We start from the raw sequence: 235,870 nt of genomic DNA, 5'->3' as shown, positions 1-235,870 counted from the left end.
GGTGGCCATACAGGATCCTGGTGCATGTGAGACAAGAACTTTAGCCACTAGGGTACCGCGCTGGGCCTGCTACTCCTTTTTTTAAACTGATAAAAGGACACTTTGCAGCCAGAATGTGATGTTTAATCAGTACACACAATCCACATGTTATGATTTCATCAGCCTTTGGGATGTGTGTGCAGTACTGAAAAAGACAGCCAATGAGGAGAGCCTTTGGTCCATTTCTCTATCCCATCTTCCCTTTTTAAACCTTAGGTTACATTCTGGAAGCCTGTGTGTGAAGGGAGCACATCTGTGGTGTAGCTGAGTTCTGTTGCATGCAGTGGGCTGCCTGTTTCTGGGTGCTTCGCAATGGCTGGTAGAATACTACTGGAGGTCTCTAAACTTGATTGCTGGAGCTCAGTCGCAAGCAGTGTATATATCTGTCAACCAAATATCTATCTTTAACTTGAACATGCTCTATATACATACCAAAAACTGAATAACTAAACTAAGTCTTTAGACTTAGATATTTGAGAAGCAGGAGAAAGAAGAGCAGGAGATAACTCCCTTCTTGTTGTTCCATCCCCAAATATCCACGAGGCTGGGGCTGATCTAGGCCAAACCTGGGAAGCAGGAGCTCAATCCTGGCCTCCCACATAGGTGGCAGAAGTCTGATTTCGGGAGTCATCGCCCCTACCTTCCAGTGTCTGCTTTGGCAGGACACAAAAGGCAGAAGCTGGAACCTGGAACTGCCCTCGGGTTCAGTCTTCATAACTGTTGAGTGGTGTTTGGAATTGGTTATAGGTGAACTTAGAAAAATAAAGTATCTTTTTTTAAGATTTATTTTTTATTTTTATTTTAAAAGCAGAATTATGCAGAAAGGAGGAAACCATCCAATAGTTCACTCCCCAAATGGGCACAACATCCAGAGCTGAGCCAATCAGAAGGTAGGAGCCAGGAGATTTTTCCTGATCTCCCACTTGAATTCAGGGGCCCAAGGACTTGAGCCATCCTCCATTGCTTTCCCAGGTCATAAGCAGGGAGCTGGATTGGAAATAGAGTTCTTCCTCCCTCTTAAGTTTGCTTTTCAGATAGATAAATAAATCTTTTTAAAGGAAGTTTCCTGCGACCATAAATCATAAAAAAGAAAGTAACTTCTGGGACCAAATGTGATGGCTCAATTAGGTAACTTTCCACTTGTGTGTCGGAGTGTCTTGTGGATGTCATGGCTTTGCTTCCAAGTCCAGCTGCCTGCTAATGTGCAGCAGTGATGGTCCAGATCCCTGGGTCCGTGCCACCCATGGGGAGGGAGAATTGATTTACAGACTTCTGGAATCTGCCTGGTGCAATACTAATTCTCGTGGGCAATTGAGGAATGAACCAAGGGCATGGAAGATTTTTCTGAATCTAGGCCTGTGTTTCTTTCTTTTTTTTTTTTCTTTTCCAAACATTTATTTATTATTTGAAAGGCAGATTTACAGAGAGAAGAGATTTACTCTCTGCTGGTTCACTCTCCAAATGGCCACAACTGTTGAGCTGAGCATTTCTAAAGCTCAGCTGATCATTTTCTGGATCTCCTATGTGGGTGCAGAGTCCCAACGACTTGTGCTATCCTCTACTTCTTTCCAGTCCATAAGCAGGGAGCTGGATTAGAAGTGGAACATCTGGGCCCAGCGCAGAAGCCTGGTGCCTAAATTCTTGCCTTTCAATTGCCAGGATCTCATATGTGTACTGGCTCATGTCCTGGCAGCCCCGCTTCCCATCCAGCTCCCTGCTTGTGGCCTGGGAAAGCAGTAAAGGATGGTCTAAAGCCTTGAAACCCTGCACCTGCGTGGGAGACCTGGAAGAAGCTCCTGGCTTCTGGCTTTGGATCAGCTTAGCTCTGGCCATTGGGGCTTCTTGGGGAGTGAGCCAGCAGATGGAAGATCTTTCAGTCTGTCCTCCTCTCTGTATATCTGCTTTTCCAATAAAAACAAATAAATCTTTAAAAAAAAAAAAGTGGAGCACCCAAGACTAGAACCAATGTCCATATGGGTTGTTGGTGCTACAGGTAGGGGATTAACCTGTTGAACCACTACTCTGGTCCTGATGCCTATAAAATGCTCTTTAAAGGCTCCTAAAATGCAGAAATGCACCTAGGTAGGCAGCAGTTGATGACAACTCAAGTGGTTGGGTCCTTACCACCTGCATGTGAGGCCCAGAGGGAATTTGGGGCTCCTTACTGACCTGGCCCAGTCTCACCACCCAAGTAGGTAGTTGTAGGTCTTTTGGGACTCAACCAGCAGATGGGAAATCTCCATTTCTCTCTCTCTCTCCCTCTCGGCCTTTCAGATGAAAAAGAAGAATTTTTAATGCAGAAGTGTGACATCATCCTTTTCAGAATCAGTAATATATTTCTATAAAGTTTTTCTTTAATAGTTTCTTTCAGCTATTTGGCATTGGGTGCAGTGGGTTGAGAGTTATAAGTATCTTCCCATCTGCTGGTTCACTTTCCAAATGGTAACAGGGTTGGGTCAGGTCAGAGCCATGATCCAGCAATGCCATCAGGGTCTTTGGTGTAGGTGGCAACGATACAAGTACCTGAGCCATCAGCTGCCACCTCCTAGATACATTAACAGGGCACTGGCTGCAGAGCAGAATAGCCCAGACTGATTCAGACCTCAGATGTGGGATGTGGGCCTCCCAAGCAGTGGCTTAACACACAGAGGAAATGCCCGCCCCTCATGACATCAACCAGGTGAAAAAGGCCAGGGCATGTTTTTCTCCATGAAGGCAAATGGGTTTTCTTCAGCTTTTTCATCTGGTTGCCTTTGTAGCGCTGTTAGCTGTTACCCTCCTGACACTCTTGAAGGCACTGCTAAGATCACTTTCCTTCTCAGTATCAAACATTAAGTTAGACAGCTCACTGTAGACGCCATTCGGCAGGTTGATGAACACCTGCTGGTATCATGTGGGTTTTCTGTTAGAGGGCTTCAGGAAGATGCCTTGTTGATTCTGTATAGAATTCCTCCATTGAAAACAATATGGAAATAATAGTCTTACCCACTTCCCTATAGCCCTTTAACCTTTTTACCCTAATTAACTATGTAAAGATTGTCAAAAATATAATAAAAGAAAACAAATAGAATTCCTCCATTAAGTCGGGAATAGTATCTCAGGAAGTTCTCCGACAGCAGAGGGCGTAGCTGCACTCCTAGGAGCCGCACAAAGACCTGAGGCCTACATTGTGCACAGCGGACTGACATTAAGAATCAAGCGCTTCACTGCTTTCCAGCTTTCAAAGCAAACACTCAAATCTATGGATACTCTGTCTAAACAGTTATGAAAAACCGACAGGCCTTAGAGTATTTATTTGTTTTGTTCCAGTTTTGCTCATACTGATTGAAATTGTCTATTTCAGAATCTAGCAACTACTCGGGAGAATGCAGACCATGTAGGGGCACAGCCTTTGGCAGTGACTGAAAATTATCCAACTCATGATATGGATCCACTAACTAGATGAGATAGAGATTTCCAAACCCCAGAAAGGCAGTGGCTCCATCCCTAATCAGCAGGAAGCAGCTACAAAAGATAAGATTCTGCAACCCTTAAGATTAAGGGTTAGGAAGTCTCTGAGGGGGGAATGTGGTGAGATAGGCAGCTAGTTCAGGATCATAGGCTTGGAAACCACTCCCCAACACCACCTGCATGTACCCTCCTGCTCACCTGTGATGCTCACCTATCATCACCTGGACCTGAGAGGGGTGGTATTGCATTGTTGTGTAACCACACCCCTCACAAGCCCTTATAAGGGCTCATGATAAGGAGACACTCAACTCTCTTGGTCCTGTGCTTCTGTTGCTCTAGCACTCTCTTTGCCTTCCCCGTACATGCTTGCTCCCTGGCTTCCCACGGCTAGACTCTGAGGACAGGTATCCCCTGAGCATGGCCCCTGTATGTCTGTATTCCTCAGCCTCTGTTCACTGCTTGGGTGGGACAGTGAAGATAGCAATGCTAAGATGCTTTATATTTCCAATTTGTGTCCCATTGGGAGTTCCAGGAATGCTGAGGCCTAGCAGTAGTGGAATGTGGGCAGAGAAGCCAGGGAAAGGTGAATGTCTGCAGCTTTGTAAGTGTGTCCAGGTTATTCATTGTTTGTCTCTTAGGATAACTTATGTTGCTGGGGAAGCTGGGACATAGATCTTCAGTTTAACAAATGGACTTCAGAGTAATGACTGTCTGTTCCTCTTGGAGTTACGATTGACTGGATTGCTATATGGACTTGTGATTTGCTATTTCTAGTGGGCCCTGTTATCACCAAGCTTGGTTAATAAAGACTCTTAATAAACCAATCTTTCCCCATCTAGTATAATGCTGGCATTGGGTTCATCAAGGATATTGGTCTCTAGTTCTCTTTTTGTGTTGTTTCTCTAACTGGCTTTGGTATTAAGGTGATACTGGCTTCATAAAGAGAGTTTGGAAGGATAGCCTCTCTTTCTGTTGTTTGGAAAAGCTTGTGGAGGATTGGGGCAAGTTCCTCTTGAAACGTTTGGTAGAATTCAGCAGTGAAGCCATCTGGTCCGGGACATTTTTTGCTTGGGAGGGCTTTAATTACTGATTCAATCTCAGTCTATGTTATAGGTCTATTTAGATTGTTAATTGCTTCTTGACTCAATTCTGGTGGATTGTTTGTTTCTAAAAATCTATGCATCTCTTCTGATTTGTTCACACATAGTTCCTTGTAATAGTTCCTCATAATTCTCTGTATGTGTAAGGTTTCTGTTGTTATGTTTCCTTTCTCGTATCTTCTTTTTTTGATTAGTTGGGCTAGTGGGGAGTCTATTTTGTTGATTTTCTCGAAGAAGCAGCTCTTTGATTCATTGATCTTATGTACAGTTCTCTTGTTCTCTATTTGGTTTATTTCCTCCCTTATTTTGATTATTTCTTTTTTCCTAATAATCTCTAGAGTTTGGGTGAGTTCTGTTTCTTTGCTGAATTTCTTTCTTATCTGTTCATTGATATTAATGGGATATTAAGATTACCTGTTATGATTGTGTTGTCTATTTCTCCCTTTTAATGCATTGATGATCTTGTCTAGATACACAAGGTGGTGCCCAGCAGGGCACTGCTGGAGAGCCAGGGCTGTTGGCCTCTGGATCTGGGGACCACATAGGTCCTGCAGAATATGAAGCTGGCTCAGTTTTCCCCCTGGGATGAGCCTTGTGTGACTAGCCAGAAAAATACCCACTGTGAGTTCCAATTCGCCAGCAGTCTGCCCCTAAGAGTCCACCACTCCATTTCTGTTTGTTGTTGGGCCAAACTATTTGGCAGGATTGGCCGGTCCCAGCCTACCTTCACCTCCTGAGCTCCCCATGCAAACCCAAGCTCCCACCTGTAGCCGCTGCTGGATCCCTGGTTGTCACTGGTGGCTGGATCGGTGGGTGCTGGGCTTTCTGTTGCCTGTAACACTGCTCTGCCGTCGCCACCACTTTGCTATGTCCAGGAGATCTCCAGATACACCTCTCTTGACTGCCTGACCCCTATCTTTTCCTGTAATCTGCTTCCTGAGCTTCACCTTGTCTAATGATTCTCCATGATTGTCTAATGATTGCTCTGCTTCCAGACTACGTGCTTGCTGCTGTTCCTGGAGAAGCAGTGGGTGACGGCTTAAGACTGCTGCCCACGTGGAGCACTGGAATGGAGTTCCTGACTCCTGACTTCAGGCTGGCCCAGCCCTGGGTGTTACAGCAATCTGGGGATAGAACCAGCAGGCAGAAGACACCTCTCTCTCCCTCTCCATCACTCTGCTTTTCAAAACTACAGGTAAATAAATGTTATTAAAACTGAAATGGAAAAAAAAAATAAAAGCTAAAGATAATCAAGGTTTATTTGGAGTGTGAGTGGAGGAGACTTAAAAGGTAAAGAGCCAGAAGCAATAGCTCTTGCAAAAAGATTAGCATATTTATTAAGTATTTACTTACTTGAAAGGCAGAGTTACAGAGAGGGAGAGACAGAGAGAAACTTCCCTCACCTGGTTGACTCAAATAGCCATGATAGGGCTGGGCCAGGCCAAGGCTTCAATTGGATCACCCACATGGGTGCAGCAGCCTCTTTTGCTGCTTTTCCAGGGAGCTGGATCAGAAGCAGAGCAGCCGGGAATAGAGCCAGTACACATAGGGAATGCTGGTATAGTGGGGTGGGGGTGGGGGGCTCAACTGGTTACACTACAATGCCAGCCTCAGGATTAATATTTTAATATTAGAACTAGGTTCACATGTTATGCACAACAGTTCTGCCTATGAAGGCTACACGTTTCATAAGAATAGAAAAATCTATAGGTGTTATAAATCATTTCCAGGGGCTGGAACCATGATATAGTAGGTTAAGTTTCTGCCAGTGGCACTAGTATCCTGTTATAGGTGCCAATTAATGTCCTGGCTGTTCCACTTCCAACCCAGCTCCCTGCATATGGCCTGCTAAAGCAGCAGAGGGTGGCTCAAGTCCTGTGGCTCCTGGCTTCTGATCAGCCCAGTTCAGGCCATTGCCATTTGGAGAGTAAACCACCAGGTGGAAGATCTCTCGGTCTCTCCTTCTTTCTGTCACTCTACCTTTCTAATAAAAATAAAATGGATTTTTAAAAAAATAATTTTCTGGGGCTGTGTGAGTGTTTGGTCTAACGTTAAGACACTGTGCTGATCACTTAGAGGCTGTGTTGAGTGCCAGCTTTTACTTCTGATTCCAGCGTCCTGTTAATAGACATTGTAGTATGATTGGATGGGTGATGGCTGTAGTAGTTGTGTTCTTGCCACCCACTGGCAGACCTGGGTGGAGTTCCCATCTCCTTGCCAGTCCCAGCCCAGCTGCTGCAGATGAACTACAAACTGGAGTGAACTGGCAAACTGGAGTACTCTCTGCTTCTTTCTCTGTTTCTGTCTCTCAAATGAAAAATACAGTATTTTCTGAAGAATAATGAGATACATTGGGAAATGTTCAAATATATACATAATAGTTGAAGTTTTAAAAACATATTTATTAAAAAGGCAAATTAACACAGAGAGGGAGAGAGAAAGATTGATCTTGTATCTGCTGGGTTGCCTTCCAAATGCCTAGTACAGTGAGAGTTGGGCCATATGAAAGCCAAGAGCCAGAAAACACATTCAGGTATCCCCAGGTGGGTAGCTGGATCTCAAGCATCATGAGCTGCCTCCAGGTGCATTAGCAGGCAGTTGAACTGGCAGTGGGACAGGACTCAATTCCAGGCACTCCAGTATGGAATACCAGTGTCTCAAGTGGCAGCTTAATCCCCTGTGTGACAACATCTGTGCCCAATGGTTACACTTTTAAAGAAAACATAATATATAAATACTTGTGAGCTTTCTCACAATGCTAGTTGTAAAGTTACGCTATGACTCAGCAATTCTGCTCTTCAAGAAATGAAAACATGGTATGCAAAAATTTGTTCTTAAAGGTTCATGGCAGTATTATTGATATCAACCAAATATCTGTCCACTGACAGATGGAGAAGCAGAATTTGACATGGTTACAAGATGTATTATTTAGCAATAAAAAGGAATGCAATACTGTCCTAAACTCTGATATGAATGAATCTTGAGAACATGCTTAGCGAAAGCAGCCATAGACTGGGGTTGGTGCAATAGCTCAATTGGCTAATCCTCCACCTAGTGCCAGCATCCCATATGGGCACCAGTTTGTGAACCAGCTGCTCCACTTTCCATCCAGCTCTGTGCTTGTGACCTGGGAGAGCAGTGGAGAATGGCCCAAGTCCTTTGGACCCTGCACCCAAGTGGGAGACCCAGAAGGGAAATGTCCTCAGCTTCCAAGGCTCACGTGTCCAAATTAAACCCCCAAAGAGGTCTCCCTTCTGCCCTTTGCACATTCTTCTCCCTGCCTACATGGAGGTGTAGGTTATTAGGGATGGGAAGTAGCAAGAGACCCTAAGAACAAGACAGGCAAAAGTCTGAGCCGTGGAAACCCTCAAGTAAATGTGTCCTGTGACAGGGACTGAGATGTCCTGGCTCCACTCCTGGGTTGGAATGAAGAGGACAGGAAGTCTCTCAGGAGCAGGTGACCTGGGTCAACCTGGATATGTCTCCCATGCATCCCAGGAAGCATGGCACCAAAGGCCAGCGTGCTTTCTGAGTCGTTGGAGCAAGGTCTTTGCTCACCACAGTAGCATGCTATCACAGCAGAAGAGGCCCAAACACGAACCGAGAGGATCACCATCAGCCCCAGCCCAGCTCCGAGGCAGCGGGGTGAACAGGACCACTGGGATGATGGCTTGGAGGGGTCTGCCTCCTGAACTACATCTCTGCATCCTGAGAAAGCCCCCAAGGAGCACAGGAAAGGATGACTTCAAAGATTTAGTGATTTTCATTTGAAAGAAAGACCTTAGAGAGAGGAGGAGAGAGAGAGAGCTTCCTTCTGCTGGTTCACTCCCCAGGTGGCCACAATAGCCGGTACTGATCTGAAGCTGGGAACCAGGAGCTTCTTCCGGGTTTCAACACAAGGGTGCAGGGTCCCAAGGCTTTGGGCCGTCGTCGTCTACTGCTTTCCCAGGCCTCAAGCAGGGAGCTGGATGGGACGTGGAACAGCTGGGACATGAACTGGTGCCCGTATGGGATGCTGGCCCACAGGATGGAGGATTAGCCTGGTGTGCTGGCTCTCATAAGTGACTTTAAAATGTACTGCTGGCAGGGACTTGGATTGTTACCTTCATTTGGGGAGTGAAGCAGCAGATGGGAGATATCTTTCTGTTAGTCTGTCTTTCAAATAAAAATGGATAAATATTTAAAAAATGGTGCCAGTAGGCATCCCTCACACCGCAGTGCCTCAGTTTGATGCTGGCTCTACTTCCTGCCACTGAAGACCCTCAGCAGCAGCAGTAGTGGCTCAAGTAACTGAGTTCCTGCCACCAATGTGGGAGGCCTGCATTGAGTTCCCAGCTCTTCACTGTGGCCATTTGGAAGATTGTGTGTGTGTGTGTGTGTGTGTGTGTGTGTGAGAGAGAGAGAGAGAGAGAGAGAGAGAGAGAGGGAGAGAGAGAGAGAGAGAGAGAAAGAGAGAGAGAGAGTTATGACATGCAACGTTACTACTACTCCTTTCAGATGTACTGTCTTAGAGATGTTTCTGTCAGGCAGGTGCGAGGCGCTGGCAGTTGCAGGGATCCTGAGGTTGCTAGGATCTTCCTCCCAGTGTTGGCCTCTGGGAGCTAGCTGGTGCCTCTTCCTCCAAGGGGGAAAGTGCCAACTTTGCCACAGCGACCCTACTAAGAGCAGAATTTCTGGTTCCAGCCAGACGAGGGTACAGGCTAGCCATTTTGTTTCCCCTGTTGTCAGAGGCCAGAGAGAGCCTACCTAGTGGCCACTGAGTCAGGGCAGGTGAAGAGGGTCAGGCCTCTGGTGTCGATGGCTCAGCAAAGGGCAGGACAGTACTGTGTGGCTGGAGACATAAGCCCTATTCAAACTGGCTGACAGCAGAGAGGAAAGGAATTGACTCACAAGGTCAAAAGCCCAGCTTCTGGGCCCGGCGCGGTGGTGGCACAAGTGGTTAAGGTCCTCGCCTTGCACGTCCAGGATCCCATATGGGCGCCGGTTCTAATCCCAGCAGCCCCACTTCCCATCCAGCTCCCTGCTTGTGGCCTGGGAAAGCAGTTGAGGACGGCCCAAAGCTTTGGGAACCTGCACCCGTGCAGGAGACCTGGAAGAGGCTCCTGGCTTCGGATCGGCATAGCATTGGCCGTTGCGCTCACTTGGGGAGTGAATCATCGGAGGGAAGATCTTCCTCTCCGTCTCTCCTCTCTGTATATCCGCCTTTCCAATAAAAATAAAAATAAATCTTTAAAAAAAAGCCCAGCTTCTGGCCTGCGCTGTGTGTCAAGACTCCAGCATCGTCCCGTGAAGCAGTCATTTGTCCTGCCCCACGTCATCCGACTCACTCCCCAAGTCACAACAGTTGAGGCCAGGCCATAACTAGGAGCTAGAAGCTTCATTTGGGTCTTCCCCATGGGTGCAAGGGCCAAGGACTTGAACCATATTCCGCTGCTTTCCTAAGTTCATTACAGGGATCGGGGTTGGACATGTAGCAGCTGGGATTTGAAGTAGCAACTCTATGGGATACCAGTCCTGCATGCAGCAGCCTAACTCACTACACCACACCACAGCACCAGTCCCTATTAACCTAAGAGACAGAAATGGACAATTGGAGAGAGAACTTCCATCTCTTGGTCCACTCCCCAAGTGCCTGCAACAGCCACGATTGAATCCAAAAGTCTAGAACTCAATCCAGAATCCCCCACATAGGTAGCAGAAACACAAGCACTTTGGCCATAATCTGCTGCTTCCCAGGACATATGCTAGCTGGAAACCGGATTAGAAGCAGTGTAATCCGGACTTGAATCCAGGCTGCTACAAGGGGTACAGGCCAGCCTGGGGTTGCCAATTGACTCCTGAACTATAAACTGTCTTGAAGGGTCTGTGTGCTGGAGCTACCCCTGCCTTCTAAATTCTAACAGCTGTGCCTGATGCCGCTGAATGTCCTCCCTCTGGCCTGTGATCCAGAAATCTGGTTTTTCTCAGAGGATCCTACCACATCTGTGGATCAAAGTCTTGGGGAGTTAAGTGTGGATTCTCACATGGGCCCTGGCCCTACCTGAAGCCCAGGTTACTATGGACACACACCAGGAGTTCACACACTGGCCCCACAGCAGAGGAGCCCAGAGGCAGGCCAGCAGAAGGAAGGCATCACTGCTTGTCCTGGGAAGAACTGAAGTGTGACCACAGTGAGGCAGATGCCAAGAGCTCCAGAGAAGCCTGCCTTGCCGGAAAAGGAAGCTCTGCCTCTGCTCATGTCTGAAGTGCCAGCCTGATGTCTCACTGTCACCTGAAGTCCATATGCAGGCATGGCTTTCGGGCAGGGCGGGCCTGCAGAGGGTGTGCCTGGGCACCACTTCCCACAGCTGTTGCCTGGTGTGCCTTTTCCCCAGGCCCTGAAAAAAATGTAGCTTTTATGATCATATGATACAAAATGAAAAAAAAAAAAAGACATCTATGAGGGTGGAAGCACTTTAAGATACTACCAGGCATTCTGGTACAGAATTTTAAAAAGAGGGTTCGATAACAGGGAGAAATATAAATTTCAGTGTTCTGGGATTCTGGAATAAAGGGGTAATTGGGGTGTAGGAAATAAGAATTGACAAAGAATATGAGAGACTGTCAGCTCCAAGCATGCCCAGGGCTGGAGTTGATCAGGGCAGGGGCTAGGGTGCAGGCATGTGCCATGGCATCTTCTACCTGAGCGAGAGCCGTGAGAAAGCACAGCTGGTGATGGTGGCACCAGAGAAAGGCTTAGAACCAAGTCTTGGAAGCTTTAGAGGAGGGGACAGGTGAAAGGCTGAGGTCGACTATAGGGCATTATTTTTGAAGACAAAAGTCCAATAAGCAGGAGAATTTAGAGATTTCTGTGCTGGTTTTGCTTTCCTAAGATCTGCTATGTTCTTGAGAAATTCATAAATGAGTTCCCTTTTCTTTGTTCCACAAATTTTTTGTTTCAAAGATTTATTTGAAAAGCAGGGACACAGGGGAGACAAAGAGATTTTCCATCTGCTGATTCATTCCCCAAATGGTTGCAACCACCAGGACTGTCCCAGGCCAAAGCAGGGAGCCTGGAGCTCCGTCTGGGTCTCCCACATGAGTAGAAAGATCCCAAGCACTTAGGCCATCTTCCCCCTTTGGCAGGGTGTAGGATCAGAAACAGAGCAGCTAGGTCTTGAACCTGGTGCTCCATTACTTAATGGCATTGCAGGGAGTAGTCTAATGTGCTGTGCCACCATGACAGCCCCCATAAATAATATTTTTAATTGTGATAAAATAAGGTATATATAATACAAAATTTGCCTTCCTGTACCATCGGGATACCATATGGGCGCTGGTTCATATGCCAGGGGTCATGCTTCCCATCCAGCTCCCTGCTTGTGGCCATGGGAAAGTAGTAGAGGATGGCCCATGGTGTTGCGACCCTGCACCCATGTGGGAGATCCAAAGAAGCTCCAGGCTCTGGGCTTCTGGCTTCGGATTGGCTTGGCTCAGTTCTAGCCATTGTAGCCAATAGAAGATCTTCCTCTTTGTCTCTTCTCCTCTCTGTACTTCAGACTTCCCAATAAAAATAAATAAAATCTTTTAAAAATCTCATAGGAGCATTTCAAGGGTTGCAAAAAAATCTTTTGAAAAAATTGAACAATGTCCCTACTAAACCCCTCCATGGGGGCCGAGTTATGAGAAGTACAGCCACTGCCTATGACCAAGGTGTCACTCTGGCAGCAGGATGGGTAAAGGCGGCCCTGGGAGATATGCTGAGATTTCACATGACAGCCAAGGCTGGAGGAATGGTCTTGGAGTTCATCCGACTGCCACACCTGACTCAGACTGCCACATTTTCTGCAAAAACCAGCCTTGGCCCAAGCCTTCCCACACATAACTGCACACATGCACACATTCATTTGACACATATGGACTGCGCAAGTCCTGCCTTGGTGAAACTAAGAAAGCAAAGACAAAGCCAGTGAAGTGTGTCTAGGGAGAGCCCCTGCTGTGCTGTGCATGTGTATCATCTAGAATTCCTGTGTTAGATGCAGTCCCCTGGGCACCCAGTTGGAGCGTGTGCATTCTTAGCTATACCAGCATCCTCGCTGGACATGCAGGCGTGTACACACTCCTAGCTGCCTTTATGCTGAGGGTGCACGAAGCTCAGCATTTTGCTTCCTTCTGGAAGCTAAGAGGCAGGGCTGAAACCTTGCACTTGGACTTTCGAGGCTCCATAATGTGAGAAATAAATGCTTGTTCTTGGTAAATGAGCTCCTCTGTGACATTTTCTTATAGCAACAACATCACAGACCACCCTTGCCAGGCTCATCCCTGACTACCTTAGATGAGGTTGGCAGCAGGTACTGTTCACGGTTACACCCATTTTTCTTCTCAGAAAAGCCTAGTCCCACCCTCTGGCTCCTTGTTCTGAGCATCACTCACTGTTTCCTGAAGTTAGGTCTGGCAGGGCAGGGACCACCCTCTGATCATCTTCATCCCACTCCTGCCCCCTCAGCCTCGGCCATGAGACCTGCCAGTTGGCTTGTGCGCCTAGGAAGTGGGTCCAGGGAGATGGAGACGGGTCAGCCTGGGACACACCCTCGAGAGGGGGCTGATCTCAGAGTGTTCAAGAGGCACTTTGTAAGAAGGAATTAGATCAGCTGTTCATGGTCTGCAAACAAGGCAAGGAAGGCATTGAGCTCAGGGGAGGGAAGCTGCTCTCTGGAGGCTGGGAAGAAAGGCCTATTGGCAGGTGGGAAAGGGGTGGCAGACCAAGGGACAGCACTGAGCTGCTGAGCGTGCTCCTGCCTCCTGTGCTGGCTGGCCCCAGTGGGCGGCACTCTGTCTTCCACTTGGCAATTCCAAGGTTCTGTGATGTCACTGGCCCAGAGGAGAATGGGGAGGCAGGCCCGGCTCCAGCTGCTCGATTCCTCCCTCCTCTGGATTTTGATGGTTTTTGGGGAGAGGGGAGGTGAGCTGTGTAATCACACGTGTCCCAGCTCAGTCTCCCCTCTGGCTACCTCACCCCCCTCTGCATTTATGGAGAGAAATTAGCCGGTGTGAGTTAACTGCACTAGGACCTGCAGAGCGTCCGTGGTGAAGACAAGCTGACCTTAAGAGCCACAGTGAACACAGGCTTGGCTTGTTCTCTTTCTGGAAAACTTAAAAGGAACAAGGGAACCACACTTGAACGGAACTGGAGAAGAATATTTGGACATTCTGGGTGACTGTGGGAGTGGACAAGTCTTCTAGCTAACCCTATGAGCTTTGAAACCACGGCCTTCTCTTTCTTCATCTTGCTTCTGATTTGCCTCATTTGCATCTTCCTTTTACTGGTGGTTTTTCTATATAAATGGTATAAACCCACACTGATGAATTGGGATCGGGTTTCAAGGACCAGTTGCAAACATCTAGAAGTAATATATGACAGTGTGAAGTGGGACAAGGAATAATGCCATAGCTAGTGCCTCTTTCCAGTTCAGATATGCTAATCAAGCTCCTGTTTAAGAGGGAAATCCCTGAGTCCCAAGTCTATCCAAATTCCCATGAATGCTCTCTGCTCGTTCGTTTTCAGTTTCCAAAGCAAGAAAGAGGAAGAGACAGAAAAAGAAAAAGTCCCATGTACAGATGCAGATGGAGGGCAAACTTGTCCAGTTGCTAATGCTGAGGTGAACCTCCCAGGAAACCAAGAAAAGTGAGTGTATCCTCAGCTGCCCCGGAAGTCACGGTGTGGGATGCTGGTGCCTGGACCACGTGCTGTGTGTGTGACCCCAGATTGATTTCCCAGGATCCTGAGGCAGGTGGTGAATCTGAATGCACCTCCGAGGCCTGGCATTCTTGTCCAGAGACGGAGCAAGGAAGTGGTGAATGCATCCCTTGAAAACAGAGACGATATGGAGGCAGAGGAAGAGGATAGAATGAAAGGTCCTGAGAATGCTGAAGAAACCAACCCAGAGGTGAGGAGCTTTTTCACTCTCAGGATCAGGCAGGGTTTCATGTGTGAGCGGAAAGCAAGGTGTGCTTGTTCTGTAGTTGCAGCCTGCTTGCCCAGGCTCTGCCGGTTGTTGGAACTATTCTTGGCCTGTCAGCTCAGGTGGTTAACCTGAGCCTGGAAACTTGCTTGTCCCATATTCTGACGTTCGGGTTTTTCTTAGTTGAGTCATCCTTGGTTTTGGTTTTCTTGGTGTCCCAGGATCACACACCTTGAACGAGACTGGGGATCATCTGGGCTTCCAATACTGCCAGGTTATAAGTGAGATGTTGAAGTAAACTACTCCTTCTCATGAAGGCTGAGCATGGGGCACACCCCAGGTGCCTGTTCCTATCACGGGCTTCTCCTTCAACTGCTCATGGCCATCGCCAGGGCCTGATGAGCGTCATGCCCAGGGATTCCCACCAGGCACAACTCATACAAACCCCTCCCCCTGTCAGCACCATGTGGCTGTGCCCTGCCTGTCCAGGCACAGGGGTCAGGTGGCCATGAGGTTTGACAGTTGCACATGGAGGGTAGCACCCTGTGTCTGAGGGCATTGGAGAATGTCACTGTGGGCTTTGACAGTCACCAACATGTGAAGCTGTGTTTGTGATGGGTTGTCACTGCTTTCTTATTGGTCATCTTTTGTCATGTACACATGGCTCATAGTTTGATAAGCAGGGTGTGTGAGGGTTGCAAGTTGATCTTTTGTAAAGTTGTCCTGTTCTCTTGCAGGGTGAGGATTTTCAGAAAACACACGCATCCATCAACAGGACACCTTCAGTTTTGGACAATAACAAAAGGCCTTTGAAAGGTGTGACATTCTCTAGGGAGGTGATTGTTGTGGATCTTGGGAATGAATACCCTGCCCCTCGAAGCTACACACGAGAACACAAGGAAAGAAAATGAGGCCGTGGCCGAGAGGGAAAGCAGTGTGACCTTTAACCAACGGTGGGCTGGCTGAAGGTACAAAGTGGTACTGAACTATCAGAATAGCAGAACTCACCCCACACGCATGGTCTTTTACCTTTCTGCAGAAACAAGTGGGCTGCATGCAAAATTCTGTAAGTTAAAATATTCAGAACTTGAATATGGTTTTTTAAAAAGCATTAAATGTCCTTTAAATTCTCTCAAACACTGTTTTCATTTGTGAAGGAAGCCTTTCGCATCTGTACAGATGTCTGTTGGATTGCATGCCAAGGGCACCTTTGAAGCGGGTACCCTGATCCAGGCGTTTGTGACCACGTCGTGTTGCGGCCATCCTGATGGAAACTTAGGTATCAGGATTGGGATCTTGTGTTACAAAACCCCTGCTGAATCCAGTCCTAAGACCTGTCACACTGACAGTGTTTTTGACAGATGTGAAAAACCCTGCGTTACCAGTAACAGAACACTCTGACTTTGGGCAAGGCCCATACCAGTCGTGATTTCAGTGGCTGAACGTTTATTGTTTGCCCACGTGGCATACATCAGCAATGCTGGCACAGTATGATCTAAACCCCTGCAACAGACATTGGTGAAACATGGAATGGCTGTGTGGCGTGGGGTTTAGGGACCCAGGACGCTGACGTGAATGGTGATGCTCAACTCATGTGCTGAATAGCTGAGACGGTTCCTCAGAAAGTCATTGGCTAAAGCTGATGTGCTGGTACCTTCTGTTGGGACCAAGTGCCTGTGGACTGGATCCTGTCCGCTGTGAGGAGGCAGAAGGAATTCACCGAAGTGTTAAGTGAGAAAGCAGTGGGCGATGTCCGAGTATGTGGCCCCCTGCACCCACATGGGAGACCCAGATGGAGCTCCGGGCTGCTGGCTCCAGCCTGGCCAATTGCTGTCCATTATGGCCCTTCTGGGAACAAACTAGTAAATGAATGATCTCTCTCTATAACTCTTTCAAATAAAGCTCCACTGTCTCCCAGGCATTACTAGCGGGAAGCAGGAATCGAGCTGAGAATCCCAGGCACTCGGATATGGGATTTAGGCACTTTAACTGGGAGGCTCAACACCCGCTCTGCCTGTCCAAACTTTTAGATTGAGAACAATTCAAATTTATCAGATTGTTAAGACTGGTGCAATGCAACCTGAAATTCATTACTGAGCAGCCAGTATTTGCCCCACTTCTTTTCGCTTTCCTCTTTCATTAGTTGAAGTTCATTGCAGACACCATAATACTTTGCCCTTAAACGTTACCACATGCATCTCCAAAGAACTGGAACATTCTCCTTTGAAACTAGCATACAGCCTGCAGTGCATTTGAGAACCCCCACATTCTACCACTTTAAACTGCTTTGGCTGGAGGTGCCAATCTTAGAATCTTGCATTGCATTTAGTAGTTGCATCTCTTCAGTCATTTGCCATTCCTTATTTTATTTTATTTACATTATTCAACACACTCAATTTATATATATATATATATATATTTTTTTTATCAGAAAGTCAGATATAAAGAGGAAGATCTTCTGTCCATTGATTCACTCCCCAAGCAGCCACAACGACCTGAGCTGTGCCCATCTGAAGCCAGGAGCCCAGAGTCTCTTCTGAGTCTCTCATGCAGGTGCAGATTCCCAAGTCTGTGGGCCATCCTTGACTGCTTTCCCACACCTCATGGATGGGAAGCAGGGCTGCCAGGACTAGAACCAGGGCCCATAAGGGGTTGCCGACACATGCAATGTGAGGGCTAGCCGCTAGGCCAACGCACCGGACCCTCAATTTTTTTTTTTTTTCTGGCTTTTCCTCCTGCTTAGATTCAGCTGGGGCTTTTTGGGTTAGTCCATCACATGGGTGTAGTATGTACAAGCCAGTATACCCCTCTCGTCTGGCTCTGGTGGTGCTGCTCTGTGCAGTCATTTGGTCAAGAGGCTCACTCGCCAGACTGCTCCAGGAGGAATTCTGTAATTATAAGTAAACGTAAGAGGAGCTGCATGCATACCTTTTCTCTCACCTATCAACTCAGTTTTTTTTTTCAAGACAAATATTTTAATAACCCTGATAACGTTCGTTGTGAAATGACTGTTAACATACTTTAGGGCAACTTAGTTGAAAAAATTTACTTGAAAGACAGAATTAAAAGGGAGAGACAGAGATCTTTCACCTGCTGGTTCACTCCCCAGAAGCCGGGAGCCAGATTTCCCCAGGTGTCCCACATGGGAACCGGGCCTCCGCTGCTTTCTCAGGCACGTATATAGGAAGCTGTGCCAGAAGTGGAGCAGCCAGGGCTCAGAACCTGCGCTGTGCGGGTGTGGGCAAGGCAAGCCTTGGTTGATGCACCCAGCCCTCCTCCTGTTAATTTCACGGACACGCACAGACCAGGTCCCACCTTCCCTGAATAAGCAGCCACGTGTACCTAACCATCTCCAATCGGCTGCGGCAGGTGTAGCTAGGAGGTGGGATCGCAGTAGGACGCAGTACTACCCCATAACAACTGCAAAGTGCGTTCAGCTGGGAGAACTCGGGCTTGTCACCGCCAAGAGATCATCACGAGCCCAACACCGTGTAAACTGCTGAGACAACCAGGCTCTGGTGCTTGCCGGCCTGGGAACTGCAGGGCGAACGACCTGGCGAGAACCCGTGAAGAAACTCGCGCTTGGCCAAGAGGGAGAGCGGTGCCCCGCGGCCCTGCCTTCACCCCGCCGGGGCTGCGTCCCCGCGCTCCGGGTTCACGGCCGCCCCCGGCCTGCAGCGCCCGCACGGCGTGGGGAAGGCCCGCGTGGACGCGCCGTGGAGCCGCGTACGGCGTGGGGAAGGCCCGCGGACCGCGCACGGTGACAAGCCCGTGTTCACGGCGTGGGGAAGGCCCGCGTGGACGCGCCGTGGAGCCGCGCACGGCCTCGCCGACAGCCCGGCGCGCAGCGCACGCCCGGAGCCGCCCGGCGGCCTCAGGCCCCTCTCGGCGCTCGGCAGCGGGCAGCACGGGGCGGGCGGCGGGGCGGGGTCGGGGGCGGGGATTTCTGGTACTTTCTGGGCCTGGCGAACGCGCCGCTCCCGGAAACACCCGATCCGCTGCAGCCGGCGCTGCGCCTCAGCTGCCGCGGGGCTTCCCTGAGTGGGGCCGAGGCGGCGCCGCCATGGCCAAATGGGGCCACGGGGATCCACGCTGGATCGTGGAGGAGCGGGAGGACGGGACCAACGTGAACAACTGGCACTGGTGCGGGCGCGCGGCCCGCGGGCCTTCCCGGGCGAGCGCGGCGCCCTTGGGGGAGGACGCGGGCCTCGCCGGGCGCCTCCCCGGGCCCCGGGGGCTCGCCGGCGCCGCCTCCCAAAGTTGCGCGGGCCGCGAGAGCGACTCGGGAGCGGCCACCTTTGGGCGCCGGCGGTCAGAGGCCACGAGTCCGCCCTGCTGCGAGCGGGAAAGGGGGCGGCCAAGCGCGGGGCCGTGCGTGGGCCGTGGCCGCGGCCAGCAGCGGGGGCTCCTCTCGGGGCTCGTCCCGCGGGCTCCGGCGAGCCGGCTCGGCCGCGCGCCTTTCGCTTTCCTCCGGGAGCGTGGACCCGCGCCTGCCGCCGGAGCGGGACGGGATGTCCTCCGGCCCCAGCTGTGGTGAGCCTTCCGGGCCACCGAGGCGGTGCCGGACAGGTCCCCGGGGCAGAGCGAGGCCCGGACGGCGAGCGGGGAGGCGGGGGGCACTGGCCAGGCCCTGGCACCATGGACAGGGCCCTGACGAGCGGCCCGCGGGTCCTCGGACGGGATCTTCGGGAAGGGAGCTGGGTAACTGGTCGGGGCCGCGGTGGAAGCTTCTGAGCGGCCGCGTAGGGCCCAGGTGCTGCCCATCCTGTGCGGGGGCTAGGCCCTCTTCGACCTGGCCGGCGGTTTTCAGACAAAAGCGCGCTGGACGTTGTTGGGGAATAACGGCCCCAGGAACGAGCTGCGGGCCGGGCGTGGGGAGGGGGACGGGCGTGGGGACCCTTGGCGCCCAGCGGGGCAGGTGGTTACGGCCCGGAGCTGCCACTCACCCCTTGTGGCCTTCCCTGGTCCCTGGCAGGACGGAGCGCGATGCCACTGCCTGGTCCCGAGGGAAGCTGCGGGAACTGCTGGTGGGGATCGCGGTGGAGAACGAGGCCGGCCGAGCCGAGCTGTGTGAGCTGAAGCAGGTGGAAGGCGAGGCTTCGTGCAGCAACCGCAAGGGAAAGCTCATCTTCTTCTATGAGTGGAACATCAAGCTGGGCTGGAGAGGTAAGGCGGCCGGCGGGCCGGGGTAGCGCCGGGACGGTTCGAGGAGCAGGTGTTTGCAGAGCTGTGGGTGGGGGCCTAGCACTGAGCACAGATAGCTTGGAGGGGACCCTCCGCAGCACCTTTCGTTGCCACCACTTGGGAACACCTGCCAGCGGTCACCTCCTTCAGGCTTCTGTCACATCTCCATCCTGTGAACTGTGCGGCTCTGTTTTCTCCTCTCCCACAAGGCTGGTGGAAAACGTGCTTTCTCTCCTAAGCCTGTTTTGCTGTGACCTTTTGCAAATCTCGTATTTGGTTTGCCCATCATGAGAATAGAGTAGACTTCAACATTTTCTATACCACAAATACACATCTTTTCCAAAGATTATTGACGACAGCTCGTGTGTGTTGGCCTCTGCTCAGATGTCCGTCCTGGCCACAGCTGGGCTCCCGCATGTCCTGTGGGATGTGCGTGCCTGCAGCAGCTGAATGCCCACACAGATTCCCCTTTCTTTTTTTTTTTTAAAGATTTATTTTTATTATTTTTTTTATTGGAAAGGCAGATATACAGAGAGGAGAGACAGAGAGGAAGATCTTCCGTCCGATGATTCACTCCCCAAGTGAGCACAACGGCCGATGCTATGCCGATCCAAAGCCTCTTCGGGTCTCCCACGCGGGTACAGGGTCTTGAGCTAACCAGTGGGGCTATTATTTCCACAGGATTTGGCCCACACATCCCCCCCAGAATCTACCTCCTCTTCTGGGTCTCCCATGCACGGGTGCAGGGTCCCAAAGCTTTGGGCCGTCCTCAACTGCTTTCCCGGGCCACAGGCAGGGAGCTGGAAGGGAAGCGGGGCTGCCAGGATAGAACCGGCGCCCATATGGGATCCCGGGCGTGCAAGGCGAGGACCTTAACCACTTGCGCCACAGCGCCGGGCCCAGATTCCCCTTTCTAATTGCATTTTTTCCTTGGACTTTGTGGAGCTCTGGTGTTATGTATCCTGGCCGCCTCCTTTCCACTGTTAATTTTTAAAAAGGTTTATTTTTATTTGGAAGGCAGAGTTAGAAAGACACACAGACATCTTCCATCTGTTAATTGACTCGCCACATGGGCCACGGTGGCTATTGCCGGATGTCCTCCGGTCCCAGCTGTGGTGAGCCTTCGCAGTCCCCGGTGCGGGTGCAGGGTCACAAAGACTCCGCTGCTGCCTGCTTTCCCAGGCCACAAGCGGGGAACTGGATGGGAAATGGAGCAGCCAGGACATGCACCAGTGCCTGTATGGGATGTCAGCTCTGCGAACAGGTTCAAGCTGCGAAGCTGCTGCACCAGCCCCAAGAACATGGTGTTGTATGTAACCACAGCTTTATGAGAAAATTCCTATGCCTGTGGTGCTTCTGTTTAAAGATGCTATCCATGGTTTCTGGTGTATTCTGGTTGCTGCCTGTTCCACCACGCTTCAGCTCCACCTTGGCCCTGTCAGCAATCTCTTGCTGAGACCCTGTACACAGAGCCATCAGCATGTGGCCTTCCCCACCGGCTGCTTTGTTCCCAGGGTTCTGAGTGCTGCCCTGTGGCCACACAGTATTGCCTCGTGTAGGTCTGCTGTGTGGTGTTTGTCCCTTGATCATCCCACGGGCGGTTCTGTTGCCACTTGTGGGTCTTCTGGCTGCCTGTCTCCTGTGGTGTGTGGCTGTTAGACTGTTTCCTGGGGTTCTGGGGACAAGGGACAAGTGCAGGGGACGGTTCGCCCCCTTGGAGCTCTAGGCAGTGGCCTCAGCTCCAGTCTCCTGCTCCTGGGGGCTGCCTGAGCCCCTGGGACATGCAGCAAGCATCAGCACAGCCCACTTTGCTAGGACAGGACCTCAGGAGCCTTGTCCGTGGAGTTTTGGCGGACTCTGTTGTCACCTCCCCCAGCATCAGGGTCCAAGGCCTTGAGGAGCCTTTGGCCTTGGTCTCCTCATGTCTTTTGGCCCACAGATAGCCTCATGAGTTTAAGAGCTAGGCATGGCCTGGAGTCAGGGCAAGGGCTTGCCTCACTCTCCACGCCACAGCCTGTACTCTGTCTACAGAATTCCTTGTCCCTGTGTGACCCTCTTCCCCTTCAAGGCAGCCGGTTATCCTGCTTTGATGCAGCAGAGAGCGCTGAGTGTGGCTGGGTTGTATGTGTGTGTGCAGTTACTTCCCTGGCTGTTTGCTTTTTCAGGTACAGTTAAAGAATCTGGCGCCAAGCACAAGGGGCTGATCGAGATACCCAGCCTTTCTGAAGAGAATGAAGTTGAGGACACGGAGGTACCCGTGATGTTTCCTTTAACAAATACAGGCAGCGGGTTCTGGGGTGCGTGGCTGCTGAGTGGGGCAGGCTCGGGTGAGTGGGCGCCTGCGATGTGTGTGGACAGCTTGCTGGCTCTGTTCTCCCCCAGGGGTTGCCAGCCCTGGGCAGCAGTGGCCCCGGGGTCTGAAGCGGGGCCCTTGGCTGATTGGGTTTGCGAGGAAGGGTTTAGGTGAATAGATGCTCAGGGCTGGTCCCCCGCAGGGCAGCCGGCCAGGCCACAGGGATCCCTGTGCCCCAGCCTGCACCTGTGTGCCCTCTGCCTTCCCCTTTGCTCAGGGCTAGGTGTTCAGAAATCAGGGGCGTTGGGATGCGAGGCCTGTGCTAATCAGCATAAAAGTAATGCCAACTGTTTTGTAATTCTCTGGAGGCCACATTAGTGCTACAAGAAACAGGTGAAAATAAATTTAGTGTATTTTCTGTAACCCTGTGTATAAGAAGTGATTCAGTACTTAGTGTAAAAATATTGCTTTGTGCCTTTTTTGGTCCCAAGTTACGAGAGCCCTCACGTGCTTGGTGTCACACAGCACACCTCTATGGAGACCAGCCCTGTTGGTTTCTTCCCCCCTGGTATTCAGGCTCTGTCTTTTTTTTTTCTTTTTTCCACATTATTTTTTTTTTTTCTGTATCTGAGGCAAGGGGAGAAATAAAGGGAGAAGCCCCACCTAGCCTCCCACCCATCCCAGGATCAAGGGGCATGCTCTGAGGGTCCATTCCAAGCACGATGAAATCTCTCCAGAATCCACTGGCTAACATAGTTCACTTTAGAGTCTCCATTTGCCCAGATTTTTACTGCCAACACATGGCTGGGGTTATTGATTGGTTTGTTCTGTTCTCCATCATCTGTTGTGGTACCAGGTGTCCTCTGCAGGTTCTGATGGACTGCCATATCCTCCATGTGCACCTGGATATGCTGTCCACTGCTCTGTCTGAGCCTCTGAGGAAGCTCAGCTTTAACACTTGCACTCCATGGTCAGACCATGGAGCCTGCACTTCTCTTCATGGTTGGGGTTCTGAGATCAGCAGTTCAGTTGGAGGGATCCCCAAGGAAGCTTTGAGGTGATCCCAGACCTGATTCTTGTGTGTGAGGGCTGTTCTGAGGGGTACGGGCAAGCCGAGGTAGCTGCTGGTCCTGATAGAAGCCAGGGACCACCTCAGCAATGGGATTCATATGCATAGGATCCTGTGTGTAGAGCAGGGGCTTTGTTTTTATTTATCTTCTAATTTATTTTTTAAAAGATTGACTTATTTTTATTGGAAAGGTAGACTTAGGAGACAGTAAGAACTTCTATCCACTGATTTATTCCCCAAATGGCTGCAGTGGCCCAAGCTGAGCAAATTGGAGCCAGGAGCTTCTTGCTCTCCCACACAGGTACAGGTTCCCAAGCACTTGGTCCGTCCTCCACTGCTTTCCCAGGCCATAGGCAGGGAGGTGGATGGAAGTGGAGCAGCTGGGATGTGAACCAGTGCCCACGTGGGATGCTGCCCTGGTAGGTGGAGGATTAGGCCGTTGGGCCATCATGAGCTCCCAAGAAGTTCACTTTGGAAAACTTTTATTTGAAAGCCAGAGTTACAGCTGAGACAAGAGGGAGAGATTTCACTTCCTGGGTGACCACAAAGCCGAGGCACAGCTAGGAGCCGCCTGTGGGTCTCCTGTGTGGGTGTAGGGTCCAAGAAGTGGATCAAGGGTCTCCCATGTGGGTTTAGGGTCCAAGGAGTAGATCAAGGGTCTCCCATGTGGGTTTAGGGTCCAAGGAGTGGACCAAGGATCTCCTGCGTGGGTTTAGGGTCCAAGGATCTCCCGCGTGGGTTTAGGGTCCAAGGAGTGGACCAAGGATCTCCCGTGTGGGTGCAGGGTCCAGGGAGTGGATGAAGCATCTGCTACCACTTTCCAGAGGGGAGTAGCCGGGATACGAGCTGGTGCCCATGTGGGATGCCAGCACCGGAGAAGGCAGCTTAGCCTGTATGCCACTTTGTTGGTCTTCAGGGGTTGACATTCTGTCAGATCCATTCAGGATTTGGCTACCACCTCTGTCATGGACCCTCAATTAAAAACCCTGAATGTGGGAGCTGTTCCTTACTTCCCTGCAGCGCCATCCTGGTTCTGTGTATGGCCCTATGTTGTAAAAATACATCAGGCCGGTTTTTCCTTAGGTTTATGGTTGTTTTTTCCTGTGTGTAGGTGAATGTGAGTAAAAAGAAAGGAGATGGGGATGTCCTGAAAGATCTCATGAGAACTGCGGGCACTGCCAAGGTCAGGGAGGCCCTCGGAGAGTACCTGAAGGCACTGAAGACTGGTAAGGGTGCTCCCTGGGGCCAAGCACTCATTTCGTGTCCACCAGGGCGAGCTGTGCTGAGGCCTCGGTTCCCTGGGTTAATCCCTGCACGCCCAGGGCTCCAGAGCTGACTCTCGGTGCAGGCTCCATGGCAGAGCCAAGGTAGGATCTGGTTCCGGAAGAGGCAGATTCCGCACTTGCAGCAGGCTCACAGGAAGCCCTGGGGGATGAGGCACCCCTACGGCTGTGTGATTGCCTGTTCAGGGCCTGCCCTGCCACACAGGTGAGCTAGTCTTGTTCACTGCTTTATCCAGCATCTAGCACAGTGCCCTGGGGGTCCTCAGTGGGGCAAATGTATGCAGGTGAGAGTTGAGACAGCTAGAAGTGAGGTTAGTGTTGTCTGCTCTCCATTCCGGAGCTCCCAGCCCAGGCCAAGTGCAGCCGAGGCAGGGCGCAGCGATGGGTGGGGCCACCTAGTGGCAGCTGCTGCCAGGCTGAGCACTGTGAGCTCAGTGACCCAGCAAGCAGGTGTCTGGATCTCAGAGATCTAGTTACCTACAGCTCAGCTGTTTGAGTAACATCTGAAAATCTTGCTACTTTTTAAGAACTTAATAAAAAGCAAAGCATTTGAAAAAAGAAGACTTAAAGGAATTGATGGCCATGGAACCTGTGTTGTTGGTCATCAGTGACTTTGTGAAATGTGGGATAGTCTTGAAAGTCACAGAATGCTGTAAGAATGCCCTTCATGAATACCAGTTCTTTTCTTCTGTTCTGTTTGGGATTTTCTACCGTGTTCTTAGAAATACTTTCCTGTGCTGCTTTGCAGAATTCACATTGGGGATGATTCTACCAACAAAGGCTATGGCGGCCCAGGAGTTGACAATTCAAAGGAAACTGAGTGAGGATGCCATGCAGGTGTGACCTTTGGTTGGGCAGTGGGTGCCTCACCTGGCAGCCTTCTGATAACCAGGGCGGGGTGCATGGTCATCACCGCGCACCTTGGGGAGCCTGGTGTGTTGTGGGAATGGCACCCTAAGGCTCCGGTTCTTGACACGTGGGCTGGTGTTGCCAGCCTTGTCATGCAAGACTGTAGGCAGCAGACCACGCAGCAGGTGGCAAGGTGTCCCTGCTGCTCTCTGGTCAGTGCCTGTCCTGGGGGCAGACTTGGTGTCAGACCCTCCACAGCCTCAAGTGCACTCGTCTTGGGGTGTTCAGGTATAGCATGGGAAGGGGTCCAGCTGCCAGCTCCTGGCATCAGTGAGCTCTGTGCCCATGCTGGTGCCATCAGGGCGTCGCGTGCTGCTGTCCTGTCCCAGTGTTGGGAAGGGTTAGCAGGCACCTGAGGGCGTTTTTGTGTCTGAGAAACCCTGGGCAGCTGCGTCCCTGGCGTGACGCTCTGCTCTCGTGCGGTCCAGGCTCCGTCCCCGGCGGCGCTGGGCGTCAGGATCCCCACTGCTGCGCTGCGCCTGACAGAACGGTTTGACGCGTCCGTGGAGCAGCTGTACAGCATCTTCACTGTGAAGGAAGTAAGCACCTCCCGGTGGGGCGCCTTGGTGTAGGGGCTGCTTTCTGGGTTCCCTTGCAGCTGTTTCTGTTGCAAAGGCCTGGGATGGTGAGAATGGAAAAGGCTGAGGGTGGTTTTTGAGGAGATGAAGGCAAATTTGGGGACTGTGTAGCCGGTGTGGGGTGGAGGAGGAGGCAGCTTTTTTTTTTTTTTTCAAAGATTTCCTTTTTTAAAAAAAAATTATTTTCATTACAAAGTCAGATATACAGAGAGGAGGAGAGACAGAGAGGAAGATCTTCTGTCTGATGATTCACTCCTCAAGTGAGTGCAACGGCCGGTGCTGCGCTGATCTGAAGCTAGGATCCAGGTGCTCTTCCGGGTCTCCCACGCGGGTGCAGGGTCCCAAGGCTTTGGGCTGTCCTCGACTGCTTTCCCAGGCCACAAACAGGGAACTGGATGGGAAGTGGAGCTGCCGAGATTAGATCCGGGCGTGTTCAAGGCGAGGACTTAAACTGCTAGGTCACGGCGCCAGGCCCTAAAGACTTATTTTCATTGGAAAGTCAGATATACAGAAAGGAGGAGAGACAGAGGATCTTCTGTCCAATGATTCACTCCCTAAGTGGCTGCACTGGCTGGAGCTGCGCTAATCTAAAGCCAGGAGCCCAGAGTCTTTTCCGGGTCTCCCACGCGGGTGCAGGGTCCCAAGGCTTTGGGCTGTCCCACTGCTCTCCCAGGCCACAAACAGGAGCTGGATGGGAAGCAGGCTCCAGGATTAGAACCAGTGCCAATATGGATCCTGGTGCATGCAAGGCAAAGACTTTAGTCACTATGCTACGTAGCTGGGCCCAACTTTTGTATTTTACTTTGTGTAAGCAAAAACTTTCATGCAGCATTAAAAACAAAACAAAACACAACTACAGTGGTAACATTTTCATTTAGAGTAAGAAAGTAGTAACATGCTGGAAATATCATGCTGTTTTTTTTGCTTTGTTAGTTGGTGCAAAAGTTTTCTAAATCTGCTGCTGTATTAGAAGCTGAAAAGGGAGGAAAATTCCAAATGTTTGATGGGAACATCACTGGTGAATATGTAGAACTGGTAAGTAAGCTGGGGTTCACAGTGATACACTGGGAGCAGCCCCTTCTTTGGTTAATATTGCCTCATCCTTTATGCTTTGGGTTTTTAGCTGAGCTCATAGAATCATAACAACTGTATATTTAAAAACAATGTTTGCGTAGTATTTGTAAGAAGAAATGATAGATGGAGCTGTAGATGCTTGTGACTTTGGAAGTAACAGGCCTTTATCAGCACGCGTCGGCCATTAGCCGTCCAGCCGGGTTTGCTGGGGTCAGTTGCCTCACCCTGGGCACGAGCTGTGCTGTGGTTACCAGATGTTACCGTCACTGGTGTTAATACGGTCATGAAACATTTTGGCAGTGAAGCATTTTTTACTCAGTGGTGCTGTGAAGAAAAGTGGGACCATATGTGGTTGGTTGGTTATTCTAGTATTTTGCAGGTTTTAATGAAAGGGTGTTTTATTGTAGATGCTATTTTAAGATTTTCAGTGGCATTTCTCATTTGTTTCCAGTTAACAAATAAAAAGATCATCATGAAATGGAGATGTAGGAACTGGCCAGAAGGTACGTCACTGGCATCCTGTCTGGGAAGGCCCAGCGCCAGCAGAGCTGGGGGTTTCTGCAAGTGTGTGTGCTTCCCTTCTTGTAGTGCAGCGATGTTTCTCATTTTTCTTGCAGAACACTATGCAACAGTTGCCCTGAATTTTGTGCCTGTTCTGGGGCAAACAGAACTGCAATTGGACTGTAAAGGAGTTCCTGTCTGTAAGGAAGAGAACATGAAGTTCTGTTGGGAGAAGCAGCATTTTGAAGAAATAAAAGGTTTACTGCAGCTGGCCACCCTGCATGGTTGACGACCTTGTAGGAGGGCACTTTTTGTAAGCAGAACAGTGTGCTATCAGCTTTACCTCTTCCTTTTTAACTTACTTTATATTGGATGAAACCCATGAACCTGCATAGCATCAGGGCCCTGCAGGCAGTGTGCAGCAGTGAGCTGCAACTGGGGTGGCGGGAACCTCCCCTTCCTCCCCAGCATCAAACCCCTCCCGAGCACAGTGTCAACCCTGCTTCCGGCTGTAGGCTAATTTCAAGGAGACAGAAAATTGGCATGTTGATACTGTTTCTTTATTTTTATTTTACTTTAGGGTGTGTAAGGTGTATAGCTCTTCCTTAGTGAAACAGTGGCATGTTGCAATGAAAAGCATGTTGATGTGAGGGGCCAGCTGGCTGTACTGCTGGGGCAGCCCTGCAGCAGTTACGCGCCCTGGGGTGGACAGGACTGAGAAGTCAGTGGGGTAAGTGACTATCTTTGGACTTGTCATGCAATAGGTCAGTGGACCAATGCGTCCCCCTCCAGTTTTCTCATTACCTTCCTCTGAGAAGACTGAAGCAACATATGTAAACAAATGAAAAGTCATCACAATCAGTTTTAATTAAGTGCACAGAATAGCAATCAGTCATGTCAATAAAAATAAAACAATTATTTTTACATCAAGTGTGCTTTATTTCCTCCACAGGTATTCTGTTAAATAAAGCACCATTTATATACTGCCAGGCCACAGCTAAAGAGGATTCTTTACAGAATCAAATTTCTTGTGGTTTTTCCGTATACAAGTAAACTTAATTTTGATAATAAGAACCACAGCGATTGGAGGCAATCTGCCTCTATTATAAGGTACAAAACTGGCACAGAGGACACCATATTATACACAGTAAAAATGCTGTAAGTTTAAATTACATCATACAGGGCCAGGGAACCCTGTTACTCTTGGACAGCTGTATTAAATGAAAGCTACAGTGAACTCTTAATTACATGAAACATCCATTATCTGATTGCCCTTTAGAAAGTATACTGAAGATGCAAGGTTTTCCATCTGGAGTTCCGCCTGACCAAGGATTAAGCCTATAAATCTATCTTGCCATTCAAGCAGAGAGCACTGGACAAATTGAAGCACAAAAACGAATAAGCAAAACTTATACAAACAGCATTGGGAAGTTGGGTGGGGGGTCTTAAAAGGAGACATGCTACATCTAATGTCAAGAAGCAGCTTGGTTTCCTTTGCTAGACAGCCTTGTGACCACGTGGATGGTGGATTCAATGGTCCTGCACAGGGTATCTAAAATGTCCTGTTGCTGCATGTGACTGAGAAGTCCTCTGGCATGGCCACAACCGAGAGCCGCCTCAGGGTCCTGGGAGGGCAGAGCTTGATCATCACAGCTCCTCAGGTCAGCCAAGTCAGACAGAACAGCAGAGATGGAAGTAGACGGGAACTCGGACTCTTCCTCAGGTAGGGCGGGATCTTTGGAACAGTGGAGCTCTTTGAATTCTTTACAGTCTTCAAATTGACCCTGGCTGGCCTGGCCCTCTGCATGCTGTGACCTGCTGTTTGACGCTTCTTCTGAAAACGAAGAGGGAACTTCCATTCTGTATTCTTTAACAGAACTGGTTTCAGGGGAAGGAAGATCTTGCTCGGTTCCAGGGTCGATAATTGAAGAGTCCCTTGTCTCGTTGTCTGAGGTGCTAGTGGGGGTCAGGACATCCCTGCTTTCTGTTTTCATGTCGCCCACGCAGCTGTCCACGGTGTGCTCCTCATCACTGCTAACGCGCCTTCTTTTGACAGGAGTGGCCCCTTCGTCATCTGAAAACAAGCAGCACAGTGGAGACTTCTCTGAAAGGGTGCGGTGGGGAGCTAAAGGTGCTTTGGGTTTTTAGGGTTAGGAGGTGCAATTTGCTTATACCCCACCCTCCAAAGGGTAACAGTAATCCATAAAGTTAACCTTTAGTTTTTCTTTCTTTGGCTTCTTGCTCTTGGAGTGAGTTCCTCTGTTGCAGACATGTCCTGCATTTGCTCAGCAGCTCGTGCAGCGTGGGGATGAGTGCGGGGTGCAGCTGCCTGGGTGTGTGCACCGACAGGAGCAGGGCAAGAGCCCGCAGGTCCTACAAAACCCACATTTGAACACTGCAAACTCTACAGCCATCATTCTGACACAACTATTTTCAAATTAAGAATCCTGCCCAATTTCTCCAGCATTTTTAGAATGCCAAAACTAAAAAGCCAACTGGGATACTGCTGCTGTACCAGTCAGTGTGACATCACTAACATTATTGTTTTATGTTCAGGCAAGTAAGCCACAGTGAAGACTCAAAGTGCTTTATGGAAACGGAAAGAAACGAGCACTTAGGCACTTACAGATTCTATCTTAAAAACCTTGAATGATTTTATGAGCAACGTAGGTCCTAGAGAAATTAGTTTCTGGTGGTTGTCACAAATGCCGTTCCTGCTCATGACCTGTTCTGTTGGTATAGAGGCTGCTACCGAACAGGGTTTGAACATGTATTTCCAGTGTTGGTTAAATGGCTGCCATAGGAGCTATGGAAAGCAGTGAAGGTCCTAGTTTAGGGCCTCTCACCTGACCATCATGCATGGTCAGTAACAGCAATATCAGACCCAATTTCTGAATACAGAAATTGGGACTGTCACCATTAGCATTTAATAATTAGCTCATGCTTTCAAACAGAGAAAATGTGTGCTACTTACATAGAAGTTTTTAGAAACCTGTATAGTTAAAAGCATGAAAGCCTAATACAGATGTGATTTAGGAGTTATCTAAGTACCTGCCTGCATCTTTGCAGTCTTACCCCATTTAAAGAAGCACTTGCTTTGGAAATTTCAACCCGGTTGGTAAAATCAGACTGTAGATTTTGGTACTGACTGATCAAGTTTGTAATAAGGGTGCTGATCAAATTGGCACAGTTTGCTTCAGAAAACACTTGACTTTGAACCTGAAAAAAGATAAACATTCTCAAAGCACAAGACAAAGCACAAGCATTAACCAAGTGGAAGGAAGTGCAAGTGTTACGTACCTTGAGAAGGAAATGTGTCATGAATGTGTAGACAATATTGTTGTTTAGAAAAGTTCTTTCATCCATTAAGATACATTTTATATATTCTGCAAAAACAGGATCTTCACACAAAAGCTTGATGCAGTTTTTTGACATGGCGGACTGAAGTGGGGAGAAGTGGTACAAATGAATGAAGACTGAAGCAGCTGGGACGTACCACACTGCCTATAGTGGAGCTTCAAGTTTGGCTGAAAAGCTACTTCTAACTCAGCTAATGCAACTTTTGGTTTTAGCAAATGTCCTCAGTACACTGAGACACTGCTATTAATTTGGACCTTGTAGGTGTGGGGAAAGACACAGGGGCAGGACTGAACACAGATGAATCTTTCTCGGAAATAGCAGCTCTCTGTCCCAGGAATGGAAAAAATACAGCAGAGACAAAGATGAGAACGTTCTGTAGGGGATTAGTATACAACAAAGACAAAACACAGATAAGCAATTTGACTTCTTTAAATGGGTTAAACTTGATGAGCGTAAAACCAGTGGTACTTTGATCTCTTGGAATACTTAGGGGGAGAAGGTGAACAGCACAGCTCTTTTCCTTATTACCTCTCCCAGAATTAGTGAGTCCTAATGTACAGAAGTTTTGCTAAAATGAATTTTCCTGTTTTTGGATGGCCACGGTGGCCATAAGCAACAAACTCCTTAGCTTTGTATGTGTGCTTCAATTATAAATTATATGAAAACGTTTTTAACACAATTTTTAATACTATGTACATGTGTGTATTAAATAGCTCATTAGAGTTATCAAGCATAGTAAATTGTTCAGGATCATGTAAGAAATTGGAATCAAGCACTCAATGTCAGGAAAATGTCCTGGTGACTAACAACGGCAGAGGGCTGAAAGCAGAGATTGTTCCACTTTACTGAAGATGACTACTTGGCTCAAATTGCCCAGGAGATCCTTTCTGAATGACCCTGTGACCTGAGGGACCCGAAATAAGAACTTCTTGATGCTTTAAAGATGCCTGGTGCAGTAAGCCAGCAGGTGATGTGGCTGAGGTGTTTCCTAAGGTCTCAGAGCAGTTCAGATTGAGAAGACAAAGCTCCAGCACCCTCTGGGAGAATACACAGGGCACTCTGCTTGCTAGGCAGCTGGCCTAGATTCTTAGTACGTCAGAAACTAGAATAGGGGGCTTAGCTTGTACTCAGGGAAGACTAACTGCTCTGGGGAAAAGCAGATTCATTCTGGAGAAAACCATTTTCTCAGAACATAACAGGAGTGCGGGATCCTTCATGTGTAATTCAAGAGTTCCAATCTAGTTTTTGCCCCCCACCCCGTTGGCCCTTGACAACTGAGGCAAGATTATCTATTAGTTTAAGGATCTGGCTCTAAGACACTGAATACAGAGGGGTCGTCTTCCTGTACTCAATGAAACCATTGATGAGAAAATGACAGGTTGGGAAGAGATGGCTGCCCTCGTTTCTGCTTCACTTCTGCCACACAGGAGGAGACGAGAGCCAGAAGCAGCACAAGCCACCTCTCCCCAAAAACCTCCCCCTATATTTCTCTCGCAACTAGTAGCACTGACCTACAGGTGAGCAATCCAATTAGGAACAAACTTGAAATACAGGTGATACAAGTCTACTGAAAGAAAAACCCTTGGAAGTAGATGCTAATGTTTGATAGCATTTCTGTTTGTTCTATTTTACCTATGAAGATTCTAAAAATACTGTTATTGACCAAAACTGTTAATTTGTTTACCTGAGTCTGGCATAACTCAGTCCAAAGTTTGGGGAACAGTGCAAGATGCAGCGGTAAACCTTCATAGGCAACTAGGACACCTAATATTAAAAAAAAAAAAATCAGGACAGGTTATAAAGCACACTGTAGCATTAAACGGAAGGTACAGTTTTATAATATTTCTGGCCATAACTATGCATATTTTCTGCATTAAAAAAAAAACTACATTTGTAGGGGAAGCATTCATTCCAAAGTTTTAGCCAGGGAAATAATCTAGAATGCACTACTTTCACTAAATTTATGTCCCCAAGCTCCCAATCCAAGGAGCACCTGAAGTAACTTCAACCCCTTCTTTTAGAGTATTAAAAGATTATTGGAAAATCAGTCACTGCAGGTGCCTCCATGGCTCTCCTGTGTTAAGGTTATCACTGTGCACAGGACATCTTCATGGAACAGCTAGTCTTTGAGAGGTCTAGCTGAAGATGAAGGCTTTCACTGACTTATCAGTCCTGAAACCTACAGTGTCAGCTATTTCTGACACATTTCCCATCAACTTTAGTACATATCTGAGCCTGACCTTCCCACTCCCCGGGGCCCCCTCCACTCCATGACACTATGAAGTTACATTCAGAGAGGAAATGCACTCAGGTTTATCCCAAGTTAGGAAGCAACATGGTTATGAGGCCATTCCAGGTTTGTCAGATTTGAAAGCCCGTAATCTTTTCCAGGTTCACTATTTACCCAAACTTCAGTCATTCATCTATCATCTTCATGATTTTATTCACATATGCTTATCACTTGCACTATTTTTAGTATTTTTTCTTAGATTCAGTTAGAGGGGCTGATAGGAAACCATTAATGTGGGATACTGGTTCACAATACAGCAAGAACCATATCTCCTAATACAGATGTACTCTGCTGGACCCTCCAGTACATTTCATAAAACCCCGGGCGGTCCTGTGGTGGGCTAAGCACACCTGTTACAGCCCAGCCCACTCCCTCTCGGAGCCACACCTCCTTCACATGGCTACTAACATCCTGTCACAGGAACAGTTTCAGGTTTTTGTGTTTTTTTTCCCTAGCCTCTTACAAAGCCCTGGGAATGCTGAACCCCCTGCCTGCTGCTGGATTCAAGTTAGAGGCCAAAAGCCATAACTACACACTGCACATCTTGTGGGGAGGTCTTACTTCCTGGGTGCTAGGTAAACGGAAGTATACTCACTAGAATTCTCGGGCGCCTGTCTCAGCTTAGCCCCAGTACACAGAACAGAATGCATATTCCTAAAACACAGGGGCTTACGTATCACTTATCTTTATCCCCCTGCTTGAGCATTCTCAAAGCATGCATTGTCCTGACCTGTTCCCAGCCATGACAGAATAGATACAAAACAATTCTAAATACCATTTTTCTCACTAGCAATACCTCACACTATTGAAAATGCTAGATACCTTAAGTGGTAAATTTTCCAGATTATTTTGTATTCCCCATAAATTTTAATGAGAAAAAAATGTTTCACATGTATTGTTACATTTTTTTCTGTCCAAATTGTTATGAATCTGTCCAGTGTTTAATAGATAGGTCTAGACCCATCCAGATGTTACAAGGAGAGGCAGTGGCCTTAAACACTGGATAAAAGCCATGACTAATGTTCTCCTGTGAGATTTGAGACTAAAATTCAGTACAATACCACCACTTTTCATTTGCCTTATTTTGTCTGTTCTGACTTCATACCCATTTGGCAACCTGCTGTTTGTTAATCCAGTCTCTCAAGTAGGGTTACTGAAAAGAATCTGAAGCCAAACCATGGAATATTCAGATTCTTCCACGAGTAACCAACTCTGGGATTATGAATGTCTCTGAAATATGAGTACTATGTATTAGACTAGCATGATTGCATTTACTTTTGGTGGGCTGATAAATCCTGGATTATGATCTACCAGAAACTGGCACTAGCCTGGTCTGAAATGTACTCACCCCAAGGCAGCTTCTGATAAAGAACGCTAAACCTTTGGGCTTGCACTGTGGTGCGGCATGTAGGGCTTCTGCTGGCAATGCAAGCATCCCATACAGGCATCTGTTCAATTCACAGCTACCAGTTCCCAATCTATCTCCCTGCTACTGTGCCTGGGAAGTGCCTGGGACCTTTTACCCATGGGGAGGCCTGGAAGGGGCTCTATGCTCTTGCTCTGGTCTGCTGGGGTGCCAGCTGCTGTGGGCATCTGGGGAGTCAATAGGTGGATAGAACATTTTTCTCTAACTCTCACTTTCAAGGAAATTAAGAAAAATAATAGCTCTTAATAAAGTTTTTAAACCACTGGTAAATAAAGGTGATAAGAAGATTTCCTATTTTGCTGTATTAAATGAACTCCTTAACTAAACGATGACTGAAACCTGGACGTTTATCTTAAGCTTATTATTGTTGTTTTGGCACATGAGCTATGACACCCAAAAAACTGGTACAATTAGTTTGCCGTACTTACCATTTTTTTTTTAATATTAAAACTGCTTTTCCAATTACAGAACCAAAGCATAATCGTTACAAGTAAATCGAATCTTAGAGCTCTTTAATAGATCTCAGCATGTGTATTAAGTGTGATTCCTGCCCCTACAGTTTCCAGGTATCTGCCTACTATTTTCCATTTTTTTTTTAATGTAGCTGAAGGACTGTTCTACTTTTTTCAACTTTATATAAAACTAAGTTCTACTGACAGACATTTGGGCTGTTTAGTTTTCACTCACTGTCAGTGCAAATGAACACCCTCTGCCTGCTACACTCTCTTTTGGGCAGCCCAGGCTGCATTCCTGGCTCGGAACGCTCCTACTGGTAATCAGAAGTTTCCCCTCAGAACTCCAGTCTCTTTTTTTCTAAATTTTGCCCCTTAGTTAAACAAAAACAAAACCCGACAGAGATAAATGGTTGTTCCTTTATAAATGTAGCTCACATTCAAAATTGGTGCTTATATCTTGAATGTTGGTGTTGCAGATGGGAGCATACAATTAACAAATCCTCCCGTTGCGACAGGATCCCAATTAAAAAAAAAAATACTGAGTGTTCCACTAATGCTAGTCTTATTTTAACATAAAATTTTTCAGTTCTTTAGTCACACATGAAGTTCTCAACACTTGCATTATATTCCAGATTGTGGTACAGAGATGACTTCCAATATTGTAGAAAATTCTGTAAACCTGTGGATAGGGAGAACTAAAGACACGGCAGCAGCGTAAGTGATGTGAGCATAAAACTCATGAGGTGACCCCGCACGTGCTGGGCGGGTACATGTCCTTTCACTGAAAGGACATGTGCTGACAACTAGTCAGTTGCCCAGAGGGTAGAATATTCACTAGGTGATCAAAGCCATTCAAGCAGGCAGCGCAGCTCCTTCTGTAACTTAGTAGAAATCCTATGAACTCCATCCCAGGAGCTGTTCCTAAGGTCAGTATGTTTATTTATAAGTCCTTCTCCTTATATGGGGGCAAGACTGCACTAGCATTCCTGGAGATTTCCTAACACCTGATCACTGCCACTGGCAGGTTTTACACTTTTACCAAATGCCACGAGCCAGGTACACAGCCTGGTTGAGACTATCCTTATCCCTGCAGTGTGCTCCCCAAAGGCTTAACTATTGGCGCAGCCTACAAGAGGCAGCATCTAAAGCAAGGTGGTCAGTTGCTGGGAGCTGTTAGTGCAAGGGAGAGCAAGCCTGGTTCCTCAGTCTCTCTGGTTTCCTGTCTAACATTCACACACACAAGTCATTCAACACCATCTCTTAAGGTACTTCATTACCAACACACCTGCCAATCTCAGACCTCCAACCTCCAAATCTGAGAGATAGCCTGTGTTATATGCAAATTACCAGCCTTGGGTATTCTATTATAGCAACAAAGACATCAACTACCATAGTTCCACATCTTGGTAATTTAGCCACATACACATAAAATCAACCAACTGTACGTGTTCAAGGACAACTCTTCAAATCTGAAAATTTTAGGTCATCCTAAAGTGCTCTCACCACTTACCAATAGGATTTTTTTTGAATCATTCTCCTTCAAAGCTGTTACCACTTCCCCTCTTTCTCAGATAAAGCAACCTAAGGCTTTATCTGGAATAAATCCAAAGCCTTTTACATATGAAAGCCAGATGGCTGTGACTGAAATGGAGTCAGGAGGAACTTGATCTGGATGTGGGTCCAGGAGTGAGTATTTGAGTTCCTACCCTCTCAAACAGAACAAAGCAGTCAGGAGGTGGGGTGCACAGAGCCCAGGAGCTCTGGAGGTCCTGAGTTAGGGATGTCGGATGCAGCTTATTAGCCACAGGAAAATAATCCACAGGGGTTCTCTAACAGATCCCAAGTACATCCTTGGAGAGACAATAGTAAGTAAAATGAGTTTTTTCTCTTTTGTATAATTTACTGGTATTTTTGTTTGCTTTCTTATAACCTCCCCTTTCGAACCTCTCTCCTTCTTAGTTACCTACGATATGAGACTTACCTCCTAATTACTCACATATGCACCTCTGCTTCGCGCTGGCAAGCCTACCCAGCCTGCTCCTGGCACTGCCAGCTCCAAAGCACAGCTGGTGTTACAGAGCTCATCTCATCTTTAAGTCCGTCTCTAAGCCTGCCTTCCTACACAGAGCAGTCTTGTTTGGGCAGACAGTGGACTTGGGCCTCTAGGTACAGCAGAGGTACCCTACTCCACACTGCATTACAGGCCAGCTCAAACTCTGGGCTGTTCAATGGAAACCAGTAAGTTGGTATTTTCTTAAGAAAAATTAAAATGTTCCCAAGAATACTAATATTTTTAAACATCACTTAAACAACAACCAAAAAGAATTGTCTCATCTTTTGTTCTCCCCTTCCTGAATGGCTAGGGGCTTAAAATAATTCAGTGGAATTTACTGCTCATCTTTTATACTTACTCAGCTTAACTAATGTTTCAGTAAATTTTTCACAGTTGATTGCAACTCGGCATAATAGATGGATGAATTGATGATAAGAAAAGAAGTAGTCTAGCAGCATACGATCATAAACGTCATCTTTGCCCTGAAGGTTAAAGATGATAAAATGGTTGCACTTAAATTGTATATATAATAAATTAAAGAGCATAGTTTGTGCAAATGTAATAATTTAACTAAAAAGTTGATTAACTCTTTCAATTCTATAAAAATCTAGTTTTAAATTCCAAATTTCTATTAATGTTAAGATCTTAACTGTCATAAGTTTAGTTGCAATGTGCAAATGCTATAAGATTACCCATTTTCTTCCTATATACTTAAATAAAGTAAAATTACTGTAGGAATTTTAAATGAGATACTTTAGTTCTACAAGGAAGAATTAATTAAATATGATTTTTCTTATAGTGTCAAAATTCTTTCTATAATGACTGCTATAGTGTTATTTTTAATACTTTCTAAGAGCTTCTCAGGCATACTAAAGATAAAAAATGTTGGATAAGAGGGTGTGAACAAAGTATGGACAAAGAACGATAAAAGGAAAAACTTATTTTTAAAAAAGGTTAAAACTCATATATATCACTCTGTGTCAATGCACCTCATCTCTATAATTTAGAATTGTCATTATTTTAGAATTAGTAATAAAGACAGGAACCAGCTTAAAAATGATTATAAGTTTATCAATCAGTGATACTATGTTTAGGTCAAAAGAGTATGACTTAAGGGCAGTAAAAGAATTCATGTATGGCCAAATTAAAACCAGCAAGTACCTAATGATTTTGCAGATTTAAATATAGGTCCAAGTTACAGTCTAGCCTAGTGACAAAAACTGAGGCCTGCTTACTGCAGTATTTACTGGGGAGCAGGGTATGAACTTACTACTTGTGCTTACTTTTGATTCTGTGAATAATTAGTCAACACTCAGAGCACAAAAAGAAAAAGTCTAAATGGCCTAACTCCTTAAGATCCACAAAACGGCCACTATGCCTAATATCCTCAACTGCCAGGGGAGAGTTTTAAATTACTTTTTACTAAAGAAACATTTTCCTGGCACCCCAACATACCTTACTGGTTTCCACCATTGTGGGCAAGAGGCACATATTGAGTTCAGGGCGCGGAGGCCGAATATTGCTTTTCCCTCCTATTAGCTTGATATTTTCTCGACAAGGGAAATAAGGTCCAAGAGACACTAAGACATTAAAAGTGTACAGTAAGAATAAATGGAAAAAATAATCTCCATGCTTCAGAGTGCAGAATGATTAAATGCCAACCATATTCAGTTACCGGCTAGATGAGTACGTACTTGGTATATTACTGTGATGGTGAGTGCAGTGGTTGTGCTGTAGAAATGGGACCAAAGTATGAAGAAAATCATGGGGACTCAAGAGCACAAGTTCCTTAAGGACATCTGAAAATTAGAACACAATTTGGGTATTAAAAAACCACATTTCTGTTCTATTTGCTACTTTCAAAGTCAAAACTGCTGTCAGAGTAGTAGTATGGCAATCAGTTTTATTAATTCTACAACTGCTTTCTAGCTCTTCATACTGAGAAAAATGCTGTCTGATGCACAGATATGGATCAAGAGTTCCTAGTCACCCAAGTTTAAATAAGTTTAAAACATTACTGAATGCATCTGATACAATGCAGAAAATGGGACAGTGAGGGAAAGACTTACTGCACATGCATGATGTGTTCATAAACTCAATCACAATTGCTCAGAAACAACCTAGGATTCACAGTTCTTTGGCTCTAAGAGATAATTTTTAATTGTTATCATTGTTTTATGCTGCAAATGGATAGATTCTTATCACCCCATCACACAGTAATTTGTTCCTGGCACAGTTTCTGCTAAGTGGAGGTTACTGTCAGGTGCCCATCTTCTCTTAGCAGGCGGGACAAAGAACTGAGGCCATCCCAAGGCTGACTATTGGCACATGACGAGAGACATCGAGGCCGTTCAGTGGAACCATACACAGTTATGGTCTCTAAATAAATCCTAAAGGTCACTGCTATGAAAAGTATCCAAGGTGGTTAAAAAAAAAAAACACAAAACAAAACTATAAATAAGATGGGGGGTTGTCTTTTAAGAGGCACAGATTATCATTTAAATCAATGTAAGACTAAAAACTGGTAAAATATCCAAAATATATGGATAGTTATGCAGAAATCTTTTTAGGCAAAAACCCTACTGAAATAATTACCCCAAACCTTTACAATGTCAGTTCTACCTTCTAAACATTTAAATGACTCTACCTTGCTTACAGAAGACTCTTAAGATTTTAGAGCTGTGAGAAAACTACAGATAGCCTAATGCTGAGGAGCCCATGCATATAAAGGGACCTGCCCATGATGAAAGGGCAGTTATTGGGGAGTTAAGAAACAGACTGTGATTTTCTGTGATTTGCCCAGGTAGTGTTAAACATTAAAAAATATCTTCCAAATCCTGCAGACCTAACCAACATCCTGGCAAAAAGTCTCAAAGTGTTCCTCCACTAGCTTATATAAGAGTATTTTGAAGTAACTTACCAATGCAGGCATTTCTAAGCTCTGGAGGGCTGTAGGAATTAAGAAGGGTTAACAATTTATGTGCAAATTCAATTCGTTCCTGCCACTGGATTAATGCTTGTTTCACATCTGTAAATATAAAACATACACAAATAATTTTTGAGAGATTGACCCTTCTCACAAATTTTTTTTTCCTATGTAAGCTAGAGAATGCTAACCACTAAGAAATTCAAGTTAATGTCATAAAAACTCTAATTAAAGATAAAGGACTATTTTCTTGACATGGCTACTAAATATGAAACCTTTATATATTAATGTAAAATTTATTTGTTCAAGAGACAAAGTGACAGAGTCAGAAGAAAAGCCAAAGGTAGAAATATCTTGTACTCTTCAAGTGCGCAAACTGGCTGCTGCAGCACACTGAAGCCTGAACTCTGTCCGAATCTCCTGCACGAATAGCAGGATCCAAGCAGGGGGACCATTTTCAGCGCTTCCCCATGTTATCAGCAGGCAGAGGAGCTGGGACTCAAGCTGGGGCTCACATAGGATGCAGGTGTCTGAGGCAGTGGCTTAGCATGTGGTATCACAACATGAGCCGCTCATTTCTTCATCAGCCCCTGACTTCTTCAAGTATTTATTTCAGAAAGCACATCACGGGCCCAGCGCAATAGCATAACAGTTAAGTCCTCACCTTAAGCGCCCTGGAATCCCATATGGGTGCCAGTTCTAATCCCAGCAGCCCCGCTTCCCTTCCAGCTCCCTGCTTGTGGCCTGGGAAAGCAGTCAAGACAGCCCCAAAGCTTTGGGACCCTGCACCTGCGTGGGAAGAGCTCCTGGCTCCTGGCTTCAGGTTGGCTCATCCCCAGGCATTGCAACCGCTGGGGGAGTGAACCATCGGATGGAAGATCTTCCTCTCTGTCTCTCCTCCTCTCTGTATATCTGCTTTTCCAATAAAAATAAATAAATCTTAAAAAATTATATAAATAAAGCACATCATTTCACAGGGACACACGGGGGAGATGTTTCATAGCTATTTCTTTTCAAACTATAAAAATAATGTAATCTAAGCCAAGGAAGTTTCCACTTAAGACAATCTTCACATAATACCCACTCAATTAATATACTTGGAAATGTTGCCTAATCTAAAGCTTGACGCATCTCAAGCTCCTAATGGGTGACTTTTTTCCAAACATATGAACAAAAAAAACCACAAGTTTGGGCACAGCTTTGCCATGGTGACTATTGAACAACAAACACTTCCTGTTGCTTAGCTAGCTTCAACCTCAATTTCTACAGGAATACTAACAAATACAAATGTAGGGATGACCAAACCTTTTCTCTGAAGGTATGGGCGTGTAGACTTCAAAACAGAAAGGAATATTGACAGAAGTTCTACTAAATCTCCAGTCACATGACAAGCTGTAGCTTCATGATACATCATATGCAATGTGTTGAAAGACTAGAAGGGATTTAAAAAATAGGAAAGTTAGTTTCATTTTTACTTTGCTGACCCACACCATAGGTATGGTCATATTCTATGGTAGATGTCTGGATGTGGACCCGTTAAGTGTGTGCAAAGCAAATGTTTGTGCTTTTCATTCAAAGCCATTCCTCCATCCAACTTTTTTAAAATACAAACAGAGTCCTCATCTTCAGACCTCGAATACTTTATGTATTTATTCCAATCTGATGAAATAACGTGTAATCACGTAAAAAATATTTGCTTTGAGACTGCAAACATTAGAAGTTATAGCAGTCACCAAAAGGAGGATTAGTTAGGGAGAACGGGTAATTGCTTCAGCTTTTTAGGGCTGCTGCCGAAAGGCAAGGGTTAAATAATTGTTCACTGTATTCAAAAACAATCAGTCTGAAAGGCAAAAGCATTGCAAAATCACAGCAATTTAATCCCTTTCATTGTACTGGCTCTTAAATCTCTCAACTTATGTAAATATATTAGCTTACCGTAAACCCTTAGTTTTTCTACTGCATAAGCATTCATAATTAAAAGTTCAAAATGCCTCATTTACTCTGTGGCAGCACTAACAATACATCTGCACAGTACTTAGCCGATAAGCTGTGAGGACAGGCACCACGTGCGTCCTGTGCACTCTGTGCCCTCACTGTGGGCACAGCCTGGCAATCAGCAGTCAGACAAGGAGCTCTTCAGTGGAACGCTCACTGCTGCTCTTCACAGCTCGCTGCCAACACAACTAACTCTTCTTTCCTTGCTTTGTGCTCATGCAGGCATTCGCGCACTCCCCCACTTATCTTTCAAATCTGAATTCCTCAAAGTACAGTAGTACAGTTTCAAGCATGTGCTGCTCCTGGCTTATACAGTAACTGAAAAAACTACCATCTCTTAGCTCTGGATATACTCTCAGCATGTACTCTTTGGTTTTATCTTCAATATTATAAAAATGGCAAGATGCTTTAAAACCATTTCAAAAATAAGAGGAATAATGAGCAGCAGGTTTTAATCACCGATAAATCTCAAAGGCTTCCTCTGAAAATAGTAATCTCAGCTTCTGTACTGTGTCAAATAACTGGGCTCTTTGGAAATTACATGTGCCCTTGGTTAAACTATATGAACTTCACTTCTGTCCTTACAACTGAAAAAATCTGTCTATTTCTAATGGGTGCTCTAAATATAAAATGAGGGGAGAGCTATGGAATTACTAGAGAAATTAAACAGCCCCCAAACATTATGATCCAATTATTCTTCGAATATAAATTGGCATTTACTGATCTATATGCTCATGTATGGATTAATTTCCCACCAAAATAAACTTATATTTCAATTTTACTTCCCATTAACTTGTTGAAGTACCTCATATAATTGTGATCCTATCACCTATAAAGCAGTCCACTATAAATTTCAAATACCCCTAAAACAGTATTACAGGTAACATTACAATGAGGTACATCCACAGTAAAATGCAGTGAAGTACTTACCTCAGTCATCAGGATTAAGCCACGATTAAATACAACAAGCAGTCTGTCTTCATCAGATTCTAACAGTATTCTGAAGGCACTAGAAGAATGAGACTCAGTTTGAGAATTCTGAATGAGAATACATAATTCAGTGATGAAATGAAAACACAAAGCTAACATTTCAATGTAAACTCTCTAATCGCCAGTCTGCAGGAATGAGATGGCTGCCTCTGGTGTTAGTGCAAGTTCAGTCCAGTCTGAGTATCTTTGACCTGAAAGTCTAAAATCCCCAACTTTAATGGCGCATTTCTGATTTCCTGAATAGGGCTGTTCAACTGATAAAGTCTGCACAAATATTATAAAATCTCAAAAACTATGCAAACTAACACAGCTGTAAGCATTTGAGATAAGGGATATTAATATAAAAGGAAATAACACTAAATAAGAAAACTTTATCCAAAAAAAATTTTTTTTGCAAATAACTCAGAGAAGCACTGTGTTAATATTGAATCAACTATTAATTATGCACAGTGGTAAAAACAATTATGGTATTTAAAAAAAAATTTTAGTTAATTTTATTGGAAAGTCAGATTTATAGACAGGAGGAGAAGGCAGAAAGATGTTCCATCCACTGGTTTACTCCCCAAATGGCCAGAGCTGAGCCAAACTGAAGCCAGGAGCAAGGAACTTCATTTGGGTCTCCCACCAATGCTTTCCCAGGCCACAGGCAGGGAGCTGAACTGGAAGTGAACAGGTGTCCATACGGGATGCTGGCATTCTAGGTGGTATCTTTACCACCTATGCCACAGTATCAAAAATTTAATATTCCTTTAAAGAGCCCTGGCAAAGGCATAGTTAACTTTTTTTGTATACTAATAGATTCAAATAAAAACTTTTATGAGCAATCTAAAATAACCTTATTGTGTATAGATACTATAGTGAACTCTTCAAAAAAGATACTGGCTAAAAAAAAAAAAAGCAACAGTATGCCTAATTAATGAAAAAAAAAAACAAAAACAGCCAACAAACAATGTGCCCAATAAATGACAAAAAATTCTTAACCACTGCGTCATCACACCGGGCCCGACCAAAAAACTCTTAAAGAGGTATTTTTAAAAAACATCAATGTAAACACATTTCTACAGGTATAATCAACAGCAGTTCATTTGTAGACATTCAATAACTTTTCTAACTGAACACACATAAATACAGTCCCCCTCAAAAAAAAAAAAAAAAAACACCACCCACAAAACTGTTCAAAATAAAAGCTCTTCCCATTTGTCTAAGTGCACAGGCACTTCCAAAACCCTTAAATAAGAAATGCATAACCTTTGTTAAAAAAGAAAAAAACAAAAACAAAAACAAGAATTATGTCTCTTTTAATGTAAAAACAAAACAAAACACCCCACAATGGTTTCTCACTTGGAAAAACAAAACAACACACCCCCCCACCCCAAAACATCAGAAAATGTCTTCTTACCTTATTAAAGTTGTCCAGCAGGAGCGGCCATCTAAGCAACGTAAGTAACAACTTATGGTTGTTTTCTTAAACTGCTTAATATCTTCCAGTTCTTCCTCTCTCATGTCTGGTCTCTGAGCTATGAAGAGCTGCATCAGATTAAATAGTTCTTCTACTGCCTAAAATAGGAAAAGTAAGCAGAGTGAGGTTCTTTCAGTTCTATTGCATTATAAAACATCTACTTCTCCCCTCTGAATATAATGCTCATCAGCCACTTCTTAAAACTGCACTAAGTCTACTTTAAATAAACTTAAAAGCTTTCTTTCCAAGGTCACAGGAAGAACATGGAGTTCTGCAATTCTGTTTACAGAAAAACAAACTCATCCTTTTCTTCCATTTTCTATAACGCTTTTCTAAAGTACCTTCACATTATACAATGAAAGAAACAGGGAATCTTAGAAATCTAAAGTTAGATTTTGTTTATGTATTTATTTGAAAGGTAGAATTAAATAAAGAGGGAGACACATATACACAGAGACACTGTCCACTTGCTGACTCAGTCCCCAAATGGCCACAATGGTAGGTCTGGGCAAGCCTAAAGCCAGGAGCGTCTTCCGTAATTCTCATGTGTGTGTGCTGGGCCAGCTCCCACTGCTTTCGCAGGCACATTAGCAGGCAGCTAGATTGGAAGTAAACCAGCTAGGCCTCAAACCAGTGCACATATGGGGTACTAGCATCATGCGCTTCACCTATTATGTCAACACTGGTCCTTAATTTTTAGTTTTAACATTTGAACCACAAATTCAAACGTGTATCCAGGGGCAGGCTACACCAATTCTTTGTACTTTTAATAAGGAAAAATTACTACCTTGATAGAAAGATTTATATACCTAAATTTCTGAGATAACACTTTCTAGCAGCATTTTGAATATTTCAAATAATTATATGGTTAATTCATATTCCTAACAGCTAAAATTTGGGAATATCTTAGTAAAATTATTAGCTGTGATTTTATAAGCTCACTTATCTGCAGTTAGGTGAAGACTACTTTTCAAGCATATTTCTATGAACTGAAATCTCTACCTTTGTATTTTTCATAGTAAAAAAGAAATTATGTACAATTTTCACCAGTAATTTTATTAAGTTTTAGAATAAAATAAACATTTCACTGATAGCAAGGGCAAGAAACAACACAGGGTGGGAAGCAGATCAGCCTTGTGATCCACCCTGCACCTTTCAGAGTTATTTTACAATGGATTTACATTGATATGACAGTGTCAGATACACTGAAACTTCACAGTCTGTCGTGATCCCTTCTGCACTCTTCTAGCCTTGACTTGGAACTCCAGGCATTGAATATACTTACTCTCTTTACTGCATTATAGGCATTTAAATTTTGATTGGAATTAGGTTACACTTTTCCAAGTGAGATATTCTAAACAACTTGTCACATCAACTGAAAGCAGCTTAATCTATAAAGAACAGTTTGCAGAGTTATAGAGAGAAAGAAGGGAGAGACAGAAAGTCTACTGGTTCACTTCCCAAATGACTACAACGGCCTGAGCTGCGCTGATCTGAGCTTTGAGCTTCATCTGGATTTCCCACGTGGATGCAGGGGACCCAGCATTTGAGCCATCCTCCACAGCTTTCCTATGCTGTAAGCAGGGAGCTGGATTAGAAGTAGGGGAAGCTCAGACATGAACCAGTGTTCACAGAGAATGCTGGCACAGCAGCAGGAGGCTTAGCCTAACAAGCCATGGTGCTGGCCCCAAATATCTACTTCCAGAGTACTGCTAACACAAAACAGACTTTTTTCATTTAGTATACATGACATTTACCTTTACAGAAAACATAAAGTTTCATCAGAAAAAATTTTAACTTCAACCTAAGAAAATTATTCAGATATATCAATTCTATAATTCAGCATTATGTGTATTCAAGAAGGCAAGTATACATTAAGTGCTAATAACATTATTTTTCTAAATTTTCTTAGCATTTCCCACAGAGGGAATAAGAGATTATTTCTTATCAGTTTGAGGCTACAGATACAAGAGTGACAATTGTACTCACTCCGGGGTATTGGCTGGCATGCGGTGTAAGATTCTTAAAGGCCCACTGGATGTTCTGGTGAGACGCCAGTTGTCGAGTGAATGCAGGGGACTGCTCACAGCAGAGCCTCAGAATGCCGTAGTAGGCGGGCAGCATCCCACGATTAAAAAGCACCACATCCTGATCATCATGGTCAGCAAGGATGTAATTGAAGGCAATGTTCTTGGTTACCACCGGGTTCTGAACAATAAGGCGGATATTCTCTGGACAGTCAGCACACACATTGTACCAAAATGAAAGCAAAGCCTGTTTATTGTGATTTGTAGCTATTGCTGGCTCAGAAAGTTTAGGCTGGAAAAGGTTCCACAAATCCATGAAATATGTGGAAAACATCAGCTTCTCAGTTTTGGAAATTAAACAGTAAGTCATAAAGCTAAAATAGGGCACTAGCTTTGTAGTGCCATGAACAGCAGCATCAACATAAAGTTTGGCTCTTGAGAGCAAACCAAGGAGCACGTTGTAGACCTGATGCAGGACTACTGTCGTGTCTGGGCTGAGTGGAAGGTCACGGGTTGGGATGTGCAAAGACCTTGTTGACCGGAACATCTGGCGGAATGAATTGCTTGGTATAAGGGACACCAGAAGATAAGCTGCAGCTATAAAATGTAAAACAAAACTGTCAGATCCTTGTAAGATATAAAAAAAAGACTGAAGAGCAGTCATTAAACACAAAGCCACTCTTTCCTTTAATAATTATAATGAATAAAAATTAAGGGACATGAACATCTTAATATCTTCTGTACCTTTGGCCCTCAGTAACAGTCTAATGGGTAAGAGAAACAGATAACTTTCATCCTGCTAATTTTGTTTTTGTAGGTGGTGACAATTGCCATTATCAGATTTTTTGGGCGGAAGGGATGTGTGTGCCAATTTGAGATGGAGAGACAGACAGCAAGAGAAACAAAGATCTCATGAGCACCAGCCTTCTCCTATCCACCGCTGCCCTCTTCTCGCCCCCCAACGCCATGACTACGGAGGTCGGGCTGAGGCCAAATACGGGAGCCAGGAATCCAGCTCTTGAGCCATCAACCCTACCTCCCAGTTCCACACAAAGAGCAAACTGGCATCTAAAGCTAGAGGCAGACACTGAAGCCAGTACTTAGATCTGAGATGCTGGCACTGTAATCACTAGGTGAAATGACCGCCTTCTCACAGTTTATAATTTATTTATTTATCTGAAAGGCAGAGAGAGAGATGTGTTGGTTTACTCCCCACATGCCTCCAACAGCAGGCTGGGACAGGCTGAAGCCAGGAGACCAGAACACAACCCAAGTCTCCTGCATAGGTGGCAGGGACTCCTCACTCATCCCCAGCTGCCCTCCAGCATTCCTCTAGCAGGACGCTAGAAGCAGCATCTTAACTTCTGCGCCAGATGCCTGGCAGTGCAGAAAGTTTTAAAATCTTATCTCCTAATTAGCTTTCCTAAGATGTAGAATTTTAGCATTAATGTTACCACTTATTTGCTTTGAGGAAAGATCATGATTTACAGATTATATACAGCATTTGGAGCCAGAAGACCCATCCTAAACTGTCATGATATAAATAACATTTCATGAGTTTAGAGTTCTTGTTAATTAAAAAACAACGGCAATTTATTCCATAGTAATTTATAAAGAACAGTAAAACACACGGCAGTTACAAAGAATGAGATCTACAGAATAGTCTTTGTGATATGAGCGTATTACATATACTGTTTATACAACATTAGTTTTGGAAAATCTTTTAATTCTCTAAGTCCACCTTCACACCCAAAGAAAAAATTCCTCTTCAACCTTCTGAATATGCCTGAAAACCGTCATTAAGCCAACTACAATTCTGAGTAGCTAATGACTTAAGAATCTACCTGTGGGGCCCAGTGTGATTGCCTAGTGGCAAAAATCCTTGCCTTGCACACACTAGGATCCCATATGGGCACTGATTTGTGTTCTGGATGTTTCAGGTTCCATCCAGCTCCCTGCTTGTGGCTTGGGAAAGCAGTCGAGGACAGCCCAAAGCCTTGGGACCCTGCACCCGTGTGAGAGACCTGGAGGAGGCTGCTGGCTTTGGATTGGCTCAGCTCCAGCCCTTGGGAGTGAACCAATAGATGGAAGATCTTTCTGTCTCTCCTCTCTGAACCTGCCTTTCCAATGATAAATAAATAAATCTTAAAAAAAAAAAAAAAAAGAAAGAAACTGTTACTGTATGACACTGACATAGGTACGCTACAAAAATCTCATTTAGTCATCATAATCAGCCTGGATGTAGGTAATGGAACACAGAAAAATCTAACCCTTAGATAGGCAAAGACCAAAGTCACACAGATCTAAAGAGAAGACCCACATCAGGTTTTGCGAGACAATGATGCTAAAGAGAGTGGGAAAACAAGTAAAAACAGTTCCTTCCCTTCCGACCCAAGAAAACATTAACTGTAATGACAGTACAAGGATTTCTAAAGTTTGCTCAATGTACACCATTGGTCATAATAACTCTATGGTCAGAAATTAGTCTCACTTTCACTCAGGCTTAAATACACTGAGACTCACACAGCAGCAGAGCTGTGATTCAAACCCAGTCTGGTGTGCTAACGCTTCAGTGTCTGCAAGAGATCCTTCCCAGCAGTCTCGGGCCCGCCTGAGATTATAGGCTCTTTTCATTCAAAACACATACCACTACCTTTTTCCACCATTAACTGATACTTCGATCTAGCTGTCAAACCAAGTTAGTCAGGTTTACAATTCAATTTATTTCAAATTAAAACTATTTATGCACAAACTCCATTTTTTACATATTTCCTTATCTACACACTGCTCTGATCAGTTTGGTAGTTTCAGGTTTTAGTTTAGCACTGTCTGAAACGTAACAATATGGCATTTATCTTATAACTTTTAAATGAGAAAATGTAACAAACTGTTTCCTATTAATGGTTTTGCTTTTTCACCACTATAAATTAAAGTTGTTGGGTATTCATATATTGAATGACTTAAACCTGGTATGGATATGAATTCATACTGCTAAATCTGCTGAGTTTTAATATTATTCCAATGTCACTGCGGGGCCAAAAAATGCCATTTTTATCAGCATTTTCAACTTTCTGTGAAACAATAAAATTGTCTTTTGATTCAATTTTCCATGAACATGTTGAAGTACTTTTGTATCAGGTATAATAACTGGACAAAAACCTTTCATGGTTCAGCACACTTTTTTTTTTTTGGAGACTGTTTTATGCTCAGGGGACAGGACCAGCCTTGGTCAGCTCTCAGAAGGATCCCATGAACATGCAGTTAACTAATCCAGAAGGAAGAAAACTGCCTACAAGTAGAATATCAATGGCCACCCAGGCATCCTCTTTACTTAACCCCACTGTTGTCAATCAATATTGTATTTTAAAACAGGCAATATCTCACTCACCCAGTTTTCCTTATTGGCAACACTTAGTACCACTATAGTATCTTTTTGTAATTGAAGAACCAACACCAACTTTTTACTGCTAGTGAGATCCATATTTTATTTAGATTTCATTAACTGCGCTAACAACCTTCATTCTTATGATTATTTCACAGAATGTTCTTCAAAGCGAGTTTGTCTGACATTTACCATACCATGGTGAAAGCTCAGGTTATAGGGTTCTTGAGAAAATGGCCACTGATGAAATGTCCTTCCTGTCATGTTAAATTTAATTAATCTTAATCACTGGGTTGTGTGTAAAGTTTCTTCACTGTAAAGCTACTTCTCACTTACCATTCTTTGGAAACTCCTACTTAAGGAGTTAGGAGCTAATTTCCATTCTGGGAGGGAGGGAGGTGCTGCAATTTAATATGGGAGATTTGCCTCATTTCTATTTCCTTATTTTTAAACATCGTTATTATTTATGAGCTCATGGATATTTATTTCATCCTTTGGGTTATGTTACTCTTCTTATTTCCGCTTGGGCCCTGTGTCCCCTGGACAGGCTCCCATCCTTTTGTTTTTTTAAGTATTTCCTTCTTCCTTCTACTACATGATTCTATAGGTTCTTCCAATATATTCCTTGCTCCAGTCCTAAAAATTAAGTCTTTTGTCTGAATAACTATGAATCAGCTGTAAGCAACTGTGAATCCTTTTTGCAGAGAATCATGCTCTGAGTCACAGATGCCTTTTCTGATACAAGACTGTCAATCGCATCAGGCATGTCTCAGCAGACAGGTTGAAAATTCTTTGAATCATTAGAAAAGTCAAAACTTTGATTTTCATTTTTTTGGGAAATATCAAAGTGATTTTATTCTGTGTATGTACAAGCAATTTTATATCTGCAAAATACCTACTTTTGGTATTTGTCTTCTAAGATTTTTATCATTTAATTCACAATTTCAGATTATTTTAGGGCTTGTTACTTCACTCTTAGTTTCTTCAATAGTTATTTGTATGGTATGACTTTCTAACATTTTACTCCCTTTCCTAATGTTGATTGTGCCTTGTCACTCTCTATAAAAGAGGCAAAAGTAGAAGTTGTGATGTCACCCAAAAAGAAGTTTCTTCTTTCCTTACAGAAACAAAACATTGTAGATTTTTGTAAGCATTTAACAGGTTTCAAAGACTGATAGAACTTTCTCCTTAAACATCTTTAAGAGCTTATCAAGTGGGAATATCATCTTTTCAAAAACAAAACAAAAACCCCTAAACTTGGAACAACGACAGATGGCTTGTTGAATTCTGAACATTTGACTTACAAGTCCTGACTCTAGGATAATTGTGAGCCAAAAGAAACCGCTCGACCCAGTTTTCCATATTCTGTAGAACCCAGCTGTGTGCCAGTTTATTTCGGGGTGTCTGTACTGCCAACCAATCCAGACACTGAGAAGGATTGTATTCAATCACCTACAAATAAAAATGACAAGAACAGAATATGAGGCCAACTGAATGAGCAGTTACTTCTCACACTTACTTTTGGGATATACCATTAAACATTCACAGCTGATTTTTTTTTTCATTAAAACTAAAGCCTAAAGGAAGTTTTATCTTATTCCCATTTTTAAACCTACTTTTTTCTACCAACAAGAAGTATTCAGGAAAACATGTTAAAAAAATATATTTAAATTTTTGAAAGACTATCTAGGGCAAATAGGAGAATTCAATGTAACTTCAAGGTCTTTTCAAACTTGTAATTATTTAGAAGTGCTTTTAGTGTTCTAAAATTTTCCAACTTCACTTGTTTTATTAAACACTCAAAGTATTGCTAAGGAAGAATATAAAGTAGCACACCGTACCTCTGTGGAAATACTTTTTCATAGGGAAGGAGAATCTTGGAAATCTAGAGCAAGAGTTGGCACACTGTGCTCAACAGGCCCAGTTCCCTGGCGCTGTTCTTGTGTTCTAGGAACACAGCCACACCTTCTCGTTTACTCACTGCCTGCAGGTACTTGTAGGCTGAACCAGCAGACATGAACAGTTTCAACTGCTCATTAAGGCCTAAACACTTGCTGTCTGGCCCTTTGGGGAAGGTTTGCCGTCCCATGTTCCAGAGATTTTTAAGCAATCTTTAAAGAGAAATTTTGTGACCACAGCAGTTCAGAAAAAAGGGGATGGAGTGGTTGGTGATTCTTTGGGACTGCAACTGTTCTTGACTCAATCAGAAGTATTTTTTTTTAAAAAACATGAAAGAGTGGCTCAAAACCTTTGAGTTCCCTTTCCCCTCAGCCCTTCTGACTAAATTTCTTTCCTTGAAACTATGATTTATCACCATTTTGGGGACACACAATAAGATATTGATGCTGCAAATGGTAGTGGCTGTATTATAAAACTAAATGTTGCAAACATCTGCAAAACTCACCTCCCAAATCCTCTGGAGAATGTACGATGCGAAGGGAGGCATTCCTGGAGGGCCACCAGCAAACTCCATTAGCATTGTCAATAATTTAAAGAAAGGATTGGCCGCCTGTTAAGACACATATATGACTGTGTATTCAGTCTGACACTGTATGTATTTACTGTATAGAACCTGACATCCTGAAATGTTACACATACACCATGGAGTAACTTAACTGAACTAATCACAATTTGCACCAACTCAGAGCTTTCTCCAAAGTGTGTAAGTGGTAAGTTTACTTAAAATCTATTGTTTCAGCAATTAATTGTAGTTACTATGCTGAACAACAGATCTCTGGAACTTCTCTTCCTTGTGCTTATTGAAATTTTGCATCCTTTGACGAGCATTTCCTTAACCTTCAAAATAAACTTTGCTAATGAGACGATCATATTCTATTCAAAACTTCCCGTATTGGGGCTGGCATTACGGCATATTGGGTATGAATCCACCACCTACAAACAAGACCAGTATATAATACAGACACCAGTTTGTGTCTCTAAGGCTCCACTTCCTCAGTCTAGCCCCCTGTAATGGTCTGGGAAAACAGTGGAAGATAGCCCAAGTGCTTAGGCCTATGTACCAGTATGGGAGACCCTGGATGAAGCTCCTGGCTTTGTCGAAAGTCAGAATCAGAGAGAGCACAAGACAGAAATCTTACATCCATTGGTTCACTCCCCAAATAGCCCTAATGGCTGGAGCTGGTTTGAAGCCATGAGCAAGAAATTTCATCCAGGTGACCTACGTGGGTGGAAGGAGCCCAAGTACTTGGGTCACCTTCTACTATTTTCCCACATGCATTAGTAAGGAGCTGGATCAGAGGTAGAACAGCTGGAATTTAAACCAGTGCCCATTTAAGATACCAGCACTGCAGTAGTTTTATCCATTATACCACAGTACCAGCCACAATAAAGTATTTTTTAATAATTATGAGTATATATATGTGCATATATACACAAATATGTTTGTATCAATCTTTGAATCTTAAGCAGCATTTTTTTCATGTTAAGTTTATAGTTTTTTTGAAAGACAGAAGAGATCAATCTCCTGCTTCGCCCCAACTGTATACAATCCCAGTGCTCCAACTCAATCCGCGTCTCTCCTATGGCTTCCAGAGCCTGCACTGCAGCCATCACCTGCCACTAAGCTGGGGAAAATGGCGCCTGAACCAGTCCTTTGGCTACGGCATGTGAACATCTGTGCAGGGATTTAACTGCTATACCAAATGTCTGTCTTAAATGGCAATTACATTACTGGTTGACATTAATTGCTAAAGTAGCTGTGACACTTTATTTTGACACTGTATTTATTTTCCACAGACGCAGAGCTCTAGTAGGTGTACTCTTTCTACTAGACATTAACGGCATGCATGCCTTTAACAGGTAGGGGTTGGTGCAAGTGGGTAAAACTATTGGCTGTAATGCTGACACTCCATATGAATGCTAGTTTGTGTCCTGGCTGTTCTTTTTTCATCCAACTCCATGATAATGGCTTTGGAAAAGTACAAGATGGCTCAAGTGTCTGAGACCCAGTTAGCCACATGAGACTCAAAAAAAGGTTCCAATTTTAGGATTAGATTGCTCTGGCCACTGCAGCCATCTGGGGATTGAACCAGTAGATGGAAGCTCTCTCCAACATGCAAATAAATCTAAATATCAATCTATTTAAACAGATATATTTAGATCTATCTCTCTCTCTTTGAAAGGAAGATTTGTAGAGAGAAGAGACAGAGATCGATCAATCTTCCACTTGCTGGTTCACTCTCCAAATGGCTCCAAAGGACAGAGCTGAGCCAGTCAAAACCCAGGAACAAGGAGCTTATTCCTGTTCTTCCATGTGAGTGCAGAAGCCCAAGTACTTGAGCAGTTCTTTATTCCCAGGTTATAAGCAGAGAACTGGATTGGAAATGGAGCAGCTGGCACCAGAACCAGCACCCATATGGGATCCTAGCATTTCAGGAAGAAGACTAGCCTGTGGAGCTACCATGTCAAGTTCAATCAATGTCTTTTTTTTTGTTTTGGTTTGTTTTTAAAGATTTATTTATCGTTATTGGAAGGTCAGATATACAGACAGGAAGAAAGAGAGAAAGATCCTCTGGTCCACTGGCTCATTCCACAAGCAACCGCAACCTCTGGAGTTGAGCCGATCAAAGTCAGGAGCTAGGAGTTGCCTATGGGTCTCCCACCATAGGTGTAGGGTCCAAGGCTTTGGGTCATCCTTGACTACTTTCCCAGCCACAAGGAAGGAGATGGATGCGAAGTGGGGCTGCCAGGACATATGGGATCCTGGTGTGTGTGTGAGAACTTTAGCTACTAGGTTACCGCACCGGGCCCTCAATAACTGAATTTAAGAAAATCAAACAGGGACCAACATAATGGCTCAATGGCTAAATCCTCACTTTGGAAGCTCTGGGATCCCATATGTGTACTGGTTCATACATCAGGCTATTCCACTTCCCACCCAATCCCTTGCAATGGCCTGGGAAAGCAGTAGAGGATGGCCCAAAGCCTTGGGACCCTGGACCCACATGGGTGGATTCTGGCTTTGGGTTGGTTCAATTCCAGGCAATGCAGCCACTTGGGAAGTGAAACAGCAGATAGAAGATCTTTCTCTCTGCTTCTTTTTCGATAAAATTTGATCTTCCCTTCCATAAAATTAAATAAATCTTCAAAACAAAACCTTAGCACTTAAACAGCATTCTAATATATTCAATTTATATGAATCTGTATATTTTATTAGGAAAACTACATCCATGACAGCAAGACAGGAAGAGGTAATTCCACTTACTCAAATCACACACTTAAAATATAGGCTAGCATGTTATGGGGGAAATTTTTTTAAAAATAATTAGGCTCATTTCAAAATACTATTAGTGCCGATAATAGTTTTAAAAACATGAATTAACAAATGTTTACATACCTCAGGAGTCAACTTTGCTATTGACGTGAACAGCATTGACACAATCTGAAAAAATGAGGAGGATTTCAGAATATTTTGCAAAATGCAAACAAAACCAAAGTTAAGACTGTCTCTTACAACTTACATGTTCTGCAAGTCGATTATTGTATCGGCACAGGCTGAAAATCAGATTACAAGTCTGTCTTATATTGATGCCATCACGAATGTGTTGAAACAAGAAGGGAAATCCCTGTTAAAAACAAAGTTCTTAATTTAAGAACTATTTCTATTTTTGCAATGCTTAGTGTTTTAACATTATAGAAGTTATTACCTTGCCGCCTGTTAGTGCTGCCATATCAGTCTGTGATAAGGTCAAATGCCTAAAAGAAAATATTAGTGGAAATAAATTTTCTTCCCTCTGTATTATTTTACTTCTATTTCTATCATGACATGCATCAAAACTGTTGATTTAATCACAATGGTGCCAGCCCACTGTCATAACATGAACTTTGTATTATTAGATTTTGTTGCTCAACATTTTTCTGGCAATTTCTAAAGAATTCAGGACTGGTAAATGGAAGTCCAAATTCATCGTCTATTTAAGTAACTCAGTATTTCAGAGTATTTCAGAGTATCAGAATGCCAGAATGAGTTAAATTTCATGTAGGAAATTATTTTGACATGAGATCTTCCAAAACCAAATGGGCTTTAAGAAATATTAGTTTACTTTTCAGATTAAAATTGCATATTTCAACTTACAAAAATTTCAGACACAGAAAACTCCAATTATCCCTTCACTCAAATTCAAATATACAAAAAATCAAAGTCAGTCTTGTATCATTTACCACCAACCACCCAGTATGCATTATTGAGACAAATTTCAGGTATTTCATCATTTAATCCATAAATCTTAGTACATATACCTAACAGATAAATTTCAAAAACAACCAGTTATCATTAGTCACACCTAAAATAAACCAACAATTCCTTACTATAATATCCAATGTACAAATTTCCTCAAGTTCCTAAAAAAGACTTTGTATAATTAACGTTTGAATCCATATAAAGTCCTCTGTTGTAACTGGTTGAAATGTCTTTTAAATCTTTTCAATCTATTGGTTTCTCCTCCAACCATTTTTATCTTACATTCAATCTGTAGAGGAAAGCATGGAGCTTGTCCTGCAGTTTCCTTCATTTGTAGTTTGCTGACTATATTCTTTTGGTGTGCTCTCTGCTCCCATAATTCCTGTGAAGTCATAGCAGATCTACACACTTGATCAGATTTATTTATTTTTTTAATTGAGGTTGTTTGCAGGTATTGGTGCACAATTTCAGCAGGAGGCAGACAATCAGTGTGACACTTTCAATCAATGGATGACCTATGTCTAGATGCATTACTTTATTTGGTGTTGCAAAACAGTGATACTCTAATTCCAATAATCCTTGCTCATTTATTTGCTTGAATATGCTCATCACAACAAACTTCTCTTTGTTCATCATTTGGTTGCCACGAGGTGTGCTTCATACAAGCAGGACATTTAGCTCAGTAGTCTATTTCTCAGTTTTCAAAATAACAATTATTTCCTAGTACATTTCCAAGGTTGCAAATAAGATTCATATGTTCTTGTTAGGTATCCTTTTGAACTCAGATGCAAAGCATGTGCCATGATTTCCAGTCCTCTGCAGTTCTTCATCAATGCTCCAGTTTGTCTCATTCAGGATCAGCAGAATCTCCCTAACAGAGCTGGTTCTCAGTCTGAAAATAGCCTCTGTTTCCCAAGATGAAAAAAATTCCAAAATGTTCATTAATTTCTTGTCCAAGAACCAAAATTGGCCATTTTCCCATGGAACCCATTGTTTCAGTAGGTAATAAAGATTCAAGAGACTATAATTTAGATACCAGGCCTACTCAATAGTTCTGAGTTAGACAAAGTTTCCAGGTATTTTCAGAAAACAGAGAGTTAATAACATCTTATGTTTACTTAAGACAAAATACAAAATGAACTCATATTGGTATATCCAATCCAAATGTAGCTTTAAAGAAATTATAAACGCGTTCCCCCCAACTTTAGTTAGTATCTCAGTTTTTCCTCCTGAAAATCTTACTTGGGAATAACATTAATAGTTATACATTTTAATAGTTTGAGAATAATTTCAATTGTGCTAACAATGTAACTATATAAGTGGTTTATGAAAGTTTTGCAATGTTTTTGTCTTTCACGTATATTTCATTAGAAAATTTTAGTTAATGTGTTCTAAAGTCACTTTCATTTCTCTCCAATGGCTATATCTTATATACCATTAGTCTCATTTTTTTTTTTCACTATGCTTTGGGCTTTTAAGGAGGGCTTCTTACTTATTTACACAAAACATTCACACTGTTCCATTCCTGCACCCTCTACCTTGGCCTCCCATTGCCAACAGAAACCATTTTTCAGAAACATACTTTTGACTGATGGTCAATCTGTGATAGTTGGTATTTACCCTCTACAAACAATGAATGAAGCAAATATGAATTTGGCACTCTGAGGGGAATGAAGAGTTGGCCTGCAAGCCTCAAGTCCTGACGTTCTCAGCTTCCAATAATACATTACCTTGTGTATGTTTCTGTTGAAGGATGCCTTATTTCATATATACTAATTAACACTGAACTCTCGGTCACAGCATTGTAACTCACACCTAGACAGAAAATTATCCAACCCTCATATTTTCACTCTAAGGCACATTATATCCTTCCTGAGCTTAGCGATGCTAAGACAACTCTTAGCAATGCTAGACAACTCTTTAGCAAAATGCTTAGTGCCTTCTTAAACAGTAAAATCACCACTGAAAAGCAGAAAACACGTGAAAAATACAGCAAACACTGTGAAAAGCTGATTTCTTTACAATATGAAAAACAAAAGGAGAAGGGAGGTCATCACTTCAGGACCTCAGCTTGGAAAGAACAGCAGGCACCTTAATTTTCATCACTATGTAGGAACGCAGGTCTGAGTGGCAGCAAAAGCTTCTCAAGCCCTTATTCTGGCATGATAAATATTAGCAAGAAGGTGAATTCACAAGCAAGAAAACCACAAATAATTAACTGGCAGCTTGTATTAAATTTGCGTTCTCTCATTACCTTCCCCTACTGCCTTTTCTCACTTAGTACTTTAGAGATTTCTTGAGAGTGGGTACAAAACATTCTACTGAGTAGAAAACAGCGTTTAACTAGCTCCCTTTTCATGAATACTTGGCTGTTTTTATCCTTGCTACTAGAAGTAGTCTTGCCTACGTATCTTTCCATAACTCTTGGACAGGCCTCTAGAAGCAAGAGTTGCTAGGTTAAAAGATGAATGCACATATAACTTTGCTAGCTATTTTACTGTGGCACTTCTCTTTAATGATTATATCTAACATAGCTCAGGGATAAAACAGGACTGAAATTCTTACACCACAAGTCGATGAATAGCAGTGTTATTATTTAAAAGAAATTATGTAATAACTGAATTAAGAGTGACTAAACAATTAACAATAAAATCAGACATGCTTTAAGCATTTGAATGTTGAAGCATTTCACCTTTCTGAGCGAGACTGTTCAACCAAAAGAGCAACTAAAGCTATCATCTTTTCAAGAGCAGCTGGCCTGTATTTTTCTTCTGCCAGAGAGAGAATATCTTCTTCCTCTTCTTCCTCCTCCCCTTCTTCCTCTGATAACACTTCAACTTGAGGCTAAGAGGAACAAAATTTAATGTCAATGTTATCCGCGTGAATATTCTCTCAAAAACAAAGGAATTTACTCTCTATAACTGGTGGACAAATCATGGAATGAGTATGGATCGTGACAAAAAGTTACTGACAGGTCTAACTCTCATGTGAGTAATCCAACCCACACTCAGGACAAATGAAACTGAACTGGCTAGTACTGCAAAGAACAATGACCTAATCCAAAGATTTTTCTTACATGTCCCATGAAAAAAATTATGACTATGCTAAAGCGTTATTTCTTCTTTAATAAAGTACTAATAAGATGCTAGTTACACAAAACAAGTTTGAAAATCCAAATAGTAAACATTATGAAGAAATACTCATTTGGGCTGTGAAATGCAAGAAACTGGGCCAATGTTATAGCACTGTAGTTTAAGCCATCATGTGAAATGCTGGCAGCTGGCAGCCCCATGGGAGTGCTCCATTTGCAATCCAGCTGCCTGTTAATGTGTCTGGGAAAGCAGTGGAAGATGGCCAAAGTGTCTGGGCTCCTGCCCACTGACACGGAACACCTGAAAGAAGCTCCTGGCTCTTGGCCATTACAGCCATTTGGGGAGTGAACCAGCACATGGAAGATCGATGGATCTCTAATTGGGCTATTCAAACAGACAAATCTGAAAAAACAAACAAGGGTAACAGATTGAGAAAATTTTATGATTGGGACTGGCACCATGAAATGGATTACGCTGTCACTTAGGATACCTACCTTTATATGAGTGCCAGTTTTAGTCCTGACTGCTCTACTTCCAATATAACTCTCTATTAACATGCCCAGGAAGGCAGCAGGAGACAGCAAAGCACTTGGGGCTTCTACCAACCACGTGGGAGACCTGGATAGAACTCCTGCCTCTGGTCTTTGATCTGGCACACTACATCCATTGTGTCCTTTTGGGAAGTGAACCAACAGATCTCTTTTCATTTCTCCCGGCCTTACCAATGTTCAAACAAATACATAAATCCTTACTAAGTAATAATAAAAATATTTTATGGCTTAGCAAAGTAAAACAAAAGCAATAGAAACATGCAATTATGCAGGTTAGAATTATAAAAGAGCAGCCAACATTGTCTAGAGCACTATACCAACAGTGGTTAAGATTCAGCTCAGAAATCTAAGAATCAAACTCAAATCTTTTTTTTTCCCCCTTAGGAGGTTTATTCCAGTGGGAGTAGGAAAAGGGGAAGGTGAAGGGGAGAAGTGAGGCCAGAAGGAGGAGAGAGGGGAAGAGCAAAGAAGTCAAAGCTCAAATTTTAAAAATTTAAAATAACGTCTCTAAGTATTTTACCTGTAAAATGGAGATAAATGCATGAAATATTCTTGATACAAAAGGCATATAAAATAAGACCACCAAAAATGTTCACCAAAATAACATATTGTTGATAGAGGAGGTGGTGAAATGCTTTGTCCTAGGGGCCTTAGTAGTGAACTTGTTATACTCCTTCAAATACGAATTACATCGACCAATCCTAGATCTGTAACATAATCTAATAGCACTTTATGGACACCAATGGGTGTCCTCATAGCTCCACTTCCTATCTAGTTCCCTACTTATGGCATAGGAAAGCAGTGGAGGATGGCTCAAGATCTTGGAACCTTGTACTCACATGGAAGACGTGGAGGAAACTATTGTTTCCTGAGCAGCTCAGCTTGGGTCACTGCAGCCATTTGGGAAAGTGAACCAGTGGATGGAAGATGTTTCTATTAATCTGCCTTTCCAATACAAATAAAACTTTCCAAAAAATTACACTTACATTTTCAGGTCCTTTGGTTCCCATGTAAAAATGTACCATTGTAGATATGGCTTGTAGTGAAAGCAAAAACTGGCTCTGGAAAATAATAAAAAATAAAAAATAAATTCTAAATGTTGAAAATAGGTACATAACCTCAGAAATAAACAACATATAACCTCACCTCTTCTTCACCCATTTTTGCAAATTCGTAAAGAAAGGCAAAGTACTCTGTAAGATGTTTACTGTGAGGTTTTACACCATGTTCCATAATTAATAACAGAGTCCTCACAAATCGAGTGACACATGAACGACCGCCAATATCTTCTACTGAGGCATCCATATCATCTGATCTAGAAAGAGAATAAAATGTGACTTTTAGAAATTTTTATTTTCATTTTGTTTCAAAGGCAGAGAGAATAATAGGGATTAACTCCTCAGATGTCTACACTGCTGGGGCTACGAGAGGCTAACCCGAGGGACCCAAGTATTTAAGCCATCATCCACTGTACAATAGCAGGAAGGTGGGTCAGAAGCACAGGCAGGACCTAAACCAGGTACTCTGACAGGGCATGTGGGTACACTAACTGGTAACTTGCTCTGCACCCAATTGTCCCCGAAATCCATCCCACTGACTGCTAGGAGAGTGTCAGTCACAAGGACCTGCATTCTAATTGTCACCAGCAAAATCAATCCAATCATAAAAATTAAGCCATATACTTAGTTGCAACATCAACTTTTCCCGTCTTTGTCTGACTTTCCAACATAAGAAATGATTTAAGCGCTAATACTCAAAAATACTTTATAGGTAGATCATCAAAATACTCCGAAATTAAATGTTCAAAAACTACTTCTTACCCATCTTCCATTCCTGGCTGCAGATAGAGATGAGCATGCACAGGTCTCAGCCTCTGAATCACATGGATACACAAACGCTGAAACATCTGTGAAGATGTAATAATCCAAGAGTCAAGTGCTATCAGGTAATAAAGACACACAAAATTAACAAGGTTTAAAATTAATGCCACCCATTCATATTTTGTACACATTCATATTTTATCTTGACATTCAAAAGCTTGGAGTCTCAACCACAAACCTAAAAAGAGGCAGTTAGTACTAAACAACATATAGTTTTGCGATGGGAGGGGGAGAACCCAACTCCCTGCAGCTTGGCTAATGCAGATGACTGAAAACAAAGTTTCATGAAACCCTCTCAGCCAGTGAAGGTACAGAGAAAGCAGTGTCACTATTTACTTCTACCAGAGGAGTAGAATGAGGTAGGAAAGCTGCTTACTAGAGGGCAAATGGCCAGGAGAAAAAAGTATAATTTAAGTTTGTTCAAAAGATTCATGGCTTAAAATGAATGGAAATCTCTAAGAAAGACATACAGATATCGGGACCTGCACTGGGGTGTAACCCACTGTCTGCAATGCTAGTATCCTATATGGATACCAGTTTTGAATCCAGCTGTTCCATCTTTTTAAAAAGAAAAAAAATTTTTTTTGTTTTTCATCGGAAAGTCAAATTTACAGAGAGAAGGAGAAAGATCTTCCATCCACTGGTTCACTCCTCAAGTGGCCACAACAGCTGGAGCTGAGCCAATCCGGAGCCAGGAGCCTCTTGGATCTCTCACACAGGTGTAGGGTCTCAAGGCCTTGGGCCATTCTCTACTGCTTTCTCAGGCCTCAAGCAGGGAGTTAGAAGTAGAGCAGCTGGGACACAAACTGGTGCCTATATGGGATCCCAGCATGTGCAAGGTGAGGACTTTAACCACTAGGCTACCGCATTGGTCCACCAGCTGTTGTACTTCTGATCTAGCTTCCTCTCACTGCACCTGGGAAAGCAGAGCAAGATGGCTGGCCTTTCTATAGCCAAATGGATGACCTGGAAGAAACTCCTGGCTTCCGGCTTGCCCAAGCCTGGCAAAAGATCTGAAAGAAGCTTCTTGTTTCACTCTGGCCTGGCCTGGCCACAGCTAACAGAGTATTCCGGGGATTGAACCAATGGATGGTAGATTATCCATTCATCTCTAAGTATGAATTCCAAACAAGTAAGTCTTCTTTGTTATTTTAAAGGCAAAATTACAGAGAGATACGAAGATCTTTTATCTTCTATCTGCTTTACCCCTCAAATGGCCACAATGGCTAGAGCCAACCTAATCAAAAGCCAAGAGCTTTTTCCAAGTCTCCCACATGGGTACAGTTGCCCAAGCACTTGAGCTGTCCTTTGCTGCTTTCCCAGGCTACCAGCAAGGAGCTGGTTTGGAAATGGAGTAGCTGCCTAAAACCAGCACCAATATGGAATGCAGGCTCTGCAGGCAGTAGCTTAGGTTACTATGCCACAGGACTGTCCTCCCCAAACAAATATTAAAACAAAAACAAAACAAAAAAAAAATAAGAAGAAGAAGAAAAAAAAGACACATGAATAGTGAATACACACATGAAATGTTTGATATCATTACCAAAACCTCTATTAAGATACAGTTTACTTTTACTATGATGGCTAAAATAAAAAAAGACAAAAGCAAAATGGAACCCTTCTATACTACTGGGAGGACTGTAATATGGCCTCGTTTCCATAAAAATTGTTTAGTAAACCTGCAATTGTCAAACATGAATGATCAACCACAAGACCTAGCAACTCCACTTTCCAGTATATAACTGAAGGAAAAGAGAATGTATGTCCACAGAAACAAGTGCTATATTATAAGATCATATACTTATGAGCATATGGAAAGGTGAAATTAGGAAAATCCATAGAGGAAAAAAGGTTAGTGCTGGATAATGAGAAAGAAAAGAAAACGTAAATGTTAACTGATATGTGGTTTCTTTTTAAGTAGATCAAAGCTCTAAAACTAGATAGTGGTGATGGCTACAAAGCTGAATGCACAATAAACCAACAAACTGGATACGTCGAAACTCTTAAGTGACTTGATACAAGAGCTATGTTCTCAATAATGACTAAAATGTAGCATAATGCAAACTAAATCTGGATTCTAAATATATAAGTGATTATAAATTTCAATTTTCATTATCTTAGTTTTCTAATATGTAGAGAAAATTAATTCATTGACAGTTTAACTAGTTTCACAGCAATGAGTCACTTCCTATTCACTTTTCTGGGCCTTTACAGTATAGTACTCTAAAGATCTGAAATCAATACAATTAATAAAGCATCCAGAGAAGATTAAAAAAAAAGTATCTTTGAATATTATAGAAAATAAGTATAATTTTGACCCCTTGGTTGATGTTAAGAGAGACTGTGATATGAAGTAGATCTTTTGGAACTCTTTGCATTGCTAGTTTAAAAAATGTACTCAGAGGCAAATTCAGAATAATCAACTTCTCTCTCAAATTATTTTTCCTTACCTGTCTCACAATCTGATTAGGACATTTAATTAGTATCTGCATCGGCCACCAGTCATCATCAGCCATTCGGTCTAAAAACCACTGTAAGAAAACAAAACACGATTTTAACAATCAAACAGTACTTGTTAAATAGGATAAAAATTGATTAAGACTATTTTCAGCTGGTGGCTCAATTATTAAAGTCTTACCAGAAAAGCTTCTCTAATTGTTACAGGTCCAAGATTTAAAATGCTAGTAAATGCCACACCTTACTACCCAATTCCATGGATACCAGTTGAACTTGCTTAATGGCAATCTAAATCTTTATCATAATACAATGAAGTACCGCTTCCTTCCTACGTCTCATAGTGCTGCAACATGAAATCTTCCAGTCCTACATGATTTCAGAATGATTCACTTTTATTCTGTGAAAAAAATTTTTGGATCTAATTATGTGTGACTCTCTGGATTTCTCAAACAGCCATGAAAAGAAAATAGGAAAGAGGAGTAGCATGCTAGATATAAGAACATGTAATCAGTCAAACCAGAAAAGCCTACAGAACAGATTCCAGGCCAAAAAACCAAAGTGCTTTTGTGGATGGAAGATTTCAAAGACAAACACAAAATGTGGACCTCACCTCAAATATTAATTCATTCAAACAGGGAAAAAGTTTTTTCAAGAAAGTTAAGACAAAATCTGCAGAATGGGTATTAGCTGGCACGAAGGAATCACTTCTAAATTTGCTGGGAATAAATGGAATTGTAGCACACATTTTTGAAAGCTCTCATCCATTACTGTAAACTGTGCTTACGGATACGTGATGCAGCAGTGCCTTGGGTTGTGGCACAGGGAGCTAAGCTGCTGCCTATAAAACCTGCATTCCATATGAGTACCAGTTCCAGTCTGAGAAGGTCCACTTCAATCCAGCTCCTTGATAGTAAGCCTGTGGTCAAAGATGGCCCAGTTAATCGGGCCCCCTATACCTACATGGGGACCTAGATAGTTTCAGGCTTATGGCTCTGGTCCAGCACACTCCAAGCTACTGAAGTTCTTGGGATGTAAATCAGCAGATGGAAGACCTCTCTGCCTCACCCTTTCTTTCTGTAACTTTTCCTTTTAAATGGACATAGATAGATCGATAGTTAACTAAACAAATCCTAACAACAACAAGATGGTGAAGGGAAAGCCTGTTTCCATTATACTGGTGCCTATGTTTGAGTCCCCACTCCATCCCATCACGTACACCTTGGAAGGCAGCAAATGAATCAAGTAACCAGATCCTTGCAAGTACCTAAAGGATATGGATCAAGTTCCTGCCCCAGATGCAGCTGTTGTTGTCTTCAGGGAAACAAACAGGTAGATAGGGATTCTGTTTGCTTGCATGTGTCTACTTGGTCTCTCAAATTCAATAATGAAATTTACTGAGTATTTTTTTTTTAAGATTTATTCATTTCAGAAGAGGATCAAGATGGTGGAAAGGGGTAAGGACATGTATAAACAGATGAAGAAACATCAGCCAGTATAAAGTACAGAGGGCACTTTCCAGGAAATATGAGGACAGAACAACAGCAGAGGGGACCTGGAGACTGACAGACACAGGAAAGCACAGACACGACGGTGTGGTATTGCAGTGACTAATACTCCAGCAGCATTCAGCGAATTGCAATCTGAATGGCACCAGCAAACAGACTTCCACCATCAACAAGGTGGGAAGGGACGTTCACTGGGAGCTCAGGAGGTGAACCCAAAGACTGCCCGTCTTGCTGCTGTGTTTGATTTGACCTGGAGCAGAGATAGAGCAGCAGGTTCCAGGTGAGCGGTGTGGGAACAGGGTGGATTTCACAGTTCAGCCTGCCGAACTGGGTGCCATTTTGTGTAGGTAGACAAAGGCTATGGGACAGGACTGCACATGCACTGAGCTGGGAGTGAACTGCAACAGCAAGGCATCCTACAGGTTCCACTCAAGATGCATCCAGGTGACCTGAAGGCCAACAGATCAAGAACTCTAGTAGTGGCACACCGGGCGCCATTTTGTACTGTGACAAAATCTTTAGGACTGCAGGGACAAGAGCGAGCCACACATGTCCTAAGCTGGGAGAAAACTCACTGAGCTTAGAGCACTACACTAGTACCACAGGAAAACAGTATCAACTAAATGTAAATGGATTAAGTGCATCAACCATACATTATAGATTAGTAGACTGGATTAAAAAACAAAACCCATCTATTTGTTGCCTAAAGGAGATACATCTCACCAATAAAGATCAGCGGAAACTATATCCCACGGATTTTGATTTTTTTTTTAACTTTCATCCCTTCAAAACACTTCATTAAATTCTTCACTGACTCATAGATCATACAGCAGAATCATTTTCTTCAAGAAGATTCTTGATTTTCTTCTTCATGTCTTCAGTGACAAATTAGTCATTCAGAAGCATGTTATTTAACTTCATGGCATTGTAAATTTCTATTTTTCTTCCTGTTGTTGATTTTGTATTATGGCTTTTTATTTAAGGGGATATACAGTAAGTGTGTAATGGAGACTATCGTATCCAGATATGAGGATAGAATGCAGCATGCATTTCCACTTGCAGATCAAAGATGGACTCCCAGTGAAAATGTTAACTATGTCTTGACAATAGGATTCTGGACAATAGGATGCTGGACTCTTTTTCATTGTCCATGTCCACAATGATGTACATATGACTGTTTATGAAGAACTACACTATAGTAATAATTCAGGTGAACTTGGTTGGGGGCAGGGGGTAGGGGAGAGCAGACTTGGGAAGAGGAAAAGGGAAATCCCAGGGCCTATGGAACTGTATCACAAGATAATGATAATAATAATAATAAAAAGATTTTATTTCAAAGTTAGATACAGAGAAAGGGAAATGGAGAGACAAACATCTTCCGTCTATGCACTCCCCAGATAGGTATTTTGGCTAGGGCTGGGCCAGGTCAAAGTTAGGAGCCCAGAGCTTTTTCCAGGTCTCCCATGTGGGTAGCAGCAGCCAAAGCATTTGCAGCAGCTTTACCAGCCCTGACCTGATGCTATCACTAGGAGATTTTTAGGTGTTCCCAACACATACGCAAGTTAAGTGGTAATCGATATATCAGTTTGATATCTGGTAAAAATTTCACAAGTACTATGTATATGTATATTAAATTGTTAAACACACAATTTTATTATATCTCAATAAAGCAGGTGTAGTCCTTTTAAACTTCCTATAATTTCCATAATGCGAAAATCTTAAAAACATAAGGATTCTTCAATAACTTAAAAACCAATATTTAATAATTAAAATAAATTTGTCTGACAAAGCAATCTTAAAGAGTGTCTGTTGAATTTGTTACCTCACCTCACAAGCTGCTTGACTATTATTAAACTGTTTGGTCAACAGTTCAATCCATTGAAGCATTGTGGGCTAAAAAAGAAAAAGAAAATCAATCAACACTCAAGCATTTTTGAGCCAAAGTTAACACACTCAAAGATAACAAACATTGTATAATTATGGAAAAAAACAAAATATATACCTTTTCTTTTGAATGAATAAATGTCTCTAGGACAAAGGAGGTGCTTAACTGAAAGACAAAAATCACACAAAAGTAACTTAGTTTTTTTTAAAGCAATACAGTTCGATAAAATTATGTAGAGTTTTATATTACCTTTGCTGTCATTAGGGACACTGCTTTGGGATCTGGTAACGTACTGGGAATGCAACTACACAACTGCCACATAAACCTGGAATTGAAACAACGTAACTTGAGTTACTTATAGAGTAAAACTCACAAAACTACATTAAAAAAAATCTACCACTAAATTTACTTAACTTACCCAAAATATGTATGCTCAAAAATGTTTTTGTCTTGAAGAAACTGCATGTTATCGTGCCAAATCCACTGAAGAAAAAAACTTAAGATTAGATATCACAATGCTTTATTACATTTTACCAATTTCTTATCAGAAAGAGATTATGCTCTTGCTCTAACATGCTGTGTCAGTTTCATTATTTTCATCTACAATAAACTTGTGTTTTGATTACTTTTTGTCTTTCTCAATCTTCTACTTGTGTGTAGGTTCTGCAACTTTAGACAGCAGGTTCATTTAAGCCAAGAACCCAATCCCATGTTTAATCTTTCATTAAAGATTTTAACCCATTTCCACTTCCTTCTCCAGATCATTATATTAATTCAGAGCCAGAGCTTATAATCAACTAATACGGTTCTTGTTCAGCAATGTTTCAGAAGTCACACACTGAATGGCCTGCTTTGGAACTCCTGAGCAGCTCCAGGCCAGAGTTAGCTAAAAGCCACAGCCTTGAGGACTACCTGACGGTACACTGGCATCTTATCCACTACATTTTCACAGCAAGGGAATGCCTAGTCCAAACTTGCTGTTTCCAGCCCTGCACTGAGTTTTAGCTTTAGTACTGTGAATTTTGTTTCCACTATCTCTAAGTACCTCTTCTGGTCGTCATTATCTGCTTTTCCATCTAAGGTATGGAAGTCTCTTGGTTGCCATCACACTCTGTTATTGCTTTTTGAGAAAGACACACACACACACACCCCTAACCATCCCATCTATTGGTTCATCCCCCCATATATCTTCAACACCAGTGGGACAAAAACTGGGAGCTGGAAACTCAATCCAAGTGTCCTACTAGGGTGACAGCAGTCCAATGAACAAGTCATCAACACTTCCTCACAAGGACTGCACTAGTATGGAGCTAGAAGCAAAAGCCAGAATCAGAGCTCAAACAAACATTCTAATATGGGAGACTGGAATATCTTAACTGGTAGGTCAAATGCCTGTCTCATTATTTTATATTAGATTTTTGTATTGCATTGAATGGGGTGTATTGTATGGAGCGAACAGGGTAGGTCTAAATAAAAAATCATTACACTATACTGATTGAAGCCCTCCCAGCAATTTTTGAAAACAGTATTTATTCTTATTTGAAAGGCAAATTTTACAGAGACAGGAGAGAATCAGGTCTTCCCTCTGCAGGGCCACTCTCCAAATGGTTGAAATGATCAAAACTGAGCTGATCTGAAGCCAGCTTCTTCTGGGTACCCCAGGAAAGGTCCCAAGGACGTGAGCCACTGTCTATTGCTTTCCCAGGTCACAAGCAGGAAATGGAGCTGCCATGACATGAACCAATACCCATATGGGATGCAAGAACTGAAAACAGAGGATCAACATACTATGCTACTGCGTCAGCATCAAAAACATTGTGTTTTATTATAAGCACAGCTTTATGAGAATTCCTATAGCCTGTGGAGTGTTTGTTTAAAGATTCCATTCATGGTTTCCAGTGTATTCTGGTTGCTGTCTGCTCCAATGCCCCTTTAGTACTTTAGCCCCACAAAAAAACCGTGTCCCTGGGATTGCCAGGGTACCCTAGTGGCTAAAGTCCTCGGCCCGAATGTCCCGGCAGCCCTGCTTCCCATCCAACTGCCTCTTTGTGGCCTGGGAAAGCAGTCCAAGATGGCCCAAAGCCTCGAGGCCCTGTACCCCCGGGGGAGACCTTGAAGCTTTTGGATCCTGGCTTTGTCAGCTCAGCTCCAGCCACTGTGGTCATTTGTGGAGTGAATCAGTGGATGGAAGATCATCTGTCTCTTCTCCTCTCTGTATATCTGACTTTCCAACAAAAATGAATAAAGATTAAAAAAACAGAAGAAAAAGGAAAACACCCTGTGGCTGTACAGAATTGCCTCGTGTGGGTCTGTTGTGCAGTGTTTGTCACTTGATCATCCAATGGGTGGTTCAGTTACCTTTTATGAGTCTTCCAGCTGCCTGTCTTGTTGTATTTCAGCACACTTAACTGCAGCTTCATTTGTCTCATCTTGTTTCAAAGTGCCCTGGATCAAGTCCTACCTTCTTATCAGACCTAGCTTTCTGCTAAATGCACCCTAAAAGGCAGCTGCAGTACTTGTGTCTCTGCCACTGACCTGGGAGACTACATGTATTTCCTGTCTCCTGGCTTTGGCATGACTAGGACTGATTTCTGAGGGCACTGGAGAACCAGTCAGTAGATGAGATGGAACATCTGTCACCCTGCCTTTCAAACAAATAAACACAACCAACTTTGTTTTATAGTTACCTGAATATTTTGAAAAAGCCTTGCATACATAAACTATTTTATTTGTAGCTACAATGGTAGTTAAAACAACAGATGAGCTGAACAGCTTTAAATTTAGTGAATCAATCTATCATCAGAAGCATCCAACTTTCCTCATGAATTCAATTCAGAGTTTAAAGAAGATAATATCCTTGGCTTTACACAATTAACATATGGGCAGGCAAGATACCAACTAAAAATATTGGGGGAACAAATCCAGTTAATTTTAAGGCTTGATGATAATAGTGTCCTAAGAACTGTTTTTCCCAAATAGTAAGCAGATTTATCAGGTATTTATCCATCCCCTTTCTGAAGAATCACTTCTTGTATCATAACGCTGAGTTTATAATAAAATCATAACACTATTACATACTAATATATTATCACCATTTATACTGAGGCAAAAAAGAATGTTAACCACACATGAGGTGCATTTTTGAGTTTCTAATACATAAAATATACTACAAATGCATTTCAATTAATGGTATAACTGAATGTATACATATACTGCAAAACACTTTAGAATCAGAACATTATCACTCATACACAGTACTTGCTAGCTCACCCTGTGTGAGCTTTTTACTTTGCTAATCTTACCCTCACCAATAAACATTTTCTACTTTCTTTAATTTCTTAGTTTTACTCACTTGTTTATGTCAGTTTTACTAAAAGTATACCCCTGAAACTATCATGTCTCATTTACTTATTTTGGTGAAGGGATTTTTGTTGACATCTATATGATTTTTTAGATAAACACATACCTTTAAACTGTGGTTACTATGAAAAATCACATACCTCTAGTAATTCTGACGAAACATCAAATTTGTATTCTTTTCCATTTTCTTCTTCTGGTTCCATGCGTTTATAAAACAGCATATATGCACTGTGAGTCTTTAAAAGACCAAAAAAGTGTATTTTCATTTACAATTATAATGATCCAAAAGTAACAGACAATGTAAAACCAAAAAAAATTACCATACTAAAACAAAGATTACCTTTTCAAAGGAGAAATCCATAAATTTATCTGTAACAGAATCATATGTCTTGGTCTGTTTGAAAGAACAAAAATTTTCCTTCTTTAAAAAAAATAATTAAACTCAGGTATACTTACACAGTTACTTTATATATTATACGAGTTTTATACTTTTCACATACACATAGCATTCACAGACATCCTATATGCTTTATGTTATGTCCTAAATCATTTCTGATATGAAATTGTGAAGACTGAATACAATTATATTAAGCCCAAAAAGATAACTATCAGGGAAGTAAAAGCAAAAGAAGGTGTGGCAAAAAAGCCAGTCGGTCTGATTCTAATTTCTATAAAAGCAATAATTAGAAACAGAAACTGTGAACTGTGTATGTTTAACGTCTTATGAGAAGACTCTTAAAGTACTCCACAGGCATGCATCCATAATTTGGGATCTCAAAATAATATCCATATGTATCACAATCAATCGCGCTTGGAAGTTAAAACTTTTTACAAATGAAACAGATTTGTCCACATACTCAATAAGCAATACAGTTGGTTGATGACAAGGAAAAAAGTGTCAAAATAATCTGTCAAACCAAGACATCACAAACATAACAGTAAGAGTAATGAAAGAGATTGACAAGACAGTAAAACATGGGAAGCCTTCAGCCTATAGCTGGAATTTGAGTACAAGACTATAAGACCAAAAGAGGTGAAAATAAATGATACAGAAAAACACAGAAGTGGCGTTTCTGGTATATTGATGATTACGTGTCAAATGAGTAGGAATGAAGATAATATTGGCAATTCTGGAGAACTCCAAGTAAGCTGTCACAGAAAAGAAAACAATAACAAAAATCAAGGGAGCAGAAAAGCAGCATCATGGACAGCAAAAAGAGGTTCAGAAGCAGAAATTCTGGTGGAAAAAAAAGGAGTCAAAGCTTTTTTTCAAGGTAGTTTACCATAAGATATATAAAACTAACGAACCTGCAATTTAAAAAAAATCTATCCTTCCCACACTGATCAACTAGGTAAATATCATCAAGAATAACAAAAATTTACCCTGTGAAGGAGCCTTGCAAAGTTTCTACTTTCCTTTTCTTTATTTAACTTTTAAAAGGAAATGTCTTAACAATAGCGCCTTGAGAAGCAAGTAGTTCAGTGACGGTTCAAATGTTAACTAGTACTTGCTTCTTCTCACCTATCTATTTCCACACTATTACCAGTTGGACTACTTTTACATTTCCACTCAAAATGGAAGAGTAGCAAGAAAACAAACAAACAAACAAACAAAAACACTTCACTAAAATCTAGAAGGTTTGCATAGAGCTATTTCACAATAAATTTTATTATGGTTTTATTAAAATTAAAAATCCATCTGGTCCAGTTATAAAACACAGATGACAAACATTAAGTTCTGAAGTGCCATGGTGTGTTTTATTTACCTGAGAGGTAGAAAGAAGAGAGAATGCTACAATTTGCTGAATTACTCCCCATTCTGACTGGGGAAGAAGTGAAAAGCCAGGAACTCAATCCAAGTATCCCACATGAATGCCATGAAACTGATCACTTCGAGCTACCACTGTAGGCTCTGAGAATCTACTTTAACAAACTTGAGATTGGGCCCGGCGGGGTAGCCAACAGTCTAAAGTCCTCGCCTTGCACACTCCCGGATCCCTTATGAGTTCTGGTTCTAACCCAGCAGCTTCAATTCCCATCCAGTTCCCTGTTGTGACCTTGGAAAGTAGTCAAGGATAGCTCAAAGCCTTGGGATCCTACATCCACATGGGAGATCCACAAGAGGATCCTGACTCCTGGCTTCAGATAGTTTCAGCTCTGGCTATTGCAGCCACTTGAGGAATGACTTAGTACAAAGGAGATCTTCCTCTCTCTGTCTCCTCCTCTTTGCATATCTGACTTTAGAATAAATACATAAATCTTGTTCTTTTTCTTAAAGATTTATTTATTCTTATTGGAAAGGATGATATACAGAGAGGAGGAGAGAGAGAAAGGAAGATCCCCGAACCACGATTCACTCTCCAAGCAGCAGCAATGGCCAAAGCCAAGCCAATCCAAAGCCAGGAGCCAGGAGCCTCTTCAGGATCTCCCACGCTGCAGGGTCCCAAAGGCTTGGGCTGTCCTCCACTGCATTTCCAGGCCATTAGCAGGGAGCTGGATGGGAAGCGGGGCTTCCAGGACCAGAACTGGTGCCCATATGGGATCCTGGTGCATACAAGGCGAGGACCTTAACCGTTATGCTATCGCATGGGTCCCATAAATACATAAATCTTAAAAACAAAACAAAATACCAGAAAGCTGGAGTAAGCAATGGTAGCTTGGTATAGAAGTCAGATACTTTCGGCTGGACACGGTAGCCTCAAAAGCACCAGGACCCCATATGGGCTCCAGTTCTAATCCTGGCAGCCCCACTTCCCATCCAGCTCTCAGCTTGTGGCCTGGGAAAGCAGCTGACGACTGTCCAAAGCCCTGGGATCCTGCACCCATGTGGGAGACCCACAAGATGCACCAGGTAGCTGGTTCCGGATCAGGCAGGCTATTGTGGCCACGTGGGGAGTGAACCATCAGTTGGAAGATCCTCTCTGTATATCTGCCTTTCCAATAAAAAAAATAAATCTTAAAAAAAAGTCAGATACTTTGCTATGAGACAAAGGTGAGCATTTGACTCCCTCATTCCTCAATGCCTACCACCAAGAGGGTACTTTTGAAAAACTGGTATTATGCTACACACACTGCCTAGTGAAAAATGAAAGTTGTTATAATCATGGTGCGACCCAATTTTCTTTTCTTTTTTTTTTTTTTTTTTAAAGATTTATTTTTATTATTTTCTCATTGGAAAGGCGGATATACAGAGAGGAGAGACAGAGAGGAAGGTCCTCCGTCCGATGATTCACTCCCCAAGTGAGCGCAACGGCCGATGCTATGCCGATCCGAAGCCAGGAGCCTCTTCCGGGTCTCCCACGCGGGTGCAGGGTCCCAAAGCTTTTGGGCTGTCCTCTGCTGCTTTCCCGGGCCACAGGCAGGGAGCTGGAAGGGAAGCGGGGCTGCCGGGATTAGAACCGGCGCCCATATGGGATCCTGGGCGTGCAAGGTGAGGACCCTAACCACTTGCGCCACCGCGCCGGGCCCAGACCCAATTTTCTTTTCTTAGTGCCTTCACTACGCAACAGAGAGTTTTCTCCTCTATCTTGCCAATGGCATTATTGAGCTTGCTGCTTGAATTACAAATAAGTACTAAAGGAACAATCTTTAAAGCTTGGCTTAAGTCAAATATTTTGTCAAAAATTATATAACTGTATATACTGATGTATCAGTGGAAAATAATATCTCTGTACTCTAGTTCTAAAGTTCATTAGTAAACAATTTATCAAATTATAACCTTTATGGCATATCTCATTTCCTCTTAGCTTTCTATTTCTAAGTATATCTTATTAATCAAACTGAAGACAAAAAACAACAAATTTTTGGACATGGCTTGGTATCATAGTGACTAAAATCCTTGCCTTGAACTTGCCGGAATCCCCTACGAATGCTGGTTCTAATCCCAGTGGCCCCACGTCCCATCCAGCTCCCTGCTCGTTGCCTGAGAAAGCAGCAGAGGATGGCCTGAACCCTGGGACCCTGCACCCATGTGGGAGATTTGGAAGAGGCTCCTGGCTTCGGATCAGCTCAGTTCTGGCTGTTGTGGCCACTTAGGGAGTGAATCATTGGATGGAAGATCTTCCTCTCTATCTCTCCTCCTCTATATATACCTGACTTTGCAATTAAAATAAATAAATTTTAAATTAAAAAAAAAAACAGTAAATTTCTACAGTTCTTACTTATACTGTTAATGTAGTAATCTTCTAATAAATAATAAATACATTTTGATCATAGTAATTACAAGAGAAGTGACCATGATATCAGATCTTATGAGATGACAAGGCAATGAAAAATAATCTATTTATAATTTCTGAATAAAACTTACCGTCATCTCTCCACCAAAACATTCTGAAGCAAGCTGAGCAGAATCAAAAGGCTTTACCTCAGCATCATTAAAAAGATACCTACAATGGAGCACATAACATTGATCAAGTAAATTCTAACTAAATATCTGTAAATTACTTCTGCTTAAAACAATTACACAGTGATGTTACAATTACTGATGAAATTGTTATTTCATGAGATTATTCTAAGTTCTTGTTTGTACAGCTCTACACTTTGGGAAACCAGACACATAATTTTATAACATACTCCATCTAAACAGACATATTTCATCTTAAAATCTGAGATCCATTTACAATGTAGGATTAATGAATACAGGGGAACATGAAGTTTGTTCAAATCTGACATGTGAAGCTTGTATCAGGAGTTTTCATGCTAAAAACTTTCAAAATTATGATCTAAAAAAGATTTAAAATATACTCACATAAATATTGTCAAAGGCATAAAATTTAAAAATATCAAGAACATAATGGCTGAAGGACTCACAAACAGCTGAAGGAACTATCCTAATTGCGGATCCCATAACAACCATACATTTTGTTCAAGCAATGGTCCAACAATTGGAACAAGGCCTAGCAATCACAGGATCCCTATCCAAGAGACCATACCTAACCACAACAGACCACCAAAAGCATCCCATGTAGGTACTGATTCAACATCTCTATTCATTAACCGGATAAAAGACAACAAAGCCAAGTATGTGAGGGTGGCAGGCATTACGCTTCTGGTTAGGATGCCTGCTGGGACACATGTGCTAGGTATTGGAACACCTGGGCTCCATCCCTAGTGCAAGATTGTAACTCCAGGTTCCTACTCATGAAGACCCTGGGAGTCAGTATACATGGCTCAATTAATTGGGTTTCTGCCACCACATGGAAGATTTAGATTCGGCACCCAGCTACAAGACACTGGAAACATTTGGAAATTCAACCAGCACATAAATTAAAAAAAAAATAAATAAAAAACTGCATGAGATGGCAAAAAGCCTGGTGAACAGAACAGAACACAAAACCACATTAAGGACTTTGTGGTCACTTTAGAGAAGGCAATTAATGAAGAGTTCATAAGTAATGTTAAGATTTGGGAGTTACAAAACATCTATGAATCTCAACTTACATGCAAAACTTCACAGGTGTTTAATTTTCTAGGGTTAAGTGTTCATCAAATTCTCAACAGTCCAGATAACCATTTACTTTCTCTCTGTAAATCTTTCTTTCCAATTAAAATAAATAAATCTTTAAAAAAAATTTGTGTACTATTTCTCACCTTGTAGGAAGCTACAGAATAAGTAATATGACAAACCTAAACACTATCATAAATCTACATCTTGGATCTGAAAAGTATCTGAAAGCTCACCATTTATTGTTTTTGTAAGCAAGTGGATTGACGATATCGCGGATGAAGCTGTAATAGTGCCCACCATCTGCAGTTCCTGTGTGAACAGTCACTCCGATCAAATCATACTCATAGCTCTCCGTGTCTTTTGAATGATCACTGACTTCCTTAAAACCTGCAATGATGAAGAGAACATAATGGCAACAATCCCAAAAATTACAACAATGACTATTAGAATCACTTTCTGTAACACAGAGAATACAGAACTAGGTATTCTCTATGCTAAATAATAGAAAACAGATTTACTATACATTCATCACAGTTTGCCACTTTTTAAAAAGTTAAATACCAAAGGACATTTTCCCCACTGTTTTCCACAACAGCCAATGCTGAGCCAATCTGAAGCCACTAACTAGGAGCCTCTTCTGGGTCTCCAACATGGATAGAGTCCCAAGGTGTTGTGCCATGCTTGACTGCTTTCCCAAGGCCACAAGCAGGGACCTGGAAGAGAAGTGGAGCAGCCAGGGTATGAACCAGCACCTATATGGGATCCCAGCACATACAAAGCAAGGACTTTAGCCACTAGGGCTACCGTGCCAGGCCCATAGTCTGCCACTTTAAGGTACACACTTATGTATATATTGCCAAATTATGGACAACTTCAATATGACTTACATATATAAAATCTTTTAAATCTGATTCATCTGTTGAAATAGCTTCATGTAATTATTAGGAAATGGCTATAAAATGGTTTTACCTAGCATATTAGGTAAGACCACTGCTTGCAATGCTGGCATCACTAGAATAATCAATTCAAGCTCTAGCTGCTCCACTTCTGGCTCAATTCTCTGATAATGACCAGGGAAAGCAGTGAAAAATCACCATAATGCTTGGACTTCTGTACATACATGTGAGACCAGGATGAAGCTCCTGTCTTTGGACTGGTCCAGTCTTGGTCACTGTGGTATTAAGGGAACGGACCACAAGATGAAAAAGTGATCTTTTTCTCTTTAATTCTTTCAAATAAATAAATAATCTTTAAAAAAAAAAGGCAGTGCTAAAACCTGATTTTAGCACAGTTCTGCTTTTTATTCTAATGCCAGGGAAAATCAGTAGCAAAGAAAAACAGCAGATTTAAGTCAACTTGAACGCACATTGTAAAGCAGCACGAGAAATGACAATTAGCTGAAGTGGAAGCACAGTGCACATGTGCATTCAAAGGAGGCCGTATGAGGACCTGAACACATCATTTGATACTAACAAATTCATTTATATCTAGATTCAGTATTGGTTACATCCATACATGGAATAATAGTGAAACAAATAAAATACACAGGACAGTTCTAACTTTCCAAAAAACAGGGAGGTTTTATGCTACAAGTTGCCACTTAAGACACCTACATCCTACACTAGAGGGCTAGTCTGGTAACAAGCTAATTCCCTGTTAATGCACATAGGAAGCAGCACATGATGACAAGTACTGAGTTCTAATCACCCACATGGGAACAAAGATGCAGTCCCAGGCTCCTGGATTCAGCCTGGGCCAGTCCTGGGTGCTGTCACTGGTGGCACATCAGCAAATGAAAAACTTTTCTCTATGTGTATTAAATAAGTAAATTTAAAATTTTTTTTTTTGTTTTTAAAAACAGAGGTGATGAAGTTAAGGTTTAGCTGGTTAAACTGCAGCTTGCAAAGCAGACATCCCATTTGGGTGTAGATCCAGCTCCCTGTAATGTGCCCAGGAAACCAGTGGAGGATGATCCAAGTGCGTGGGTTCCCTTCCATCCACATGAAAGACTCAGAGTTCCAGGGTCCTGGTTCTTTGCAGGCAACAATCTAGGGAATGCAACAATCTAGGGAATGGACGAAAATATTTCAACCTATCTCTGCATCTCCCTCTCATTTTTTCTGTAATTTTTGAAAAAAAAAATCTGTGAGAGGTTTAAAAACTAGGCTGTAGACACACACTTAAAAATGTTCATGGAGGGGCTGCCACTGTGGCACAACAGGCAAATCCTCAACCTTCAAATGCTACCATCCTATATGGGTGCCAATTTGTGCTCCCGCTGCTCCACTTCCCTTCCAGCTCTGTGCTAATGGCCTGGGAAAACAGTAGAGGATGGCCCAAATTCTTGGGACTGTACCCATGTGGGAGACACAGTAGAGTTTCCTGACTGGATTGGCTCAGTTTCAACAATTACAGCCATTTGGGGAGTGAAGCAGTGGATGATGGAAGATCTTTCCTCTTTGTCTCTCCTTCTCTTCATGAAATTTGTCTTTCAAAAAAAAAAAAAAAAAGCCTAGAAAAATATTCATGAAAACCAGAAAAATTTATTTTGGTGCAAAAGGTTTGAAATTTATGATATGTGCGTTTAACAAATATTTAGAACACTCTTGTATGTGTGGCATTCTTACAATTGTTTTGTAAGAAATAAACACCTGGGACAGGCATTGTGACACAGAAAGATATGTTGCCACCTGCAGTGTTGGCATCCCATATAGGATATCAGCCTAGCTTCCTTAGTAACAATCCAGCTCTTCTGGGAAAGCAGAAGGTGGTACAAGTGTTTGGACTCCTGTACCCGTGTTTGGAGACTGAAAGAAGATTCTGGTTTTTGCATGCAGCCCAGTCTAGCAATAATTGTTGCAGCCATCTGGGGAAATAAATTAGTGATGAAAACCTTTCTTCTCAAATTCTGCCTTTAAAATGTAAACAAATAAATCATTTTTAAAAGTTTTAAGATTATTTAGGTATTTGATTAAGTAGCAATTATTTTTAAAAGGATTTATTCTATTTCAAAAGACTTATTCTTAGTGGAAAGGCCAATCAGATTTGAGGAGAAAGAGCTCCCAGCTGCTGGGTCATTCCTGAAATAGCCACATGTCCAGAGCTGGGCTGATCCGAAGCCAGGAGTCAGGAGCTTATTTCAGGTTTCCCACATGGGTGCAGGGTCCCAATGCTTTGGCCATCCTCTGCTGCTTTCCAAGGTCACAAGCAGGGAGCTTAAAGAATTTCTTACAGAAAAAAACCAAAACAAAAACAAAAAACACTATCAAGATCCTTACACAAAGCAGACCCCACTGTGTTTTTGTTTGCTTTTTTCCTTGACAATTTCCATTCCTCACTTCTTGGGTCCTTGAGGCACATATCTTATGGCAACAAACAAATTAACTGCTCTGATACAGATAATCAAAGACTTTTCAGAAAGCCAACTCACTTGCAACTCTTGCTCCTCCTTGTTTCATAACAGATCAACTAAAATCTAAGCTTCTGGGAATAGAGATTCTATTCCATTAGCATGGTATTCCCATTGCTATAAGAATAATACAAGCTACATAGCAAACAGATGATCATTAATTTAAAAAAAATTATATTATTTAAGAGTATAAGAAAGAAATTGGTTGAAATCTATCTGCTGGTTGATTCCCATAAAGAGTGTAACAGCTGTAACAGCTGGGGTTAAGTCAAGCTGAAGCCAGCACTGCATCTAGCTGTCCATGTGGGTGAAAAACCTACAGACTGGTATACTCTTAACATTTTCACAAGCACATCAGCAGGGAGCTTGGTCAGAAGTCAGCCAGTAGCTGAACCAACACTCTGATAAGGAACGTCACCATACCATAATGCCAGCCTTGCATTAGGTTTTTATTGAACTTATTCACCAAATTAACTTTATGAAGTTCCTGCATCCCTACTACCACTCTTCACTATCTAATCCACTTCTCTGTGGTGTACAAGAATGGCTTCCTCAGATCTATTCCTTCATTCTCTAGCCTATTTCACAATCTTTCTTAAACGGTCACCTAATCTTGTCTCCCTATTTCAAAAATCTTTTAATGGTTATATAAGATTAAAATTCATGAAATGCTGCATTAAAAAGTTGTGCTTTTTACGCAACTCTACCAAAAATTACTCCTTGCCTTAAAGCTCATCTTTCTTCGCCATCTAACTCTCACTCATTGTTTTAAAGATTCATTTATTTGAAAATCAGTTGGAAAGGTCTGTAGGGAATGGTTTGGGTGGGTAGAAAGAGGGAAAGGGAGCGTGAGAGGATAAGAGGGCAGAGGGAGAACATGGACTTCCACATGAGACTCTGGTTTTGCAGGCAATGTGATCAGTTACAATGCAATGCTGCCTCTCAAGTCTCTTCTCCCTCTTAAATCATGATTCCCCTAGATACATGATGCAGTCATTGTCCCAACTGAACCTCATCATACCTGTAGATTCTTCACTGACGTGTGACTTGTTCAACTAGACTTAAGCCCCAGAAGGGTAGCAACCATGTTTTCCTTTTTTTAAAAAATCATTAGTCTCAAATGGTTAGAACAGGGCTTGTAACATGGTCACGGCAGACAATAAATACTTATTGCTTAACACAATGAATGCAACATAATGTCTCTACAAAGTTCTCATAAAATTCAATTTGGATAAAGGGGAGAAAATACCTTCTTTCCTGTCACTCTTTCCCATAAGAAAATCTTCGGTGTAGGGTGTCATATCCAAACGTAATGGAAAGGAAAAATGTGTATTCACTTTCTCTTTCATCATTGTAACCATATTAAATGTATACCTCATAGTATTGAAACTCAGAATGCGAGGCAATTTCTTAAAACATGCCCTGAAATGCAAAAACACCAATGGAAAAATCCTCATTTTTACTTTCATTTATACTATACCTATTTTAGTAAACAATTATAAGTAAATAAGTATTCTAGATCATAACTTTTATTAAGGTATTCCATGAAATATTTTACATGATTTTTTTCTATTATTAAAGGGATTTTCTATTGAAAATTAATTCTTAATTAGACTGTAGTCAGTTATGACAAAGATATGCAAAGGATATGCTATGGAGGAACAAAAAGATGACCATCACATGCCAGATCCAAGGAGGGCTTTGATTCAGTGTTTTATTTAAATGATAGAGATTAAAGTATTAATTTGCAAATTTCTGTAAAGAGCACTTCAATATTATTTATTTTTGCTAACTAGAAAACAGTCTGCTATACCAGTTAACTAGATAAGTAAACCTAAAAAAGTTATTTACCACTTTGAGCTTAATTCATGATTTCTAATATGGACCTTACAGTGCCTATCATCCCATATTATCTGTGAAACAGAGCGACTTGCATATATTATTTGCCATTCAAGATTTACCCACAATGCTGAGATCTTTAACCAACTCCTTGGTCCCCACAAACCATTTTATACATCAAGAGCCTCTCATTTTAAAAAGATTGAGAGCAGCTGGTTTTGGTTTACAGGCTAACTATCACAGTCTACTGACTCCATAGTAGAGTGGTAAGAAATAGCAAAACTTTGTTAAGCACGTGGTAAGTTACAAGTACACCAAAAAAATCTGAGAAACAAGTTATGGTGCTAGAAAGTATACTGGAACACTTTTTTTTTTTTTAATCAATCAGGCTTTTGGATTCAGTATATTTATCCATAAGGATGTCTTTAGAAAACAGAATGAGCATTTCACAGATTGAGAGGGAAAAAAGGCAGAAAAAAAATGCAAAAGTAAATCACACCAAAATTAAACAAACAATAACAACAAAGGATTGTAAGATATTTGCTATACATCAGTAAAGCTAATAGGAAAATTTTCATTTGAACTATTTAACTAAAATAAGATTAATACCCATTGTGGAATTCTACCTTTCTATCAATATTTAACTATTTTCTAAATCCTGCATTGCTTCCTGAACACCAATCCTAAAATCAACTGTCTACAGAGTCGTTTTATATCCTTGTGTCTTAAAAAGAATTCAAATTAGCTGGATCAACATTTCCTTAACACTAGTTTACTTGTATTTCTATCTTAGCAAACAGAATTGATAAAACTTCATTATTATGTGCCTCTATGTCTCGACCAAAATATTGGGATCAGCAATATTATCTATTGCAAAGAAATGTTACCAGAATTAAGCTAATAAATCAGCTATTATTCCCTAAAAACAAGTTATTAAAAGCTTGATTTGTGAAAATTTATACAGATGACAACAATTACCAATGTTTCTACCTTTCATATGTCTTCTCCAAAAATCTAGTTTTTAAGTTCAGTGATTCCCATTTTCCTGAGGTATTTCGTAAATTATAATTCACTGAGTAAGCGAAAAGCTGTGCTATAACACTAAGCTCCAAGTAGTTGATTTTGTCTTATATAATTAAAAAAAAAATTTAACCTGTTTATCCTTATTCTTTGACTTTGATTGGGTTGATTAATCAAAATGAAACACATTACATTTTCTAAAAGCATACCTTTTTTCAGCTCGGACTTTTTTTCCACAATGAGAGCAAGTATACATGTTGTCACCTTCTAAAGTGTCCTTTATAGTAACTTCATCAAGAGATTCCTGTGTGTAAAATACACATTCAAAAGTTTCACATTATTGCTTATAGCATGAAATATTCAAAAGGCATAATACAAAAATAAGAAAGAATACACATAGGAAAACAATTTCTTACCAAAAAAGGAGACCTCTAACTTAGCAAAAAAAAAATTGTTCTCCTTAATATAAGATACTTTATTAGCACACAAAATTTTTCAAATAATTACATTTTCAGTGGATAAAAAAGAACTCAGTAGTCGAGTATTAATTCCTAGGTAAGTAGCAAGCAAAAACTACATGAAAACATGGGAAAAATTTTTTAAGATTACAAAAATACTTGCTATACCAAACAGCTGGAAGCAGAAAGTTTAGAAAGTGTGCATGGTATTACTCACATAAATGTTCTTCATATCAGCAACCTGGCACCTTACAGTGTAAAACTCTTCAGCAGTCTGACTAACGTGCTCACAATCCTGATCAATAAATAGCCCAAAATCAGTAATTTTTAAACAATGCACATGATCAATAAATTTATAATAAACTAAAACATATGATTTCTACCAAGCAAAAACAGGTGTAACACTTACCAGCGACACAACATTGTTTGTAATCACACCTCCGAACAAGCTTTTGACGGTATTTTTCTTCAAAACAAACAAACATCAGTAATTAAAATGGAGACAAATCTGCTTAACTTTCAAAAGAAATTGAGCATTCAAGTACTAACCAGTTCTGGAGACATTTCTTCAATTTTGGTAATCAAGTCTGTAAAGAATTCAGTCATATCCTTCTGCTCCCCAGTATTCAGAGGCTGCTTATCCATGGTGTAGGTTTTACAAAAAGGCCTAGGATTATATGCTTTGCATTCACTCTCCTGTAAAGGAAAAAAAAGAAGTTGGGAGGGAAAGGAGATGATTATGTCAAATAAAAATAAAAAAACTGCAAAACTATTAGACGAACAAAAAACAGAAACAACAAACTTAGCAAATTTATAGAGGAAGTTTTATAATGCTATCTCATTTTATTTGATTTTCATGATATTTTCAGTTTAATGGTACTGGTACCAAAAGATGCTTTAACTGACCACAGGTATTTTTAAATCCAGGAACTTTTGGGAAAGATTTGGGATGAAAAGGATTCATACTGTACTATTCCACTTTCAATGTAGCTCCATGCTAATGTGCCTGGGAAAGCAGCCGAGGATGGTCCAATTCTATGGGCTCCTGCACACATGTGGGAAACCTGGAAGAAATTCCAGGCTCCTGGCTTCAAATCGACCAAGCTCCAACTGTTGTGGCTATTTGGGGAGTGGACTATTAGAAAGAAGATCTCTCTCTGTTAACCCACCTTTCAATCAAAAATAAATCTCCAAAAACATTTATTAAAAAAAGTTTAGTAAGCCACAGAGATTAAGCAATCTCCCACCAGATAGTCTACACCCCAAATGCCTATAATGCAAGGTTGGGCCAGGCTGAAACCAGGACTCCCATGAAGCGGTAGAGACCCAAACACTCAATCCATCACCTGTCCCCCAGGGTGTGCATTAGTGAGAAGCTGTTAACTGGAACAGAGCCAGGACTTGAATCCAGGTACTCTGACATGGGATGCATTTGTTCCAAGCAGCACTGTAATCACTATACCAAATGCCTGTTCTTGGTTTTTTAAATAGTAATTTAACAGTTTTCTGTCAAATGGCATGTTCTAGCTCTGTAAAAACAAATAAGAACAGAAAGAAGGGATTATCAGGTAAATTTTTAAATTTTAATGGCAAGATCAGTTATTGAATCCTTAGTATGAGAGGGTGAAAAATCAGTAATAAATGACATAATCCTTAACCTCAAGATTGTAGGATGGATAACACCCAAAAGAGGCAGAAATAATAGAAGCATAGAGACTGTAGACATGGTGAGGCTTCACACATGGTGGAACAATTCATCTCTTACAAAGCTGAAGGATGAAATCAGAAAGAAAATTGAGTAAAGTGCTAAGAGAAGATTGAGGCAAAGCAGGAAGGGCAACAACCCCAACTGGACAGGTGGCAAAGCAGCAGGGACAAGCTTGAGGACTTTACAGTGAGTACAGGTGCAACTAGGTATGGTGAGCAATAAAGGAGGAGGTTAAAGAAAAGAGGCAAAAAAAGAATATGCACCATGCTGATAAACCTGGGTACCATCCTCTACATGAAGAAACACTGATATTTAATTTTTTCTAAATATTTTACTTTCACTTGAAAGACAGAGTTATAGGGAGAAAGAGAGAAAGATTCTCTATGTGCTGGTTCGTTCCCCAAGTGGCCACAGTGGCCAATCCGTGTTGATTTAAAGCCAGCAGCCTCTTTAGGCTTTCCAAATGGATGTAGGGAACCAAGGACATGAGCCATCCTCTGCTGCTTTCCTAGACTACAACTGAACAGGAGGTAGAGCATCCAGGACTTAAAAGTGACATTCATTTGAGATGCCAACACTCAAGGCTGAGGCTTAGTTTAATATGCCATGGTGCTAGCTCCTATATCTTTAATATTTCTTCAAAGATTTATTTATTTGAATGGCAGAATGACATAAAGATATTCCATTTGATGGTTTACTCTCCATATGATAGTAATGGCAGGGCCAGGCAAAACAGAAGCTGTAAGTGAGGAACCACACCCCGGTCTCCCATGTACTTGACAGGAACCAAGTAGCTGAGTTACCATCTGTTGATTTCCCAGACACATTAGAAGGGAGATGAACTGGAAATAGAGCAGCTGGGATTAAACTAAGGCTTGGACATGGCAACCCAGAGTTGTATGTATAGCTTAAAATCTGACACCCAAAACACTTGTCTGTCCATTGGGGATTTTAAAAGAATGTTGTAATTACCATTTTTATATGTTCAGGGTAGGAACTCAAAGTGATAAAGACAGTGGCTGGCTCTGTGGGAAAAACTACTATCTGCAATATCAGCATCTCATATGGGTGATGGCTTAAAACCTGGCTGAGGAACTTCAAATCCATGTTACTGCTAACGGTTTGGGAAAAGCAGAAGACGGCCTACTTGGGTCCCTGTCATCCATGTGGGAGACCTAGATGAAGCTGCTGACTAGCCTGGCTTAGCCCTAGAATGTTGTGGTCATCTGGAGAATGAACAAGTGTTTTAAACATCTAATTCTTCCTAATAAAGGGAGAGGAAGAAACAAAAATGAGAAGTCTCTGGCCATAAGTCAGTCATCTTAATAATGAGAACTTTGTAAAGGACAAATAAAACAAGAAGCAGATAACAAAGATGTAATTGCTAAAAGTCATTAGTAATAGGTCAGATAAATTGTTTATAAACAGAACAAAGTCAGCACAAATTAAATCTATGTTCCTTATTTTGCTTTTATCATAGGGTGTATCAAATGATTGATTCTTGAACTTACCATTAAATATGTGAACATTTTCTGAAGCTCCAGAAGAGTGGTTTTGTGCTTCATGTCTTCTGAATACTGAAAATCAAGTGAAAATTTTCTGTCAAAAACATACTGATAGAACTAAATTACACATTTTAGCAGTCTTGCAATTTGTTTAAAATGTCATTATTTTAGCTATCATGTAAGAAAAACTGACAAATTCCATTGTCCTTTTTTTTTTTTACTAAAAAAAAAAACAAAACAACTATAGCTCTAAATGACTAAAATATACCATATAAAAGCAATCAGGAAATGAAAAGGTCTTTTAAAAAAAAACCCTGCAGCATTCTAGTCAATATACACTCGGGGCAATGCTGATTTATAAGCCGACAAGAATGAAGAATACATCAGATATTCATCTCCCGCAACTTAACACACACATTAAATGAGGAACATTTAACAGACAGGTTTTGATGCTGCTTGAGAGGCCCACATGCTCTACCAGTGCCTCCTCTGCTTAAATCCAGCTTCCTGCTAACCCATACCCTAGGAGGCAATGGCTTAGGTAGTGGTATTACTGCCACTTTACGGAAGACCAGATTAAGCTCCAGGTGTCTCATTATGGCCTGGTCCAGCCTACACTGCTGCATACACTTTGGAGAAACCCAAGTGTCAATCAGTCTTTCAAACCAACATCTTTTCTGAAATAATATACTTTTAATACTAGAAAGAAAACTGATCAAGAGCTCTGAAACTGTCAAAATTTACACTGTCAATAACTGAGCTTAAGAATCTGCTTGACTAAGGCTTCTAGAAAAGGTCCATATTCATATCCTATCTGCTAGATACAGTGTCTCACTTCAGCATTAGGAGACTTTGGGGATGCTCATGTAGTACCAGAGATTAAGATGCTTCCTACTGGGCCTGGGACAATGGCTCAGTGGCTAAATCCTTGCCTTGCATGCACTGGCATCCCACATGGGCGCTGGTTTGGGTCCTGGCTGCTCCATTTCCCATCCAGCTCCTTGCTGGTGGTCTGGGAAAGCAGCAAAGGATGGCCCAAAACTTTGGGACCAAGCATCTGTGTGGGAGACCTGGTTGAAGCTCCTGCCCCCCAGATTTAGCTTAGCTATGGCAGGGATTTGGGAGTGGACCAATGGATGAAACATCTTTTTCCCTGTATCTTCTCTCTGTAAACGTGCCTTTCCAATATAAATAAATAAATCTTAAAAATGTCACTGCTGCATTTTCAACTAAATTCCCTGCTAATGCACCATGGGAACGCAGCAAAAGACGGCCTGAGTAGTTGGACCTGTCTCTCATGTGGTAGACCAGATCCAGTTCAAGGTTCATGGCTTTGACCTGACCCAGTCCTGGCCATCATTGCCATTTGGGGACTAAACCAACTGGTGTGTTCACAGAAACAAAGTAAAACTCAAAGGGATAAGTGAACAAAAAGCTTGCTCACCCAAGGCCAACAATCCCATTTAACATGGGAGATTAAATAGAAGAAACAATTTTTATGATGCAAGTAGTAATTTTCAACTTTTACCTTTATTATTTGCTTTTCTACATAATTAAAATCCATATTTATCTTTACCATGAAATAGCGATACAATAGCTCCATGACTCACCTATTAAAAAGTCAAACTTTTCCAAATACATGTTAGCTAGCTCTGTCATCAATTCTTTATTCTCCCATTCCCTTCAACAACAGTCTACTACTTGTATGTGTCTGTATGTGTATGTATATAACCTCAGTCTACAAACAAAATTTTAAATTTGCTTCCATATTCTTAGTTTTTGAAGTGAAAACAAACAAACAAAAAACAAAACTACCTTTGCAGTGAAGACAGCCTGTCTGGCCTCAGGTATCATATACAACTGCTGAATAGTGGAAGCCAAGTAACAAGTAGCTCCAAGGTTTGTCAGGCCAACAAATCTACATTCTGCACGGACATCCTCATGAGGCCAATAGTCCCACTTGTAAGGTGCATGGGCTGCTCTTGAAGAAACAGGGAAGAAAAGAAGCCCATCCCCCCGCAAAAAACGATTTAGTAATATACTTTGCTATTATTAACAGCCACTGCTGCCATTAGTTATCTAGTTAATACATACAAATTATACATAATTATAAAATATCAGATATTAGAACGCATGCCAAAAATTCATTTCTTAAAAATTCAAATTTAAACTTAATTTCACCTATTACTAAATTATTTTATTTAAAGATAAGCCAAAGTGATTATATGTTAAAAAGTCCTTCATAGCTAGTTTTGGGAAAAATTTCACACTGATTTTTAAACTTGAGTAACACTGAAGCATATAAAGAAGTAAAACACCGCTTACACTGCATATGCTGGGCCATAACCCAGTTGTGTATTAGCCTGTAATTCTCAACAGATCCCTTCACCATCTCTACTAACAAATCATAAGCAGCAGCTCTCGAAGAATGTGATTTGCACTTTGGCTGTTGACGATCTTTCAGACTAGGCAGCAGAAACAGCAGATTGAAGATATCTCTTAAAAACTCCTGAGTGGGGAAAAACAACAAAATTCAAGAACATTACCTCAACTTGGATATTATATTCCACATACAATGAACAGCTTACACGCAGAAAACTGCATTATATTACAATCTACAATTTACTACAATTATTCAAGAATTTAACAGTAGGGCTGGTATTGTGACACAGAAGATAAAGCTGGCACCTGCTCATATGGGCAACAGTTGAAGTCCCAGCTGCTCCACTTGCAATTCAGTTCCCTACTAACATGCAGCGGAAGACAGCCCAAGTGCTTAGGCCCTTAAACCCACCTAGAAGACATGCAGCACATGCCTGGTTTTGTCCTGGCCCAGTGGCTCATGTCATTTGGGAGTGAATCTGCATATTTAAGAGATATCCTTCTGTTTCTCTTTCTCCCCTCCCCTCCCCTCCTCTTACTCTGCCTCACAAACACATAAGCATTGAAAAAGAGAACTTAATAGCATCATATACATCATGTGAAAGTCTTCCCAATGTTAATTTTTCTTAGAATGACTGGCCAGGGATAACCTTTAATTTTTTTCCCCTTGTTCTTACAGACTGTCCACATAATGTTATATTCTACTGCTCAGTGACGAAAAACTTTTATTAACGTCTCAAAATCCTTAACTACAAATCTTATAAAGTTTCTCTGACTTTACATACTTTTCTCTTTATTTCACTCTACCAATTTGAGCTAAAAGACGCAATCATACTCAGACTGACCACTAAGGCAAAGTTGCAAGGCGCCAAAACAAAATGCAGCAGAGTTCACATGCTGTCAGTTATTTACCATATAGTTAACAGGCACGAGAATCAGTATGGTACTAAGCTCTTCACATCTTTACTACTATGGTTCAAACTGAAACAATTAGTTTTATTGTTAAGTGCTGTTGGTCTCCAGATTCTCATTCTAAATGTACTTTCCCTCAAATCACTCTGTATGAGGAAGCAGGCACAGCGTTATCCACTCCTCTTGCTCTTCCTAACTGGCAATTTCCTTTGTTATTTGCTATTTCCCTCACAGAATCCCAAAGTTACTAAAACATCTTGTTCTAAAGTATAAAATCTTCCTGGGGAAGAGAGCAGGAATGGGATTCTGCTACGTTAAAAAAAAAAGGGGGTGGTGGTGGAGGGGCCCAGCGGCATGGCCTAGCAGCTAAAGTCCTCGCCTTGAGTGCCCCGGGATCCCATAAGGACGCCGGTTCTAATCCCAGCAGCTCCACTTCCCATCCAGCTCCCTGCTTGTGGCCTGGGAAAACAGTCGAGGACGGCCCAAAGCCCTGAGCCTGGGAGACCCGGAAGAAGTTCCTGGATCCTGGCTTCAGATTGGCATAGCATCGGCCGTTGTGCTCACTTGGGGAGTGAATCATCAGAAGGAAGATCTTCCTCTCTGTATATCTGACTTTCCAATAAATAAATAAATTGTTTAAAAAAAAAAAAAAGAAAAAAGAAAAAAAGGGGGGGCAGGATTTTAAGGCTGGCTTTCCTGTACGCAGGACATCGGTAAACAATTGCCTATCCTGATATAAAACTTTCCCATAGTGACAGATACAGCTCACTGTGCCTAACTGTATGGTTTATGTTGAATAGTTGCATCCTCTGAAGCCTGCCGCTTCAGACAATGGTCAGTTAATGCAACATCATATGCCTATTCTACATACACCATGACAAAATCATACTCCTAAGCTCATGACACACGTTGCCTCACTCACAGCTAAGAATTAATCATGCCCTGTGAAATGCCAACAGAACTATTCTCTTCAAAATTTGAAGCTACCTTCCTCCAAATTTTGTCTCACACACTTTTTCCTTACTATCTGTTGGAATCATTTTGTTCTTATAAATCTTGGCCATAATTCTAACCAGAGCTAAGACTGCAAGTCCAAGTAAATCACCAGACCTGGAGGTGCGTGGTCTTGGAAACTCAAGTTACTGGCATGTATGTGCACACACACACGTAACTTCAGATGTTCTTCATTAGTAAATATATCTCTTCCACTTTTCTAAAGAATGTGTAATCTACAGTTTTTCAGTTTGGTCAACAAATTCTTAAGGGTTTTAATTCTTAAATGTGACCCAATCTTAGAATCAGGAAAATAGCTACTTTCATAGAAATACAAAATAACACCTTTACTTGATTAAAGTCAAATTCAAATAATAAGAATAAACTGGCTACTAACCTAAAAATGAATTACTTGACAATTAGTTTAGATTTAGAAATGAAATCAGTTCAATGCCTCTAATGTTTTGATGAAAACACATTGCCTGTGATAAAATACATTATCAACCAGCTCTGGCCATTGTGGCCTTTTGGGGAGTAAATCAGTTGACACAAGATATCTCCCTCTATCACTGTAACTCTGCCTTTCAAATAGTAATTAAAAACAAAACAAAACAAAACAAAAAAACCTTGCTTAACAAATGTACTAGTTCAACAACCAGGAGCAAGTATTTATGCTAGTGTTTAAGACTTCTATATTCCACACTGGAACACCTGAGTGATTCTGGCTTGTAACTCCAGCTTCCAACTAGTGCATACTGTAGACAGCAGTAATGATGGCTCAAGCAGTTGGGTACCTGTCATTTGGGTGGGAGACCTGGACTGAGTTCCTGGCTCCTGGCTTTGGCCTGGCCCAGTCCCAGCCATTGCAGGCAGCTGTGGGAATCAATCAGCAGACAACAGTGTGGGTGTATTCTGTTTCTCTGCATCTCAAAGAAATTCTTAAAATTTTTTTCAGAGTGTAAGTTAAAAAGTTCTTAAATATGGGTCATCTCTGCAAAGTGGGTTAAACTGCTGCAGGCAGTGCTGGTATTCCCTTAGAATAGGTTCAAATGCCAGTTTTCCTGCTTCAATCTACTCCCCTTGTAATATGTGTATGAAAATAGTGGAGCATGGCCTATCTCCTTGTGCTCCTGCACCCACATGAGACCTAGATGGAATTTCAGGACCCAGGTTTTTGACTGGCCCAGTCCTGGACTTTGAGACTATTTAGGAAGTGAACTAGCACATTGGACTTTTTACTTTCAAATAAATAAATCTTTAAAATAAACATATAAATAAATAAATGAATAAATAAATAAATCTTTAAAAAGTTGCAGCTAAGTTGTGTACCTGACCATTGCAAAAACTCAGTGTGATAGATAAAACATATTTCCCAAATAGGCCAGTTTCAATAGGCATGATAATGAAGTGCCATAAAAATAATCTGACAATTGTTTTGTGCCATGCTCCCCGCTAGTCAGAAAAGTAACTTTGAAATACACAATGCAAATGTTGCTCTGACTTTCTTCAGTATTTCTGTCCATAAAACAAATATTCGTCCAATTCACTGGAACTCTCACTCTACTTTTTGGAATGAATTGTCCCAATTCTATAATAGAAAATAAAGGTATATGGACTTTGCTTTCAAAATTAATTCCTTTGGATGTGAGGGTAATTTGGTTGTGATATCTGTCACCCCAGTGATTGCCAGGGTTGATTAGCCTGATCTGCTGGCTAGGCGGGTGTTCCTTTCCTCCCTCACTGGCTCCATGTGTGTCCCTCCAAAAGCTGCTCCCTCAAAGAGGACTACCATCCCCACGAGCGGAGGACCAGCCTTCGGTCAAGGGTACATAAATAGCTGTGCTCCTCTGCTGGAACCTCCAAACAAGTTCTGAAAACCAACTACCTTATACACCTCCACCGAGATATACAATTGATATTTCAAATTTCACAAGTCGAAAATCTAATTCCTATATTTTGATAGTCTTTCCCATTCTCCTCCATTCAGTACTATGCTGAGGTTTCCAATTTTTAGTAATTGCCATTGTTATTTCTAATTAATCTATTTCTATTTTCTATTCCATAATTCAACCCAAGCAGAAACCCAATTCCCTCATTTCCACACATTCCTTCTTTGAAACCCCTGGGAACCTTCCTAATGGCATCAGACACAGAGGCTTTCTTTCAAATTCTCATCCAGAGCATGACAAAATAATTTAAAATATTAACTCCAACACAAAATCCTTTAAGGTTCAACATGTCACAAAAGCCAAGGGCAAATTATTTACAGGTCTGAACATATAAGCATCAAAACCTGAATAAAAGTGCAAACACCTTATATATGTAACATTGCTCTATAGATTCTGGGGGAAAAAAAACTAAGATGAAAAATGAAGAGCAAAGACTTGAAAAATAGGGGTTGGGTTGTGGTCTAGAGGGTAAAGCCATAATACTGTAATATTAATACTGGCATTACATATGGGCAATGGTTTTGAGACCTGGCTGCTTCACTCCTGACAGAAGAGGGTCCAAGTACTTGGGACACTGTACACACGCTGGAAACTTGTTGGAACAAGTTCTTGGCCCAGTCCCAGTTGTGGTGGCCACTTAGCAAGTGAACAAGAAGATGCAAGCTCTGTGTTTCTTAACTCTGCTTTTCAAACAGATAAATCTTTTTTTAAAGGCTTGAAAAACAAAGTAAACATTAACATGGTCTGCAAACCCTTTCACAAAAATCTTTGACAACATAGTTAAAACAAAATAACCAAAGAAAATATACCAATTACAAAGATGATAAAATCCCTAAGACAAAATAAACTTAAGAAATATTTTAAAATACTAATTGAAAAAAACACCCCTCAAGACTGCTCCTGTGTAAGCAACAAATTTCCTTGTACAAGAATCAGTATCAAAGATATAAATTTTAGAACAACTATTAACTCAGTATAAGAGCAATTTAAAAATCAATACAACTGCAGTTTCTGAAAAACAAAAACAAAAACAAAACAAAAAAAAGGACAGGCATCGGGCACGGTGGTATAACAGGCTGCAGTGTCAGCTTCCTGTATTGATGCTGGATTGTGTCCCTCTGCTCAACTTTAATCCAGCTACCTGTAGGTGTGCAAACAGCTTCACTACAGATTTTTTTTATTGTTTGTTAGATTTTTAATTCATTTAATAATTTGAAAGGCCAAATTAGAGCAAGAGAGACAGGGAAAGAGAGAGATATCTTTAATTTGCTCCCACTCCACAATTGACTGCAATGGCTGAGGCTGAAGTTAGGGTTTTTTTGTTTTTTTCAATTACTGAAAAGAGAATGTAATCCAGATCAAGAGAGACCTTCCATTCCCGTTTACTACCCAAATATTCTGACAGTTGGAGCTGGGTCAAGGCAAAGTGAGAAGCGTGGGAACTCTATCTGGGACTCCTAAATGGGTGGTAGGGGTGCAATCACCTTTCACTGCTTTCACAACTGCACTAACAGAGCAGGAGAAGGGGAATGGAACAGACACTCTTACTGGATACCATACTGATGTCATACCAAGTGGCCTAAACCATTAGCCAATACCCAACCTACAGCTTTTCCAACAAAATAAAATGAAATCATTCTATTATACGTGTCTACATCATTTTTTTCTTAATGTACTAATATTAGCAAATAAGAGAATAGCAGTATTTCTCTGTATCTGTGGAAGGGTGGTTCCAGAATACCCATGAATATAAAAATCTGAGGATGTACAACTTGCTTGTATTTGAACAAAACCTACACATATGTTCCTATACACTTACTTATTTTGAAAGCCATGAGAACCTTTTTCTTCTTTATCTCACCTGAAACTTTATTCTTTGTGAATATGGTCAAAAAAACCAGTTAATGTGTTTATATTTGTAAAGCAAAAATTTGCACATATTGGTTTACATACATGTACTAGACTTTACCCAGTAAATGTGTATATAATCACATTATTCCTAGTCAATGTACTGGAAAAAAAAGGGAGGGGCGGGAACTATAAGAAGCAGCAAATGGATTTTAGGAAAATATTTTAGCAAAGTCTGTCATCGTAACTTTCTCCCCAAAATCCTCTATATTCAAAATGAATGTGGTGCCCTTTTGGCAACTGTCTCCAAAGAAAATAGTAACATCAGGATAACAAACCAGTTGTTATCCTCAGTGTAGGTAACAACAAAAGCATCATAGGATTGTCCACAGCTTAATTTGACAGGGGTTTGTGTTGAGGTCCACTGGTGAAAGCTAATACTTGCAGTGCCATCATCTCATATGGGTGCCAGTTCATGCTGCAGCTGCTCCATTTTGGATCCAGCTCCCCTGCTAACAGCTTGGGAAAAGGAACACAAGATGACCCAAGTGGTGAGGCCTCTGTCACTTGTTTGACCCCACGTGGAACTCTAGGTTCCTGGCCTTGGTCTGCCCCTGCATGTGGAGAGTGGCTCTCTTTCTCTCTCTGCCACACTAAAATTCAAATAAACCTTAAAATAAAAAAAATCACTAAACATTTATGAAGACAGAATTATTAGCTGTTGGGTCCAGTGTTGTAGCATAATAGCCTGCTACACATGTATCACATATGGATGCTAGGTTAGATTCATGGTTGCTCCACTTTTGACCCAGCCAACTTGCTGAAGGCCGAGAAAAGCTGTAGTAGATAGGCCAAGAGTTTGGATCCCAGCCATACATATGGGAAACTGATAAAAGCTCCTTGCTTCACCTTGGCCTGCCTTCACTGGTCAGTGTTCATCTGAGGAGTAAACCAACAGATCTCCAATTCTGACTTTAAATAAATAAATATGAATCGTTAGAAGTTACAAATACTGAGAAGTAGGCATTACATAGGCCTTTAAATTATGGTACCAATAACTACTCTACAGAAAGGGACTATTTGGGCCTGGAGTGGTAGTCGAGTGGCTATAAACAGCTCGCCTTGCACGTGTGGGTATCCCATATGGGTGCCACTTGTGTCCCTGCTGCTCCAATTCCCATCCAACTCCCTGCTTGTGGCCTGGAAAAGCAGTCGAGGATGGCCCAAAGCCTTAGAACCCTGCACCTACATGGGAGACCTGAAAAAAGCTCCTGGCCCCTGGCTTTGGATCAGCTCAACTCTGGCCGCTGTGGCTACCTGGGGTGTATACCAGTGGGTGGAAGAACATTTCTCACTGTCTCTCCTTCTTTCTGTAAATCTACCTTTCCACATAAAGAATAAAAGGATTACTCATTAACTCTGCAGCAAAAATTAGAATACTAGTAAGGTGTTAATTTGAAACATTCTATTTTATACATATTCTAAGAGCAAAGCACCAACTTTCTAAAAATAGATTCTTTAGAGGAAAAAAATTGCTTTTTCACCCTCAAATAAGGCCCTTATTTCATATTTCCATATTTATTAAAAATTCACTTTTCCTGGAGTAATTAAATTTTAGCCAACTTTCTGATCATATGTTTAAAAAACATTAGCAATTCCACATAAGCACAGTAATTTAAAAGTCCTAGTTTTATTTCATATAGCCACCTGTACCTCAACACATACCTGTCCTTCCCTTGAAAATTTGAATGGAGGTTTGTGTTTAATAACACTTGTTGCAAGCCTTAAGAGTCCTGTAAGCCCATCATCTTCCACATTACCATCTTGATGATCAAGGATCTCCCTGCTACAAAAAAGGAAAGCACAAGCAAAACAGTTATTTACATAATTATATTTAACTTTCCTCAACAATGTAACTAATGAATTTCTTATCAAAATTTACCTTCGAATACAGTCAGCCAAATGTCTTGCCAATGCATCTAAGTCAAGGAGAGTTGTCTTAACACAGAAGAAAATATCAAAGTCAAATACAGAGTAAGTTTAGTACATTGTAGGTTAAAAACAACAAAAGGTAATTTTCCTATAGATCATAATTATTTATTTCAGCAAATCATATAACACACTTACTGTTTACTTATATATTTTAATAAATGATATTACGATTTTAAGTATTCAGTAATAGTCCAAAATCAGTAAATGTCATTAATAAATTATGCTAAAATTTTCAACTTTATTAAAAAATAATTCACATAATTCTCTAAATAATAGGCTTTTGACTAGGCTGTAACAATAATTTAAACTGCAGAAATTCAATTTACACAGTTTTAATTCTCATTATAACTGAGAAACAAATGAAAAGAGGCTTCAGAAAACAGAATTTAGTCCAAGGTATTTTTAAATAAGCTATATGTAACTCTAAGGAAGAAAATTATTCTGATATTCAAGAAAGATTAAACTTGACCATAAATGAGCAAGTTTAAGAAAAACTAAAAAAGTAAGCTAAAGCATGTTCAACATTAATCTTAGTAATTTTCCTCAAAAGACTGAGAATTTGGAGGCAACCAGAAATTATAAACAAAAACAGGATTCCTTATTGTACAGTGCATATATCTCATTTAAGTATGTAAATAAACAAGAAATACTTCGTAAATAATGGATTTTTATGTGTTGTTCATTTCTTCTGAATTACTGTGAGTGTACTTTAGATACAATGGGAAAAAACAAGTTTTCACCAGGTATGCCTTTCAAATTCATTTGGGTTACTAGAAATATCAGCTTAGTATAAATATATCAGCAAAAAAATAAGCATCCACTAGTTTATTACTACAAAAAGGGCTACAATAGCCAGGCAGAAACCACAAGCCTAGAACTCCATTTGGGTGGAGGGGCCCCTTGTGCTATCTTCTGCACTTCTCCTGGCACATTAGCCAGGGCTCAACAGGAAGGAAGTCCAGCAGGTATGACTTACACTAGTGTTCTTATGGAATGATGGCCTTGAAAGCAGCAGCTTCAACCACTGTGGCATGATACTGGCTGCTAACAATTCTTTAGCCTGACATCACACCAATTTACTGATGCAATTTTATACACACACACACACAACTCCACATATATACTTACTACAAAGAGTAATATGCTTAAATTTAAAATCTTTTATTTTTCATAAGATTTTTAAAACAAAAACTTTTTTCTTAGAAGATATCAGCAAAAATACAGCTAACAGAAATTTCAAGTAAGATTAAAATGAAAACAAGAAAGAAATCAGAGAAAAACAGAAAGGTACAATATTAGCTTAAAACTTATGGCAGTATCAAATAGGTATAAATTAAAAATTGCCTTAAAAATAAGGATCATTAAAATTATGCACACACAATTGTATAAATCACACCTATTAAATTACATAATTTTTATAACATACCTGACTAGCATCTTTTATATGAATGTTGTCAACTAATTTGCATAACAACCAAAAATATTCTTTACATCCAGGTTTTACCATTGGTTCTTCCTCATAATCATCTGTCTATTAAAAAAATTACACATTGTGAAAACACTTTTTAATAGCATGATACACTTAAAAAACTACAGACTTTACAAAATTTAATTTTTATACAGAGCATTCAAAATTTAAGAAAAAGAAAATAAAGACTACACTGTGAGCTTTTCTTAAAATGGAGAAACTAGGTATAAAAATCATTAACATGACAATTTTTAAGAAAAAATAAATCTCAAATTACTTAATAACTCTTGAGAACAATACAAATAGGGGAAAAAAGTATTCTACATTGCATTAGGTTTTTAGGACTGCTTAAAATTTCCTATGAGCTCTGAATTTTCCAAGTGGTAGAAACTTGTCATAAGATTATAGTGTACACTCTCGCGAAGACTCTCAGAATATTATAAGAATGAAAACACTGAAAGAACAAATGTTTCTACCATTCAATTTATCAACAAATCTAGAATCCAATAAGAACAAATGTCATCTTCAAAGCAAAACAGAACCACAGGAGCCTACAAAGCTGAAATTAAACACACAATTCTCCTTTCAGCATGAATAGAGTGTCACAAAGCCAACTCTTTAAGGACTATATACCTACTGTCTTTTTGATAATCACTCAAAAAGTAACCAAGTGCTCAAAAGTTTGAAAGGATATAGTGAAAATACAATGATATACTTTAGGGTAATAAAAATTACCAAAATAGAAGCCACACCAACACAGTAAAATCTTACCCTGACAGGTTTGAGTGCTTGGGCATCAGGAAGGAATTTCAGCAATGTTGAGGCAGCCAAAAGCAGAAAAGAGCGATGGATTGAGTCTCCTCCATCTAGGCCTGACAGAGATAATTTATAGAGACCATTGCAAGACTCATGGCGAACTGCAGTCTAAAGGAAAAAGTTCCAAACAGTCTGAATTAGTGCTAAAAAACAGATGTTAATATATTACAATAACTTTTGGTGACTTCTTCATTAACTTATTTTTAAAATAATGCTTTGGACAAATACACAGAATGTAAAACATGATCACATAAAGAATCTCAAGGGATACAGCAATAAATTCTGATTAACAATGTCTAATTCTAGTTATAAAAGAAAATCAAAATCAAATATATCGACAGATAGGAAAAAAAGGGGGGCTCAGAGGAAGATATTCATATTTACAGGTTAAAAGTGTTTTCAGAAATAGAAACAGCTTAAGGAGACCTTAATCAGAACATTTTCACTGATTACAAACAATCGTTCAAATGTCACAAAGACTACCTGGGACATAGCCAAAACATATAGAGCATTCAATGGTAATTAACTTTACAGTTAGTAAAACGAGCAGGAACTCAGACTAATACACTTAGTAGTATGCATGTGTACAACATAAAGATGTGACTTGAGAATATCAGACCAGCCTTAGTGTCAACATTGGAAACAAAACAAGTTTGTTAATTTCTAGCTTCTCATCTCTATTTGTATTTAAACAGAAAAACCAGAAAAAAATTCTATACACAACTAACAAAAGAAATGCTCAAATGCTTCCCACACAAAAAGGAAATGTTAAAGTAAAATAATAACACATTTCAGAAAGACAAACATGAATGGCACAGAATATGTAACATTCAATCTTCTATTACATGGCTCACAATTCAAAACACATTAGACCTTGAAGAATTAAGTGTGATTTATTTATGAAAGCATGTATATTTGTTTACATTAGATCTTGTTATTATTAGTGACAATAACTTGAAACTTCTGAAGCACCAAAGTACTAACCTTTGATCTTTTCTTACCTCAGGAATAAGGAGAGTCAATTTCTTCAGCCAATCTTGTAGATGATCACTGTCAGCCAGGCTAGACTTCACTAAAGAACAGCAATGTGCCCAACTCACTAAGAGCCACATGGAATAATGTGAAACTACAGAAAAAGACATTAAGAGATTAATAAAAGAAAGACAACGTCCATAATCCACACAAATATTTGTTATGTTGGCGAAACACAATTTTATGTGACACGTACCTTCATGTCTAGATCTGTGATCAGACTGAGCTTTCAAAACTCTGAAATATACACGACAACTGATTAAATTCAGCAATAGAACAGAAAATTAAATTTTCAAAAACTTTTTTCCTTAAAGATTTATTTTTGTTGGAAAGTAAGACGTATATGGAGGAAATAACAGAGAAAAAGACCTTCCATCCACTGGTACACTCCTTAAATGGCTACAACAGTTGAAGCTGACCGGATCCAAAGCCAGGAGCCAGGAGCTTCTTCCAGGTCTCCCATGTGGCTGTAGGGTCCCAAGGCTTTAAGCCGTACTGAACTGCTTTCCTAGGCCACAAGCAGGGAGCTGGATGGGAAGTGAAGCAGCTTGTACACAAACTGTGTACCGTGAGATCCCTGCACTTCCAAGGTGAGGCCATGGTTCCAAGTCCCAGAAAGAACTAAATACATCACCACATACTATACCCTTAACATTTATAACTTCCCTCAAGAAATTATAAATTAAGAAAACATAACAGATTTATCTGTTCTATTGTCTTCTTTGTGTATATGAGGGATCAGTGAAAAGTCAAATTAAGTTGCAGACAGCAGGAATAAATTTGAGATTTACTGCACAGTTTGGAGTTTTTACCCAATAAAACAACTGTATGTTTTAAAACAAAAGTGAAAGAATCATTGTAATTTTATTATAATACAAATTATTTTGACATAAGAAAATCTGATTACATAGCTTAAATAAGTAAACTCTCTAATAGTTTATGATTTAGTTAATAAGTGCATGAATAACAAAGACACAGATTATACTGGCATAAATCCTAAACTTTAAAACATTAAAAAATGACAATACAAATTGTCTTATTCTATTTTTTTGAACAATTATTTATTTTTATTACAAGGATAGAGTTACAGAGAAAAGGAGAGACAGAAAGAAATGTCAATGTTTTGCATTAAACTTTCCAAATGTAAAATCTGGAAAACCCAATTAAGAAATGCTCCTTATTCAAATTAGCCTGTAATTACTCAAAAGGCCCAGTGCGATGGCATGTTGGCTAAATCCTAGCCTTGCGGAAACCAGGATTTCATATAGGTGCCAGCTTGTGTTCTGGCAGCTTCACTTCCCATCCAGCTCCCTGCCTGTGACCAGCACAAACAGTAAAGGAAAGAAACCCTTCTTCCATGGGAAGAAGCTTCTGTCTTCCAGCTTTGGATCAGCTCAGATCTGGCCAATGTGACCACTTGAGGAATGAATCAGCAGACAGAAGTTCTTTGTCTTTCCTTATCTGTATAAATCTGCCACTCCAATAAAAATAAAATAAATCTTAGAAAAAAACAAAACAAACAAAAAAAATACCAGTATCAAGAGAAAAAGGTTCAAAAATTACCTATCAGCATGAATGCCTACAGAATGCCTACTTTTAGCACCAGCTTTCCATGTTCTAATACAGTTTCCTGACAATGCACACAGGAGACAACAAAGAACAGCCAAAGTATCCAGGTTCCTATCATGTATGTGGGAACAAGATGGAGTTACTGGCTCCTGGCTGCAAAGTATGAAAATGAAGGGAACAAACTAGCAGACAAAGATATCTGTCTCTTGGTCTGGGTCACTCTACCTTTCAAATAAAAAAAATACAAAAAAAAAAAAAAAAAAAGGAAAGAAAAAAAAAGTGTCCCTAAAGTATAGAGAAATATGATGACTAAATGCAGTAAATGATCCTGGACCAGAAAAAAATACTGTTACACAAACAATTTGACAATTTGAGCATTAGGACAATACATCACTATTAAATTCTGAGTATTTGAAAATTTTTCTACAGCTACTAAGTTGATACCTTTGGGAATTACTGAGGCACAGTAGGCTAAGCTGCCACCTGTGAGCAAAAGCCTAAAGCGAGAGTGCCAGCTCAAGGCCCAGTAGCTCTAGTCCTGGAGCAGCTCCTTGATGTTGTATCTGGAAAAGCAATAAATCATGGACTAGGCACTTGAGATCCTGCCAGCCATGAGGGAGAAAGGACAGAGTCCCAGGTTCCAGGTTGCCTTCTGGCCCTGTCCAAACCACTGCAGTCATTTTGGGAGAGAACCAACAGATTTATTTGAAACAGTTAGTTCCTTTTTTTTTTTTTAAGATAATACCTCCGGACTGAGAAGGCAAGTATCAAAGCATTTACAGGTAAACATCATGTCTTCAAATAACCCTCAAAATATTCAGGAATATACAAACCCGCACAGAAAACTTGTTTCACAAATTAACAACACATACATTTAGATGATAGACATGAGAATTACTTTTGACGTTGTAATTTTAGCTTTAATTTTTTTCTAAAGCAAAGCTTTAAAACATTTTTCTTACTAAAAATACAGATACACATAAAATAATAAAAAAGGAAAATACATACCTGGGAGCCAGATTATCATATGTATAAGCAACAGACATAAGTCGCTGAATTAAACTGGTTCCTTGTACAAGAACAAGAAAAACCTTCAAAACAAAAATATTTAAAAACATCTTTAAATAAAACAAGTGTATTTTTAATGCATGACTCCAAATTGCTCTGATGTTTATTTATAATAAAGAATATTCTAAGAATGATAATTTTTAAATACTATGAAAACAAGTAGTATTAGGTGTCAATGTTGTAAGTAAAGGATTAAGCATCAACCTGCAACGCCAGCTTTCCAAATATGTGTCAGTTCTAAGTTCAGCTCAGTACTTACAATCTGTCTACCTGTATATGGCCTGGGAGAGCAGCAGAGTATGTCTCAAGACCCTACACTCATAAGATCTGTAAGCAGCTCCTGAATCCAGGCTTCAACCTGGACCACAGTCCAGGCCACTGCAGATCCTGGAGAGTGTTCTAGCAGACAAAACAATGTTCCCTCTCTCTCACCTTCTTTCTCTAGGCTATGCAACGTAGGTAACAATATATAGTACTGCAGAACTTTTTCATCCTTATGAGTTTAATTTTATTAGATTTAAGTGACCTGTTATATGGACACATCACCTTTTTTATTTAACCCCACTAAGCTTCTCCATTCTCCAGGCTTCCATTTATACCAGTAGTTTACACCTATACATTTACAGTATTCCTCTCACAGCAAAACTTCTTTAATCTGGTGCTTCTTAGGCAAGTGTGAGGTAACATGCTATTCTTAAGCACTTTCTAATTCACTTACTGATGTTGGGAAGAGCAGCATTTGATTACATGAACAATAAAAATCACAATAAAAATTTTTATTGCTGGTTATCACACTTACTTTCTACTCTAAACCTATCCTTTCATATAACAGCTTGATGATGCTAGTGGTTACATATTACAAACTAAAATCATCCTCTGCCAGTTACCTTCCTATTAGGTCCTGCCAATCTGGGACACAAGAAAACTGCTTCCTTGCTACTTTAACTACGATTTCAGGAGCATTCTGTCTAGAAAGAGCAGTTGATTTTATCTTCAGCATTTTTAAGCAGAATCTCACAGCACCTAAGCAAACACATTTTTTCCTAAGAGCCAAATCCTGTTCAAGAGGATCCTTCCTTCCTGGTAACCCCCCCATCATTAAACTATTTTTCAAACTCCAGGCAAGTAGAAGGCTTCTTAACTGAGTAACCTCATTATTTCCTTTTTACTTTTCCAGCTCTCAAACACTCATGCAAAATCAATCCCTATTTCAAAGGTCTGATGCAGAAATAAATACCTAATATGGCGTCTATTTTTCTGGAAGTTAGATAACATAAAATGAGCCCTAACTCATGACTGCATTTTGTATGATGACTGAAAAGCACTGATCATTCCAATTATTATCACTTTAAAATGATGGCATCACTTCACCTAGTCAGCTGTAACCGGGTAACCCAGAAAATTTCTCAAGCCTTGTGTTTTTCCTGACCAAGTGGAAACATGCTCTCTTTAGCCAAACATGAAGCCATCACAGTGATTCAAGTGAGCTTTGTGTTTTACCTCTGTCAGTCGGGGTATGTGAAGACCCTTGGCATGATCACCAGCAGCCTTCCTGGACTTGCTGGGCCAGGTTCTCTTTCTGTGACTTTCTGCTATTCCAGACCAGGCAAAGACGTCATGATAAGCTAAATCCAAGTCAGATGGATCTACTGCAAACTGGCATATTAACTTCAGCAAGCAAGCAAGACAGTCTAGCTGCCACTGTGAAGGAGAAAAGATCATTTCCAATCTTAATATAGCTACTACATACTTCTAAAATTTAAGGAATATAAAAATTATTGCTACTACATAATCCATGTGCTTATAAAAATTCTGCTACTAAAAGACTATGCTTTGAACAATCCGATTTTATCAACACAAAAAAAGTCTAAAAACCAAGATGGTACAATTAACACAATGGAACTTACTAATGAAAGCATCGTAAAAGTATATGTAACAGAGATGGGTTTTTAGAAAAGAAACGACTCAGTATAGAATTCTTAAAGAATTAAAATACCAATGCAGATACAGTTTACTCACAAATACAATGAATCAAGCGACAAAATATTATATGTTGTTTTTCCACATAGGTCTCACACACACACACACACACACACACACACACACAAAATATTTTGGGATCAAAATAATTCTCAATAATAGAAATTCAACAGAAAAGGTTCCCGTATACTTCATTAAAATTTAAAAATCTCATTAGTAAAATATTGTTTATGAAAAATAAAATTTACAAGTGCCTTCAGCTCCTTATGAAAGTCCAAAACACTTCCTTATAAGCCTAATACCTTCTTTTTTTTCTTTTTAATTAATTTATTTATTGGAAAGTCCGATACACAGAGAGGAGGAGAGACAGAGAGGAAGATCTTCCTTCTGATGATTCACTCCCCAAGTGACCACACCAGCCGATGCTATGCCGATCCGAAGCCAGGATCCAGGAGCCTCTTCTGGGTATCCCACGTGACTGGAGGGTCCCAAAGCTTTGGGCCGTCCTCGACTGCTTTCCCTGGCCACAAGCAGGGAGCTGGATGGTAAGTGGAGCTGCCAGGATTAGAACCAGCGCCCATATGGGATCCCGGGTGTGTTCAATGCAAGAACTTTAGCTGCTAGGCCATGCCGCCAGGCCCTAACACCTTCTTATAAACATAATCTAGCACTTAGATTATCATTGAGATGCAACATTACACAGCTTGCTCTTCAATAAACCTTGGTTATTGGTTCTAACACCAAGTGGCACACAGTACCCACAATGGAAGACTATTTCCCCCTCAATAATAGCATTTTATTACTGAATTTTAAGAAAAGACCAAGATAGCTGGAAAAGATTAAGAACAGTGGTTTCAACAAATGATGTTAAAACATTAAACAGGCATACTAAAATGGATCAAATCCTAAAATGTGACTAGGTCAACTGCTGACATGGATGTGACAAAAATAAAATTTCCTTATCTTGCTTAATATAAATCATGTGGAAAACAGTGTGACAGCTTCTTAATCCCAGGGCCCCCTGGGACATCAGCATCCTATATTGGCATCAGTTCAAATCCTTGCTGCTCCAGTTCAAATGCAATTCTTTGCTGAAACTAGTGGAAGATATCTCCCCAGGTAACCCTGTGTAAAACCTGAAGGAAGCTCCAGATCATGGTCAGGGTCTGGCAAAGCACCTAGACCTCTGAGGAGTGAACCAACAAACAAAAGATTTCTCTGTCACTCTGAAAATTAATCAGCAAATCTTAAAAAAAAAAAAAAAAAGTTCACCTAACATGTGCCCTATCACTTCCTCTGCCTTTAAATCCTTTAAATTTCTACCACATACCATACTCTTATAATGAATATATATTAGAGTTACACTTGATGGTAGAGTCTAATACATCTCGCAATTAGCCGAAATAGTGAATATTCACTTACCACAGTCCATGATTCCTGTTCTTTAGGCTCCAGAAGTCCAGAATTAAAAATTTCTAGTAATTGTTGAAGCCCTCCAGCAGCAACAAACTGTCAATAATTTGGTATTAATGGTAAGAGAAAAAAACAAAATGTAATGATTATCTGCTTGCTGATATCTCTGCCACATCTTTCATCTGGAAAATTAGTTTTGTTTAAGCTAGTGAAATAATAAACAGAAAATGGTAATAGAAATCCTACTTCCAAGAACTTCCTGTTTAAAATCTTGTGAAAAGTACATAAACAAATTTTTTTTATTCCTTTACACATTTAACCTCAGACACTAGGATATTCTTAACACATTTCAATGGGTAAGATCCACTAGAACTAGAAATAATGAAGCATTACATAATTTCAGCTAATGTTACTGTGATTGAGGGGCCTGCATCCTGAATGTCTCAGCATATTAAACTGATATCAGTGACACCAATTTCCCATGTAGGTGACACTGCAAGCTACAGCTGCTCTGCTTCTGGTATGATTTTCTATATGAAATAAAGTGGTTTCCAACTTTGGAAAACATGTATCAACACATGGTAGAACATGTATGCTCAAACCTTGCAACTCCAGGAATTTTTACTATTTTCTACTTGGTCTTCACTTGAATCATCGGAGTCTGGATAAAGATCACTGTAACTCCCCTGTGAGGAAGGGTGGAAAAAAGGTAGAAGATTATTGCAGAATGAGAAGAACACATAATTTCCAAAGACAATACAACTATTTAATAGTAATAATAAAAAGAATTACCGTTGACTCTCTCCTTATTCGTCTGTTAGGTTTTCCCAGTGCTTCAATAATTTCAAGGGCATACAACAGCTTGTGGGCACTCTTAATTTTGAGAAGCTCTTTCCAATTAAGTCCATCATTACTCTTTAAATTAACAAAAGAAAAACGTAAGTTTCCGGAGTCAACATATGGAGGGAAACTGAAACTACATACAAACTATGTAAGTCATGTTATTGATATGTTTGAAACACCAATTATTCATTAAATTTTAATGAAATAAAATTAATGCACAAACAGATGGAAACTTCAAAACAGATGAAGCAAATATTCCAGAGCAGTCTCCTTCAAGAAATCATAACTATACTTTTAAAATACTGATTAGCTAACCAAATGAGTATATATTTATGTTATAGCTACATACTAACAAACCACAGATAAACACAAAAATTTAGAAATGATAGTTTCTATTGTAAATTTAAGAGACATAACTGACACTTAATATGCATCTTTGAAATGTTATGAGAACTACTCTGAGTCATCATTCACCATCTTTTAGAGTCCATCTTTTCTCATTTTAAAGTCATATGATAAAGGACTTTTGAAAATCTAAAGTTAGTGCTGTAAACCATACATGATAATTAGCATATTAAGACATTTGTTTTTCAATTCATTCTACAGGAGTCTTACTGGAGATTTCAACTCCTCCTAAAAAATCCTTATCATACAGATTTTTTAAAAGTCTTTACATTTCTTTTCCTAAGATTTATTTATATTTACTGGAAAGTCAGATATACAGAGAGTTAGAGACACCAGGAGGAAGATCTTCCATCCTGCAATTCACTCCCCAAATGGCCACAATAGTTGGAACTGATCCAATCCAAAACCAGGAGCTGCTTTCATGCCTCCCATGCAGGTGCAGGGTCCCAAATCTTTAGACCATCTTCTAATGTCTTTCCAGGCCACAGGCAGGGAGCTGGATGGGAAGTGGGGCGGTTGGGACATGAACTCATATTGAATCCTGGTGTATGTAAGAAGAGGACTTTAGCCACTAGGCTACTGTGCCAGGCCAGAAAGTCTCTTAAGAATATCTTTAGAAAAATACCCAACTACCTAGCTATGTAAGGAAATGTCCCTATGAAAAAAATCAAACTATGACAGATCTTATATTTTTTCATCTTCTTTTAAAATTAATTACAAGAAGATATGGTATAAAAAATTTCAAAATCCAGGTAGTTCATGAGTAGCTAGCCAAATCCACGTATCTATGGTTCAAGAGCTTTTTAGGAATCCTTGCATATTCAATTTATTTGCTTTATTTTCTTCTGTCAGTTCTGACTTAAATGTATAAACATTCAGATCAAGAACCTAAATGCCCGTAACAGAGGAATGGTTAAGAAACTGTAGTACATCCACACTATGAAATACTATTCAGCTATTTTTTAAAAAATGAAGTACAATTCTTTTTGGCCAAAAGAGCCAAATTAGAGACCATTATGCTAAGGCAAATAAACCAATCCCAAAAGGTCAGATATCATATGTTTGCTCTAGTATAACATAATGTGATATCAAATCTAAGGATTTTACAGGTGAATTTTACCTTATTTCACTTCCTAGTTACTTGTACCTTTTGTATTAAGATCAATCATTTATAAGAGACTATTTACAATCACCTGAGATTATTAATTTTATCATTTTTTATCACTTATTCCTACTGCCCATAATTAATGAAATTCTAGTTCTCATTGTACCTTCACTAGTGCCTTGGAACACACACCAACATTGATTCCTACATGAAGATGCTAGACACTTCTTTTTAACACCCTGGCGTCACATTAATACCTTTGCTATATGTTCTTTAACTTCATGTGAATGAAGGTTGTCTTTTTTTTTTTTTCTTCTCCCTGTGGTGAACTGTACTCAAGGGGATACATCATGGAAATGTAGTGGAAATGTAGTGAAGTAAGTAATGCATGCACAGGATGGACCTACAACAAAATGACAAACTCCTACACTAATGGCAGACTCCCAAGTGGCAGCATGATGGACTTGGGAAAACTCACAAACAACTTGTAAGACTGAAGGGGAAGAGAATAAACCTGGGGGAGGGGGAAGGGAGAGCCTGGTGCCAACTAAACTGTATCAAAAATCAAACAAAACCACTTGAAACATTCTGTACACATTCCTTGTGGAAAACAAAAAGTAATGTTCAAACCAAGCAGTAATATAAAGAAACTACTACAAATGCAACTGCTATTTTTTTTTAAGATTTATTTATTTTACTGGAAAGGCAGATATACGGGGGGGGGGGGGGGGGGGGAGGGAGAGAGAGAGAGAGAGAGAGAGAGAGAGAGAGAGAGAGAGAGAGAGGTAGATGTTCCACCCGATGGTTCACTCCCCAAGTGGCCACAAAGGCCAGAGCTGAGCCAATCCAAAGCCAGGAGCCCAGAGCCTCCACTGGGTCTCCCACAAGAGTGCAGGGTCCCAAGGCTTTGGCCCATTCTCAACTACTTTCCAGGTCACTAGTAGGGAGCTGGATGGAAAGCAGGGCCACCAGGATTAGAACTGGCACCCATATGGGATGCTGGCACGTGCAAGGAGATGATGTTAGGCACCAGGCCCACAACTCCTAATTTTTGAAAGATAATTTGTATTTGGCCTACATTATTAAGCCTTAGTATAAATAAATGAACATTAAGTAGCACTTACCAAATTTACTAAGGGTATATGGAAAATATAAAAGGAAAAAGGTGAAGATGGACAGGTGATTTCATTTACTATCAATAGAAGTGCTAACAAACAAGCTAACAAACACCACATTCCAGGAGACTGAAAGGTAAGATAGGCTCACCTGTTCATCTGAGATATTCTGGAATGCCATCAACATGTTAGGACACGTAGGAAGAAGCATCAGTAGCTCCCAGACACGCCTAGACAGATTTTCTGCATGAAGATGAAGTTCCTCGCATTTTAAACTCTACACCACAAAAAAAATTAAAAGTTCAATGTATGTAAATGAAATCATTGCAATTAAGTGTCCTAAATTTTTACATTTACTTTGTAAAATAAATATAACACTTCACATGATAAACAGAATTTATTTATCCATTTATTTATTATTTGTTAATTATGAAATAACGTTTCAAGGAGGCTCATTTTTCTCAGAAAACTATTCAAAGGGATATGAAACAAATGTTTTACATAGTCACTTTTCTAAATTTTAATCTCCTAATCAGAACAAAGGATTGGTGAGTTACATACCTGACGTTCCATATATGAGAACATACCTGCCTATTTCACTTATTTTACTAGTCAGTATCTCACTATTTAGTCTGAGATAAACAGAGACTGACAGGAAAGCAAACAATTTTAAAATAACTTTCTTTTTCCCACTATCTTCTATTAAACATTAACAGTGAGATAAGATGCTGCTGTTGCTTAAGACAATAGTAAATTCATGTTTCAGAAAATAGTTAGAAAAAGTCAAAATTTAAAAAAAAATTAAAATGCCATTCCTGGAGCTAATGAACAATGACAGCTTACACATCATTTATTATTTTTCTTACTATTTTTGATCAACAGTTGGATGAATCTAGGAATTTGGAACCAACGGATAAGAGCTGACTGTACCTGGCACAGGTAAGCTGATTGTACTTACACAAGGTAAACTCAACCTTTCACAAACCAGATGAATAAAGAGAAGAGACCCTTGAGTAATTCTTTTACTTTTGTTGGGGAAATGGCATGGAGTTTTTGGTTAAGTAGAAGTCAACTCCCTTGTAAATATGCCATTTTTTTTAATAACAAAGATTGGGCTCTACACACAACAAAAGGATTTTTAAGGAAAAAAAAGACCTCACACTTTGCATAACTAAATGCTGCTGTAAACAAAAGGTACTTCAGGAGGACATAAATGGCAAAGGTCCATTAGTTTATTGTTTTTATTTCTGGTAAACCCCTCAGAGCTTAAACCACTATTGTTTGAAAAAAAAAAAAAAACACCTACCAACTCCCTACCTCAGACACTGTTCTGCTGTTAAACTAACTCAATAAAACCTCTGCTAAATTGACATGTTTCTTCTCTGGCACAGAGTTCCTTGGACGAGGATTAATACTGGTCCTCTCAAATACAGTCTTTAAACCCTATCACACATTCTTCACACTACCATCTAAACCTCCTGGCTAAATACTTAGAAAGGATGTTACATTATATCCATATAATGCTATAATCAATCCATTTTATAAAGAAAAACTACAGAAGTTCCTTTGAGTTAAAAGTTAAACACTTTGCTACTGGTTATTTTATTTTTAAAATAACTATTGATTTGAAAGGAGAAATGACAAGAGAGATCTTTGCCATGTTACTGCCCTCTCTAAATTGCTGCAACAGTTAGGTAAGGAAGGGTCAGGTACAAGCCAGGAACCAACTCCAACTTGGTGTCCCACATGGAAGGCAGTGAGTGACCCAAGTAGTGAAGTGATCTTTTACTACCTTCCCAGAAGTGGCAGCAGAAAGCTGGATTGGAAGAGAAGTAGCTAAAATTCAAACCAACATTCTGATATGCGATGTCAGTGTCATAAGCAACAGAAGCATCTTATCCCACTGCTATTTAAGAAAGGGGGGGGAAAAAAAACCTAGTAGCTTAATAAAGAAAAAACCATGAAAATATGATCATTTTTACCTGTCATGCAACCTCAAAATTGTGATTCACTGGATAAAAAAAGATCTTGGCATAATTCATTTTATAAGGCATTTTTCAAAAGCCAGTGAACAAAAAATGATTCTATTAGATAATATTACACATTTATTATGCTTTGTCTTGTTTCTCATTTTCATGTCAGTTTTTTATTTATTTTTTTTTTATTGGAAAGGCAGATATACAGAAAGGAGAGACAGAGAGGAAAATCCTCCATCCGATGATTCACTCCCCAAGTGAGCACAACGGGCCGATACTATGCCTATCTGAAGCCAGGAGCCTCTTCTGGGTCTCCCACGCGGGTGCAGGGTCCCAAAGCTTTGGGCTGTCCTCTACTGCTTTCCTGGGCCACAGGCAGGGAGCTGAATGGGAAGCGGGGCTGCCGGGATTAGAACCGGCGCCCATATGGGATCCCGGGCGTGCAAGGTAAGGACCTTAACCACTTGTGCCACCGCGCCGGGCCGAGTTTTTTAATTTAATGTAATTTTAAACATAGGTGACTTCACATACCATCAGTATAATGAAAATTTACCAACTTCTCCCAAACACACCATTTCCCTCAGCTCTAAAGATACACAGTCAACTGCTTATTGGTATCTCCTTGATACACCTCGGCTACCTTGGATGGATGTTCTTCTTCATCGTAGATGGAATCCACCCCACTACCCCAGCCATCTTTCTGTATCTGAATCACTGCCAAGTAATACTGCTTCAATGTGCTACCCACTTTATTTCCACTGCCTCACGTCTCTATTATACTGGAGCACAGTCATCACCTTCTTAGTAATGTATTACATTCCTTAGTGCCTTCACTACTTTTGTCAAACAAATCTATAAGGTTTAAAGGAGAAGAAAATGTGTAGGTCTTCCCTCAAACTTGGTTAACTCTAACCATTTTAAGTAAAATGGAAATTGTTCACAGTCTTGACTTATTTCACTTTACCTACTACCTCAGAACTCTCATTCTATACTCCTCACAGTTTCCACAGGCTACTCACTAGTTCTCTGACAATGTCTAGATCTGCCAACTTTATTAAGGACATCAGAAACCAAATCACTATATCTATCAATAGTATTTATCCTTTTAACTGGCTGTTTTTCACCTTTTGGATCAGACTGTAGATTCAAATAACCTTTGCAGACCAACCTGTAACTCTCCCAAAGTAGAGCATGACTTAGATGTAGCACTGACTTCTCTCTGAAACTACTGTTATTGGCTTCGCACTACTCATCTATTGAATATCTGTCTCCCAAATGAGAATCAAAACAGGCCAAAACTGCAAATTTTAATCACCCTTATAAAACACTATAATGGGAACCATATTCCTAGATCACATTAGGCATTTAAACAATTACAAATAAATGAATGAGTTCCTAGGTATTACTGTTCTGAAAGGGTTACTAAGAAAATTTATCTTCAACAAAAATCAAACAAGATGCTTAGAAATGCAATCTCATACAGTCACCTCACTATCATCCACGGCAACCTTCCCAGAAGGTGGTTTAAATGATGCAAGCATCTCTAATAAATCAAAGAGAGTAGTTAAATGAGGTTCTTGTAACAGCAGAAGCATCGGAATGTTATCCTTCTGAGGGGGTGGTAGGCAAGATGCTGGCAGCTGAACACCTTCCCCTTTCCGCTCTCTCCTGGGTGCACCCAAAGATACAAATACCATCTATAAAAATGGAAGAAAAAAGAAGCAAAAACTGAATTAAGACTTGGCTTAATAAAATAGTAAGATGTTTCAATTCACTCATTAATCTTTAACAACAAATTATAAGTAGCTTCACTAGATCTTCAATTAATCAACTAACTGCTAACAATGCACACATAATTAAAACTGAAACCATAAATGAAGTACCTACCTGCATGTCCTTAAAGCCAAGTTCATGAAGTGCTTTTTCATCATAATCTGTTGTTAACTCATGTCCAGATGAAATCATCCTAACAGGCCCCATGAGGCCTCCTGCATAATAACAAAATGGAAGACAATTTCTTTTTTGATAGATTTAACAGACTAACTGACAAGAACACAAGTACACTGCATGTTGAGCTTAAATGTAATTCTCAAATGGAGACAGAAATAAATGGAAACAGAAACATGCATGTTTTCTTTCTATTTTCTATTGCCTAAGGCTTGCTAACAGGCAGAAAAAACTACAATTCTCATTTAGCAACAGTCTAGTAAGATACATTTCTTTTGTTAACAAGATGAGGAATGTAAGGAAGAAACATTCTAGGAGCTTTCTGGGAACACACTGTATAGCCCAGCAGTCTATTCTTTGAATCAGATTCTTTGTTAACAGTTCAGCTATACAACAAAAGCATGTATTTGCAATGACTGATTTCCCTCTCCTTTGGTTTTATCCACAAAACAAAACAAACTCTGGAAACTGGGGACAGGGTGTAAGAATAAACCTAATCTGAAAAAATATACCAGTTATAATGTTGAAATCTATTACTGAATAGCTTAAAACTACGGAAGAAGCTCAAAAGGCAGAATGCATTCCTAGAATAAATAGAGTCCTGTGTCTACAATATACCTTCAGTTTGTTTTCCTAACATCCTCAGTCTCACTACCTATACTTATGCGGCTGGGCATTCTGGATTTTTGTTGAAAATGCCAAGCATGTTCCCCTTTCAAGTGCTAAAATGCACAGCCCCAGAATTCTATGGCTTAGCTTATACTCTTCTGTTCTCCCTCACAGGAGCACTTCCTCTTGACCACTTCCTGAGAGTCTCATTTTGCTATCAATCTTATACTCTGCTTCATCCATCATTACAAGCAGTTTACCTGACAATATATTTGTATATTTATCCATCTTATCATGATAAAAGTAAAAAAAAAAAAGAAAAGAAAAAGAAAAAAAATCCTATAATTTCTAATTCTACCAAGTTCAACTAATTTCATTACATGCACTGATGTGCCTTAGATACTAAATATAGGAGGAATTCAAGCTGATTATTGTATAATGCTTAAACATTAAAAAAAAGTTTTAAGGACTTATGTATTTGAAAGGCAGAGATACACAGACACACACACACACGGAAAGTAAACCTGCTGATTTACTCTCCAAATGGCTGCAAAGGCCAGGGCCTGGTCAAACCAAAGCCAAGAGCCTGGATTACCACCTAGGTCTCCTGCACGGGAGATGAGTCCAAGCAATGTGGACCATCTCCAGTTGCTTAGCCAAGTGTAATATGTGATGGCCAGGTAAGTGTTGGCTTCTCTGCTTCTGTTACATTATCAATGTGTGTTTATACACATATTGATTTATTTCCAATGATTTCCCAAGAACGTTAGCAATAAGCTATATAGGAAGAGGAGCAATTGAGACTCAAACTGGCACAAATATGGTATGCTGGGAATAATATAAACAAAGTTTGTAATAATGCAATCCAACTGGTGGTAATAGCCACCAGTGAATCCTTAATATCTAAGCTCATTATCCATAATGTGCTTTTAGCGATTTATTGTGTAATCAATAACTGATTCTCCTCTAAAGAAACTAACAAAATTGTTCTGGTAAATCAGCAAGGCACTAACAGTACAGGTGCACTGCAGGATTAAAGAACACAGTGTATTTAAAAATACATAATTGCTAAGTATTTAATAAAAATTACAAATTTAGGGCAGGCACCAACATTTCATATGGTTGCTAGGTCTATTTTCTGGTATGCTCTACTTCCCAATCAGGATCCCTGAAAAGGTGCCTATGAAGTAGTGCAAGATAGCTAAAGTTCCTTCAGCCCATACACCACATGGGCGATCTGAAAGAAGCTAAAAGATGGTAAAATTGGTCCTGGATTGTTACTCATTGTAGTAGATTAATGATACCCAGAGGTTAGTTCTTCATCGCCATGTAACAGGAAGTGCTGCTTCCAGGAAGGCTGTAAGGTCACTGAGGGTTCCCCTTTTGATGGTACTTCTCATACATAGTTATATAAAGCCTGCATTTGGGCTTAGCCTCAGGTGATATTTCCTTTTATGTCCACAATCTATGATTACCATATACCACCCTCACCAGATGCCAAAATTTTAAGATGTTTAAAATTTATCAGAGAGGATGTGGGAGACAGCACATCTTCAAATCTCACTGCTTTTGGGGACTGAAGCAAACCAAAGTCAAAGGCCCAGTATACAACTCCTATTTCCCAGGTGGGTATCTGGAATCCAAGTACTTGAGTCACCATGAGCAGGAAGCTATAACTGACTCCGAATTCTAGCCTGGACTAGCAAAGACCCGCATCATGGCTTAGAGAATAAAGGTGACACTTGTGGTACAGGAATCCACAGGGGTGTTGCTTCAAGTTCTACATGCTCCAATTCCAATCCAGCTCCCTGCTAATGGCCTACAAAACAGTGAGCCATTTTTGTGACCATTTGAGAAGTGAACCAGCAGATGAAGATCTCTTTTCTGACCATGCCTTTTAAATTAATAAGTCTTTTCAAAGACTCCTTTAAAATTTATTGTGTAATGGTGCAACAGATCCAGCTGTCACTTGCAACACTATGTGCGAGCCACAGTGATGTGTCATAGTGATGTGCCATTTAGCAACCTAGCTATCACTCCGCCTGTTGCGGTAATCTAGGGAGTCAATAAGTGAATGAAGATTTTCCTCTCCCAGTTTCTTCCTTTTTCTGTAAAGTACTGATTTCAAAATAAATATATCTTTCTTTTTTTAAGAAAAGGGGTAAATTTAATTTAGTGCAAAAAAAATTGACTACAAAAATTTGGAGACCACATTGGGGTTCTCTAAAAAGATTATGAAAAAACATTGCCAAAAGGATTATGAAAAAACATAAGGATTTAAAAAAAAATTCTCTAAAAAAAACCTTGTCTTTTTTTTACTCCATTTTCCATTACCCTTTTGAAATAACCTCAGATGAGTGAAGATGGAAAGGAAGAGACAGGACAAATAGAAAACAACTGTTTAATACGATCAAATACACACAATCTAGGGAAAGGCATTTTGCAAAGCAGTTAGGAACCGTCCAAAAATCAACAGCTACAATGATTCTTTTATAACTGTTTGATAAGCTCTTACTTCATTGCTGTGAAAATCCATTAGTCCTAACAATAATGGAGTAACTAAACATATTTAAATCCAAATTAGGAACGACTTTCATAATATGATACTTCTCATGGGGCACATAACAGGCAGTATTTAGGAAAGAAGACTTCAAGCGCCTTATCACAAGATGGAAGTTCAAACAGGCTGGATCCCTCTCCTGTCCAAGCTTTGTAGTAAGTGTCTGAGTTTGGAGATGTGCAATGATGTATCTGGTTAGTCAATAAACCTTGTAAAGATGTAACTCTGGTACAAGAAAACTGAGGTAGTCTCAGAAGGATCAATGACACTCAAGTTAATACTCTCAGAACATTCTTCCCCACATCGGGGTCTCTAAGGTTTCATCAAATGATTTTCCCCACTGCGAGTGCTGATGTAGTTAGACAGCAAAAAGCTGCAACCTCCTCCCCACTCCCTGCAGACACAGGAGGGGAAAAAAAAAAAAAAACAGAGCTGAAACTTTATCCCATCTACCTCCCTCCCCTGATATCTGATCCCACCCATCTCTAATTAGGGGTCCACACTTTGGCACAGAGTATTCTATGTAAACAATACTAAAAATAAAAAATAAGTATTGTACAATCCCCCACCCATACTTGAATTCACTAGTAATCCCCAAACTGTTTACAAAACTATTCTGCAACACTTCTGATGTCTATACCTAAAGTGTAATCACAACTTTAGTGAAAAAGAAAAAAAATAATGTTTTCAAATAACATCAACACTCAGCAATTTCATGTCTTAAAAACCAAGCCAAGGGGTACAAGGAACTAAACCTGAAACATGGCTGATTAACCTATAAAGTTCAAAGTTGCTGCTATGGTTTGAATGTTTCTGAATTCTCAAAAAACTATAAATAAAACATTGTTGCAACTGGGGCTGTGGGGCCTATAGGCTACTAGGGTTGTGACCTCATAAATGGGATCCTATTTTGAGAAAATAGTTTCAGACAAAAATTTATTCCTTTCTATTCTCTGCTGCTTGACAGCACCATGCTCCAGGCACCAAGCAGGAAGCAGAGAGTAGTCCTCCACAGATGTCAGTGTTTTGCACTTGTACTTCTCAGCCTGCATAACTGTGAGAAGTTTCTATTTTTAAAAGCTGCTTTATGGTACAGGTACAGGTACAGGTACAGAAAAGAACTAACACGGTTGTTAGGCAATAGTTTGGAGGAAAGCAAGAAAACTTGAATCACTGGACTTACCAGGAAATTCTCCCTTTCGGCTGCTTTGGCCAAACTCCTGAAGCTGAGCTTGTTGATTTATTTGCTCTTTCTGCAAATTTTCATACCAATGAGTAACTTCAGCCCTAAGATCTGCTACCTGGTCACTAGGATACATTTCAATAGTCATCTGAAACATGACATGCAATTAATTAAAAAAAAAATATATATATATATATATATATATAAATAACAACAAATCTTTAAGCTAGAAAATGTAATCACTGTGAGAACTGAAATTACACAACTAATTACCTTATCAGGAAGTCCAGCTGGCTGGCATACGACCCGTAGCGGCAGAGATTGTTTGTCACTCAGTGCTTTCAAATGACTACTAATACCAGTACCTTCAATTTGCCACTGTCTCAGATGATAGGCAAACCTAAAATACAACAAAAACACACATACAGGAAGGATATCTTACACCACTGTAGTTCACACAAGGTTTTAATGTTTTAAAAATAAGGAAGGTACTAGTACATTCCATTTTACTCAACAGTACTAAATTTAGGTTTAGATCCATTACTGAATCAAATTCAAATGTGTAAAAAGTTTTAAAACATCTTACAAAACAGTCTTCAGCAAAATTACTAGGGAGTGAGGAGAAAATGGGACCATTAACCAATTTCTTAAAGGAAAAAAGGTGTGGAAGAGAAAGAAGTGGATTTTAAAAAAAATTCTAAATCTGATAAGCCAAATCAAAAGCTATCATTCCCACATTTGGAAGAAGGAAGAGATCAATCTTTTTCACTGATAGATACATATTCTAGTAAATACATTAACACAACAGAATTAAAGAGTTGGCTTTATTATAAAATTTCTTTGTCAAAAGAAAGAGGCATCATCAGGACTATTCTAACTTAATCTGTACTATTTTTAACTATTGAAGACAGCATTCAGGATACTTGAATTTAGTCAAGAAGAAACTCACCAATTTTTAAACCAAAAATAAATTCTGGGACAGAGGGATGGAAATTAAGGGAGGGAATGAGTGTCATATATACTGTACTTGATCTGGTTTCCAGGTTCTATAAGCAAAAATTATTCTTAAAATTTTTTCTTGCATAGTTCAAGACAAAAGCTCTCTGACCTTGGGAACTATCAGCATTTTGAGTACCAGGAACTTACTGATTTCATGTGGCAGTGGGGAGTCTATTTTACACACTACTGCCAGCCTACTAGCACATCTGGTCTCCACCCACCAATATCACCAGCATTCTCTCTACCCCAAGAAATGATAATCAAGAACATAATCCCCAAACATGCAATGTCTCTTAGGAAGAAAAATCATTTCCAGTTGAGATTATTTTAATAACGTTTAAGTATATTTATAGCCTAACACTTACTAAAAAGAAAATCCTTATTCATAAGAAATGCATCAAACACATGAAATAAATAATTTATATTGTAGGCTCTAAATGTTAGGCCATTTAAAATTATTAGTAGCACTAAGTACATAGAGCACATCAGACTGTATAATGCAATGATACTAGACATGAATCTGCATAAGAATATCTACATGACTGTTTTCCAAAATTACCATTTTAATTGTTAGATTTTTGAATATTCACTTTTATCAATTTCTTAGAATTAATTATACACATTATTTAGCATCAACATGAACATATACAAAAATTTGTATCAAGGAATCTACAATTAATGTTTTAAATAAGCTAGAATAAAGCTCACTGCCTGAAAAGGAACTTAAAATTTTAAGCTCATTAAATTTACTGAACCCTAAGAAACTAAAGAATGTTATAAAATTTTAATGTAAGCACTATGTTTTAAAAGCTCTGGTAATAAAATGCAAGCACAAAAGGTCTGAACCAACAGGAGTAGTGAGGATAAGCAGATTAAGCAATTCAGAAATACTGAACTATCAAAACTGCTTGAGCAGGACGTTCAGGGCGTGCCTCACATTGGGGACCTGGGATGGGTGGGAGGCTGGGTGGGGCTTTTCCCTATGTTTCTCCCTTGACCCCAGATACAGGGGGAAAAATGATATTAGTGTGGAAACAATGGTATTACCCACTTTCCTGTAGCCCTTGACCATTTGTACCCTAATCAACTAAGTAAGATCATTTTAAAAAATAAATAAATAAATAAATAAGAAAAAAAGATTTTGCAGCTTTGAAAATTTTGTAAGAACAGATAACATAACTGTCTGACAAAGAGTCTACAGGAGACTTTGATCTATTTATGAAATCTTAAAAAAAAATCTGAACGTGTACTAATTTTCTGTTAACCTGTATAAGACTTTCATATTCTTACTTTTTAACTTTCTAAAAGTTCTGAGGCAATATAAAGTTTCTGTGTGAAAAACTCCAAGAGTTCCCTTACACATTATTTAAAAACATCAGGAATTGTTTAAAAAGATTTTCAACAAATTACAATCAAAATAAAATATTTTGCAATGCTCAAATGTTTTCATTCATTGAACCATGCTAGTTATAAGGAATGTGTAGAATATCTCTATCATTCAATTATTTCCTGCAGTTTTAAATAAAATGTATAAAATGTAAGTTTCAAGTGAATCACTGTTAAATATCAAACTAAGATCTGAAGTTGAAAGAAGTTAATTTTAACAAAATTTCAACACAGTTCTTAGTACTTTTACATTTACTCAGTTAATGATCTTTAACAAACAGAATGTCTTAAAACTATCTACTCACCTTTCATATCAGTTGATATATTCATAAATGTTAATTTGCTTTATTTCTGTATTACACAGGGTATGTCTAAATTAATTATACAGATATTCATTAACACAGAATTTTTTGGTCATGTTTCCATGGTAAATGGAAATTCAAAATTAAAATACTGTCTCCTAGTCCAGGAAGAAAAAAAAACAGCAAATGAAACAAATGACTCAAGTTGATTCATCTATGAAAGCTTATTTGATGTTCTTGGTGAGAATTTTAGTAGTGATGTTCTGTCTTTTCAATCGTAACTCACACTTTCTTAGAGATGGAATTTTTCCAAAAATTTCGTTGAGTAGTTCATGCACATTTGCTCTATGTCTAATGAGCGCCGCAATTTTTAATAGGAATGAATTTGCCTATTTCACAGTGAAAAGGTACATTTTGTAAACAAAAATATCCATTATGGATCCTCCAATTTTGGCCAACTATGTTTTCTCCCTGCCCCCATCAAAACCTTCAGTTTAACTTTAAGAATATTGTTAGACATGTTTTGCAATAAAACAGCAGAAACTCATTTTAATAGTGTAACACGAAAAAATTACCTTCTCCTGAATGCTTCCAGATGTGTCTTCAGCATAAGTAGTCCTCTTTCTATAACTGTGAGACTTGAGTGGGATTCCTGTTCAAGACTACTAGAAGCTATCATAAGACTTTCCATGCATTTACTAATAAATTCTTGCTCCTTCTCCAAACCCGTTTTACCTAAAAGTGAGATTTTATACACGTATATTAATCTTTTACTTTTTTATAACAATAAATACTATAAACTATAATTTAACAAAATACATTCTCACAAAGATTCATCCAGTAGATATTTCAAATCACTTACCATTAATATAATAGGAGTTAATATACTGGATAGCTGCTCGACTGACATCACCAGACTGTGCTCTTAAAGCAATGCCCCAAAATTGGTCCATTCCACACAGCTAAGGAAAAAAAGTAGGACACCTAAGTTTAGTTGTGGGCCAGAAATTAGGAGCCACATTCCAGGTCTGTCAGTTAAGTGGCACAAATCCAATCACTTGAGCCATGACCACAACCTGCTCCCACGGTCTGCGTTAGCAGGGAGCTAAAGTCAGGAGCCAGCAGGGAAATCTGAGTAATAATTCTGGACTTCTTAAACAGCAAATTAACATCAATTATAAATTCCTGCTGAAAACCCTATTAAGAGTTATTAAATCACAAATTTAAAAAGTACTAATATCTCTTTAGTTAACAGAATATACCTGTAACCATCCAAAAAATTGCATACTAAAATCAGTGATGACGATGTGTAGGAAAAGCTTAAGTTTCCAAAACATGCTAAAAAGGAATAAAATGAACAAATGTTTAATTATCACAATATAGACTTAACGACAAAGAAAAAGTTTCCACTAAAAGACGAAGTAGAAAGTGAAAGTTTTTAAAAGATGAGCGAAGTGAAGATATTCCTTCCAATTAAAGACTCAACAGTTTTAATGTTAACATAATTTACTTAAAAAACGGGACGACCAGAATGGACTCTGACACAGCAACCAAAGCTTCCGACTAAAGAGTCAGAATTCAATACAGGTGCTGGTTTGAATCCAGACTTTTGGATCCAGCTGCTTGCTAATGTCCTTGAGAAGGAAGCAGCAGCAGATGGCCCAAGTCCTTGCACCTGTACTCAGCTTGGTTTCAGCCATTTCAAGAGCACCAGCGAATGGAGGATTTCCCTTTGTCTCTCCTTCTCTAACTCTGGCATTTAAATTCTTACTTAGAAATGAAGAGTACTATCTCCTAATTACAGCATAACCACTTATTAAGGAAATTACAACATCCTGATGGTCTGTTACTGGTATGACACTAAAGACATACTAAAAATTTTAAATTAAGAAAAAATTCAAAAGCCACTATTTAGACATGAAGGTACCATATCAAGAAATCACTTCAGACAAAAATAAAATTATCCTTTATGTAATTTTTTTTTTCCTCTTTAAGATTTATTTTCATTAGAAAGAACAGATTTTCAGAGAGGAGGGACAGAAAGAAAAGATCTCCCATTCACTGGTTCACTCCCCAAATGGTTGCAATGGCTGGAGCTGAGCCCAACTGGAGGCCAGAAGCCAGGAGCTTCTTTCAGATTTCCCACATGCATTCAGGATCCCAAGGTCTTGGGCCATTCTCTGCTGTTCTCCAAGATCATAAACAAAGTACTGGATCAGAGTGGAGCAGCCAGAAAACAAACTGTTGCCCTTATTGAATGCCACAGCTTGCGAGTGGATAACTAGCCTGTTGAGCCACAGTGCTGGCTGGGCTCTACCATATAAATTAAATTAAATACCAGATGTTTCGTATCTTTTTTCTCACTAACACTATAACTACTTTTGTAGAAAATTACAAAAAATATGAATGAATGCTGAGAAAAAAACAAAATTACTATTGATTAATTGAAATGCTCAAGGCAGAACATTTTCAAACCACAATCTGTGGTTTGAGGTGGCGTCCAAGGATAATATATTAATATCTGCCAGCCGCCAAACTAGGCAAATAAAACTCTAAGACAAAAAAGAACAGCACTTAGCAAAAACATTCTATCAATGAATTCATTATCAAGCCTCAAGTTCAAAGATAATGTAAGTAGAGCCTAATTCAGAATAGAAATTAATCAGGGGGAACTCTGGAGTTCAACTGCCAAAACCCACTAAAAGATGGGCCAAATAAGGTGGGCGTTCACCCAAATGATGAACATGCTGACTACAATGCCCACACCCCACATCTAAGTACCCAGGTTCAATATTCAGCCAGCGCTGGCTCCTGACTCCAGTTCTTTTTAATGGAGACCCACACAGGCAGCAACGAGAGTTCACATAATCAAGTTCTTTTCAGCCACACAGGAGACCTGAATTGAATTTCCCGCTCCATCCTGGCCTTTACTCCACACGTATCTCCACCTGTTCTTGACATCTGGAGAGTGAACCAGTGGATGGGACCTGGCCTTCTTAGTTTTGCCTTTTTCAATAAAAGTTTTGCTACACAAAATAGCATAAAAATCAGATTTGAAAGAACTTATTATTTTACATAAGACAAGTATATTATTTAAAAATTTTAGGAGGGCCTGGCGCGGTGGCACAAGTGGTTAAGGTCCTCGCCTTGCACGCCTGGGATTCCATATAGGCGCCGGTTCTATCCCGGCAGCCCCGCTTCCCATCCAGCTCCCTGCCTGTGGCCCAGGAAAGCAGTAGAGGACGGCCCAAAGCTTTGGGACCCTGCACCCGTGTGGGAGACCCGGAAGAGGCTCCTGGCTTTGGACCGGCATAGTATCGGCCGTTGCGCTCACTTGGGGAGTGAATCATCGGATGGAAGATCTTCCTCTCTGTCTCTCCTCTCTGTATGTCCGCCTTTCCAATAAAAAAATAATAAAAATAAACTTTAAAAAAATTTTAGGAGACCGAAAGAACACCTGGGTAACCTATACTCTATAAATAAAAGGATATGTAACAGGCTTACATTAAATACAGCCACAATTACCTTTAGTAATAAATAAAATTGAAAAATTTGCTTTACATAAACGTTGTGCCATGAGGTACTCTGCTGCCACCTGTAGTGTCCGCATCCCATGTGGTGGCCAGTAGTCTTTTCTACTGCACTTCCCATGCATTCCCTGCTAGTGTCCCTGGAACCCTCACCCACACAGGAGTGCCTGCTCCTGGCCTGCAGCTTAGCTGAACCCCAGACACTGCAGCTATTTAAGGAGTGAACCAATGGATCAAGGTGCAATTTATCCCTTTCAAGTAAATAAACACATTAAAAGTTTTTCTTAAATTTAGAAACAAACAAAAAAAGCTAATTTCATGGTTAGTAAAATGAAGCACTTGGTAGACTATAAAAAGTATAAAGAGGCAAATCACACAAACTGATCGTATAAAACAATTCCATACCTCAGAGTTTGAACCACCATCATAAGCACTGGTAGCCAATCGGGCCAAGTTACACAGATGCTGGAATAGATTTAAGCCTGTCATACTAATGGTTTCAGGTTTCAGCTGGGGCATCTTGGGGAAAAAATTTTAGCAACAGGTTAGTACAATAATCAACAAATTCACATTATTAACTTTATCAAATTTAATCATGGAAAACAACATACAGGGAAAAACATCAGCTCAGATTCTTAATGCAACTAACATTACATATTCAATTAGGGGCCCTGTGCGTGGCCTAGCAGCTAAAGTCCTCGCTTTGAATGTGTCGGGATCCCATATGGTCGCTGGTTCTAAGCCCGGGGGCCCTGCTTCCCATCCAGCTCCATGCTTGTGGCCAAGGAAAGCAGTCGAGTACGGCCAAAAGCCTAGGGATTCTGCACCTGTGTGGGAGATCTGGAGGAGGTTCCTGGCTCCCAGCTTCAGATAGACACAGCACCGGCCATTGCGGCTCTTTTGGGGAATGAATCATCGGATGGAAGATATTTCTCTGTCTCTCCTCCTCTATATATATCTGACTTTGTAACAAAAATAAATAAATCTTTAATATATATATATATATATTCAATTAAACCACAGAAACAACGTGAGAATTCTGAGGGTCTGCATAGTCTCAAAAAAAAAAAATTTTACCATCTGAGCCAACTGTGTTCATCTGGTGAAAAAGAACAGTAAGTGAAGCTTTCTTATTATTTTTGTCCTTATTACACTTCCTAAAGTGCCTTAGAGAGACCACAAATCATGAGACCTACTAACACATGTGTCCAGAAGGCTGACAGCAGCGCTAGTTAGCTAAGGAAGAGTCACAGAACACAGCTTTTCACACTTGTGTGTCTTATGGGTAGGTACTACCACCAAAAATTGAGTAATTATTATCTGTTTTAGAAAACAAATAACCTACAAAAATGTCCCACAGCTTTAGTGCTGACATTATAAAGTGAAAAATTATTGCAAAATTTAAGAAGCAAAATACCATAAGGACTGCTAAAATGAGCAGATATGCCTATTTTTTTCATAAACTTTAACAAAAGCAGGTACAAAAATGGACATAAAATAATTTCTATCAACAAATATAAAGGGAATTCAGTGGGAAAAAAAGGCAATTGAAAGAAATAGTTACCTTCTCCAGGAAAAGATGCTTATAGGTTTCCATTCCCATAGCATGCTGATCTTTACTTCGAACTTGATTTAAAAACCAATGGAGTGCATCATCATAACACTCAGAATCTTCTACTAAACAATGCCATAAGATGTCGACTTGTTCTAAACTTAATCCTAAATTAAAATGACAAATTTTACCTGACTATGTAAAAAACAAATATCTTCACTTAAGAGTGTATCTCTCTGTGCAAGCACATAAGTTCTTCTACTTACATGAAATACAAATAAAACACTTAGTATGTAATGCATAATTCTTACGGTTTCCTGTACGAAAAATTCTGACTCACAGTCTTAAGTTTTATCCTGGAATATTAATTATAGTAGGAACACCAAATAAAGTCAGAAATACAAAGGAGACTTCCTTTACTATTTTAGAAAAAAATGCTCTAGGAAATTTCAAAAATTTATGCTTCGAACATGTAAATATGAACCACACAAAAATTACCTGAAAGCACATCTGTAAAAAATTAAGTCATCTTTTCTAAAACCTAATTCTAAAATTCGAACATATAATACTATAATAAAATTTGAACATATCATAATACTATAGTAAAATTAGCAGAGGTAACAAATTTGAGGAGTCAGTTCTAAGGTCTGAAGGTTAAAAAAACAGAGTAGATAATTTTTGGAAAGCAAATTCAAGGAAGACAAATAATACAAAATTATTTTTAGAAATTGCCAAAACTGCTTGTTTGGGGGACTACCTAAAACAGAAAATAGCAACACACACTGTGATAGACTTTACTGGGAACCCAACAAATCAGATGAAATGAGCATGGCCCAAGTGTTAAAGGATACTTAAGAATGGCAGAACAAAGAGATGAGCAATTACTTAGAACAAAAGACCTGGCAATTCAGGTCATCTAAATTCTAAATAAGGACAGATAATTAAACATGATAAAAGCATGAAAAATTTCTGTTTTGTATCAAAGAATACCAAGGCTCTAGTAGTTTGTTGGGATCAGAAACATGAAGGTATAACAGAATCACAGTTTTCTTTTGACTGAGAAAAGCTAAGATGTTTTTAAAGTCACCTCAGAAAATATTCACTTATCAGCAGCATTCTAAGTTTTATCAGAAAGAAAAAGTATCCTGTTAGTATCTTAGACACACAGCTAACGTACAGATTTTTAGTACTACAAACTTATACCTCAAAGAGGAAATAACCAATAGCCAATTTAAGCAGTTTCTTGTGTCTCAGCTGCTCCATTTGTGAGTCAGTTCCCTGCTAATGCACCTGAGAAAAGGCAACGGAGCATGGTCCAAGTGCACGGGAGATGAGATGAAGTTCCTGGAATTAAGCTAACCTAGGGGGGACTGCTGAGGCCATCTGGGATATAAACAATCAGATGGGAAATCTCTCTGTGTCTCCCTCACTCATTGTAACACTTTCAAATAATAAATAAACCTTTGAAAAAGAAGAAAAAAAAAACAGATGGAGAAAATACAACAATTTTTTAAAAAGTATCCAAGTTAATTATAGTCTCATATATAATAAGATATTAATGTAACTTTTACTAAAGAAATACACTACTGGGCCCAGCACCATGGAATAGCGGCTAAAGTCCTCGCTTCGAACACGCTGGGATCCCATATGGGTGCTGGTTCTAAGCCCGGCAGCTCCATTTCCCATCCAGCTCCATGCTTGTGTTCTGGGAGAGCAGTCTAGGATGGCCCAAAGGCCTGGGACCCTGCACCCGCATGGGAGATCTGGAAGAGGTTCCTGGATCCTGGCTTCGGACTGACACAGCAGTGGCCGTTGTGGTCACTTGGGGAGAGAATCATAGGATGGAAGATCTTCCTCTCTGTTTCTCCTCCTCTTTGTATATCTGACTTTGTAATACAAATAAATTTTTTTAAAGAACTACACTACTATAATAATATAGGCAAAATGGTGGTAGGCCAAAATGAGGATGGAGAAAAGGGAGGGCAGGATTTAAAACCTACAAAATTGAATAATGGAAAATAATACCAAAACTTAAAACAAAAAAAAAATGAAGGAAAATTAATGTATTCATAATCGGCTGATTCAGTTCAAACAAACACACATTGTACTGCTCACAATTAATAAAGGACTGGTTATTGAAAATCAAAGTTTAATCAATCTATGTTTTATTTTTTATTATGGATTTCTTTTAATTTTTTAATCTAACAGGTACAATAAATGACACAGTAACTGAAGCAAACATTTGCAAGCACACCGGTATCACAATGTTAGTGGTATGGGATACAAACAGTATGAACACAGAAAAGAAAAACATGCTTCATCTCCAGCACAGCTACACTTGAAGGGAAATTCACACTATAGGTAAGCTAGACATCTGTTATTCTGTACATTAATCACAGCAAGACAGCATGTCCTTCTAATTAAACAAGATTTATCTAACACAATCTCACACACGTAGAACGACACACACAACACAATTAATACAGCAAAAGAAAATATGGCCAGGAGAAAATTAAAATTCTTCACTTCGGAGAATATTCAATATACGAATCGGAATGTTCAGTATCTTTTAATATACCAGATAAATCTCTAGGTTTTCTAAAGATCATCTGATAAGGAAACAGAATTCAAAACTAATTTAAATAAAACTGATGCAAGGAAGGCTTATGTACAACATAGAAAGTCAATTAATTTTAAAGAGTCTAATTACTCCTGATAATATATTAATGATGATTGTTTCCAAAAGACGTAAAGTATGCTAAAAACATGCAGCTAGGGTGGGTATTTGGCAAACTGGTTTAAGATGCTGCTTTCTAGGGCTGCTAGTGGTACTGCATGCTATTTTCACTTGCAGTGCTGGTGAAGAACCTAGGCGTTTTCTGCCTTTTGTGATTCTGCCTTAATGGCTTGGCTGGGGGCTGTGTGAACCTCAGGCCTGATAGTCTACGTGACACCCTGCAGGACACCTGGCAGGTCACGTAGGCAGACCACTCCTCAGGAAGGAGGTACCTGGTGTTTGATAAGATTCACAGCCCAATAGCTCATCAATTTGTACTTTTTGAAAGTTGCTTGTTTCAAACCCACCAATAGAAGCCTACTAAATCATGACTGTATAATTAATAGCCTGAAATGTATAAGAACTGGGGGGCTTGGGCTCTCGGGGCCTCCCTTGGCTCTTCTGGCTCGCGCTTCTTTTGTCCTCCTTGTGGATCCTTGCAGCCTCAGCTGCAGCTGCCCCTCCCCCGCCTAGCCATGCTGGGCTGGGAGAGGTTGCTGGGTTACCTAGGCTAACCTGAATAAACCATCTTTTTGCCTCAGCACCGACTTCAGACTTGATGATTATCTGGGGGTTTCAAAAAACCGGCACAACACTGGCATCCCCTATGGGCACTGTTTCAAGTACCAGCTACTCCCACTTCGAATCCAGTCTACTTTACTGGCCTGGGAAAGCAGCAGAGGATGGCCCAATGTTTTGGGCCACTGAACACACATGGGAGAACTGGAAGAAGCTCAAAGCTTCCAGCTTCAAATCAGCCTGGGTCCAGCCATTTGATAATTAGGAAGTGAATCAATGGATAGAAGTGAGAGAGGAGTTAGTGGGTAGTAGGCAGTTAGGGTATTCTGGGTCCCTGAGTAAAGGAGAATTTCCCCACCATTTCTTGGACGCACCAGAACACGTCTCTTCCAAGGGACAAGGACGACAAGGACGCTATTAGCTTATCAATGCCCCACCTGAAGTATTATCGGCCATTACCTCTGGCCATTGTGGAAGGGCCTCAGGCTGATAAGTGATGCATATCTGCCCAAGGCCTGGAATGTCCCATATCCTGCACCTCCCTGATCTTTTGCCCCAAAACCGAACACCTGGGGACCACCTGGGGACGGGGAAATTCCTTTAAAAGATCCCAACACTCCCCATGCACGGGTCCTTTCTATCTCAAAGCCCCCTCCCGTCACTAGGACGGGAGTCTTCTCTTCTCAACTTTCCTAATAAATCTTGCGTTAAAACTAAACTGTGTCCGCATGAAAATTCTTCTTTCCTGCGAGACAAGAATTTGAGGTTGCTGCCATACTCGGAGTCAAAATTCCTGCAACAGTTTTGGTGCCGTGACTCGGATTCTACCAGCGAGACTTGAGTTCATCTCCAGCCAGCCTCCAGACATCCATCTCGTCGGACGGTGAGCAAAGCGGACTCTATCCTGTTTTTCGGAGACACTAGCTCTCCACAATTAGTAACTCTCGAAAAAAGAAACACCGGGTCCCTGTCAGCCAGTTAAATGCGGTTAGCGCGGCTGCCGGTCTTAAGACTCAGGGGCGAGGCTTGCTGAGTTTGGCTAAATTGATCCCCTGGAGCTGGGGTCCTTGGCTCCAGGAATGTCGGTTTTGTCCAGACTCAGTTTCCTTTCGCGGACTAAGCCCGTCGCGTGAGACTGGGAGAAGTCTTAGGGCGCCTCAGAAATTCTGGTCAGGGCCACTCCCTGATGCTTTTCGAAAGGCCTCTGGACTGTACCCCAGACTCCGACAGCCCGTCAGGGTGTCGGGCTGAAATCTGCACTCTTTCCTTCCTTCTGCGGGGACTCAGTCGTCACCACAGTGAGGCCACGAGCCCTGGGCTGCGTGCCTCAATTCCCAAACAGCCTCAGGCACTGACGAGTCCTCCGTTACCTTTTCTGATATCTTCTCCAAAAGCTTTTTCTCACTAAGTCTCCTCATTCTCTATGGATTCAGTTTTTGGGTTTTCTTTTACTGGTCAGTATGTGCTAAATACCAGCTGGTCTGTGATGGGGAAAGGAAAAGGCAGGCAGAGTTTCTTTCTAGGCCCCTCTAAAGATGAGATCTAAGATAAACTTAACTGGAAAGCGCTTTAATTCCTTCACAAGGCAGTCAGCAGAGACAGTTCCTCCAGGTTAGCTCTTAACCAGTGTAGTCGCTAATGTGAGCAGAAAACCAGAGTCAACACAGGTATTCCTCCAGCTCTCATTAAGGACATTGTTACACAGGCTTATAGAATCAGGCCGAAGTTTGAGGTCAGGCTTGTCAGCTCGAGGTTAGAACAAATTTCAAAAGGAGAGCATATTTGTCCGGCAGAAGTCCCAGACGCAGCAGGGTGCAGGGGATATTTTTGGCACATGCTGCTTCTGACTTATATGTTCTCCAGGACATCAGAGTATTGCACCAGGCAGAGGCCTAGGTCTAGCATGGCGCAGGAAACAGGAGCGGATTTTTCACTCCTGGCACATGCTGTTCTAACTGAGACGCATCCCATAAGGCGTGGGAGGTCGAGCGACGTGAGTCAAGTGTACTGACTTCACTCCCACCTCCCTCCCTACTTCTGTGGTCTTCAGAGTACACCTGGACGCCACGGGCTAGCAATAGGAGTTTTAAGAGACGTCTTAAACTCAGGAGAGATAGAAACTGAGGGACGCTTCTGTTTTCTTATCCTCTCTTTTCAGATGGGAAACAAGCCATCCACCACAACCCCCTTGGGGTTTATCCTCAAGCACTGGGATTCCTTTGATCCCCAGAATCTAAAGAAAAGGCGCCTGATCTTTTTCTGCACCACAGCCTGGCCAGGCTACAAGCTAGAGGATGGAGAGGGCTGGCCTCGAGAGGGAAGTATAAACCTCAATACCATCTTACAGCTAGATAACTTCTGTCGAAAGGCAGGGAAATGGGCAGAGATGCCCTATATTCAGGCCTTTTATGCGTTGAGGGAAAGAAAAGAGTTTCAGGAAGTTTGCAAGGTTGAGTCAGCTACCGTAGCATCTTCACCTCTGTTGGGACCACAGCAGTCCTTCCCGGACCTGCCTGCTATTCCAACCTGTCCTCCTTACTCTCGGGATATGCTTCCCACAGGGCCCCCTGCTAAGATGCTGCCCCTTCAGCAGATGCCAGGAGTAGGAGGGCCAATTCGGGTCCAAGTGCCTTTTCCCTTACAGGACCTTAGACAGATTAAGGCTGACCTAGGGAGCTTTACAGATGACCCAGACAATTATGTAGATGCTTTTCGGGGTTTAGCACAGATGTATGAATTATCCTGGAAGGATGTAATGATGCTCTTTGATCAGACTTTGACGAGACAACAAAGGATCACAGCTATTCAGGCAGCTGAGGAATATGGGGATGATGTGTTTATCGCCCAAGGAAGGGATGCTAAAGTTTCTGTCCATGATACTTCCATATATTACCCGTCAGGCAAACAGGCAGTTCCCCAAGACGAGCCTAACTGGGATCCTAATGATCCTTTGGACGAATGGCGAAGGAAGCACTTTGTCACCTGTGCTATTGAGGGCTTAAGGAAGACAGGTTCCAAACCGCTTAATTACTTTAAGTTATCTCTAATTGATCAAGGACCACAGGAGAACCCCTCAGCCTTTTTAGAACGTTTAAGAGAGACCCTAAAGAAATATACTCCACTTGACCCTGACTCTGTGGAAGGGGAGACAATCTTGAGAGACAGATTTCTAATCCAGTCTGCTCCAGACATTAGAAGGAAGCTCCAGAAGGTTGTAGTAGGATCCGACAACTCCCTAGATAACCTCTTGAAAGTAGCCACTATGGTCTTTTATAACAGAGAGCAGGAGGGGACCCCAGGACCAGAGAAAAGGAGCAGGAAGAAAGGTGAGCTCCTGGTAATGTCACAGTCTCAGTCAGACCCCCGGAGAGCTCCCTTGTGCTTTCGGTGTAAGACCCGAGGCCATCTTGCCAGGGATTGCCGGAGGAAGCCTCCAGGTCCATGTCCTATTTGCAAGGAAGACCACTGGAGGTTTGACTGTCCTCGGAGGTCTGAGACTCTGGGGCCAGTCACCTCTGAAAAGTCTTCCATACAGGACTGAAGGGGCCCGGGGCCTTCCTTGCAGGCTCCGGTGATGCATTCCATCGGCAACCAGGAGCCCCGGGTGGTTCTCACGGTGGAGGGAAATCTCATAGATTTCCTCTTGGATACCGGAGCCACATTTTCCGTCCTTCGATCTGGTCTGGGGGGCCCCCTCTCTTCTCAAACTGTGACCGTAAAGGGTGTGTCGGGAATTCCCCAAGTTAGACGCTTTACTAAACCTTTGAGCTGTGTCTGGAATGATCTGATGTTCACTCATTCCTTCCTGATTATACCAGAGAGTCCTGCACCCCTACTAGGTAGGGATCTCCTAGCTCAAATGAAGACTACAGTACTGATAGGGCCAGGAGAGACATTATGCCTTCCTCTAGTAGAGACAGAAATTAACCCAGAAGTTTGGAGTGTACAAGGGAAGATTGGTCGAGCTCTAACTGCACAGCCTGTTCAGATTCACCTTAAAGATGCATCTTCCTTTCCAAATCAGCGGCAGTATCCCTTAAAGCCTGAGACACGGAAAGGATTGATAGCCATAGTAAGCAATCTCCGGGAACAAGGACTTCTGAAGCCTTGCAATAGTCCCTGCAACACTCCTATCCTAGGGGTTCAGAAGGCAAGTGGAGAATGGAGACTAGTACAGGACCTTCGTCTCATTAATGAAGCTGTAGTGCCCTTACATCCAGTGGTCCCTAATCCTTATACTTTACTCTCGCAGATCCCAGAGGGGACAGCTTGGTTTACAGTGCTAGACCTTAAGGATGCTTTCTTTTGTATTCCTCTCCACTCTGAGTCTCAATTTCTGTTTGCTTTTGAGGACCCCCACACCCAGTCCTCACAATTAACATGGAATGTCCTCCCACAGGGTTTCCGGGACAGCCCTTATCTTTTTGGGCAAGCCTTGTCCAGAGACTTACTAGAATTTTCTTATCCCCAGATAGTTGTTCTACAATATGTAGATGACCTCCTCCTTTGCGCCCAGACGGAGGAAGACTCCCAGAAAGGGACTGTAGCTCTCCTTAACTTCTTAGCTGAGCGAGGTTATAAAGTCTCAAAGTCTAAGGCCCAACTGTGCCAGCCTTCTGTAAAGTATTTGGGTCTGACTATATCTGAGGGAAAACGGGAACTAGGAGAGGACAGAATCAAGCCTATAGTAAACTTTCCTCTCCCCACAACCCTCAAACAACTAAGGGGTTTTCTAGGAGTGACTGGGTTTTGTCGGCTCTGGATACCAGGGTATGGAGAACTAGCTCGTCCCTTATACCAATTAATGAAGGATACACAGACGGCTGGAACTCATATTCTAATATGGACTCCAGAGTCTCAGAGGGCCTTTGCACAGTTAAAAGAGTCCCTTCTTAAGGCCCCTGCTCTGAGTCTCCCTACGGGCAAGATTTTTAACCTATATGTAACTGAGAGAAAAGGAATGGCATTAGGTGTCCTAACCCAGCTAAAAGGACCTGCTCAACAACCTGTAGGATATCTCAGTAAGGAACTAGACTTAGTGGCAAAAGGGTGGCCAGCCTGTCTCCGCACTGTCGCTGCAATTGCCATCTTAATACCTGAAGCTACTAAACTTACCTTGGGACAGGATCTGGTAGTATATTCACCCCATAATGTGACAGGATTACTGGCTTCAAAAGGAAATCTATGGCTAACAGATAATCGTCTTTTAAAATATCAGACTTTACTGTTAGAGGGCCCAGCAGTTCAGATTAAAACCTGCTCATCTCTCAACCCTGCCACTTTCCTCCCAGAAGAGATAGGAACTCCTGAGCACGACTGTGAGCAGGTAGTATTACAGACATATGCAGCCAGAGAGGACCTTAGGGAAACACCCCTGGAAAATCCAGACTGGGTTCTTTTTACAGATGGCAGTTCCTTTGTGGAACATGGAGTTCGCAGGGCTGGGTATGCAGTTGTTACCTTAGCAGAAACTATTGAGAGTTCACCATTGCCCCCAGGTACTAGTGCCCAGCTAGCCGAGCTAATAGCCTTGACTCGAGCTTTAGAACTTAGTAAGGACAAGAGAGCCAATATATTCACTGATTCTAAGTATGCCTATTTAGTCTTGCATGCCCATGCAGCTATTTGGAGGGAGAGACATTTTCTCACAGCCAACGGGACTCAAGTCAAGTACCATAAGGAAATAGATCGTTTACTGACCTCAGTGTTTCTTCCCTGTGAGGTAGCAGTTATACACTGCAAGGGACACCAGAAAGGAACAGATGATATAGCAGAGGGAAACAGATTGGCAGATTTGGCCGCTCGGGAAGCAGCGAGAAAGACTCCTCTTGAGGCTACAGAGGCTCCTTTAATCTGGGAAGGGATGCCACCTGAAATTCAGCCTCAGTATACACCTGAAGAAACTCAGTGGGCTCTTAGTCGAGGATATAGCCTTCAGCCTAATGGATGGCTCCAGTCAGAGGAGGGAAAGATTCATCTCCCTGCCTCAAGCCAATGGAAGGTTCTTAAAGCTCTTCATCAGGTTTTTCATCTAGGGCGAGATAAGACTTTACAGATGGCCCAACAGCTGTTTACTGGAAAGAACTTCCTCAAGACAGTCAAGCAGGTTTTAGGGGCCTGTGAGTTATGCCTCAGGAATAACCCTAAAAACCTTAAGCTCCCACTCTCTGGGATGCAGAGAAGAGGAAGTTATCCAGGGGAAGACTGGCAATTAGACTTTACTCATATGCCCAAGACCAGGAGTGCCCAATATCTACTAGTTTGCGTGGACACTTTCACTGACTGGGTAGAGGCATTTCCCTGCAGGACTGAGAAAGCCACCGAAGTAGTTAGAATTCTTCTCTCAGAGATCGTCCCAAGATTTGGGCTCCCAAAGAGTATACAGAGCGATAATGGACCCTCGTTCAAGGCAGCTGTTACGCAGGGAGTATCCAAGGCTTTGGGCATACAATACAATCTCCATTGTGCGTGGCGTCCCCAGTCTTCAGGCAAGGTAGAAAAGACCAATGAGATCCTTAAGCGCCATCTGAAGAAATTGTCTCAGGAGACTCATCTCCCGTGGGTAAATCTACTGCCTATGGCTTTAATTCGCATCAGAAACACACCCACGAAATTAGGCCTAAGCCCCTTTGAGAAGTTATATGGGAGACCTTTCCTCACTAATGATCTAGTGACAGACCAGGAGACAATGGACCTTACTAGATCAGTTGTTCAATTGGCTAAATTTCAGCAAACTCTTCAGCAACTGCCTGAGAAATTATCTAGAACCATGGGGGTTCCTAAATTTAACCCGGGAGACCTAGTATTAATAAAGACCTTTCCCACTAACTCTCCTTCTCTCTCTGAGTCTTGGGAAGGCCCCTTCACTGTAATTTTGTCCACCCCTTCCGCTGTAAAGGTTTCAGGCCACGAAGCCTGGATTCATCACACCAGAGTCAAGGCTTGGAACTCTGAACCTCCAGCAGACCAGTCGGCGGAAGACGTTCCTGAAATTGCCACTGATAAGGACTACACCTGTGAACCTACCCAGGGACTCAGGCTGCTGTTTAAAAGGGCCTCACCTACAGATAAGTAATTTATGATGACCCAGCTCTCACCAGTGCGGGGCAGTCCAGTGATGCTATTTTTAACGGTTTTATTACTATTGTCTTTTTTCCCAAGTAACACTAGAATAGTCTCTGAGGTCACAGTTACAAGTCCACGCCCAAGTCTAACTACTAGGGGTACAGACAGGGGGAATTTACGAAATCACACAGTGGTTAATTCACTCGCAGCCACTGAAAATCTATGGACTCACCTAGCATTTAATGTATTAAATAGAACTTCTTTTTGTGTACGTGAAGGGACATCTCCGTCAGAAATCTTACAGCAGAACTTAGTAGGTCTCGGTACCTCTTTTAAGAGCTTCACAAGAATAACTAACCAGAACATATCTTCTCTACCTGTAGCCAAGAGGCCTGTATCTCATCCTATGCCACTATTGCTTACTATATATGATGACTGTGTATGCATCTCTTGTAACCAAACAAAAAGGCATAATTGCTCCTCTATAACTTCTGTAGATTATTCGACTGACGTGAGCATGCCACAGGGCTGGAGCCTCCTCTGTGGCAACATGTCTTTTTCCATAATTCCTAAGTCATATACGGGCCTTTGCTCTGTAGGTCGGGTCGTGTCACTTCTAATCTCCCCAGTGACCGCATCTACACGTTCCATACGCTCCAGGCGGTCATTATCCCCAGACTGTGATGATTCTTTAACTTTATACACAATAACTAGTACAGTATTTAAGGCTTTATTTTTTCCAGGTGCTGTGGTATCCACCCAGGAACAGACAGAAATAGATGAATTGGCTTGTATATTAGAAAAAACTGCCAATGCCACTGCTAAGGCCTTATCCTATCTTAATGAGGAGATAAATGAGGTTCGTACGGGAGTCCTACAAAATCGGGCTGCCATTGACTACTTATTACTAAAGAATCAAATAGGATGTGAGAAACTCCCAGGTATGTGCTGTTTTAATCTAACTGACAATTCCAACCTAGTTGAAAGGGAGATTGACAAGTTACACGAGGAAGTAAACAAGATACACCTGTCATCAAATGTTTTCCTTGGAAACTGGGAAAAATTCTCTGCACATTGGGAGTGGTATTCTTGGGTATCGCCTTTTTTAAGCATAATAGGAATAATTGTTCTTTTACTCCTGTTTGGACCATGCATACTAAAATGCTTTACTCGTTTTGTGTTATCTAGAATCCAACAAGGGGCAGAAGCGTTCCAGGCACCTCTGGTGACTTCTACAACTTATTACCGGGGACCCTTAGACCGACCCCCAGAAGAATACCCAACTGCTGCCCTTGAACTACGCCCCCTGTCAGCAGGAAGCAGTTAAGAGCGGTCGTCGTCCCAGTCCCCTAACAGCAGTTAGGGTCACTTCTTCTGGGGGGCGGAATGAGAGAGGAGTTAGTGGGTAGTAGGCAGTTAGGGTATTCTGGGTCCCTGAGTAAAGGAGAATTTCCCCACCATTTCTTGGACGCACCAGAACACGTCTCTTCCAAGGGACAAGGACGACAAGGACGCTATTAGCTTATCAATGCCCCACCTGAAGTATTATCGGCCATTACCTCTGGCCATTGTGGAAGGGCCTCAGGCTGATAAGTGATGCATATCTGCCCAAGGCCTGGAATGTCCCATATCCTGCACCTCCCTGATCTTTTGCCCCAAAACCGAACACCTGGGGACCACCTGGGGACAGGGAAATTCCTTTAAAAGATCCCAACACTCCCCGTGCACGGGTTCTTTCTATCTCAAAGCCCCCTCCCGTCACTAGGACGGGAGTCTTCTCTTCTCAACTTTCCTAATAAATCTTGCGTTAAAACTAAACTGTGTCCGCATGAAAATTCTTCTTTCCTGCGAGACAAGAATTTGAGGTTGCTGCCATACTCGGAGTCAAAATTCCTGCAACAGAAGCATGTCCATTCTTGTGCTTTCTCCCGTTGTTAATTTATGAAAAGTATAAAAAAATCTAAAAATAACAACAAATCATTGCTTTCCATGTCAACATCCTGTAAATGTGCTTAGTATTGACCTCCAGCTCAACTTCCAGCTACAGTGTCCTCTTAATGTATATTCTGGGTAGTAGCAGAAGGTTGCCTGAGTATCTGGGTCACTACCACACATATGAGAGACTCAGATTGAGTTCCAGGCTCCTGGCTTCAGTCCCAGATGTTGAAGACAAATGGGGAATGAACTTGTGGAGAAAGATTCCTACCTGCCTTTCAAATAAATAAAGGAAAAGTTGCCATTTTTAAAGATTGAAGCAAAAAAGAGAACAAATCAGGGTCATATTTCTATTTCTAAGAACACCGAGGATATGCACTGTTTGGGAGCTTATGAGAAACAATGTCCGGACAAACAGAAAATATTCTCAACACTACACCTATAATCAAAAGACTTGCAAGAAAACAGCAAAGATACTGTGTTGGGGTCCCTGCAGATGTGGGGGACATGAAGGAGTGAAGAGTGTTGTTCCATTGCAGGCAGGGCTGCAGGGAATTTCCTGCTGTTTGGCAGGGCTCCTTGGACCTCTCTGCAGCCACCTGAATGCAACTCCACCTTCTTTTGCATGGACACCAGACAACCCTGCCAGGGAATTCCAATCCATCCAGGCATTGTTTGCTACTGTGGGGCTGGTCTTTTGCTCAGTGTGAGCTTGGAGGTTAATGCAAATAATAACATCTTGCAAAAGGGCCTTCTATTATTCCTACTGTCTTGGCTGTCCCCATTGACCTTATGCTAATCAAGGGACCTATATTAAGGCTTTCATTCTTTCCTCATTCTTTAGATTCCCCTTTTCTTTGGGATACAAAATTAAGTTGTAGGATAAGACTTGTAGCAAGAACTTCCATTGTTTCTAGGTAAAACTAATGGCAGAATTATCCTTAGAAATTCCCAACTTGACAATGATGTAAAAAGTCTGAGCCAGAGTTTGACTGTTTTTGTATAAATAAAGCAGACAGCTTTCCTGCATTGCCCATTATGATCATGAAATCCTAGTGGTCCCTCTTTCTTTCCTCTTTGCGCCTCATCCACACACCTTTCGAGAGTTCTGAACTCAGCAATACTGTGCTTACCAAATCATCTCAGGCAAAAGACTTGAGATTATTGTAACAGACCTTTTAAAATTTTACTAAAACATACACAGGAATCTCAACTGTCAACATTTAAGCAATTTACAAATGTACTGAGATTAATCATACATACACAAAAAACTTACTGAAATGATCAGGTGATCCTAGAGTTGAAAATACACAAGTCAAGAACTGGAGTCGAACTTGAACTTCAGCACTATGACTGTACCTGTAATTATAAAGACATAACTAGCTATACAACATAACTTTTATACAGCAAAGTGTGAAATATAAAATTTCTGCTGCTTGGTGAATGAAAATGACAAAAAACTCATTTTGAAATTAGATGTGGAAGTACATCAGGGTGATAAACAAATGTTATTTTAAAACTAATTTAGAAATAAAAAGTAGCTCAAACACATTGCTTATCACTGCCCCATTCACAACACTATATTCCTCAACCAAGGAGCACTAAAATACTATCGGCATAATTGCAAATCATAAAGAATATGGCTTCTACAAAGCTCTGGCTTTGAATGTTATTTAAAATCTGAATTAACTCCATCTCTAGGTACATAGTTGCAATGGAAGTTTGTCAGTGGAAGTAGTTCTTGAAGCAGTGAGGTTGTAGGTATATGCAAACAAAGAACTGTGTCATACATATTTTTAAAGATTTGTTTATGAAACAGGCAGAGCTACAGAGAGGAGAGAGATCTTTCATCTGCTGCTTCACTCCCCAAATGGCCACACTAACTAGTGCTGCCCCAGGCCAAAACCAGGAACCAGCACTTTCTACCAGGTCTGCTATGGGCAGCACCAACCCAAGCCTGCAGCGTTATCAATCCTATTAAAAAAGCGGGATCAAAGTGTCCTCCTTTACAGAGGGCCTTAAAACCCCAAATGCTTCTTCCTCTGTATTTGCATGTCAGAATAATAGATTCATAATCATAGGAGACAAGGTGGTTTAATTCTTTTGTCTGGTCTCTCGCTTGCACAATCCAGTCCCCTCACTCACAACTGAAAGGATCCCATGTGCTCCATCAAGGTTCAACTGGTGGCTAAAAGCACAAGTCAGGAGAATTTTCTGGGATGTCAAATTAAAAAAATGAACATTGACAAATTCCCATTAGATTGGCACATTCTTCTGTAATTACAAGAAACAGTCTCCCCACAAGCATGAACAATTAATGACAAACCAACATCTTTACAAAGAAACAGAAGCTCACAACATTCTCCTTAGTTTAACTGTTGAAAAGCACAGGGTTTTCCTCTAAAGCCCACTGAATTCAAGAAACACATAATTGGGGCCAGTGTTGAGACTAGATCAGGGAAAAGCCAGGCTGGGTTGATTATTCCTACTGGTGCGAACAAAGTTAGAAGTGGGTGAGGGTTGTTTGGGCTTAGCCACAGCATCAGCAGGCAGAAGCTGGCACTGGGGGCTAGTTCTGTCAAGTCAAACCACAGAACTACCTGGAGAGTGCATAATCTGGGAGTGGGAGAGGCCTGGGAGGGAAATAGTGGGCTCCTCCCTCTTGAGTTACCACTTCCACAGGAGGACATAAAACTAAGATAGCGGCTGGGTTGGAATGGGGTGTGGGACAGAATGGATTATTGCTACACATACTGGCAAACCAGGGTAGGGGGCCTGGTGGGGGTTACTGCAGGTCACTCTGACTAGGCTGCAGCTCCCACTGGTTTATGTGAGGGGCACGTATGTGCTGGGCAGAACCAGGTTGGACTGCAACACCCATTGCTTCCAGTGGAAGTCGGGAATGAAAACAGAACCAACCCAGCAATTACAACCACCAGCTGATCAGGGTGATTGACTGTGCCGGGCCCTGTACTTGCTAGTACATACATGAATCTAGTCTAGAAACACCTCAGACAAAGTTTCTTTGGAGATCTTCCTAATCTAAATGCTGGACTCAGTACCCTAACCAAGAAAAGAGAGAAGACAGAACAGGTGAACCAACCATCTCAGCTATGATGGACTATGTCAATCAGTGGATTTTTTAAAGACCTCATAGTGCTTGGAGTGGCAAGATTGGCAGCGATTCATAACTTGAAATATCAAAACCACATGAGCAAGATCCTCAGAGTATGCCCTACATTCGGGACCTCGGGAGGGTGGGAAATTGGGTGGGCCTTCTCCCTTAATACCCCACTTTAAACATGAAGGAAACAATATGGAAAAAATACTAGTCTTATCCACTTTCCTGTAGCCCTTGAACCTTTTTACCCTAATTACCTATGTAAAGATTGTCAAAATAAAACAAAACAAAAAAAACAAAAATACTGCCAACTCTTAAAAGGTGCTAGTTTACTACACACAAGAGAAGTAGCAAAACAGAGGGAAAAAAAAAATCCAACCAGAGGAAAAGCAATGCTAGCTGCAATACTTACCCTAAATGAGAGGTACTTACAGTGCATGTTTTTGTCTTCCCTCTCTTACAGCTTGAATGTAGTAAACCAAATTATCAAAGAAAAGCTTCATCATGTTCAATTCTTTTTCAGCCCACCTGACCCAATTGCAGAAAACATGAATTTTAAAAGGCGCATGAGTAGAGAATATATTCACACTAGGACAGAATAAAATGCTTAACAAATCTTAAGGAAGAAAAACTATCAAAAATTGTTTTGCTTATTTAATGAGAAAATATAAAGCTTTGTTTCTTAACTTTTATAAATTTGAAGTATACTGTTTTAACATAAAAAAAATCAATACCTTAGACTGAGATGAAATGCGTGAAAAACTATACATACAATTTTAAACACTGCATTAAAAATAAGTTAATGCTCCATGTAATGAAAAACTACATACATGCTTTGGCTATTATTCTGAAGAATTGAGCAAACTGACATAAAAACGGACGTCAAGAAGTTTAAAAAAGAATTCAGAGGTAAGCTTATTATGCTGTAAAAACTATGAGTTCATAATGTTTTTTTTTTGTAATAAACATTTCCCATGAACTCTTTGAAGGTACATGTATTTCATAGAAAAGGCATGTGATGCAAATTCACTGTATCCTTCTCAAAACCACTGAAACTTTTTGAAGACAAAAGAAATGTCTACATAAGATGTTCCAAAATAACCTACAAACACTAGCAAAGAAGTAGTGATAAATATATTTAGAGAGCTCACGATTCCACAATTTTTATGACTAACAATGCAGCTCAACTCATTTTCACTGCATTGTAACTGCTAACATGTGCAGATAAACAAACAGCAAAATTTCAAAACATTCTAACAATCTACATCATGTCTTGTTGCACTGCTACTTTTAGTACAGGTCACTTCTGCATTGCTAGGCATTTAATAAGGTCAAGTGGTATAAGAAAAAATTCACTAATCTTTGGCTTTAAAACGATTCCAATATGCCTGGCTATATGTCTATAGTTATGTAACCTGACCTCTTCAGTCAGCTTACATTAAAATTCACTAAGAGTTGGGGAAAAAATTCAAAACTTTAAAATGTATATCATAGCATATATTTAATATATACCAAATACAATGAGTGTTGTTACAAATAACAAAATTAGCACATATGTGCCTTCTTTTATTCTTGGTGTCAACTAATCTCAGGAGTTCAGGGCGGCTATTTTATATAAGGTTATTATCCACAAAAGAACTCCTTTAACATTCATTAAACTTAAGTTTTCTGTAAATATAAAAATGTCAAGATAATCTTTAATGTGATATTCTGTACAGAAGCAATCTGTAGTAATGAAAAACATTAAAGATCTTGAAAAATGTAGTCCTCTGGTGTGGTCATGTAGAGCCACCATGCACTCCTACATGACAGAACTCAAACCACAAAAAAAAAGCCCACATTTAAAGCAATGAAAGTTCAAATTTCCTGAGTTTGAGAAAACTTTGGTTAACCTATGTGAATCCTTGCTTAACAACTTAATTTGAAAGACAAAGTTTTAAAATGTCTTGCTTACTTACATTGTAATCCAATGTGTATCATAACTGCTCCCAAACTGCTGAAAAGTACCAAACAGTTTTGGAAGAAGACGAAGTGAAATTACTACTGATCTGAAACAGAAAAACAGACATTTATAGGATAGTTTTAACTACCATCAGGGATCCTGTATTTTACACAAAGTCAGCTGTCTAAAATTCTTAAACACAAAAAGATTTAATGAATGTCGGGGATAAGTATATTCCTAACACAACCACTGTACTTTCCTTCCCTTCGAGGGAATGGTCACTTCACACATTCTGTGTCAAGGAAACAAGCTAACTAACACCCTGGCTCCTGCTTCAGCCTTGCCCAGTCATGACTACTGAGGCCATCTGGGGAATCAAACAGGAAACATAAGGTTCTCCTACCCAGACTACTTCTTTCTCTTTCAAATTAACCAATCACTCGTTAAAGATATACTATGAAAATCAATTCTAGACTATTTATCTATAACTGCTTAACAAAATTTCAGAAACAGCAGATGTCTGGCATAGTGATTAAGAGGCTAATTAAAATGCCTGTGTGGGATGGCTCAATTGGCTGATTTCCCCCTTCTGGTTGCCAGGACCCATGTGAGGTACCAATATCTGTCACAACTGCTCCACTTCCCATCCAGCTCTCTGCTTGTCGCCTTGGAAAGAAGACAGTACAGGGTATAGGCACTCTGCTCCCATATGGGAGATGTTTCTGGCTCAGAGGGGTTTACCTCTGGCGACTTGTCTCGGTCTCTATGTGTCTCTGTAAATCTGCCTTTCCAATGAAACTAAATATATCTTTAAAACACATAAATACATAAAATTTATGTCCCATAATGAAGTTCCTTTCGAAATGCTCCCAATTCTAACTTCATGTTAATGAATTCTCCAGGAAGACAACAAGTTACTATAATCAAGCAACAGTGAACCTGCCACCTAAATAGGAGACCCATTTGAGTTCTCAGAAACAAGCATTAGCCTGGACCAAATCAATCACTGACAGCATCTGAGAAAAATAAACTCAGAGATGTAAGCTCCGTCTCCCTGATTCTCAAACAGATTTTTCTAAGACAGTTAAAAAAGTTTTCAAATACATTAAGACGTTCCCTCAAACGACTAATATACACATCTTAATCTATCTTTTTACAAACATAAAAATTAGAGTATATCACAAAGAAGATACAAATATGTAAAAATTTGTTTTCCCAATGATTCTTAAACAGAAAACAAATTGACAAGCAATATCTTATTTACTTTAAGAAAATCAGGGTTATAGGGCCCAGCAGCGTGGCCTAGCAGCTGAAGTCCTCGCCTTGAACGCACCGGGATCCCATATGAGCACCGGTTCTAACCCCGGCAGCTCCACTTCCCATCCAGCTCCCTGCTTGTAACCTGGGAAAGCAGTCGAGGACGGCCCAAGGCCTTGGGAACCTGCACCTGTGTGGGAGACCTGGAAGAAGTTCCTGACTCCTGGCTTCAGATCAGCACAATACCGGCCGTTGCGCTCACTTGGGGAGTGAATCATCGGACAGAAGATCTTTCTGTCTCTCCTCTTTTCTGTATATCTGACTTTCCAATAAATAAATAAATAAATAAATCTTTAAAAAAAAAAAAAGAAAGAAAAGAAAATTAGGGTCATACGATACAGTAATGGCTTTGTTATTTTTCTGTGAATCTTGTGCAGTCAATGGTGATAAGATTTCAGAATATATTAAATGTTACTTCCCAAATTATCTTGGAAAACAATGATGTGCCCCTTATGCTGCCCCTTCACTGTCCACAGCTTGGAACTCCATCCAAATTTTGCATTCTAACAAGGACTCAAATATATCATTCATAATCTGCTACCTCACAGGTGCATTAACAGAAATTTTCACATAAGCACGACAGCCAGGACCTGGGACAAATGGGTTAATACACAGTGCCATAATGCCTAGTCACTAGGAAAAAAAAACTTCAAATACCAATTACACAACCCTATACAACAACACAATGACGAAGGGGTTCCATGATGCAGAGAAACAAGACATTAATCACAGACTCAAGAAAAATGCTACTATAAATTGCCAAACAATGCTTGTTTCTAAGAGTTCTTCTAACCAAAAGCCTGTTACGAGGTAACACAATTGTGTGCCCATAAGAAGCACTATTATAACTTCATGTTGTCTTATGTTCACTAGTAGTCTACAAAGCAGTATGAACACTTGTGTCTAATTTTGGACTCCATATTTTAATTTGCATATCATACAAGTAGAACTCAATCGTCATATGTCATGTTTGCATTAAAAATCAACATGCAGGGACTGGTGCAGTGGCCTAGTGGCTAAAGTCCTCGCCTTGAAAGCGCCAGGATCCCATATGGGCGCCGGTTCTAATCCTGGCAGCTCCACTTCTCATCCAGCTCCCTGCTTGTGGCCTGGGAAAGCAGTCGAGGACAGCCCAAGGCCTTGGGACCCTGCACCTGCGTGGGAGACACGGAAAGAAGTTCCTAGCTCCTGGCTTTGGATCAACGCAGCACCAGCTGTTGTGGTCACTTGGGGAGTGAATCATCGGACGGAAGATCTTCCTCTCTGTCTCTCCTCCTCTCTGTATATCTGACTTTGTAATAAGAATAATTAAATCATTAAAAAAAAAATCAATATGCCATGACAAATACAGTCTTTCGATAAAGAGAAGAAATTTATGGCACAATCCAAACAATTAGTATACCCACTCATTTAGATCAAAACAATCTTTTGCACAGAAACAAAATCTTCCAGATGGGTTAAGGCATTCACAATGGTTCAAGCAAGAATAAAAAGCACACAAGGAATTGGTTCCCATATAGCTGCCTGCTTGTGGCCAGACGGGCTCAATGCTTTGGGACCCTGCACACACATGGGAAACCTGAAACAAACTCCTGGCATGGACCTGGCACGATAGCATAAGTGGTTAAGGTCCTCACCTTGAACGCACCAAGATCCCATACGGGCGCCGGTTCTAATCCCAGCAGTCCCGCTTCCCATCCAGCTCCCTGCCTGTGGCCTGGGAAAGCAGTTGAGGACAGCCCAAGTGTTTTGGATCCTGCACCCGCGTGGGAGACCCAGAGGAAGCTCCTGGCTTTGGATTGGCTCAGCTCCAGTTGTTGCGCCCACTTGGGGAGTGAACCATCAGATGGAAGATCTTTCTCCCTGTCTCTCCTCTCTGTATAACCGCACTTCCCATAAAAAACTAATAATAAATCTTCAAAAAAAAAAAGAAACTCCTGTCTCTTGGTTTTGGATCAGCTCAATTTCAGTCACTGCAGCCATTTGGGGAGCAAATGGAAGCTCTTTCTGTCTTTCCTCCTCTCTGTAAATTTAATCCATTTTTCTAATAAACATTAAATAAATCCTTAAAAATGATTAAACATAGACAATGGTGTGTGAGTTCCTAGTGATTCATTACAAGAGTTAGCAAGCTCTGACCCAACGGACCAGCCACCTGTTTATGTAATTAAAGGTTTATTGGAGCACACAGACATAAAATGATTAAACATTGCCATTTTTTTCATCCTATGCAGAGATTTTTCTTTTTATTTCTTCTAAATGCCTCTGTTTCCAATAGAAGTTTGTGTTCAACTAAGGAAATACTGAAAACAGAAAGGCATGATAGAGAAAAAAAAGTCAAATCTCCCAAATATAATCATATTTCAGGCATGACACTCCAGCACCTTTTCCTTCTTAACAGATACACATGTAAGTATGCCTTCCTATGCATCATGTTATTTTGGAAACAGCACTATCAAATGTAGGGTAATTGTTTTTTCAGGGTTTTTCTACAAACATTTTGTTAAAATATAGCTTATGTTCAAAGATCTGCAAATATCTAAATGCACAGCCCAAATATCTACAATGAATATACTCAGATGAATACTTAGTCACTATTAAGTATGAAAGAAAATTCTACTTTGTCTCTAATGACTAACAGCTCAAGAATAAATGCAACATTTTATATTTCCTTTAAACCTGATGTAAATCAAGTAAGAAAAACACATCTTTTGTGTCTGCCTTTTTTCACTCAACATTACATATGTGAAACTTATCCATGCTCCTACAGGCAATGATGCCTACTTCACTGGCACTAGTAAATAATACTTCAGTTACAAAATCATCCACAATTATCCATTGCAATGTCTTCTAGGATTTGGACATCCAGGTCCGAGCATTTTTACATGTTTGCTTAGTGACCATCTTGGTATATGCTTTTTTTTAATCCTACACTTAGAAGTGGAACTCCAGAAACACAAGATATGCATCCAGTATAAGAGTATGAGCTGACACAAAACCTTCAAAAAACTAATGCCTTTAACTGCTGAAAACCTATATAAATGATCACATGAAACAGCTATTGAAGAAATATTCTGAAAGAATTTATTTCAAATGAGTAAAGTGATCCACTAATAAAATCATATTAGTGGCTTATATTTTGCTATGAACAAGAATGCTTTTCTATTATCATTTTTCAAATTACAACTATAACAGAAAAAAGTACTTTTTCTTAATTAAAGCAGGGCTAAGTAAAGCACTTAACAAAATCAGATATTTAAAGCACAACTGGGTGATCAGTAACTGGACTGTCATATATACACACCACAATCATGCTTTCTGACTACATCAGAAAATTGCCATTGCAGTAGAAACCAAGAAAAAAAAGTAGAAAATGGACCAAAGGAATAGTGCTGAAAAAAATTAAGAAACCTGAAATCACAAAGCACTGAAACATAAACACTAGCATATATTTAACATATACATCAGGGTGAGGAAATAACCTGACTTTGTTCAAACACAAAAGATTCATCTACATGCTATTATCAGAATGCTGTTTCTCATCACTTCTGCTTTAGCCTCCTTCATACAGCATGAACTGGCTAGTGAACATTTAAATGTATTCACTACCACTTTCTCAGGATCAAAAATAGGTATTTTTATTATTTCTTTATTATTCCTTTACTTATGAAGATGTTTATGTAACACTAAAATAAACAAATAAAAACCCACAACTCATCACTGTGATAAAATAGCAGTTTTAAGAGGGAATAATTTTGAAATCCATTGGGAAAACCACACATACACAAAAATTAAATCTTATATATGCACCAGAACTAATCAATAAGACACAAACTGTCACAAGAAATATTAAAAATTCCTCTTTACCTGTTGTTCCCTAAATTTTCAAGGCAGCCTTCAATGAATCTCATTCGAATCTGTCTGTCCGTAAACCAACATACTAAGGAACAAAGAAGTTTCTCTGCTTCATTTATTAATCCTTCAGAGAGATTAACCTATAAAAAATGCAACGAAGTCATCATTTCTGTCTTTTCCTGTAACAATGTACTCTTCAGGCTTTATTACGTAACTTACTGCATCATCATCTTGCACTATATCCCACAACAAAGTATTTCCTTTCTTGCAAACATTATCCAAATTGATGTCTGTCACAGCGTTACTATTGAACTGATGCTTGTGAACTGCAGGTCCTATAGGGGCAAAACAGTGCATTACCAAAGATGCAGTTGAAATTAGGAATTAAAGCATTCACAAAGTTAACAAAAATTAAACCAAGTGTAAAAAAATAAGTCTTTAAAATAATGTCCTTCAAACATTACAAAATAAAAAGTTAATGTGTCTAATAGAACTACCTAAATACTTGAAACTCAAAGACAAATGATGTGAAACAGTATTTACACCAAGGGACCCTCTTCTAAGGGAGTGGAAAATGCTCTACAAAGGTCAACAAAATCATGTGGCGTGGTACTGCCAAGCATCCACAGCAGGACTTGAAATCAATACTATCCTTTTTTTTTTCTTCTTTTTGAAAGGTAGATTTTCAGGGCAAGAAGAATATCATGTTTCTGATTCCCCTATATGGCCACAACAGCCATAGCCAGACTGGTCAAAAGCTGGGAGCCGGGAGCTTTTTCTCAAGTCTCCAGACGAGTTTGGGCGTGCAATCTCCTACTACTTGCCTAGGCCAAAAGCAGAGTGTTGGATCATAAGTGGAACTCCGGGGATATGAATCTATTCCCATGGGGGATGCCAGTGCTAGAAGTCAGAGAAATAGCCTGAAATGCCATAGCACTATAACTTGCACACTAATTTTCAAGTTCATAATTTTGTATAATCTACAACTGTTATATTCAAATGGCCGTTGGCAGAAGAAAATACTCCTCACACTGCAAATGATTGTAACTCCTACATGAAAATCATTTTTATTGGATGATTTACTCAAGCTAGTCAGTTACAATACAGAAAGTTTCTACTATAATATTCCAGACATTCTAAGTGCCAGGCTCAATCATTACTTCTGTTAAATCAAGCAAAACTATTTTCTTGGTTTTTCTTTTTAAACAGCTTTTCCATAAAAATTTACTCACTGAATTGTATACATAGAACAATGTCATTCAACAATGAGTTGCACTAATAGCACCACAATCCAGATTTATAATGCTTTCACCACTTCAAAATAGTCCAGTCTACCTAATAAATCCCTCTTCTTACTCCCCAGCTTTAATGTATTGTACTATTCACATTCATTAGTCTTTTCTAGAAATTGTAGGTAAAAAAGAATGAGACCATAGGCAGTACCTCACATTTCACCTCTTTCAGCATAATTGAAAGGTTTGTCCATATTGAAGCATTATTATCAATACCAATGTTTTGTGCAATTACAGAATAATATTTCATCATATAAGAATGGTACATTTTATCTGTACATTAACCAGTTACAGGACACTGGGAAAACTGGTAGCTACTATAAATAACACAAACATAAGTATCTCTGTATAGGTTCATATGGGTGTATGCTTTCCTTTTTCTTGAGTGTACGCTCAGGAACATAATTGCTAGACTATGTGGTATGTGTACTTGCACACGTAACATTCCAAGAAGCCACCAAACTGCTTTCTGCCATGTCTGTGCCTTCACAGAAGCACATGAGAACTGATGGTGTATATTCACCACAACGTCAACACCATAGTATGGACACTTGAATCTCATTTTTAATCATTTAAGTTATTCTAACAGGTATGTGGCACAATCTCATTGTGGTTTTTAATTTACACGGCCTTAATCCTAGCCCTACTTCAAAATAAATCATCTGCTATTTCTTACATTGTGTTACTACTGAATTCTAACATTTCTTACATATATTGGGTATAAACCCTTTACTACAGAAAAAAATTTTGAAAATTTTCTTCTAGTTAGTTACTTACCTTTGGTTTTTTGTTAGGTCAGACAGTGATTCTGCTATTTCTAAAAGGTAATTTCATTAAAGTAAAATACACATAATTGAGATAGAAAACATTTCTGTCTCTTTCTTTTATAACCTGCTTGCAAGGTTCAGTTACAGACAGGAAAAGAGTTTCCATCTATTGGTTCGTTTTCCCAACAGCCAAAGCCAGAAAGCGGGAGTTCAAACCAAGTCTCCCACACAGGAAGCTGTAAAACAAGTAATTCAGCTCTCCCAGGTATATTAGCATGGAGCTAGGACCAGAAGTGAAGCAGCTGGGGACAATAACTGGCACCCATACGTAATAATGGTAGCTTAACTCACCATACCACAACATCAGCCCAAGACAGAACACTTCTAGAAAAGTTTCTTCACAATTTTTCAAAATTAATCCTTATTGTGATCACTAAGGGTTAATCCTTAGTGTAATCACAACTGCTCAAACACCAGGCAATTACTAAGAAGACTCTTGATAAACTACTTGACAGTTGTAGAGATGCTAACAACTGAATAGAATATGTACCCTTCTACCTTCTTCTGTTCAGAATGTTTGATATTCCACTCAGTAGAATTGCATTATGTAACTCTGGCCACTGATTTCGGTGGAGGGTTTGAAACTTTTGGGAATAAAGTAAGTATGAGCACTTATGTGCTAATCTTTCCACAATCATCTCTCTCCATGGTAAAAACTAAGAACTGCTGGACCTGGCACAGTAGCCTAATGACTGAAGTCCTTATCCCATGTGGTTGTTGGTTTGTGCCTGGCTGCTCTACTCTACTTCCCATCCAGCTCCCTGCCTGTGGCCTGGGAAAGCAGTCAAGGACGGCCCAAAGTCTTGGGACCCTGAACCAATGCAGGAGACCCAGAGGAGGGTCCTGGCCACTGACTTTGGATTAGTTCAATTTTGGCCCTTGTGGCTAGTTGGGGAGTGAACTAGCAGATGGAACATTTTTCTCTGTCTCTCCTTCACTCTGTAAAGCCAACTTTCCAATAAAAATAAATTAAATATTAAAAACAAAATACCATAGTAGATATTTAATTCTGTGAGGACTGATAGAATAGTTTTATCAAAATGCCTATATTGCATATACCAAGGAGTTCCAATTTTTCATTTTTCTTGAATGTCAATTGTTCATCACTCCATTTGGTATGTAGTTGTAACTTAAATTTCTTCCATGACCAGACTCTGACAACGTATTTAGTGAGCATTTCTATTTAAATCTTTCTTCTACAAAATATCTATTCAAATCTTTCAAAAATAGGACTAATTATTTTAGTGTTAGAATTTTTTTTATGGAGACTCAATGATGGACTATGTCAATCAGTGGATTCTTCAATGACCTCATCGTGCTCGAAGTGGCGAGATTGGCAGTGATTTATAACTGGTGAACTATCAAAACCACTTGAGCAAGACTCTCGGAGCATGACTCTCGGAGCATGACCCACATCAGGGACCTGGGGTGTGTGGGAAACTGGGTGGGGCCTTCTCCCTCAATATCCTCCTTTACCTCAGATACATGAAGGAAACAATATGGAAATAATAGTCTTACCCACTTTCCTGTAGCCCTTGAACCTTTTTACCCTAACTAACTCTTGTAAAGATTGTCAAAATATAATAAAAAACTAAAAAAAAAAAAAAGAAAACTTTCATATCACAAAAAATGTGCATTGCCAAGTTGAATGTAATGTCCAACTCTCCTAACACTTAGTTCTCTTTGTGTTTACCATTCCAAGGCAACAAAAAGTACATTAAATGAGAAATAAATAAGAGGCAAAGAGAAAGGAATGGAGACAATTTAGTAAATATAGCTATCTAATGAATTTAGCTCTAGAAATTAAAACTGCCAGCTGTGATCATGGTATTCCAGTAGAAACTGAATTCATCAGATTTCTTTACATTGTAATATACTGATATTAAAAGCCCATTTTCCTAACCTAGCATGTGTTGATGACACCTAACCAGGCAGAAGTAAACATAGAAAGTCTTTAAAATCACCAACAGTTGCAACAGTTCTTCCCTACTTATTTTAAATTACTCAATAAAATTTTAAATTACTTAATGCTCTAATATCCCAGGTCTGATATGGAGTTATTTTATCCTCACACAGTAAGAAAACACTTTTTCCTGATCTTGCCACAGTCCTCCCTTTTAGCCTTACAGATTTTTATTTTCTAATTACTTCATACAAATGTAATTACACAAAGCATCATGATTTGTGACATCTTATTACTTCTAGGTTCAAAAATTTAGGGATATAAATATCATGGGGTCAGCATGGCTAAGTACTAGGTGTAACTCTGCGCTGCTTACTAGCAGCAACAAACAGGAGCTTTGGTTCCTACTCCCTACATGGCAGATGCAGAGGAGGCTCCCAGGTTTGGTCTTACACGGGACCAGCCACTTTGGTCACATGGAGAGTGAACCAGTGGATGGAAAATAACATTTATTGAAATAACTGCAAAACGATTTATAGACATTTCATTCTGCTAAAAAGAAAACAATCACATGAAAACTGTTTTGTGAAAAACATTTAGATGACATGACATCAAATGATGGGTCCTTGGAACGATGTATTGAAAGGTTGCTTCTATTTTAAAGATGACAGAAAATGTATTTTTTTTACTAGACAACCTTACCTTGGCTGAGATGTTCATGATAGATTGATGCTAAATTGGGAAGATGTTGTTGGAGATGAGATGTTAACTCTGCATGTGAATTAATTTGAACCAGTTCCTCTTCACAGCCAGATTCTTCACCATCAAAATCAGCCATATTTTTTTCTGATTTTGCACTGACCTGAGAGCTACTACAACTGACATCATCTGCACTTAGCATATCATCAACCATGTGTCTGCAACATACAACAAGGAGAAAAAGCTATTAGAAACTTATACATTAAAAAAAATCTAGGACCAATAATCACTCATACAAAACAATCTTTTTTTAAAAAGTCATTTTACTTGGAAATCAGAGTTAGAGTCGGGGTCAGAGGGATGGTGATGTAGGGAAGAGAGACACACAGAAAGTGATCTTTCATCTGCTGATTCAATCTCCAACTGGCTGTAACAGCTAGAATTGAGCCGCTCTGAAACTGCAGACAAGAGATCCTTCCAGGTTATCCCAGGAAGGTGCAGGGGCTCCAACACTTTAATTATTCTCCGCTGTCTTACCAGGCCATTAGCAGAGAGCTAGATAAAAGAAGAGGAAGAGCAGGTACTAGAACCAGCACCCATATGGGATGCCAATGCTACAGAGGGTTTGGCTTGTTACAACAGAACGACTACCTCTACCTAAATATAGAGCTTCACAAAAACTGAAAAGCCTGCAGTTTCAATACTATACAATAATTTTATAACATACACAGATATTATCATCTTTCAAAAATCACTTTTACATATCTAACTAGATCTTCAAAGAGAACCATTTTTGGAGATATCAATGATAGTACCACAAAATTATTCTAAAAACTCAAGTCATTGTGCTTGTTGCGGTAGCACCTATACTAAAAACTCAAAGTGGCAATGTAAAACTGGAAAGTCTGTTTATAATTATTCAAAAACAATGCTATTAAGAAAATTACCATGGAATACCAGAACGAAATTTCCATTTCATAATCAGTTTGAAAAGCTTTCCAGGGCATGGCATGGCATGATGGCTCAACTGGCTAATCCTTCTCACGCAATTACCAGGATCCCATATGGGTTCCAGTTTGTGTCCCAACTGCTCCGCTTCCCATTCAGCTCTCTGCTTACTGAGAAAACAGTAAAGGAAGGCCCAAAGCCTTGGGACCCTGCACCTGTGTGAGAGACCCAGAGGAAGTTCCTGGTTTCGGATCAGCTCCATTCTGGCCTTTACAGCCATTTGTGGAGTGAATCAGCAGACAGATCTTTGTCTCTCCCCTCTGTAAATCCAATCTGCCTTTCCAATAAAAATAAATCTTAAAAAGAAAAAAAAGGTTTCCAAAGCAATCTCATTATTACAAAGAACGGAAGACTTAAATCTACTGTCAAGTGATATTTATTCATTAGCCATGACAGGAGCCAGTGTTGTCATCATGGCATAGTGGATAATGCTGCACCTGAAATGCCCGCATCGAAGATGGGCACCTGCTAACGTCCTGGTGGCTCCACTTCCAATCTTGCTTCTGCTAATGGTCTAGCAAAAGGAACTAATGATGACCAAAGTGTTTGGACCCATACCACCTACATGGAAGACCTAGGAGAAGTCCAAGGTCCAGACTGTTGCACATATCTGGAGAATAAACCAATGGATGGGCAATTTCTGTTTCTCACTCTCTCTCTGTAGCAGGATCAAGTAAATAAATAAATCTTAGGGCAGAAAACCAGGAAGGACTTATAGAACAGAGGGTTAAGCTGTCACTTGCAACACTGGCATCCTGTAAAAGCACTAGCTGAGTCCCAGCTATTCACTTTCAATCCAGCGCCCTAATGTGTCTAGGAAATCTATTAAAAAATGTCCAAGTACTTGGATCCTAGGCATCCAATTGGGAGCTACAGATGGAGTTTCACATTTATGCTGCAGTCTGGCCTGGACTTGGTTGTTGTGGACAACTGAAGAGTAATCAATAGATGAAGAATCTCTTTCTCTCTCATAGTCCCTTTAAAATCAATTAAATTTTGGTAAGAAAAAAAAAAAAGAGTGCCGAGAATATGAAATATACACTGAAAGTGACCTACAAAAATGAAAGCAAGGGCCCGGCGCGGTGGCGCAAGTGGTTAAGGTCCTCACCTTGCACGCCTGGGATCCCATATGGGCGCCGGTTCTATCCCAGCAGCCCCGCTTCCCATCCAGCTCCCCACCTGTGGCCCGGGAAAGCAGTCGAGGACGGCCCAAAGCTTTGGGACCCTGCACCCGCGTGGGAGACCCGGAAGAGGCTCCTGGCTTCGGACCGGCATAGTATCGGCCCGTTGCGCTCACTTGGGGAGTGAATCATCGGACGGAAGATCTTCCTCTCTGTCTCTCCTCTCTGTATATCTGCCTTTCCAATAAAAAAATAATAAAAATAAACCTTTAAAAAAAAAATGAAAGCAAAAACACAAAAAGAGAAATGCCTTGATTCTTATACTGATTAATATTTAAAAACACTACTGGCCAAATACAATGTAATTAATCTCCTCTGTACCTTTATACGCATCTATAATTTGTACCTTATATTTACAGTTTTGTGTATTTTCTCCTACTACTACTGTACAGCACCAGTATCACATGCACTTCAAATGAACAAATATAATCATTAATCTCTCCTAAGTTCAGTGGCTTTCACAGCATGCTTACCCATCATGGTGGTGGTGATGATGGTGATGGTGGTGGTGGTGATGATGCTGTGGACCAATAAACTGCCGGCAATTAAAGAGTTCATTCCCAATAGTCTCCCCAAGGAAGTCCCCAGTTCGTGTGATACAAGTCTCCTGAGATCCTTGTGCAATATGAGCAGCATTTATTTCCCCTGAAATGTCATGTTCTGGGTCTTCAGAGTGAGAACAAGTATCTAGCATTCTTATTCGATTGTCTACAGATGGTAATGACTCAGTGTTAAAAACCAGGTCCTTTCCTGTTCCACTGCTTGCCCCATTTCTTTCAGATGAGCCTTGGGAATCCCCCAAACAAATGCCTGCTTGACTTTCTAATTTTCTACTGTGAAGATCTGTACCACAGCTGTTTTTGGGAGGATTATGGCCATGATCATCATCATCATCTTCTTCTTCTTCTTTAAGAGCTTCCATATCCGCAATATCTTCAGACTGGACCTCACTACCAGGACTCCCAGCTGACTGGCTTGCACGACTAGAATTGACCTCATTGCTAGATCCATCGCTGTGTCCACTACTGCTACCAGGCCCACTGCTGCCATCTTCACCACTGTTGGCTGTTTCATCAGAACTTCCCTGCAAGGATTCCTGCAATTGAAAACAAACTGATTTAAAGAAATATTAAAACTAGTAAGAAACAAGCAGCTGACACTAACACACTGTGTTTTATAAAGCTGTCACATTTTTCAAAGCAATGAAAAAAACTTTAAAAAAAAATCACAATTTCAAAAATACTACTTTTAAAGAAAAAATCTAATATGGATTATATTTATATTCCCCATTAAAAGGAGAAATACAACAAAACTCACTTAAAAGTAAAGGGAAAAAAAATGTTCCTACCTCAGTATCTGAAAGTCGCTGTTGCACATGTTTGGTTCTATTAATAAGCTGCTCATCCATTTCAATGTCACTGCCTCCACTCTGATGTGTATCACTGTTATCACTGCTTTGAGGACTTGCTGCAGGTGACCCTATATAAAAAATAGATTTTTCTCATTTTTAATTAACATTTACATGGAGCCAACATAAAAATGTCATTTTTTGATTCCTTGAGCCATTTACCAAAAATTTACCCTCAGTAGCCACAAGTACAATCTCGAAACTTATTGACATTTGACAATTATTTCTAAGGATACGAGAGTACACAACTTAAAAGATACTCATGATTCTATGGGTTAAGACGGTTACTGGATAAATCTTCTCAATCTGAACATTATGACTCTGATACAGATATACTAATGTATACAATCAACTAGCTCTAGAAGATCACACAAAAAATAAAAGCTGTAAGTCACATTGCTATGCATTTCTAAGACTCAACTTACAAGGTGATGGAGCTGCTCTTCTGAGCTCTTCTTCCTCTGAAGGAAAAGGAAAAACAGGAAGGAACATTCTAAGTGATCTTCTTGGGACAACATTTCAGTTGTTTCTATCACATAATCAACAAGATACAGGTAGGGAAACCTACAAATATTCAAGTTCCTAAACACCTAGAGAAATTGTTGTGGATGCCTGCACAGAAAATCTTATGGAAAGAATAGTTTATGATGAGAGGAAACAGTATCAGGTTGAGATAGTTATAGAAAACCCCTATATGCTCTATGTACAGCTCTCCATAAAGCACCTGGATGATTAAAAAAAAAAATCTTTCAGGTAAAAAACAAAGAGTATTATTAAGTACATACAGTACAGGCATTTTCCTAACTAAACTTCCAAAGTTTTCATGAATACTTTGAAAGGGAAAAATTAAAAAAACTACAAATGACAAAATTCAGTTAACTACTGATACTATGTAACCGTCCCTTAACTGAAGAGTAAACCGAAACCATGAAGTAAGCAGTTTATTATCACTTACATACATATTCTCCCAACCCAAACTACTTTTACACTTAAGATTAAATTGTGATTATAGCTTGAGCATCCGTTATCTGAAATGCTTAAAACCAGAAGTGTTTCAGTCTCCAGAATGCTTCTGCATCTAGGAATGAGACTCAAATCCAAACAAAGAGTTCATTTATTTTTCACAAACACCTTATTCACATAGCCAAAAATCAATTCTACCCAATATTTTCAGTGTGCTTTGGGTACAACTCATCACATGAGGTTAATAGAAAATTTCCCACTTCCGGTGTTATTCTATGAACACTCCACATTTTATACTTTAGTGCATTTCAGATTAAGGATATTCAATCCACATTGAAACAATTCAACCTGTATTACCAGAAAATAAATCAAATGTGATTCAAAAACTTTTAACAACTTTTATTTCCAAAAACACTACAGTTTACTAACCTTTCTTATTTCCAATGGGAATATTAGTGTTTAATAAAGATGCAAAAGAACTCTGCTTAGACAGCTGAGCCTTAGCTGCTAGTGCATTATTCCACAATGCTTTAATTAACATTGATGCCAAGTACAATGTCTAAAAAAAGATAAAGAGCAATAGTAAGCAATACGATAACAAAAACTATATTCTTTTTATGTAATGGAAATACTAAGATTAATAAGCTACAAATGAAGTTACCTTAATCACAAATGTGTACTTTACACAGGAGAAAAAAAAAAACCACCATTATGTTCAAATGTATTACCTGTTCAGTATGAGCACTTGGTTCAAGAGCTGAAACCAAATTGAGAAGATGTCTAAGTGGTACAGGATCCAAATTCTTGATGAGTGAAGGAAATAAGTCATGAATATACCGACTGCAATGTTTCAACTGGAAAATAAATACAGAGCAGTAAAAATAATTGCCCTGCATAAACAAATGATTCCAAAAAAGTTAAGTAACTTGAAAATTCAAAAGCTGGCCAACACTCTAAAATTTCAATATGTCACTTAAATACAATGAAAAAATATCATAAACAGCAGCATGTAACAATAAAATAGAAACTAATTTATATTAAGAAAATCAAGACAATATATTGCCCTTACAAAACAAAATTTTTAAAAATACTTATCATAAAAGAGGTTCAAAAACCTAACAGAAAACAAGGACAGAAACAAGAAAACATATGAACCTAGGAAGATTACTGATAATTTTTAAAAAACATTTCTAAGATTTTTATTTTATCTGAAAGACAGAAATCAGCTTGGGGAAAGGTCTTCCACATGCTGGTTCATTCCAAAATGGACCATAATTGCTAGTGCTCAGCAGTGAAGGAAACAAGGAGAATCTTATTTCCCTCAGGAGAATCTAGAAGCCCCAAATCCATGTGGGTCTCTGAAGTAGGTAGCTGGAAACTGGGAATTTGAGCCATCTTGCATCTGCCAGCACACCTTCCAAATCGCCCCAAACGACAGAGGCCACCCCTTCTCCAAGTCATAAGAAGGGAGTTGGATCAGAAACAGAGCAGCCAGGAAACAAACTGTTGTCAATGCCCACATGGTATGCTGGAGCCACAGGTAGATTAGCCTGTGTATCACCACACAGGCCTTGCCAGAATATGTTAAGTCTACATATGCAGCACCTGCATTGCAAACTGACACCAATTCAAGACCCAGATGCTTTAATTACCACCCGGCTTGCTGCTAATAGCCTGGGAAAGCAACAGAGGACGGCCCATGTGCTTTGGCTCCTACACCAAAGTGAGAGAACTGGAAGAAGATGCTGGCTACTGGTTTTAGATGGGTCAAGTTCCAGTCATTGCACTCAACACCAGCAGATGCAAGATCTGACTCTTTTTATTTTGTAATTTTCAAATAAAAATGGCAGGTATATACACTTGTAATGTCATAAATGAGTAATGTAATGGAGACCAGAGAACTGGGAATCAAAGAACTTCAGTATGTAAGCCTACTCCCAAATAAAAGTAGCCCCCCAATATACTTTGTTCAATATACATTGACCAAAAAAAAAAAAAAATAGACCTAGCACTGCTTATACCTACAATGCCATCACAAATGGAAACAGTAGAATAAAGTCAAGAGTAAAGCTGAAGAATTATATTATTGTGAAACACAGGTGATAATAGGAAGGGGAGAAAGGAGGGATGCCCAATGACTACAAAGCTGTAAAATGGAAAAGGAAAAAGCCAAAAAATCGAATCTTTAAAATAAAATTTGATGGGAGAGGGAGAGAAGCTGCTACTATGAAGTAGCAGGTTAAGCTGACCCTACAGCACGAGCTGGAGTCCTTGCAGTTCTACTTTTAATCCAGCTCTCTGATATGGGCAGAGAACAGTCCTAGTGTTTAGGCTCCTGCAACCACATGGGAAAACCAGAAGATCTTGGCTCCTGGATGTAGCCAGGGTTGGTGTAGCCATATAGACAGTATATTGCAAGGTTTTTTTCTTACTCTCTACAAAATAGATGTAAAAAAAAAAAAATTGTTTATTTTTATTAACAGAAGGGGCAGAGTGATTTAGAGAAGGAAAAAGAAAACATCTGCCACCTGCTTGATAACACCCCTGTTGCTTAGATCAAAGGCCAGAATTTGGTCCAAGTCACTCACAGGGCAGCAGAAACCCAAGTCTTTTAGCTACAATCTGCTGCCCACTGGGATACATTACCAAGAAGTTTTATGAGAGCTGAATGACTTGAACCAGCACTCCTATACAAAAATGAAACATGCAATTCAGTGGCTTAAATTGTTCTGCTACAACATTGAACCCAAACAAGGCATCTTTAAACTATTTCCCACAAAGTTTTTAAAGTACTGCTACAGGTTCCTTCAATAAGCCCAGGAAGCCAACCTCTTTAAGTGACGTGACCTTGATCCCTTGAAAAACACAATTACATAACAAAAACAACAACAACAACAACAACAAAAACAACAGTTGGGGGAAGAGGACTGTGCTGGATACACACATAATACCTTAAAACTAGATGACAGATCGAGACAACAGTTAGATAAAAGATTAATATTTGAAAATGTAACAAAAACATGTAAAAAGAAACGAAAAAAAGAAAAACTCTTTAAAATTCCTGAAATCAAAGGATTCCAAATCAAGATAAAATATGCACAGGCCATGAAAAGATTAATTGGGATACAAACATAAATAATAATCATAAACAAATAAACTAATATCATTGATAATAGCCCTTATAAAGAAAAGTGCCAAACTAACCAGTGGCAAAAAGTACAAATACTCCAAGAAAAGAAAAATAGCTCTAAACTTGAAGATACCATTTTTCATCCACCACATTAGCAAAGATCAAGAAGTTTAAAGACAGAACACATTGATGCCAAGTGATTGCCCAGTAGCTAACTAAAATCCTCGCCTGGCAACCACTGGAATCCCATACAGGCATTAATTTGTGTACCGGCCACTCCACTTTCCATCCAGCTTACTGCTTGTGACCTGGGAAAGCAGTCAAGAACGGCCCAAGGCCTTAGGACCCTGCACCCACATGGGAGACCTGAAGGAGGCTCCTGGCTTCAGACTGACTCGGCTCTGGCTATTTTGGCTACTTAGACAGTGACCCAGCAGATGGAAAAATCTGCCTCATCCCTCTGTAAATCTGACTTTAATAAATCCTTTAAAAAAACAAATCCTCTGGTACTTAAAAAAAAATAGATAGAACATACTGTAGTGTCCATGTGAAAAAGTGTCAGTCGCATCTATCTCAAATCCCACAAGTGGTTTAATCTAGCAATGTTATCTGTAATGGGTATTTTTGATCCATAAAAATATGCCCAAAGAAAAAAGGTAAGTTACTTTAATTATAGCATTCTTTGTAACAGAAATATTATGGGGTGAGAATATATATATGAATAAGAACTAGTTAAACAAATCAAGAACACTTAAAACAAAATACTATATATACTTAAGAAAATAAGCCAGCAAATTGCACCACAAAGTGTAATTGATATGGTATGGAAAGTACGTTTAGGAGGGGGCAGTTTTAGTGTATACAGTTAGTTTTTCATAGACAAAATATCTGATGTAACTGAGAGAATAAGAACTGCATGTTTTGCATACAAACGCAGAAGCACAAAGTATTTATTACATATCCTTTTATATTTACTTTTCAGATAACTGAATCATGGATATGCCTCTTAAAATCAATAAGACCTGTGGAAACTCAATATAATATTGGAAAACATACAAAAGTACACATTCAATGCAGAAAAGCAGATGGAATGAGAACATACAGACATCTCTATTAAACCAACATGCATTCCTATGGGCCTTCTAGCTGACTAACACCATTCAGTTCCCACAGTAAGCAGATAATATGTATCTGGTAGCCAGACATTAGAAGTGTTCAAAGCCACTTTTTCCAGAAACTGAGCACCTTAGCTATAAAATGTAAACAATGACAGAATCTACCTTTTAGATATATAAAGTAAAAAGCACACTATAAAAGAATAAATACACATGACCTGTTAGTGTTACCTGTGCTGCAGCCCAAATACAGTCAATATGCTGAGTACTCAGTCTCCCTTCTGCTGCCAAAAAATTCAAAATAACTTGGCACTGTTTGATAATCTGGAATAGAAAAACTTGACATAGTAATTTAAAAAAAAAATTCTTCTCTTTATAGAACATAGAAGCCATGTAGTTGCTCACAAACCTCAATATGTAAATTTGGTCCAAATATATGTTCTACCACATTGTTGCTAATAAGCCAATCAGCCAGTTCTTTTGCAATGGACCTAAAGCCAAATAATAATAATAATAATTAGTATATTAAAAATTTTAATTTTCCTTTCCAAAGTGCAAAAGGCACAATTAGCTCAAAATTAAGTCTATCATCATACAAGTTGTAACACGGTCATGACATATAATTGTTCACAAAGCATAACTAAAATGAAATAAACAAATGAAAATATTTCCTCAGTTTCTAAATAAGCAAGAAATTAACAAAAGATAACAATTAACCCTAGTGGACTTGGTGTGGTAACCTAATGGATAAAGTCCTCACCTTGCATACCTGGGATCCCATATGGGCACTGGTGTGTATCCTGGCTGCTCCACTTCCCATTCAGTTCCCTGTTTGTGGCTTGGGAAAGCAGTAGAAGGACTTGGGACTCTGCACTTACATAGAGCTGAAAGAAGTCCCTGGTTCCTGGCTTCAGATCAGCTCAGCTCTGGCCAGTACGACCACATAGGGAGTTAACAAGCAGACAGAAGATCGTGCTCTCTGTCTCTCTGTAATCTGACTTTCCAATAAAAGTAAAACAAATCTTAAAAAAAAAAAAATCCTAGGTACACATGTAAGATTATCAAGTCTAATAAAATCCTTAAAAGACTTAACTTCTCACTTTTTCATTTCTGAAATAGCCACCAAAACATTCAAGAATAGTGTCCTAGAATGCCCTCTAACGTTATCTCTATCAGGAAAGCTTGTACAAATGGATAAACAAATGAAGAATTACCCCAAGCAAACTTCAGCTTTCTTGACTGATACCAACAATTTCCATAATGAATGTAAAAGATAGAACAGATGTAATATAAGGTGTTTAGAGGAAAACAAGTTTAAAACAGATATATAATAATAAAATCCATTTTTTAACCTATATGTAGAAAATATAAGATTAAATATTATTTTGTATTACTTAATGAGGTCACATTTTTACATCTTGAAACAAAAATAAATTTGTGGGCAAGAGTGTAGAGAAGTGGATAAAGCCGCCAACTGCGAAGCTGACATTCCATGTGGGCAGTGCTTTGGATCTCAACTGCTGCACATCAGATCAAGCTCCCTGCTAATGTGCCTGGGAAAGCAGCCAAGGTTGTGTCCCTGCACCCAAGTGGGAGACCCAGAATAGTCTGACTTTGGAGTGGCCCAGTTCCAGGCATTGTAAACATTTGGGGAGTGACTAGGGAAGACAGTCTGTCCTTCTTCCCCTGTCTTTCAAATGAATAAGTAAATCTTTTACAAAAAGAAAGAAGACTTCAGCTACAGGCAACTGGCTATGTTACCTTGTACCCAAACAAGTATTACACTGCTGGAAAAAAAGTAGATAAGGCTGCCAGGCATTCTAGTACTGCTTAATGCCAAATCTGTACTACTGACAGTAGTGTAACAGCACAGGTACCCACCATTTTATTGTTTTCTTAAAGATACATGGAGAAAGCAGGGAACATCAGGCTTGGACGGACTCCAAGACAGGACTGGGGCAGGCCAGGACAGGCCATGCCAGGCCTGACAATGCCGTAGCATTTGTTAGCACTGAGGCAAGCTTGGCGGGGCCACGCCATAGCACCTGCTGGCACACACAAGAGCCATGACGGGGTATGCTCCACTCCTAGCTGGGGTAGGCTCCAACACCTGTGAAAGCCGACTGTGGGTGGGCCATCTCAGACTACGAACCATCAGCCAGATCCAGGGCTAGGAGAATGTTGGGGACTCCTCTGCTAGGCTACAGCTCCAGGGAACAGACAGGGCTGTGCAAGGCTGCAGCAAACGTCAGCATGCACGTTGGTGGAGTCTGGGGCTGGGTTGGAATAAGCTAAGCTACAGCACCCACGTGTGTGCACAAGACAGATGAGCTAAAGAGCTGACTGCACTAATATGAAGCATCTGCTAAAATAAAATGCAGGCTGGCATGGTGGGTTTTTTCAGGGCTGCCCTGACTAGGCCACAGCACTCATCAGTTCAAATGAGAGATAAGGACTGGGAATGGAACTGACTGGACAGCTGCATTCACTGGTGCAGGTAAGGGGTCAAACCTGATGCTGCTCTGGCTGGCACAAACAAGAGTCAAGTCTGAGGTCACCCCAAGCCTGAGGTTCCCACCCTACCTGGACATCCACATAGTGTACATTCCTTTCAACTATGTAAAAAATGCTGATGATAATATTTAGGAAAATAATTTTTTAAAAACCTGAAAAGAATGATCAATTAGAAACAATGAAAACTGATTTGAGAGGGAAGTTTTTCAAAGGAAAAATTTTAACAAAGCATAAAAAAAAGCATTTATGGGCCTCAAAAAATACTAAAATAAAATGACAAAAGATAAACTTCATTGGATTTCTTTCTAAAATTTCTATTTACATAAAAGGTAGAGAGGAGACAGCAGGAGACAGGAGACAGCAGCCATTTGCCACTTGCAAGGTCCTTCATCAAAAGTCTGCAACAGCTATCGGTGGGCCATGTTAAAGTTAGGAGCTTGAAACTCAAATCTTGCACAAAGTTTATAGGGATTTAAAATACTCGAATCTGTATCTGCTGCATCTCACTCAACATCAGATACTTGTTGCCTCTCATAACATCTAAATACTACATCAAACATCCCCCTTCCTATTTCACATATTTCTAGGTAGACCCACTAAAGTTATTTACCAGGAAAGTAAATTCTCTGATTTATGTGATATATAAACGTACAGTTCAACAAGTAAAACCAGAGAGATGAACCAACACACTTGATTCTTATTATTCCAGAGTTACATTCTATAGAATCAATGAAAACAGAAAATAAGCTAATACTGAGTGATACCTTAATAGTAAAGAAAATTACACAAATGACAAACAGATTACAAATTTGAAAAGGAATAATCCCTACAAGTAGACTCTTTTCTCTTCTTCACAAAAGAGAAAATGAAGTTCAGAACTGTTTAGGTGACTTGCCTAACGAGGGATAAGTTGGAATTCAAACTCTGTCCAACTGGCCCAAGAAGCAGAGCTTTGCGTACTATTGCATGCCTACCCTATGTGAAGTCTCCATTCTCTGGTCATCTCTCTGTGAGTTCTGAGACAAGATTGCAGCATGTCAACTTGTTCAACTTTAGCTTGGAATGTACATGACTAGAGATTTAAATCTTTCACTGTGGTGTGCAGTTAAAGCTATGAAACTGCTCCAAGCATTGACTTTAACACTACAAATATACTGCATAACATAGGCACATCACAAATCAATGACTTACACACTTAAGTCAGTTAAACTGTATGTACAGAATTTCTGCCTTGATAAAACTCTTTACTGCAACATCCAATTCACAGTTCCTGGCAACTTACTTACCAGGTACTTCTCTTGTTCTGAGCATGTATACTTATTTCCTTCACAATCTGAACTCTATCTTCTCACAAGTCCTCAAAATGTTTGACTTCTCCCTTTTCCCTTCTGTATCTTCAGGATAAACAATACTTATGACAGGAATTCCTTATTCCTCTATTCACTGCTTCTATTTCATGAAGACCTAGCTTATATTCATGGTATTATTGTTGTTAGAATCTGGAGAATTTTTATTTTCTTGGAGGGAAAAGGGACAGGGAAATCAAAGCTCTACCTCTGTCTATGCTGGATATTGTCTATATAATGCCCTAATGATACAAACAGTATTTCTAGTGCAAATAAATACACAATTTATGCAGCTGTGACCAACTGAGGACAATATTTTTAATTTCTTTTTATTTCCAAGGCAGAAATACAGAGCCAGAGAAAGACAGAAGGAGAGAGAATGAAAATGTTGCATCTACTGGTTCACTCCCCAGATGACTCCAATAGCCAAGGCTGAGCAAGGCCAGAGGCAAGAAACTAGAATTCTAGCTGTGCCACAAGTTGGGACCTGGATGGGAAGCGGGGTACCAGGATGCGAACTAGAGCCCATATGGGATCCTGGCACATCCAAGGTGAGGATTCAGCCACTAGGCTACAGCGCCAGACCTTGACATATGCTTTTTATAAAACAAGTATTTCAACATAACATTCTGAAGAACGCTATAGTAAAGAGTATAAATTGAAACCATTAGGAAAGAATTTTCTATAAGTGTCAATTCTAATAAAATCGCATTTATATTTACTGTATGAATAACTGAAATTTGAAATTTTATACATTTGTACAAACTTACACTGCTACTTACGTTTCTGTGTCTGATACCAGTGATTCATTATTGCACACATCATTGAAGGTATGCAGTTGATTCTATGATTAAAGAAAACAAATTCAAGTTTTTCAAGATTATTCTTATGAGTCACCCATGTATTGAAGCTAAAACTGCTTCAGATATGTACATAACCAATAATTATAGAATATAAGACACACAGCCAGAGATAAATACTTCCCAATTAGTATAATATAAATATAAATATCATATAAAATACTAAATTCCATAAATATTATTTATGCATTAAACACTCTACAGAAAATAAGCCATAGAAAAAATTAAAATGTAATCCAAGGCAGTAGGCAATACGTTATTACAAACATAAAACTTCAGCAGAAGCTCCTTTGAGAAACTCATTAGGGATTTCTCTAGAAAAATGTCAATACGTATATCCTGGGTTTACAAAGTCCAGTACATAGACAAAACTCAGCCATTTTAGATTTTTGGTGTATCTACACTGAAGAAAAAGACAGGGGAAATAAAGTCAGTGAGAACTGCAGCCAATCACAAAAGAAAACTCAATCTAGGATGCAGCTGTAAACTTAGCTCTAGCAAATCACTTTGATACAAGAAAGCAGACCCATGATATTGGGTCTTGTTTCTGCCCCATTCCTCAACAAAAATTAAGAAGGTAAATTCTTATGTGATTTTTTTCTCCCATTTAAAACAGCATTTAATATCATCAAAGCAACCAACAAAACAATCAGGCCCATGATCCAAAACCTATGCTTTCTGCCAGGAAAATGAACTGATTATAATCCCCTTCAATTGTTTTTCTCAAAACATTAATTTTCTGAATGTAAAAAAACTCAAATAGTGTAAAAAATTCTGTCTAACCATGGATACAGGATTAAACCAAAGTGTTAACAGACGTATTAGTCTCCTCATACTTTAGGAAAACACAGAAATTTGTAAAAAGCCATGCAAACTCATTCATGTAAAAACGCTTAGCATTGTGTCTAACTCGAAGCACTTTAAAACAGTGGAAAGCAAATGTAACTTACTGTTATCTGACTTAATCCAGCCAACCTCATAGTCAACGTAGGTGACATAAAGTATTTAAATGCCAGATCTAAGCTTTCCTTATCAAAACATAATGTTGTATCCAATGGTTCTTTCACTGTGCTCCACATTAAGTCAGCCATGTTACGAGCTGCACTCTGACGTAACTCCTGATCAGAGAGTTTGCATAAATACCTGAAATGATTCAAAACAGATTACCACCTGTAACAAACAATAACACAACAACATTCCCTTACTCTACATCTATGTACAGTTCAGTATAACAGAACCCAGCATCCTGGGACTTATTGCTACCAATATAACCTATTCTAAGTGATGCATTACTTGATGTACAATTTGAATCAACAATTGCTAAGATTATAATTAACAATTGCTAAGTCAATTTGACTGTACTTACAGCAAAACTATTATTCTCTATCAACTTCCATACATAACATCTGGTGTCTCGGTATACTTCAGCGGACTTCATACATACAACACAATCTCCTCTCATAATACAGCTAAATTATTTTTTAAAGATTTTCTTATTGGAAAGTCAGATTTACAGACAGAATAAGAGACAGAAAGATCAATCTTCTGTCTACTGGCTAACTTCCTAGGTGGTTCCAACACCTGGAGCTGAACCAATCCAAAGCCAGGAGGGAGGAGCTTCTTCCAGGTCTCCTATGCTGGTGAAGGGTCCCAAAGCTTTAGGCCATTCTCACTGCTTTCCCAGGCAACAAGCAGGGAGCTGGATGGAAATGGAGGAGACTGGATACAAACCAGTGTCCAAATGGAATCTCAGCACATGCAAGGTGAGGACTTTAGCCACTAGGCTACCATGCTAAGCCATACAGCTAAAATATTTTAGTGCACATTTTAAAAAATATTATCCATTTTATGCTTCTTACACCAACATATATCTTATTTTCCTTTGAGATATGGACTACTTCTCTGACTACTTGCTCCTCCTTTTCTCAACACATCATTCAGGAACTGTAATAAATTGCACAAACTCTGCTGACCTTTCCAGTCCATGCAGAAGTTTTCACAATGTAACTGCTACCTACCCCCACAACCCATCTACCTCATCAGGTGGTGTCATCTATTTTCCTACATCCTTAAATCTGGACTTTGTCATTTAACTCACTTTGAACAATCGGAAATTAATAGATATGAAAAGCAGTTTGAAAAGCCTTTCAGGTTGTCCACCCTAGTTGGGAACTCCTTTATCACCAAAAGGAAAATCCAAGTCAACTGGCTGGATCTAAATATCTCATGCTCCTACCGACAAGATGTCAATTTGCAACTTCTGTACTAGTGAATCCTTCACTTTCCAACCTGGCTGTCAAACTCAAAATGTGAAAGTGAGACTATTCTACAATCTCAGGTTTTAGCCAATTCTACTCAGACTAGTAAAACTGCCTAGTCAAACAATGAAACGTGAAAAGTAATACCATTTTCCCAATTGGCAGCTGTCTTTGAGCAGAACCAAAGGCAATGAGACAGGACTCCAATTCTATTTTCATTTTGTGAAAGGAAGAATAGCAGAGCAAGACTGGGAGAGAAGACGACAATAAATCTGACTGTACACTCATCAAATGCCCTGAAAATCTGGGAGAAGACCAAACTTAGAGCCCACCACTCAATCCACATGTATCACCTGTTGCCTAACAGAGTGCACATTAGGACAAAGCTGAATAGTAAACAAAATCAAGACTCAAATCTAAGCCCCCTAATTAAGATATGTGGCCGACCAAAGCCAGAGTTTTGGACTTCCCCTCTAATGTTTCTATATTCTCTCCCCAGGTGATCTCATTCATTACAGTGGCTTTTATATGGTCTTTATTGTTGACAATTCGTAAATAACACTACTTTTTAAAAAAAAATATTTATTTTATTTTTACTGGAAAGGTAGATTTACAGAGAGCAGGAAGGGAAGGGGAGCAGCAAGGAATGAACCAATACCCATAGTGGATAATGGAGCATGCAATGCAAAGATTTAGAGACTGAGCCATCACACCAAGCCCAAACAACACTATTCCAAATTACAGGCTCGTACCACAAACTTACTAGCACCATCAGCACAATCATCTCAAAGCTTTGTCTTTAAATTTTCCCAATCTCTGGGGCGATGGACTGTACCGGACCCTGTACTTGCAGTACACAAAAGAACATGGTCTGGGTTCACCTCAGACAAAGTTTCTTTAGGGATCCCCTCAATCAAACTGCAGGAATCAGATCCCTAACCATGAAGACAGAGGACAAGACAAATCAATTAACTACCCCCGCCATATGTTGGCAGTAAAAAACAGGGCAAACGGAGACTGTAAGATGGACTATGTTAATCAGAGGATTCCTCAGCCACCTACCTCATTGTGCTTGCAATGGTGAGACTGCCAGCAATTCATAACTGCTGAACTACCAAAATCACTTGAGCAAGAACCTCGGAGCATGCCCCACAGTGGGGACCTGGGATGGGTGGGAGACTGAGTGGGGCTTCTCCCTTTACCTCCCCTTTTACCCCAGATTTAGAAAAAAATGTTGAATTGATAGTCTTATTCACTTTCCTAAAGCCCTTGAACCTTTGTGCCCTAATTAACTATGTAAAGATTGTCAAAAATAAAATAAAAAATGAAAAACAAATTCTCCCAACCTCAGATCATGACAACCTCAAAACACAAATCAAGACAGGGTGTTGTGCCATCAGTTTTTTTTATAACCCATAATTACTAGTATTGCTGGTTTCATTTATAGTCATCGAATCTTCACAACCATCATTAGTAATCCTAGTATAAGTAATGTCACTTTTTCCTAGGATTACTGCATTGAACTTTTACTTGTTTTCAAGCTCCTACTCTAACCCCACTATAATTTATGGCAAACTTAAAAGGCTACAGTAATCTTTTATAAAAGAAAACCATGAATCATCTGTTGAAAATCCTTCAATCAATTCCCACTGCTACAGTTTAATCCAAACTCGTACAATGATAGTTTGAACAGTCCCTGCTTATTTATCCCAACCTCATGTCATAATTATATACCCATAAACACAATCCGTGTCAGAGTACTTCCAGTCTGTGGTATGCTCAGATTCCTTCTACCCAGATGAATTCCTTCTGATCATTTGAAAATTCATGTTTCTAAAATATGATCTTTCAAAGGGTTTCATATTACCTATTACATTATTGTAATTACACAGCATTCATCCCTATCTGATACTTCCCAACAACTCAAACACTAAGAAAACACTCAAATCTTCATGAATGAGTGAGAACGTAGCCTATAGAACAAAAAGTATCAAGAAATCAAAATCCTAGAACTGCGGCAGTTCATACTCTAATTCAAACAACCCCTTTACGCATCTTCTTAGATATGCTTGAGATTCACAAAATCAAATGTCACATCTTCCTCATCTCCCTATATAAACTGAAATGGACTCAGTAGTGCTTTACTTCTTACTGTTTTATTTCTTATTCTATCCTGAACATTGTTTACATAGTTGAGGGGGATACACACCCCATGTGGGTCTCCAATTAGGGAGGAGAAGACTTGAGATATGCAAGAAGGTGAGTGGGACAAATTTTTAAAAATTTTTTTTCCCTTTTCTTCTGCTGTGTCCACAGAGGAGCAAAGGGATGGGGCTGCACCCTGCTGTCAAACTACATCAGCAGCCGGAGATGTTGGGATGGTCATATCATGATACTGACGCCTAAGAGACTACGTGGGTGTGTTACTGGAGTAGTTTTGATACCTCCAAATGAGACATTGTTGGCTTCGCTGCACCAGGGATGAGAAAATCTTTCCAAAGTCTTTTGTCTCACCAAGTTTACCTTAGCACACTCACAGGCCCACTGTGGTGCAAATCTTGGCCAGGAGGTTGGTCCAACCTGTTCTGCTTTCCATTCTCTGACAAGGCGCCTGATGCCCTATGCTAGCCTAGATGTTCTGGCTGCCATGTCCCTGGTGTGCATCTGGAAGGCTGGCCACTGCACAGACATCAGCAACTGAGGTTCAATCCCAACACATGCACTCCAAGGCTGCATCTTCTGATTTTCCCTGTAGCCAGGATTTGAACCCAGGGAGTTTCCCAAGAAACCTCATTTAGGATGTCCTCACACTTGACTCTTGTGTGTTTCAGCCAGTGCAGGGTCAGGTTCAATCTGTCACATACACCAGTCAATGCACATACCAGCGGATACATCTACGTAGCTAGTTCCACCCCCAACCAAACCACACCCATGAAGTGACAGGTGCTGCAGCCAAGCCCAGTCCAGTAATGCCATTAGTCTGGTCTTCATGCACACCAGTGAGTGTTGCACCCCTGTCAGGGTGACCCTCCCAATAACTCCAAACAGTCCCACCCTCAGCCTAGTTTTCACATGTGCCAGACTGTACTGCAGCTTAGCCCACTCCATCCTATACCCCAGCTGGTTTTTGTGCATACCCTTAAGTGTTACACCTCAGCTCAGCCTAACATGTTCCCAGACCCAGCCAACATATATGCACTTGGGAGCTTCTGTATAGACCAGACTGCCAAAATCCAGCCCTGTCACTCATGCTTACAAGCAGGAACTACAGCTCAGCAGCTGAGTGCCCACAGTGCCCATACCTGGTCTGCCATAAGCCCCAGATCTTGTGCCTACCAAGGGTACTGCAGTCCGGACCGATACGACCAGCACCCAGTCCTGGCACTAGCTAGAGGGTGCTGTGGCCTGGCTTGGTTGACCCACATCTATTCTGGCTTTTATACACACCACGGGGTATTGTGTGGACTGGCCCAGGCTGTTCCTAGACTGGCCTGCCTAAATGCTGACAAGCGCTGAAGCATTGCCTGGACTGGTCTGGCCTGCTTCCAGCCCTGGTTCTTGTGCTCCCAGCAGGAGCTACTGCCTAGCAGGGGAATTCTCCAAATTTCCCTATCAAGACCTGGATCTCAGGTGTGCTGGCAGATGCTGCTGCCTACTAACCATGGTCTGCCCTCAGTGCTGGCCCTTGCATGTGCTGGCAGGTATTGCAGCCTGGACCAGCCCAGCCTACCAGTCCAGATTCCCTCAAGTATGAGGTAAGGTTCCTGTTAGATGACTTTCATGGTTCAGCTGGCCTAGGTTTCTCTTGATCTGCAGCTCACCACATAAACTAGTGGTTGCTGCAGTCCTGCACACATGATTAATGTTCCCTCAGCTCTGGTTCTCCAATATCCTGGTGAGGTGCTGCGGCCCAATAGGACATGGCCTGTCCCAGACAGGCCTGACTCCAACCCAAGGTATTCCCCTCTCTAAACCACCCCACCTCAACTCCCTTGCCTATGTGCAAATGCAGTAGCACAGTCAACAGAAAATTTAAGGAGTCATTCCTTCTCTGCCAAACATGCCCTCAACTGCTCCTACTCCAATACGACCCCAAGCCACAAGGCCTGACAATCTGCAGCCCCCTGCCCGGACAGCATGACAAGATGTACAGCGGACATAACAACCAAAGAGGTCTCAGAACTATCAAAACCACTGAAGTAACAGACTCGGAACACTCTTCTCTACACTGGGGTCTCTAAGGCAGCGTGAAAGGACTGTTTCCCATCCTGGGTGTAAGTGTACTTTTTTTTTTAAGATTTATTACTTTTACTGGAAAGTCAGAAGAGACACAAAGAGGAAGATCTTCAGTCCGATGATTCACTCCCCAAGTGAGCGCAACGGCTGGTGCTGCACTGATTCAAAGCCAGGAGCCAGGAACGTCCTCCAGGTCTCCCACGAGGGTGCAGGGTCCCAAGGCTTTGGGTCATCCTTGACTGCCTTTCCAGGCCACAAGCAGGGAGCTGGATGGGAAATGGGGCTGCTGGGATTAGAACCGGCACCCATATGGGATCCTGGTGCATTCAAGGCAAAGGATGTTAGCTGCTAGGCCATGCCCCAGGGCCTGCTAATGTAGGTTTTTTTAGTTTTTTTTTTTTTAAGATTTATCTTTTTATTATTTTTTTATTGGAAAGGCAGATATACAGAGAGGAGAGACAGAGAGGAAGATCTTCCATCCGATGATTCACTCCCCAAGTGAGCACAATGGCCAATGCTATGCCGATTCAAAGCCAGAAGCCTCTTCCGTGTCTCCCACACGGGTGCAGGGTCCCAAAGGTTTGGGCCGTCCTTGACTGCTTTCCCAGGCCACAGGCAGGGAGCTGGAAGGGAAGCAGGGCTGCCGGGATTAGAACCGGCGCCCATATGGGATCCCGAGCGTGCAAGGTGAGGACCTTAACCACTGCGCCACCGCGCCAGGCCCCTGCTAATGTAGTTTTAAAGCAAGGAAGAAACCCATCCCCTTATCCTGTGTATACAGAAGGAAAAATAATTGAAACATTAGTCCCACTCAACTTCTTCCATATCTTGGTCCACCACCACCCTAACTGGGGCCCCCCCAAGTGTATCCAACTCTCTTAACTACATAAACGATGTAAAAAGCAACTTACAAAACAAAAATAAATCTTTAAATAGATAACATTTAAATTAATGCTCTGAGCTCTAACTCCAGTACCTTAAACTGGGCACTGAATACTGTGTAACTACTAATAAATACAGGCACAGTGGAATATAATTATCGCTTCTTTAATTATTTATTTTACTTATTTATTTGGAGGGCATGGAGACAGAAACAGAGGAAGACCTTTCATTCACTGGTTCACTGCCCCCCAAACGGCTGCAACAGCCAAAAACCAGGCCCATCTGAAGTCAAGAGCTTCTTCCTGGTCTCTCACATGGTTCAAGGACCCCAGGGCCTGGGCCATTCTTTGCTGCTATCCCAGGCACAACAGTAAGGAAGATTTGAAGGGAAGTAACCAGTACTTAAACCAACACCCAAATTGGAAGCTGCTGCTTCAGCCACTACACCACCACATTGTTGACCCCCAAAATTAATTTCTAACTCTTTTCATTTAGTCATGTAAGATAAACTGCTAAAAAGCAATTATTAAAATTAAATCTACATACATGCATTAAAAATCTACACACTAAGCTGATAACTGACATTTTCCCAAAATGATATGATTTACAGAGATTTTCAAACAATTTGCTGGTCAAAACCATTCACTGATAATAAGCTGAGAGAAGATTTCATAAACTTACCGGATAACGTAAGTTCTAAAGGGAATAATGTGCTGCATGACAGCAGGGATATGGAGCCATATTCTAATCTGTAAAAACAGATAAAGATAACATTAACGTATCATAAGCATCTTGTATTTTACTGCCTGTAAAACGTCAACTTTATTATCAATCTTGAGATGGACAAACTACAAAATAATATATATTTTATCGGATAAATTTATCCTTGTACATAAACAAGCAAAATAAAACTGATGAAACCAGATCTTCGTCTCTGTCTCTCCTCCTCCCTGTATCTGACTTTTCAATAAAAAAAAATACATCTTAAAAATTTGAATCTTCAAAAATGTAAAGACGTTTTTAATTGTTTGAAAAGACTGAGGAAGATCTTTATCCACAGGTTTACTCGCTAAGTAGCTTCAATAGAACTCAGAACTCCACTTAGCGCTTCCACGTGTGCAGCAGTTCAAGCATTTGGACCATCTTAACCTGCATTCCCAAGAACATTAGCAGGGAGCTGGATGAGAAGTAAAGTAGCCAAGACTCAGAGTCATATGGGAACACCAGAAGTGGCACTACAGATAGTGGTTTAACCCACGGCACCACATGCCAGCTCCACGAAATTTCTTTATAAAGGCAGAAAGAATTGTTACATCGTCACTTGGAATACAGATTGGTATCAAACCCATTGTTCCAGTTCCTCTAGGACCCTAGGTTAAATGTCATTTAAATAAACAAAAGCTCTAAGCCAGTAATTTTCCAGGACAAAATCCTAAAACTAAGGAAATTTAAAAATCTACATGAAAGTTTTCCACATCAACACTTATCATTAGATAAAAAGGCAAAATCACTAATTTTATATTAAAAACAAAACAAAAACCCAGAGACACACAAGTGGCGTGGCAGTTCAGTTGCTGGCAGGGATACCTCCCCATGTCAGAATGCCTGGGTTAAAGTTTTGACGGTGCTCCAAACTTCAGCTTCCTGCTTATGCACCACAGAACGTACGGGGATGGCTCAAGTACTTAGCTCCCTGTCAGGCTTGTATGAGACTAGACTAAGCTCCCAGTGAATGGCAGCTACACTGTCTCTTTAATAAAGAAATGATATCTTTAGAAATAAAGAAAAAAAAGGGAAATTTTCCAAATACAAACCAAAAAAAAGCACTGTACATGTTAATCATATCAAGCCATGCTTTTCCTAATATAAAATTCATATTGCTGCATATTAAAAACTGCCATCAAGATTTCAAGCAATACTTACATTAGACACAACTGTAATAAATGCATGTGCTATAAGAAATGGCAAAGTTTCAGGAGTTCCATACTCAAAGCAATCCTTCATAAGAGAAAGGCCATTTTTTCCACAAAATAAACAAACATAACGAAGCAAATGTAACGGTACTTCTACATCCTGAGAAAATAAAAAAAATACATTATTTTAAAACACACTAGGAGCATTTTTTACCATAAAATCATGTTAAAATAATTTCAACCACATATGAACAAAAATCCAAAATTCTACTTGAACATTGAAATGTAAAAAGATACTTACATTCATATCACAGAATGCCCCTAGTATATTACTTTCTTGAGTTGATATATCCTGAAAAGAAAAAAAGTTTACAATTACCAAATATCAATGTAAAGAGCCTACAAACTTCCTGAGACTAATTTTCATAAAAATGAGATTTTTCAACTGTTCCTTGTCTTAATATAGCAATCAAAACTAACGTAATTCAAGGATGATCCTTCTACACCTTTTTTTTTTAATTAAAAGGAGAGTTTTAGCTTTCAGATTTTTGAAAAAACACACTAGAGTGTAAATGAATTTAAACTAGACTCTTCAATTCCAGTAGAGATATGGCCAGGCATTCGACATTGTGCTTTCCATGTAAATGGTTAGAACTGCATGAAGTACACTCATCCACTGCAAGTAAGAAACAAACTAGTTCAATCAAAGGTAATTTGGAACTACACATCAACACTGAGATGTAAATTCCCTTTGACCAAGTACTTTATCTTCTTGATATTTACACTAAAAAAGTGCTGGAAAATGGATGTATCACGTTTACCAGAATTGTTAACAGTCCAAAATATCAATCAAAACTCATCAATCACATAAACTAAATATAAAATGTCATAATATCCTGAGTCTTATCCAATCCTTATACATAGATATTAAGGTGAAATGAAGGAGTAGGTGGGAGCCAATTGTGGTTCAGTGAACTAAGCTGCCAACTGCAACAGCATCCCACACGAGTGCCTGTTCAAGGCTCTCATCATTTCGCATCCAATCCAGCTTTCTGCAAAAATACCCAGGAAACAGTAAAAGACAGCCAACCAATTTGAGCTACTGCCTGAGCAAAGAAGACCCAGACGGTGTTCCAGGATCCTGGTTCTGGCCTTGCCCAGCCCTAGCTATTACAACAGTTTCGGGAATGAGCTCGAGTATGGAAGATCTCTTTACATCTTTGTTAACTCCCTTTCTGTGAAACTCTGCCTTTCAAATAAGTAAATCTAAATTAAAAAAAGAGAAAAAAAGGAAGGGTGAAACAGGAATGAGAAATCTCTAGGGGATAATACAAATATTCTAAAATTGGCATGTGGTGATGGCTCTACACCTCAGTAAATTTACTTAAAAAAAAACTGCACATGATAAGCAAGTAACTGGCACAATCTAACAATTATACTTTGAAAAATCTATTAAAACATAAATCTACATGCTTGTGGTCTGGAAAGGCAGTGGAAGATGGTCCAACTGTGGGAGAAGTTCGTGGCTTCTGTCTCTGGACTGGCTCAGCTCTAGCCATTTTGGCCACTTGGGGAGTGAGCCAGTGGACAAACCATCTTTTTCCCTCTGTAAAACTGAATTTTTAACAACAATAAATAAATCTTCAAAACACAGAATTATAATCATGAGATCACATGTTCAAAAATCTTTTTCACATGTGCAAGTATATGAACTACTTTGGCAAAAAATTTCTGAGGAAAAGATGGAGTAAAAAATGTGAAACCTTTCAATGTCTCCAATTTGTAGATTGTGGGTTTTTTTCATTTGTCATAGCAAAAATTGATTTCATAATCAAGCACTTTCACATTGAGAGAGCTGCCAAAGGAACATCAGTGCCTTCATCACCATTACTTACTTCATAAAAGTTGCATGGCAACTTAGAAAACAGCTAACTGAAAGCAATCACACTACAGGCCAGCACAATGCAGCACAGCACCTGCATCATATATGGCTGCCAGTACACATCTTAACTGCTCACTCCCTATTGAGCTCCCTGTTTATGACCTGAGAAAGCAGCAGAAGATGGATCAAGTCCTTAGGGTTCTGAATTGCACAGAAGACCAGGAAGGAGCTCCAGTCTCCAGCTTCGGACTGAACCAGCCTGCATACCATTCCAAATGGCCATTACAGGCATTTGGAAAGCCAACAGCAGATGGGAGACTTGTGTGTATCTCTCCCTCTCTCTGTAACTCTGACACTCCAAGTAAAATAAACAAATATTAAACAAATACACACAGAAATCAATCACACTGGATTCTGAGCAGCACTAAACACAGTTCTAAGAGTAATGAAAATGATTAGTAAATAAAATCTGGTAATTCTCCTAAATCTGCTTCAAATCTTTACACAAGAACAAAAGTTTTCAGTTATTTTTAACAATGCCCGTAAAACTGTTAAATAATGTTTCATAGACTAGGTCAATCATGCTTGAATATCAGAATCACATATTCTAGCGACTAGCACTTTATGCTAGAAAATAAGCTAGCAAAATTCTAACCTCATATTCAACATGTCACTCAAAACACAGGTGAATAGTTTCACTACTCAGAAGTATTCTACCATTTCCATTTTGATAGGTAAAAATACTATCTTAAGGCATTATTATAATCTCAAATAAATACACATACAGAAAACATTAGGAACAACATTGTTCTTTCACAAGCAGCAACTTGAATAACAGCTCACAAAAGCTCTGAGAAACTTGTGAATAACTTTAAATTGAAATTTTATTCTTAATAAATTTCATGTTTAGAAAGATATGGGGTAGAGTTTCACCTCTTGCAATGTCCCATATCCTATCTGCTTCCTATCCAGCTTACTAATACACACCCTGAGCAGGCAACAGGCAACACTCAAATGGGAGATGTGGACTCAGCTCTGAGCTCCTAGGTTCAGCCAAAATGCCAGCCATAACTAGCAAGCGTTTCAGGAGTGAAACAAGATACTTTTCATTGAAAATGAAAACAAAATGTTTTAAAGAAATTGTGTCACTGTACTTTTAGAAATGTGTCTGTTACTCAAAAAGAGATAAATATAAATTAATTCTGGAACTAATCAAGTAAATATTTCTCTACCAACAAACCACGAAGAACAAAAGCAATAGCCACAGAACAGAACTTTTTGGTGAGGTTGCAATCACTTCTAATGGCTATACAACTCTAGGAATATACTTAAAACCACTAAATCAAATCTCATGAAGGAAAACACTTTTAATTTTAAATGGGTGAATTAACATTTGAGGGGATGTATAATAGCTGTGAAACAGAGACTAACATCCAGATGTGAGGATACATTGCAGTATGCATTTCTACTCCACACAAAGATGGACTTACAATGAAATTATTTACTGTATCTTTTTTTTTAAGATTTACTTTATTTTTATTGGAAAGGCAGATATACAGAGAGGAGAGACAGAGAAGAAGATCTTCCATCCGATGATTCACTCCCCAGGAGGCCACAACAATTGGAGCTGAACCAATCCAAAGCCAGGAGCCTCCTCCGGGTCTCCCACATAGGTGCAGGGTCCCAAGGCTTTGGGCAGTTCTTGACTGCTTTCCCAGGCCACAGGCAGGGAGCTGGATGGGAAGCGGGGCTGCCAGGATTAGAAGTGGCGCCCGTATGGGATCCCGGGCATGCAAGGTGAGGACCTTAACCACTTGTGCCACCGCACCGGGCCCCACTATATCTTGACAATAGGATTCTAGACTCTCTGCCATTGTCCATGCTGGCAATGACGGACATACGATTATGCATGAAGAACTATACTTTAGTAATGATATAGAGGAACTAGGCAGTGGGGGTGGGGGGGTAGGGAGGTGGAATTAGGTCTGGAATAAGGCAAATACCAGGAGCCTATGGAATTGTATCATAAAATAATAATAATAATAATAAAATATATATATAAAAAGGAAAATATGGTTAAAGTGCTTGGTCCCTGCCACTCAAGTGGGAGACCCAGATGAATTTCTAAGCATCAACCTGATTCAGTACCAGTCATTGTAGTCATTTGAGGAGGGAATCAGCAGAGGAAAGACCTCTATTTCCCACTCTCTTTAGAACTCTCTTAAATAAATAAATATTTTTAAATTCGCACCAAAAAAAAAAAGGAGGTGAATTAAAAAAAAAAACTCACAGAAAAATGTAGCAAAATGAAGCCAGTCCACATTTACAAATCTTTAAAATTCAGATGATACAATCATGACTCCAGTCATGAAGACACTTCTATCCTGCCTGAGAGTGACAGTGTGCTGCCCAGCTCCCTCACTTGATTCCCGGTTCCTGCTAAAGCACCATAAGCAGCACTGTATCCCTGAAACCCACAAAGAAGACCTGGAACGAGTTCCCAACTCCTAAGTTAGCACACTCTTGGCTGTTGCAGACATAAATAGTGCTAAAAAATAGACAGCAACTTTGTATACTCCACTTTCTCAATTTCTTTTTTAGCTTTGTAATTTTTAAACTGCATGTAATCTACATGTATAATAGCACATACACATATACATACATATGATTATGTATATATGAACTTAGACTACTTACATTTTTAAATATAATTATACATAATTACATGCAGAATTTTAGAACTTAGTTATCCATTATACTTCATTGGGTGGGGGGGAGGAGCCCAATACCACAGCAACATCTCACTTCAAAGAATTAAAGATATAAAATGCATCTAGGAGGACTGGTTTGTGACGTAGTAGGTTAAGCTTCCAACTGCTACACTTCTGATCCAACTCCCTGCTAAGAAGCTTTGGAAAACAGAAAAAGATGGCCCAAGTGCATGGACACCTGCAACCACATGGGAGACCTGGAAGAAGCTCGAGGCTTCTGACTTCAGAAAAGCCCATCTCTAGCCATTGCAGCCATTTGGGGAATGAACCAGTGGAAGGAAGATCTCGGTGTCTGTCCTCTTCTCTCTCTGTAAACTGACCTTTCAAATAAAAATAAATAAATCTTTTTTCTTTTAAGATTTATTTTATTCTTGGATATACAGAGAGGAGAGACAGAGAGGAAGATCCGTCCAATGATTCACTCCCCAAGTTAGCACAATGGCCGATGCCATGCCGATCCAAAGCCAGGGGCCTCTTCCGGGTCTCCCACTCGGGTGCAGGGTCCCAAAGCTTTGGGCCGTACTCGACTGCTTTCCTAGGCCACAGGCAGGGAGCTGGATGGGAAGTGGAGCTGCTGGGATTAGAACCAGCACCCATATGGGATCCCAGGCGTGCAAGGCGAGGACCTTAACCACTGCGACACCACGCCGGGCCCAATAAATAAATCTTAAAAAGCAAACAACCGGGCGCTCAGTGAGCTAAGCCCTCACCTTGCATGTGCTAGCCAGTTTGCATTCTGGCTACTCCACTTCCCATCCAGCTCCCTGGTTGTGACCTGGGAAGGCAGTAGAGGAAGGCTCAAAGCCTTGGGACCCTTCACATGTGCAGGAGACCCGGAAGAGTTCCTGGCTCCAGGCGTTGGACTGACTCAGATCCAACCTGGAGATTGAAACAATGGATGGAACATCCTTCTGTATCTCCTCCTCTCTGTAAATCTGACTTTCCAAAAAAAATAAAATCTTTAAAAACATGCAACTAGAAGTGGCACAGAGGGTTAAACTGCTGTATTCAAAGTGGGCATTTCATATAAGTGTAAATTTGAGTACTAGCAGCTCCATTTCCAATCTAGCTCTCTGCTGATTACCAGAGAAAGCAATAGAAGATGAATCTAATACATGGGTACTACCATCCACTTAAAGAGACCCAGATGGAATTCCAGGTGCCCAGCTCTGGCCTGGCTTAGCTTTGGGCTTTGCAGCCTTTCAGGAAGCTAACCAGCCACTGGAACCTCTATAGTTCTCTCTCTCTGTAACTCAGCCTTTCAGATAAACGTATATGTTAAGTTTTAAGAAAATTTAACTAGTCACCCCAACTTTAAAAAATCCTGAGTTAGTAACATATTTCCAATTGTCTAGTGCTTTTAAGCATTATCAGTGTTGGCAGAGAGGACTGCAAAAACAGAGGAAAGAAAGAAAGAATGGACTCCAAGCTCCCATCTTATTCATTATTATACTGGATCCAATAATACAGGAATTCATTCACAATGAAAGAAGAGCAACATAGGGGCTACAAGTATGGGCAAAACTGCTACCTGCAGTGCCAGTATCCACAAGGGAGCCCGTTAAAGGCCCAGTTGCTCTACTCCTGATCCAGCTTCCTGTTAATGTGCCTAGAAAGGCAGTGGAAAATGGCCCAACTCTTTGAGCCCCTGATACCACATGCGATTAACAAAAATGCTCCTGACTCCTGGCTTTGATCTGGCTGGGCTCCAGCCATTGGATTCATCTGGGTAATGTACCACTGGATGCAAGATCCCTCTGTGCTCCTCCCTAACACTGTCTTTTAAAGAACAAAATACAATACATTTGTCTTCAAAAAGTGAAACAATGTTAAGTCTTTCATTCCAGGATTTTTCTGAGCAACATGTTTCAGAAAACTTTCTTTGCAAACTGCTTAAGCTGTTGCCTCTTGTGTAGCAAAGTTGTTTCTGTTTTGCTACAAAGCTATACAACTCAAATTTTTATTCTTGTCTAAGATGGTTTCAACAGAGTTGTACCCTTAAAACAAAACAAAGATTTTATCAGGAAATGATATCATAGCAGCACAAACGGAAGAACGCATGGACTATCTCCTTCAGAAAAGTGGGGTCAAAAGATCTTAATCAAGTTCTGTTGCATTAGGCAAGTTGATTCTCATTAAAATCCCAGATTATAGGTTTACACAAATTCACTCGTACATGTATAACACATATAAATGCTACCAAGGTTTCAATTGTAAGATTCTTCCAAACAGATGACCCAACATGTGGACAGGATACAAACCAGAAATTTCAGTATGTGTAGTTTCTTTTATTTTTTGACAAATCACTGTTACTTATTGATATCATGGAAAGCAATGACTAAAAACAGAAAACTAACAAATTTACACAGAATTCTGGGTAGGAGGATCCATCTGTATGTGTTTTCCATTAGTATCTTACCTCAAGATCTTTACGAAAACATTGATTTTAATCATGTAGCCATATCAAACAATTCTATAAAGCTGTTTTAAAGATTTACTACTTATACTCATTTGAAAGGCAGTGTTCAAGAGAACAATAGAGACAGGAAAGAAAGAGACTCTTTGTACCCACTGGTTCACTTCCAAAGTACTGCAACAGCTGGAGCTAAACCAATCCAGTCAGGAGTTTCCTCCAAGGATTTGATCCTCCCCCATGCTTTCCCAGGCTATAAGCACCAAGCTGAATCAGAAGTGGAGCAGCCAGGATGCTGCCACCATAGGCAGAAGCTTAGGCTACCACACCAGGGCACTGCCATCCACATACCAATCAATTTTTAAGAACAGTAACAGCAAACCACTTTATCACAAGTGAGAAATGTAACTATACCTAAACAATAACATTTCTGAAAATCAACAGGAAAATAAAATATAAAAAACATACTGATAAACAAGTTGATTATAGGAACTGGCAAATGTACTTAATAGTTCTATTGCTGAGAAATCATTAAATTGATTTCTGTATGAATATTATTTCCACAATAAAATACTAGTTTTTATTATTTATTTACCTACTTGCTTGCTTGATAGGAGGAATTACATAGGGAAAGGCAGAGAGATTTCTGCATCCATTGACTTACTCTGCAAAAGGTCAAAATGTACCACAGAGCCAACCCTTCAAATACTAATTTTGTAAATCTACACACTGTTCTTATTAACCCCATATTTTTCAGACTTGTATAACGGATTCTCTTTTGTTGAAAAGAAAATTAGTATGAGAACATTTGATGTAATGTCTTACCATCTCTGACAATCTTAAAAAAAAAATTTATTTCTACTTGAATGGCAGACTCACACAGAGGGGGAAACAAACAAAGATCTTTCATGGGCCTAGCAGCGTGGCCTAACAGCTAAAGTCCTTGCCTTGAATGCACTGGGATCCAATATGGGCACCGGCTCTAATCCCAACTGCTCCACTTCCAATCCAGCTCCCTGCTTGTAGCCTGAGAAAGCAGTGAAGGATGGTTGAGAGCCTTGGAACTCTGCACCTGAATGGGAGACCTGGAACAAGCTCCTGTCTCCTGGTTTAAGAATGACTCAGCTCCAGCCATAGCAGTCACTTGGGGAGTAAATCATCAGATGTAAGATATTCCCCTCTCTCTTCCCCCTCTATATTTCTGACTTTGCAATAAAAAGAAATAAATCTAGAAAGAAATCAAGAAATCAAAAAAGAAAGAAAAAAATCTTGAAAGAGAGAAATCTTGAAAAAGAGAGAGAGAGAGAAAGAAAGAGACAAAGAAAAAGATCTTTCATGTTCTACTTCACTCCTCAAAATGCTGCAACCACTAGAGCTAAGCTCCCAAGCCTCCTCCAGCTCTGCCACATGGATGCAGGGTCCCAAAGCACTTGTGTCACCCTCCACTGCTCTCCCAATCCAAAAGAGCTGTATCAGAAGTGGAACAACTAGAACACAAGCTGGTACTCATATGGCATTCTGGTGCTTGAAAGTGAAGGATTAGCCTATTGAGGGACGGCATCAGTCCCCCAACCTCTGACAGTCTTAACAATGTTTCCTAGGGGCCAGCCAGGATGCAGCACAGGTCATGTCAAGCTAGGCTCTTACACCTACTGGTCTGCATGAGCCAGGAACGCTAAGCCACAGTGTCTTAGACAGAGGTCCGGACAAGTGAGGGGCTGAACCAAGCTGGGTCAGAGCAACCACTGGCATGCATGTGATCTATGGCTAGGAACAGGCCCGGTTGGGGAGCTAAGGGGACAACCCTAGCTCGGTTGAGGTTCCTGCCAAGGGGCATGTGACCTGGACTGGGGGCTGCATTCTGTACCGGAAACGGTTGTAGTCTCCATTGGCACAAGTGTGGACTGGGATTGGATGCACCGAACCAGGCCAGACCCCCAACAACCCCTGGTGTCCTGGAGGACCAGGGTAGATGTGGGATGGACTAGGCAAGGTCTCAAACCACTACTGAGCTATGTGAGAGCCATATGTGGGTATGGACAAACCATGGCTGGGCTGAAACATCCAACAGCAAGAACCAGATCGGGTAAGAAGGCCAGTAAGGAAAAGCCACTGTTCCTGCTAGGCAGGAAGTGAACTGAGTAGGGCCGGCTCATGGACCCACTGGTATTTGCGAAAACCTGGCATTGGGAGAGCTTCTGATGGAGGAGCCTGGGCAACTCCTCTGGCAGGACACAGACCCTGCAGGTAAGCACAAGAAACATGATAGGAAACAGCCAAGAACAGGCCATGGAAAGTTACCCACTGGCATACATCTGGTATGGGTCGGGGCAGACCAGGCTGAATTAGTTCACATCATCCACTGCCAAATCAAACTACCAGAACAGCATGGGTCGAGACAGGTTTGGTCACAACAAAAACCAGTGCACAATACGGAATGCCAAGGTGAGGTTGTCTGTACTGGATGTGACCGCAGCACCCAACCAGCGTGAGAACAAGGAAGGGAGGGAGCAGAGCCGGCATGGGGAATAAGGGGCGGTTCCCTTGCTGGATAGCTACTCCCACTGGAGAGCGTGAGCTGGGATGGGGGCAGACCAGACTAAGCAGGGCTACAACACCTGTGTGCCTCATGTGGACTAGATCAGGGAAAAGCCAGGCTGGGCTGATTATTCCTACTGGTGCAAACAAAGTTAGAGTGGGTGAGGGTTGTTTGGGCTTAGCCACAGCATCAGCTGGCAGAAGCTGGCACTGGGGGCTAGTTCTGTCAAGTCAAACCACAGAACTACCTGGAGAGTGCATAATCTGGGAGTGGGAGAGGCCTGGGAGGGAAATAGTGGGCTCCTCCCTCTTGGGTTACCATTTCCACGGGAGGGCATGAAAACCAGGACAGGGGCTGGGGTGGGATGGGGTGTGGGACAGAATGGACTACTGCTGCACATACTGGCAAACCAGGGCAGCGGGTGGGCCTGGTGGGAGTTCTTGGGGGTCACTCCAACTAGGCTGCAGCTCCCACTGGTTTATGTGAGGGCCGAGTGTGTGCTGGGCAGAACCAGGCTGGACTGCAATAACCATTGGTTCCAGTGGAAGTAGGGTGTGAAAACAGAACCAACCCAGCAATTGCAATAACCAGCTGATCGGGCAATGGACTGTGCCGGGCCCTGTACTTGCTAGTAGATACATGAATCTAGTCTAGGAACACCTGAGACAAAGTTTCTTTGGAGATCTCCCCAACTGAAATGCTAGACTCAGAACCCTAACCAAGAGAAGACAGAACAGGTGAATCAACCACTCAGCTATATGTTGGCAGCGAAATACTGGGCAAATGGAAACTCTAAGGTGGACTATGTCAATCAGTGGATTCTTCAATGACCTCATCGTGCTTGGAGTGGAGAGATTGGCAGCAAATTACAACTGGTCAACTATCAAAACCACTTGAGCAAGAGCCTCGGAGCATACCCTACATCTGGGACCTAGGGAGGGTATGAAATTGGGTGGCATTTCTCCCTTAATACCCCCCTTTAAACATGAAGGAAACAATATGGAAATAGCAGTCTTATCCACTTTTCTGTAGCCCTTAAATCTTTTTACCCTAATTAACTATGTAAAAAATATATATATTTAAAGTTAAAAAAAAAAGAACACAATAGGAGGAAAAAGGGAAGATACAAAGGAAGTATTATTCTGTTGCTAAAATTACATGTATCCGTTACATTAATTCTGTTGTTATATTAAAATCATTAATAAGTAGCTAGAAATAAACATGAAAATAAAATAATAAAATAAATAAACTAGAAGATGTAAGAATGGGCATGTGGTATGGACCAGGATTGTGGCACAGCAGTTTATGTTGCAGCATGCAAAGTTGGCACACCAAGAAGAACCATTTCAAGTTCCAGCCCTAACATTCCTGAAAACACATTAGAAAATGGTCCAAATGCTAAGTTCTCTATTGCCCAGATAAAAGATGCAGATAGTTTCTGACTGCTGTTTTGGCCTGGCCAAGCCCTGGCTGCTCCTGCCATTTAGGGAATCAATCTGTAGACAATACCTTCCTCTATTTCTTTCTCTCCTTCTGTGATTTTGTTTCAAATAAATAAGTTTCAAAACAATGAAAACAAAATCCAAACAGAAAAAAAGAAACGTGTTAGATTCTCTAAAGGCTACAACTTTCCCCATTCAATGCAGGCTGTGCAAGGTAAGGGCTTCCCTTTATAAACTGTGCAAAGCAAAATAACTCTGTCAAAATAAATGTGACAAAACTATCTCAGCAATTTCAAAAGCTAAACCCTAGGAAGCATTTCAGCATTCACTTTTGCTTTTGGTAACATGCTACAACAACCATGTAAGATAGCACCCTAATGAAGGATTAACTACAGAGAGCCCAACAACAATCTGTTTAAATCACTAACAATTTCTATGGAGTTAAACTTACAAATATTTCATTAACAGGACCGTGCTACATAAATTTTCAACAAACTACAAATGTGTTCTAAAGAAAAACTAGAATAATTTTGCTAAGTGATTTTTACAAATTTTTCCAACAAAACTGTTTTCACATTCATTCATTAGTGAGCAACAGAGTGGTATTTCCAAATATTTGCTGCACCTATTTTTACATACCTCTATAGTAGGATGAGTATTATGCTTGTAAGCAGTATATAAAGGAAACTGTATTTGAAAAATTTTTGCTACACATAGTAAGAGTTTTTCCTTCTCATCTGTATTCCACAAATTGTAAGGATCAGAACTCTTTGAAGAATCCTCCTCAGACAGATTACAAATTCTTGAAGAGTTTGATTTTTTTTCTAGTGATTTCTGTCTATCTGTACTTCCTTCATTACACTCTCTATCTATATTCAATGGTTCTTCTGCTTGGTTACTCTCATCTTGCCACGTGGAATCTATGTTAATAGTAGTACAATGTTTACAAAGCTGGTCCCGGAGCACTTGAACTTGGGCAATCACTAAGTTAATAAGTGCACACACTACTTGGTTAAAAATCTCCAAATGCTTATATTCCTTGAAGCAGCATAAACATTGCCTACAAGAGAAAAAAAACCAATAAATAAATACTTCCTAGAGATGCAACAATTACAATTTTAAATTATATATATATGTGTATATATATATATATATATATATATATATATATATCAGTAAGCATGTAGAAAAATCTTACTTCCCTATTCATCCTGGGGCAGCATCACAGTAACTTACAAAGACAGCATCACACCAACAATTAGAACTTTAGTTAAAGTCATTACCATGTTACGGTTACAGATATTATTAGTGCTAGGTATTTATCTGTTCTAAACAAACCATTTGAAACCAAGAATCAGGGCACATTTCTTTGTTTTTGTAGCACTGAGTACTCAATGGATCCTTAACAGATAACAGGAAACTAACAATAACAAATTTCATTATTAGGAAAGCTGGCTTGCTAATGTCATAGTTTATAAAACAAATTTCATTTTAAAATTATTTGCTTAATGGCTACTTTGTAGAGATGTACCAACTATCAACAAACAGTTTGTGCATACCACACAAACATATATACCTCCTTTGGTTCAGTGAAAAATGAAACAACAAACAAGTATTACACACAAATCTAATTCTTAGATATGTCTAGTAAGTGGTCGAATGCCTAATGCATCATGGATAGTCAAAAAGGCCTAATGAATTCATGAAAAATATGCACATTCATATTTGGTTCTTACTGATGAATGATTGGTTATGTCATCATAATTTGTAACTAGCATTAAAACAAATCAAAGCAACCATACTGTAAGTCCGAATAGATCACCAACTTCCTGCATGATCATGCAGAAATAATTTCATTTCTTCGGGTGTAGTAAAGTTGAACTATGTCCTCAAAGCTTAGATGCATTCCATTTGAAAAGCAAAAAGGGCTGGCGCTGTGACACAGTTAGAAAAGCCACCACTTCTAGTGCCAGCATCCCATAGAGGTGACCGTTTCAGTCTCTGCTGCACCACCTCTAATTCAGCTTAATGCTAATGCACCTGGAAAAGCAGTAGAAGGCAGCCTAAGTGTGTGAGTTCCTGCACCCATATGGGACACCCAAAAGAAACTCCTCTGGCTCCAGATTGACCTGGGTGCAGCAACTGGGGAAAGGGAACCAGGTGATGGAAGATATCTCACCATTCCACTTTATACCTTTGCTTTTAAATGAATAAATCTTAAAAAAAACATATCCCTTGATGCGGATGGCATTTGCTTCTACTAAGTAGATAACTGTGAAAATCACAATGTGTAACATCTGAGAAGAAATTTAAAAAAAAAAAAAGCCACAGAGGGTAATCTATAAAAGGAAATTTATTTTTATGTTCTAAAGCTCTACAGAGGGTTTTAAGAATTCAATTTTACATAAAGAACACTGTTGATAAAAGTTGAGAAGTTTTTTTCCCACGAAAATGACACTTCAGCCTGGCTACTGAATATAACAACACTTAAGCAGCCAGCTTGAAGCCTTTCCACTGTACAACACTAACTTTGACACCACAGACAGTGAGCCACTCAGAGGTAGATGAGACAGAAACCTTCAGATGACAGCAATCTGGCCTACATCCTGACTGCAACTTTGAGTCACTCAAGTCAGAACCAAAAAACTAAACCAATCCTAAAATCTCTGACCCATGAAAATTTGGAGAACAATACATGTTGATTGTTCTGAAGATACTAATTCTGGAATAATCTATTATACAGCATCGCACGAGCACCAGTTGGAGTTGCAGCTGCTCCATTTCCAATCCAGTCCCCTGCAAATATGGCCTGGGAAAGCAGCAAAAGCAACTGCCCCCTGTATCAATGTGGGAGACCTGGAAGAACTTCCTGACTCTGGCCTGGCCTAAATCTAGTCGTTGTAGGAGTGAACCAATGGATAGAAGTTCTTGGTCTTTCCCTTTTTTTCTGTAACTCCTTTCAATAAATAAGTAAATCTTGAAGGGGAGAAGGGAGGGAAAGTCATTAAGGCCTAATTGTGCTTAAATTTTATAACATCACAAATTCTGTAATGTGAGTATATTGCTTGTAGTTTTAAAGAGCAGTTTTAACATACAGAAAAGTCAGCTTCCCAGTGACAAGTTATAAACTTCAGTGTCTCATAAAAAATTGCAGCTGAAGCACAGATATTGTGAGCAGCTTTTAAGTCTCTGCCCAGATGCGCACATCCCATATTTGAGTGCCTGGTTTAAGCCCTGGCTAGTCTTCTCCCAACCCATCTTCCTGCTAATGTGAACCCTGGGACATAGCAGGTGATGGCTCAACTTGTTGCAGCCCTGGCACACATGTGGGAAAATAGGACTGATCTGTATGCATGTGGCTTTAGGCCCCAGATGCTGCATTTGTGAAATACATTATTACAGAGAACTGCCTGCCTGTCTAGCTCTTTCAAATAAAATGAAAATAAACTTTACTTAAAAACGTGAAATGCACCCTGAATTCCTGGAAAAAAACATTGCAGTTAATTTTGAGAAGACCAAATTTCCTTTTTTAAAAAATAGGAAAAGTATATAATCATCAGATACATAAAGAAAAGGCAATCCACAAACAAGAATATTATTCAGCCACACACAAAAAATGAAATTCTATCATCTACAGCAAAATTGCCAGAACTGGAGGACTTCATGTTACATGAAATAAGCTAAACACAGAAAGGCAAATACCACATGTTCTTTCTTGTATGAGGCAATGAAAACTTAAAAAGAGTAACAATACAATCAGAATACACAATGCTGGATGTTAGTGGGTGAAAAGGGTGGTAGGGGTTAAAAGAACTTGAGTTATTTTTTTAAAATACAGGGGAGAAACAAGTTTTAAAATACTGCTATGAAAAAAGAGCATCAAGTAGCCCAGTTACTAAGAAACCAAACTTCAAAGACAGAAACAGGGGCAGCCATCGACTACAGCAGTTAAGACACACTTTAGATTCCCACATTCCCTAGCAGAGTGTCTGGTAAGAAGTCCAGGCTCCACTTCCAACTCCAGCTCCCTGTGAATACACAAGGTTAGAAAGCAGAAAGAAACAGCTCAAGTATTTGGGTACCCAGTTACCACAGACCTTTGGAGAGCAACCAATGATTGAAGATCTCTGCCTATTTCCCTTTCAATAATACACATTAGGAATAGAGACCAACAGACATATAGGAGAACACTCAAGTTAACTTCCCTTCACACATAACTTATCCCTAACAGAGACAAAAATAATGCTGAACAAGGTATAAGGAAAAGTAAGTATGAGTCCTTATAGAGGACATATAAGTTAAATGAAACATATAAGTTAAATGAAAACCAAACATGTAAGTTAAATGAAAACTGAGAATCTAAGTGACAATACACATAATTTACTTTCTAAACAATTATTGTGTCCTCATCAACAATATGTTTCATCCTATTATGCTCAATGCTAAGAAAGCTACATACCTATGGTTTTAATCTACCATTTGTCACTCACACCATGCAAGGGAGATCAGTGTTTTGAAATCAAAACATCATTTTACTTAAGCCCAGCTCGAATTCATTCAGAAATCTTTTTCTTCTTTATTTCAAAACTTGTCACAAAAATACTAAAGGAGACATGTCTTGTCTATTCTCGTTAAGGACAGAAATAAATAAAAGATAACAAAGAAAATAAAGAATAAATTACAGCATGGAAGAAACAAACTTGGAAGGTGCTACAGTGAGGTAGATACACAGACTAAGAAAAACTCAACCCACAAAATACTAGAAAGGCTCAGAACTTAAAAGTATTAGGTGTCTGTGGAGTTTGACCTTGGTGGCTCAGGTGACAGCACCCTCTGCAGTGGTGGTGACCTGCTTGTTGACAATACCCGGGCCAGGTCGGACCCAATGCCCGGGACTCAGCTCATGGGCACCGTCACCACATGGTGACTGAGTCCTAGGCTTTGGGCAGCCAGTGTGCCAAATAGTGCCAGGCTCTGCCTGCTGGCCACCCAGTGGCAAACTCTAAGGTTTTTAGGGTAGGTAATTGCTGCCTAGGGACATCCAGTGATAAGGCCAGTGTGAGTGTAGGTGACTGATGAATTCTGGCTGATTCCCAGCAACGGGGTCACCGAACTTTCTTGCAAGCATGGGGACTGAGATCTGAGGGTCTGGAGTGGAGAGTCCATCAGTTCTATTTGGGCTAGACTGATTCATCAAGCCACATGGGAATCCTGGGATGGGCTGTTGGTGTAGAGCATCACTGACTGCCACACACCAGTCCACACAAAAGCTATGGAAGGGGGCCTGTCTGGCAGGGCTAGGTACCAGTAGCTGACTAGGTGGCAGAACAGGGGATGGAACACATTTGGCAGGGTCAAGACACTAACCAGCACGCAAGAGAACTAGCTCTGGGGGTAGATTCTCTAAAGGAAGTGTGAGCCCAACCCTGTGGAAATACAAGTCCCGCTGGTTAGCTCAAAAGTCAGGGTAGTGATGGGCTGAGCTAGGTGTGACCATAGAACTTGACATCACTTACGGGGGTAAAGACCCAACAACAGTCTGGGCATATCAAGGCAGCAGCACCCAAATGTGCATTCTAAAATAGGATGTGAAGTGAGCCAAGCTGCAGCCGGAAGAGGGCAGACCGGGCAGGGCCAAGCAAACCTTATCTCACAAGGAAGAACAGAAATCAGGTTAGAGCACAGGTCATGCCAAAGTAGGCTCTTACACCAACTGGTTTGCAAGAGCCAGGGATACTAGGACACAGCATCGAAGGTAAAGGCCAAGATCGGTGAGGGACTATGCCAAACTGGGTTAGAGCAACCACAGGCATTTGCGTGAAATCTATGGTTAGGAACAGGCCCAAATGGGGAGCTAAGAAGACACCCTAAGCGGGTTGGGGTTCCCACTGGTGAGTGCGGGGGCCCGAGTGGGGGCTGTGTTCTGGTCTGGACATGGCTGCAGTCTCCTTAGGCACAAGTGTGGACTGGGAGTGGATGCACTAAGCCAGGCTAGACTCCAGTACCATCCAGTGCTCTGGAGAACCACGGTAGATGTAGGATGGACTAGGCTAGGTCTCTGCCCCTACTGAGCCATGTGTGAGCAGTGTCTGGGTATGGAAAAGTCTTGTCTGTCTGGGGTGAAACATCGAACAGTAAGAACCATAATGGGTTAAAGGCCAGTCAAGAAAGGCCACTGTTCTTGCTAGGACAGGAGGTAGACTAAGTAGGACTGGCTGATGGACACACTGGCATGCGTGAGATCTGGCATTGGGAGAGGTTCTGCTGAAGGAGCCTGGGCAACTCTGGCATGACACAGTCCCTACAGGTGAGTGCAAGAACCATGATAGGGAGCAGGCCAGACCAGGCCAGGGAAAGGTACCCACCAGCATACATTGGGCCTAAGTCGGAAGCAGACCAGGCTGAACCAGTTCACATCACCCGCTGGTGAATGTGAGCACCAAAACAGAGTGTGGGTAGGGCGAGGCATGGTCGCAACACACACCAGAGAACATTGTGGACAGGACTGGATGCCGGCTGGGCTGGGCTAGGTCATAACCCTCACCAGCATCAGCTGGAATTGAGAGTGGGCCGGGCTTGGCCAGGCTACAACAACCACTGGAAAATGCCAAGGTGAGGTGCGCCATACCACAGAGCCTAACCAGCATACGTGAGAACCAGGGAGGGAGAGGGCAAAGCCGGTAGGCAGAATGCGGAAAGCGTGAGCTAGGTTGGGGGCACACCAGACCAGGCATGGCTACAACACCTGTGCGCCTCATGTAAGCTAGAGCAGGAAAAGCCAGGCTGGGCTGATTGGTCCGACCGATACAAGCATAAATTAGAATGGGTGAGGGTTGGTTGGACTTTGCCACAGCATTAGCTGGTAGAGGCTGGCACTGGGGGCTAATTCTGTCAAGTTTAACCTCAGAACCACCCTGGTGAGTGCATAATCAGCGAGTGGAGTGGCCTAGGAGGGAAATAGTAGGCATCTTGCTCTTGGGTTACCACTTCCACTGGAGAGCATAAAAACCAGGATTGGGGCAGGGGTAGCTGGACAGAGCAAAACCAGCCAGTATGTGTGTGGATTGGATAATAGGGCAGGTTGGGATGCACCTTCAATGCCCATTGACATGTATGAGAGCTAAATGGGAAGTGGGACAGACTGAACAAGTCTGCGGAACATACTGGCAAACATGGGAACCAGGGTAGGGGGGGCAGGCCTGGTGGGGGATGTGGTGAGTCATCCCAACTAGGCTGCAGCTGCCACTGGTTTGCATGAGGGCCAAGTATGAAGTGGGCAGGATCAGGCTGGACTGCAACAACCATTGCTTCGCAGGAAAGACAGGGCTAGAAACAGAACTGACCCAGCAATTGCAACCACCAGCATGTGCATAAGGTGATTGGGGTGATGGACGGTGTCAGACCCTGTACTGGAAAGCACACACAAGAATCAGGTCTGAGATCACCTCAGACAAAGTTTCTCTGGGGATCCCTCCAACTGAATTGCTTATCTCAGAACACCAACCATGAAGAGACTATGTCAGCCAGTGGATTCTGAAGACATTTCATCGTGCTTGGAGCAGCAATACTGGCAGCAATTCAGAACTGTTGAGCTATCAAAACTGCATGAGCAGGACTCTCGGAGCTTGCCCACATCAGGGATCTGAGATGGGTGGGAGGCTGGGTGGGGGTTTTCCCTTTATCTCTTCCCTTACCCCGGATACAAAATAATAATAATAATAATATTAATGTGGAAACTATGGTGTTATCTACTTTCCTGTAGCTCCTGACCCTCTGTGTCTTAACTATATAACGATTACCAAAATAAAAGAATTTTTAAAAAGTTTTTTTCTGGTGTTTGCAAAGGCACAGATGAGGTATGAGGGGTTTGGGGGTAGGGAGGAGTAACTGGAGGACTAAATGAAAGGCACAATGAAGACCTGCACATTCATTTCCAAAAATCCATAGACAAGATACTATTCCTACTTCGTTCAGATAAACAAGATTTTCTGCATGTAAAATAAGTAACACTCAGGAACACTAGATATCAAAGTAAGTAGGCATGACAAACTGAAAACCACAGAACTACAATTTATGACAGGCAAATCTTCATAATGCCCTTCTCTTCCCAATACTTAGATTAGCACAGCTCAAGACTGAAGACTGAGAAGCAGTTCTGTGGGAGTTTCAACAAGAAAGCCAAATCATTGCTGTTTAGAAAGCCCGCTTACCATCTTACTACCACAGAACAGGGTAACATTCAAGATATGCCAGGCACAAAGCACTTCCACTCACTTGCTAGTGCCTCAGCTGCATCAGCAATGGTAACTAGAACCTGACAGCAAAAAGAAATTTAAAGAAAACAGACAAAATCCCAAAAAAGGGAAAAAATGTTACTGAGATTACTGCTATGAGGACAGATTTTTACAAAATTATAAAGTCATGTTTTATATATTTGTAAATATAACACTTAAAATTTAAAACTCAAAAATTACAGCAATTTGTAAAAATTCAAGCAAAATTTATAATGTAAAACTGAAGAACACTTCCCAAAGGTAAAACATAGACTGTAATAGAAATGAAAATGGTATAATCAATCAAGAAGCTATCACATCTGACAAGTAAGAATTATATGGGAAAACTGAACAGGAAATGCCCAGGTGATTAAATCAGGAAAGTAACCCTGTCCAAAAAATGAGGAAACAAAAATTTTCAGAATTGAAAGGCCCACCAAAATACCCTTCACCATAAAATTTTTCAAGCTGATGGGGGTTAAAAATATCAGAAGCTGTAAAAGAAAGAATAACCAGGAAAAGCTCATGAACAAAAATGATGAGTACTCTCCAAAAAATACTAGAATCGAGAACAGTAGAGAACATAAATGCCACATTCCTGAGGGAAAATATTTTCCCCTTAAAAGTTTTGTATTCAACAAAAGCTATCAATAGGTTTTGAGTTTTTAAACAGATCTAAAAAAGTCTTATTCTTTCCCAGAAAAAAATGTTCTTCTAACTAAACATGTAAACAAAGCAAGACAACAAACTGAAATTCAGGAACTTAGAGAACCCACACAGCAGACAAGCAAATGGAATTTCAATGGTGAGACTGAAGCAAACACAACTACTTAGTAATCCAATGAAGCAGTCAATACAAAGTGGACAGAAGGAGAAAGATGAAATGAGATTGAACAAGAGATACGTATTCAACTTTACTGAGAGGGTCCAGAACAATGGCTCAATTGCTGAGTCCTACTTTCACAAGTGCCTGGAATCCATTCCCATGGAGCTCCATCAAGCTCCCTGTTTGTGGACAGGAAAAGCAGCTGAGGATGGCTCAAAGCCTTAGAACACTGCATCCGTATGGGAGACCCAGACGGAGCTCCTGGCTTTGGATTAGCTCAGCTCCAGCCCTAAGAGTCATTTGGAGAGTGAACCAGCAGATGAAAGATCTTTCTCTTCGTCTCTCTTCCATGTACATGTCTTTCACAATAAAAATAAACATTAAAAAAAAAGATTGATGCCATAAAAACTAGTACAAAAAGAAAAATAGATAATTTGCAGAGAATTAGTGATTCATACATTAAAAACTAGTTATTAGAAACACAAGAACCAGCACTGTGGTATAGCAGGTAAAGCTGGTGCCTGAGGAAGCCAATATTCCAAAAGCAGCACTTTAAATCCTAGCTGCTCTACTACCAATCCAATTCCCTATGAATGCACCTGAGAAACAGTAGCAGAGGCCTAAGTGCTTGAGCCAATGTGCCAATGTGGGAGACCAGGCGAAAAATCCTGGTTCCTGACGGGCCCAGCTCTGACAGTTGCACTCATTTGGGTATATGGATGCTTTGTCCCTTTTTCTCTATAACTACTTTCCAAATAAATAAATATTTTAAAACATAATAATTGGGCCCGGCAAGGTGGCGCAAGTGGTTAAGGTCCTCGCCTTGCACGCCCGGGATCCCATATGGTTGCTGGTTCTAATCCCGGCAGCCCCGCTTCCCTTCCAGCTCCCTGCCTGTGGCCTGGGAAAGCAGTTGAGGACGGCCCAAAGCTTTGGGACCCTGCACCCGCGCAGGAGATCCAGAAGAGGCTCCTGGCTTTGGATCGGCATAGCATCGGCCTTTGCGCTCACTTGGGGAGTGAATCATCGGACGGAAGATCTTCCTCTCTGTCTCTCCTCTCTGTATATCTGCCTTTCCAATAAAAATAAAAATAAATCTTTAAAAAAAAAAACATAATAATTATATATTTAAAACAAAATAAAAGTCAGTATACCCTAGGACACAGAAAGTGTGAATTAGGAATTAAACCAATCTTTTCTCCTTTTCTTGGCTTTTCCCTAAGGACTATTTTTATTTTTAGAACTACCCTAAGAACTGACATAACTATATTGAAAGTATGAGGATGAATGAATATTCATATATCATAAAGTTTCAATCCTCTACCTAACTCTGGTAAATAACATAATAGCAGCCTACAATATTATTTCAGAACCAACACTTTAATCAATATCAATACCTTTGGGTCCAGCGGCATGGCCTAGCTGCTGAAGTCCTCACCTTGAATGCGTCAGGATCCCATGTGGGCACCGGTTCTAATCCCGGCAGCTCCACTTCCCCTCCAGCTCCCTGCTTGTGGCCTGGGAAAGCAGTTGAGGACAGCCCAAAGCCTTGGGACCCTGCACCCATTTGGGATATCCGGAAGAGGTTCTTGGATCCTGGCTTCGGATCGGCATGGCATTGACCGTTGTGCTCACTTGGGGAGTGAATCATCGGACGGAAGATCTTCCTCTCTGTCTCTCCTCCTCTCTGTATATCTGACTTTACAATAAACAAATAAATCTTAAAAAAAAAAAGATCAATACCTTTAGAAAGTTGAAAATAAAAAGGTCAAAATGAAGTTATTTCCAAACACAATTGCAAAATTCCAACTGCTGGAGCCAGCACTGTGGCTCAGCAAGTTCAGCCACTGCCTATGTCCTATGCATCGGATCTGCATCACTTCTATTGCCAGTTGTCCAACTTGTCACCCAGCTCCCTGATTATGGACTGGGAGAACGGTGAAGAAGGTCCAAGAGCTTAGGCCCTGCACCTGTGTGGGAAAGCCCAAAGAAGTTCCTGACTCCTGAGGTCAACCTGGCTATTGTGGCCTATCCCTAGCTGTTACGACCACCTAGGAGGAAGCACTCTCCCAGTCCTCTCCTTTCCTTTCCTTTTATCGCTATTTTCAAATAAATGAATCGATCCTTCAAAAAATATATATACATTAAGCATCAATTTTTAAAACCTGTCAGTTATCAGATTTTTTTCAATTCTGGATTACTTTCATGAGCAGTTCTTCAAAAAATTCAGACAAAATGAATATTTGAAAACACCATGAATTCCAAAAATTTCACTACAAAAATTACCTTTTATTACTCAAAACTTTCTACAATACCCTCATACTTATACTATTTTATCATATATTTTCAAATGCTATCTTGTTTGAGCTCATGTTACTTTCTTCTAGGGCCTACATCTACTATTTCCAACCTGATAAAACTTGATTGCCGAAACAAAATCAAATGCTGCCCACCAGAGTGTGCTCATATTTAAAAGTATGTAATAACACAGAGCTGGTCTGGTGGATGAACAGTGTAATGACTGACCTGAAAGCATCAGCATCCTGTATTGGGTACCAGCTCGTGTTCCAGGTGCTCCACTTGATCCAGCTCTTTGCTTATGGCCTGGAATGGCAGCAAAGGATGGCCCAAAGCCTTGCGCCCCCACACCAAAGTAGGAGACCTGGAAGAAGCTCCTGGCTTCAAATCAGCTCAGCTCCAGCCACTCTGATCTTTTAAGCAGCAAACCAGCAAATAAAGACCTGTCTGTAAATCTGTCTTTCCAACAAAAATAATTTGTAAAAATACACGTGCAATAATTGTGTAGTAAATATGTAAAAAAAAAAAAAAAATTTACAGGGCCTGGCAGCGTGGCCTAGCAGCTAAAGTCCTCACCTTGAACGCAGCAGGATCGCATAAGAATATTAGTTCTAATTTCAGTAGCCCCACCTCCCATCCAGCTCCCTGCTTGTGGCCTGGGAAAGCAGTCAAGGATGGTCCAAAGCCTAGGAATTCTGCACCTGTGTGGGAGACCTGGAGAAAGTTCCTGGCTCCTGACTTCAGGTCAGCTCAGCTCTGACCATTGTGGTTGCTTGAGGAATGAATTGTTGGATAGAAGATCTTCCTCTCTGTCTCTCCTCCTCTACGCATATCTGACTTTCCAATAAAAATAAACAGACCTTTAAAATAAAATACCTAATACAAGGATTAAGAATAAGCATTTGGAATTTTTTGTTTTAAAAAAGGACTTCAAAAAGGGAAAATACAACTCCCATTCCAGTTCAACTATTAGTGAAGATTTAATTTCTGTGGACTTTATTTAATGGTATATCCACAGATAATACAAGTGTAGGGTTTTTCCTAATGTAACTTTTGCCACTTAGTTGTAGTTACAATAAACAAATCTCTGTGTAGGCATTTGGCTTGGTAGTAAACACATAACCTGAGAAGCCACATCCCGTTTCAGAGTCTTGGTTCAAGTCCCAGCTCCTCCAACTTCCAATCTGCTAGTTTCCTACTAATATGCAATCCAGGAGGCAGCAGGTGACAGGCTATCAACAGGAGAAACCTGTACCGAATTCTAAACTCCAGGCTGGCCCCGCCCTAGCTACAGTAGACACTTGGGGAGTACACCATCAGATGGCAGATTGCTGCCTGATTCTTTGCCATGTCTTTTGTCTCTGTCATTCTTTCTGCTTTTCATATAAAAAGAAAATGTGTAGATTCTATGACTGAGAGGTGGCATTTCTCAGCAAAAACACTTCAATGTTAACTTTATACAGATAACATAATATTATGAAATATCCATTCATCTAGTCCACAAATAAGGACCCCTGTCTCTTTCAAGGGGTATTTGAAAATTTGTAATAATATTTATGGGCCACACAAAATCATCAATGTAAATTTTCCTGCTATAAACTTATTGAATTTCAAGTTCTGCCTGTGGATGCCTTTGAGAGATCACACTAAATTACTTCTTAAGCTTTACACAGCCTACAGTCTAGACTGTTTCCCAACCACAATCTACTCCATCTAGAACACTATCACAGTAACAACCCACTGCTTCATTTAGTGAAATTCAGGAAAAGAGAGGCTAGTAATGACATACCAGGTTTAAAGAATTAAAACCTACAAACTTTTCTAAACAAAGAAAACATTTTGGAAAACATAAATACTGTAGAAACACTTGGAATAGAAGCATTCTGCTGGTGCCAACATCTAATATGGGCGCCAGTTCATGTCCTGGCTACTCCACTTCGGATCCAGCTCCCAGTTTGTGGCCTGGGAAGGCAGTGGAGGATAGTCCAAAGCTTTAAGACCCTGCATTTACGTGGGAGACCTGAAAGAAGCTCTCAGCTTCGGCTCAGCTCCGCTCAGCTCTGGCCTTTGCGGCCGTTTAGGGAATGAACCAGCAGAGGAAAGATTTTTCAGTCTCTTGTCTCTAAATCTGCCTTTCCAGTAAAAAGTAAACAAATCTTAAAAAAAAAAAAAAAAAAGCATTTTCTACAACTACAACTAGACTCTGCCTCAGCATATTCATTTTTGTATCCTTCCATTTAATAAGTTCATTAATCACTATACCCAACATTTCAAACATTCATATCCATAAATATTTTAGAATGACTAAAATTAAAATTTTTGGAAAGGCACATAAGTGAAAAGAATGATCAGCGATGATCTACTGCAGTTACTTTCAGGGAAAGGAACTCACAAACCCTTTATATAATCTTTGGTTACATTAATAACAAATTCCTTAAGTTTTGTTCATCATAGTTTTAACATAGTATTATTTTTAAAAAAACCTAATTATTGTTAAAATGAAGCAAACATCAATTTGCTTCACAGTGTTTCCTACCACAGAATTTTTAAGATTTATTTATTTTTATCATAGAGGTAGAGCTACAGAGAGAAAAAGAAACAGAAAGATCTTGCATCCTCTGCTTCTATTCCTAAAGGCTGCAACAGCCAGAGTGGAGCTGATCCAAAGCCAGGAGCCAGGAATCTCTGTCACAGCTCCTAAGAACTTGGACCATCCTCCACAGCTTTCCCAGGTCACCAACAAGGAGCCAAATTACAAGTGGAGCAGCCAGGATATGAGCCCATGCCCACATGGGATGATAGTCATTGCAGGCAGAGAATTAGTCAACTGAGCCATGGCACTGGCCCACAACTACAGAGATTTTTATAAATGAATTAATTGTTTACAAACTTTTAGCAATGTGCTGAAAGTTCTTAACTCAAAATAATTATTTTTCACAATTCCATTCATTCCCAAATTGCTAATAAAAGAGGAACAAATTTTTATGTTGATATTTTAAAAACAGAACAATGATCAGCTTCTTCAGAATGAGGGAAGATTTATTACACACCAAACAACTGCTGTAGAGGTAATATGTATTCATTTGTAAGGCAGAGACAAAGAGCTCTGATAAGGTGGTTCACTTCCCCATAACAGAAGCCAGGAACTAGAAACAATCAAGGTTTCACATGTGAGTAGCAAGAACCCAATTATTTGAGCCATCATGGCTACCTCCCAGAGCCTCCACTAGCAGGCAGCTGGAGTCAGGATCCAGAGGCCAGCACAGAAGCCAGATGCTCTGACAGGAGACACAGTAGACATTCTAACCAGTTTCAGCTGCTAGGATGCGTCTAGGCCAAACACCAGCCCCTGACAAATGATCACCCAATGCTAAAAGTTTCAAATTCCACATCCCCAAAGCAAAATTTTACAACAGCAGCAATATAAAATACATACCTCTGTGTCCAGGAATTGATATAAGCAAATATTTTGAGAGTATGTTCCTTTCTGAGCTGTAGTCCATCACCACCTTCTATATCTGATACTGAAATAAAGCAGAAAAAAGAATTCTGAAAATCATGAAAAATACAAAACCAATGTTAAAGCCAAACTTTAAAATAAAACTTTCACTTGCATGTCAGATATATCTTCTGTGGTGAAAGCAAAACAATATTTGGTTTAATTACTGACCAAACTGAGATTAAGAACAGATTTTTTACAGATGGAATGAACATAGTTCATCAATTATTCTGGGATTATTCCAAACTCCATATCCACACTCTGTTGTTATACTGACCCCCAAAACCGACATTCTTCTTTCTAGTTGACTTCTAGGATTGATAAAGAAGACTACAAGGCAACAAGTCGCCAAGGACTTGTGGCCTGTTATCTCTGCTTCCAGCCTCTAAGCCTTCACCACTGCAGGCTGTAGGTCTACCTACAGCACCCCCTCTCAGGGTTACTTACAATAATCAGATCTTTTTCTGTTTCTGAAAACTCCTTTTTTCCTGTACAGAAATGCCGCCCCGCCCCCCCCCCGCCATCAATAAAATATTAGATCCCAAAAATGCTGTCCTTTGTTTGGCCAGTTTTAAGATCAGCTGTTTCTGAGTTATCATCAGCACCTCTGGTTTGTCTTCATTCACTCTTTCCTTTCTAAACACCAAGCATACATAAAATCACTCCCCTTTATTAAACTCCTTATTCAGCTTTCTGACTGTATGCTGACAGATTGGTATTTCACATACAATAGGCAGCACTATAAAATGAATCTAAAGCCAAAAACAAACTGTATAAGTATTAATTTGCTAAGGCCCACACTTAGGTGTAGTGAGTAAAGCCACTGCCAGCATCTCATATTAATATCAGCTCAAGTCCCAGCCTCTCCATTTCCAATCCAGCTCCCCATTAACACCTCTGGGAAAATAGTCCAAGTGAGTGGATCCCTGCACCTAAATGGGAGACCCAAAGGAATGTCCTGGCTTTGAATTGTCCCACCTCTGCTGATATAGCCATTTGCAGAGCCAACTATCAGATGAAGATCTCTGTCTCTCCTTTTTGCTATCTTTAAAATAAATCAATCTTAAAAAAAAAATTATACAGTGTTGGTATCAACACAATATTCCTGTAAATGTACACAAAGAAGGGGTTTACACTGTGACCTAGCAGATGTTGCTGCTGCCTGCAAATCCTGCATCCCTTATAGGCGTCTGTTCCAACTTCCAGTTAGGCTCCATGCTAATATGCCTGGGAAAGCAGTGGAAGATGGTCCAATTGTTTGGGCCCCTTCATCCAAGCAGGAAATTCAAACAAAGCTCCTGACATCAGAGAGTGAACCAGGGGACTGAAGAACTCTGTCTCTATGACTTTCAAATAAAAATAAACCTTTAAAAAAAAAAAAGGTACAGAAAGAAAATATTCTGGGCTCTGCAAGACATACAGTCTTGGTCCCAATTATGCAACTCTCCCATGGTAGTGTAAAAGCAATTGTAGATAAAAGAGCATAGCCATGTTAAAATAAATAACTGTTTAGATATGACTCATAGGGTAAGAATAAAAGCAAACATTATCCAACATTTAACTTTTCACTGTGTCCAGAAGCCATCATTTACATATTTATAATTTTTCAGTACTGACTGACTGAAGCAGGTACTAGATATATAACAGTGTATAAAACAAGTGTCCACCTCATATCATTTAGTCTATGAAGGTTAGAAGATCTCCAAACAACCTATTGCCTAGTCCACAAAGAGGCAGGAAAAAAACATCTTTTGCCTAGGAAGAGATAGTAAAGGCACAGTTGAGGCTTGAAATATGGCCTAGTGGGCCACTGTCAGTGATGCTAGAATGACAGTCCTGGCTGTTCATTTCCAATTCAGTTGCCTACTAATGCACCTGAGAAAGCAGTGGACAATCTTTAAGTACTCTGGGCCCCTGCATCCACCTTGGAGACTGGAATAAAGCTCCCTGACTTCAACTGACAGTGTTGCAGCTATCTGGAGATTGAACAAGAATGGAAGATTCCTCCGTCTCTGTGTAACCTCTCTTTGGCTTTGGCTTTCAAATAAATAAATTATTTAAAAAATATACAGGGGTAGGGCGGAAGCATAAGTCAAAACAAAGGACATATTTTTCTATACACTAACAATGAACGAACTGAAAAACAAATGAACAGGCCTAGAGTTGAGGCACAGCAGGTTAAGATATTGCCTGCAACAGGGGACATCTCAAGAGCTAGTTCCATATCCAGCTTTTCTACCACCAATGCAGCACTATGGTAGTGTTTTTGGGAAAGCATCAGAGGACAGCCCATATGCTTGGATCCTTGTATGTACATGGGATGAAACTCAAGGATCCTGATTTAGGCCAACCACAGCCCATGTCATTACCACCAACTAAGGAGCAAACCAGAGGCAGCTTGCTCTCTTTCTCTTTCAAATAAACTTGAAAAAAAAAAAAACTTAAAGAAAAATTAGAGCTTGGCGCAGTACGCAAGTGGCTGAAGTTCTAGCCTTGCATGTACCAGGATCCCACTTGGGTATCAGTTCATGTCCCAGCAGCCCTGCTTCCCATCCAACTCCCTGCTTGTGGTCTGGAAAAGCAGTGGAGAATGGACCAAAGCCTTGAGACCCTGCACCTGCGTGGGAGACCCAGAACAATCTCCTGGCTTCTGGCTTCATCGGTTCCATTCCAGCTCTTGTAGCCACTTGAGAAGTGAACCAGCAGATGAAGGATCTTTCTCTCTGTAAATGTGCCCAATTAAAAAAGAGCAATAATTTTTTTAAAAAAAGGAAAAATTAACAAAATTGTCATTAACAAGAGCACCACACTTATCAAGAACCGGACAGGCCCTTAACACTAAAATCTATAAAATGTTGCTGGAGTACATTTTAAAAGATGCAAATAGAAGGAATCCCATGTAAATGGACTGAAAAACTAATTCTTCTTAAATGTCAACACTACCCAAAGTGATCGACAAACCAGTCAATGAAATCTCTATTTAAATTTCAATTTCTGGGACTGGCGCCTTGGCCTAGCAGCTGAAGTCCTCACCTTGAACACACCGGGATCCCATATGGGCACCGGTTCTAATCCCAGCAGCTCCACTTCCCATCCAGCTCCCTGCCTGTGGCCCAGGAAAGCAGTCGAGGACGGCCCAAAGCCTTGAGTTCCTGCACCCAAGTGGGAGACCTGGAGGAAGTTCCTGGCTCCTAGCTTTGGATCAGCACAGCACTGGCTATTGCGCTCACTTAGGGATCTTCCTCTCTGTGTATCTGACTTTGTAATGAAAATAAATAAATCTTGAAAAATAAATAAATAAAATAAAAGAGGCTATCATTTCTATTTTTAATAAATAAATAAATCTCAATTTCTTTGTAGAACATAAAACATCTCTCTAAAATTTATATGGACTTTCAAGGAACCTGAAAGAGTCAAAGCAATTTTAAACAAGATGAAGTTGGAGGACTGTTACTTCCTAATTTCAAAATGCACTTAACAAAACTGTAATGAGGTATGTTAAATCCATTAAAAAGCTCCCATTAAGAAAAAAAAAAATAGCTGGTGAGGATATAGGCAAATGAGATTCCTTGACCACTATATTGATGGAAATAAAAATATATTGTAGAAAATAATACACAAATACCCTCCCAAAAAACAACAATTACAATTACTAGCCAATACTTCCACTTCTGGTTATGTATGTTGAAAAGAACTAAAAGCATAATCTTGAATAGCTATTTGTAAACCCAGATTCAAAGGCTGCACTGTTACAAAAGCCAACAGCTGAAGGCAACCTAAATGCCCATCAACAGAAACAGAAACCAGTTTGTGCTCTCATTATGAAACATTACTCAGCATTTAACAAGGAAGAAAATCTTGTCACATGCCACAATATGAATGAACTCTGAAAGCTTTATAATTAAAGCCAATCACACAAACTCGTATGATTCCACCATCATGATAATCTAAAATAGCCAAACTCACAGCAAAAAATGGACTCCTGCGAGAAGCTATAGGAGGGAAATGGGGAGCTACTTCATGGATCAAGCATCAGTTTTTGCGAGATCAAGTTCTAGGTCTACTGCACAATGTGAATATTCTTAACATAATTAAAATGTACAATTAAAAATGGGTAAGACAGGGGCCTGCAATGCTGGATTCCCATACAGTAATTTCGGCTACTCTACTTCTCATCCAACTCTATGCTAATGGCCTGGGAAACGCAAAGGAAAATGGTTCAAGTATTTGCAGACCAGCAAACGACATAGGAGCCCTAGTTGAGCACCCAACTCTTGGCTTGAACCACTACAAGCACTTGGGGAGTGAACTAGATGGAAGATCTTTCCCTCCTTTTGTAACTCTTCCAAATAAATAATCCTTAAAAACAAAAACAAAACAAAACACCAGAACGAAATTTAATCATGTGATGCAGCACTATTGGCCCTGGCACTGAGCCTCAATTGTCTCAACAGTCACGATGCAAGCACTGGGATTACACTGCATATGGTTGCTAGTCAAGTGTTCCGGCTGCTCTACAACCCATTAGTTCCCCGATTATAGCCCGGGAAAGCAGTGAAGAACATTCTGAGGCCTGGGAACCCTGTGCCTGTGTGGGAGGGAGACTCAGAAGAGGCTTTGGAACAGCCTAGCTGCAACCATTGAGGACACTTTGGAGAATGAATCGGCGGATATAGTGTATCTCTCTCTTTCTCTCTCTCTCCTCTTTGCATATCTGCCTTTCCAATAACATATCTTAAAAAAAATAAAAAAAGATTTTGTTTAAATAAAATCAGCCAAAGCTGGGCCAATCCAAAGCCAGGAGCTCTATCTGGGTCTCCCAAGTGGGCGCAAAATTCAATAGCCTTGGGCCATCCTCTGCTGCTTTCCAAGGCCACAAGCTGGGAGAATGATGGGGAGTGGAGCAGCTGGGACACCGATTTGAATGCCAGTGTGTGCAAGGTGAGTCATTGGATTGGGCCCACCCAAAAAAAACAACTAAAGAACCAACTACACAACTGTGAACCTCTTAGGAAAGCTATTATAAATTTGGGTGAACCATTATCAAACTTTTTTTTTTAATCAAACTTTTAAGACAGAGGATGGCTTAACTGGCTAATCCTCCCAATATAAGTACCAGGATCCCATACGGATGCTGGTTTGTATCCCAGATGCTCCACTTCCTATCCAGCTCCCTGCTTATGGAAAGTCAAGGGAGCAAGGCCCAAAGCCTTGGGACTCTAGCCGCAAGGGAGACTCAAAAGAAGCTCCTGACTTCAAATCAGCTCAGCTCCGGCCATTGCAGACATTTGGTGAGTAAACCAACAGATGGCAGATTTTATTCTTTTTTGTCTGTTGTTCCTTCTCTCTGTGAATCTGCTTTTCCAATAAAAATAAATATTCTTAGAAGTTTCATTGAAGCTTTGAAGAGTTAATACCAAGAATAACAATAACTTAAAACCTAGTGGAAAGCAAAAAAAAAAAAAAAAAAGACCAGTAATCACAGAATCTGATTAAACCTCTAAATCTAAAAATGAAGTATAAAAACAACACATTTAAAAATTCTTCACAAATAAAATCGGTTCCTTCAGTAAGTGGCCAAAGCAGAACCTGCAATAGGAAGAAAGAAATCAAAGGCAGCAATAACTCAAAGTCAGTCAGGTTTCGAAGTTAAAAAAAAAAAAAAAAAAGGCAGGATCCAGCTGGGTGGTACAACGGATTAAGCTGCTACCTGATACTGGCATCACACATGGGCATCTAAGTCCCAGCTGCTCCACTTTCAGTTCCCTCTTAATGTATCCGAGAAGGCAGCAGTGTATGGCCTAAGTCCTTGGGTTCCTCCCACCAACATGGAAGACCCAGATAAAACCTCTGACTTCTGCCTGGTCCAGCCACATCAGTTGAAATCATTTGAGCTGTAAACCAGGACAGAAGATGCCTTCCCCTCACCACCGCCACCCATCCCGCCGATCTTCATGGCCTCCTTCACTCTACAGAGTGAAGTAACTCCACCTTTCAAATAAATCCTTCACACATATAAGTCTTTTTTTTCCAAAGACTTATTTTATTTTTATTGCAAAGTCAGATATACAGAGAGGAGGAGAGACAGATCTTCCATCCAATGATTCACTTCCCAAGTAACCACAACGGCCGGTGTTGCGCCGATCTGAAGCCAGGAGCCAGGAGCTCTTTCGGGTATCCCACACGGTTGCAGGGTCCCAAAGCTGTGGACCATCCTAGACTGCTCTCCCAGGCCACAAGCAGGGAGCTGGATGAGAAGTAGGGTTGCCAGGATTAGAACCAGCGACCATATGGGATCCCAGTGTGTTCAAGGCTAGGACTTTAGGCCGCTAGGCCACGGCGCCAGGCCCGATACATATAAGTCTTAAAACTAGGGTCCAGTGTGATTATTCAATGACTAAATGGCTAAGTCCTCACTTGCATGTGGCCTGGGAAGGCAGTAGAGGACACCAAAGCCTTGGGACCATGCACCCATGTGGGAGACCCAGAAGAAGCTCCTGGCTACTGGCTTCGGATTGGCTCAACTCCAGCTGTCGCAGCCACTTTGGGAGTAAAGTAGCAGATGGAAGATCCTCCTCTTTGTCTCCTTCTCTCTGCCTTTCCAATAAAAATAAAATCAAATCTTAAAAAAAGTCAAACTTAAAACAACCCAAATGCCCATTTACTAATGAAGGAAAAAAAGTATACCCTTCACAGAATTCCAGTTAGCAGTAAGAGGTCTTAAGTCTTCTAATAAATCAATAACTTATAACCAGATTGACTTCCGGATAAGCAGAAAAACTACCATATACAAGTAACTTAAAGTCTACCTTTATTTTAATAACATAACAAAAAGAAATACCTAACTTGACATGCCCCATCAATAGTTGTATGGGTGGAGAACTGGTGCTGAGTTTTACTACTAAGGGAAAAGTTAATGTTGGGATTACAGAAACACGCAATTATACTAGCACTTACAGAAATGTTTGCATTTGTCAAAATGTACAAAATGATATAGATTCATTTCACTGTATATTAAATTACATACCTATCAACTTAGAATTCCACTTGGTTCTCCTATGTAGGTGGCAGGGGCCCAAATACCCGAACCGTTATCTGCTGTCTCCCAGGCCATAGAATAGCAAGAGCTAGCCTTCTGGCATAGCGGGTAATATCGCTGCGTATGATACAGGCTTCCCAAATGGGTACTAGATGAAGTCCCAGCTGCTACGCTTCTGACCCAGCTTCCCATTAAAGTGCCTGGGAAAGCAGCACAAAATGATTCATGTGTTTGAGCTCCTGCACCCACAAGGGAGTTCTGAAGAAGCTCCTGGGTTGGGCTTGACCCACCCACCCCTGACTATTTGGGGAGTGAACCATTTGGGGAGTGAAAAAACAGACGAAAAACCTATCTATACTTCTCCTTTACTCCCTCTCTTAGTCTTCCAAATAAACAAATCTTAAAATAAATAATAAATAAATAATTCATTCCACGATAAGTACTCTAAGGCATTCTAAGCAGCAACTTTACCTGTTGCACCATAATGTCCACCCAACCTAGAATTGATTTTTCAGCATATACCCAGGGGATTCAAAGTGTAGTAAAGTTTCAGAGGCACTATCAAATACGAAAATAACTGCTTTAAAATGGGTCCTAATGTGAGAAAATCATTGAACAAGCAAAATAATGAGCCACTGCTTAGGGAACACCCAGTGCTTCCCTCCATCTCCACTACCCCTTAAGGATTTATTTATGTATCTGAAAGAGTTAAAAAGAGAAAGAGAGACATGGACAGAGTTTACATTCTCTGATTCACCCCCAAAAGTCTACAATGACCAGAGCTAGATAGTTCAAAGCCAGGAGCTTCTCCCTGCTTGCTGACAAGGTTACAAAGACCAAAGCACTTCCACTGCTTTCCCAAGTACATTAGCAGCCAGGACATATAGTACATATGTATGCATTGCCATGCCACAGTGGTCCCACTTCCACCCCTGCCTAACTCAGCTTCCTCACAGTATGTATGAGAGGAAGCAAATAATGGCCTGAGTTCTTGGGTTCTGGCAACAATGAGGTACACCTGAATGGATTCCTAACTCCTGGCTTCAGCCTTCAGCTTGGCCAGGTCCTAACTACTGTGGGCATTTGGACTAGTAGGCAGATCTGTCTTGACTTTTGTATAACTCTACTTTTCAAACAAATAAACAAAACAAAAATAAACCAAAACAAAATGAAAATGCGAAAAGGAGGGAGCTGGCACAACAGCTCAACTGGCTAATACTCTGCCTGCAAGCATTTCACTTGAGAGCCAGTTTATGTTGCAGAAGCTGCACTTCCCATCCAGCTCACAGCTTATGGCTGGGAAAAGCAGTGGAGGATGGCCTAAAGCCTGGGGACCCTGCACCTACATGGGAGACCTGGAAGAGGTTCCTGGCTCCCGACTTAGCTCTGGCTGTTGCACCCACTTGGGGAGTAAAATCTATGGATAGAAGATCTTCATCTCTGTGTCTCCCCTTCTCTCTACATCCTTTCCAAAGAAATCACATACATTTTTAAATATATATGCTTTTTTCAAACAAACAACAATGTCCAGTGCTTTTTCCTCCCCTTTAAAGATTTATTTATGTATTTTTAAAAATTACAAAGAGAGAGACAAGGAGAGAGCTTAAGGATGGACATATAGTGAAATAGAACAAAGAATTAAAAACAAATTCATATATGCTCAACTGATTTACAAGGATTTCAAGACATTGATTCTACTTATGTTAAGAATATAGAAACAAATCCCTCCTTATAATATATACAAAAATTAACTCAAAGCACACTGAAGACCTAAATAAATAATAGCAAACAAAAGAAATAAATTTTCCTGACTTTGGATTTCACAACAGAGCCACAGACAAGACATCAAAAGCCCAAGCAGCAAAAGAATTGAATTACATTCATCCAACAGTAAAAACTCGTGCTTCAACTCCGTCAAGAAAAGGGCAGGATCTGTGGTTCAACAAGTTAAGATGCTGCCTAATTGGTCCTTTTTGTATTTAGCTGATTTATGTACCTGAGATAGTGGATGATCCAAGTGCTGGTCACTCCCTTGCCATCCTCATAGGAGATGCAGCCTTGGCACTGGCTTTGCAGAGCCTCAGTTACGGTGACCACTTAACAGACAGCAGATTCTGTCTCTTCCTCTCTGTCAACTATCCCTTACAAATAAATAAATCCTCATAAATAAGTAAGCAAATAGGGTTAGCACTGTGGTGTAGCTGGTAGAGCCACTCTCTGCAATGGTGGCAGTACCCCATGTAGGCACCAAACTTGAACTAAGTCCTGAATGCCCCACTTCAGTCCAGCTCCCTACTAACACGACTGGGGCAGCAGTAGGTGGCGGCTCAACTGCTTACTCCTGCAAAGGGTAGAAGCTTCTGGTTTTAGAGCAGCCCAGCTACAACCTTTGAGGTCATTTGTGGAATGAATTAATGGATGGAAGACCTGCCTCTCTCCCTCTCTAACCCTTTCAAGTAAATAAGTCAATCTTCTTTAAAAAATTAAGGACTAGCAGGGCCCAGCACCGTGGCCTAGCAGTTAAGGTCCTCGCCTTGAACACACCGGGATCCCATATGGGCGCCAGTTCTAATCCCAGCAGCTCCACTTCCCATCCAGCTCCCTGATCGTGGCCTGGGAGGGCAGTCGAGGATGGCCCAAAGCTTTGGGACCCTGCACCAGTGTGGGAGACCAGGAGGAAGTTCCTGGATCCTGGCATGGCATCAGCCGCTGTGCTTATTTGGGGAGTGAATCATCGAATGGAAGATCTTCCTCTCTGTCTCTCCTCTCTGTATATCTGACTTTACAATAAACAAATAAATAAATCTTTAAAAAAAATAAAATAAATTAAAAATAAAAATTAAGGGCTAGCATAGTAATACACCAGGTTAGACTGCCACCTGTGACTGTTCATCCCCTGGTTGCTGTACATCCATCCAAACCAGCTCCCTGCTGATTCATCCGAGAAAACAGTGGAAAATGGCACAAGTGCTTAGGTCTCTGCCACCCATGTGGGAGACCCAGATGGAGTTAACAGTTTTGGCTTGGGCCTGGCCCAGTCCCAGAAGTTGTGGCCATTTGGGGCATGAACTAGCAGATGGAAGATCTCATTACTGCCTCTTAAATAAATCTATAAAAAATCAATTTCAGATGAGTAACATTTTTCACAATTCATACAATTAGGAAAAAGAGTTTCTGTTTTTGCTTTTTAGAAAGGCAGAGCTAGAGTGAGGGAGACATACTGAGAGGTCTACTGGTCACTCTCACAAATGGCTCAACAGCCAGGGCTTTCACATGGGAACAGGAGCCCAACAACTTGAGCCATCTTCCACTGCTTTCTCAGGTACATCAGCAGGGAGCTCAATTGCAAGTAGAGTAACCGGGACCTCAATCAGTGCCCACCCAAGAGACGTCAGCACTGTAAGCAGCTACTTTACATTGCCACAACGCCAACTTAAGACAAAAGATTTAATTCCGTATCTGAACTCAGGATAGAAAAACACCTTTATACATAACCAGAAATTACTTGCTATTAAAATTCAAGAACAGGAGTGAGTGGTGCAGTGCTCGCTTACAATTCTTTCATTTGCTCCCTTCTCATTCATAAAGCTTTCAGTTAATACAGAATCTGGAAGTCAGTAGGTGACAGCCCCAAGAACTTACTTCTTGTTACTCATGTGAGAAAACTGAACTGAGTTAGTGGCGCCTGGCTTCAGGCGTAGGTGTTTCAGGAGTGAAGCAGATGATGAGTTATCTCTCAAGTAATTAAAACTCTCAAGAACTAAGGAAACGGTTATGAGAGGATGTCAGTTGAGACTGCCAAAGTCAATGCCCCAGCTTAGCTGAAGCACTGTCTACACGACTCTTTCTCTACATCTACCTCTAACCGTGTCTCTGCACATGTTTCTGTCTCTACCAACTCCCCAACCTCTGACTCTGGTTCTGGGGTGGTTGGGAAGCTGGGTACGGCTTTTCTGTTTATCCCTTCCCCTCCGCACCCACAGAAGGGAGAAACAGAAAATGTGGAAACCATGATCATACCCACTTTTCCCTAACCCTAGAAACATCCCATTCTGATAAACTATGATAACATCATCTAAAATTAAAAATAAGTTTTAGGGCCCAGCGCAGTGGCCTAGCAGCTAAAGTCCTCCCCAGGATCCCACATGGGCACCAGTTCTAATCCCGGCAGCCCTGCTTCCCACCCAGCTCCCTGCTTGTGGTCTGAGAAAGTAACTGAAGACGGCCCAAAGCCTTGGAACTCTGCACCCATGTGGGAGACCCAGAAGAGCTCCCGGCTCCCGGCCAGGAGTAGTCACTTGGGAGTGAATTATCGGACGGAAGATCTTCCTCTCTGTCTCTCCCTCTCTGTATATCTGACTTTGCAATAAAAATAAATCTCTAAGAAAAATAAATTTTGGAATTCGGTCCTTGGGCTCGGGGGCAACTGACGCTCCCTGCAGTGTGGCGACTGTGGGGGGTGCCCCTGCCAGGTCGGACCCAATGCAGGGGACTCATGCCAAAGACACTGCCGCAAGGCAGTGAACGAGTCCTCAGCCTCCCCCAGGGCAGCCAGTGCACCAAATGGTGTCAGGCACTGTTTGCTGGCCGCCCGGCAGGGCGAACTCAGGGGTTTTCAAGATATGTAGTTGCTGCCTGGGGTCACTCATGACTAAGACTAGGTTGAGTGTAGGTGCAAAGTGAATTTTCGGGTATTCTCAGTGACAGGGTCATGAAAGATTTAAGCATGCGAGGGGACCAAGAACTAGTGGTTTTAGGGAAGTATCCAGAAGATAATTTCAGTAAGACAGATGCAACAGCTCAATTATGAATACAGAGATGGGATATTAGTATAGAACATCACTGATCGCCACACACTAGCCCACGCCGAAGCTATGGATGGGGGCCTCTTTGGCAGTGTTGGGTACCATTGCCCGACCGAGTGTTGGAGTTGTGGAGTGATCACATTTGGCAGGATCAAGACACTATCCAGCACGCAAGAGAACTTGGTCTGGGGGTAGACTCTGTGGGATTGTGTGGGCCCAACCCTTTGGAATACAAGTCCCCCGGGTTAGCTTGCAAGCAGGGGTTGCAATGGTCTAAGCTAGATGTGACCACGCCACCTGCCATCACTCATGGGTAAAGGAATCCACAACAGTCAGGGTAGGTCAAGGCAGCAGCACCCAAATGTGCATCTTTAAACAGGATGTGGGGTGGGCCGGGCTGCCACTGAAAGGGGGCAGAATGGGCAGGGCTGAACAAACCTTAACTCACAAGAAACAACAGAAATCAGGTTGGAGCACAGCTCATGCCATGTAGGTCCTTGCATATACTGATCTGCATGAGGCAGAGGCACTAAGCCACAGCATCCAAGGGGCCAGGTCAAGTGAGGGGCTCTGCCAAGCGGAGACAGAACAACCACCGGCCTACACCTGCTCTATGGCAGGGAAGAGGCCCGGGTGAGGAAATAATGGGACACCCTAGCTGGGTTGAGTTTCCCACCAAGGAGCGCATGGGCTGGAACTGAGGCTGCATTCTGATCAGGATACGATTGTAATCTCACTTGGCACAAGTGTGGACTGGGACGGGAAGCACCAAGCCAGGCCAGATTCCAACACCATCTGGTGCTCTGGAGGACCGGGGAGAGATGTGTGACGGACTAGGCTAGGTCTCAGCCCTTACTGAACCATGTGTGAGCTGCGTGGGGGTATGGAAGTGCCATGGATGGGTTGAAATATCCAACAACAAGGACCAGCTTGGGTTGAAGGCCAGTCAGGAAAAGCCACTGTTCCTCCTAGGATAGGAGGCGAACTGAGTAGTGCTGGCTCATGGACCCACTGGTATGCGCGAAAACTGGCATTGGGAGAGGTTCTGGTGGAGGAGCCTGGGCAACTTCTCTGGCAGGACACAGTCCCATGCAGGTAAGCGCAAGAAACAATAGGGAACAACCCAGAACAGACAATGAAAATTATCCCACTGGCATACACATGGCATGGGTTGGGGGCAGACCAGCCTGAATCTGTTCACATTACCTTCTGGTGAATCCGAGCACCAGAACAGAGTGTGGGTCGAGCCAGGTTCGGATGCAACACATACCAGTACACAACAAGTAATGCCAAGGTGAGATGAGCCGTACCAGATGTGGCTGCAGCTCGCAAACAGCACATGTGACAATCGGGGAGGAGGCAAAGCCAACAGGGGAACGTGGGCACCCCTGCTGGATAACTACTTCCATTGGAAAGTCTGAATACGGATGGGGGCAGTTCAGACTAGGCAGGGCGATAGCACCTGTGGGCCTCACGGTGAGCTGACTGTTCTGACTGGTGCGAGGTAAAATTAGAGTACGTTGAGGGGTGTTTGGGCTTAGCCACAGCATTAGCTGGCAGAGGCTGGTACTGGGAGCTAATTCTGTCAAGTCAAATGCCAAAACCACGTGGAGACTGCATACTCTGGGAGTGGGTGTGGCCTAGTAGGGAAATAGTGGGCACCTCCCTCAGGGTTACCACTCCCACTGGACAGCACAAAACCCAGGCTAGGAGCAGGGGGGGCTAGACAGAAAGGCACCTGCCAGTAGATGTATGGGCTGGACAATAGGTTGGTTGGGTTGAACTAGGCTTCAATGTCCACTGACGTGTGTGAGAGCTAAATGGGAAGTGGGACAGACTGGACAAGCCTGCGGTGCATACTGGCAAGCATGGGAACCAGAGTAGGGGGCAGGCCTGGTAGGGGTTTTGGGGAGTCGCCCCAACTAAGCTGCAGCTCCAACTGGTTTGCATGAAGACCGAGTATGAAGTGGGTAGAATCGAGCTGGACTACAACACCCGTTGGTTCACAAGGAAGACAGGGCTGGAAGCCGAACGGACCCAGCAATCGCAACGACCAGCATATGCATAAGCTGATTGGTGTGACAAACAGTGTTGGGAGTCTGTACTAGCAAACTCACTCAAGAATCAGATCTGGGATTAACTCAGATGAAGTTTCTTTGGATATTTCTCCAACTGAACTGCTGATCTTGGAACCCCAACCATCAAGAGACTGCCAGCCAGTGGACTCTGAATAGGTTTCATTACAGTTGGGACGGTGAGATTGGCAGCAATCCAGAACTGATGAACTATCAAAACTGTTTGAGCAGGACCCTTGGAGAGCGCCTCATGTTGGGGATCGGGGATGGGTGGAAGGTAGGGTGGGGCTTTTCCCTTTGTTACTCCCCTAACCCCAGATACAGGGCAAAATGATTATATTAGTGTGGAAACAATGATATTACCCACTTTCACCCTGTAGCCCATGACTCTTTGTACCCTAATAAACTAATAAAAAAAAAAAAGAATAGGGTTAGAGCATAAAGAATCAAGTAAAAAAAAAAAAAATTTTATTTTTTCAAAAAGATGTTTGAATCAAATATCAACCCAAATAAAGAGTCAATAGGTTAAGACAGCAACTACACGCTTTTTTCTCTTCCACGTAGAAATTGAACAACAGAGTAGCTGAACTACACAGACACAAATCATACACTGTCATACGCTGCTATAGGGCTATACAATTACCTTTGAAAATGGTACCTGGCAACCAAAAACCCTTTAAAAAAAAATGCACCTCTTAACTCAAAACATTATCTAAATTTCTGTTTAATTTGTTCAAGTAGGAAAATATTCATTGAATATAAATTATATTCTGAAATACACAGGATACAAACAGTAGGCAAATCTGAACTCAATTTTTCATATAGTTATGGAAAACAGAAATACACACCAAAATTTTAACAATGGAATTACTGATGTTTAAAGTTTAAAAAAGCACTGATTCATGTAAAAAAAAAAAAAAAAAAAAAACTACGGAAAAAATTCATCTGTTTTGGGTAAAAGGACAATAATGACCTGTGGCAATACAGTTGTTTCTACAAGCAGAAGCTAAAATTCAAACGCCTGAGAAAAAGCTGTAAGAATAAAGAGAAGGAAGGTCCTTAAAAAAACGACACAGAGGGCCCGGCGCGGTGGCGCAAGTGGTTAAAGGTCCTCACCTTGCACGCCCAGGATCCCATATGGGCGCCGGTTCTAATCCCGGCAGCCCCGCTTCCCTTCCAGCTCCCTGCCTGTGGCCTGGGAAAGCAGTCAAGGACGGCCCAAAGCTTTGGGAACCTGCACCCGCGTGGGAGACCCAGAAGAGGCTCCTGGCTTCGGATCGGCATAGTATCGGCCCGTTGCGCTCACTTGGGGAGTGAATCATTGGACGGAGGATCTTCCTCTCTGTCTCTCCTCTCTGTATATCCGCCTTTCAAATGAAAAAATAATAAATCTTTAAAAAAAAAAAAACAACACAGAACTACAATAGAAAGGTAGGCACTTGGCCTAGCACTTAAACCATTGATTAGGAGCCCTGTATCCATATTGGAGTACCTGGAATAGATTCAGAGCTGCAACTCCAGACCCCAGCCTCTGCTAGCAAAACTCTTGGGAAGTAGTGATGATGGCTCAAGTTAATGAGGTCCCTGCCACCCAGCTGGGAGACTTGAGTTGAATTCTGGGCTCCTGGTTTTGGCTGTCCCAACCCAAGTCATCAGGAGCATTTGGGGAGTGAACCAATAGACAAGAGGTTTCTCTCTCTGTCTCTCAAATTTTGTAATAAAAGTAGATAAAATTATTTCTGAAATTTCAAAAAAAGAAATCAAAGCTATCACTATTGTTACTACAAAACTGTAGTAAAACTGTTCATTGAAGTAACCATACGTCCCAATCATTAAAAACCTGTGGGTAGGGGTAAGTGCTGTGGCATAGTATAGACAAAGCAATGCAACATCAGCATCCCACGTGGGTGCTAGTTCATGCTAGGCTGTTCCACTCCCAATCCAGTTTCCTGCTAGTGAGCTTGGGAAAGTAGCAAAGACAAGCCAAGTGCTTGGACCCCTGCCACCTACGTGAGAGACCCTGGCAGAGCTGCTGGCTTTAGCCTGGCGCCCAGCCCCAGCCACTGTGGTCAGCTGGGAAATGAATCAGCAGACGGAAGGTAGCTATCATCTCCCTCTCCCCTTTAATTCATCCAAATACGCAAATCTTTTAAAAATATATTTATTTATGTTAAATTTAAGAGTTACATGGAAGAAACATAGATCTTTCATCCATTGGTTTACTTCCCAAACAAATGGCCACAATGGCCAGAGCTGGGCCAGCACAAAGCTGAAAACCATAAGCTTCTTTCAGGTCTTCCATGTGGGTACAAGGGACCAAACATTGGAGCCATCTTTTGCTGCTTTCCCAGATCCATTAGCAGATTGGATTGGAAGCAGAGCAGCCAAGTCTCAAACCAACACCCAAATGGAATGCCAGCAATGCAGTGGTTTTGCATTATACCAACACAGGCACCCAAATAAATCTTAAGGGGAAAAAAAAGAGGGGGAAAGGGGAAGGAATTGACACTGTGACAACAGGTTAAATCCATGCTTGGGAAGTCCGAATTATGTATCAGGGTTATGATTCCAGCCCTGTATATTCTGCTTCTGATCAGAATTCCTACTAACGTATCAAAAACAACTGAAGACAGTCCAAGTATGTGCACCCATGCACACACACAAGGAGGGTCTGCTCCTGGATTAAGTCTGGCCCAGCCCTGGTTTTTGCAGCTATATGGAGAGCGCATCAGTATAGATGATCTCTCCCTGTTCCTCCCTCTATCTGTAACTCTTTCAAATAAACACATCATTTAAGAAAAACAAGACCTCCCCCGTCAAAATAAATAAATAAATAAATAAATAAGACAATTCCTGGATTAAAAGCAAAACACAGCTAAAATCAGCACACATCTGTCTGACTGATACTGTTTAGTTCTTGTAACAGACTCTTAAGCTTGTTCTAAGTATACTCAGATTTTTAATTCATCCATATTAACATCAAGAACTATTCAAAGAAAAAATGCTTCAGAACTTTTAAAATCAACACAGTACATTTTTATAAAAAGTGATAGTGTCAAGATGCCATAAAAGCACCCAAATATCCAAAAACAGAGAAAAGAAAAATCTCCATATCCAGTCTGTCTCTACTCTCACTTCCAATACCCACCCTACAGTGAAGTTAAGACATTAAGACATTGTGCCAAGCAACAACCAACCTTAGTAGGTGCAGGCAATACGAAACACGGCAATCAGATAGCTGCAATCACAGAACTGACAGTTTCACAAAGCAAATACATTTAAGAAGTAAATACAGAAATATATAATTCTGCACTATGACAAACACTACACGAAGGGAAAGAACCAGAACTACTTTAAACTGTGCGTTCAGGAAAGGCATCTCTGAAGTGAAATGAGACAGGGGAGAGGGAATCCACACTGATGTGCAAACTCAAGGGCTTAACAGGCAGTAGGCATAAAGGTCCAACAAAGAATGCCATAAAAAAGCAAAGCAACCTAAAGCATGAGATTAAAAGACATTATGCAATGCAGAACCTCACAAATCACAGAAAACCACTTTTATGCTCTTGATTGCCAACAAATATTCCAATCATATCCAAAGTCAAATTCAATCTTCCACTTTCCATGACACTCTTCCTAATTTACCTTAGAATTATTCCTTCGGGCCCGGCGGGGTGGCACAGTGGTTAAGGTCCTTGCCTTACATGCCCAGGATCCCATATGGACGCCGCTTCTAATCCCTGCCAGTCCCGCTTCCCATCCAGCTCCCTGCTTGTGGCCTGGGAAAGCAGTCAAGGACGGCCCAAAGCTTTGGGACCCTGCACCAGTGTGGGAGACCCGGAAGAGGCTCCTGCCTTCAGATCGGCATAGCATCGGCCCGTTGCGCTCACTTGGGGAGTGAATTATCGGATGGAAGATCTCTCTGTCTCTCCTCTCTGTATATCCGCCTTTCCAATAAAAATAAAATAAATCTTTAGAATTATTCCTTCCAAAATTCCTTTAAAAGCTCAACAGTTGGGCCCAGCGGCGTGGCCTAGCAGCTTAAGTCTTGAATGCACCAGGACACCATGGCGCTGGTCCTAATCCCAGCAGCTCCACTTCCCATCCAGCTCCCTGCTTGTGGCCCGGGAAAGCAGTTGAGGACCGCCCGAAACCTTGGGACTCTGCATCTGCGTAGTAGAGTCAGAAGAGGCTCCTGGCTATGGATCAGCACACTCCAGCCGTTGCAGTCACTCAGGGAGTGACTCAGTGAACAGAAAATCTCTGTCTTCCTCTCCGTATATCTGACTTCATAATAAAAATAAATTTTAAACAAAAAAGATATGACATCACAGTGCTCAAGTAATTACAAAGACAGTTTCTGAATTACTTTACGATGATGCCAAAATACTACATACTGACTAGAAATTGTGCCTAGAATTTTGAATTTTCACCTTTTTCCAGATTAGCAATATGAAGAACGATCCTCTCACGATAGGTGTAGTAGCCAAGAGCTCCATGAGGACGTCCCATATGCTACAGGGCCTGGGCTGCTACTCATGTTGTTCAGCAGGATGGGTACAGTACTGAATTTTCACTTTTTACACACTACACATGACAATGCATCTGTCAGAACATAACCCCACCATAAACCAAGAAATATTAGCATTAGCACTGTTATATATAGTTCTCCACAGTATTCCAACTATACAAATATGATAGCCTAAATCCTATTAGGTGGGACTAATATTTCACTCATACTGTTTGTTTTTGAGCATCCACATAATATCTATAGTTCCCAAGCTTCTCTCCAAGCAACTACATCCTTTTCTCCAAAAGAAATTCTTTATATAACTTTGACTTATAAGCCACAAAAAGTTTTTGAGACAAGAGGTTCCAAATGTCCCTGAAGCCTTGAAAAGTGGATACTTCTACTATAATGAACAGTTAATAAGCCACAATCATTGACAACAATCTTGAAAAGAAATAAGCTTGCCACCAGTTATATCCCTGCACACTGACAAAAAATATTTTTTGTATCTTTTTAATCAGATTTACATGCTGCAATCATAATCTGACATCTATAATAGCACTTTTATGTTTTATCACATTAGCTTCTAGACCAAAGAACATTGTTATGGTTAACTTAAGTTCCTTGTTAATGCCATGCCTTTCATGGCTCCTAAGCAATTACCTGTCACTTAATGGAATATTTCTTTTAGTTCCCATAAGACAAGTCTTAATTCCCTAACAGAATATATGCCAAACTTCACAATCACACCCAACCATGAAATGCATCATCTTTACTGGATGTAATCTACACAGATTTGGAGACTTAAGTTTGAAAAACATTATCAATCTCTCATTACAAGGCTAAATATGCTCTACCAGGTATGTTTGTGAAGTGTTTCAGATTTCATCATTGGTTAGAATTTGTGGTATTTCAAACAGACATTATTAGGTATCTCAAAAAACTTTAGACTTTCAAACATTTAAGGTTTTCAAATTAGAGATCATCAATCTGTACTTCTTCACCAATCTGGAGGTCATATTCCCTTTTAATATATTAGGTATCTTATCTATTTAAGGACTCTCTCCCCAAAAAGGGGGAAAAGAAAGAAGACATCATTAGAGAAAAACAACATTCTGTTAACCAAATGTTAGTACATCACACTCCACCCAGGCACTGGGGCCATTGTCCCTTCATCTTCTTAATTTGACTACAACTTCAACATCCTTACTTTAAGCATTTTTCCTTATTTCTTCTTTCTTTCTTTTTTTTTCCTTAATTGTAAAGTCAGATTTATGGAGAGAGGAGAGACAGAGACAGATAGCCCATCTGCTGATTCACTCCCCAAGTGACTGCAATGGCCAGAGCTGAGCTGGTTCTAAGCCAGGAGCCCAGAGCCTCTTCCAGGTCTCCCATGTATGTGCAAGGTCCCAAGGCTTTGGGCCATCCTCGAATGCTTTACCAGGATGGGAAGTGGAGCCATGAGAATTGGAACCAGCGCCCATATGAGATCCTGGCACGTCTAAGGCAAGGACTTTAGCTGCTAGGATACTGTGCCAGGCTCCAGCACTTTCCCAAGTCTCAATTTATTCTGGTCTTTAGTATGAACCGCTCTTATCTGTCTACATTCATTTCCAGTTACAGAGCCATTTTTTAAAATAATTATTTTAAAGTCATAGTTATTGGGGTGAATGAAGATGGAAAGGGGAAGAAACGGAAGTCTCAATCTCTGTTTTGCTGGGTCACTTCCCAACTGACTACCAACAGCTAGGGCTGGGCCAGGCCAAATCAAGGAGCCTCTATAAGGTCTCTATGTAGGCAGCAGGGTACCAAGCAGTTCAGCCATATTCTACTGCTTTTCCCAGGACATTAGCAAGGAGCTGGATGGGAAGTGGAGCATCCAGAACACAAACATGAGATGCTGGCTTACAAGGGAGCCGTTTAACCCATTACACCACAACACCAGGCCCTACAGAGCCAATCTTAATAAAGAGACTACAGTGCATGGGTCTAAACCAAATTAACCTGAATAGAAAAGTACCTACCTTATCTCACAATTATTTAGAATGGGTATAATATGTTCCTAAGCATAATTTATTTCAAAGGCAGGCAGACAGAAGAAGCTCCAACCCACAGGTTCACTTTTTTTTACCACTAGCTAAATGCACACACTTTAAAACAGTCTACCACCACCAACAACAAAAAACTACGAGTGTGCTTTGTCTGAAAAGAAAACACAGAGGTATCTCCTACTCACTCCATTACTCCCCAAGTGCCCTTAGCAGCCAGACTTTGTCAGGCCAAAAGCTAGGCCAAAACCAGAAGCTGAGAACTCAACCTAGGTATCCCACATTGGCATAAGGGACCCAAGTTGAGCTATCACTTGCTTCCTCCCAATGTACACATATGTGGGAAGTTCGAATTGGAAGGAGATCTGTAACCAGAATTCAGACACTGCTACAAAGAATACAGGTGTCCCAAGTGGACACTTAACAGCTGCATCAACCACCTGTCCCTCAAAGCAATTCTCTAAGACTATAAGGCTATACTGATGCTCTAATGCTAATACAATTTTATTTTACTAACAGATTTCATTTTAAACATGCAATTTAAGATATACAGCAAACCCATCTCACATACATTACAAAAGGTGGTAACTATAACCCAATGGCTATCAATAGAATATCTTTTAGGTTAAAGTAGAACCAAATAATGAAAAACTACAGAGGCAAACAAATCATAATGTAAATATACACTCACATTAAAACATGTCTGCATCATAAAAACAACATTCAGGAACAAAGTCAAGTCATTAACTCACAAAAATAACATGAGAAAAAAAAAAAGAGAGAATTGAAGAGATGTTTACCAAAAGGATCACTGCTTTACAGGAAGTTCTAGATTCTCTTTTCATTTATTTTTTATACTATGTGATCTTTTTTGTATTTTTTTAAAGATTTATTTATTTTTATTGGAATGTAAGATATACACAGAGGAGAACAGAAAGGAAGTTCTTTCATCTGATGATTCACTTCCCAAGTGACTGCAACAGCAGGTGCTGCGCCAATCCAAAGCCAGGAGCTGCTTCCGGGTCTCCCACTTGGGTGCAGGGTCCCAAGGCCTTGGGCCATCCTCGACTGCTTTCCCAGACCACAGGCAGGGAGCTGGATGGGAAGCAGGGCAGCTGGGATTAGAACTGGTGCTCATATGGAATCCCAGTACATTCAAGGTGAGGACTCTTAGCTGTTAGCCTACGACATTGGGCCCATATACTATGCGCCTCTTTAAAAAAAAAAAATCAGGTACCCGGGTTGGCCCTGTGGTTAGTATAGATTAAAATGCCACTGGAGACACTGCAACTCATATCACAGTGCTAAAAATGAAGTCCCGCCTGATTCCAATCCAGTTTCCTACTAATATCTAAAGGTGGCAGCAGAAGTATCCCGTCTGCTTCACTTTCATTCCTGCTCCCTGCTTATGGCCTGGTCAGTTAGCGAAGGATGGCCTAAGTCTTTGGGACTCAAGGCTTCTGGATCCTGGCTTTGGATCAGCTCAGCTCTGCCCATTATGGCCATTTGGGGAGTTAACCAGCAGATGGAAAATCTTTCTCTCTGTCTCTCTACTTCTCTATGTAAATCTCCCTTTCAACTACAAATAAATAAATCTTAAAAAAAAAAAAATGGAAGAAATTTTAGAGGGTCTCACAAAGAAACAGAACTGAGGCTAGAAAAATCAATCTGGGGGCCTGGCTTAGCGGTTAAAGTCCTCATCTTGAATGCCCCAGGATCCCATTTGGGTACCAGTTCTAATCCCAGCAGCTTCACTTCCCAGCCAGCTCCCTGCTTGTGGCCTGGGAAAGCAGTCAAGGACTGGGCCAGGCCAAATCAAGGCCCAGCACTGGCCGTTGCGCTCACTTGGGGAGTGATTCATCAAAAGGAAGATATTCCTCTCTGTCTCTCCTCCTCTCTGTATATCTGACTTTGTAATAAAAATAAAAATCTTAAAAAAAAAAAAAAGGAAAAAGAAGAATCAATTTGGAGCCAAATAGGAATGATATACACCAAGTTATGAAGTTAGGTCAGGGATTGGAGCCATGGCACAGCAAGTCAAACCACTGTCTACAGAGTTAGCATCCCAAATGTGCGCTAGTTCAAGTCCCAGCTCCTCCACTTTTGACCCAGTTCCCCATTTATGAGCCTGGGGAAGCAGTTAGAGATAGCCCAGATGTTTGGATCCCTGCCACCCATGTGGGAGATCCAGAGGAAGCTCCTAGTACCTGACTTCAGGAAGATCCAGCCTCTGTGGTTTTTTCGGTGAGTGAACCAGCAAAATCTTTTCTAAAAGAAGCTGGATTTAATTCTACTCTCCTCTCCCCAACAATTCTTCTGGCAATAAAGAACTATGACAGCTACGAAAAGGTATCACGATTATTATCCACTACGTTTTTTTAAAAAAAAAATCAACTCTTTAGCTACTATACCACACAAAAATAATTAAACCTATAATGAAAAACACCAAACTAAAAAAACCAAGTAACAATCTATAAAATGAATCTATGCAGTTGATAAAAGTTGAGCCTCAGTATATGCAAGAAATTTGTCTAACACCCCTCCACAATTTCAGAACTCATAGTTCAGGTCCCATATATAGGATGGTATAATATTTGCACATAATAGATACACAGCCAATAGATAATTCACAGTATCTAAAACAAATGCTATATAAATAGTTATGACAATATATGGGCAACAATGAAAGAAAGAGTCTATATGTTCACAGGTTTATACTGTCACAAGTTTTTTTCCTGCTCAAACATCTACCAATGCACAGCTGGTTGAAATCTATGGGCACAGGCTCCTACAGATACAAAAGGCTGAATACACCTGATCAGTGAACAGCTCCTAGAATAAACCTTGGGGAAGGGCCACTGCTGTGGCAAAGCACATTACAGTGGCATAGCACATTAAACCACCACTGGCAACACTGGCCATGAAAATCAGAGCCTGAGTTCCAGTTCCAGCTTCCAATCTAGTATCTCACTAATCCACCCAGACAAGGAGAAGCTGTCACCTAGATATGGCTGTTGTTACTTGGGGAGTAAGAAAAAAGCATTTCTCTCTTTCTCCCTTCCACCATCTCCTTCTGTCCCTCTTTCAAAGAAAATTCTTTAAAAATACTACACAGGCAAAAATTTGCTTTGAAAGATCAGCTCCTGCAGATACTGGAAGGCAGCAAGTGGCGGCTCAAATAATTAAAGTCCCTGCCACCCATATGGCAGACCTGAACTGAGTTCCCAGCTTCCAGGCATTAAGGGAGTCAGCCAGCACACAGTAGGACTCTAGCTCTCATATGAAATAAATCTAACTTAAATTAGAGGGAAATTATCACTAAGATTAAACAAACTGAATATTAATATAATACTTTTCTCAATCTAAATTTTTAAAATGTAAAGGTGTACAAAAAATGAGAAACATTTAAAAAATGTCAACAAGAGTTCCAAAATTGAAAAGCTTTTGTCTATAATGAGAGAACATGAAATTTTGTAATTCAGAGACAAAATTAGAGTAAAAGAAAAGGCTGCCTTGGGCCCGGCCGCGTAGCCTAGCGGCTAAAGTCCTCGCCTAGAACGCATCAGGATCCCATATGGACACCAGTTGTAATCCCAGCAGCTCCACTTCCCATCCAGCTCCCTGCTTGTAGCCTAGGAAAGCAGTCGAGGACGGCCCAAAGCTTTGGGACCCTGCACCCATATGGGAAACCCAGAAGAAGTTCCTTGATCCTGGCTTTGGATCAGCATAGCACTGGCCATTGCATTGACTTGGGGAGTGAATCATCGGACGGAAGATCTTCCTCTCTGTCTCTCCTCCTCTCTGTATATCTGACTTTCCAATAATAAATAAATAAATCTTTTTTTAAAAAAAGGCCGCCTACGGGCATATGGCATGTGCTCACTTCGGCAGCACACATAGCAAGGGCATGTGGCATAACAACTACCCTGCGTGCATCCAATACTGGAGTGCCCTTTCAAGCACTGGCCACTCAGAATGCAGCTTTTTGCTAATGTACAACCTGGAAGCTCCCACCAAATGATGGTTCAAGTACCTGAGTCCCTTTGTCCCCCAGGGGCCATACAGATCAGAGTTCTCAGTCAACCTGACCCAGCCCAACTATTGAGCCTTTAGGCAAGTCACACACACACACTGACATAGATACACACACACCTCTCTTCTTCCCGTCTCCTCCACTTCTCAAAATGAAAATTAAAAATCAAATAAAAAGTAGCCTAGTCCATGTAGTTAACATCTGTCACAAACTGGTCAAGGCACTATGGTTAGATTTCCAACTTTCTAAAATAATCCACTTTTCACTTAACGCACAATCTACACCTAAGATACACCCATAAAGTACACTTACAGATACTATCATTAAGCATTCAAGAAATACTAATATGTTACATGAAGGAAGAGCTAAAGCTAGTTACGAAGTTACAACAGGGGAGGGGATCTGAAATACTGATTAAGCCACCAAGTTGGAACACCAGCACCCTACATCAGAATGTCTGAGCTCAAAGCCATGAGGTAGTGCATGTGAAGTTGCTGCCTGCAGCGCTGGCATCCCAAAAGGGCAGAGGCTGGAGTTCTAGCTTTTCCACTTCCCAACCAGCTACCTATTAATGTGTCTGGGAAAGCAGAAGAAAGTGATGCAAGTTTTGGGTCCTGCAGCTTCTCCTGACCAACCCAGCTCTAGCTGTTTTGGCCATTTCGGGGCTGAACTAGCAGAGAGAAGATCTCTGTCTCTCTGCCTCCCTCTTTGTAATTCTGCCTTTCCAGAAAAATTTTTTTTAAATTGATGTTTATTGGAAAGACAGATAAGACAGAGAGCATGAGAGACAGAAAGATCTTCCATCTGCTGGTTCACTCCCCAAGCAGATGCAACAGGCAGAGCTGAGCTGATCCAAAGCCAGGAGCCTAGAGCTTCTTCCAGGTCTCCCATTTGTGGCTTCCCCAGACCACAAGGAGAGAGTTGGATGGGAAGTGGGGCCTCTGGGATTAGAACCAGCACCCATATGGCATCCTGACATGTTCAAAATGGGGACTTTAGCAACCAGGCCACCGCACCAGGCCCAACAATATTTTTCAGTTTGGTTAACAGTGTATTCACAATGTCTTCCATCAGAATAAATCAGGGGCCAGCACTGTGATGTTATCAGTTAAGCTACCACCTACAACATAAGAATTCCACATGCACACAGGTTCAAATTCCAGCCACTGGGCTTCTCATCTAGTTCCCTGTGAGTGTGTCTGAAAAAAGAATCAGCCCAAGTGCTTGGGTGCCAGCTACTTCAGTAGCAAATCAGGAAGGAATTCCAGACTCCTGGCTTTGGATTGGCCTAGTCCCAGAGGTTGCAGGCATTTGAGAAGTAAACCAGAGGATATAAGACTTATGTGTTTCTGTGTGTCTCTTCAATTCTGCTTTTCAAATAAACAAACCATTGAAATGCTTTTTAAAAAAAAAAAACCTTGGGGCAGATGTGGTAACCTAGTGGCTCAAGCCCTCACCTTTCATGCGCCAGAATCCCATATGGGTACCAGTTCATGTCCCGGCTGCTCCACTTCCCATCCAGCTCTCTGCTTGTAGCCTGGGAAAGCAGTCCAGGATGGCCCAAAGCCTTGGGACCCTGTACACACATGGGAGACCTGGAGGGGGTTCCAAGCTACTGGCTCTGGATTGGCTTGGCTCCAAATGCTGCAGCCACTTGGGGTGTGGATCAACGGACAGAAGATCTCTGTCTATTTTCCTCTCTGTGTATCCGACTTTCCAATACAAATAAATAATCTTTAAAAATATATATACATATAAAACGTATACAATGTAGCCTAACTTAAAAGTATGAGCTTTTAGAGGCTGGTTCAGTGGCATAGTGGTAGGTTAATCCTTCACCTGAAGTGCTGGTTTCCCATATGGGTGCCAGTTCTAGGGCATGCTGTTCCACTTCTGATCCATCTTCCCGCTAACCGCCTTCCCAGCAACAGTCATGTCCAGTTCTGGTCACTGTAGCCATTTGGATAGTGAGCCAATAGATGCAAGCCCCATCATTTCTTTTTTTTTTTTTTTAAGATCTATTTTTACTAGAAAAGCAGATTTACAGAGAGAGGGAGAGACAGGGTAACACCTTTCACTGCCGGTTTACTCCCCAAATGCCTACAATGGCCAGAGTTGAGCACCCATTGGACTCCAGAGCTTACAAGAGGAGGATTATCCGAGTCAGCCATCATGCTAGGTCCTTCTCTCCACCGCTCTCTCCCTAACTCAACTTTTAAGTAAAAAATAAATATTTTGTTGAAGAAGAGCATGAGCTTCTGCCTTGATTTGAATTCAGCCCTGTGCTAATCCTCACTAGATCTCATACTGTCAAGCGGCCCTACGCCAGCTGGAGTAAATCCTCTAAGCCATCACAGTCTCATCTGAAAAGACAGACTACCTGAGTAAAAGAACTAATTAAATCAGACGCACTTAAAGTGCTCAGGGAAGTAATTGGCATAAATTGTTCAACAAAGTACTCAAATCCCAGGGCCAGCATTATGGTATAGCTTATCAAGCCACCTTCTGAAACACCAGCACCCTATCTGAACAGCAGTTCAACTCACAGCTGCTCACTCCTGACCCAGCTCACACACCTCGGAAAGCAGGGCTCCTGCCACCCACGCAGGAGAAATGACTAAAATTCCAGGCTCCTAGCTTAGTAGCTCTGGCCTAGTCCCAGCCAGTGCAGCTACAGGAGTGAACCAGGAGCTCTCTCCCCTCATTTGACTCTGCCATTCAAACAAATAAGTAAATCTTTAATAAATAAACATATAAATAAACAAGAGGCCAAGTTGTAGCAAAATGAGTTAAGCCACAGGCTGCCGAGCACACACCCCATATGGATGTCAGTTTCATCCAGCTCCCTAAGATGGGCCCCCTTTTTATACCCCATCACCCACATGTGAGACCTGGCCCAGAACACAGAAGAGCTCCCTCTCCGTGATTCTGCCTTTAGTGTGGATATATTTTATACCTGATCTTACCCAAAAAGCCGAGAAGCGATCGAGTAGATATATTTTAAGAAAAGTAAATACATAGGGGCCCAGTGCCATGGCCTAGCAGCTAAAGCCCTTGCCTTGAACGCACCAGAATCCAATATGGGAGCCGGTTCTGATCCCAGCAGCTCTACTTCCCATCCTGCTTGTGGCCTGGAAAAGCAGTCAGGATGGCCCAAAGCCCTGGGAACCTGCATCCACACAGGAGACCTGGAGGAAGTTCCTGGCTCCTAGCTCCAGATCGGCACAGCACCAGCCGCTGCAGTCACTTGGGGAGTGAATCATCGGACAGAAGGTCTTCCTCTCTGTCTCTCCTCTGTATATCTGACTTTGCAATAAAAATAATTAAAAAAAGAAAAAGAAACAGAATTGTTCTATAAATACAGATGCCAGAATATCCGACTACTTATTATCCAAGTGACTGGTGTTCTTTAATAAATCAATTAATCCTTTCTAAAGTTCAATTTCTTTTTCTTATTTAAATATTTGTTTTTATTTGAAAGGCAAAGTTACAGAGGAGAGACTAGAGAAACTGAAGAAACTGCCCATGCACTAGCTCACTTCCACAACAGCTGGAACTGGGTTGGGCTGAAGCCAGAAACCAGAAGCTTCCTGTGGATCTCCCAAACAGGTTCAGGGGTTCAAGGACTTGGGCCATCCTCCCCTGCTTTCCCAGGCCACCAGCAGGGACCTGGATTGGATATGGAGTAGCCAGGACTTCAACAGGCACTGGCCTCCTTAAGTTCAATTTCTTCCCCTACCTCAAATGAACTGTTCATCATGTAAAATTTGGTAAATTACAAAACACAGAATAAAATCAACAATATATAACTGGTTCAAAGAACTAATGTACATTTAAAGACAGTATCACTTTGCTCTCCAGAAACACTGACTTTCCAAAGGCAAATAACAATCTCAATTCAAGGCAGAACTTGACACTTCTCACCAACACCCTTCAGGGTTACAAAAAAGTCAGTTTATACACAAAATCTAGTGTAATGAGCATACCAATACAAGTTTAAATGTTATCTTCAAATCTTCAAATCAATGCAAACCCACAAAATTTATTCAATACTCCCAAACTTTATTTTTAAATTCCTTTATATTTAACAACAACAACAACAACAAAAAAAACCCCATTTTATTAAAGGGGGAAATGAAAACTCAGAATCAGTACTACAGATCCTCCTTATTCTAACATTAAGGCCAAATGTCATGCTGAACCTGTTTCGACTTTCAGGTTATCTCTCAAGGTACCTTTTAAAAGCGGACTTGGAGACAGGTTCCTAACATGGTTCCAGCCACAGGTTCCAATTGGTCCTTAACTTGCTGGCAAAATCCTGCCTGCATAGCCTTGTTTCCATAGTGAATGCTTATACTTTTACAATCTCAGCAAGAACTGAAATGTAAGTGGTAACAGCGATATTTTCACCAAAAAGTGATAAAATATTTTCATTGTTTTAAACAATTTTTTAAGTCTATTACATTGTGCCAGATTTTAAATGCAACACTCCAAAGTCCTTATACTTAACATGTCTCCGTATATCTGTCATTGAGCCATACTACCCATAGTCTACCCTCTGTTTACACAAATTATACACTTTATACTGTATGTAATCAGACTTCAAGAACAAAGTTAAAAAAGATTAGTGTTTGTAAATCCGACCATCAACATGAAAAGCACCACCCAAAAGTGCACATAATTTCATTTCTTCTCTTGGTTGTTAAAAAATGTATGCAGAGCTATATACTAAAAAACAAATTTTGAGCAATTTATATTGGGACTTCAACTTCTAGCCAAACACGAATTGGTGATAATCTCTGCCCAAAGTACAGCGTAAAAAGGACAGAGTCCAAACATATTTATTGTGAACAAAATTATAAAAAAGAAAACACAACCAACTTCAATTCAGCGAATTGTATCAAGTTTTGTCCATCACAGCAATGGTAAGCATTACTATGGTGAGATACAGTAATCCTCTTTGCTCTCAGGGAACTTAAAAGCCTCCTTTAAACACAGGAACCACACAAAGGGAAAAAATGAGAATAACTTTCAAGCAACTGGAGGGAGAAGAACCTATAATAGCCTAGTACAAACTATGTATGACATTGTTGAAGTAATTCTTTAACAAAGAAAGCATCACTATGAGATCAGGGTTAAAGAGGTAAATTTTTAAACTCAGCCTTAAAGAAAATATTAAGAAACTACCAGCTTACATATAAAACCCAGTTTTGGCGCATCAGGGCAGATTTCTCAGAGAATCTGGATTTTGTGAATCTGGAAAAACTGCTTTTACTCAAAGGTAATCAAAGCTAACTTCTCTTTCACTTATCAGTGTTTCTAATATTTAAACAATACCTTTCACTGGGACTGAGATTACATCTCTTTTCAGAAGGAAAAGTTAACAGTCTTTCATTTCTTTAAATTCTATAAAGTTTTCCTATTAAAGTATAAACTCAACAAACTTGAATTTTTCCTAAAACATATCAAACAGCAAAGCTAACGTTTTTCCAATCTGAATATAAAGTCACAATCACAGCTTTCACCTGGACCGCAAGATGCATTAAAAAAAGTTTAAGAACTGAAGTTCATGAGCATTACCACAGAGAATCTCAAAACACATAGAAATAATCTTAAAATTCTTAGAAAATCTAGGACGACACAATTATTTGATCACTGGAACAGAAGGCAAAAAAAGCATACTTGCACCTGTCAGCAAGCAAACACGGTTTAAAGTACAGCAGAACCTTGCACTGACTGCCTTTAGCCACGAAATTCAAGCATACACAAACAGAAGTCCAACAGAAAGACGGCGTTACCCTCTCCAAAACAATTGTTCAAGGGAACAATATTAGAAATCGGTTAACAAGTCTGCAGAAATATCACACAGAATAAATTGCAAATCCATGTAAACGGTCCATAAATCAACATTTTTTCCCAAACAAGTTTTTTGTAAATTGACCTTTTCAGCTAATTCAGCTTTTCCAACTAGGCCTTTGGGCCCAGAAGTAGCTGACTTGCAATATACCTTAAGCCGAAATATCATGTTGTAAGGATCAGAGATAAAATAAAAAGGAACTGGCTAGAAAAAAAAAAAAATCAAGGTACTTTTTTTTTTGGTAGTACAAAAGATAAAAGGAATTGTCTTTCATTCTAGGACGTAAGGCCGTGACTACCCCGGGATAGTAGCACCGGGGTGTTAGGAATTTACCTTTAATACGCTGAATTGCACAGCAGGAGGAAACATCATTAACTAATTCGCATTTTTTTTAAAGGGTAAGAAGGTCCCGTTCGTCCCTCTCCTAGTTCATTTTCAGCTATTTAAGGACTGGCAGAAAAGCTTAATACACCCACACACCCCCAAGGGAGGGGGAAAAAAAAAAAAGAAACCACCCTCTTTCCTAGGAGTTTAATGAAAATCAGCAGGTAAGAGGCCTCGGCCGCAAACTGGAAATCAAAAGGGCGGCCGGAGGGTTCGGACTGCGGAGGAAAGCCTGGTCGTCCGATGCCACCTCCCCTCACCTTGCCCGCAGGACGAGGGGGCGACGAGGCGAGGGGCTCATTACTGCCTTCGTTAATTGACACCTGTAATGAGGAAACTTTCCGAGAGGCGAGAGCGCCGAGGCCCGGCCGGCCCGCAGCTCGGCGGCGGCCGCCTCTCGGGCGCCCAGGTAACCGGGCCGGCCTGGGCCCGAGGCGCCGCGGCGGCCGCGCCAGCGCGCACCTTCCCGGGGGCTAGGCCCGCACGGCCGCCCGCCCGCCGTCGCCGTCCGCGGGCCGCCCCTGCAAAGGCCGGGAGCCGGCGCGGGGACCCCAAACCGCGCACCCCGACAGGCCGCCGGCGCGCCTCACTTACTTTCATTTAACACCTCCACCAGGTCTGCGCAGTTCTCGCACATCGTTCGGCCGCCGCCCCCCCCTCCCCCGCTTGGGCTCGCACGGACTGGTCCCGACCGGCGGGGGGGAGGGGAGAGAGGCAGAGGAGGGGGCCGGCCGGCCGGCGGGGCGGGGAGGCGCCGAGGGCGGGCGGCGGGCGGCGGGCGGCGGCGGCGGGGACGGGGCGGGAGCTGCGGGATGGGGGAGGGGGAGCGCGGGGGGCGAGGGGAGGCGCGCGGGCCGGAGGGGCGCCGAGGCGCCGGCGGCGGGGAAGGGGGAAGGACGGGGGAGGGAGGAGGAGGAGGAGGAGGAGGGAGGGGGCGGGCGGGGAGAGAAGCAGCAGAGTCACTTCACCGACCAGACGCCGCGGCCACCGCCGACGCCGCCGCCATTTTAATAGCGCGTTCGGGCTGCGTTCGGCTCTTTCCGCCCGGGCCAAGGAGCCGACGAGCGGCGCCTCGCGCTCTCATGCCTCCGCCTCCCTCGCGTCGCCACTCCTCCCACCTCCCCTCCGCGCGCGCACACACACGCACACACACACACACGCGCGCCGCGCGCTCCACACCCCGCCGCGGCCGCCTCGCCGCCCTCCCTTTCCTCTTCCGTCCGGCCTCCCCGCCCAGCCCGGATCTCTGTCAGCGGCCGGAAGGGAAGCGCGAAGCCAGCGCGGCCGCGGGGGGAGCCCCGGAGAGTCGGGGAAGATGGCGGAGGCGCCGAGCGGGTCGCCGTGGCGCGGCGTCACCCAGCGCGGCCCACTTAGCAGGGTGGAGAGCCGGAGAGGCTGGGGAGGGCTCGCCGAGCCCTCACCTCCCGCCCCCCTGCGCCTCGCCGCGCAGCCAGCGGACCCCAGCGAGGCGAGAGGATGCCGCTTTCCCTCGAACCCCCTGCCCTCCGGCCTCAGGGTTGGGGAAGCCGCAGGTCCTCGGGGGCCCGGGGCGCCGCGCCAGCCCGCGCTCGGGTCTGTGGCCCTCTCTTTCCCCCACGGGGCTCGAGGAGAATGGAACAGCCCGGGACCTGGCTCAACCGGCCTCGTCCTATACCGCCACCCCGCAGGTCCGTCCCGGAGCAGCAAGACACCTTGACGGCGCCACCAATGGCGGGCTGCTGTTGGCACAGCAGCTCTTCGCCTTCACGCGAGAGGGCCCCTCACCGTGTGCGGGTCCACGCTGCCCGCTGCAACAGCGTGGTCTGCGCTGGAGGGAGAGCGCTCGGCCGGGATGCTAAGACACATGAAGAACTGCTCAAGGAAGAGGCGCGCTCAGCTGCTGCTCCGAGTTGCTACCACCTGATAATAGGCGAGGGGAAGACCTCACATCTCATTTGCCCCTTCCTCGGTCGCTGCCGAGGTGGGAGTGCACAGCCCCTTTAGGAGTGGCCACAATGATCTCTACCCTTACGGGGCATCATCTGTTGAGGAAGGGCCCTAGGGTTCCAGTTGATGTCACAGCTGTCTCTCCTTGCCATGACTACCTTGCCCAGCATGCTTTGCCTTTATGTTGATCAGAGTTGATGGGACGTTTTCGCCCCGAACCTGGTCTAGGCGATCCTTGGGAACTGTAGCAATTCGGCTGGCTTCATCTTCATTATCCCACGAAATTCGAGTCTTGCCTTTGGTTCCTGGAGCCGAGTTTTTCTTTCCAATGTATGTTCCCAACCACTCTTATCTGCCAAGAGGACCCACGTTTTTATTTTCAGGTGCCAGCAAACACAATGTTTGTGATTTGTTAAGAAACAAACATGGTAATCGTGTTTTTCTGCCACTACCCATATAATTAAGACTGCCCATGAAATGCAAGCAGAAATCTACAGGACAGATATTTTGGGGAAATTATTCTTTTCCAATTAAAGACAGGGATTGAGGGAACACGATAAAATCAACTAACAGACCTCTTACCCTTGTTTTAAGCCAAATGAGAAACCTAGTTTGTGATTTTTTGTTAACCGTGAAACCACAAATAGCATAAAAGCCAGGCTTCCCGTTCGTAACACAGAATAAGCGTGGGTCTTCGCGCATTCCTGAACAGTTGCCTATCCGCAGACTGCTTATGTGAGAAAAATGTTTTTCTTTTAGCCACTCTGAGGTTTCTGTTACCTGTAGCCCAACACTTCCCTCCTTACTGATTATTTGGCACTGTCAGCTGCCTTTAAAGCCACAGAGGGGAACTGGCAGGTGGAGCTGCCTGAGACATTGACAGCCCCTTTGGGCACTGCCTTGTGTCCCATGTCCCAGCAGGTTCCCTTCTGATCCAGCTGCCCACAAACAGCCTGGGAAACGCTACAGTAGATGAGCTAAGTCGGCCTCTTCCACCCACCTGGCAGACCTATAAGCTCCTGCCTTGGGGCCTCAGCCTGGCCCAGGCCCAGATGTTGCTCCATCTGGGGAGTGAGCAAATGCAAGATCCCTGACTCCCTCAGAGATCCTCCCACAGGGGACTACTGTACCTGCACAAGTAGGATATTAGCATGTGTTGATGACAGTTTCATCTTTTTAAAGTTTTTTCTTTTTTATTGTAAAGTCAGATATACAGAGAGGAGAGACAGAGAGGAAGCCCATATGTGATCCTGGCCCGCGCCAGGGTCTGAGAGTTTGAGTTTGATTTCTATAGGGAAAATATTTTAAGTTGTTCCTGTATCCACTTTCCTTTATAAACCTCACATTGCTTTTCTTTTCTGTCCCCATGGGCATTTAGTGAGCTGTTGTGTGCCTTCATTCCACACTTAATTACCACATCTAAAAAGCCACCTCGGCAAGTGAAGGAATTTCTGTGTGTAGAGAAAAGGATGCCGAGTCTGGCACAATGAAGGAATTGAATTTAATGTGAACTTTATACCTGCACCATAGTCAAAGGGAAGCAGTATCTGCCCCCGTATCTGACAGTGAAGGAGCTAGGAAGAACCAGACATAATGATTTCAATTATATCTCAAAAATATTTTTCATATTTATTTTAAAAATATACTTAGATCTTCCATCCACTGGTTCACTCCCCAGCTAGTGACAGCTCACTCATGTGGATGCAAGGGGCATGTTGCAGGCCGTTTGAAGGGAGCTGGATCTGAAGTGCAGTAGCCAGGATCAGGTTCACTGCATATACAGGATGCTGGCCTCACAGCTAGTGATTTTACCCTCCATGTAACAAAATTGCCCCTTAAATATTTAAAAAGAAAAAAAAAAAAGGTTAACAAGTTGCTTGGCTAAAATTGACTTGATGGCCTGGTGTGGTACCCTAGCAGCAAAAAGTCCTCGCTTTGAACTTGCTAGGGTCCCATATGGCCGCCAGTTCTAATCCTGCCAGCCCCACTTCCCATCCAGCTCCCTGCTTGTGGCCTGGGAAAGCAACTGAGGAAGGCCCAAAGCCTTGGAGCCAGGAACTTCCTCTAGGTCTCCCACGTGGGCGCAGGGTCCCAAGGTTTTGGGCCATCCTCGACTGCTTTCCCAGGCCACAAGCAGGGAGCTGGATGGGAAG

The 235,870-nt window shown here is 41.1% G+C and overlaps 3 protein-coding genes across 5 annotated transcripts; 2 read left to right on the top strand and 1 right to left on the bottom strand.

Annotated features, from left to right (window-relative positions):
* The first annotated feature begins 13,747 nt into the window (after positions 1 to 13,747).
* On the top strand, positions 13,748 to 15,657 carry CUNH2orf74 (chromosome unknown C2orf74 homolog). The gene is made up of 4 exons (XM_040994045.1): positions 13,748 to 13,914; positions 14,134 to 14,253; positions 14,347 to 14,515; positions 15,268 to 15,657. Exons 1-4 carry the CDS (start codon positions 13,820 to 13,822, stop codon positions 15,439 to 15,441), a joined length of 558 nt encoding a protein of 185 aa, XP_040849979.1. The 5' UTR covers positions 13,748 to 13,819; the 3' UTR covers positions 15,442 to 15,657.
* Positions 15,658 to 18,517: 2,860 nt separating this feature from the next.
* Positions 18,518 to 28,345, top strand: LOC121165014 (activator of 90 kDa heat shock protein ATPase homolog 2). Its single transcript, XM_040993395.1, has 9 exons — positions 18,518 to 18,673; positions 19,506 to 19,696; positions 21,880 to 21,965; positions 24,188 to 24,302; positions 25,108 to 25,196; positions 25,697 to 25,807; positions 26,780 to 26,881; positions 27,372 to 27,423; positions 27,538 to 28,345. Exons 1-9 carry the CDS (start codon positions 18,594 to 18,596, stop codon positions 27,708 to 27,710), a joined length of 999 nt encoding a protein of 332 aa, XP_040849329.1. The 5' UTR covers positions 18,518 to 18,593; the 3' UTR covers positions 27,711 to 28,345.
* Positions 28,266 to 232,837, bottom strand: USP34 (ubiquitin specific peptidase 34). 3 transcript variants are annotated; one of them, XM_040993392.1, is made up of 80 exons: positions 232,386 to 232,837; positions 200,978 to 201,065; positions 186,784 to 187,204; positions 175,399 to 175,449; positions 175,108 to 175,257; positions 173,866 to 173,933; positions 166,759 to 166,951; positions 165,731 to 165,792; positions 161,498 to 161,579; positions 161,320 to 161,412; positions 157,572 to 157,697; positions 157,273 to 157,402; positions 156,306 to 156,341; positions 155,821 to 155,951; positions 154,946 to 155,568; positions 152,287 to 152,501; positions 147,782 to 147,897; positions 147,575 to 147,702; positions 142,407 to 142,496; positions 140,881 to 140,976; positions 138,604 to 138,686; positions 125,045 to 125,199; positions 123,886 to 123,999; positions 120,813 to 120,912; positions 120,526 to 120,685; positions 117,537 to 117,663; positions 117,264 to 117,411; positions 112,852 to 112,952; positions 112,452 to 112,661; positions 109,140 to 109,265; positions 106,313 to 106,435; positions 106,123 to 106,206; positions 105,530 to 105,616; positions 103,628 to 103,828; positions 102,068 to 102,150; positions 99,687 to 99,727; positions 99,460 to 99,584; positions 98,414 to 98,566; positions 97,601 to 97,705; positions 96,125 to 96,180; positions 95,908 to 96,028; positions 88,424 to 88,607; positions 87,914 to 88,074; positions 86,105 to 86,170; positions 83,435 to 83,581; positions 83,295 to 83,351; positions 83,103 to 83,180; positions 82,637 to 82,731; positions 80,818 to 80,990; positions 76,393 to 76,546; positions 75,020 to 75,098; positions 71,054 to 71,107; positions 70,854 to 70,949; positions 67,772 to 67,836; positions 67,603 to 67,678; positions 67,471 to 67,518; positions 67,296 to 67,361; positions 63,957 to 64,037; positions 61,447 to 61,532; positions 60,773 to 60,941; positions 60,613 to 60,687; positions 58,676 to 58,827; positions 55,451 to 55,499; positions 55,265 to 55,369; positions 55,141 to 55,185; positions 52,189 to 52,293; positions 51,089 to 51,236; positions 46,365 to 46,999; positions 44,316 to 44,473; positions 42,857 to 42,935; positions 41,237 to 41,363; positions 39,926 to 40,033; positions 38,700 to 38,804; positions 38,461 to 38,585; positions 37,364 to 37,487; positions 32,466 to 32,545; positions 30,722 to 30,862; positions 30,497 to 30,640; positions 29,635 to 29,794; positions 28,266 to 29,495 (listed from the first exon to the last, which is right to left on the bottom strand). In XM_040993392.1, the coding sequence occupies exons 1-80, from the start codon at positions 232,426 to 232,428 to the stop codon at positions 28,894 to 28,896; spliced, it is 10,647 nt and encodes a 3,548-aa protein (XP_040849326.1). In that variant the 5' UTR covers positions 232,429 to 232,837; the 3' UTR covers positions 28,266 to 28,893. The 3 variants fall into 3 exon arrangements, with proteins under 3 accessions (XP_040849326.1, XP_040849328.1, XP_040849327.1); XM_040993394.1 differs by lacking the exon at positions 97,601 to 97,705 and having other exon boundaries at positions 232,386 to 232,506; XM_040993393.1 differs by lacking the exon at positions 156,306 to 156,341 and having other exon boundaries at positions 232,386 to 232,506.
* Positions 232,838 to 235,870: the final 3,033 nt, after the last annotated feature.

This window comes from Ochotona curzoniae, unplaced genomic scaffold, assembly GCF_017591425.1.
Source record: "Ochotona curzoniae isolate NIBS_2020 unplaced genomic scaffold, NIBS_Ocur_1.0 contig_883, whole genome shotgun sequence".
Classification (NCBI taxonomy): Eukaryota; Metazoa; Chordata; class Mammalia; order Lagomorpha; family Ochotonidae; genus Ochotona; species Ochotona curzoniae.
This window is presented reverse-complemented; position numbering and strand designations above follow the sequence as displayed.

Coding starts and splice junctions, on each gene's coding strand:
- LOC121165014 (XM_040993395.1), top strand. CDS start 18,594: ATGGCCAAATGGGGCCACGGGGATCCACGCTGGATCGTGGAGGAGCGG. Junction 18,674..19,505: donor AACGTGAACAACTGGCACTG/GTGCGGGCGCGC, acceptor GGTCCCTGGCAG/GACGGAGCGCGATGCCACTG. Junction 19,697..21,879: donor CATCAAGCTGGGCTGGAGAG/GTAAGGCGGCCG, acceptor TTGCTTTTTCAG/GTACAGTTAAAGAATCTGGC.
- CUNH2orf74 (XM_040994045.1), top strand. CDS start 13,820: ATGAGCTTTGAAACCACGGCCTTCTCTTTCTTCATCTTGCTTCTGATT. Junction 13,915..14,133: donor GTGGTTTTTCTATATAAATG/GTATAAACCCAC, acceptor GTTCGTTTTCAG/TTTCCAAAGCAAGAAAGAGG. Junction 14,254..14,346: donor CTCCCAGGAAACCAAGAAAA/GTGAGTGTATCC, acceptor TTGATTTCCCAG/GATCCTGAGGCAGGTGGTGA.
- USP34 (XM_040993392.1), bottom strand. CDS start 232,428: ATGTGCGAGAACTGCGCAGACCTGGTGGAGGTGTTAAATGAAA. Junction 155,569..155,820: donor AGCGACTTTCAGATACTGAG/GTAGGAACATTT, acceptor TTTCAATTGCAG/GAATCCTTGCAGGGAAGTTC. Junction 60,688..60,772: donor CAAAAATGGGTGAAGAAGAG/GTGAGGTTATAT, acceptor ATTATTTTCCAG/AGCCAGTTTTTGCTTTCACT.